A 246,369-nucleotide genomic window follows, 5' to 3' on the forward strand; every position below is an offset into this window, starting at 1 on the left:
TTTCCTGGAATTGAACTCCGAAGGGTGTCAACAAAACTGGCATGGCTTACAATGAAGGAAATCACTCAGCCCCTCTCGATGTTTCTGTGTTGGCGATATTTGGTATTTTCTAAACATCTGATGATTTAATAGTCTGTTATAGCTTCATAGGAGCGAGATCATCCATGCTCTCTGAAGTTATTACAGTTCACACAAAGCCTTTGCTCTGTGAGCTCCGTTTACTTCCTAGCATTAGTTATTATCTTCGTAAAGTCTGGAGCCTCATTTCACGTGTTTGGTTTTCCTCAGCTTAGCAATCTCAGCCATTGGTCCCCGCCAGCCGTGTGCAGCCTCCCTGTACCGAGAGCGAGGAGGACATGCCAATAACCCAGCTCCAGAGCACGAGGGTTCCTGTCCCAGGCCAGGGGCCTCACAGGATACATCCCACCTACTGCCACAGCCCAACCGCAGGGAAAGACCCCAGACCACTAGATCTCTACAGGGCCAGGAATAAGAGGCTATTTTCCAAGAGAAGTAGTGTAGCCTTACACACAGAGGCCAAGTAGACTTGGCGAATGACCTTCAACGTCAAGGTTCGTGAATATTCCTCATCTGTAAAATGGGCACATTCCCAGCAGGCAAAGCCATGGTAAAGGTTAAAGAATATCTAGTGAATATGTAGAACCCCCAGCAGAGGGCCCAGGACACACATACTATCAACAGCAGCTCTAATTTTTATTTTGTGTCACTTAGAATGCTCCTTTAGTGTGATTCAGTATGTACTCCAAGAAGCTGTATTCGAGCAGATGGAATTTTAACACTCCGTCCTCCAACTTCAGACTGCTCTTTCTCTTCAGGCTTCCCTACTGCAACCCATGGCCAGTATTTCTGGGCCTGCTCCATAAGAAGATCCTCTCTTCCAGCTTTCCTGGAGGACATTTCCTTTCAACACCATCTCCTCCAGGGAGCCTTCCCTGACTCCCACAGTCCTCTGCACTTACCTCCAACATAACCCATAACTCAGGGAATTACAGTTGCCCATCAGTATTCATGGGGGATTGGTTCCAGGACCTCCCTGAAGGTACCAAACTTCACACATGCTCAAGTCCTTCATATGAAATGGTGTAGTGTTTGCATGTAACTTACACACATCCTCCCATATACTTTAGATCATCTCTAGATTACTTACAATACCCAGTAAGGTGTAAATGCCAAGAAATCATTGTAAATACAATGTAAATGCACTGTAACACAGTAGCTGGCACATGACAAATCCCAATTTTGCTTTTAGGAACTTTCTGGAATTTTTTTCCCCAAGTATTTGTGATCCATTCTTGGATCCACGTGGAACCCATGGGTATGGAGAGCCAACTGAACTGTCTATAACGTCTTTCCTGCTGTGCTCCAAGACATGTGTTTGTTTCAGCCTGGATCCCAGCGCCTAGACAGAAGTGCTCTGAGAAGGGATAAGTGGATAAATGATTTGTAGAAAGTAAAACATCCTTCCTGTGCTGCTTCTTCCTTGGCATCTTTGCAGGGATGCAAAACCAACAAAAGGCTAAAGAGTGGAGATGCCAACAGACCTGTAAACGTTGCCGATGCTCAGAGGAAAATCTGCCCACAGGAGGGTGAATCTGTCCCTTCGTGCTTAGTCTTCCTTTCTTCCCATCCTCTACCCTCCCTAATCCATCTGCCCCACCCCCAACTTTACAACAAGAAGTGACAACAGGAAGTCTCTGTTAAGCAGTTTTTAATTTCTCTGTTATTTGGTTTTCTACTTTGGTATACGGTAAATATAACCATATTTCACACAGAAGCTGACACACCTCATTATGACAAGCCCCATAAAACAGAGCCCATATAAATCACCTGCCATGGTTTGGCTTCACCCGGCTGTCATTGCTAAAATCTCTATTTCTAAGAGCACAACAGAGAATGGTGGTTCAATCTACAGATGAACAAGGACAGCGTGAGCAGCAGCCAAGTCTGCCGGGCTGGAGAGAAACCAAAGACATGGGCTCCTCGGTAGCTGGCTGGCTGTCTGCAGAGACGTGAATGACACAGACAGACAAGCCACATGAAACCCTGGAGACCAGGGCAGCTGGAGAAACACTCCACAGCTACAGCCCATCTATCAGACACCTCTGGCTTCTCAGCCCTAAGAGATTCTGAAATAAACACAAAGCCCAAGATGGCTTAATACTGAAGCTGGTGGTACCTGCATTTTGGCCTCAATCACCATATGGGTAGGTTTTATCTTGGGGCTCCTGACAGTCTCTCTCCTGGGCAGCACAGCCAGCCAACCCCTAACATCCCCCATGTCCCCAGGAAACCCCACAGCAAGACTCAGACAGGCTCTAAAATGTTTTGCCTTCAAAGGCCTGGAGATTGAAGGCAGTATCCAGAAACTTCTTCAGAGACACCAGGTGAGTGTTCCTGTTCCCCGTGGCTGGTGCAGCCGCTGGGTCTCGGCCAACATACCTGGAGGAGGAGAGATAAGCTCAGGGGAAGGGCTGGGCTGGCTTCGCGGCTACCCTAGGACCGCATGGGGTCTATGCTTATCGTCACCCAGCTGCAGGAATGAAGAGCCTGAGGCTCCAAGGGGCTAAGTCAGTGGCCTAAGATCAAAGGTAGGAGATGTGAGACATGCAGGAGGTTCTCTAGTTGAGTTCTGGCCTCAGAACAAACACAAAGGTTTGCTCTCCATACGGCCATATTGAAGAGGATCCCTAATGGGGAAGATGCTCTGTCACTGACAGTCACAGAGCCAGCAGGGACTAGGGGGCCCAACTCCTCGGGTTTCAATACAGCCCGGAGAAGGGCAGTGGCCAGTGCCAGGTCACACAGCAAATGGGGCAGGGCAGGCCAGGATGGGGCCCTGGCAGACACGAGCACTGGGTGGCGGGCAGCCCCTGCACCCTGCCTTGTACCATACGGGCCGCGCCCGGCCCAGGACGGTCATGAAGCGGGGGCTGATGTAGTCGTAGTAGCCCATGTTCTTGTGCTCCTCCTGACACCACACCAGCTCCACACCCGGGTACTTCTCTGCCTCTCGCTTGATCAGGTCGAAAGGAAACGGAGAGATCTGGGGCAGGGCAGGAAGAATGAAGGTCACAGCCAGGGGAAGGGGGGTCTGCCCACAGACAGGCCCCCCAGAGAGCAGCCACCACCCTCCTCACTGGCTCCAGCCCTGGCACGCTGCCCAGAGCCAGGGGACTGGCAATTGGGCCTTGCCCACCACGCTGAGCAGCCGAGGGGCCCAGGCGCACCTGCTCCAGGCGTGTGATGGCCACGAGCTCGTCCAGGCCCTGGCTGCTCCGCTCCTTCACCAGGTCATAGAACACCTTGCCCGTGCAGAAGATGAGCCGCCGCACCTGCCCAGGAGCCCGCGCCGCAGCCCCATCCTCAGGAATCACCCGCTGGAAACTGGTTCCTGGGGACCAAGAGGACATGGATGGGCGTCGGCCCCCAGAGGGGCCAGAGCAGCCTGGGAATCCAGCCCACACTCCTGGCTCCTCCAGGCTGTCCTTGGCCACCGAGTCAAGCCCCAGATTTAGATCTGCAACATGAACCTCCTGAGCCAAACAACAGAACAGGAGACAGTGGACACCCTGAGACGTCCTGGGGACAGGAGTGGAGACAGCAGCTGCAGCCACGGGCAAAGCCCTGGGAGCACCAAGTTTAAAGTGATGGGGGCTGATGGGGAGAGCCCCTGGGGAGGACAGAGAAGGTGACATCACATTCCCATCTACAGAAGTGTTGTCTGTCCCAGACCTGCTCTCCAGCCAGTCATGCCCACCTCCCACGCACACTCAATTCCCCCAGTCATCAAACTGGAAAGTAAACCCTGGCATGGTTCTTCCTCCCTCAGCCCCAGAGCCCAGCTCCCAGCAGAGTCCCACAGGTTTTTCCTTCCTGATCTCATGCCAGGTGGCAGGGAAGCTATTGTGAGGTCACTGCATCCCAGGTGAGGACCCTGAGGCAGAGGGTTCACCAGCACTGAGTGTTCAGCCCACACGGTCCAGTCCAACGCCAGGGCTCTGCACTGCTGGCTCAGCCACTGGCCGCATCTGAGGAGACGCCTTCACACGCGCAAGTGAGAACAAGCGCCTGCCCACGCCACTGAGGTCCCCCGACCAGCTCCCGCCCCTCCCCTACAGCCCAGGACCGTTTTCCCAGACAGCTCTGCTGTGACCAGCTTCAAGGCCCTAAACTTGCCCCCTTCATCCTCTATTGGGTCACATCTCAGTTCCAACACCAGGGCTGAGAGCTCTTGGAGGGGGTGCCAGGTGCCCAGGGCCAGTGATGCCTGTTGGGCTCATGAGTGATGCCTGTTGGGCTCATGAATGATGGATGAATGACTGACACTCAGCATCCCATGAACCAGGCAGAGCTGCAGCAGACGTCCAGCCTCTGAGCTCTTCCAGCGCAGCCAGGCCGGCCCTCCTGAGCAGCCACAGGGAGCTAGTGCACGCTCCTGAGCCTGGTTCTCAGCCCAAGTGACCTAGGCAGGCCCAGACATCTGGCCGCTGCACCAACCTCCCAATCCAGCTGCTGGCAGGGACCGTGTCAGAAGCTACAGGGCCAACAGAGCCACAGAAACAGAGGCTGCCCCATGGGCCCCCTTCAGCCACCTCCCCAACCTGCCCAGGCACATACCAGATACCATCTGGTCAAAGCTGGACTTGGCCTCTGGGTGCCTCAGCAGAGATTTGGGTGTGAAGATGATCAGCTGGAAGGGAAACACGGTGGCTGGCTGCCGGCCTGCCCCCACTCAGCCAGGGCACCCTGCCCTTGACCCCTGCGTTATCCCAGCGATGACCAGGGTGGGTGGCTCACCGGCTTGCGGAAGGGCAGCAGGATCTGCCGGCGCAGCACGTGGAAGTAACTGGCCGGCGTGGAGCAGTTAACCACGATCCAGTTGCAGTCGTAGAGCTGTCTCACCTCAAAGTCCTGGGTGAATGCCTGGAGGGACAGGGTGCAGCTGGGAGGGGACCTGCCTGTGGTACCCATATCCTGGCCTTGCCAGGAGTAGCAGCGTGTGGCCCTGTCCTGGGGAGGGGCGGGGAGCGGGCAGTACTCACAGGGTAGGCATCTGAGTCGTCATTGCTCATCTGCAGGAACCTCTCAGGCCTGGCTGAAGAGTGCTCTGGGCCCTGGAACAAATGCCAGATGGCCAGGCTGGCCAGAGTTCCGGGGGATTAGGGGTCTGTCACAAGAGACGGGGACCTGGGGCTCAGGGCAGGGTCTAGAGCGCTTCTGGAGGAGATGCCTAACTCCAGAATCTGAACCATAGGAAAAGCAAGGAATGTGGGAAGAGCAGGAAGGAGGGTCCAGCCAGAGCCAAACCGTATGAGCACACAGGGCAGAAGGAAGAGTGAAAAGGCCAAGACGCTCTTTCTCTAGAACGTTCTGCCTTGCAGCAGTGACCATTTGCTGAGTGCTCCCTGTGTGCCGGACATGGTTCTACAGGCCTCACACACATCATTCTCTGCCCTGAAAGCAGCTCTGTGACGTAGATGAAGGTGAAGGGCGAAGACTTTACGAAGCAACCTCAAGGTTACTCAGTCAGAAGGGGCACTGCACACCCAGGTCTGCCTCCTCCTCCTCCCCTCAGCCACGCGGCTGCTCCGCTCCATAAGACAGCAGGACACCCCACTGTCCTCCAAGCTGGCTCCCCGTGGGACAGGGGTGGCTGCCCCTCGCTTAGGGGCAAAGCCCCGCGGACCCACAGCCACAGGTACCAGCCAGGCCAGCTCGGCTCCTCATCCAGCCTGGCTAAGGTGAGAAGCCAGCTTCCTCTACAACTGGGGGACCTTGGGCAGTCACAGGACTTCTCTCCTCGCATGTGAAACGGGAACAGAACCAATCTGGTGAGGATGCCACACGACAATACATGGCATGGGAAGTGCCCAGCACCATGAGACCTAGCTCTGAGCAGTGCTGATCAACCCCTGAATGTGTGACCAGTCCAAGCTGAGCAGGACATCCATTCCAGCCAGACAGTGACCAAGCCCCGGCCATTCTCTACCTGGTCAGGCCACACAGCCACCAGGGTGGGACCTCACGATGCGCCTCCCTCCCCTCCCCTGATGACCTGCATATCCTCCTTCTCCCCCACATGTGGCTCCCCAACAACAGAGGTTCAAATCTCAGCGGCTGGCCGTGTGACCTCAGGCAGGCTATTCTACCTCTCTGTGTCTCAGCTTCCTTATCTGGCAAGTGGGAACAGGACCTGCCTCTTTAGGCTGTTGTAAGGATTGGAGGAGTTGCTACACAGAGGTTTTAAAGAGAGCTGGCACACAGCAGGCACACGGACACGTCCGTTCCGTCTCTGACCGAGAGCGGTAGTGTCAGCCTCAGCGGTGCTGACACAGACCCACGCGGGCCCCACCCTGCGTCCTGTGGTTCCCAGGGGCTGGAAGGCACACGACCCCCTCAATCTGCAAGTGGCCAAGGGTCCAGCCACCCTCTTCCAGGCCAGCCACGCCCTCCTGCGGCGGCCCTCACCATGCCCTCCATGCCATGGGGCAGCAGCAGCACGATGCCATTGTGTCGCACCCACTTGGCCTGACCCGTGCTGATGAACTGGTCGATGATGCACTGGGCCGTGTTGTGGAAGTCACCAAACTGAGCCTCCCAGAGGACCAAGGCATTGGGGCTGGCCATGGCGTAGCCCAGCTCGAAACCTAAACAGAAGACACAGCGGTAGAGCCTGCCGCACGCTCTCACCAAGGGCTGGGGCTCCGGCCAGCCCAGCCCATCCTCACCCACCGTGCCTGCCCTGCCCATCCTTCCCTGGAGGCTGGAAGATCCGGGGACTCCATGGGGCAGCTGACCACAGGCCCAGAGATGCCAACCTCAGCCCTGACCTCGCATACAGCTGGCTTCAGCCTTAGCTAGACCAGCAGCCAAGTCCAAAGATCCCCGCAGAGGCCGAAGGGGCCGCCTGCCGAGGAGGCCCTGCAAAATGAGCAGGGGCGCAGGGCCAGCCCCAGAGGCTGCTCCCCAGGAGTGGCCAGTATCGGGGGTTCCTGCTTCCGGGAGGAGGCAGGTTCAGAGGAAGCAGGGCAGCTAAAGGCTGAGCCAAGGGAGAGTTGAAGGTATAGTCTGGGGAGCCAGAGCCTAGGAAGAGCCTAGCCTGAGGACAGGGCCCCTGGGTGCGGTGGCGCAGAAGACGAGGCAGGTGAGGAATGTGGAGGTGGCCAGGCCAGGAGGCTCAGGGCCAGCCAGCAGCAGTGGCCCCTAGTGGATTCAATGGGGTTTTTGTCTGGGCCCACTGATGCCACCCAGGGACAGGCTCTGGTATCCAGAGTCCCCATCCAGGCAAGACTGACCCTCAACTGGTCCTCTGAGGGCCAGATGGGACAGGACCACATCTCTGATGTGGCCTCAGGTGGAGGCCGCCCAACCACTGCCCCTCAGGGCTGTCCCATGAGCCAGGTCCACCCGGGGGCCTCCAAGCTCCTTCAGCCTCTCCCAGCTCCAGACCGTGGTCAAAACAAGAAAGACAAGATGCCCTGAGGGGCCAGACCCTCTCTGAGCTGCAGGCAGTTCTGACCCACCCAGGACTCCGTACTCCGAGAGGGAGCTGTTGCACACGGTGTAGGGGGCCTGGTCAGGCCACAGGTGGTTCATTGGGACACACGTCCTCCGGTCGATGTCCTGATCGTGGAGAACGTGGTGCCGGTGGCTGGAGAGACAGACCAAGAAACGGTGGGAGGCGGCGGACTGGCCAAGACACCTGCAGCGCCCCACCGGCTGGCGGCCGCCGCGGAGAGCCAGGGCCATCCGGCCCCTCCTCTGGGCAGCCTCCCCTCCCAGCAGCACCCGCCTCACACACGCCCCGAGGGTCTTGGAGCACAGACAGAAGAGTCTCAGCTTCCTACATAAGGAGGGTCCCATGAGACCAGCCATGCCAACCTCCCAGGCCCTGGGTAGAAAGAACCTGAGGCCCTAGGAAGCCATACTCCAGGGGCATTGTCCCCCTGCCCACCCTGCTAGCTCCCAGGATCACAGGAGACAGGAACTGCAGCACATAAGGAGGGGCCCCTGGCTGAACGCCAAGCCTCACGAGGACTGACGTGCAACACAGGGTGCCGCGGAGCGGTCCCCTGAGCCCTGGCTGAACAGGGCCAGCGGTGATGAGGGACGAGGGAGGCACGGACAGTCTACTGAATTCTGGAAGCCACATCTCCAGGACTCACTAACATGGCAGAGACTGAGTTGAGATCCCAAACATCCGGGGTCTCAAACAGAGGGAATGTGATGGGGACAGCCAACAAGTGTAAAGTCCTCATCTGAACTCTAAACTGCAAACAAGAAAGACGGCAGTGGGGAGTGGGCTTGACAGTAGTTCAAAGGGAAACAAAGATCTTGAGGACCATTGATGACCAGAAGACTTGACATCAACCAAGAGCTTACGCAGAGCAGTCAGCTCTGCATGCTGGCCCCATGGGGCAGAGAGGAGGCCAGGAGCTTTCAGATGGCCTGGCTATCTGATAAGTATTTCTTTGAGCTGTTCTCCATTTGCTGAACCATAGGTGTTCCAGATCTATTCAAAGGGCTCAAACAGCCAATCAACTGTTTTAATCCCTTCTGACTCTGAGATTTTCCTTCCTTAGTTTTGAATGGTGGACCATGAGGGCAGAGCCTAGAAATACCATGTGCGTCTCCTCAGTGAGGCACGGATGCAGCTCATTGTAGCACCTGGTCCGACAAGGAAAATCCTTTGAGGAAGTTCAGCAAAACACACAATGAGCAAATCAATCTGTGGACACTGGAGTTAACAATCACTCGAATTGCCAAGTTATTAACCTGTCATTCCTGAAACATATCCAGCCTTCAAGCCTGGGAGGCTGATGAGGAAACAGTGATTAGGACACCAGTGAATTTAACGGAGTATGTATAGATCAATGTGTGCCAATTTCCAGTGGCCCTGGACCTGTCCTTGATTTGCCACAAGTTACTGGAGCCGTGTGGAGGCAGCTGTCCTGCCAGTGGGTGTCGGGAAAACAAAAGTGGGTCTTTCCTGCACGGTGGCCGGTGGTTTCTGTTTTTCCTCCAGACCATAACACTCAGCCAGGGATTGAAAAAAAAAAAAAAAAATCAGTTCTAAGAAGCTTTCCTCTTAGCCCTCATTGAAATGATCATCCAAAGTCCCTGGGCCAACTGAGAGACCCCCAGCACAGCCGAACTCTCAGCTCTCCCCAGCGGCAAGGCTAATGCCCACGGGGCTTGGGCTCCTCCGCCCCCTAGCCTCACCTGAACGTGCCCCTCTCCACGTCCTGCCCACTGAGCCGCACGTGGATGCCCTCCTTGAGCAGGGAGCCGAAGGCCATGTACTCTGCCAGCGCCCAGTCCACCGTCCTCTTCCTGGTCATGTCTGCACGGCCCCGCAGGATTCGAGAGAGGCCTGGGGGAGGGAAGGGCCAGCCTGAGGGGCGCAGGAGCTTGGCCACCTCGCCTGGGACAGCTATGGTCCCCAGGCCCCACACCAGGTGTGTGCATATTCACTGTGTACCCCCCCACACAAGCCAGGGGCCTGGCAGGGCGCAGGGGACCCTCCTCCAGCCCCACCACCCCAGCCAATGCACTAGGCTGGCCTGCACGTATGTCCCCTCTGCCTCTGTCCCCGCGGGAAGGAGGAGGTGCCACTAGGTGAGCGTCAGCCACGCGCGCGTGCCACACACGCTGAGCAGGGCACATTTCTCCAATGAAACGCAGGTACTGACTTTCACTGCCTTTCAGATGAGAAGACAGGCTCAGGAGAGGAAAGTCACTCACTCTCCCTCATACAGAAGGTGCTTGGATCTGAGCCCAGGCTCCTGGCCCAGGCTGGCCTGCCGTTGGCCCCACACCCACACAGACCTGCCGTGACTGCACACAGAGCCGGTGCCCCAGGACACCTGGGCTTGCCCCAGAAGTGGTGGAATCCTCTTGGAACACCCACAGCCTGCTCAGAGGGTGCACGGGGGCCCCACTACCACCACAGGGGCTCTTCAGGCTGCCTGAGTGGAGGCCACAACAGCTACAGCCAAGAAGCACAGCCAGTGGCCAGCTACTAGACCAGGGTCACCCTCTATCATCTGTCCACTTGCCCCCCGGAATTCTAGACCCAACTGCCCCCTCCACGGGAAGCCTTTTTTTCCCCTACTCTCCTCCTGTCTAACCCAGGGGTACCCCTAACAAAGGCACTGGGGAAGCCCAAGGTGTCCGTGGAGGCCTGTGAGCGGCACTCACTGGGGAGCGTGGCACCCACATCTGTTCACCTGAAGGGTTATTATCACAGATCCCTCATGGGCATGAGGGAAGCACAGAGAGCTCAGCTGGTCTGCCCACAGCCAAGCAGGGATGAGGCTGGGCCTCCCTGACTCCTGACACCACTTCCTTGGGGCCTGATGTCTGAGACAGTGGCCCATGCCAGACAGAAACCTCACCCACGTGGATCTTAAAGTCCTCCAGGGGCACAGAGCTGGCCACTTCACCAATGTGGGTCAGCGTGTCCTCAGGAACACCTGTGGCTGGGCACGTCATGCTCTTGGGCTCCCCATCCATGTTGAAGAAGCCTGAGAGGGCAGAGACTCTGTGACTTTGGGGAGGCGGTGGGGCCTCAGTTCCCCTGACCAGCCCATCTCCCTAGGCCTGCCTCTCCCACAGCCCCAGGGGGCTCTCAGCCACACGCCGCTCACTCACCAGGCCAGGGAGAGTCAAGCCAGTGCTTTATGTGCAGGATTTTTTTATCCTTGGACTTGCCATACGCCTCCTCACAGATCCGATCATATTTGGCGATTTCTTCCTGAAATAAGAGTCAAGGCCTGGATTGAGGCAATGATGCCCTGGGCAGTCACAGGCTGAGTGATTGGTCCTTCTGACCGTATTCTAGAGGAATGGTCTTCCCCTAACCCAGAGGGACCTTGATTGATTTGATTTAGTCAATAAGTCATGTCCGACTCTTGCGACCCCATGGACAGTAGTCTGCCAGATTCCTCTGTTCATGGGATTCTCCAGGCAAGAATACTGGAGTGGGTTGCCATTCCCTTCTCCAGGGGATCTTCCCAACCCAGGAATCGAACCCGGGTCTCCTGCATTGCAGGCAGATCCTTTACCAACTGAGCTACCAGGAAGCCCAAGAGGGACCTTATGGCCAGAGTTTAAAGTCCCAGAGTTCAGGGGATCCGGGAAAGAGTCCATGGGATCGCAGTCAGCAAGGACTTGTGGGAGCCCAGGAAAGACTCACGGTCTTTGCTCTCGGAGCGCCTGAAAGAGGGAGGGCCAGCATATCCACAGAGAACACTGGGGACAACCCAGCTCAGGGCCGCCTCCCACAGGAAGCCTTCCTGGACTCCTGCCTCGGGTGGGCTTCCCTGCATCGCCACACTGACTGAATCCCACCAAGTGTCTTTGGTCCTCTGTCCCCCTGGATAACTGGGGCTATCGCCAGCCCCCAGCCCTGGGCTGGTAACATCAGCAGCCCCTCAGAGTCTCGGCTCCAGCACGGTGCTGACGGGGCCCACCTCAAACTCCTGCAGGGTGACCGTGCCCTCAGCGATGAGCTTGTCCGCGTACTTCTTCAGCACGGGCACCTGTCTGTGGATCTGCTTGTACATGAGAGGCTGCGTGAACATGGGCTCGTCCATCTCGTTGTGGCCACGCCGGCGGTAACAGACCTGCGGGGCAGAGGGTGGGTCCCCACGCCCAGGCAGCGTGGCTGACACAGTCACTGCCACTGGGGCACACCTGGCCGGCCACACCCTTCAAACCTCAGCAGCTCTCATGGTCACCCGCCACCAAATGCCCACCCCCAGGCCTCTGCAGAGACTGCGCCCAGTGGCACCCAACCTGCTGCCCAGCCCTGACCGCTGAAGATGCTGCAGCCCTGGCGAGCTTGGCACAGCAGGGACAGCTGAGCCCACGCAGCCGGGGCCCCCCTCACCCACCAGGTCTACCACGACGTCTTTATTGAAGGTGTTCCTCCACTCGGCTGCCACGCTGCACACATATATCACAGCCTCTGGGTCGTCTGCGTTCACATGGAAGATGGGTGCATTGACCACGCGGGCCACGTCGGTGGGGTACGGGGAGGAGCGGGCCATCCGGGGGTCCGTGGTGAAGCCAATCTGCAGAAGCAGGAGGCACTGAGAGCTGGACAGCTACAGCTGCCTAGAAGGCCGGGGGTCTGGCAGCTGGGGAAGGGGTGCCTTTGCCTTGAGGTCCATCAGGCATGGCCAGGAGGTGATGGGGACATGACCAGGTAACAGTGGGTGACCTTGAAATCACGGGGACAGCAGCACCACCAGGCGAATCACACCCGCTCTTTCTCCTGCAATCGTTTGTATACAGTGGGAGCAGGGAGCCCAAGTTGGGATAAAACCCAGTCTCACCAATTACTAACTATACAACCTTGGGCCAGGCACTTAAACTCCCAAAGCCTCGGTCTCCTCATTGATTAAAAGGGCTCATTAAATTCCTACCTCACAGGGTTATACTGTGAAGATTAAATGACTTAAATGACTATGCAAATAAAGTCGTTAACCCAGGGCTTTACAGGTCCAGAAGAAGAGCTGTCATTAACCACAGCTGCCTTAAAAGCAAAAGCTGTGAGAGCCGTGTTCTAAGACTGGGTCACATGGAGCTAAAGGCAGCATCTAATTTTATATGTGCAGCCTCTGGGGTAGGTGATGGTTGTACCCATCTTCCTCTATCCCTACAGCTTTATCATATATATGTGTGTGTGTGCACACATACATGGGGATGGGGGAGAGAAGGACAGAGAGATAGATACACACAGAGACACACACACAGATGTACACTCCTCCCATTCCACAGACCAGGAAACCAAGGCTGAGAGGTCAGGCACCTCGCTGAAGGCACGCTCTGCTAAGTGGCAGAGCAGTGGGCTTAGAAGCAGGACTATCCCTGTCTTCTCCTCAGAGTGCTGCCTGGACCAGGAACAGGTACCGTTGCCAAGGCCGGCACGCAGCCCTGGCCCTCACCTGGTTGTTGACGACAACATGCACGGTACCGTTGGTGGTGTAAGAGGGCAGATCGCTCAGGTGGAAGGTCTCATAGACCACGCCCTGGCCAGCAAAGGCGGCGTCCCCGTGGACCAGGATGGACATGACCTGCAGGACAGGGTATCAGTCAGGAGGGCCCCCATGCTCCAGCCTGTGCCGCCCAGCCCTAACCCTGAACCTTGGAGTCTACCCCTCGGAGCTCACCCCTCAGGAGCCCGGCCCACAGAACCCAGGTCCTCGGGGCCCAGGAGCTCACCTTCTTGCCCTGGGCGTCCCCGCGGTAGAACTGCTCCGCCTTCGTCTTCCCCTGCACCACGGGGTCCACAGCTTCCAGGTGGGAGGGGTTGGCCACGAGCGACAGAGTGATATTCCTGTTCGTGACGCGATTGATCCGCTCGTGGTACATGCCGAGGTGATATTTGACATCTCCGGAACCCTGAAGGTTGAGGTGGCCTGTGATGAAGGTCCCCACCATCCCAGACATGCAAGTCCACAGTGGGGCTGGGACATCCCCTGGAGTCTGCTCCCTGGGAAAGTCGTGCTGTCCCTGACTCACCCCTGCATTCCTCCCCCAACCCTGGCACACGCCCTGCTTGTCCTCTAGCTGCTCTAAGAACGGCCGGCAGGTTCCCTGGGTCGTGATCCCTCATCAGAGCCCCTGCTCATTATCAGCAACCACACTCTCCGCGTGAATGATGGCAGAGTTGGGGACGGGTAAGGCAGCCTTAGGACGGGGCCAGCGACAGTGAAGGCCAAGAAACGAAGGGCAGCTCTTAACTGGAGTTATGACCATGAGCTGGGCCTCTGGGAAAACACTGGAGCAGGACCCCTACTAAAGTCCTTTCACCAAAGCAAGCAAGAATGTTCACGCAACAGATAAAAGCACAGTAGCAGGGAAACGTGACACACTTTATGGTCTTAGAGCGAGGAGGCTTTCCAAACAACATACAAACCTCAGAAGCCACAGAGGATAAGACGGCCAAAATCTAATATGTTTGTCAAGGGGGAAGAAGATCCACGCACAGTATTAGGGGGCAAGAAAATCAAGCTGGGAAAATATTTATCACACAAATGCAAGCAAAGGGCAAACTCCTTCAATACGTAAAGCACTTTTCACCAAGACCCCAGGGAAAAATAAGCACAAGGCAGGAAAAGGAATTTACAGGAAAAGGCATACATGGTTTAAAAACATGTGAGAAGACACTCACATTCATAGCAGAGAAATCTGTTCAAATGCAGTCACTTCTGGACCTATCACATTGGCAAAGATGGAAAGGCTGGATGGAGTAAGGGAAGCGGGGCGTGGCCTGGGACTCGCAGCAGGCAGACTCGCCGCTGTCTGCAAGCTGTTTGGAGGGCAATTCAGTCCTGCCTCCTCAGCTTCAGCCACGACATTTCTCAGACACTATCTAGAAATGCACACACATGTGTGCAAAAACACTCATCCCACCACCTAATGCTCGTCAACAAGAGACAGTGGAAACCAGAGGGGCATTAGAAGCCCGGGGAGCTTGGCGTGTTGTGGCGGCTCATTACGGGAAAACGGCAAGGCGCCCAGCGGCGTCTCGAGCTGCTCCCCTGGCCTCTTACAAACAAAGCTGTGCTGGACGCCTACATGCGTTTGCATTGCGTGGCGCATTTCTGGAATGTTCCACCTTAACATGAAAACTGACCACAGCACAGCCTCCGGGGAGCAGGAAAGCAGCCTCAGAAGGGAAACTTACTCTCACTATGAAATCTTTTCTTCAAATGATGCTCACATTGTTTTTTCAATTAAGAAAAAAGTAAACTTGTTTAAAGAGCTCTTTGGCCAGGTTTTACAGTTCACTCACGTCATCTGTAATTGCTCACAACCTATTCTGGGACCAGGAATTTTTATCCCCATTTTACAGGAAAGCAAAGTGAGACTCAGAGAACAAAGGTGCCTGAGCAAAGTGAACACGGTGGTGGGAAGAGTGCGAGTTGGGAGCCAGCAGACGTGGATTCTGGTCCCGCTCTGGTCTAACGTGCTGGATGGATGGTGGGAAGAGCGCGAGTTGGGAGCCAGCAGACGTGGATTCTAGTCCCGCTCTGGTCTAACGTGCTGGATGGCTCTAGAGCAGTCATTTAACGTGGCTCATTTTAACAAAGCATCCTCCAGTGCTGGGTGCTGAGGCTTCGGGGTAAGGTCCCTGCCCTCACCTTGCTACCAGCCTGGATGGGAAAAGAGACACACACACACACACACACACACACACACCACCCCCCCGCCCCTGGAAAAGGCCAGAGCAGACACAGTTCTTCAGGCAAAGGGAGCACACAGGAGGCACAGACAGCTGTCCTGCCTGGAGGACCAGGAGAGCCATCAGACGGGGTGACGGGCAGGACGTGAAAGAGACAGCGAGAGGAAGAGAAGACGGCAACGTGGCTGAGGGCCCAGCACGCACAAAATCATGGGATACGCGGCCTACATGACATGAAAACATACCAGGAAGTGGGTGAGGGTGGAAAGCTGTACCCTCTGCTCATCAGTGGGCACAGGAAACTGTCCTGACCTCCCAACACTGTGCTGGGCAAACAAGCGAGTGAGGAGTCCTTAGGGGCAGGCAGACAGGACTCTGGGCACAGAGACACAGCCACAGGGGCTGAACTGAGTAACTTCAGGCACTCCCCTGCACCTCTCTGGGCCTGTTTCCCTGGCTGGAGAGAGCAGGTTGGCCCAGATCATCCAGGGATTCTCCTAGTTATCCGAGATCAGAGCACTTGGCTCCAAAGCACCTGAGGAGCCTCACACTGACACCCCGGCCCTTCTCCCACTCTTCTACATGGCTGCCCATCTCCCAAATACCCAGCTCTCCAGGGGCTCTGGTGCCCACACTTGGCACCCACCTCATCCGCCGCCTCCAGCTTGGGATCAAACTGGCAGAAGATCTGCTCCAGGTCCTTGCGAATAACGTTGGCCAGCACATTCAGCCTGCCCCTGGGGCCAGAGGGGACAGGGCTCTCACCTGGCACAGAGGCCACCTCCCTCCATACACCCCAGCACAACCATGCTCCCTGCCCACCTAGGACCCAGCAGGAACAGCGTGGGCCCTGGGACCCCAGCCCTCTGACCCTGTCTCAATCTGCAAGGCATGTGAGCAGCTCTGGCTGGCCAGCTGTCCCTGGCCAGCAGACACCCACACACCTCAGACTCAGGAGGCCTTCACGAGCAGGGAGCCACCCAGCCTCATGGCCGAGTGTCCACTCACCCCCTCCCTGACCCCAAAGCTGAGCCCAACCCAGAATCTTGACCCCAACCTGCTAACGCAACGCAACCACTCCCACACGGCTCCCCAGCCCAGCCTAGCAGCATCTTGGAGCAGGATACAGAAGAGGTGACATTTCTGCCCTTAGGAGTCACCAGAGGACCTGTCCAGACGAGCTTAGGTCTGGTGGGTGGGAGGGGGCGTCCAGGGGGGCTGTGGGGAAGCAGCTAGGTCCAGGGATTCTCCAGTCCAGCCTGAACTTCCCACCATGGGGCAATATAATCAAGGGTGGACACCAGCCTGAGGCAGGCACAAGGCGTGACTCAGAACTCGCTTCCCACAGCCCAGCAGCAGACGCCAGCCCTAGGTCTGCACATACTCTGGTGTGACCTCCAGCCCCACAGGGCCCTGTGACAGAAGGGCAGCCCTCTTCCGGTGGGCTTCTCTCTTGTTCTGTGGAGGGAGGGCTGTGTGGACACAGGAACCAGATGAACACCCCTCAGCCCCTTTGGGGAAAGCCCTCAAGTCTAAGAGGCCCTTTCTCAACCATGGAGGCTTGGCCAAGGGCAGTCCTCCGATCCGAGAAGCCTCCTCAGGCCAGGAGCCCATGCAGCGCCATCACAAAGCCTCAGAGCTGCCCGACGGCCCAGCACCATTCTCTCCCCACCCCCCACGGTTCTACTGAAGCCATGCCGTCCTGAAACCACGGGGTCCTCTCTGCTCCCTCCAGGGCACAGGGCCTGTGAGACAAAGCCTGGACTCCTGGCAGGCCAGCCCATGGATGGGGACCCTCCTCACACTTCATCGTGATGCCCCAGTGCTGAAGCAGTAGGGTACTGGCCCCCTGTGAGCGGCTGGAAATGGGCATGGGAAATACCGAGGCTTTGCCCTTCAGACAGACAGCATGTCCTGTCCCTGCCCATTCAGCAGGACCCCTGGCCACCTTGGCTGCATTCCTCATTATCCCACAGGCTCCAGCTCAGAGGTAACTGCCCAGTGGCCAGGCCAACCTTCCAAGTCTTTATCACGGTCCCAGGGAAATGAGTGGTCAGCTAGCAGCCAGGGAAAGAGGCGTCAGCTGACCTCAGAGACCTCCCACCAGGTGAGGCCAACCCAGGCCCACGTGTCCAGGCTCTGCCGTCACTTTCCTGGGCTGTGCCACTCCACAGGAACCTCAAGTAGCATGACATAGCCCCTTCTGTCATCTCAGTACTGCTGGGGATGGTGGCAGTGTGGTGAGAGAGAAACTGAGCCCAAGAGAACCCGGTTCCAGAGGCTTTGGCCACATGCTCAGCTCTTCCTGTGATGAGCAAGCCAGGGCCCAGGGACTCAGAACTTTCCAGACCCCTTTGCCTCTACCCCCAGGTCCCAACACCACCCCTACTCTGACTTTCAAAGCCTCACATCTATCTCAGAAGCACAAGGCTGAGGCAGGGAGGACCCACCTGTGGGGCATCCCCAGGATGACGTTCTCGATCCCCATCTCACTGGATTTGTCGATGATAGTCTTCAGGGCCGGGATCATGACCTCACAGCCCTCCAGGCCAAACCGCTTCTCTGAAGACCACTTCCTGGCCAGGAAGTCTTCAAACCTGCTTGGGGAGGGGAAGATAAGGGTGGTGAGGCAGGGGCTTGTGGGGGCTATTCCTGAGGGCTTGGAGTAGGGGGCCAGGACAGAGGAAGCTACGAAGTCACATCTCTCTGCACAGTCCAGGGCCTGGCACAGACACCATGATGCCCCACCAGCAAGGAGCATAGGTCTGGGGGAGGCTGAGGCTCCTCCCAGCTTAACCAGAAGCCTCTGGCTGCACCCATTCCCAGTAACCACCTTCTCTTCCCCTTCCAGTCAAACTACTGCCACTAGCCATTCCACTCTTCTCGGCTCGCTGCCCTCCAGCACACAGGTGCCCTGGAGCCCTCTCATCATGTTCCAAAGACCTCCTCATGGCTCAATTCAAATTCCAGCCCACACGTCACTTCTCAGGGAGCCACTTTATTCCCAGCAGCTGGGTCAGGGGCTCCTCCAGGGCCCCACGGTCCTAGGCAGACCCAGCTTCACAGAAGTCCAGCTCTGCCCTACCTGCAGGAAGTCCCTGCTACACTCACTCCACGCAGGGACATCCTTATGTCACTTCCATCCTCGTTCAGTGTCATGATCTCCTGGAGCCCCACCCAGTCCTGCCTTCACTTGCCAGGTACCTCCTTATCAGCTAGGGCTTGGGATGTCTCAGACAGCGCTGGAGCAGGCCCCCCAGCCACTGGGGCTTCCAGGGAGGTGCTGGGGGCCCGACCTCATGGAGCGCACTAGCCGGGCTAGCAGGGTCCGCTTCTCCTCGCTGGAGAACTGCATCACGCCCGGGCTCTCGAACTTCTGCCGGATCCACTGGCACTGCTCAACATCGTTGATGAACATGAACTCCAGACCAATGTGCTGGCAGTATGTGCTCTGTGGGGACAGGGGAGCACTCCATGAGGAGCCAGGAAGACGACGGACAGCCTCGGGGTCTGGAACAGGAAAGGCAGTGCCCTCCCTCCCTCTAAGGCACGCTGGAGAGCTTCATCAGGTGTGCCCGACACGCCTGCCCGTGCTCACCTCCAGGCGCCTTATGATCTCCCGCAGAGAAAGGGTGTTTTCGGAGCCTCCAATAAAAGTGGTTGTGGGCAGCTGGAACTCCTTATCCAGATCAGCCTCCTGCAGGTCGTAGAAGGCTGGGAGGCCGGTGGGGCAGAGTCAGGGCGGCAGACAGGAGAAAGGGAGGTGAGGCGCAGGTGAGACTAGCTGCATCCCTAGACCTCCTAACAGTGCCCCAGCACCCTCCCACCATGTCCAGCCTAAAGGTCAAGGGCCCTCTGTCCACAGCGCACAGGGCGTGAGAGTCAGAACCGAGCTTGCCGTCACAAGGATGGGCCTGGACAGGTGTCTCAAACTTGCTGAGTGGGTGCACCAGCTGGGGAGGATGGAGAGCCCTCCCTTGCAGGGACCCGACGCATAGATGGGCGAGGGTCAGAAGAAAGCCTCTCAGGCTGATGGCTGAGACCCGAGACCCAGGGGCACCGCAGACTCAGTGCCCTCCCTAGGCACAGGCATCAGCTGGCTCGCGTTGCCAGGGCAACAGGAGAGGGTGTTGATTCTCACCGAGTTTATCGACGGTGGTGATTAAGTCTGAGGGCACGAAGGAGTCCAGGTCCGCATCCAGGATGCCCAGGGGGTCCAGCTGGGCCACATGGTGGCCCCGGATCTGGAGAGGAGGAAAGGCCCAGGCAGAGTGGGGCATAGCCGGGCAGACCCCACCAAGACCGAGACTCTGGGCCCCTCACTTCCGGCTTCAGAATTTCAAGTTTCCACACTCCCAGCACCCAGGCCTTAGCAGGCCTGTGAAACCCCAGCACAGCAACTGAGGTGGCAGGAGCTCAACTCGGTTTAAAAGTACATGGTGCAGTTTTCAGAAACAGGAAAGAACGCATACACAAAAATAATTACCATGGTACTATTAGTAATTGCAAAATTCTAAAACTTCCCAAATGTCCATCAGCAGGACGCTGACAAATGGATATGGGAAATTCATGCGGGCACAGAGTTGCTCAAAGGAATGAGGAAAATTCCTAACTGCTACAATGAGATTGTCTCCACAAAATATTCTTAAGCAAAAAAGCAAATTACATAAAAATGTTTGTGATAAACTACCTATCATCTAAGAAAGGAAAGACAAAAGTAAATATATGCACTTGCATATATTTGTATCTATTTGAATATCTACAAATAAATGTGTGCATTAGAACAATACGTAGTAAAATAATAAAACCAAAAAATAAGAAAAATTATTACCTACAGGGAAAGGACAAAATAGGGCAGAGTGTCAGGGCTAGAAGCTAGACTTTTAAGACTATATCTTGCTTTTGGAATCTTATAAATATTTTATATCACTATAAAACAAAATTAAGAATTCTGTAAAGCAATTATCCTTCAATTAAACAATAAATAAATTTTTTAAAAACAAAATTAAGTTTTAAAAATTGAAAGTAAGATAAATGAATTAATGCATCCATTTTGTGGCATAACTATATAGAGAGGAACTATTTCAATTGACTAACAGAATGCTCCCCAAAGGCAAACAGGACTGCAGAAATAAAAAGATCATAAATTCATTTATATTACCAACCAGCAGTGGTAGTACTAGAATTGTATTCTTACCTTGTCATGTATGGATTATGAGAAAAATCAAATAAGTCATTGTATTGCATCTTTGAGAACCTCTACTTTTGATATTTTTAAAAGGAGATGGTGATATAAGATTGATGAGGTCAAAGACAAACCTTAAGTCCTATATTTGACGTGTATAGAAGCATCAGTACAAACCTATAAAGTATGGTATCTTTAAAAAAAACTACGTATTTCCTGTCTCTAACCATCAAAAGAACCCAAAAGTCATGACCAGACCAATAACAGCAAATACTCCCTCACCCCCTGGAGAACTGGCTTATTAGAAATATACAAGATGAGCTCAAATCATCTTATCCTACCAAACACCACTGAGGCTGGGAATAAGGACACATTTTGAGCAACAACAAGGAGAATATCTGTAGCAGACTGAAACTCATCAAATGTGTTTAAATCCATGCATTCATATCATACTAAGAAAAAGAAGAAAAACCTTTATTTGCCATATTTGGAAGATGCTAGGGAACCAAATCATAATTTTGAAAATCCATCAATAAAAGGGAAAAAAATCAAGCACTGATCCTACCTTCCCTGTATAATTTGTACTTGAGGCCAAATGGAGCTAACAAAGGAAAATTCCTCCCCACGGAAATATTCCAGGTACCAAACAAAGACAGAATTAGACTATCACCACTTTTACGGCTCCTAATGACTTAATGCATCCAGGAAATTATCGTCCTTAGCTACTAACTGATGAAGTGCCATCACCACCAGGAAGCTGATTTGCAACAAAGAAATCAAATCTATGTTGGGTCAAGCACCTAGATATAACCACCACTTTACAGAAATTACATGGGGCAAAGGATCAGACAAAGTGATACCATGCGGATGCAATCAGCAACATCCAGACTCGAGAAAACTCTACAGGACAAACAAGGAGCACAAAAGAAACGCAGAAGGACCTGCGGAGCGGAGAACAAGAGCTTAAGAGCCATGTCAACATCACAACCGGTGGCTTTATCTGAATCTCAATTCAAATAAGCAAAAAAAAGACATCCTAAGACAAACAGGCACAAATGAATACCAATTGGGTATCTGATGACATTAAAGATTATTACTATTTTTAGCAGTGATAATGCCATTATGTATATTTGTAAAGTTTTAAAGGAGACTTTATCTCTGGAAATACATGCTGAAACGTTCAATGAATGAAATGAAATGACATCTGGGATTTGCTTCAAAATAATCAGTGGCCTGGGGGTGGAGCCGGAGGTGGGTAAGATGAAACAAGAGCGGCCCTGTAATGATGGGCTTGAGGGTTTGAGACACGATTCTTCTACATTCTATATGTTTGCAAATAAGCAGCAGCTTGGGTTTTTTTTTCAGTGCTGTATGCAGGTGAGTCAAACCAGAGCTCAGCCCCAAGCTGGCCTGTGAGGTGCTGCAGCCCACCCCATAAGTAAGTACTCACCATCAGGCAGATTTTTATCAAGCCAGTACAAGGTAACCTTCCTGAATCCAGAGACCAACCTGCTGGAAGGACCCTGGTGCTGTGATCTCAGACAACGAAAGACCACAGACCTGCTGCAGAACTGAGACTATGCTTGGAAGATAAGGCCCTCAGGCCGCACTGTGAATGATACCTTATATTTCATACAAAGTTTTATATTCCTTGTTCTTCTTTTTCAAAGTCAACAGTTAGATAGCTTCCTGCCTCTTACCCAGCCAAGACAAACATCATTACAACCAATGCTGTTTGCTCCCAAGTGGCCCACGATCCACGGGTTCTGAGGCCAATAGGGGAGCCTGATCCTGTGGACTGTCCCTATTCTGCCCCAGCACAGCTGGCACGCCCTGGGTGGGCAGCTGCCAACCCACACAGAATGCCTCATTCAGGGGCAAAGTGCCCTTTCCATTTGCTAAGGCCTCCCTCTCCCCCCGAGTTCCTGCAGCGGCTTGTGCGACACCCTCCCACCAAGTCTCTGCCAGGATGCCCTTACCCTTCCTTCTGCATGTCTTCAAGACAAGTTTCTCTTATGAAATACCTTCGGCTGCCAATTCCCAGAGAGATCCTAAATGATTACATTTTTATGGAGTGAACACCCAGAACAGCCCTCCAATTAGTACTGTTGAGTCAAGACCAAGAATAGGGAATATCATCAGGACTCTCTGACATAGCGGGGGCCGAGCCTGGGAACCCAGCCACAGGGAGCCTAAGTCTCCAGGACAGAGCAACTGATGGGTGGGAGAGCTGCTTAATGAACTATTCATTTATTCATTCGTTAGTTCCACACACACTAGTTAAGCACCTGCTGGACATCAGCCTTGTCCTCTTGGAATGCCCAGTCAAGAGGAGAAAACGGACATTAACAAGGATCAGTGTATTCATCTTTCATTCAACACTCACTGAAACTGATCACTCACTAAGTACCCCCCAGGTACTGGGGCACAGTGCTGTGGGAGATAGATAACACTCCATGAGAAAGACCACAAACAAACAAACCAGTCCGCACAAAAAATGAAGGGAGATGGCAAGTGATGTGAATGGTAATGTGGCAAAGAGCAGGAGGGGGAGTCAGAGCCACCCACAGAGGGCTCGGAGAAGGGCTCCGAGGTGGCGCGGAGCTGAGCCAGTCTTCTTGTTATCAGCGCCTGCCCCACCCAGGAGCCTGCACCCTCCCAGTCACTCACCTGGTAGGCCCGGATCAGGGACTGCACAGCCAGGTGGTCTTCCACCAGTTTACTAGTCTTGGTCCGGCTGGATGCTGCCAGTCTCTTTTCAGAGACGACAGAAAGGGGCTGGGGCTGAGCCAGGCTGTAAGAGGCTTCCTCACTGGCTTTCCGGAAGAAGCTGTCCCAGGACTGGACGGGGGCAGAAACAAGAAAACAGCCCAGTTAGGGACTGAGAGTAGTTGGGACCCCAGGGGACATGGTCTTCCTTCATCACCATAGCTCTCAGGACCTTCCTAAGACCCTGTCCAGAGATCCCTCTCAACCAGCCCAGGCCCCCATCCAGAGCTCAGATCTCTCCAGGACCCAGCTTGGTAGAGGGCTGGCAGGGGAGTTATAAGTTGTGATCAAGGGGCTTCAGGCATGAAAGAGACTTCTATCCCTGGGGGAAACATGCCCTCACACACTGGGGTTAGAGGCAGCCTTTGTAGAGGACAATCTGGCAGGCAGGTCCTCAACACTTTCAATGTATGTATCTTCTGAACCAGAAATTCCACTGCCAGCAATTGATTCTACAGATGTACTTGGACCGGTGTGTGCCTACAGGTACAAGGACGTTCCCCGCAGGAGAGTTTATAAAAATGGCAGCATAAAAACAATCTAAGTGGTGATCAATATGAAACCATTTAAATAAATGGTATATTTAGATTCTGGAAAATTATGTAGTATTTTTAAAAAAAGATGCATCTATTATTATGGCTGTGGAATACTGACAAGATATGTTGTAAAGGAACAAAACAGAAGAGGATGCATGGTTTGCTACTCTTTATGCAGAAACGAAAAGCAGATGGACAAATGCACCAGCACCTCTGTGTCGCAGCAGAACACACGTGGAAGAGCTTTCCTTGGCATCCTCTCACACGGTACTGGTGGGAGAATAAGATGGCACACACCCTGTGGGAAGCAACTGGGCAGCATCCATCAAAATTATGTGTCCAGACGCCCTCTGACCCAACAACTCCACTTTGTGGAATTTATCCCATGGTGAGCTGCACACTCCTGAGGTGACGAACGCACAAGATGACGCAGTACAGCGCCAGGCGTGGCAGCCAAGGCTGGAGGTGAGCCAGATGCCCATCCTTGGGGATGCGTGTGGCCCATCCATCCAAACAGTGGAATACTACGCAGCTGGGGAAAAAACGAGGCTCTTAAGGTGCTGACACTGAAAATCTTAGAGATGCATGCTGAATGGAAAAAGCCTGCGGCGAAACGGTGGACACTGCATGTCATTTATTTGTGTAAAGGTGAGGGAAATCCAGAATTATGTTTGCAATAAGTTTATCTAAAGAAAATCTGAATAGATACAGAAGAAATTAAGAATAGACTGGGGAACAGACAGGTAGGAGTTGAGCAGATGGAATGGGAGGAAGGCTTTTCACTGTAGAACTTAATACTTTTTGTCTTGAGTCATGTGAATGTATGACTTTCCTTTGAGGACTGTGAATGGACAGAGAGCAGCTTCACTTTCTACTTTTGCCCTGGCAGTTGATTTTACTTTTTCATTTTCATTATTATTATTTTTTTACCGTCAGTGTGTACTTATTCCACCGGCTCAATATATACATATAAACACTCACACTCCTAACAACACGACAGGGGCTACCTGGACACAGTGCAGCATGACAGAGGGGAAGGGCAGCTCTCAGAAACAGGGTGTCTGAGCAGGGCATCATCTGGGCGTCTCAAGCCAGACCCCCGACCACTGGCTGGTTCCGCAACAGCAGAGCAATGAGCTTTCCTCTCCTAATATGAGGACCAACTCTTTCACAAACGAAGACATGGTGGACCTCAGAGGCAAAGAAACTTACCCAGGGTCACTCAGCAGGCAAGTTGCTTCTCCCCACTGCCCCCTCCACAGCCCTCAGGACCTTCTCCCCCACATAGAGGGGTACCAACCTTGTGAACACTCTGGGGGTTTTCCAACCAGGCGAAGTACATCTCCTCCATATAACTGGAACCACCTCCAGCTCTGCTGCTTGCGAAGGGAGCTGGTGGCCCAGATGACCTGCTGCACCAGCTGAACCTCTGGACTCCATGTGGGGCCAGGAGCCTTGAGGCCTGTGTCCCAAGCCGGGATGGCAGCAGCCTCAGCTGACTCATCCTGGACACAGGCAATAAGAGAGAAACAAGCCACAGGACCAGGATGGAAGGAGGCTCTGGCAGCCACTTGTCCATTCACACGGCATTTAGTGGGCTTACCGGGCAGGTGACCCTGGGCTAGGTAGTACAAGACAAGTCCCTGGTGAGAGAGACAATTGGCCAGGCCCCCTAGCCACCCTGGAACTCAGGCAGGGAAGTCCTTCAAGGACTCGGTGCACCATGCCTGGTCAGGAAAACGCCAGAAGAAAGGGGTCTGGCGAGCTGTACTATCTCAAGGCCCATGGCACTGCTGGATCTCTGGTCATTGTGACCAAAAGTGACGAGTGACTTCCCTTGACCCCACTAAGCCACCCGCTCTTCCCCAGGAAAAATGCATGAACAATAGGCTTTCAGGAGTCTATGTCTATATGGCGGGGTGGGGTGGGGGGCCTTCCTTCCCCCCAGCCCAGAAGACAGAGATTCTAAGAGAAGAGCCTCCTCTTAGAACCTCTGTTCCTTCATAATGCCCTCCAAAACAACTGTAAGCAGAGCTCCCTTCTCTTTCCCAGCACTGCCCGAACACAGAACAGCTCCCTCTGAATACTTGCCGATGCCCTTCTGACCAGAGAATCCCAGCCTGTGAGTGGGGGGTAGCACCAGAGCCACACCACCAGGGGCCATGCAGGCATCTCAGTCTCAGAAAGTGTACCTCCCTGCCTAGCTTGGCCGGAAGTCAATGCCCCTGGGGCCAGGTGTGCCCAGCCCACAGGGCACTCCCCTTCCCACCAGTTCAACCAAGTCTCCAGAAACAGCTGGCTGGACCTTCTATTTTACAAGGAGTCATGTTCCAAGGCAGGGCAGGGCACAGCCCTCCTAGCCCATCTCCTCCGCTTTTCCCTCCAAACTTACAGGAGGCAAGGGAAGGGGAGGGCGGTCTCCTTGAGTGAGGGACAGTGGGCTCCTCAGGGCAAGTCCAAACAAAGGAAAACTTAAAAGCAAAAATGCACTGCACTGCAGGGAGGAAGGAGATGGGTTCAGCCGGAACCTGAGTCCCAGGCGCCGGAAGCTCCCTTTCCACACGCTCAGCGGCCTGTCCCGCCCCACCAGCCCAGTGGCACTAGGCTTTATCGAGGGTTGCCAGGGGCTGGCTCTTCCTGGAGTGGCACCCTCCAGGTGTTGGGTGGGGCCTCAAGGTCTGAGATCTGCGGTCAGAGGGTCAGGGTGCCAACCCCTTCTCAATCTCTAATAGCCCCTGAGACCTGGGCAAATACAGGGGTGCTGCCCCTGCCCAGACGGCCATAGGGCCTAGGTGCTACCGGCCCGGAACATCAGAAAACGCTAAACAACCCAATGCGGAAACTCTAACATCTGCACCCTAAGGCAAGAAAGCCTGACGGCAAGATACCCATGTGGGAATGAGAATAAGAGCAGAGTGAGCGAGCACTGACCTGGGGGCAGGCACTGGGCTCCTCCATCCCTTTCAACAGTCTCAAGAGGTGGGCACTCTATCGTCCCATTTTACAAATACAGAAACAGAGGTTCAGCAAGGCTAAGCTGGCGAGCGGTGGGGCCCTGTGGTTCCGGAGCCCGTGCCCCCCTCACTGCCCAGTCATGTGTAAACACAGAGCTGCTCCTGCCAGCAACCACTCCCACTGGGAGATGGGATGGCCTGGGGCGGGGGGTGAGGGGGGCAGGGGCAGGGATGAGCCTGCCTGTGTCCTGCCCAGCCCAGCGCAGGAACACTGTGTTTTACAAATACTGAGTAATCAGGAAAGCCACGGCACATTGCTGCGGCCTTCACCCAGCCTGACAGGAGGGCAGCCAGCCAACCACCCCTGCCCCAACCCCAGCAGGGCTAGGGGATACAGGAGCCCTGGAGGTTCTGGGCACAGAGTCCACCTCAGTATCTGCAGTCAAAGTCCCAGCCTGCCCTGCCCCCTCAGGTGAAAGGGAAGAGCCCAGCTCAGCCTCCAGTGGACTAACAGGCAGGTTGCTCTGGACCGGTCTTGGTGGTCTCCTCCCTAAGGACAAAGTCAGTACCATCCCCTTCCCCACTCCCAGAACAACTGCAGAATCCCTGGTTACCAAGCCTCTTTCACATAAGCCCCTATCTGGGCTGCCTCGCTGAGGACTGCTCTGCAATATGCCCATTGTAGAGATCAGTTAACAGATCCTTCCCCAGACCTGGGGAAGCTGAGCAGCAGCAGAGCCTAGACTCACCCTCCTGTCGGCCTACTATGGCGCCCTGTTCTGGGAGCTGGGTGGCCTTTTCTCAGGAACAAGTCCCAACCTTAGTTTACTGAACCCAAGAGAAGGTCAAGGAGGCAGACCCTGTGGTAGGAAGCAGGGCAGAAAGGGGGTGTGCTTATTTCCTTGGCAGAGCTGGAGGGCCTGAATGAAAGCCCAGGGGAGGGAAAAGGACAAAGGTAAAAGGGGCCTGTCCTAACATGCTACAGGATATGTGGGGAGGGGATGCAGGGATGGGCATCATGGTACCCTGCTGGGACCTCGTCTCATCCCCCACATTTCCCTGAGAGATGGAGAAGCAGTTCTCAGGCTGGCTGCCTCTCTCAGGGCCTGACCTGAGGCCAGTCTTGCCTCTCTCAGGGCCTCAGTTTCCCCATTTGTGAGCAGAAACCGCGCTTAAAGCCGTATATAAGGGCCCTGCCCACCTCCCGCCTCCCCCCACGAGGTCCTGAGACTTCGAAGCTGCCTGCCTGTCCCACCAAGCGCATGACGCTATACCATCCCTATCCCCAGCGATGTTCTCCGCAGCCCAGGTTCCTTCAGGAAGGGAAGGGCAGTAGGCCCCTCCCCAGGCCACGAAAGGCGTGGACAGTCTGCAGTCTTGGGCTAGAGACCAAATGCTGATGTCTAAAACCCCACCGGTAGAGTTTCGCTCCTTTACGCAAAACGTTTCACAAGAACTGCACTCGCAGGGTTGGATGAACGCGAAGGGCTGGGGGGTGTCCTTGGGGAGGCCGCAGCCAGCCAAAGACGGAGCCAAGGTCACGCTCACTCCTCCCGCCTCACGGGGCCCCGGCTCCGGGCTGCGGCGCCCCAGGACCCGAGAGAGAGGACCGGAGGGGAGGCCCGAGAGACAGCAAGAGGAGAGGAGGCGCAGGGACCTGGAGGGGAGGGGCCGCCGCGCTCACCCGGCCGGTGGGGGTCGGCGCGGCAGCGCGATCCAGAGGCTGCGGGTCAGGGGGCTGCGAGCAGATGATGCGTAGCGCAAGGTACCAATTACCTGGGTCACGAGACGCGGCGACGTGGGCTGAGCGCCTGGGAGACTCCACGCATCTTGACGTATTTGAGGACGCCCCGCCCAGCCCTGCCCCGCTGGCGCTGTCCGCGGTGCTGAAGGCCCAGACAGGAAAGCTGCCGGGGCCAGGAAGAGAGGATCCCATTGGTCTGGGAAACTTGGCACTCTGCTGAGCCCCTGAACCCCAATGTCTTCACTAAGGAGAGTGAACCAGAAGATAAACGACGGTTTGCGTATGGAAGGATAGTTTCCGTTTTGTCGTTTGTAAAACGATACTTTTAAAAGTCCCAGTCTTAGGGTTATTTTGAAGAAAAGATGAGATAAGGCATATTAAGTGCTTATCACAAAGCCTTATACAAATTTTACCCATCCACTATCCAAATTACGGAGACCTACTCTGCTTTCACCTCCTTGCTGCCTCAGTGAACACTTTCCTATCCATTCCCTTAAGAACCTGTGTGGAAATTTTTCTGGAATATTTAACAGGGTGCTGAATTGCTGGGTCATGAGTATGTGTATAACTGTGCTATGCTCAGTCGTGTCCGATTCTTTGCGACCCCATGGACTGTAGCCCACCAAGCTCCTCTCTCCATGGAATTTACCAGGCAACAATACTGGAGTGGGTTGCCATTTCCTTCTCCAGGGTATCAAACCCACATCTCCTCTGTCTCCTGCATTGGCAGGTGGGTTCTTTATAACTAGTACCACCTGGGAAGTCCAGGTTATGTGTATACTTAACTTGATTTGGCAGTGTTACATCACTTCTCAATTCTACATTCCCATAAACAGTGCAAGAGAATTTTTAAATCTGCATATCCCAGCCAAAACTTGGCAGTGTCTGGCCATAATTTTTGCCAGAAAAACAGACACAGTGTCACATAATTGTTTTAATCCACTTTTCTCTGATTATCAGTGACTTGTATCCCATTATCAATGACTTGTTTGTTAGTTTGGGGAGCTCCTGCTGTACTTCTCTTGGGCTTTGATCTTGTTTATACATAAGAGTTCCTGGTAGAAGAACATATTCATCTATGATTCAAACCACCATCAACTTCCTCCTGGATTATTGCAACAGCCCCCAAACTGGTCTCCTTGCTTCCACACTTGCACCTCTGAATTTTAATCTCAACACAGTAGAGTTTCCCTGTGGGATGATTGAGGGATGCAGATATGAGGTAATTAATCGATTGCCCATACCAATACTGGTAGGATGTCAGAATGGAGTCATATGATTAACTCTATCCTGCACCTAAAGTTCCTTTTCCAAAAAAGTTGTTCAGTTGGAGATATTTTAAGGTCCATATGGCCAAGGACCACACTGTTTAATATTATATCTCCAGCAGTTAGCATAGTGCCCAATTCATAGCACATTTTCAGTAAATACTTGTTGAATGAGTAAAGGGATATTTAGTTTGGATTCTAAAGGATAAGTAAGAGTTTCTCTGATGCAGAAGGGCTGGGTTCATTCGGAGTTCTTTGATTAAAAGCACCAGAAAATTATCTGGCTAGCTTAGGAAAAAGGAACTGATGGGAAACTTGTCTAAAGAACAACTAGAATCACAGGAAAACTGGAGAATTAGTCTCAGGAAGCAGGACTGAGTCAGAAATGGACTAACTCTTCAAGGATCTTATGATGTTTAAAATTCAAATTCCAAGAAGAGAGATATTAAATGATCTGGCTTTGCCTTAAGTGAGGAAGAGGGGACCTGGAGTCAGCCATATGAAATTGGCCTGGATTGAGAAGCCATGCAGATGGTTCATGGGTTGCAGGTAGCACAAGAAATAGCAGTGGATACAGGGAAAGAAAAAAAATCAACACGTGTGCACAGAAGACTTCCAGCAGGAAAGTTCAGTATGCAAAGGCAGAGTGATGAGGCATTAGGGGAATGGTAACTGCCTGGATGTGTGCAGAGAACTCATGGCCTAGGCCAGGTGACACTGGGCTTTGTCTGCCATGTTAAGGGGCTTGGACTCTATTCAGTAGGGTACTGGATACCAGTAAGATTTTAAGCTGTGAGGGACATGGTCAGATTTGTTTTTTAGAAAGATTTCCGTGGCATTTGGAGGGCGAATGGAGTAGTAAAAGGTGAGAGCAAAAATCCAGGGAAGGCGCAATAATGCACTGGCTGGCAGCAGAGTTAGAGAAAGAGGGATGGATTTGAGAGGCATTCAGGAGTCAGTTCTAATGGGTTTAATGGTTGACTGGGTGTGAGTGTTGGGGGCAAAGATAACCAATGGATTTTATGGCTTTAGTGACTAGGTGGACAGTGGAATCTGTCAATGAACTGCAAAACAGGAGATACAGATTCAGGAGAAAGAGCAGAATACAAGTTGGAGCCTCCAATGAGCCACTGAAGAAAGAAGAAAGATTTAAAATGGGTAACTAACAAGCACACACATGGACCTCTGCTTAAGGTTATGTGGCAGGCTGGATGGGAGGGGAGTTGGAGGGAGAATGGATACATGCATGTGTACCCTGTATATGTGTGGCCGAGTCCCTTGCTGTTCACCTGAAACCATCACAACATTGTTAATTGGCCATACCCCAATATAAAATACAAAGTTTCAAAAAAAGATGAAACAGCAGGCAAGAACCAAACCCTAGCAAATCAGTAGGCTCTAGAGCCTCCCATTTGCCCACAGTTATCCTCAGAGTCACAAGAGGAAATACAGAGCCATGGAGGGGAGTTGAGTCACTGAAAGAGCTGAGGGTCAGCGAAAGATGGAAGCAGCTGCTGCAGGAGCCTTTCAGCTTAATGGATGCTCTGCTAATTGTACTGATTAAAGAAAACATTTGGGGCAATTAAGGCTCCCAGGAGGATGGTTGCCATTCTCAGAAGACTGAGAAGGTCCCAGGCCTGGCTGTGGGCTCTGCAAAGATCTTCAGAAACAGAAACCTCCCCATCCCCCTTCTGATAGAACTTGTGTGCAAGTTTGCATTTATTCTGGTATATATTCTGGTTGTATTTTTTTCTGGTTGTCTATTTATTGTTTATAGAATTTAAATGATACAGAAGGATTCAGAGCAAAATGTGAAAATCTCCTTTCCACCTGCCTCAGCTTCACCTTTGTCCCCCTCTGGAGATAATTACTGGCCTCAACTGGGTAAACATCATTACAAAACTGTCTATGCATTTATCCAAGTCTACTCGTACGGATACACACTTTTAAAAACATAAGATGCACCCACTAAATGACAGTTCTGCAATTTGCTTCCTTTTCCTACTGGTCTTGAGGATCTTTATTTTAATTTCAGTTCGTAGGATCACTTCCTATTTCTTAATGGGTATGCTGTATTCATTGTAGGGGTCCAGAGGGCGTGGCCGGCCTGTGCCTGCAGCTGATCTCCCAGCCCACTCATTAATCGCCACCACCGCGCCAGCAGGATGGTAGACATCCGGCGGGTGAACCACTGTCTTCCCAGATGAGCTCATGGACGCCGCTTGCATGCTGGCCTCGCGTGGGCCAGTTGATATTAATCGGTGGGACCGGGAGCTCGGGGAGTCCCTCGCAGGATGGGGTGGGGATGGTGGGGAGGGAGGTAAGAAAGCCTTTGGGCTGGAGTCCTGAACTACCAGTAAGAGTTTTACAGAAGGTGGAGTTTTAACAGATGACTTGGCGAGCAAGCGGAAGTAGCAAGAGGGAAAGAGCTAGGGCTGAGACCTTGCCTGACTGCTTAGGGGATACAGAGTCGCTTCCTGGATCGTGGGTTTTGGAGACTGTAGAGAAGGGAGGGGAGGCTGCAGTGGCACGTTAGGGCCAGACATCCCTTCCCCCACGTGTGTGGAGGGACATGATCCTAGGACGAAGCTGCACAAGAACCCAGCAGCGAGGACCTGAGACAGCCCCGCAAGATCGCTGGGGCACTGTTTGGGGCGGGCCTCGGGCTCCCCCTGGGGTTGACGCCCCGCAGTGCGCTCCAGCGACTACCCGACGTCTGGGCTGAAAAATACCCCTTCCTCATTGCCTCTTCCGGCCCTTACTCTGCACCCACCAAGCGCGCCCAGCCGGTAACGCCCCTCTAAGGAGGCTCTGAACCCGGACCTGGCATTGCAACAGACTCTCGGCTAATCAGTCTCACGTCTCTGCTAGAGCCGGCCCCACTCCACGCTCAGGATGCGTTGTAGGTCCTGGAGGTGTTTGGAGGAGGGGACAGGAAGGAGCCAGTCCCCTTTTTGAGATGGGTACCTGGGAGACAGGCCTGCGCCCACTCCTGGTGAGCTTTGTCAAGGAGTATCCCGGGAAATCCAGTCCAGGCCTCTGATGTGGGGAGACTCGGCCAACTCTGTGAGAAAGCCGTGACTCTCTCAAGAGGGGCCTGTCTCCTGTAAAATGGAGGCAATCAGCTTGAAATCCCACACAACAGGTGAGCACTTAGATATGGGGGGCTCTCACCCAAGCAGAGCCAAACAGCCCATCAAGCTTGCCCTCTTAGGGAATCAGGATGAGTACAGATATATGAGGGAGGGCTTCCTGGAAAAGAAGAAAAGACTGGTGGACTGAAGGAGCGAAGGCTTGGGGGCAAGCATGGGTCGGGCAGGTCTGCGGAGATAATTGGAGGGTGGTTCTCCTTGGCCGGGCGTCTAGTGCTCCAGAGCAGAGGTCAGAATGGAGATATCAGATAGGCCCAAGGAAAGCGCCTCTAATGTTCTAGCTGACATTTGCATCCTCAAAGCTTCGTTTAAGTAGGGGACATGGTCATATTTTGTTTTAATAAAAATATGTTGTTCTGGAAGGTGGTGGAGGAAACAAGGCTGAGGCAAGGAGGAAGCAGCCCAATCAAGGAAAGAATAGTAAAAACCTGTGTGAACTGCAGTTGTACCTGTGGGGTCTGGGGAAGAGCCACCTGTGACGGAGTATTACGCGAGAGTGATCAGTTGGGCCAGGGCACTGAGTCCTGAGGAAGAGGAGTCAGGTGTGCATCCCAGGATCCTGGAGGGTGCCCAAGACCCCTCATGTCTCTCTGTGAGATGGTTACTGGCACGAGAAGAAGCCCTCGTGCAGGGCTGGGCCACACTATTCTTTGAGGCCAAGAGAATATTTCCTCATTACCCTTGGAAAACTAACGAGCTTAATGGAGGCAGAGACCCAAGCAGTCCCTGCTTTCATGGCGGTTTCAGAATACATAGCTGGCTGTCAGCAGGTTCACAGAGTCCTCAACCCTGTATATGCAGGAAAGACAAAACAGAAACCAAAGGAAGGGAAGAAAAAGAAATAACACTGAAGTGTTAGGGAGTCAGAAGACAGGCATTCTTAACTGAGTTGATTTTTAGAGTCAAGATTTTTTTTTTCAATTGCAATGTCGATAAATACTCTTTACAGAAATGTTTGAAAGCACAGAAAATTATAAGAAAATATTCATATCCTATCCTTTTACTCCAACTTACCCACTCAGTTGAGTTTATCATGTAGAGTTTTTCTATCTTCCTTGTGTAGTTTTCAAACTTCTAATACAGTCGTGGCTAGATTGTCTTCACAACTTGCAGAGTCACTTCTTAAGAATATAGGCATTTCCCATGATGTAACAGACTCTCCCAGTTCACCTTAAATGTCACCGTGTTGAACAGGTCACCCCAATCTTGGCCTGGCAGGTTCAGTTTAATCCATGACCCCTAAACTCCAGTGTATCTACAAATTATGAATGCAGGGCCACTTGGTTTACTGGCCTTTTGCATTATAACAAGTTAAGAAACCTAGCTTCCACAACTCTCATTAATCTTTTTTTCCTGGAAAAAGATTTGGGCAACCCTAAGTGACGTGACTTAGAAACTGCAGCAGTATAATTAACTTCCAGTGGAAGCAAGGATGAAGTGTGGGCTGAGGTTAGTTAATAAAATTGGGGTAGTGTCCTTGTATGATATGAACCGTGTGGCTGTAGAGATGATGGCTCTAGGGAATAATCAGTGCCATTATTGATTTAATAAGAAACAACTGAGCTGTTGATACATGGCTGCTGTTGTTCAGTCTTTAAGCCGTGTCTCTGTGACCCGGTGAACTGCAGCATGCCAGGCTTTCCTGGAGTTTGCTCAAACTCATGTCCATTGAGTGATGCTATCTAACCAACTCATCCTCTGCGGTGCTCCTCTTGTTTTGCCTTCAATCTTTCCCAGCATCAGGGTCTTTTCAAATGAGCTGGCTCTTTGCATCAGGTGGCCAAAGTATTGGAGCTTCAGCATCAGTTCTTCCAATGAATAGACACATAGTTGGATACAGACTTTGTCTTATTATTTAAACCACTGAAAAAGAAAAAGTTTGCAGCATATTCTCACTGGTTGACCCAGGAGAGGGAAGGAGGATTTGTCATTATTCAGAAAGAGGGGCTCTGCTGACCTTTAAGGAAACCTTAGGAACAGGCCTTATGTTTTAAGCTCAGAGACCCGGGAGCGCAAGTGTTCAACATCTTCTAGGAACTGGGCTCCGTTGTTGTCGATGTCCGTGTTCTTCAGGGTGGGGTCTACAAACCAGAAGCATTGGCTTCACCTGGGAGCTTGTTAGCAGGCCCTATCCAGATCCGCTTAATCAAAATTCCTATTTAAAGAATCCCCAGGTGATACGCATATTCAATTTGAGAAGCACTGCTCTCTGTCACATCCAGATCCTCCAGCTTTTTTCCTTCAGAAAAATTAGACCCTGGGTAAGGCTGTCCGCAAAAGTGATGTTTAAAGGGGACCAACTTTGGGGCTTGACTTTTTTAAAAAATTGAAGTATAGTTGATGTACAATATTGTGCTAGTTTCACATGTACAGGAAAGTGATTCGGTTGTATATATGGTACATACCTATTTTTCAAGTTCTTTTATAAATTGTAAAATGCTGAATATACTTCCCTGTGCTATACAGGAGCTCCGTGTTGTTTATCTATTTCATATAGAGTGTGTCTCGGAGAAGGCAATGGCACCCCACTCCAGCACTCTTGCCCGGACAATCCCATGGACAGAGGAGCCTGGTGGGCTGCCGTCTATGGGATCGCACAGAGTCAGACACGACTGAAGCAGCTTAGCAGCAGCAGTGTGTATCTATTAATCCCATACTCCTAATTTCTCACTCCCCAGTCCTCTCCCCCCCACCGCCCCATTCCCCCTTAGTAACTGTGAGTGTATTTTCTTTATCTGTGGGTCTATTTCTGTTTTGTTTATAGGTTTATTTGTATAATTTTTCTTAGAGTCCACATATAATGATGTCATACGATATTTGTCTTTCTCTGTCTAGCTTATTTCACTTATTATGATGATCTCTGGGACCATCCATGTTGCTGCAGATGGCCTTATTTCATTCTGTTTGATGGCTAATATTCCACTGTGGTTATACACCACCTATTCTTTATCCCTTCATCTGTTGATGGACATTTAGGCTCCCGTGTCTTGGCTATTGTCAATAGTGCTGCAGTGAACGTTAGAGCACATGTACCTTTTCGAATTACGGTTTTCTCTGGATATATGACCAGGAGTGGGATTGCAGGATCATATGATAGCTCTATTTTTAGTTTCTTAAGGAACCTCCATACTGTTCTCCATAGTGACTGCACCAACTTACATTACCACCAACAGCATACGAGGGTTCCCTTTTTTCCATACTCTCTGCAGCATTTATTATTTTTAGACTTTTTTATGATGGCCTTTCTGATTGCTGTGAGGTGATACTTTATTGTGGTTTTGATTTGCATTACTCTAATAATTAGTGATGTTGAGCATCTTTTCATGTGTCTTTTGCCCATCTGTACATCTTCTCTGGAGAAATGTCTATTTCGATCTTCTGCCCATTTTTTGATTGGGTTGTTTGTTTTCTTGATATTGAGCTTTAAGAACTGTTTGTATATTTTGGAAATTAATCCTTTGTTGGTTGCATCATTTGCAGGTATTTTCTCCCATTCCATATGTTGTCTTTTTCCATTTTGTTCATGGTTTCCTTTGCTGTACACAGGTTTTTATGTTTAATTAAGTGCCATTTGCTTATTTTGGGGCTTATTTCTGTCGCTATAAGAGATGGATCCAGAAAAACATTGCTGCAGTTTATGTCAAAGAGTGTTCTGCCTATGTTATCCTCTGGGAATTTTATAGTATCCAATCTTACATTTAGGTTTTAATCCATTTCGAGTTCGTTTTTGTGTATGGCATTAGGGAATGTTCTAATCCCATTCTTTCACATGTAGTCGCCCAGTTTACCAGCACCGCTTTATTGAGGAGACTGTCTTTTCTCCATCGTATGTTTTTGCCTCCTTAGTTGTGATTAATTGACCACAGATGCATGGGTTTTGGAGAAGGCGATGGTGCCCACTCCAGTCCTCTTGCCTGGAAAACCCCATGGACGGAGGAGCCTGGTAGGCTGCAGGCCATGGGGTCGCTAAGAGTCAGACACGACTGAGCGACTTCACTTTCACTTTTCACTTTCATGCACTGGAGAAGGAAATGGCAACCCACTCCAGTGTTCGTGCCTGGAGAATCCCAGGGACGGGGGAGCCTGGTGGGCTGCCGTCTATGGGGTTGCACAGAGTCAGACACAACTGAGTGACTTAGCAGCAGCAGCAGCAGGGGTTTATTCTGGGCTTTTCTGTTTGATTGATTTATGTATCTGTTTTTGTGCCGGTTCAGGGTATTTTGACAACTGTAGCTTTGTAGTGTATTCTGAAGTCAGGAAGCCTTATTTCTCCAGCGCCATTTCTCTTTTCCAAGATCGCTTTGGCTATTCAGGGTCTTTTGTGTTTCCCTATAAATCTTAATATTTTACGTTCTACTTCTGTGAAAAATACTATTGATAATTTTATAGGGATTGCATTGAATCTGTGGATTGCCTTGGGTAGTATAGTTATTTTAACAGAATTAATTCTTCCAGTACAAGAACATAGTATTTCTTTCTATATTATGTCATTTTTAAATTTTTCCTTAATGTCTTATAGTTTTCAGAGTACAGGTTTTTGCCTCGTTAGGTAGCTTTATTCCTTCTGATGCACTGATAAATGATTATTTCCTTAATTTGGTTTTCTTTTGTTGTCAGTGTATAGAAATGCAACAGATTTCTGTGTGTTAATTTTATATCCTTCCTCTTTACTGAATTCATCAATGAGACCTAGTGGTTTTCTGGTGACATCTTTAGGATTTTCTGTTTAGTATCATATCATCTGCCAACAGTGACAGTTTTACTTCTTCCTTTCCAATTTGGATTCCTTCTATTTTTTTCTTCTCTGATTGCTATGGCTAAACTTCCAAACTATGTTGAATAAAAATGGCGAGAGTGGACATCCTTTTCTTGTTCCTAATCTTGAGGAAATGCTTCCAGCTTTTTGCCAGAGCATGATAGCAGTGAGTTTGTCATATATGGCCTTTATTATGTTCAGGTATGTTCCCTCTGTGTCTGCTGGAGAGTTTTTATCATTAATTGATGGTGAATTTTATCAAAAGCATTTTCTGCTTATATTGAGATGAACATGTGGCTGTGTCGAGTGCTGTGTCTAGAGTCGACTGTGGCTCAGCCTGTCTGCCGCCGCGTGGGGCTGAGCTCCCTCCCTGCTGGCTGCTGGCCTGAGGGTCCCAGCGCTGGAGCCACAGGCTGTTGAGTGGAGTCAGGTCCTGGTGTCAGATGTGGCCTCCCAGAGAGCGCGTCCCAGCGAGCCCCCTGATGTCTCCACTCCGGGTCCTTGCCCTCAGAGCGAGTCGGCCATCTGCTGTGCTCCCCCACTGAGGCCCTCCCAGGCCAGCAGGCGTGTCTGGCCCATGCTCCCATGAAGTCCCTGCTCTTTTCCTGGATCTGGTGCACAGACCCGAGTGTGCCCTCGAGTGCGGAGTCTCTGGTTTCCCAGTTCCGTGGAGTGCTTGCAATCAAGCCCTGCTGGCTCTCAAAGGCAAACGCTCTGGGGGCTCTTCTTCCTGGTGCCAGACCCCCCAGGCTGTGGAGCCTGACATGGGGCTCTGAATTCTGACTCCTGGAGGAGAACTTCTGCAATGTATTATTCTCCAGTTTATGGCCCCCTCCCTGGGTGTCAGGGATGTGATTATATTGGAGCACACACCTGCTGCCATCTCGTTGTGGGTTCTTCTTTATGTCTTTGGATGTTGACTGTCTTTTTTTGTTGTTAGATTCCAGTCTTTTTAATCGATGGTTCTTCAGCAGTTAGTTGAGACTTTAGTGTAATGAGAGGAGGTGAGCTCAAGGTCATTCCACTCCACCGTCTTGTCCAGGAAGCTGTGATTTGACATTTGATTATTAAGCAGATGAAAAACTTCACCGTGACTATATGTTCAGCAATCCCAATCTTTGGGAATATCTCCCTTTTTTTCTTTCCAAAAGGCAGTTATTTTTCTCCCAAGTGCTGCTGGGGAGTGTTCTCTACTATGACTTTTCTGGAATTTTGCATGAATATAAAAGGAGGGCTTAGCTGAGTGTGATTTACAGGCCAGCCATGTCTCCTTAGGAAAGTTTGCATCATATTTTTAGTATACATCTTTTTAAAAATTTTAATTATTGATAAGCATTTACAGCTGGCTCTGTTTCTTTTCTTTGGCTTTTCATCTTTTTAAGATGATAACATGAACCAGACCGTAACTCAGAGGGAGGGGCCAAGCTGTGATTGGAGGTAGACAGTTCCCTGGTTCAGGGCATGGTTAAAGAAACAAATCTCTGGGGAGGCTGAGGAGCTGTGCTCTTAGTTCCTTGGTGCTTAAAGGTAAACTCATCACCTCCAAACTTTTGGGAGCCCAGCCCTTCACCACAATTCATCAGTGCCTTATTGCTTCATCATGGGAGAAAAGCTGTGATAAAGGAGGAGACTGAGGACTTAATCTGAGTCCCAGAACTATCACTGAGTCAACCTGGTCTAGTCACAATGTCTAGGATATAAACTGTGGATGAAATAACCCAGTGTGAAGTATTTGTTTCACCTAGGGAGCAGGATAAAGGTGTGCACTGGTCTTATAAGATACTATTTTTAGTCATTAAGATCTGATCACTTCTGCTATGAATGGGTGGTAGATGTATGATGGCTTTTGCTTTGATGAATTATGGTTTTCTGTTTCTCAGAATGTTGTAGCTTAGCTGTGTCTGAACACTAATACCAATTTATAAGATACATGAGTCATCATGGAAGAGCTCCTCTCAGCATCCTTATCCAAAGCGTAAAGCCAAGCCTCAGCCAGACATTAGTGAGTGATTGTCAGAGGCCTGCATGCAAAATGTGAATGCCCTCTGAGTGCACGAACGTCCTCCTCTTCCTGACGAGGAGACACTCGCTTCACTGAGCGTCTGCTGTATGCCGGATAGTGTGCTACGGGCAGTGAGCCTGACACAATCTCTGACCTCAAGAGGCTCACAGTCTGTGCAGCGGAGACGCAGAAGCAAACAACAAGCTACTGATCGAGCATCTTACAAGGCACATCTAGTGGTAAGTGCTGGGCCCAGGGCTGAGAAGAGAGAAGTTAACGCTGGAGTTAGAGCTGCCATAAGGTGAGTCGAGTGGAAGAAGAGCAATGGAAATCCAGAGTACAGGGTGAAGTACCTGGATCCTAAAAAGGAAAAAAGAAAAATTATCTCACAGTGGCCTAAAGGGGCCTCAGAGTCCCCTGGACACCTGAAGTGTTTTGCAGGGGACTGGCCCTCACTACCAGGTCAGGAGCAAGGGCTTCCAGATGCAAGAGAGCAGTGAGTAGGAGTCCTGGTTTCTGGTCTTGGCTTGAATGCTATCTGCCTATTTTCTCAGAAACTCGGGTTTCCCTATCTGAAAATAGGTTTAGAACAGATGACCTCTGCAAGCTTCGTTCGGGGTGGGACGTCTGTGGCTGCTTGGTATTTGAAAGAGGCGGTGAACTGTGTCACTAAGATGTGCACTGCAAGTCATCCCCCTTGTATGTTGCTGGATCACTTTATGATACAATTTAGTTTTGTTTGTTACCCATTGAGCCTAAGGCAAGCCAAAGAGAAAAAGAAAAAGGGAACGGGTTCTTTTGACACTCTTTTTAACTCTTGTTGACTAAAAACATAGTCACAACCTGCAGGTTGAGAGTTAGATGTATTCATTGTGAGGACTTCAGGCCCGGGAGACAGCATCTCAAGTGACCCAGAGAGATTGCTCCACGGAGATGGGAAAAGGAGTCAAGATATACGGAAGTTTGTAACAAGGAGGGGTGGAGGCAGGCAGTCTGTTAATTAAGGAAAACCAGGTATCTGAGGAGTTTACTGCTCTTCTTTGTATGGGAAGATGCAAGCATCTGGGCTCTCCGAAGACATTCCTTTCATGTGCATCTCAGCTGCCTGGGGCCAAATCCTGCTTGAACAATCAAGATCACTTTCCTAATTCCTCAGTTCAGTTCAGTCGCTCAGTCCTGTCCGGCTCTTTGCGACCCCATGAATCGCAGCACGCCAGGCCTCCCTGTCCATCACCAACTCCCGGAGTTCACGCAGACTCACATCCATCGAGTCAGTGATGCCATCCAGTCATCTCATCCTCTGTCGTCCTCTTCTCCTCCTGCCCCCAATCCCTCCCAGCATCAGAGTCTTTTCCAATGAGTCAACTCTTCCCATGAGGTGGCCGAAGTATTGGAGTTTCAGCTTCAACATCAGTCCTTTCAATGAACACACAGGACTGATCTCCTTTAGAATGGACTGGTTGGATCTCCTCACAGTCCAAGGGACTCTCAAGAGTCTTCTCCAACACTACAGTTCAAAAGCATCAATTCTTCAGCGCTCAGCTTTCTTCACAGTCCAACTCTCACATCCATACATGACCACTGGAAAAACCACAGCCTTGACTAGACGGACCTTTGTTGGCAAAGTAATGTCTCTGCTTTTCAATATGCTATCTAGGTTGGTCATAACTTTCCTTCCAAGGAGTAACCGTCTTTTAATTTCATGGCTGCAGTCACCATCTGTAGTGATTTTGGAGCCCCAAAAAATAAAGTCTGACACTGTTTCCACTGTTTCCCCATCTATTTCCCATGAGGTGGTGGGACCAGATGTTTTCTGAATGTTGAACTTTAAGCCAACTTTTTCACTCTCCACTTTCACTTTCATCAAGAGGCTTTTGAGTTCCTCTTCACTTTCTGCCATGAGGGTGGTGTCATCTCCATATCTGAGGTTATTGATATTTCTCCCAGCAATCTTGATTCCAGCTTGTGCTTCTTCCAGCCCAGCGTTTCTCATGATGTACTCTGCATATAAGTTAAATTAGCAGAGTGACAATATACAGCCTTGACGTACTCCTTTTCCTATTTGGAACCAGTCTGTTGTTCCATGTCCAGTTCTAACTGTTGCTTCCTGACCTGCATACAAATTTCTCAAGAGGCAGATCAGGTGGTCTGGTATCCCCACCTCTTTCATAATGTTCCACAGTTTATTGTGATCCACACAGTCAAAGGCTTTGGCATAGTCAATAAAGCAGAAATAGATGTTTTTCTGGAACTCTCTTGCTTTTTCGATGATCCAGCGGATGTTGGCAATTTGATCTCTGGTTCCTCTGCCTTTTCTAAAACCAGCCTAAACATCTGGAAGTTCACAGTTCATGTATTGCTGAAGCCTGGTTTGGAGAATTTTGAGCATTACTTTACTAGCATGTGAGATGAGTGCAATTGTGCAGTAGTTTGAGCATTCTTTGGTATTGCCTTTCTTTGGGATTGGAATGAAAACTGACCTTTTCCAATCCTGTTGCCACTGCAGAGTTTCCCAAATTTGCTGGCATACTGAGTGCAGCACTTTCACAGCATTATCTTTCAGGATTTGAAATAGCTCCACTGGAATTCCATCACCTCCACTAGCTTTGTTCATAGTGATGCTTTCTAAGGCCCAGTTGACTTCACATTCCAGGATGTCTGGCTCTAGGTCAGTGATCACACCATCGTGCTTATCTTGGTCATGAAGATCTTTTTTGTACAGTTCTTCTGTGTATTCTTGCCATCTCTTCTTAATATCTTCTGCTTCTGTTAGGTCAATACCATTTCTGTCCTTTATCGAGCCCATCTTTGCATGAAATGTTCCCTTGGTAACTCTGATTTTCTTGATATCTCGAGTCTTTCCCATTCTGTTGTTTTCCTCTATTTCTTTGCATTGATCGCTGAGGAAGGCTTTCTTATCTCTCCTTGCTATTCTTTGGAACTCTGCATTCAGATGCTTATATCTTTCCTTTTCTCCTTTGCTTTTCACTTCTCTTCTTTTCACAGCTATTTGTAAGGCCTCCCCAGACAGCCATTTTGCTTTTTTGCATTTCTTTTCCATGGGGATGGTCTTGATCCCTGTCTCCTGTACAATGTCATGAACCTCCGTCCATAGTTCATCAGGCCCTCTGTCTATTAGATCTAGTCCCTTAAATCTATTTCTCACTTCCACTGTATAATCATAAGGCATTTGATTTAGGTCATACCTGAATGGTCTAGTGGTTTTCCCTACTTTCTTCAATTTAAGTCTGAATTTGGCAATAAGGAGTTCATGATCTGAGCCACAGTCAGCTCCTGGTCTTGTTTTTGCTGACTGTATAGAGCTTCTCCATCTTTGGCTGCAAAGAATATAATCAATCTGATTTCAGTGTTGACCATCTGGTGATGTCCATGTGTAGAGTCTTCTCTTGTGTGGTTGGAAGAGGGTGTTTGCTATGACCAGTGCGTTCTTTTGGCAAAACTCTGTTAGCCTTTGCCCTGCTTCATTCCGTATTCCAAGGCCAAATTTGCTTGTTACTCCAGGTGTCTCTTGACTTCCTACTTTTGCATTCCAGTCCCGTATAATGAAAAGGACATCTTTTTTGGGTGTTAGTTCTAAAAGATCTTGTAGGTCTTCATAGAACCGTTCAACTTCAGCTTCTTCAGCGTTACTTGCTGGGGCATAGACTTGGATTACTGTGATATTGAATGGTTTGCCTTGGAAACGAACAGAAATCATTCTGTCATTTTTGAGATTGCATCCAAGTACTGCATTTCAGAGTCTTTTGTTGACCATAATGGCTACTCCATTTCTTCTAAGGGATTCCTGCCCACAGTAGTAGATATAATGGTCATCTGAGTTAAATTCCTAATTCCTGCTGCTGCTGCTGCTAAGTTGCTTCAGTCGAGTCCGACTCTGTGCAACCCCATAGACGGTAGCCTAATTCCTAGTGTACCCCTAATTCCTCCTTTACCTGTAGGGTGGCGGTTGGTTGCCTCTCTGAGATTTCTTTGTTCCCCCCACCTGCTTATTGGGGAAGTGGCTGATGGCTATCAGATAGCCAGTATTGTATTGAGTTCAGAAATTTACCTTTGAAAGGCTGGAATCCCTGATGGCTGTGATATTCTTGTTTCCAGATATAGCAGGAAATATCTCATTTCACATCTTGAAGGCTTATCATGCCAGGACTACCCAATACTGTCCTGGGATGAGATCAATGAGGGCCCCTCATACTTCACAAGCCTTATACCTCCTCCATCATCCTTATCTAAAGCAAGGAAGCGCATTAGTTAACTGGAGTCTGACGAGGATGAAATCCAAGTCCCACTTCCATTTGATCTGAGTTATACTAACTAAGCAACGACACAAGACACAAAGCATAAGGAGTGAGGACCGAGTGTGTAAACAAGGCATTGTGGCAGTGTGATCCTGCAGGCTTTCAGCGAAAGAAGCTGCCAGCCTCATCAGCTTAATAAAGTCGGCCAGACCAGGTGGGGGTTGGCAGTGTGTGCATTGTTTCTCTGTTTTGTTTCTTGAGTTAAAAAGCAACCCACAGCCTGCGTCTGTCTTAAAAATAAAGAGAATACCAACAAAGAAAGATGTGCCAAAAAGAAAGTAGCATAAAAATCTATGAAGTGTTTGTATAAATGGAGGCGGGGAAGCTGATGTCAGTGAGGGTGACTGGGAGGAATCCTCATTCTGCAAATGCTCAGTTTCACAGTCAGCGCTGCGCTCACTCACTGCTGGGCACTCAGTCGCTGTCCTGCTGAAGCAGGAGGAGCCAGAGATCCACAAACAAGAACCAAACCCTTGGCTTCCCTGGTGGCTCAGGGGTAAAGAATCCACCCGCCAATGCAGGAGGCGCAGGTTTGATCCCTGTTCTGGGAACACCCTACATGTCGCGGAACAACTAAGCCCACGCACCACAACTTTGACCCAGCGGCCTAGAGCTCGGGAGCCTCAAGCACTGACCCCCGCGCCCTGCAGCCCGCACGCCACACCTAGAGCAGCCCCCGCTCTCGGCAACCGGAGAAAAGCTTTCACAGCAACGCAGACCCGGCACAGCCAAAGATAAATTAATTAAAGAACCAAAGCCTGTGCTATGAGCTCTGTATTCTTACCACTTGGAGTGTTGCCATAGAGCAGCAGCATCAGTATTATCTGGGATTTTGTTAGAAATGCACCCTGGCTTCAGAATCAGCACCTGCATTTTATCAGAAACCCCGAAGTTTTAGAAGCACTGATCTATATGGTGAGGGGCTGTGGATAGCATGGGGTTGGGAGGAGAAAGACTGGCTGAGAAGGTCAGGGAAGGCTTCCTGGAGGAAGTCACATTTGTGCCGGATCTTCTAAGATGAGTAGAACTTACTCGTTTGAAAAGAGAAGGAAGGACGGAAATTCCTAGTAGAAGAAGGGGTAGAACGAAAAAGTAGCTGACTGAGGGGAAGCTGAGCTGGAAACATAGGCTGGAATCTGATTTTGACAGTGTCTATCTGCTGTATTAAGGAACGTAGGTTTCTTTGTTTCCTAAGGATGGAAATCAAGGAAGGAGGGAGAACATTCTCCCGCCGCCGTGCTGATGTTTAATCAGCGTCAGGGTGTTCCATGCAATTAGAGCGGCTGCCTTGTTCACTGTGGGAATGTTTAGGGCAGACTAGTACCCTTCAGGTGTACTCACAGAGGGTGGCAGTTTCCATGAATTTGACAGGAAGCAGAAAAGAAAATTTCTATCTAAAGGTCCTCCTTTTTCCCCCTGAAGGCAGTAAATGCAAGGGAATGATCAATTCCTGTAAATGGTATTAAACCAAAACATATTACGGAGGGACTGGAAATTTTTCTTAGAGGCAAAGTAGCAACTGTTTAATCTTCTAAACAACCCAGTGAAAAGCCAAAGCAGATAGAGAATACATGCCATACTTTGATTGAAACTCAGTGCTAGCTCAGGATCAACAATCTGGTGTTCTGATTAACAACTGTTGATCAGACCAACCGGATGTTGAATCTTTGCCCAGAGTCCTGGCTCTGGGTGTTATTACCATCCTGGTGCAGGCCTAAGCCTTCCTTTGTCTTCTAACTGGCTGGATCCTTTCAATAATGAGCCAGAGAAACCCACAGGGATTTTAAAAGTGGCAGAAAGCATTTGTTCTACTCAGCTATTATAATGATAATCGATTTCTTAAGGGTGCAAAGTAAGACAGTGCATTTGACCCACCATGGATAATTCAGGCACCTCCCACTTTATGTCCTGGCATCTGAACTTGCCTTATTGGAGCAAAGTCCCTGAGCCACTGAGACCATTAACTGGAGGGTTAAGTGTGAGAAGTAAAAAGAACAGCATTAGCAGAGAGGACTAAGTCATGCTGCAAAGTACAGAAGTGACAAAAAAAAACAAATAAATAAATACAGGCTTCCAGTACCAGTACCCAGTAGATGCTGGCACCGGGATGAATGCTTTACAGCTGCTCCCTTCTAGTTCGTTTGATAGCCATACCAGATAGCGGTCCTCGGCCTCAGTTTCGGAGGAGGAACCTGGGACTCAGTGGTGGTTGGTTGATAGGACCCCACAGCCAGGTGTTCAGAGCTTGGATTCGAGTCCAGATCAGGCTTGTTGTTGATCACAGCCCATGACTCCCCGCTTCCTGGAGTGGGCTGTACTACCATTCAGAAGTCTGTAAGAGACTGTCACTACACTGGAATTGCAAGGAGGCATTTGGTGCCCTTGTGTTTCTGCCTCACCAGCTTCCAGAAGTGGCATGGATCCTTTAGAGAGCCACATTGTTGCAATTAAAATAGCCCAGAGAGGGTCAGGTGTTAGAAGTTCACAAATACATGTTGGCCAGTGGCTCGTGAATGGCCTTATTTGAATAATTCTGAAGGCTCTGAGAGCTCTTGTTGGAGACAGGGTACTGGCCACAAAATCCAGTGTTAGCTGATCTTGGAGGAATGGGTTGGCAAAGAGGTACTTTGGAGGCTGAGGCTTCACAGAACACTGAAGGGTGATCAGAGCCTAGAAGAATAGTTCTGCGCTAAGCTCTTCTACTGTGTCTAATCCATTGTTTAACTAATCGATTTCATTTTCTTTTTCTGTTTTGGTTTTAGTTGATTCTTTTTCTAATCTGCCTAGTCCTTCCCTCGTCTGTGCTGGGCCAAAGTACAGTAATACATACAGTGCAATTATTGGCACTCGCCCTCAAGACAGCCCTTTCGTTCCCATTTGCTTAGCATTTACTATTCCTAGATTGAATTTTAACTCACTTGGAGGAAGGCTGAAGGGATGTGGGAATTCTCAAGAACAAAAAAGTCCTTAAAAGTATGTTATATCTAGAGTATAGTTGTTTTCTTAAAATCGTTTACTGCTAGATGTAGAATTCTCTGGGCCCCTTTATATCCTCAAAGACGGCAAACTCTAAAACTCCAGAATATGGAGCAAATGTTTTTTGGATTTAGTTTTACTGTTTGAAAAAGGGAGAGTTTTAGTATGTTCGTAGATACATGAAGGTACAGAGAATTACATTTCAGTAGTCAGTGAAAAAGCCTCAAGACCTCCATCGTCAAGAGGCCCAGAAGCAGTAGGTGTTTAGCCCCAAACCTTGACTCTGGGCACTGAGTGCTGTCAGTAGCCCCCGCTGTTCTTAGTGAGATCTTAGAGGCAGCTCAGAGCTGTGCAGTCTGGCTCCACAATCAACTCATACTTTCATTCTCTCTCTCTCTGTCTCTTTCCCTTCCCTCTCTCCCTCTTTTAAAAGAGACTTTATTTTTTAGAGCAGTTTTGGGTTTATGAAAACTTGGGTATATATACACACACAGGCACTCCCTCTTCCCCAGAGTTTCCCCTCTTAACTCCTGGTATTAGTGTGGCACATTTGTAACTGGTAAGTCAATGGTGATACTATTATTAAAGTCCCCCGTTCACTTTAGTGTTCACTGTTTGTGTTTTCCGGTTCTATGGGTTTTTACAAGGGCATAATGTTATGTATCTAACATTGCATTATCATATAGTCCGATCACCCTGAAAATTCCCTGTTCCAGCTTCTCGCTGCTTATCTTCCCATCTCTCTTCCCTACTCCAAACTCCTGGCAGCCACCGCTGCTTTTACTATCTCTATAGTTTCACCTTTTCCAAAAGTCGTATAGTTAGAACCGAACAGTACGTGGCCTTTTCAGACTGCCTTCCTTGACTTGGCAGTGTGAATCTGACATTCTTCTATTTCTTTTTGTAGTTTGATATTTCATTTGTTTTTACCACTGAATAATATTCTACTGTATGGATGGACCACAGTCTATTCCAACTGAAGGACCTCTTGATTGCTTCCCGTTTTGACAGTCATAAATGAAGCTGCTATATACATTCATGTGCAAAATTTTCTGTGGACATAAGTTTTCGTCTCATTTGAGTAAATAGGAATGTGACTGCTAGATCATATGCTAAGACTGTTTACCTTTGTAAGAAACGGCCGAATGGTCTTCCAAAGTGGCTGTACTATTTTCCATTCCTGCTCGAAATGAGTGAGAGTTCTTTTATTTCCACATCCTTGCCAGCATCTGATATTGTTAGTGCCGTGGATTTTAACCATTGTAATACTTGCATAGTGACTCTGTTTTTTAAGTTGGATTGTTCTTGTTGAGTTTTAAGTGTTTTTCATAGATTTTGGAATGTATAGTCTTTTATCAAGTGTGCGTTTCACAGACATTTTCTGCCAGTCTTTTATCAAGTGTGCGTTTCACAGACATTTTCTGCCAGTCTTTTATCAAGTGTGCGTTTCACAGACATTTTCTGCCAGTCTTTTATCAAGTGTGCGTTTCACAGACATTTTCTGCCAGTCTTTTATCAAGTGTGCGTTTCACAGACATTTTCTGCCAGTCTTTTATCAAGTGTGCGTTTCACAGACATTTTCTGCCAGTCTTTTATCAAGTGTGCGTTTCACAGACATTTTCTGCCAGTCTTTTATCAAGTGTGCGTTTCACAGACATTTTCTGCCAGTCTGCTTGTCTTTTTGCTTCCTTTCTTGTATCTTTGGCAAAGGAGAAGTTATTCGTTTTAACCAATCTTTTTTTTTATGGATGATGCTTTCGGTGTTGTATCTAAAAACTCATAACCAGTCAAGTCGCCTAGACTTTGGCATGTGTTAGCATCAAGAAATTTTAGTTTTGTGTTTTACATGTAGCCTATGACCTACTTAATGTTTGTGTAAGTGTTAATTGCTTAGCTGTGAGCAACTTTTGCAGCCCCATGGACTGTAACCTTCCAGGCTCCTTGCCCATGGGATTCTCCAGGCAAGAATACTGGAGTAGGTTGCCATTCCCTTCTCCAGGGGATCTTCTCCCCCAAGGGGTCGAAGCCGGGTAAGGTCTAGATTAATTTTTTTGCATATGAATGTCCAGTTTGAACACTCACTGAAAAGGCTGTCCTTTCTCCACTGAATTGCCTTTGTTCTTTTGCCAAAGGTCAAGCGTCTGTATTTATGGGGTTCTGTCTCTGGGCTCTTTATTCTGTCCATTAGTCTGTCCGTCTGTGCTTAGGTCAGTCACACCGTCTTGATTACTGTACTTTCAGACTGGAAGTCAGCTCCTGCAAGCCTGCCGATGACGCTCTGCTTGTTTTGTGTTGTGTGGCGTATTCTGGGTCTTTGGCCTTCCCATACAAACTTTAGAATCCGTTTGTCTGTATCCAAAAATAACCTGCTGGGATTTTGACCAAGATGACATTGAGTCTATGGATCATGAGTCTATGCGTGTGTACTGTGCCGCCCTAACAGTCCTGAGTCTTCCTCTCCGTGAACGTGGGTTATGCCTCCATTCGTTTATCGCCTGTGGTTTGTTTAATCGGTTTTGTAGTCTTCCTCAGATCTTGTACATGTTTTATGACTCATACTATTAATACTTTATTTTTGGAGTGCCAATGTAAACGTTGCTATAGTTTAAATTTCACATTCCAACTGTTTGTTGCTGGTATATAGCAATGCAATTGACTTTTGTATATTAACTTTGTATTCTGAAACCTTAATAGCTTATTATAAAATATGTTTATAATATATTAATATATAATATATATAAAATAATTCCCAGATATTATAAAAATATCCAGGAATATTTTTGTTCATCTTTGGGATTTTCTGCATTAATAATCATGTAACTGGGAACAAAATCAGTTTTATTTCTTCCTTCTCAACCTATCTATATATTTTTACTGTCATATTGCATTAGCTAGAATGCGTACTTTCAGTATAACATAGAATAGACGTGGTACGAGATCTTGCCTTATTCCTGACCTTAACAAGAGAGCATCTAGTTTCTAAACACGAAGCACAATGCTAACTGGAGAGTTTTGTAGGTTTTCTCTGTGTGTCAGGTTAAAGAAGTTCCCTTGTATCATTACTTTACTGAGAGCGTTTATCACAAATATATTTTAGATTTTGTCAAGACCATATCTACTGATATGGTCATATGACTTCTTTAGCCTTGATAGGACTACATTAATTGAAACAGCCTCGCATCCCTGAGATGAATCCCACTCAGTCATGGTGTATGATTTTTCACTATTGACATATTGGTGAATTCTATTTGCTAATACTTGTTAAAGAATTTTTCTATCTTAAATCATGAGAAATACTGGTCTGTAGTTGTTTGTGTTTTTAACATCTTTGGCATCAACATAATAAAACAAATTAGGAAGTTTTCCCTCCTCTTCTGTTTCAGGAAGATATTGTATAGACATGTTAATTCTTCTTTAAACGGCTAGTAGAATTCTCCAGTGAAATGATATAGGTGTGAAGATTGCTTTGTGAGAGTTATAAAAGTACAGATTCAATTTCTATAATATTTATATGGCTACCAAATTATACATTTTCTACTTGGTGAGTTGTAGAAGTTTGTACTTTTTGAGGAATTGCTCCATTTAGTCAGAGTTGTCAAATACATGTATAGTTGTAGGTGGTATTACATTAGTATTTTTAAATGTCTGCAGGATCTGTAGTAATATTTCTTATTTCATTCTTGATATTAGCAATTTGAATATTTTCTTTCAGTCTTATGAGAAGTTTGTCAATATGATCAACCGTTTCAAAGAACAGCTTCTTGCTTCTTTTGTGCTTCTCAGTTTTTTTTTATCCTATTCATTTCACCTTTTTATTAATTTTTGCATTCTTCTTGAGTTTATTTGCTTTTTGTCCTTAGTTTCATGACGTAGTAGCTTAGATTGATTTTAGATCTTTTGTTTAATTGAAGTATAGTTGATTCCAGGTGTATAGCAGTGATTCAGGCATATATATATATATTTTTTTTCAGGTTATCTTCCTTTATTACTACACAATATTGAGTATAGTTCCCTCTGCTATACAGTAGGTCCTTGTTGGTTATCTATTTTATATAGTAGTGTGTATATATTTTTCATTTTCATTCTGTTAAACATTTATCTTAAAATTTTCCTTGAGACTTAACCCATTAATTATTTGGAAGTGTGCTGTTTAGTTTCTGTTTAGAAATTTTAGCTTTCTGTTTTTGATTTCTAATTGATTTGCTTGTGGCCAGAGGACACATTTTATATAATTGCAATTCTTTTAAATTTGTTGAGGTTTGTTTTCAGCCTTGTTCAGTCACTCAGCCATGACCAGCTCTTTGTGACCCCATAGACTGCAGCACACCAGGCTTCCCTCTCCTTCACTGTCTCCCAGAGTCAGTGGTGCCATCCAAGCATCTCATCCTCTGTTCCCTCTTCTCCTCCTGCCTTCAATCTTTCCCAGCACCAGGGTCTTTTCCAATAAGCCAGCTCTTTGCATCACGTGGCCAAATTATTAGAGCTTCAGCTTTAGCATCAGTCCTCCCAGTGAATATTCAGGATTGATTTCCTTTAGGATTGACTGGTTTGATCTCTTTGTGGTCCAAGGGACTCTAAAGAATGTTCTCCAGCACCACAGTTCAAAAACACCCATTCTTTGGCACTCAGTCTTCTTTATGGTCCAATTCTCACAGCCCTACTGGAAAAACCATAGCTTTCACTATATGGACCTTTGTCAGCAAAGTGATGTCTCTGCTTTTTAATATGCTGTCGAAGTTAGTTATAGCATTTCTTCCAAGGAGTAAGCATATTTTAATTTCATGGCTGCAGTTACCACCTTCAGTGATTCTGGAGCCCAAGAAAGTAAAGTCTGTCACTGTTTCCATTTTCCCCCCATCTGTTTGCCACGAAGTGATGGGACTGGATGCCATGATCTTTGTTTTTTGAAAGTTGAGTTCCAAACCAGTTTTTTCACTCTCCTCTTTCAACTTCATCAAGAAGCTCTTTAGTTTCTCTTTGCTTTCTGCCATTAGGGTGGTGTCATCTGCATATCTGAGGTTACTGATACTTCTCCTGGCAGTCTTGATTCCAGCTTGAGTTTCATCCAGTCTAGCATTTCACATGATGTACTTTGCATATAAGCTGAATAAGCAGGGTGACAATATACAGCCTTGATGTACTCCTTTCCCAATTTGGAACCAGTTCATCGTTCCACGTCCAGTTCTAATTGTTGCTTCTTGATCTGCATACAGGTCTCTCAGGAGGCAGGTAAGGTGGTCTGGTATTCCCATCTCTTAAAGAATTTTCCACAGTTTGTTGTGATCCACACAGTCAGGGGCTTTAGTGTAGTCAATGAAGCAGATGTTTTTCTGGAATACCTTTTTCTATGATCCAGTGAGTGTTGCTAATTTGATCTCTGGTTCCTCTGCCTTTTCTAAATCCAGCTTGTACACCTGGAAGTTCTCAGTTCAGGTACTGTTGAAGCCTGGCTTGAAGGATTTTGAGCATTATCTTGCTAGCATGTGAAATGAGTGCAATTGTATGGTACTTTGAACATTCTTTGGCACTGCCCTTCTTTGGGATTGAAATGAAAATTGACCTTTTCCAGTCCTGTGGCCATTGCTGAGTTCTCCAAATTTGCTGGCATATTGAGTGAGCGCTTTAAATAGCAGCATCTTTTAGGATTTGAAATAGCTCAGCTGGAATTCCATCACCTCCACTAGCTTTGTTCATAGTAATGCTTCCTAAGGCCCACTTGACTTTGAACTCCAGGATGTCTGGCTCTAGGTGAGTGATCACACCATCCTAGTCATCTGGGTCATGAAGATCTTTTTCGTATAGTTCTTCTGTGTATGGTTGCCACCTCTTCTTAATATCCTCTGCTTCTATTAGGTCCGTACCGTTTCTGTCCTTCATTGTGCCCACTTTGCTCGAAATGTTCCCTTGGTATCTTTAATCTTCCTGACGAGATCTCTAGTCTTTCCCATTCTGTTGTTTTCCTCTATTTCTTTGTATTGTTCACTTAAGAAGGCTTTTTCATCTCTCCTTACTATTCTTTGGAACTCTGCTGCAGACAGGTAAATCTACAGCCTAGGTATGGGCTATCTTTGCATATATTCCCCAGGTACTTGAAAAATTCGTGCATTTTGTCATTATCGAGTGTTTTATAAGTGTTTGGACCATGAGGGAATTCCCTTTGCTGATTTCCTATCAAGTTGTTTAATAAATTGTGGAGAGAGGGATTACGAAGTGATTAATTAAAATTTTATATTTGTCTATTTCATTTCTGTCAGTTTTTGCTTTACATATTTTGCATCCCTTCCTATTGCTCTGGATCTCATTAAATCCTGTGTTAAAAAAAAAACAAAAACACCACTTCAAAAAATTGGAGTGGGTAATAGGAACATGGAGCAAGTGAGATTAGCTATGAGTTGATAAATGTTGAAGATGAGCAATAATAAATATGTAGAGGTTGGCATCCCACCCCAGTACTTCTGCCTGGAGAGTCCCATGGATGGAGGAGTCTGGTAGGCTGCAGTCCATGGGGTTGCTGAGGGTCGGACACGACTGAGCGACTTCACTTTCACTTTTCACTTTCATGCATTGGAGAAGGAAATGGCAACCTGCTCCAGTGTTCTTGCCTGGAGAATCCCAGGGATGGGGGAGCCTGGTGGGCTGCTGTCTATAGGGTCGCACAGAGTCGGACACGACTGAAGTGACTTAGCAGCAGCAGAGGTTTATTACTCTCCTTTATTTTTATATGTCTGAAATTCTTCTTAAAAAGAAAAGCATTTCCTGACTACCCAGCCTGAGTTATATTACAGTCTCTTGTCTACAATATAAACTTGACAAAAACAATCTCGTCTATGCTGGTCACAGTTACAGCCCGAACGCTTGAAACTCACTGGTATATGGTTGGCACCCTAATTATCGTGCTTCCTCACATATAAGATGCCACAGATATAAAGTACTTTCTGTGTGCTAATTCTTCAGTCGTGTCCACCGCTTTGTGACCCCATGGACTGCAGTCCACCAGGCTCCTTTGTCCATGGGATTCTCCAGGCAAGAATACTGGAGTGGGTTGCCATTCCCTTCTCTAGATCTTCCTGACCCAGGGATTGAACCCAGGTCTCCTGCACTGTAGGCAGATTCTTTACCATCTGAGCCACCAGGGAAGCCTGTCAAAATACTTTAATGTTACAAAAATACTTTTATGTATCATTAAAAAATGCTGCAAGGTAAATTATAATATACTGTTTTAAAAGTACTTGGATTTCAGATGCTACAATGTGAAAAATGTTTATTTTAGAATTAATAAAATACAGTATCTGTGGAGTAAATGAATACTCTGAGGTCAAGATTCTGATGAAGAGGCTTCATACATGTTCAAGAGCAGATCAGGATATAATTTTGAGAATATTATAAATTCTACAATGAGTATATTTCTTCCTAAATACTGAAATTTTAAGCCCAACCTTATATGTGACAAATCTTAATAGAAAAAGCAACATTCTGACATGGTCTCCCATCTTTTTACCACCAAGGACCCTTTTATTATTTTATCCCCAAGATTCCCATACTTTGAAATATTTTGATACCATGTAAAAATCCTTTTTTTACTTGATATCAAGTAAAAGCTAATTTTCATTTTTCATCTATTAAATATGCATATTCAAACTGAGGCAATGTATTAATAATTCCAGCTAAAAAAGAAGAAAGCTGACCTTCTACTGACCTTGTATGGACTCATCACAGGGAAAAGTAACATTTCTATTAGGAAATCTACTTTTTAGCCTCCAGTGTCTCTTTCTCAGAATCCAAGAACCAGAGACGGCAGGCACTTGAGACGACAAGGAGCTGAGTGACAGAGCCCACATTAGGTCGGCAAAGGCCAGTTAGGCAGCCTGTCTTAATGTTCTAAGTTAGCCATTTGTTTATACACCTCTCCAACAGAGAAAGCTGTGCAAGAGCGCTCAACACTGGTGATCTGACATTACCCACGGGCCTGTTCAGGTTTCTGTAACTGTTAAGATGAAACTTCAGTTGGTTTTTCCAGGTTTGACCTGAAACGAAGTAGTGAAAAGAAAACGCTATCTGTGGGGTTTTGTCCCACTCACCCTCTCTGTGCCTCAGTTTAGATCTGAGTGCACAGGCAAGTAGTCATCTTTGCATCCCTGGACAGAGCTCAGTGGCTGCCCCGAGTAAGCACTCCTAAGTCAGTGTCCACGAACATGGGAATGAATGAATTCAAGACATCTTCCCTGATTTGAGCTCTTTTGAGGGAAGATGGGAACTAGGAAAAGGGAATGAAAGGAAACATGACCTCAGGAACCTGGCAAGGAAGATAAACTAGTGCAGCCAGCATTCTTTACCTTTGGAAGACTCCTTAGGCCAGTATTTCTACATGCCTAATACTGAATGTGGACTAACAAATCTACATGTGAAAATTTTAAACAAATGCCTCAGACACAGAGTATATTTTAAAAATGAGAGCATGTATGTTAAAGAGGTGTTGACAAGGGGGCCAGAATTTCTTTATTCTCTTCCTAGAAAAATCATGTAAACATTAGTACAGATCTCTCCTTATCCTGGGGCTTCCCGAATAGCTCAGTTGGTAAGGAATCCACCTGCAATGCAGGAGACCCTGGTTCAATTCCTGGGTTGGGAAGATCTCCTGGAGAAGGGATCAGCTACCCACTCTAGTGTTCTTGGGCTTCCCTTGTGTGGCTCAGCTGGTTAAGAATTTGCCTGCAGTGCGGGAGACCCGGGTTCGATCCCTGGGTTCAGAAGATCCCCTGGAGAAGAGAAAGGCTACCCACTCCAGTATTCTGGCCTGGAGGATTCCATGGACTATGAGTCGGACACGACTGAGCAACTTTCACTATCACTCCTTATCCTCAAGTTCAAAATCATCATGACCTGTTAGCCTTATCTTTAATATAGTCAGGAAAAGTAAAAACAGTTGTCACATCAACAGTTTTGGTGTCTTGTTTGAGAAAGCTTCCGCTCTAAAGGCTCTGTAGATCTGTGTGAATCTGGGAAGAAGGGACTACGGGAACCCCAGTGAGCACAGAGACGAGTAGTGGGTCAGTGGGTTTGGGCAGTTTGTTCTAATGGGTATCACATTAGGACACACTTCCTGCCCCCAAAGAACAGGATTAAATATCCTGAACTCAAGTTCCAGGAATGGCTGGTCTTTCCCTTCCCTCCAAAGGACTGGGTCAGATCCACAGGGTTGAGAGGAGGACATACAAGCCTTCTAAATCTCTGCTTGTCTTTGAAGCAGACATCCCAGGACTCACTTCTTCCTTTGATCAAAACACACATGAACCATGAACACACAGATTGGAGAAGACGGAAGAAAACAGGTGAGAATCTATGGAGCTACCTCTCTTCCTGTTGAAGTGTTTAAGAGTCTAATCCAGTGAAGTCTTGTACCGTCGTACTCTTGGAGTGGGGCAACTTAACGTTTGGAATCCAAAGCACTGTATACTGCTTTGGAATATATTCGACACAGCAATCCTGGAGCTTGGTTAGATCTTTACAATCTCCCTTTTAAATACTGATTCTCCCTGCCTTTAAATTCACTTCAACCATCAAGAAAAGAGTTAATTCTCTGAGACTATTTAATATACCCCACTGATAACTAGGCATTCATGATGAAGAGTATGCTACATTGAGAACCTGGTAGAGATCACGAGTGTCAAAGCTTTTGCTCTATCATATGACAAGGTAAGTCTCCTTTCAGAATGAACTCCTGGAGCTGAGATGGTAATTCCCTAATCTGGGCATCTATTAGCCCGTGGGAAAATGGGCTGAAATATACAGAGCAATGAGCACAGTCCCTAATATACAACAGGTGCCCCATAAATGTTTCCTGGTCAACTATAATAGTTGGCATTTATTAAGAACTAACCATATGCCAGACCTGTGTTCATTTTATGTATAGTATTTCTCAATAGTTGAGCTATTCCAAATCCTGAAAGATGATGCTGTGAAAGTGCTGCACTCAATATGCCAGCACATTTGGAAAACTCAGCAGTGGCCACAGGACTGGAAAAGGTCAGTTTTCATTCCAACCCCAAAGAAAGGCAATGCCAAAGCATGCTCAAACTACCGCACAATTACACTCATCTCACACTAAAGTAATGCTCAAAATTCTCCAAGCCAGGCTTCAGCAGTATGTGAACCATGAACTTCCTGATGTTCAAGCTGGTTTTAGAAAAGGCAGAGGAACCAGAGATCAAACTGCCAACATCCGCTGGATCATAGAAAAAGCAAGAGAGTTCCAGAAAAACATCTATTTCTGCTTTATTGACTATGCCAAAGCCTTTGACTGTGTGGATCACAATAAACTGTGGAAAATTCTTCAAGAGATGGGAATACCAGACCACCTGATCTGCCTCTTGAGAAATTTGTATGCAGGTCAGGAAGCAACAGTTAGAACTGGACATGGAACAACAGACTGGTTCCAAATAGGAAAAGGAGTTCGTCAAGGCTGTATATTGTCACCCTGTTTATTTAACTTCTATGCAGAGTACATCATGAGAAACGCTGGACTGGAAGAAACACAAGCTGGAATCAAGATTGCTGGGAGAAATATCAATAACCTCAGATATGCAGATGACACCACCCTTATGGCAGAAAGTGAAGAAGAACTCAAAAGCCTCTTGATGAAAGTAAAGTGGAGAGTGAAAAAGTTGGCTTAAAGCTCAACATTCAGAAAACGAAGATCATGGCATCCGGTCCCACCACTTCATGGGAAATAGATGGGGAAACAGTGGAAACAGTGTCAGACTTTATTTTTCTGGGCTCCAAAATCACTACAGATGGTGACTGCAGCCATGAAATTAAAAGATGCTTACTCCCCGGAAGGACAGTTATGACCAACCTAGATAGCATATTGAAAAGCAGAGACATTACTTTGCCAACAAAGGTCCGTCTAGTCAAGGCTATGGTTTTTCCTGTGGTCATGTATGGATGTAAGAGTTGGAATGTGAAGAAGGCTGAGTGCCGAAGAATTGATGCTTTTGAACTGTGGTGTTGGAGAAGACTCTTGAGAGTCCCTTGGACTTCAAGGAGATCCAACCAGTCCATTCTGAAGGAGATCAGCCCTGGGATTTCTTTGGAAGGAATGATGCTAAAGCTGAAACTCCAGTACTTTGGCCACCTCATGCGAAGAGTTGACTCATTGGAAAAGACTCTGATGCTGGGAGGGATTGGGGGCAGGAGGAGAAGGGGACGACAGAGGATGAGATGGCTGGATGGCATCACTGACTCGATGGACGTGAGTCTGCGTGAACTCCGGGAGTTGGTGATGGACAGGGAAGCCTGGCGTGCTGTGATTCATGGGGTCGCAAAGAGTCGGACACGACTGAGTGACTGATCTGATCTGATCTCTCAATAGGTACTTATAGCCCATTTTCTAAATGAGTTAAGTAGAGCCTTCACTTTATTTAGAGAAGGTTACAATGTTAGCCAGGGATACAGTCAGCATTTGAACCCAGCTTGCTTGATTTTAAACCTCACGCCTTTTCCATGACTCCACGTTGTGTCCTTAAACCACTATTATACATTCGAGTGAGCCAGACAGAAAGTGAAAAGTGAGTGAGTTATAGTAAAAACCTAAGAATTCTACACTAAAGACATCCTTTCATGCCTCAGTAGATTAAAGACGAGAAGGGCAAACAACATGAAATAAAACAATAATCCCTAATGAAAGAGAACAAAAAGGTGCTGCTAAATGTCTTAAAATAGGTATGTTAATTAGATGTCTGATCTTTTCCTTTTTATAGAAGGCCTTTGGGAACAAGGGCTTCTCTGGTGGCTCAGATGATAAAGAATCTGCCTGCAATGGGGGAGACCTGGGTTCAATCCCTGGGTTGGGAAGATCCCCAGGAGAATGGAATGGCAACCCACTCCAGTATTCTTGCCTGGAGAATCACACGGACATAGGAGCCTGGTGGGCTACAGTCCATGGGGTAGCGGAGTCGGAAATGACTGAGCGACTAATGCTTTAGGAACAAAGTAATCAGTTCTTTCCACCTCCCTCTCCACCTCAAAAAAATGGACATTAGTTCTATCTGTACATTCCATTTGATCACACAGTCAAAATTCAAGAATGTACTGAGACAAAGAAGTAGGCAGGTTTTATTCTTGAAAACCCCTCAAGAGGAGAAAGGCAGTCAGATGGCCTGGTCACCAACCTGTTCAGCATTAAGAGCTGAGTCGTAGAATGTGTGTGCTGTGATATTAGGCTCGGAGTGGGGGGGTTGTCTTACCTGGATTTAATGATATCTCTACCACATGAACCTCCTAAACTGTTCATGTAACATTTTAAAGAACGGTTCACTTAGTCTTGGGGCTGGATAAGAGGAAAAGAATATGAAGATAGATAAAAAGAAATGAAATATACCATGAATGCTTAACCAAAGCACAGAATGTGAAGGATTTTAGTACCAGTAGAAAAAAAGCCAGATATCTTGGACTCAGAGATGATGAAAAATCTTAAAGAACTTCATTAATGACAAGTGATGGTCTTCAGGCACTTCAGTGCCAAATTCCATTAGCATCTGTATATAAATAAAAAGAGCTGCAGATGCTGGCCAAGGCCCCTTTTTACCCTGCCAATATTAATACCAGGTGTAGGACCATCTACTTAAAACTCCTTATTAATAGGATTTGACCACCAATAGCTTTTCCTGAATTGGACAAGGAAATGGCAACCCACTCCAGTGTTCTTGCCTGGAGAATCCCAGGGATGGGGGAACCTGGTGGGCTGCCGTCTATGGGGTTACCCAGAGTCGGACACAACTGAAGTGACTTAGCAGCTTAGCAGCAGCTTTTCCTGACAGTTGACTGTAAGCTAGAACTTCAATAGTATGGTTTAGAATTTCTTTAGAAATAATAAGTGCTTTTGCGATTAAACTCTGCTCTCAATTAGCACAGAACTGGCATTGGCTTTTTAACTTCTGAGAGACATTATTATTTATGCTTGTTGCCTGTTTTAAATGGACACAATTTTAAATAAAAGATTTTAAACAGAGCCCCTAATAAAGCCTAAATCTAATCATTTCCACAATTACAGTTTTATTTATATTTTATGTGCTTGCATGTAGACACACTTAAAGAAAAGAACACATATGTATATATATATTAGATGATGTAAGAGTTTGACAAATGACTTGTTAATGAAAATTTATTAACTACATAACCTTTGAGTACCAGAGAAACTTCAATATGTACAAATCACCACGAAGTTCCCAGTTCCTAAACTTTGGTTATATGAATATGTCTCAAGCACCAAGGAACAAACAATAATCCTAATTCAAAAAAAGAAAAAGAAAAAAAATCCCAGGAAACGAGGTCCTTCGCGTGTCTTGAACCTGTTTGTTTTTAAACACCATTTGGGAAACTCTTATTCTCGTATTTCCTTTCATTTGGGTCAATTTCCAAAAACAGTCAATAAAAATTGATCAGGGGAAAAGGGACAGGCAAATTACCATTACAAATAAAGGTGATATCTCAAAATAACTTTTTGAAAAGTATTCTTAAATATAAAACTCTTAACCTAGGAGATCTGTATTATTTAACAAACCCAACTCTTATTTCAAAAATCAAAAAACCTCCACCACCACAATGATAACAGGGTAGGGGTGAGAGGCTCACAGGGAGATCTGCAGCAGACTCAGTTACAGCTCCTAGGGTTCCACCACATTCCGTGGCATCTGCTAGCTGCAGAGGTGATTTGTATATTTAGGCATCAAAAAGACACCTGCCAGGCTGAGCACAAACTCTGATGAAATTTCACAAGAAGTCTGATGGGCAAAAGAAAGAAAAATAAAAGAATCAGGGCTGAAACAGAAAAAAAAAGAAACAAAGTATGTCTCAGTCTATGTAAGTCGGGATGGAGGAGGCGCAGATGTACTGACAGCTGCATGGGCGGAAGGGACTGCATCCTTGCCTACAAACGTGGATTATATACACATGGATATCATGTCAGTTCACACGTCACACCTTCTTGTTACACAAGTGGGGAGCGTCTAGTCACTTGGCTCCTCAGGCCCCCGTCCTTTGTCCCGGCTGGTTGGTGGTCTGTGTACAGGACTCAACTGCATGGTATATGAATGGATAAAGCTTGATGTCTGGTCCGGGGGTGGAGCAGTTTCTGCATTCTTCATTGTAATATCGTAGCAGCAGCTTATATACTTCTCCTGAAGAGCAGAAAGCCAGACCAGTTTGCACATTAGGATACGTAGATAGATAAATCGACTACAGAACACCCCAGTTCTATCCTAAATAACATTTGCTCAAATTTGGCTTTTGAAAATAGAGCATGAGGTCCATAAGCCTGGAAGGCTTTCCTGATATAAAGCTAAACATTTTAAATACCTTAAAGAAACTACTTATTAGTTCATAATTACAGCAGGCTATACATGGTACATCGTCCATGCATCCTTTTCAGAGTTCGTGGCGACTTTAATTTTACATTTAGCTCCATGACAGGAAGGCCTCCCAGGTCCAGCTGAAACACAGTAGAAGGAGCGTCTGCTGGGCTGTCTGATAAACATGCCTCAGAGTACGGCCTCTCAGGTTTTAACGTACCTTTCAATACCATCCCCTCATTCAGTTTTTGACACACACAAAAGTAAAAATGGACACCAACTCCAACATCTTGGCCTTAATTTAATAAGCTGACATACTCATTGAATATTGAGGATGAAATTTTGCCAGAAAAATAAGGTCTGCAAGCATTGTCCCTCTGAGACCTTGTCCCCCACCCCCACCGAAGTCACATTTCCATTCTTACTTATCCACTAGGATCCATCCAGAGTTAGCAAGTGCTCCTCCTGGATGGTGTACAATCCATCTATACACCAACCATCCCTACTTACCAACAGTCAGTTTCCTCTCAGTGAGGAATGTATGCATGCTGTAAATGTCTCTCATCAGTTCTGAGTCCCCAAAGGTGAAATAAACCACGTCTCGCTCAGCTACAGCAGCTGCCAGGATCTGTATTAAGGCTGAAGCACAGAGGAAAACACAGCTATATTATGACACTTCCCATCAGGATACCTTTAGTTCTTTCAGCCAGCTAAATTATAGCTGGCATGCCATAGCTATATCCTGGATTAAAGATTTATAAGCCTAATATACACGTTATTAGAAATGGCAAATAGAGGATGAATATAAATCATCTGGTTGTGTGACTTTCCAGACATGCTACTGAGAATCTCATTAAGCCACAGAATTCCCACATAAGCACCTTTGTGGGAAAACAACAGAGGAAGGTGCATCTGAAGCAGCACCCTTAAGGCGGTCAAGTGGTTTTCCCCCACTTACATTAATCTGGAACTAAAATTTGTGTTTGCTTGCTTGATTTATCTTACTACATAGTCACTGGTTTTTTGTACCAAAGGTCTGTGATTTTCCCCGACCAACGTACTTGGAAGGTTCTGCTTTTGTGAACTCTACAGCAAGCAGGCGTTCTCCAAATGGGTTCCAGAAGACACCCCCGTCCCTTCCACACTCCAACCTCCACCCAATCACTAGAGCATGGAGTGAACGTTACTGATAACACTGGACATAAACTCCAGTGTGCTAGCATAGGAAAATCATGGAGAAGCCCTGTCCCCAGGAATCAGAGGTACAAATCACTGAGCCTAGAGTACATTTCCAAAAACTAAATTCCTTTATAATCTTAATTTCAAAAGACAAAATTTATTTTAAATATCAAAAATGAACACAGGTACAATAAATGCCCTGCTGCTAGTAACATCTTTTCCTTCATAAAAGGGGAGGTGGGAATTGAATTAAAACACTATGGAGGATAAATATAATCAAAATATAATTTTGATTTTTGAGAGCATCTTCAAAACATAAAAGCTAAGAATGGGAATGGGGAGGAGCTTATAACTGAAAGCAAATGGAAATAAACGAGCCTAATTTTATTTCAAAGGAAAAGCACTACCGGGAAAGGAAAAGGGAAGAACGAACGTAAGAACTGGCCCAAGTAACTTACGAACACAGTATGTGACTGAGATGCCCTCAAGTCTTGGACAAGGAGGAAAGAACTGCAAACAAATCCCAGACTTTCTTTGTTAGATGTGCTTACCATAGCAGTATAGGTGAAACAATTCTGAGACTATTAATACAATTTATTTCAGGATTGAAAAAATGAGTTGATTTGTTGATGCTGCTGGGAGTTATAGTTCTCAGAATGGAAGAGGGGACATACAAACATGGAATGGGAAAGACAAAAAAGTAACTCTGTGGTTATCAATTGAAATGAAAGGCACGGTATGTACTCATGACTTTTAACTATGAACATCCGTGTGTGTTTCTATGTGTATTTCTTAGTTTTGTCTGCTGAAAGGGCCGAAAAGAAGACATCCCAGCAGCAGTTAGCATCCCTAGTGCCCAGACAGTGGTCTAATGCCATTCCCCCTGAAAGGAGCTGGATTCCTCAAGGAACACTAGATTCCATGGTTGGGACAGGGTCGGTACAAGATAAACCCAGAATGTTTTATACCAGGAAGTGAAGAAGTACTGCAAACCAGATGCGGAGAAATTGAGGAGTGCTTGTCCTAAGGATATAGAAGCCAGTTTGAAGGAGCATCTATTAGCCAAATCTGGGCGAGGGAAGCACCAAAATATTATGTATAGTAGTAAGTTACAAATCATTGAAAAAATACTGAGTCCACAATGATAATACATAATAAATAAATGGAGAGGAAGGGCTCCTGCTCACGTGAGAAAGCTACAGCCTAACTGGTAAGTCTAGAGGGAGTGTTAGATATTAGAACAAGATAGCCCTTTTCTGCATTCATCATGGCAAAGACTGGATCAGGCAAAGATCAATAAAGGATGCTAAACCTAAGGGAAATTTTGTCTCAAAGCGTCTTCCCACAGACCACTTATTAACTACAAGGAAGGAAAAAATATCAGTATATCACTACAGTAGAAAAATCAGATAACACCATGACTAGGTGACCAAAGTTAATGCCGCCAGTGGAGTCGGATGACCACCAAGTGCCTCTAGACAGTCACCTGTGCGCTACTCTGATCCAGAATGCACACCTCACCCTAATTATGAGGGAAGAGCAGACAAAGGCAACGAATGCTGTGTTCTTCAAACATGTGTCATTTTCATCATAGGGGGTTAGAATGCAAAAGTAGGAAGTCAAGAAACACCTGGAGTAACAGAGAAGTTTAGCTTTTGAGTACAAAATGAAGCAGGGCAAAGGCTAACAGAGTTCTGCCAAGAGAACGCACTGTTCATCTCAAACACCCTCTTCCAACAACACAAGAGATGACTCTACACATGGACATCACCAGATGGTCAATACTGAAATCAGATTGATTATATTCTTTGCAGCTGAAGATGGAGAAGCTCTATACAGTCAGCAAAAACAAGACTGGGAGATGACTGTGGCTCAGATGATGAACTCCTTATTGCCAAATTCAGACTTAAATTGAAGAAAGTAGGGAAAACCACTAGACCAGTCAGGTAGGACCTAAATCAAATCCCTTACGCTTGTACAGTGGAAGTGAGAAACAGATTCAAAGTATTAGATCTGACAGGCGGCCTGAGGAACTGTGGGCGGAGATCTGTAACACTGTACAGGAGGTGGGGACCAAAACTCTCCCCAAGAAGAAGAAATGCAAAAGGCAAACTGGTTGCCTGAGAAGGCCTGACAAATAGCTGAGAAGAGAAGCAAAAGGCAAAGGAGAAAAGGAAAGATATATGCATCTGAATGCAGAGCTCCAAAGAATAGCAAGGAGAGATAAGAAAACCCTCCTAAGTGATCAATGCAAAGAAATAGAGGAAAACAATAAAATGGGAAAACCTAGAGATCTCTTCAAGAAAATTAGAGATACCAAGGGAACATTTCAAGCAAAGATGGGCACAATGAAAGACAGTGGCAAGAATACACAGAAGAACTATACAAAAAAGATCCTCATGACCCAGATGACCAGGACGGTGTGATCACTCACCTAGAGCCAAACATCCTGGAGTTCAAAGTCAAGTGGGCCTTAGGAAGCATCACTGCAATCAAAGCTAGTGGAGGTGATGGAATTCCAGCTGAGCTGGAATTTCAAATCCTAAAAGATGATGCCATGAAAGTGCTTCACTCAATGTGCCAGCAAATTTGGAGAACTCAGCAATGGCCACAGAACTGGAAAAGGTCAGTTTTCATTGCAATCCCAAAGAAAGGCAATGCCAAAGAATGCTCAAAGTACTGCGCAATTGACTCATCTCACACGCTAGCAAGGTAATACGCAAAATTCTCCAAGCCAGGCTTCAACAGTATGGGAACCGAGAACCCAGATGTTCAAGCTGGATTTAGAAAAGGCAGAGGAACCAGAGATCAAGTTGCCAACATCTGTTGGATCATAGAAAAAGCTAGAGTATTCCAGAAAAACATTTGCTTCTTATTCATTGACTATGCTAAAGCCTTTGTGTGGATCACAACAAATTGTGGAAAATTCTTAAAGAGATGGGAATATCAGACCACTTTACCTGCCTCCTGAGAAATCTGTATGCAGGCCAAGAAGCAACAGTTAGAACCAGACATGGAACAACAGACTGGTTCCAAATAGGAAAAGGAGTATGTCAAGGTTGTATATTGTCACCCTGCTTATTTAACTTCTATGCAGAGTACATCATGTGAAATGCTGGACTGGATGAAGCACAAACTGGAATCAAGATTGCCGGGAGAAATATCAATAACCTCATATATGCAGATGACACCACCCTTATGGCAGAAAGCGAAGAAGAACTAAAGAAAGAGCCTCTTGATGAAAGTGAAAGAGCAGAGTGAAAAAGTTGGCTTAAAACTCAACAATCAGAAAACTAAGATCATGGCATCTGGTCCCATCACTTCATGGCAAATAGATGGGGAAACAGTGAAAGACTATTTTCTTGAGCTCCAAAATCACTGCAGCCATGAAATTAAAAGACACTTGCTCCTTGGAAGAAAAGCTATGACGAAGCTAGATAGCATATTAAAAAGCAGAGATGTTACTTTACTGACAAAGGTCCGTCTAGTCATAGCTTTGGTTTCTCCAGTAGTCATGTATGGATGTGAGAGTTGGACCATAAAGAAAGCTGAAGGCCAAAGAATTGATACTTTTGAACTGTGGTGTTGGAGAAGACTCTTGGGAGTCCCCTGGACAGCAAGGAGATCAAACTAAAATAAAAAACTTTGAACTAGTATATTTGATATGGCTGAGTATCCCCAGATTTGAGAAAGAATCTAAGATGTTATAATACATACAAGACTCTGAATACAAAAGTATTTCCTAATTTCCAAACTAATATTTATTGAGTGTGCATAACATGTGAGGCACCACGACTAGGCCTCATTAATCTTGGAGTAACTGATCCCAAAATACAGATACATTTTAATTAAAATTGCTCAACCAACTTACGCAAACATTAAAGCTTCAGTACACTCAATTTTAAAAGGTTCCTAATTAACCTAAACTACATATAAAAATGAAAACCAATATATTGTAATCTTCTTCTACCAAGAGGTATTTCTTATCTTTTGGTTTGAATGAAATTTATCTGTATTTTCTATTAGGAGAGAAAGACCCAAAGAAAAGTCCTTCTAGTCTTGTTCTCCCCTTACATACAGAAATACTAGATCACTGGTCATTTGTCATTTATGAAAATAAAATATTAATAAGAACATTTAAAATGTATCTCCCTATAGTGTTTATTTATTTATTTTTTTCTCCCTATAGAGTTTATTTTCTAAATGCTTCACAGGCCATTCTGTCCCTGTGGATAGGCTCACAGAGTTAAGTTTCACAGACCTACCAAAAAGAGGCTGAATCCTAATAAGAGAACCAATTTACATTACATTCTTATTTCCCATCTGTTTCTGTTTGGGTCAGATGATAACAAAAGCATGTGGCAGACAAGCTCGGACTGGAGACTGAAGACCTGAGCTCAGGCCTCACCTTTCTGCTAGCTACCTAAGCTCTAGGACTTTGGCCAAGTCACTTAACTCTCTTGCCTGCATTTTCCCCATCTATGCAAAGAGGAAGTCAAATCAGATCGTCCCTAAAGACTCTTTCAGGGTATGGAATTCCATAGCCTCTATTACAGCTTTTCTTCTCGCATTGGATATTAGACTATAAATACACAGAGTAAATTTTCAGAAATATAACAATCTTGACCTTAAACCCATCAGTAATCACTAACAAAAGATCATTTTAAACAAAACTGTCTTCAGACCTGACTATATCGCCAAGGTCTTTGTGCATCTAGACAATTATGTCTCACGATTTAAGTGAACTCGCCTGCATCACAAGTTAGATGAGAATAAATCACAGACCTAATAGGATGTGTGGACTGATTCCAAGAACGATGCAAAAGCATCAAATCCCAAATTCAAGCACAACTAGGTGCCAAAATAATCACTTAAACTAACCTGCAGGGAGTTTGGTTTTAATTTTCTTTTTGGCATCAATCTTAAGCAATAAAATTTTCAAATAAGTATGAATAATCAAAAAAGGCTTCCCTGGTAGTTCAGATGGTAAAGAATCCACCTGCAATGCAGAAGGCCCAGGTTTGATCCCTGGGTCAGGAAGATACCCTGGAGAAGGGAATGGCAACTCACTCCAGTATTCTTGCCTGGAGGATTCCATGGACAGAGGAGTCTGTCGGGTTGCATTCCATGGGGTCGCAAAGCGTCGGACACGACTCAGCGACTCACACACACTACACTAATATCAAAAACCGGTCACAGTGTCATCTCAAAACAAATGAACCGAACAAAAAATGAGTAAAAGCATGGATACCTGTACACAGGTATTGTCTGAGGCCATCAACAGGTAACATCAGTAACAGCTGCTAACACAGCTCTGTACTGTAGCATGTGGAATGTTCTAGCAGCTTTTCAAGGATAAGCTCAAGATTCACAAAGATTAACTCAATCCTTACAAAAACTGAGTAAATATTAGCATTATCTCCATTTTGAAAATCAGGAAATAAGGGCATGAAAAGATTGAGCAACTTGTCTAAGGTCACACAGCCAGAGAGTGGTGGAGCTGCGATCTGAACGGGGTGCCTGACCCAGGGCTCTCCCTCACCCACTCTGTTGGAAAGCTGCCATGCCACGCCATCCTGCTACGCTCCAAGCCAACCTACCACATGTCTGTTAGAGGAATTTCCTCAAATTGTTTATTTACATTATTTAAATACATACTAGCAGGAAGCTAGTATAGATTTGAAAGTGTTACTCATGTCCTTCTCATGAAACCCAAGTTGTTTTGTGAGGTCATGTCTTGATTACTGTGAAAGCTCAAACATGTTTACCAGCCCTGGAGCATTTTGCTCACTCTTCTAGGCCAACTCTTATTTTCTAATTGGTCTTGCACTCTGGCTACTGTTTTTATTTTAAATATACGCTATGCTATGCTAAGTCACTTCAGTCGTGTCCGACTCTGTGTGACCCCATAGACGGCAGCCCACCAGGCTCTGCTGTCCCTGGGATTCTCCAGGCAAGAACACTGGAGTGGGTTGCCATTGCCTCCTCCAATGCATGAAAGTGAAAAGTGAAAGTGAAGTCGCTCAGTCGTGTCCGACTCTTAGCGACCCCATGGACTGCAGCCCTACCAGGCTCCTCCGTCCATGGGATTTTCCAGGCAAGAGTACTGGAGTGGGGTGCCATTGCCTCCTCCGATTTTAAATATATATATAAAATAAAGTATTATTGTTTATTTTTGGCTGCACTGGGTCTTTGTTCCTGCATGTGGGCTTTCTCTGGTTGTGGCAAGCGGGGGCTACAGCTGCAGCCCACAGGTTTCTCACTGAGGTGGCTTTTCTTGTTGCAGAGCATGGGCTCTAGAGTGCTTGGACTTCAGCAGCTGGGGCTCGCAGGCTCTAGAGCACAGGCTCAGTAGTTATGGCGCAGAGGCTTAGCTGCCCGGTGGCACATGGGATCTTCCTGGACCAGGGATCACACTTGTGTGCCCTACACTGCAAGGTGGACTCATAACTGCTGGCCCACTAGGGAGGCCCTGGCTACTGTTTCTAACCTTGGTACCTGTGACCCTGGTGGCTCAGATGGTTAAGCGTCTGTCTACAATGTGGGAGACCCGGGTTTGATCCCTGGGTCGGAAGATCCCCTGGAGAAGGAAATGGCAACCCACTCCAGTACTATTGCCTGGAAAATCCCATGGACAGAGGAGCCTGGTAGGCTACAGTCCATGGGGTCGCAAAGAGTCGGACACGACTGAGCGACTTCACCATGTGACCCTCCCAACCACTCCCAATCCTCCAGTGGATATTATGAAAGCCTCAATCTTTGGTGCCTTAATAGTACTCACATCAAGAATTCAGCCACCATTTCTAGAGTGGCAATTTCCAAATCTAAATCTAGATACAGAGTTTGTGGCCAATACAGATGAGATTGTAAAAGCACAGACACTGAACTCTTGGGTGTCAATCCTGGTTTGAATCCTAGTCCTGCCACTTGCTACCCTTGTGACCTGAGGCTATTGACCTCGTTGCCTCAGTTACGTCACAAAGACAAAAATACCTCATACCTAGTAGGCTGTGATGAACTAATACATCTAAGGAAAGCACTTAGTACAACACAGAATGCTTTCAGCATGTTGTCTAATCACAACCACAACCACAGTACTGGTTTTTGAGGAAAATAGGCCAAATATGCATGCTGGTTCTGATTGTTAGCTGTGTTTCTTTGGGCAGTTTTATTAGCCTCTGCATAAAACCTTGGTTTCCTCATCTTAGAAATGAGGCCACAGATTGAAGGGTGACTATGCAACACTAAAGCAGAGAACGCAGTATTTCTTAAACCTGGCTGGTTATCGGCAACTCCCAGAGAGTTAAAAAAAAGTTCCCAGAGCCATTTCCCAGATCCATTAACTCAGTGGTATCTCTGAAGTCCAATAATAGCCATTCCACTCTCTGCAGACAACTTGAATGCAACTTGTAAGATGTATGTACCCTGCGTTCAGTGCAGCATTGTTCACAAATATGGAGGCAACCTAAGTGCTCATCAGTAGATGAGTGGATAAAGATGTGGTGTGTATATATATACAAGGACCTACTACTTGGCCATAAAAGAACAATGAAATCTTGCCCTACGCAACAACATGGATGGACCCAGACCAGTCCTCTTGCCTGGAAAATCCCACGGATGGAGGAGCCTGGTGGGCTGCAGGCCATGGGGTCGCTGGGAGTCAGCCACGACTGAGCGACTTCACTTTCACTGTTCACTTTCATGCATTGGAGAAGGAAATGGCAACCCACTCCAGGGTTCTTGCCTGGAGAACCCCAGGGACGGGGGAGCCTGGTGGGCTGCCGTCTATGGGGACACACAGAGTCGGACACGACTGAAGCAACTTAGCAGAAGCAGCACAGTGTATTATCCTAAGTGAAATAAACCAAAGACAAATACTGTATGATTTCACTTATGGGCTGAATCTAAAAACAAAACATATGAACAAACCTAATCAAACAGAAACAGTAACAAATACAGAGAACAGACAGGCGGCTGCCAGAAGGGAGGCGGGAGGGGGTCATGGGTATGAACGTACAGTGTAGGGAAAACCGTTGGCCGTTATGTAAGGTCTTCGCATGGTGACAGAAGACAACCAGACTTATCATGGAGATCGTTTTGAAATGTATAGAAACACAGAATCACTGTTGTGTACCAAGAACTAGCAGAGCTGTAGGCCAATCATACTTTAAAGACAAATAAAGGCACAGGGAAATATGATCAGATTTCTGGCTACCAAAGGTAGGAGGTGGGGGGAGAGCGAATTAAATGAAGGTAGCCAAAAGGTACAGACTTCAGTTACAAGATAAATAAGTACTAGGAATGTGATGTACAACATGATAAAGATAATTAACACTGCTGTACATCATAAATGAAAGTTGCAAGGGAGAATAAATCCTGAGAATTCTCATCACAAGGAAAAAAAATTGTTCTACTTCTTTAATGTTGCCTCTGTATAAGATGATGGATATTCACTAAACCTACTTGATACTAATTTCATGATGTAAGTCAAATCATTATGTTGGACATCTTCAACTTTATAGTTCTGTATGTCAATTATTTTTTAATAAAACTGGAAAAAAACATGCTCACAACAGAAATTGTTGATAATTGTGAAAATAAATTACACAATGAAAATCTTGGAATACTACCCTCAACAGTCACCAGAGCAAGCAAAACTGCAGTCTGAAAGGCTTTTTTTACACCATAAACAAAAGAAACAAAATGAACACATTTATAAAGCTTCTCAAATTGTCCATCACAAATGACCAAGGCTTGTGGCAGACCTGGCTTCTGGATTGATGATGTGAATCTACTCATTTATTTTACTTAAGAGAAAAACAGAAAAAAGTGTCTGTCATAAGATCAATAAGTCCAGAGTGAAAAACAGGTTTCCTCAAACAAATTCAGGATGATAAAGAATTTCATAAAATAAAAACCAGAAATTCTTTCTCCTATAGACATTCAAAACACTGAAACTAATAATGTGGTTTTTATTTTTGAATATGAAGAAAATGTCTGTGAAAGTCTTTAGAATAAGGAATAGAAGAAATTTTTTTAAGCATGTCACAAAAATGTAAACACATAAAAATTAACCCTATAGGACAACAGGCTGATCACAACTCAACAGGCTGAAATAAATGAAAAAACAGAGAAAAATACCTGTAACATATGTTATTCAGTTGCTAAGTTGGATGACAGATAATTAATATTTCTTAATATACAAAGAGTTATTACAAGCCAATGAAAACCAAATCTGCTGACTAAAAGCTAAATGGGCAGATGACATGAACAAGCAATTCGCAAAACAAAAATGACCAATAAAACATATGAAAACTACTGAACCTCAGAGAAATTAAGAAGATTGGAAAAACCCTACAGTGGTGAGATCACCTTTGCAAAGAAGACACTGTAAATTGATACTGCCTTTCAGAAGAACAGTTTGTGGTAAATATTAAAATATGTTGTATCCCTGTCCTTTGAGTCATTAATTTCACTTCTAGGAATTAACCCTAAGAAAATAATTATGTATAACATATATAATTATATATTATAGTATTGCTTATATAAAATAAAAAAACTATGAATGGAGAATTGGTGAAATAAACAATGGCATATGAGGTACATACAACAGAATACTACGTAGCTATTAAAAACTGCGGACAGTTTTTGGTGTTGCAAGCCATCATGAGACTATAGGGCTTTCTAAAAGAGGAGGTCAGAGCATAGCATACACAGTGTGATTCCACTAACGTGAAATGATTACACGAACTGTTACAGAGAAATTCCCAAGGAGAAGGATTTGAGAAGGATTTCATCTGTATCTGTCTAGCTAAACTATCCATAGTTTAGCTATCAAGGCCAGTTGGCTGTTTTATATTTGCTTTGTTTTCTTGTTACTTTGTCAACTGTAGTATAAACAAAAAATCTGTCAGATTTTTGTCCTGGGTTCCTGGCAGGAGCTTTAAAACCTTTGCCATTTCCTGAGTCAAAGCTATGGTTTTTCCAGTGGTCACGTATGGATGTGAGAGTTGGACTATAAAGAAAGCTGAGCGCCAAAGAATTGATGCTTTTGAACTATGGTGTTGGAGAAGACTCTTGAGAGTCCCTTGAACTGCAAGGAGATCCAACCAGTCCATCCTAAAGGAAATGAGTCCTGGGTTTTCATTGGAAGGACTGATTTTGAAGCTGAAACTCCAATACTTTGGCCACCTGATGCGAAGAACTGACTCATTTGAAAAGACACGATACTGGGAAAGATTGAGGGCAGAAGAACAGGACGACGACAGAGGATGCAATGGTTGGATGTCATCACGACTCAATGGACATGGGTTTGAGTGAACTCTGGGAGTTGGTGATGGACAGGGAGGCCTGGCGTGCTGCAGTCCATGGGTCACAAAGAGTCGGACAGAACTGAGTGACTGAACTGAACTGACCTGAGTGACAGGGTATTTGTTACGCTGGTGACAGTGACTGCCAGTGGGCCTCTAACTGCTTGAGGATTGTGCTTTCAGTCACTGAACTCTAGGGAGAGGGAGAGCTGGAGCATGGCCAGTGATGGCCAATGGCACCCATGTAATGAAGCCCACATACAAACTCTGGACACCAAAGGTTGGTGGAGCTGCCTAACAAACACATTCATGTGCTGGGAAAGTTATATGTTTTGACACCACAGGGGCGGGGCACGGAAGCTCTGTATTCCCTCCCCATCTCACCCTATGTATATCCTTTGTAACACAATTGTCACAGCACCTTCCTGGGTTCTGTGAGTTCCTTAGGGGCTTGAGGGAACCTCCCCACTGGTAGCTGGCTGATCAGAGGTGCAGGTGGCCCTCGCAGGACAGCCCAGCCTCAGACTTGCAGCTGGAGCCTGAAGTAGGGGTGGTCTAGCAGAGGAGGCATGCCCGTGCCTTGTGGGGTCTGCACTGACTCCAAGGAGTGTCGGGGCTGTACTGCAGCACCCTCAGCTTGTGTCAGACCAGCTGGGTTGACACAGAATAGTAGCCATCCTAAGTAATAATATAATACTGTTTTCTATAACTGATACTCTTGAGAGGAAAAAAAATGTCATAATATGAAAAATAACCAACAGCTCCGTTGATAGGTACAAACCTGAAGTGCAAGAAATGTTCATCCTTCTGGAGCACCAAATGCCTCCTCACGCAGCTCTCCCGGGCTGCATGCCCGCACGTTACGCACCTCTATTAAAGCGCTCCTTTCTGTATGTTGCATTTGTCCATGCCTCCCTCTCATATGCTAGACCGTGAATTCCAAAGCAGGGACCACATCTTATTCACCTTTGTATTCTCAGAACCTACCACTGTGCCTAGAGAGTGGCAGACCTGCCGTAAGTCTGGTGAATGAACGAGTCACTCAGTGGAACAGCTCTGTCCATAAAACTCACTACCGTAAAGGGATGTGCTTGTGTGGGTGGTTTGGGTTGAAACTTCACAGTCATTTTGGCCTCTTTATTCAACTAAATGCTGTGTCTGATAGATCAAAGACATAAGTGACCTCTGCAGGGAAAATACAGATTTAAAAATAAAAATACAGATTCCTGCATACATAATAAAAAAACGATTGTATCAAATATTCTTTTTCTTTTCTTTTAGATTTTTGTGGTCCCTTATTATGATAGACCAATAGAAATCTGGTTAGAAGGACTAACTCTAATCCTTAATCAAAAAACTATTATCCTTCTTATAACAACTGACTCACTCACCTTTTAGTCTAGCATCACCCCCAAAGGCACCACAGCCCCAGTTTCCTGTAGCCACTGCAGACAGGTTCTCTGAAGAAACTCCAGGACGAAGAAATCCACAGTAAGCCTGAAGGATGAAAGAAACATCAAAGCAATGTGAGTGACTAGACACTAGCAGTATTTCTGACTGATGGTCTAGGATCAGTATCCATTATCAAGCTTATGTTATCTCTCTCTCTCTCTCTCTCTCTCTCCTTTTTTCCCTAGGGGCCAAAGGAGAGGGGAAAAAGAAAAAATCCTGGGATAACAGAAGGAAGAGAGTAAGAAACGATCGGCTCTAATTACTGATTTGCTCTGATGCTGGGCAAATCAAAGCCCTAAAGCCAATACCCCCTTAAGGGGGTCTCAGTTTTCCCCCTTCCCCAGTTCAAACAAATATAAATGAAAGTATCAGAGATATTTCAAGAATTAATGGGATTCCAGTTACGAACTATGAGGGGCTAATGGACAGAAAGGCATTTAAGACAGTGTTTTATTTGAAAACTTTTGATTACTATTTTTCATTACAGTGAAGAGTTATTACTATTATGCTTCCTCAGCACTCTCTGAATTATTGGGGCTAGATTAATAACTGTGGTTAGCTTTTAAATGTGCTTCTTGCCACTGAAACACTTAAGCGACTATATATAAAATGAGTCCCTATATATAAAAGGGACTCCTATGCCTGGCTATAAGATAACCTTTAAAATCCCTTCCAGCTCCAAGACTCTAGTTTCACAGCTGTATTTTAAGCTAGATTATTTTATTTTAAAATTTGCCAGTTACCTGCAAAAAGTACAGTATATCCTGAGGATGCTGGCTGCATATTAATTAAATGAACAGCTCATTTTATATATGAGAAGATTGCAGTTTAAGGTCCTAGAGTTTCTGATTTCCATTTCTTTGCTGTCAGGCTAGTTGGTCTTTCTGCCTCCTAAGGGTTCTTAGTTTTCTGAAACTATCAGACTATGTTAAGAGGTTTAATATAATAGCAAAGCAAATATCCCCTGGGCTTTCTCAAGTACCAAGCAAAGCCTGAAATATATCTTATGTATAATAGTAAATAAAATAAAAAGAACCATGTGTGACAGATGTTCCCAGAGAAAAACCAAGGATAAAGAAAGATGCTTCTACGAAACCCACACGTAATACTGTAAATCGCACTCTGAAGTTGCTACAAAGGTATAAAAATTTATTTGACACACTGTCTGGATGGATTAACAAGGCTATTTCTTCCACCTCCTCAAAGGCTGTAAATCCTGGCAGATATTAATTATAAGTTGGTACCAGACCATTATTCAATGCTGTGGTACAGAGCTTACACTAGAGCTCACAAATTACCTGTATAATCAGATGCATAGAGCTTTTGAAAATCTCTTTCAGGTCAAAACTATCAAAGAGCTCAATTTTTCTGAGCAGGTTCTTCTTGAAAGAGACAGATTCTCTGCCTTCATGCCGACAAAGGGAGTAGACTTTCCGTCAGAAGAGACACAACTTTGCGATTGCTTTCCTGTCCAAGTCTGCAAACATGCCCCGGTGAGGAGGGAAACTTGTTAGCCTCCTAGTTAATGTTTTCTGCTTTATGCCATCAGAACGACTTGAGTCTCTTCCAATACTGCTATCTCTACATATCTGGGCTAAACTTTCTTTAATAAGCAAAAATAGCTCAGTAAAACTAAAGCCAAAAAACAGAGAATTTGAAATATTTAGATTATCAGAAGCAAAACCTAACCAATTTTACTAAAAAAAAAAACTTGAAAAATGGCCACAACAGAAACAAACTATAAAACTGAAGTTATCCTGCATTTGTTTTGATCAAATAAAATAAAACTTTAAAAAGGTAATCAGATAGAAATTAAATGATGTAAAATAGGTAAAAGAGTAACTAATGATTAAATACAAAGTTCCTTTTTATAGAGGTCTAATTGATTTATTATATTAGTTTCAGGTATACAGCAAAGCGATTCAGTATTTTCAGATTATACTCTATTAAAAGTTATTACAAGATAATGGCTATAATTCCCTGTGCTTTCCTATTTTATGTAGTGTGTATCTCTCAACCCATAGCCCTAACGTGCCCCCCCCTCCCCACCCCCTTACAGAACCACTAGTTTATATCTGTGAGTCTGTTTTGCATATACATCATCTGTATTGCTTTTTAGATTCCACACGTAAATGATGCTGTGCTGTGCTTAGTCGCTCAGTCATATCCGACTCTTTGTAACCCCATGAACTGTAGCCAACCAGGCTCCTCTGTCCATGGGGATTCTCCAGGCAAGAATACTGGAGTGGGTTGCCATGCCCTCCTCCAGGGGTCTTTCCAACCCAGGGATCAAACCCAGGTCTCCTGCATTGCCGGCGGATTCTTTACCATCTGAGCCACCAGGGAAGCCCACATATAAGTGATATCATATAGTATTTGTCTTTCTCTTATTTCATCAAGCATAAATACTCTCTAGGCCCATCCACATTGCTGTAAAAGGTAGAATTTCATTCTTTTTAATGGTTGAGTAATATTTCATTGTATACATTATCCATTTATCTGATGATGGGCATGGCACTTGGGTTGCTTCCATATCTTGGCTGTTGTTACAAAATTCTTTTATTGTGTTTAAACCGACCACTTCCAAGGTCAGAAATCAGAGGGGAGCAGCAAACTCCTCTGAGTCCCCTTTAGAGGGACAACCCTTGCTTCTCTCCATTCCCCAGTAAGGAGAGAGATCCCTCACATGTCAGAGACCAGGATGGGGCCACTAATCAGGATAATAACTGAGCTTCTTTGGTAAGAAACAAAGATCAGGTAATGACAGAGATGGCAAAAGAATTGTCAAGTTCTTTCTTCATAGGGGAATGTGCTAGGAGTTCTCAAGAGCTCCACACTGGCAGCAAATATTTCTCCACATGAGCCAGAGCACTTGAGAAGATTAATCAGAGCAGTAAAAGAAACCTTGCTTATTAAACTCTCATCGCAGCCTGACATTCACCATAACAGAGCTATTTATTTTTTACTAATAAACTACTTAAAAGTGGGAAAAAGAAGAAGCATTCAAACCTCAGTAAGTAGAAGACACCAATAAATATTCCTTGCTCAGAACGGGGCTTCACCGATAGCTCAGTTGGTAAAGAATCTGCCTGAAATGCAGGGGACCCCGATTCAATTCCCGCGTCGGGAAGATCTGCTGGAGAAGGGGTACGCTACCCACTCCAGTGTTCTTGGGCTTCCCTGGTGGTTCAGTTCATAAAGAATCCGCCCACAATGTGGAAGACCTGGGTTCAGTCTCTGGTTTGGGAAGATCCCTGGAGAAGGGAGATGCTACCCACTCCAATATTTTGGCCTAGAGAGTTCCATGGACTATATAGTCCACGGGGTTGCAAAGAGTTGGACATGACTGAGTGAAATGAGTTTTGATGGGAAGGTAAAAAGAGAGGGAATTTTGGAATCCTGAAGGTTGCCGAGGGGAGCCTTGGGAAGCAAGTGGCAGGAGGAAAATACTGGTATCTACAATTAAAAACTAGAGCCCAGCTGGGAAGTGGTAAAAAGAGATATGGGAAGGAAGCTAAGAAATTGAAAAAGGAAACAAAGAAAACAATTTTCAAAACCTACAGGCCCAGAACTGGGCCCAGGAAATAGATGGTATTCAGGTGAATATTCTGTGCAAACATCCCTGCCACACACATGCACGAGCAGACACAAACTGAAGAACTCGGGCTGCAAAGCCAATTTTAGCCTAAGAGAATGTCACTAAATTATGCCCTTCATTATAGTGTAATACATTATACTGTTTTCTAGATTAATAATTTAATTACTGTCCTAAGGAGTTGTATATTAAGTCAATATAACATATTTGTCTAACAAACTAATACATAGTTCATACTGATAATGATTTTATGTTTTAGAATACAGTGATTTCTTAAAAACAAATATAAAAAGTGCCTAAAGGGAAGTCCCTGGTGGCCCAGTGCCTAAGACTCCACGCTCCCAATGCAGAAGGCGTGGGGGTGACCCCTGGTCAGGGACCTGGCCCCACGCGTCACAAGCAAGGCCCAGGTGCTCGGTCGCTCAGTGGCGTCCACGTCTGCAACCCCATGGCCGCAGCGCGGGGTTTTAAGTGCCTTCAGAGTCTTTTAAAGGACAGAAACGGTATGAACCTGAGAGGCAGAGATATAAGAAGAGGTGGCAACAATACATAGAAGAACTGCACAAAAAAGACCTTCACGACCCAGATAATCACGATGGTGTGATCACTCACCTAGAGCCAGACATCCTGGAGTCTGAAGTCAAGTGGGCCTTAGGGAGCATCACTACAAACAAAGCTAGTGGAGGTGATGGAATTCCAGTGGAGCTATTCCAAATCCTGAAAGATGATGCTGTGAAAGTGCTGCACTCAATATGCCAGCAAATTTGGAAAACTCAGCAATGGCCACAGGACTGGAAAAGGTCAGTTTTCATTCCAATCCCAAAGAAAGGCAATGACAAAGATTGTTCAAACTACCACACAATTGCACTCATCTCACACACTAGCAAAGTAATGCTCAAAATTCTCCAAGCCAGGCTACAACAGTATGTGAACCGTGAACTTCCAGATGTTCAAGATGGATTTAGAAAAGGCAGAGGAACCAGAGATCAAATTGCCAATATGTGCTGGATCATCAAAAAAGCGAGAGTTCCAGAAAAACATCTATTTCTGATTTATTGACTATGCCAAAGCCTTTGACTGTGTGGATCACAATAAGCTCTGGAAAATTCTTCAAGAGATGGGAATACCAGACCACCCGACCTGCCTCCTGAGAAATCTGTATGCAGGTCAAGAAGCAACAGTTAGAACTGGACATGGAACAACAGACTGGTTCCAAATCAGGAAAGGAGTATGTCAAGGCTGTATATTGTCACCCTGCTTATTTAACTTATATGCAGAGTACATCATGAGAAATGCTGGGCTGGATGAAGCACAAGCTGGAATCAAGATTGCCAAGAGAAATATCAATAACCTCAGATATGCAGATGACACCACCCTTAGGGCAGAAAGCGAAGAAGAACTAAAGAGCCTCTTATGAAAGTGGAAGAGGAGAGTGAAAAAGTTGCTTAAAACTTAACAATCAGAAAACGAAGATCATGGCATCTGGTCCCATCACTTCACGGCAATAGATGGGGAAACAATGGAAACAATGACAGACTTTACTTTTGGGGGCTCCAAAATCACTGCAGATGGTGACTGCAGCCATGAAATTAAAAGATGCTTGCTCCTTGGAAGGAAAGTTAGGACCAACCTAGACAGCATACTAAAAAGCAGGGACATTACTTTGCCAACAAAGGTTCGTCTAGTCAAAGCTATGGTTTTTCCAGTAGTCATGTATGGATGTGATATCTGGACTATAAAGAAAGCTGAGCACCGAAGAATTGATGCTTCTGAACTGTGGTGTTGGAGAAGACTCTTGAGAGTCCCTTGGACTGCAAGGAGATCCAACCAGTCCATCCTAAAGGAAATCAGTCCTGAGTATTCACTGGAAGGACTGATGCTGAAGCTGAAACTCTAATACTTTGACCACTTGATGTAAAGATCTGACTCACTGGAAAGACCCTGATGCTGGGAAAGATTGAAAGCGGGAGGAAAAGGGGATGACAGAGGATGAGATGGTTGGATGGCATCACCAACTCAATGGACATGAGTTTGAGTAAACTCTGGGAGTTGGTGAAGGACAGGGAGGCCTGGCATGCTGCAGTCCAAGGGGTCGAAGAGCCAGACACGACTCAGCAACTGAACTGAACTAAAGAACCTTTTAGAAGAGAATAAAGTAATATTAAGTCTTAAAATTATCCTTAGATTCAGTAACAATTTTATAAATTTCTTCTTTGTACATTTCTTTTATTTGATTAAATAACAACTGTACAAAGATGTTTAAAGTGAAAGCGTTAGTTGCTCATTCATGTCTGATTCTTTGCGACCCCATGGACTGTAGCTTGCCAGGCTCCTCTGTCCGTGGGATTCTCCAGGCAACGATACTGGAGTGGGTAGCCATTCTCTTCTCCAAGGGATTTTCCCAACCCAGGGACTGAATGCAGGTCTCCTGCACTGCAGGCAGATTCTTTACCATCTGAGCCAGCAGGGCAGCTCCTCAAAGATGTTTACTACACTGCATATAATAGAGAACCCTGGGACCACCTATTAGTTTAGTTAAGAAACTAACAGCTAAGTCTTAGTATATCAGCTAAGTCCTCATATTCAACCCAACTAATTTTATGGCCATTAAACATATTATTATGAAGATCATTAGAAAGTTTGAAAAATAAAATTATGGATAAATTAAATAAATACAATATTTATATCACTTTTGAACACATTTATATGAAACTTAACATTTGTGTGGAAAGTCCTACAAAAATGAAAACAATTATTTGAAAGGTAAAATTATAGATGATTTTTTTGTCTTTAAAATAACTGTAACCTTAGTAAATAGATATTGCCTTTTCAAGTTGCAATATAAAATGAAAACATCATTTAGACCTTAGATTTCCCATGTGTGAAGTCAGAGATTAGATTTTATATTTCTATGGTTATTCTGATTCTATACATTGAGAAACTGAAGGGAAAACTCACTAAAAATGATACATTTTGAACCAATATTCCTGAAAAGTAAAGTAACACAGACTTCAAGAAAAAATTATAAATGATCAGATGTTGAACTTCTTTGAACTAGCAACAGCAAGGACTGCTCGGTTTTGTTAACCAAGCACTGTAACAATCCTCTCCTGAATTTGGTGATAACAAAAACAACAAAATCAATACATTAGTTTTTAAAAGGTAAATGGTGATTTCCTGCCCAGATGGTCTCCTCACTTTGTTAAATTTCTGATCCAGATGACTCCATAGAATATATTCGTTACTTAATCTTATTGGATTGAATCTAACACGGCTAAACACAACTTTCCACAGATGATTTCTTTCTTCCTTTGCTGAGCTATTTGCCACTTTTACAACCTGGAGTCATAAATCTTTCCAATCCAAAGACAGTTCTCCTAGAGAATGTTACCTAGCTGACCTTTCACAATTTTAAAGCACGCTTCACAGTATTAGTCAGATGCAAGGAGTCTGACTCGTCGCTTTAAAAACCGACTCTTCTCGTCAGTCATGATGTGGGTCCAACAGGCTGGCAGGAGCCTGGGTAGAGTCAGTTGTTTCCAGAGATGATAAAGCGCTTTGTGGGACTGCCCTTCAATTGTTATCTGTTGTGTGTGTATGTCCTCAGTCGCTCAGTTTAGTCTGATTCTCTGCAACCCCATGGCCTATAGTCCACTAGGCTCCTCTGTCCATGGAATTTTCCAGGCAAGAATATAGGAGCAGATTGCCATTTCCTCCTTCAGGGGAATCTTCCCAACCCAGGGACTCAACCCACGTCTCCTACCCTGGCAGGCAGACTCATCACCACTGCACCACCCGGGAAGCTGAGTACTGCCTAAAAGTAGCAAGCCCTCAGAGTTCAGAGACCCACACTGACTTCAGCAAGCCCCCAGAGTTCAGGGACCCACACTGACTTCAGCAAGCCCCCAGAGTTCAGGGACCCACACTGACTTCAGCAAGCCCCAGAGTTCAGGGACCCACACTGACTTCAGCAAGCCCCCAGAGTTCAGGGACCCACACTGACTTCTGACGGGAAAACTGGTCTATTGCTTCATTTGGAGAAATGGAGTTTTTCTGATTCTGTCTAGTTTCTTTCTGGCATACAAAAAAAAAAAAGCACTGTACAAGTTATCTCTGAAGTGATTTAATATAGAGTTCTGCTTTAAACCTAAGTTTACAAAACACAGTGAGATGTAAAACATTTAATTTACTATGCTCTCCAAGTCGTGGTGTCATCGGTTAGCCATAGGGAATTAAAAATGAGAATATTTATTTATGTCCAGGGTTATATTTGTAAAAGTGAATGATCCAGCTCCTGCAGGAAAGTATTTGTGGGAATATAAATATTATCCATAAAAAAAAGAACCTTGAAATGTGTGTTAATGTACAATAATGGTTAAATACATTTCCTTTTCATACACGTCTCTCTAAACTTTCCATATATTTCTTGCCATAACAAAGTACCACACAGACTATGCGAGTAAAACAACAGACATTACTTTTCTCAGTTTAGGAGACTAGAAGTTCAAGGTCAGGGTGTTAACATGCTTGGTTTCTTTTGAGACCCCTCTCCTCGGCGTGCAGACGGTCACCTGCATGTAGACCCATACATGGGATTCATTCTGTGCGCATGCACTCCTAATTTTTTTTTTTGTATGACCTAATCTCTTCTTATAAGGATACTAGATTGCATTAGGGCTCCCTGGTATCCTAGGACCCCCACACCCACTGATTATAAATGTCTTCTACTATCAATGACCATGTGACACAGTCACAAACACTTTTGATGAAAAGCTGAATATAAATCTCATTCTACTTGATATGCTATGTAATAAAAACACCATGTGCTTGGAAACAACTGCTTTAAGGCAAGGGTTTAGACAGTGAAAGCAGGCTCACGTTTAAAAGGTACCTAAAAGATATTCCTTAGTATCATGAGTCATATAAAAGAGAAATTATAACTGTTGACATATCAAAGAACAGTCTTTTTGGACAGCTTTTCTGAGGAATTAAAGTAAAATGGAATCTGTATGTAAGTTCAATTTTGGAAAATAATGCATTTACTCTTCAAACTTTTTATGGGATTCCTTTGAGAACTTCAAATGTTAAAATAACCTAATTGTATATTTTAAAAATATGTTCAACAGCAAATTAGATTCTCAAGTACACTAGGATATAAGATAGCAAATGTAATTATATTGGAAATGTCCCCTAAGTCTTAAGCATAGTAAACGTCTTTCTAGATTATTTGGTTATTTTACTGACAACAATATGAAATTACCAGGTACTTGAGCTGGGATTAGCAGAGCACCACACAGAGGCCATTCCTGTGGTCAGACCCAGGGAAAAGACGCGAAGATGATATTCTGAGGCCCACACGCCAGTCCAACAGCACTCCCAACTCCCTCCCATGGTACGCCCAGTCGGCTCTCATTACCAAAGTCTGTGTAGGGACTGGCACGTGGGAGCCATGCAAAACCACAAACCTTATCTTAATAATGAGCTTCATGACCAAATCCTATTCATGCAAGTTAAACAATGGTTTTCAGAATTGGCTCAGTCTTGGCTGTGAGAGTAATTTGAGGAACTAAAGAAAAAAGCAACAGTTTTGGTAAGGCCCTATCTACCTAGAGAATAGAATTAGAATGCTATTGTATGTTAGTTTATTTATTATGGTTAACTAGTAAAAACTTGAACTAACAATAGGTCTAGCTCATTTTTATATTTCTGTAACATAATAAAAAAATAAAATGATTACAGGAGATAAAACTAAGCACAGAAAGCCATATATTCCGTCATAAATATGTCAAATTACCAAATAAATAATTTGCATGACTCTTACCAATATAAGAACAACAATGACTTGACTTTCATGGTCTATCTGCTCTAATCCTGACAGCATACCTTGCAGAGAAGTGTCACTGGGTAGGTCTGAAAAAACTTTCAAGGTTCATTCATTTCTATATCGTTTTAAAATGATAATGTTCCAAAGCAGCTAAATGTACTTGATGAGATAAATGCATGTGTGGGGCTTAATATCATGCAACAGTCTATCTGGCATCAGTAATCAAACAATTACAAAATGGAAAGTACATCCTGTCCAAGCTGACAGACCCATTAAATCGGGAGCGCTGTGGGCAGACGCCCTGACACTGCAGGAATTACCACAAAGCATTAATTTCAGCATTAATAAAATGGCAGCAGACAGACACCGCTGCCAGATGAACAAAGAAATAAGGTCACTGGCCTTGTTAAGCTCCCGTCTGATCTTCTCGGGCACAAACTGGTCGAGGTAGCGTCTGAAGTGGAGGGCGTCGATGGCGACGATCTCAGTGCTGCGCCTCTGCCAGTCGTCCCTGGGGCAGGACACGGGGGTGGGGAGGAGTGGGCAAAGGCACTCAGCAGACAAGCCCGCCAGGGCAGGGTCGGAGACCTCCAAGGGCTAATACGTTACAAACCAACCAACCAATGGCTTTATGTCTCAGCAAATCAGGAAGTCCAAGGCACACGTATTGTGGGGTACCAAGCATTAAGCAGTAAAATGAAAAGACAGACCATACTGTAAATGATACATCATTCACAGTGAGTCTTCGAGGTTAAAAGATTTGGTGGTCAAACCAAAGGGATTTAGTTCTTTGTTTTCCCCCCATCACTAAGGACCTGGCCTTTGTATCTGGACAAGAGCTCTTTCCTCTGTTCTGGAAGAACTGCTCTAAATCACTGAGTTTGTAACCTCGCCATGTATTGTCCAAGCACTAGGCCCAAGGAGTGGAGTGCTGTGGGAAAAAGTGTAACAATTCAGTACAAAATTCCACCTGCTACCTTCAACTGCTGAGTGCACAAAATTAGTTTTAAAAAGGCAAAGAAAACAATAACAATTTGCCTGTGGAGACAAGAAAGGTTGGATGAGATGGTGATTTTGGAAACATGAAATTCTAAATATGCATCTCTTTATGAACATGCATATAATGATATTCCCATCAATGCTTCACACTGAACAACAGCAACAGAAGCCTTCATGCTAGTCTGTAAATAATTATAAAGAATTAAAAATCCACCTTAGTGACTGTTGCAGCCATATATTTTACCCAAAACAAAGAAAGACTAGCAACTGGACTTGGGACATTACAAAGAGTAAGGCTGTATGGCTACAAGGCCGGTGGCTGATTCTTTCTGCTACAATGGCTCTTCCCACTGAAATACACACACATTTGCCACACACACGTTTTCAATAAAAATTTGCCCCTGGGGAAGCAAAAATGTCAAAGTCTAAGAACGTATTGCAATAAGAAACCAGAGACAGCAGCAGCAAAGTTCTCCATGGGTTCTGCTCGCAACCGTTCTGTGGCATCAGGCAAACTGTCCCAGCGTAGGTTTCCCCCACTTACCTAATCTCACAGAAGTTAAGGACAACTAAAAAGGCTGTTCAAAGGCTGTAAGTTGCCATTAGAATCCACTCGAAATAAGTGTGTTGTTGGAAGTTAACCTTCAGTGGACGCTTACAATTAGCTGCAGAGACACCTGTAGAGAGTTGTGCCTTTCCTGGTCTTGGTTTAGATATTTGGCTTTTCTTTCTCTGTTCTTCTCTGAGTATACAGAGATGGTGAATCTGTTTTAACTACTAGTGAACCTGTACTATTGAATCTAAGAAGAAAGTTTTATTTCTCAAGTAAGAGTAGATGGAAGACAGAATGTACCAGGGTCAAGCCCACATTCCTTAGCTTTTGGCCATGTGATATAAAGTAAAACGAACTCACCTTTCGCTCCTGTCTTCATGGCTCCGGGCCCAGCGGTATGTTTCGGCATAGCCTGTGTATTCACTGTACTGCTCAGTACCTGAAACAAATAATCTGCCACTATTATTTTTCAGAAAAAATATTTCTTAAAAACTACACCTTCTAAAGGGTCTCTGTTAAGAAACACACAAACAAACAGATAAAAAACTCCACAAGTCTTAATGACTTATTATTTCACATGAAGAAAAAAATGATGCTTCCAGAAGCAACCACAATATTTAACATACAGTGAATGAATGGTCCAATCAACAAAGAAAATAAAATAGTCTGTCATATTCATTTTTCCTTTTATGAGTATATAAAGATAGTGTTTTACAAAAGACCACTGTCTTCAGTGTCTGCAATCTGATGGTAATATTTAATTTGCATTGTTGAGAAAATAAATTTTATATAAAAACATTCCCTAAGAAAAGTACCAATAAGATTAAATTTAGGATTTGCCTATCAATAGGCAAAATACTTCAAAGGGCTTTGTAAAACCAGGATATTATGCATGAGAAGACAGGAAGGGAGAAAAGCATAATTAACATCTGATAATAACAGGTACCAAGCTTGGCATTTAACCCAGGCTTCTAATTTATGGGACCTGAACGTATCAGCAAGGATGGTGTCTACAGTGTTCTACTAGTTAACTAAGTAAGCTCACTCCAACTTCTATGGTCAACTCAATAACTGATAAGAATCAACAAACAGTAAAATTAAAAGCTGAAAACCTTGAGCAAGACAATACTTTTTACATATAAAAAAGAAGAGAAACAAGACAACATTGAGAACTAAGACTAATGGTACTCTTAGTACACTTGACTCCTGAACAACGTGAGTGTGAGCTGCATGGGTGCCCTTACACTGTAGATTTTTTCAATGGTAAATGTTACAGTACTACACAATCTGCAGTTGACTGAATCCATAGATGTGGTCCCCTTAAGTGAAGGAAACATGTATTCGAAGGGCTAACTTGTAAGTTACCTACACATGTAAGTTGTATGTGGATTTTACGGTGTTACTTTTCTCTTCAAAAGATATACTTCAGTGGCAAAGTGAAAGTCACTCAGTTGTATCTAACTCTTTGCGACCCCATGGACTACACAGTCCATGGAATTCTCCAGGATTCTCCAGAACCTACTGGAGTAGGTTCTCATGCCCTCCTCCAGGGGATCTTCCCAACCCAGGGATTGAACCCAGGTCTCCTGCATTGCAGGCAGATTCTTTACCAGCTGAGCCTTAAGGGAAGCCCAAGAATACAGGAGTGGGTAGCCTATCCCTTCTTGAGCAGATCTTCCTGACTCAGGAATCAAACTGGGGTCTCCTGCACTGCAGGTGAATTCTTTACCAACTGAGCTATCAGGGAAGCCATACTTCCATGCAGTTCCTACCAAAATGAATAAACTGAATCTAGTTATGAAAAAACACTGGGCAACCCCCATAAAGAGAGATTCTACCAAGTAACTGGCTTATATATTTTAAAAATATCAAGGTGAACAAACACAAGGTTGAGAAAGTGTCCCAGTTTAAAGAATATGTGACAAGCGTATTCAAAGAAGAGATACATGCACCCTTACGTTCACAGCAGCACTGATTACAACAGCCAAGACGCGGACACAACCGCAGTGCTCACTGACAGATGAACTGAGAAAAGAAGACGCCCCGCCCCCAGCACACACACACTGAAACATGACTGAGCCATCAAAAGAGTGAAGTGATGTCACTTGCAGTAACACGAATGGGCCTAGAGATTATCACACCAAGCACAGCAAGACAGAAGAGAAAGACACCACACGATACCACTTATACGTGGAATATAAAACGCGGCACAAATGAACACTTTCACAAAACATAAACAGACGCAGACACAGAGGACAGGCTGTGGTTGCCAAGGGGGAGTGGGAGTAGGGGTGAGAAGGACTGAAGTTTGGGAACAGGAAAGGAAAACCATTTATAAAGTGTGGAGGAACAACAAGGTCCTTCTGTAGAGCAGAGGGAACTATATTCAATATCCCGTGACAAACCATAATGGAAAAGGATATGAAGAGACTTTATACATACACACCACTTAGTCACTGTGCTTACAAAGGAAATTAACACCATGTTAAAACTATTCAATAAATTTTTTTTAAAAAGTCAAATCTTCCCAAATTGATCTGTAGATTCAAAACAGTCTTAATTAAAATTCTAGGACTGCCCTGGTGGTGCAGTGGGTATGAATCCGCCTGCCAATACAGGGGACACAGGTTTGATCCCTGGTCTAAGAAGATTTCCACAGGCTGTGGAGCAGCTAAGCCGGTGAGTCGCAACTACTGAAGCCTGTGTGCCTAGAAGCCCTGCTCCACCATGAGAGAAGCTGCCACAGTGAGAAGCCCAGGCACCGCCACCGACGCGAGGCCCCCACACTCCACAGCTGGAGAAAGCATGCGCAAAGCCACGAGCACCCAGCGCAGCCGCAACACGGAAGAAAATAAATAAAAGTACTTTTAAAATTCTAAATAAATTCACGCGCAAAGCAACGAGCACCCAGCGCAGCCACAACACAGAAGTAAATAAATAAAATTATTTTTAAAAATTCTAAGAACCTTTTTTGTAGATAAATTCAACAAACAACTCCGAAGAAGAACAAAGCTGGAGGGCTCACACTGATTTCACAAATTATTATAAAACTACAGTAATCAAATCAGAAAGAATTTTTTAAAAAACCCTCCAAAACAAAACAAAACCCAAAACCCCGAATTAATAAACTGGACTTCAAAATTAGAAACTTTTGTTTTTCAAAAGTCATTGAAGATAATGAAAAGATTTATTTCTTGTACCTGATAAAAGACTTATCTAAAATATATAAAGCACTTCCAAAACTCAAGGTAAACAACTATACCAGGGGTTGGCTCACGTTGATGTATGGCAAAAACCACCACAATATTGTAAAGTGATCAGCCTCCAACTAAAATAAAGAAATTAATTTAAAAGAAAAAAATACCCCAATTAAAACACAGGCAAAAAGATGACTTCATGTGTGTAGCCATATGTCAAAACTTACCTAATTGTACACTTTAAATATATATAATTTGTTATATGCCAATTATACTTCAATAAAACCATTAAAAATGTAATCTGTCTTCTTCACTAGACTGACAGCTTCTCAAGGGCAGGAATTATAAATTATTAATGTTTGTGCCTACATTAGCATCTTCCCCTGGAGGAGGGCATAGCAACCCACTCTCCAGTATACTGGAGAATACTCTCCAGTATTCTTGCCTGGAGAATCCCATGGACAGAGGAGCCTGGTGGGCTCAGTCCCCGGGGTCTCAAAGAGTTGGACAGGACTGAAGTGACTTATCACGCACACACAATGTAAGAATACAGAAGCAGTTGAGTAAGTACTTGCTGCATAAACATAATTAATGAGCAAAACAGGAAGTACATTGAGGTTAAAATGAATCCAGAAATACTTAATCTGGACTAAGTATTATGTAATTGACATATATTTAAAAATTCATTTACCAAGAGCATGACATGGTAAGAGCTATGAGGAATCACCCAAAGTGAATCCTTAAGTAGCCTAATCTCACTGGACGTCATTTCGACATCAAAAAATCAAGCCTGCCAATAATTTTTATATTGTTTATCTCATAGAATTGCTTGGAAAACCAAATAAAACAAATTAAAAACCCTTCAATACCTTCAGCTGGTATTTGGTGTCATCAGACTTAACTTTGTAAGAGAGTAGAGAAACCAAGGGACTCCCTGGTGGCTCAGCTGGTGCAGAACCTGCCTGCCAACGCGGAAGACATAAGAGACATGGGTTTGATCCCTGGATTGGGAAGATCCCCCAGAGACGGAAACGGCAACCTGCTCCAGTATTCTTGCCTGGAAAATTCTACGGACAGAGGAGCCTGGCAGTCACAGAGCGCTGGACACGACTGAGCACGCAGACACACGTGCTAGAGACGCCGAGACATCTGACTCCATTCACGCAAGGCTGGGAGAAGCCCGGTCTACTGGCCTGACTGGAAATCGAGAGACGAGAACAACCTCCTGTCTTTGGCCCTGCAGTGCACAAATCTGTTCATTATTCTTAGCAATAATAATAATAATAATAATAATAATGCCTACTCTGACCTCTTAATTACAGAAAACAAACACCTGTCTTTTTAAAAGTGGTTGAAAAATATAAAGTACCAATGATCAATTTCTATTGCATTTTAGAATGGTTTCTGTCTTCTTTCCTAAGAGAAACAAAAGTTAACTTTATTTCCTTCAGGTTTGGGAAATCAAAAATGTACATACAGATGCTTTTGCTCTCAACAAATTAAATCCTGAGTTTTCTAAGTAAACACCTTTCACAACTATGTTGTTTGTTCTGAAAGACAACTGCCCTTAGCTTGTTTAAAATTTAAATTTATTGATAAACTTTTCTGAAAATGCAAAGGTAAACAGTGATAACAGCAAAGAAGAGACAAAAGTCTGAATGACCTTTGTGATAGCTCTCCCTAGGGATAGCCTTAAGACTTCATGCTCAAAGATAAATCTTCACCTAAGTTAAAAACTTAAGGAACCCATTTAAATCTTTTCAAGAGCTTATTACAACTTTATGAGTTTTAGATTTAGTAGTAAGAAAAATTCTTATTTTCTTTTACTAGTAATGAAAATTTATGATGAGAACAGCAAAAAATAATTGGAGATTAAAGAAATTCTACTTACTAATGGGTTATGCCCCTAGCAAGGTTTATTCAAAAACCATCTACCCCAATTTTATTAGTATCATTAAAACAGTGGTGATTATGCAGCAGAAAGAACACTCTTGCCTTTCATTCCCATGACTAACAAAAATTAAGAAAAGCCAAACTCCAAATGAATTTGGATCTTTCCCAATGAGCTGGTGTCATTAGTAATGATGTAGGGCTGACCAACCTAGATAGCATATTCAAAAGCAGAGACATTACTTTGCCAGCAAAGGTCCGTCTAGTCAAGGGTATGGTTTTTCCAGTAATCATGTATGGATGTGAGAGTTGGACTGTGAAGAAAGCTGAGTGCCAAAGAATTGATGCTTTTGAACTGTGGTGTTGGAGAAGACTCTTGAGAGTCCCTTGGACTGCAAGGAGATCCAACCAGTCCATTCTAAAGGGGATTGGTCCTGGGTGTTCTTTGGAAGGAATGATGGTAAAGCTGAAACTCCAGTACTTTGGCCACCTCATGCGAAGAGTTGACTCATTGGAAAAGACTCTGATGCTGGGAGGGATTGGGGGCAGGAGGAGAAGGGGACGACAGAGGGTGAGATGGCTGGATGGCATCACCGACTCAATGGACGTGAGTTTGACTGAACTCCGGGAGTTGGTGTTGAACAAGGAGGCCTGGCGTGCTGCGATTCATGGGGTCGCAGAGTCAGACACGACTGAGCGACTGAACTGAACTGAACTGAGGGCCGTTTTGTGGCAATGGGCACCTCTAGTGTTGCTCAATGAGAAGTACCAGTACTATGAACAATGGGTCCACCTTTGTCCTTCTATCAGTTCTGCTGATACTCACAAAGATACAGGGACCTGTGATGTTTACGACAATGTGATTCACTAGAGGGCAGGTTTTATATTAAGCATACCAACATTCTGGTCAGTGTAAGATGTCTAGGCATCTTCTTTATGTTCTCACAGAAATATCAAAACAATATCACAGCACCACAGTAAAACCTTTTAGTACCAAAGCTATTTACTGGATGTTCTGGGGGAACATTAGGGGAAAAGCAAAGCAGGGGGAAGATCAGAGTTTTAAATTCCTTCCCTCTATCCATACTTATTGAAAGGTTTTAACTCATGACTGCTCCAGGGAGAATTACAGCAAGTAGAGGAATAACACTGTCTGGATAAAAGTATTTGCCTGTTTGCATGACCTGTTTCATATTCATTTAAAAGTCTGATACCAACCAGATGCCCCACAATGATGATAAATTTAATTTATTTCCAATTTCTCAAACTCTTCTACAGATTCAGGCAGCACAGTCACAGCCATTAGCTCACTGAGCCTGGATGAATCATTGAAGGAATGGAATTGATCAGGCAGATAGATTGCAGTACATGGTTAAGAGTCTCCAAAGAAGGGAGATGGCAGAAATCCAACATCAAATAGATGATGAAATGGCCATTTCCATTAAGGGAACATCACATCACAGATATTAATTAGAAGGCACTAAAATAGAGTTAAGTGGATATGGGGAAAATGCTGAGTTGAAGTCACCCTGGGTGTCCTTAGCCTGAGGTAATTACAGATGTGAAGGTGAGTCATGGATCTGCGATTTTCCATCAATTTTACAATGGCTGCAGGTAAATTAGACCAGATATAACTCCAGAGTGATGAAGCTTTTTTAGACTGGAGAGAAACTATCCTCAAAAAAGAAAAAAAATCTAATGTTTTACTAGTCCCAGGGAAATTACATCTTTTATTTAGAGGAACATTAATGGGAAATGACAAGAGACTACTTCTCTAGTATGACAGAAGTGAAGGAAATGAAACAATCAGCTCTGAGCTTAAATGCCCTGCACTCTAACAGATCTTTCACAAATTCATCTTTAAATATGGATGGAATATTTTGTTCTGAGTCTTCAGTTCAAACCTAGCTTAACAGCTAAAAATTAAAAATCTTTTAAGAGTATTATTTGATACACTCAAATACTGGAGACAATCACATTCCAGACCTTCAGCACCCTCTAAAACAGTCTGAGACCAATATTCAAAGTATTCATAAGCCCAACAATGAATTTACGACAGCTTAATTTTTTTTGTTCTGTACTTCCTTACACTTTGTCCCCTAATAACTTCTAACTGCATCCTTCTTCTCTGCATACATAATACACAACAAATGCAGACAGACAACCAGTGTGTGAGTTGAGACAGTGCTGAGAATAAAAGGGTTTTATCTTTCTCTTTTAGTGCATTTTGGATCAACCTCAGAATACTGGATGAAATGCTTCAGGTTATTAACTTCAGGTTATAGCTGTGTTTCTGTCAAAGAAGAAATTTCTTTGCTGAAGTTTCATTCTAAACTTTCTACAAACTCAATCAACAATTTTTATTTTTTGCCTTACCTCACCAAAACAGCAGAATCACAAGGATATTATAAAAAATAATATAGCATTACCTAAAAGGTGTGGAATAACTTGTTGAAAGCCCTTTCACCTACAAGCACTTCTAAAAGATCAGGACACATCAGCGAAAATGACAACATAAAAACCTCACAGAATTCCTTATCCATAAAAATAATAAGAACACTGGTGAACTTGTGAGAATCATCTTTTTCTGAACTGTAGGAATTAACCAAAGGCTTGCAGCAGTCTGAGAAGTTTATTAAAGACAAATTGACTGAATATTGGTAAACACAGTAAGTTGTGTTTATCTTGATAACAAGCCTCACTCTGATCTTGAAGCTCCATGCAAGCAGGAAGAAGTGTCAACTGCCTGGTAGAGTGGTGAAGGTGAGCCCCAACAAAACCATAGAGCCCTCTGGCAAAGAATGAGTGACTTATAGGTTCTAGGCATTTAAAGAAGTCTCCGTCTAATCATTAGCTAACCGCTAATCTAACCATCCAGAGACTTTAGTGACCACACATGAAATACAGATTTCACAGTATTAGGAAAGTCACTAAACAAACAGCAACAAAAACAAACCATGAGGAAAAGAGAAAATCTGATTCCAAGAGTGGCCACATTTAAAACGTGCAGTTTTCAAAAAAATTGAGACATGCAAATAAACAAGAAAGTTGGGTCCATATTCAGGGAACAAAAGTATTCATGAGTAACTGTCCCTGAGAAGCTCAGATGCTGGACTTACTAAACAGAAACTTTAAGTCCAATGTTTTAAATATGTTAAAAAAAAAAAAAAAAAACAACCTAGAGAAAATTATGTCTAAATAACTAAATGAAAATATGAGAACAATGCGTCACAAATAGAGACTCTCAATAGAGATAAGAATCAAATAGAAATTCTATAGTTGAAGAGTATAATACCTGGAATAAACATTTCACTGAAAGGATTAAAAAACAGATTAGAGATGGCAGAAGGAGGAGTCAGTGAACTCAAAGATAGTCAATTAAAACTATCCAGTTTCAGAAACAAAAAGAATGAAGAAAAATGAACAGAGTTCAGAGACCAATGGGCTATCACCAAAGGTGGCAACTAAAGTCCAACTCTGGCCACCTGATGTGAAGAGATGACTGACTGGAAAAGACCCTGACGCTGGGAAAGACTGAAGGCAGAAGGAGCAGGGACGACAGAGGATGAGATGGCTGGGTGGCATCACCAACTCGATGGACCTGAGTTTGAGCAAGCTCCGAGAGTTGGTGATGGACAGGAAAGCCTGGCGTGCTGCAGTCCACGGGGTCGCAGAGTCGGACACGACTGAGCGACTGAACTGAACTGAACCAACACGTGCATAATAGGAGTCCTAGAAAGAGAGAGGAGAGAAAGGGACACAAAAAATACTTAAAGATATAATGGCCAAAAATGTACCAAATTTATATAAACATTGAAGACATTCAATGAATCCAAATAGGATAAAGTCAAAGAGATACACACATCATGGAACAGCTGCAAGACAAAGAGGAAATCCTGAAAGGAGAACATAAGGGACAAAATTTAGGTACATCACTGTAGGCTGCCTACAAATGTATCTGAGGTAAACAGTGTGGCCCCAGAGTCTTAGTCCCGTCACATACCTCTTAGTAGAGGGACTAGCTGAGTTATACATTTGATAGAACTAACAGGAGACGGTTTTCATCCCACTGTAATCTTTGAGAATGACAATCAACCAAATTCTTCTACACTTAGTCTGTTAGTCTGCTGCACTAATCTCAAAGTGGGAATAGACTGAAAGAGGAAATGAATCTTCTTCTGCAGAAAGAAAAAAGGCATCAGCAACTGATGGCTGGTTATGGCTTTTACATGGGAGTGTTCTGTTAGGTGGGCTTCCTAGGCGGTACAGTGGTAAAGAATCTTGCTGCCAATGCAAGAGACACAAGAAACGCGGGTTCAATCCCCGGGTCAGGAAGATCCCCTGGAGAAGGAAATGGCAACCCACTCCAGTATTCTTGCCTGGAAAATTCCATGGACAGAGGAGCCTGGTGGGCCACAGTCCACAGGGTTGCAAACAGTTGGACGCGACAAAGTACACGCTTTTAGGGACCTGAATAAAAAAGCCTTAACTTCCCTACAGTGGCTGATCAAGAGTTTCTTAAGAGTTATGAGTTAACCATCATTTTTTTTTGATAGCTTATACACAAGCAAATACTCTGACACAGCAATATTACAATCTAGAGAAACTTAAGGAAAATGCTGTAAATCCTGGTAATAGGCCTGTAAGTATAAATTTGACTGTGTTTCCATCTTTTCTCCTCCCATGTTAACATAAGTCAAATAGGCACTATGATAATCATACTTTTTCTCTTCAGATTAGAAATCAGAATAAACATAAGGTCACTGATTTATTCCCTTCTATAAAGCTCACTGTTGTACTGACCCTCTTCAAACTGCACCTGTTTTCCTACTTAGTGTGTTCATACTGAAGCACAATGAGTCACTCTGGAGGTGTAATAAAAGGACAGTAATAGGATTCCTGCTCAAAGACAAATCACTATCTTTTTTTTGAGGGTACTATATCATAAAAATTTCAAACTAGAGAGTAACTGAACCATTTTTACCCTTGTTCTTCAGATAAAGAAACCAAGAAAGAAAATGCGGGGATAAAATATCTCACTCAAGATTATGAAAATGAAACAATTAAAAAAAAACAAGTATAAATTAATGAAATAAAATATTAAGACTAATTCCTTTGTTGTTCACCAGAAACTATCACAACATTGTTAATTGGCTATACCCCAATACAAAATAAAAAGTTTTTTTTAAGAAAAATATTGGGACTAATGCCCACGGAAAAGAAAAGCTGTAACTGAGTGGCCTCTGGTCTTCATGATCGTCATAGACGGAGAACCATCCCATTGTCCAGATGTCTCAGAACTAACCTGTGATGATAAGACATTCATTGTGATCCAGCACCTCAGTGAAGAGCCGTGAAACAATCAACTCAGGGTTGATTAAAAAGCGGATTTCTTCTTGCACAAGTCCTGCACTGGTTACACCACCTCCAACGAAACGGTTTGCAAAATCTACCTATTTGGGAAAATGTGACATGTTAAATGCTGCTTTAAAATACCTACATTTATGATTAAGAAGTACTCCCTCTAAGCTCTGCCCTTCCTTTCCTTCCCCATATAAATCAATCCCCAAATTATCAATCTTCCCAGGGATACTGGATTATGGTTGACTGCACTCTTTCCACTTCACTGCAGTTAGCATCTCTGAATATTTCTTTGGATTCCAAAACCTTAGAATGAACTTAGAATACAGAGCTTTTAGGCAAAAGCCTCAATGTAATCATATGGGCTCTTGTTTAGAAACCTTATTTGTGCTCCAAGGGCTACAAATCAAGGGAGGTTTTATCTGGAAAGGTTTTAAGGTCATTTCTCTACCATTCACTACTCAATTTCTGTTTATGTACTTCATATGACATAATTACACAAACATGTCTCATCTTATTGTGCTTTGCTTTATAGTACTTCACAGATATTGCAATTTTTTTTTTTTTTAAAACAAACTGAATGTTTGTATCAACCCTGCGCCAAGGAAGGCTCTTGGTGCCATTTATCCAATAGCATTTGCTCACTTTGTGTCATATTTTGGTAATCCCTGCAATATTTCAAACCCTCAACCAGCAAAAAGATTATGACTTGCTGAAGACTCAGATGATGGTTGGACTTTTTTTAGCAAGAAGTACTTTTTAATTAAGGCATGTACATTTCCTTAGACATCAGTGCTACTGGACACTTAGAAGACCACAGTATAGTGTAAACATAACTTTTATAAACATTGGAAACAAAAAAATTCATGAGACTTGCTTTATTGTGATAGTCTGGAACTGAACCCATGATGTCTTCAAGGTGCATAGCCTGTACTTGTTTTATATAAAATGGCAATCAAACCCTTGTCCTTAAAGATTTGAAAAGTTTAGGAAGTAACCTTTTGTGAGTAATTTCTTTTTTTTTTTCTTTTTAAAAACTTAATTTACTTTTAAATTGAAGATAGCTGCTTTACAGACTTATGCTGGATTCTGCCAAACCTTAGCACGAATCAGCCATAGGTATACATATGGCCCCTCCCTCTTGAACTGCCCTCTCACCTCCCTCCCCACCCCACCCCTCTAGGCTACAGAGCCCTGGTTTGAATTCCCTGAGCCACACAGCAAATTCCCATTGGCTATCTATTTTACATATGGTAATATAAGCTTCCATGTTACTTTCTCCATATATCCCACCCTCTCCTTCCTGCCCACCCTCCACCCGCGTCCATAAGTCTGTTCTCTATGTCTGCATTTCCACTCGGAGAAGGCGATGGCACCCCGCTCCAGTACTCTTGCCTGGAAAATCCCATGGACAGAGGACGTTTCCACTGGTGCCCCGCAAATAATTTCATCAGGACCATCTTTCTAAATTCCATATATATGTGTTAGTGTATGACAGTTGTTTTTCTTTTTCTGACTTAGTTCACCCTGTATAATAGGCTCTAGGATGAACCTATTATACTCTATTATACACAGTATAATAACTTTTTAAGGGACAAAGATTTCTTCCTTCTAAATTTAATCACAAGCCCCAAACTGCATAAATATTACAAACTTTTTGCTTTAATACACCTAAGGGAGGAAAAATGAAGATAAAAAAATTTAGTTTAACCAGAAATTAATACTTGAAATTTAGTTTAAAATTACATGTAAGTTTTCTATGAAGCACTATGATGGGATCCCCAGGTTCCTACTAATAAAGGTGGGTGGGCTAGACAATCCTCAAGAGAAGGTGAACTCCAGGAGATAGAGAAGGACAGGGAAGCCCGGCTTGCTGCAGTCCACGGGGTTGCGAAGAGTTGGATATGACTTGGCAACTGAACAACAATGAGAGAAAGCAAACTCAGCCTGCCAGGATTATTTGTCTTAAATTTACTATTGTCCCCAACAGTATGCCAGGCTCTATGGGGCAACATGTAAGAAACGGCTTCTAACTCTGTCTTATTCTGTTTGAGGAGTTCTGTGTGCAGGTCAGGAAGCAACAGTTAGAACTGGACATGGAACAACAGGCTGGTTCCAAATCAGGAAAGGAGTACGTCAAGGCTGTATATTGTCACCCTTATTTAACTTATATGCAGAGTACATCATGAGATACGCTGGGCTGGAGGAAGCACAAGCTGGAATCAAGACTGCTGGGAGAAATATCAATAACTTCAGATATGCAGATGACACCACCCTTATGGCAGAAAGCGAAGAAGAACTAAAGAGCCTCTCGATGAAAGTCAAAGAGGAAAGTGAAAAAGTTGGCTTAAAACTCAACAATCAGAAAACGAAGATCATGGCATCTGGTCCCATCACTTCATGGGAAATAGATGGGGAAACAGTGTCAGACTTTATTTTTGGGGGCTCCAAAATCACTGCAGATGGTGACTGCAGCCATGAAATTAAAAGACGCTTGCTCCTTGGAAGAAAAGCTTTGACCAACCTAGACAGCATATTAAAAAGCAGAGACATTACCAACAAAGGTCCATCTAGTCAAAGCTATGGTTTTTCCAGTGGTCATGTATGGATGTGAGAGTTGGACTATAAAGAAAGCTGAGCACCGAAGAATTGGTGCTTCTGAACTGTGGTGTTGGAGAAGACTCTTGAGAGTCCCTTGGACTGCAAGAAGATCTAACCAGTCAATCTTAAAGGAAATCAGTCCTGAATATTCACTGGAAGGACTGATGCTAAAGCTGAAACTCCAGTACTTTGGCCAACTGATGCAAAGAACTGACTCATTGGAAAAGACCCTGATGCTGGGAAAGATCGAAGATGGGAGGAGAAGGGACGACAGAGGATGAGATTGTTGGATGGCATCACCAACTCAATGGACATGAGTTTGAGTAAACTCCGGGAGTTGGTGGACAGGGAAGCCTGGTGTGCTGCAGTCCATGGGGTCACAAAGAGTCGGACATGACTGAGTGACTGAACTGAACTGAGATTACACATACACACCAAACTTGTGTACATACACAGTCATATACAATGAAAAATCCAGAATTTAGTAAGTAATGTAACAGAGACTTCTATACTGTATAGGAAGAACTCCCTCCTGGGTCTCTTCTTTACTGTCACCCTACTACCACACTCACGACACTTCTGACACCAGATGCATGGATTTCCCACAATTCTGCAACAACCAGCTGGATGTCCAACAATCCAATTCAGTTCTGACACTCTCTACCAGGAGTCAGTGAATGATCCCACAGGCTAAGGATTCAGTCCTACAAGACTTCCCCAGTTTAGATGCCAATTTCAAGCCACAGACTGACACCAGTACTTCTAATTCACCAGCTATTAATTAGAGTTCCCATTACCCCCTTCCAAGGTTTGATGACTTGCTAGAATAGCTCACAGAATTCAGGGTAACACTTTCACTTACTGATTTATTGTAAAGGATACAGATGAACAGGGCTTCCATGGTAGCTAAGATGGAAAAGAATCTGCCTGCAACATGGGAGAACAGAGTTTGATCCCTGGGTGGATCCCTCCTCCCCTGGAGGAGGGCATGGCAACCCACTCCAGTATTCTTGCCTGGAGAATCCCCATGGACAGAGGAATCTGGCGGGCTACAGGCCATGGGGTTGCAAAGAGTCAGACATGACTGAGCCACTAAGCACACACACAGATGAACAGCCGGATGTAGACACCAGGGCAAGGCACACGGGAAGGGGCACACACACAGATGAACAGCTGGATGTAGATACCAGGGCAAGGCACACGGGAGGGGCACACACACAGATGAACAGCCGGATGTAGATACCAGGGCAAGGCACACGGAAGGGGCACAGAGATTCCACACCCTTTCCACAGATGAACAGCCGGATGTAGATGCCAGGGCAAGGCACACGGGAAGGGGCACACACACAGATGAACAGCCGGATGTAGATACCAGGGCAAGGCACACGGGAGGGGCACACACACAGATGAACAGCCGGATGTAGATGCCAGGGCAAGGCACGCGGGAGGGCACAGAGATCCCACACCCTTTCCAGGCACGTCTTCTCCCAGCACTTCCGCATTCACCAATGCCAACGCTCTCCAAATCCTGTACTTCGAAAATTTTCATGGAAGCCTTCAACACATTCGCATGACCAATCATTAACTGAGTCTCTAGTTCCTCTCGATTTCCCAGAGGATGGGAGGTGGGGCAGAAAGTCCCAAACTTATAATCATGGCTTAGTCTTTCTGGTGCCCAGACTGCATACTGAAGGTACCCAGGAGCCCACCAAGAGGTGTGTTATTAGAACAAAAGACATACTGGGCAATTTCAAGGGATTCAGACACTCTTAGTTAGGAACTGGGGTCAGAGACCAAATATTAGAACGAAAGGGATTCCCAGTGCTCTCACCTCTCAGGAGATCACAGGGTTTTAGGAGGTCGGTGCCAAAAACAGGGTGCAAAGATGAATACAAAGATTTCCTATGATTTCACATATACTTTCAGACTATCGTGTAAGATTTCTTAAAACTTGTATTCTTTAAAGCAATTATATGAAACGGTACTGTGAGGCCTATCTTACAAAAGTGAAACAAGAATATGAATTTTAAAATATTTATTATTTATTTATTTTGCTGCACTGGGTCTTAGCTACAGCATGTGGAATTCAGCTCCCTGACCTGGGATCAAACCCAGGTCTCCTGCATTGGGAGTGTGGAAGCCACAGGACCACCAGGCAATTCCCAAGAATATGAATCTTCTGACGTGTAGAAATACATGTGAAAAGAGAGAAATCAGAAGATAAAGTAGTCTTCTTTCATTACACAAGAACTTAGAAAATACTGAAAAATATGACTGGACAAATTTTTGAAATAAGTCACCACAGTGAATCATATAGATTTGGGTTTATATTCTGGCATAATGAATCGAAATTAAAACTTTAGCTGATATAGAAAAATAATTTTCATTAAACTAGTCTACTGATTAGAAATAGTTACCTACTACACATAAAGTCTTTATACATTGGGTCACTCATTGCTTAAACTGTTCAATTCAAATATTAATGAAACATGCTGAGAACTATGGAATACAAAGATGAATAAGACGTGGTTCCTGATTTCATAGCAGCATAGTCTAGATGGAAGTCAGGCACATAGTTAGAATGATAAGATGATTATCAAAGAACCTATTAGGATGTATTTTTACTTCCGAAATAATACAATTAACTCAAAGTGGAGCATGGGGAGAACAGGGGAGCGTTACAAAGGATGCAGCACTCCATTGAGAATGTCCTGGCGTTTAGGCTGAAGGAATCACTGCACAAGGACATGGGGAAACCACGTGCAAAGAGCTGTGTGAATAGAGTGGTAAGCAGAGTCCTTCGCTTTCTGCAAAGTGCAGTATGTGGAGAGTTCAAGTTGGTAATGAGCTGGTCTGGGGGCCAAGAAATTTACACCGAATTCTGAAGATTCTGAGAAAGATTCTAAGAAAAAGAACAACTGTATCTGTGTTTTAGGAAGATAATTTAGACCAGAGTTTAAGGAATGAACTGGAAAAGTAAGAGCAGAAAGACTGGTTAGGTAAATACTGAATAGTTTAGACAAGCACTCCTAGGCCCTCGAACAGGTCAGTGGGAGGGAAATGAGACCCAGCAAAAAAATAAAATGAACAGCTCTTGAAAACTGAGAGATTGGCTAAATATCATGGTACTCAGAATAGAAATGAGAAACAAAGAAGGTCTGAGATCAGCTAAACTTAAATGTTACTGGAACAAGATGCATAACTAAATTTAAAAGATAAACTCTATTCAATCTATACCGTACTTGAAAATGATAAACGAAATATAGTTAATGCGCATGCTATTGTTCATTCTTTGAATAAAAGGCCAACATTTATTACTTAAAAGGGATGCACAGAAACAAATACACTAAACTCAGTATGCCTCTGAAAGCAGGAATCTTTTAGAAAATCAAAGTTTCTACTACTTAAAAAAGTTCTTAATTAACGGCTCTCTATTATAGGTGAGAAACCTGTTCCAGTACATGAAAACAAGCACATGAGTGTTTCTTTATTTTTAGCCTTTTTCCAACTCACTTTACTTTAAAGCTACTTGTTCAGCTTACTTAGTTTCTGAATTATAACTTGATGAAAAGAGAGAAATGATAACACTCCTTAGAGAGGTTTTGTTGTTGTTGCCATTCAGCATAATGTAATTTATACGCTACACCAGGAGCTTTAGAGCACGGCAATACAATATTCCCTGATCTCCTGGGGATACATGGCATTGGTAGGGAGAAAAATAAATAGAAACCTTTATGGTATTCTTTTAATCACCAAGGTTTCACATTTCATCTATAATACATTCCAAGGAAGTGGGGAGAATCTCAGCCTTGAATGTTGCTGAATAACTCCTTGCTGAATTGTACTGGAAGGAAAGGTCAGCATTCCTGTGGTGCTAACAAGCAGTAGCTTTGTTTATTCCATGTGTATTAAGCCTCCCTCAGTTAATCCAAGATGTTAATGTAGGTAAGAACCTCGTCAAGATGGAAATGTGGGGGAAAAAGCGAGTCATTCAAAACAAATTTTAGCCCTATTTCAGAATTATTGCTTTATTATATAGAAGCAAAGGGACTTATTAAATACAAATTCTAGAAAAACTTAAGTACTGGACAAAAATTAATTCAGTTATCCTAAGTATTTTAGTCTATAATCTTCATCACTGGATGAAGGTGATTTAAAACAAAATATAGTCTGCCTCTTTGAAAATATTAAATACAAATATGTCTAAATAAAAGGTCATTCTAAAAAGAATGTAGGCACCTACCTAAAGCATATGCATGAAATAACTAGCCAAATGGAAATCAGTCAGGTCATTTTATAATAAATATTTTAAAAAATAGTCCACATTCAAACAAACTGTCCATTATTTAATAACTGCGTTATTTAACTTCTAACCCTATATAAACGTAAGGCTCTGAAGAAAAATCAGCTCTTCTCAGTATAAATGAAATGGTGTACAAGTTTCTTTCAAAGAAAATCAGGATTACAATGCTCTCATAAATAAGATAAAACACAAACATTTCATCTCTGATTAGTGATTTTTTTTTTTTTAAAGATCACTATAAAGCAAAAGGAAAGCACATGTTTGGGTTAGGTGTTACAACAATTTAAAGCTAGATACACAAAACGTTTTATTTGTTAACTCCTTTTTCCAAAAATATATTTTTAAGTAATGGCAGTGACATAGAATAATAAAAACTGAGAGATGGACAAAATTACCTGCTCTGAAACAGGACCTCAAGAGTCAGCAAGTGAGACAGCAAGCGTGTTTGGCTCACATACCTGAAACTATCACATATGGGAGAGGACTTTCTTATCCATCAGCTTTAGATGTCTGCCTCCTAGACCCAAACAAGGCTGGTGGCAGAAAAACATCTCAAGCTGGTCATTATTTAGGGCAGAGCAAGAGCCTTTAAAGAAAAAAGAACAAAACTGTCTGGTGACAGCTTGTCAAGACTATACCCTGGGAACTTCCTCCACTGTCAATTTACAATCTGTGTCTGAACCAAGAGGCCTGATGTTGTCCAGATCTTGGGATTTTCTGTCAAAGGCTTTTTAAAGAGGCACATGTAAGATACAGAGAAGGAACATCCGCGGATAACAGCATTACCACGGCTGTCAAGGTGATCTGGTCGGTGGTTTTCTCCATTCTGCTATTATGCTTGTTTGCATTAAATCAACTTAGAAGAAAATAAACAGCTTTTCAAATTCCCTTCGCGGGCAGAAGCCTGACAAGAGTCTCCTCCCGCCCCCACCACGGCGATTCGCCTACCTGTAGCATGCCCTGGCCGTTTCCTTCTATGGTACCTTCGTAAGTGACATGCAGTCGAGTCAGGAGTTTTTCACATCTATGATTGAAAAAGATATTTCCTCATTTATTTATTTATTTTTTTAATCTTTTTTTTTAAATTTTATTTTTAAACTTTACAATATGGTATTAGTTTTGCCAAATAGCGAACTGAATCCGCCACAGGTATACCCGCGTTCCCCATCCTGAACCCTCCTCCCTCCTCCCTCCCCTACCCTCCCTCTGGGTCATCCCAGTGCACCCGCCCCAAGCATCCAGTGCCCCAAGCATCCAGTACCGTGCATCGAACCTGGACTGGCGACTCGTTTCATACATGATATTATACATGTTTCAATGCCATTCTCCCAAATCTCTCTACCCTCTCCCCCTCATTTATTTTTTTAATGGTAAGTATTTCACTACAGGAAAGTCTGACAATACAGGTTAACTAGAAAAGAAAACTGAAACTATTCCAAATCTCAAAAGTCAGAAATAGATGCTTTCTCTTCACATTCCTGGGATAGTCTCCCCCAATTTTTCTTATTCAGTATATAAATATACATATCTAAATTAAAATGGGATCATATACTGTTTTGGAAACTGGTTTGCCCCTACAAAATACCAGTTTCTCCCCTTTTATTTTTTAAAAAATATTTTTATACAATTTTTAAAGGTTACTTTCTATTTACAGTTATTAAAAAATATTGACTATATTTCCCACGTTGTAACATCCTTGGGCCTATCTAACATCCAACAGTTTGTATGTTCAACTCCCCACCCTACCCCTGCCATCACTGGTCACCACGAGTTTATTCTCTGTATCTGTGAGTCAGCTTCTTCTTTGTTATATCCAGGAGTTTATTGTATTTTTTAGATTCCACATATAACTGATATGATACAGTATTTGTCTTTGTCTGACTTATTTCACTTCTCAACATAATGCCCTCCAAATCCATCCATGCTGCTTCCAAGGGCCAGATTTTGTTCTTTGTTATGACTGAGTAGTATTCCATTGTGTGTGCGTGCATGTGTGTATCACAGCTTCTTTACCCATCATTTCCTGATGGACACTGGGTTGTTTCTGTATCCTGGCAACTGTGAACATGCTATGAACATGAGGGTGCATGTGTCTTTTCAAATAAGCTTTTGGCTTCTTTTGGATATATACCCAGGAGTGGAATTACTGGGTGATACAGTAGTTCTATTTTTAGTTTTTTGAGAAACCACCATACTATTTTCCACAGTGGCTGTACCAGTTTAAGTTTCTCCTTTTTTAAAAGTTGAAAAATTTCTCAAAATGTTTTTAAAACTCAGGATCTAAGAAATGTTATTATTATGCTAGAGTTGGCAACCTAAGGAAAAATACAGAAAAAAGTGACCCCAAAAATTATATACGACGCTCAGAGGGGCTCTATTTTCACTAGTTTGGAAATTGTGTGTGTGTGTGGGGGGGGGGGGGGGGAGGTGTCTTAATGACATGCTACAGAACTCCTACAGAAATCCTGATCTATGGTATTTTTTGAAACTGATAAGGTAAGCATAGTACCTGTAAGTCACAATTATTTTCTTTCCTTTTCATAAACCATGGTCACTAAGGTGAATATAGGGTTCAGATAAACTACCCCCAAATTTGGCACCCTGGCATATTGAATATTTTAAGCTGAAGAAGTTTGAGAAAATGGCAGAAGCAGAAAGGTCACTCTGACTTCCTACCCCTCGCATCCTTCTTGTGCGAAACAAGCCATAAAACTCTCACGTGAGGGACACTACCTGTGCCTGGAAGAGAGGAGCATTCTTATCTCTGAAGACAAAGAAATGCCAAGAAGAATTCTAACAAGCAGACCGCGCTGTTCCCTGCAGTGTGCTATAGTCACCCCATGCTTTTTCACACACCGTATTCCTGCATGACTGTCTACTCTTCACCAAACCTAGCATAAAAACACATAGATCTGTTCACACACCGTATTCCTGCATGGCTGTCTACTCTTCACCAAACCTAGCATAAAAAGACATAGATCTGTTTACACACCATATTCCTGCATGACTGTCTACTCTTCACCAAACCTAGCATAAAAAGACATAGATCTGTTTCTTTGGGTCTTCATTTCCTCATAAAGGTTCCTGTGTCACATAAAACTAATATTAAAAATTCCTTTTTACTAATAGCAGTTGATGATGACATTTTTCTTAGATTTTTTTTCTCCTGATTATTTACTGAATAAAAATAAATAAACCATAATAGAATTCAACAGAATGTAACAGATATAAACCCCTTTCATAGCATGGCATAAACTTTTTGGAGGGGACTTGCATATTTTTAGAACAATTACATTAAAAAAAAAATAAAACAATTCAGCTGGGAAGCTCTATTTATTTATTGGGATTTGCTTTCATCCTGGTATCAGTGAGTCCAAATATCTTTCTAGTAAGGCTCCAATCTGGGTTATTCGTTGTAGTTCTAAAAGCTTCATCTGTACTCATTTAATCTTCACAACATCCCTATTACTATCTCCCTTCTACAGATGAGGCAACAAAAGTACAATAAGCATTTAAGTAACCTAATACTAGTAAATGAAGCAACAAAGATCTGAATCCAGAAAGCCTAAGGTCAACTATATGTTTAGAAAAATTACTTCCCAAATCTCTTGGAGAAAGTTAGTACCATAAGTTTGATTCTTTTTAGTTTCCTTTTGGAAGGGGGGAGAAATCCTCCTTTCCTAGCTATTTTATTCCAAGGGAGATCATCTCTGAGGATACTATGGAAAAGGTAAAGAAGCATGATCCAGAAATCTCATCTGTTGTCAACTATTCTCTGTGATTCTCAATAAAATTACGAAATTGCTAGAAACTAGTTTTTTTTAATAAGCATCCTTCAACTTCCTAATAGGTTTCCCCTTCTGTCCCCAGCAAATTCTTCACACCACTGCCCCAGGAATATTATTCTGGTTCTCTGTGATTAATTAAGCCTACTAAGATATTTCGGAGAAGGCAATGGCACCCCACTCCAGTACTCTTGCCTGGAGAATCCCATGGACGGAGGAGCCTGGTGGGCTGCAGGCCATGGGGTTGCGAAGAGTCGGACACGACTGAGCGACTTCACTTTCACTTTTCACTTTCATGCATTGGAGAAGGAAATGGCAACCTACTCCAGTGTTCTTGCCTGGAGAATCCCAGGGATGAGGGAGCCTGGTGGGCTGTCGTCTATGGGGTTGCACAGAGTCAGACACGACTGAAGCGACTTAGCAGCAGCACTAAGATATTTATTGATAATCACAGGGTTAACTATAATGCCAGAAGTTTGGAACTCAGAAAAGCCTCTAGCTTCCTGGCACCCATTTAGCCCTGTACTCTTGGGAAAACCAAACAGTCCTTATCTCTTCCTCATCCTCTCTCTTCAAGTGAATGCATGTTTCTGGTTCTGTGGAATCTCGGAGATGGATTTTAATTACATTCTCCAACTCACTTATGAAGCAACTAAAACAAGAGATCAATGAAATGAAAAAAAAAAAAAAAGTTTGAAAAGTATCAAGTTAAATTCTGCCTATCTAGGTTAAGGGGACTGTCTGGATCTTCCTTAAGGGGCAGAATTATCTTATGGACACAGCAACCTCACCAATCCCTTCACTCCCAGATCGTGTACAAACAGGTGCCCTTTGACATTAGTGCCAAACAAACCAAGAGGCAGAGGAGAGATTCTGAGCTAAATTAAAAACAACTCCTCTGAAAGATCTATAAAACCTACACCAAAGCGACATGAATAAAACATGTATTCCTATTAGAGACTAATAAAAGAGCTAAGAAAAGCAACCTTCTGTACTCTACTCTGGGCAGATAACACAGCAGATTGTTACTTTTAGTTCTAGGCACCATATTTTAAGGGCCAATTGCTTAGGGTATGTTAAGAGCAGAGTTTAAAGGGTTTACAATCCATATTACATGTGAAATGAGTAGTTTAATATGTACGTATGTGCATTGTTAGAGGTGGGGGGTGGATCAAGAAAACATTAAGATACATGAAGGAGGGTCAAATGTGAAAGAAAATCAGATTTACTGTAGCTCCAGAAAGAAGAACCAGGAATGGGATTTGGCATGGTAGGGGATTTCTGGAAGACAGACTTTTTCAATGACTTAAAGTATCGGATAATAACACAAGCAGCCCACAGTGGGACGGGTGCAGTCCAGCAGTGGATTTCCCATCCCCAGGCTGCCTAGTCTCTGTCTGCTATAGGTATTACAGAGTGGACTGTTTTCAGTAGGCAGCGGGATCAGATGACTTCCTGGGTCCCTTTTATCTCTAATATGCTATGATTCCAAAATGCTGTACATGGCTCTTCCTTTCTGACTCAATTTTGTTCTTGTTTTTGTCTTTCTTTTGGTTGCTTAATCTTTTCCATTTCCCTCTGCTATAATAATATCATCTCAGCCATGCAGTCAGCCTCCTAAATTAAGTCTGTTTTTCTTTCACCTCACAAATAAACATCTTTGATGGATGAAAACACAGGCAAGTCATCTAAGCATGTATACCTTTTCAACTTAATTCCTTGAACAATAACTAATTGCCTTTCATCATTAATTCCAAACAAAACAATTACAAACTATGATAAAAATCATTAGAAAGTGAAAATGAAGAGGCACTGGTTAACATGAATGCACATCCGAACTATGCCTTTAGTATGTCAGATCATGTCCTCACATGCACTGAGAAAGTAGGCCCATTCTGCTTTAAGTGCTCTGGGGATTTGTTCCAGGTTACAACTATTTCGGGGCACTAAGGAACTTACAAATCTGAATCAACTCACGTTGGTTACTATTATCCTTAGCACATATAAGGAAAAAAACCCTAGGCAATTAGAAACTTCTACAAAATTGCCAATTCTCTGATGGTAAATTCTTTGGATGGTAAAGGATCTGCCTGCAATGCAGGAGACTCGGGTTCTTTCCCTGGGTCAGGAAGATCCCCTGGAGAAGGGAATAGCTACCCTCTTCACTATTCCTACCTGGAGAATCCCATGGACAGAGGAGAGCCTGGTGGGCTACAGTCCATAGGGTAGTAAAGAGTCGGACACAACTGAGCGACAAACACAAACACACGGGTGGACAGCCAAACTCCAAGATTCTTTGTCACTCAGACAAATTCTAAATAAGTACAATTTACACTTTATTTTAATTTTAAAAATGCACTAATCTTGTCCTCCAGAAAGAAAAGCCATAAAATACCAACACTAGCTATAAAACCGAGGGTAAGGAGGAATATTAAATACTGGTGTTTAATATTATGTCTTTCACAGAAAACTCCTAATTCTAAATAGGACTTTGTTTCAGAAGACAAAACTAAGGCAAAAGAGTAGAAATGAAAGGGCTGCAGACTGATTCAAAAGGCATGACCTTTCTAACGATGAGAGCTGTCAATTTTAAGAAGAAACTCCCTGGTCCTAGGGCAATCAAGAGGCTGGAAGACTATCTTTTCAGGGGCTATAAAACTGAATCCTCTCATGGTGAAAGAGTCCTAATGCTAAGATTACAGAGATTTACATTATTATTACCTTTCCCACTCTGGAAAATCTTCAAGACTCTGTCTTGTAAATGTCACCAACCCAGTGGGTTCTACAAAAGCAATAAAGAGAAACACATCCAAAATAAGTTTTGAGTTTGAAAAGACTGTGTATTTAGTAAAAGAATGGGTCTAACAAAGGCTATAAAACTAGTCAGGAAATACTAAGCCTAGTGTTGGAATACAAGAGAAGGTTGATTTAAAATAATATCCTTACAGTAGGAATTCTTTCTACAAAATAGTAAGCCCTCCCTAAGGCACAAACTACACACATAACAGCACAAGGGTAGGATGTGAGTGCTGGAGCTTTTCGGTTAAGTTTTCCAAACTGCACATACTTTAAAAAAACCGGTGGGGGGCACACCATACTGGATACAGTTTATAAACAAAGACAAACTGAATTTTAATCTGTAGTGTCCTTTAAAAAAAAGTCTTAACCCTAAACCTATGGACTGGTGAATGTCAATACATTTATGCGTTTTATAATAAATATGTCTAAGATTAAAAAAGAAAATTGTTGGCACGTACTTTGAGGTGACACAGCTAAATTCAGGGCTTAGACGGTATGCAGTTGCTCTATTTATAAGGCGTCTTAGCCAGAAGGAAGAATTACTGTATTCTAAGAGGTTACAGAAGAGTGATGACATGGTTTTCAAGGAGCAATAGACATGAGAGGATCAAATGCAGTAAATTTTAGAGGATAAGATCCTTCTTTGGTAGGTTTACTTTTTTTTTTTAACTAGTGGCAAAAGCAACAAATAAATCAGCTGGCCAGAAGTAATTTGTTTGATTCAAATCAAAGAACAAACTAAGAAGGCCAGGCCATTTCTGTTTAAAAAAAGAATGCTCTTAAGCAGAGAGAGAGATGTCAGGAACTGTCAGTGACAATGCCGGTGGGGCCCCAGGCAAAGGCCGGCCGTCCTCTCACTCCTCTGGGCGACTCCACATTTCTGTGCTCTCAGCCACAACCAGCAACACCTCAAAAACCACATGGGGCAGTTATAGTAGAAAACGGAACTTTGTTAACACGAGCTACAAAATATTCTCTAGATGTCTAAGTTCCTCTAAGACAAATGGCTAGCATGGTTAAAATCTACAAGTCACATAATTCAAACACTAGAGCAGGGACTCTAGTAATAGGAGACTAAAGTCTGTATCATCATTCAGTAATTTAGCAGAAAAATAAGAACATTAAATGGCCCTCATGTATACTAGGAGAGACCAAGAGAATTTTAAAAAATGAACATTTCTGACAAAGCAAGAGAAAAGGCACAAGAATATGACTCTTTAGATATATATTAATAACCCCCCCCAAAAACCCTTGAGAACATGCCTATTACCTTTCCTTCATAAAAAGGCATCTTTTATACCAGAATACATTATTTTGGTTAATCAAATATTTCTCTTAATAAACTCACAGTATATACTACATACGAGTCATCACTTTGTATAAATACTCCATTTATAAGCTAGTTTTATCTAAAATTATATTGAAAATAATTCAGAAAGCTGTTTAAAATCATTCAGTCTCAAGAGCCTCACTATAATTATATAGACTGACAACCCTAAAACATTGGTCTTGATGGAACTGCATTTTATCAATTCTAAAAAGCATATTTTCATATATTAAGTTTCTGAAACTACGAATATACCTCACATAGTCAAAGGTATCTAGCCACTGCTACTGGTCTGTATCAAAGCTGAATTTTTCCAAAGAAGATGAACATCTGCTTCTGCCATCTTCTGGGAACACCACCAACTTGAGACTGGTCTGAATTAAACCTTCTGTTGTAGGCTTCTACAGATCACCCTGGTAATAAGACCTCAGGTCCCAGACTTGAAGCTCAAGGTTCGTATTCTCGGGGAAGAGTTTTCGGGTGCCCTCTCCACCTAGGCTGACACCTGCAGTTTCTTGGCTGTCAGCTTTCTGCATGGCAAAGTGAATCTCTCACTTATCCTTAGGCTAAAGGTACAGATCTCTGGTGTCCCAGCTTTGGGAGAGATCTCCTGCAACTTCCTCAGCCTGAGTGTTTTTCATTCTTAGTGGTATACAATATACTGAAACTTCTTGTCATAGATCATGTCCTAGAGTTGATGAAATATGGCACTTTAAATAGGTTTCTATAGGTTCTATTCAGTAGAACTCCAGAACTTTTCTACCTAGTATTTCCTTCTTAAGTCTGTAGCTTCACATCCTAAAAACCTGTAGCATATCATACCATATTTTTACAAAGAACCAAATTACCATGTACAGTGAAAAAGTCAGAAAATAAAATGTCTAATTATCATTTATTTTTTCAGCCTAATTCCCAATATTTATAATGATTTATAAATTTCTAGCTGAAAAAACAAAATTTTAGCTTTTTCCCTCAAATACTTAAAATCCTAAAATTTGGAAAGGCAAGTTGGTTTTTAGAGCAGACATGCATGATTTGACTTCAGGGACAGAAAAATAAACTTCAAATTATTAAGATATAGTAATGGTATTCATTCTGTTTAGATTTACAATAGCAAAAAATATACTTACTTTTCTAACAAGTTAGTATAAATTTTAACTCAGTTTTATGTCTCATAAGCCCTAGTGAAGCTTCACTTTCTTTCCTGACTATTTCATTCAGTACAGGGCACAAAAGTAAAAGTGATAAGCTAAGAAATAAACAGCCCGCTATCAAGAGGAGCCTGTGAATTTGTCCCCAAAATATCAAAATCCTCATCACTGATTTCTTTTCCTCAACTCTGAACCATGCCCAACAGCAATACATTCAAAAGGAAAAAAATCCTAGGTACACTATGATGTGAGATAACTTACTAAGGGAAGGGTATGAGAAAAATGACCTTAAAATAATTCAGTAATATTATTATTATTACATTATTCAGTGACATTAATAATTCATAATACTTTAAGACAATCACACAACTGGGAAGACCAGAACTAAAAAGAACTCATTTCACTGGAACAGAGTTAACCTGCTCTACTTAACAATAGCAAACTTCTAATTATTTGCAGGAAAGGGTACCCACGATAAGAGCTGACATTTATTAAGCATGTAACTTCTCATTAATACTTAACTACCCTATGAAGTAAATTATCATTATTCTTTTATTTTACAGATGAGGAAACAGCCGTTTAGAGATGTTAAAAAAGACTTGTCTGTGGTCACCCCAGCTCCTAGGGTAAGAGTGGCAACACCAATCCGCTATGAGCTGGTCACTACCAGTGTTGCCTAGACATTCACCACTGCGATCTCAAGTGCTATGATTAGCCTCCGGGAAAACAAGATGCTCAAGGTCCTACAGAGGAAGACAAGACGTGAACTCGAAGTACAAACACTGTTTTACAAGAACCTCATAAGGGCACAAAGAAGGCACAACCGAGAGGGCTGCAGGAGGCAATGAACCGGGAGCCTCTGCAGACAAACCAATTATACCAGTCAGTGCTTCTTTAAATAAAGAATACCCAAATGTATCTAAATAAACCAATTATACCAGTCCGTGCTTCTTTAAATAAAGAATACCCAAATGTATCTCCCAGTCAATATACTTTCTTTTGAAAGTACTAATTCATGAACATCCATTACCTTATGTTATGCTGGTCTAATTTCCGAGTATGTAAAACCCACACGTTTACAGTACACATTTACGTATACACACAACATATGCATAAAATTTAGGTTATAATATTGCATTACTAGTTTTAATGTGGTTTGGGCAGTAAAGTGTACTTTGAACACGATGTTTTTGACCTGCCTGAACTGTCCCCATCAGTGATAAAAATTACAAGAATGAAAGGGATGTACTTTTCTCTGTGACTCTTCTAAAGTAGCAGAAGAGCGTTTTAAGCTTCTCTGGTTTCCTTGATGAACGTCCTTCAAACAACCTGAAAGAGACCAGAAATAAAAGAGGGTAAAGATGATTTTAAATGCCTTAATGATTCACAAAAAACTAAATCTATATTTCTACCAAAACGAAGTAATTATTCCAGAAGACGATTCTGGAACGACAGAAAACTGGGAAATTGTCTGGACTCAAACAGCATCTGGAGAGGCCTGAAAGCGATGAGAAGCAGGCTTCCTCAAAGTCGTTCAAATCAGATGGCACTCTGTAACAACCACGTTCCTCCAGTCTGTCTTCCTGCGGGGAGAAAGCACCATCTGTCCCCTAAAGACAATCAGGCCAAGGAGTTAATGCTCATTTCCCCCACGGCAAATATTATTGGCCATAATATTACTAGGTCATTACATGATTGAACAAAATGGTATCAGGAAAAAAAATCCAAAAGACTGCTTGGCGGTGGGGGGCAGCTATGACAACAGCAAGCAGGTATGACAGGATACTGGCAGACTGATCGATCCGTGGTGATTAAACAGATATGCCCTTTGTATGGTAACCGAAACACTGGCCACCCCATGTCATCCGGCTTCCAGCAACCTGGACTTGCACAACTTAATTTAGTTTTCTTTGAAATGATGTGGCACTGTTATTGGTAACACATAATGCAATTTATCCTGAGGAAAGAAAAGCAAGGCTTTGGAAGTATATGACCTGAGTAAGTAGTTCACCAAAAGATTTCCAACACAGATGCATGCTTTCAGGCACAATAGCTAGCTTCACAAAGGTATTTAAAAATCATAAAGAAATTCTCTGGCTATAAATGATGAAGTATTAGTCATCTGCCTCTAGTCACATACTCTTGCTTTAAAACCAGAAACCCTTCAAGTAAAAGTTCACTTTAATAAGTGCCGAAATGGGTAAAATTTTCCATGGTTAGAAAAACAAGCTTATGTAACTATGCAGAGAGGGAAAAGTTAATTCTATGAGAAAATCCTATTGAGCAAATGAAATGAATTAGGAAAAGGGAAGGAAATGCAGATGTCAAATAATCCTGTTTTCAATGATCTGAAATTCTTTATTCAGGGTCAATTTCTGAGAAAACAATTTATATAAACCCTTATTTCCTGAAAAGAATGCTAAATATCAGAGAGCATTTTAACCAAATCTGAAATCTAAGTAACGTTAAATAATAGTTTGAGTGTCTATGTGATAATTTTTATTCTTCTAAAAGAAGGTATTTTCCAAAATATTTATTAAAAATACTCTTAAATCTAGCTGCCTGCTGGAAGAATCCATGAGAACACAGGTTTCAGTTTGGTTTCTTCTGCAATATGTCAGCCAGAATAGAGTTTGTTTAAATCAAAATGATAGTCAAAATGAAGGAGCCACTTGGCAGTTTAATTAAACATCCTGTATCAAATAAATATGATTTACTAAATAAATGAATACCTTGGGATCCATTGCAAAATCCCTTTGCAAGGTTTATCACTTAGTAGAGGGAAGCAGGATAAATATCACTATAAAGGCAGCTTTCACCTTTTTTTTTTAAGAGATGAATTGATGTAGTATTCAATTCAATTAAGAGGAAAAAGCTCCTCTTCCACAGAACTGTTGCATAGTGAGTGAAAATGACTACTGCCCTTAAGAAATAATTCCCCCAAACATAAAAGGCATCCCGAGCTTCAGTATGTGGTCAGTTGTTTATAAAATTACATAAAAGTTGACATATTTCATAACCATGATGACAAATTATTAACTTTAAGAGACTCTTGGGACTACAGATTTATTACCCGAGCAATATGGACGTTCCTGGAAGGATTGTATGGCTGTTATTATCACCCACTACAAATGAGCACTACTGCTTATTTCTCAGGTCCAAATCTTACAGGCACAAATCAAACAGAATCTCAACACATTCTTTTCCTTCACTGCTCTAATTTCAAATCACTGTGTAACCAAATATGCTTTCCCAGCTTTCTGATGGGGGAGTGTGTGGAGATTGAGGTCTGGGACAGAACGAGGAGGCAGAACGGCAAAGATGAGGCGGGTTTAAAGCTCTTGCATCAATTCTCGGATTGTGATTTGTAGATTTGTGCATAGCCACCTAAATAAATGAGGCAGCAAGTAAAAATAACGTAAAAACACAGGCACTCTACAGAACTGAAAGCTACCAAAGCAACGTACTATCTGAAGGACAGCGCTTGCAGGGGGAGGAAGAGACAAAAGTACCAAGCAAAGAGCCTGAGGAAGGAAGAGACAGAAAGATGGGGCTGGCAAGACGGAGCGAATAGAAAGAGCAGAGACTGGGCTGGAGACGGAGGGAGGGCGTGAGAGACAGAAACTCACAGAAAAACACACTCAGAGCGACAAACACAGAAAGCAACAGAGATTCAGAGACGGAGATCCTCTCGTAATCATCAAGCACCACCCAGATGTTTTTAATTCCTCGATACCATTTTTTTTTTTACTTTAGATTTTCAAGCCCAAGGCGTTTTTGGTTTTTTGGCTCTGCCACACGGCATGTAGGATCTTAGTTTCAGACCATGGCTTGAACCCGCATCCCCTGCAGCAGAAGCAGAGTTTTAACCGCTGGACTGCCAGAGAAGTCCCTGGATATATACATATTTAAAGTCACACTCTGAGCCAACAGGCGTACATGTGAGAATGCACGCAAACTAGGCCATACCACCCCTCCTCATGCAGGGAAGACATTTCAGCATTTAACCGAGTAATAACTACAGACTATCAAAGGAAACAAATGGAGAAGGCCACTTAGACCTTTCGTTCTAACAAAACTTCTTATTTTCAGTAAGTCAATCAAGGGTCAGCTACGTATTAACTGTTTTTCTTTCCATACATATAAAGAAAAACATAGTTTAATGAAATCTTTCCCTGAATGGAATACTGATAACATTACTGGAATTGGATTCTAGATACACACACACACACTCCCATGTGATTTCAAGTTAAGGATTAATCCTATTAGTATACAATAAATCAAACCCAAAGCACTACAACCTCCACTTTAAAGTGGAAGCAAATGATAATCCGGAACCCAGCCAGAAAGTCATTCTTGGCTTTGCTGTGAAGCAGTGTGCCATATGGCCCCGGCAGCATTTTCAATCCAGGGAAGAGACAGATGTAAAAGCCTCCTGGGCTGACCACTGCTGCAACCTACAATTAATCTCTGACCATCAGTTTCTAAGCAATTTCAGAAGCATCAATGCTAATCACATTGGAAGCCTTTATAAGAATGTTTAGGCCCTGAAAGGCAAGCAGGGGAAAAGGTCAGGGGTGTTTAACATAACTAAACAGGGCTGGAAAAACACAACAATAAATAAAAAAGGGAAGACTTATTCAATTTATTGACGTCAGCCTTCTATCACATACTCTTACCATTTTTCTTATTCAATTAACTAGCCAGCCTTTTAAGACAAAATACACACATACACAGCTCCCAACTGGCAGAAACTATAATCATAAATAGCAACTATGGCAAAAAAGAAATCATGCCAACAACAAAATGCTCCATAATCTGCTCACCAAATGGCTCATCAAATTAGGTGCTTGATTATCCATAAGCCACAAGAAAAAGGGGGAACTATTGGTTGTTTTCATTTCTGGAGCACACTCAGAGCATCTGCTCTTGGGAGGAGGTGAGACATAATGAAACAGCACTAAGTCTGAACAGAAGACAGTGTTCAAGTCCCACTTCTGCTACTTAAACTCTTATTTGATAAAAATGCGACTGGGATGCTGTAAGCTTATTTCCTTCGTGGTCATTCTAGATTGGAAAGAATTCTTACAGATCAAGGATTATGTCTGAGGATAGTTCTGACTAGCTATGAGGTGAATTTCTGACTAGCTGTGAGGTAAAAACGGCCAACTATGCCCTGAGTTTTGAACTCCAATTATACCAGTTAACTTGGTGACGTGAACTACCCTCTCTAAGCCTCCAACTCCTCATCTGAAAAATAAGAAAACAATATTGAATTTATAGCGACTGACATGAAGATTAAAAAATAATAGTACAGTCACTGGTACATGGCAGGCACTTAATAAATACTAGTTATTTGACATTTTTATGCAAAAACTTCAGATAATGCTAAGCAGAGGATAGAATAAGTCATTACATAATGCCCAGCTTAAAAAAAAATCAACACTTATTTACATAAAACACACTGTTCTAATCCATATTCTCTTCATTAAGAAAAATGGCTCAGCCTCTTTTCCCATCAAGCCTAACATGCTGACACTCAGAGCCAACAAGCTCAGTCTTCAGGATAAATCACCATGCACAATGAAAAGAGACAACAGGATGGTGCCAAGACCAGCATTCTCCTGTCAAAAGTCTGATGACAAACAAAGATGCTTTAAAAATAAAGCATATATTAAAATTAATATAAATTCTGGTTATGGCAGCAGGAAATGAGAAGTCACAGAAGTCAAGGCTTCCCAAGACCTCCTGACTTCTACCTGTCAGTCATCCCAAACCTACAGTCCATGTTACTGCTGAGGACGGAAGGCTGTCAGCGTTGCAGCCATCAGAGGGCCCTGCATTCTTGCGTCTCCTCTACATGCTGAATGGTCAACCGAGAGTGAGGGGAGGCAACGATCCTGTGTTTACAGGGCTACAATCAGGAAGGAAGAAGTTACCCACACTAGCTATTTTGGAAAGGCTCAAAATCTCTGTGGGATTCTACTCTCGAAATCAAATTACAAAAACTGTCTACTCTTTTATTAACCATTTCTGAGAATTGACTTGTTCCTCGTATTTAACTGATTTTTCTTCTGATTAAAAAATTAATATATGATCATTATAAAAGCAACCTGAAAACATACAGATGTGTACAAACGTGTTTATCTCACCACCCAATGGTAATCATATTTTGACTCATTTTCTTGTCAGTCCATTTTCTATGCACATACATTTATTATGTATAGGTATAAACACAAAGTATGTTAAGAGATAGATATTTTAACGTAATTGACATCGCAGTTTATATACAGTTTTTTATTTCTTTTAAAAACCTACAATTACTGATTCTAACCACACATAACATCTGTTCCCTTTCTTATGCTTTTTCTTGTTTTACCTAATGTGGAATGTATATTTATAGTTACCAACAGAGAACCTTAAGCTTTTCTGAGAAAAGGGCTACAAACATTTAACCAAGATATAGTACTGAAGTTATCTGTGACAAGTTTAAATACTGAATTCTTAATGAGTAAAATTTAATGTCTGGAATTTGCTTTAAAATATTCTAGGGAAAAACAAAGTTGGTTAAACAGGGGAAAAAAAGAGAAAAACCAGATACTGTTAAGTACTGAAGTTGGGTTATCTTTAAAAATACCCATAATACAGTTTAAAAATAACTTATCGAGAAAAGAGGCTTTCTGAACTGATTCACAATTCTTATCAAAAAATTTAAATCTGTTTAAATCAAAGAATCTTCTGAGAAGATTTATAACTGAAAGTTTATAACTAAGACATCAAAGGTTTATCTTAGGACTCATCAACATATATTACTAGCTGACTATTCATTCTACAGAAACAAACTCTAAGTGGTCACTGAAACGCTAATTCTAAACCATTATTAGAGCTACTTCTTACCAAAACTCAGAATAACAACTCCAAAATCACTGGGATTGTCTTTGGAATTCCAGATAGAAATTTCATAATGCATAGCATCTCTGACAGATCCTAGAGCTGACCAAACATTTATTCCAAATAAACAGGCTACTTACTCCTTGGAGAATCCTTATTACTATAATACTCTTCATGGAAATAGATAATTATATTCTGACAAAATTAAATTTCCACTTCTTTACTTACATACAAAATTTGACCATTTCCTTTTCTATATTAAAAAAGAAAATCTGTGAGAGATAAATAGCTCATAACTAACAGTGAGTCTACTTGTAAAGAAAAATTCTTTAATAATTTTTCAAACAGGCACAAAAGCTATATTTAATAAACAGGTTCTTTATACAACCACAATTGCAGATACCAAGGTTCTTTGTTTTCTCCTAATCCTATCCCAAATACTAAAGAAATCAAAGGTAAAAAACGTTCAATTATACGTGGCTTAAAGATAAAACATCTCATAATTGCTAAGAATACAATGCAGTTTGAAAAGTAAAAGGCCACAGGCTGAGATCAGGCCGACGAAGCTACAGTCACAGCACACTGCCCCTAACCAGTCACTCGATCTCTCAGTGTCTCACCTATAAAGTCTACCGTCAGTTATTCAACAGGGGTTCACTGAAGGACTACAGTGCATAAGATTTTGTGAAAACAACAAAGAACAGAGCAGATAAGCTCTCTGTCCCACTGAAAGGATTAAGGAAGCAATGATAACAGGGTCAGGTGGGTGGTGCAGCAGGAAACGCAGGCAACTCTGAAGGCACACGCCTGCCCGCACAAACCCAGGAAGCGCCCCAGGGCCTCCCCGCAGACACCCGCCAACCCGACCCACCACCACCACGCTGGCTTCTTTTCCGAAAGCCTCCCTAGCTTCACCTCCACCACTACCCTAGTCCGGCTACCGTCTTCTCCTTCCTGCGGCATTGCAGTAGTCTCCTCCACTGTCTGGCCCCTCTCCACTCAGTTCCCCTTTGTAGTCAAAACAAACTTTGCAAAATTTAAATCGAATCAGGTGCACCGGCCCCCCTCTCCCCTATATCGAGCCCTTTAACGGCTTCCCGTTGCCTCAGGACGGCCTCCCCAGCACAGCCTCCTGGCCTCAGCTTACTTCTGCGGCCTCTCCTCTCCCTGCAGGCTGCGGCCACACTGGCGTTCTCAGCCCCTGGGCAGGCTGCGTCCAGCCCCCGTCCAGCCTCCACAGCTCCTGTTCATGCTGTGTCCCTCTGCCCAGAACGCAATCAACTTTCCCTTCTCCCTTGGTAAAAATACTCCTGCTCACTCTTTCATACTTAGTTCAAAAGTTATTTCCTCAAGGAAGGTTTTCCTTATTCGATTACATTCTTCTCTAGTACAGTGTCATAATGCTGTGCTCCTATTCTTTATAGCAGGGGTCCCCAGTCTTCTTGGCACCAGGGACCAGTTTTGTGGAAGACAGCTTTTCCACGGACCTGGTCAGGGGGATGGTTTCGGGATGACTCTCATCAGGAGCACGCAACCTAAACCCCTCACACAGGCAGTTCACAGCAGGTTTCACTCCCATGAAAACCTAACACCACCGCAGACCTAACAGGAGGTAGAATGCAGGCAGTGACGCGCGTGATGGGGATCGGCTGCAATAGACGAAGCTGCCCTTGCTCACCTGCCTGCCGCTCACCTCCTCTGCAGCCCGCTTTCTAACGGGCCATGCACCGGAACCGGTCCGAGGCCCAGTGGGGTGGGGACGCCCGCTATACTACATAAGTACATACAGGCTACTATAGGAAGCCAGAGTAGAAGCACATCTATCCTGGCAGGACAAGAACTATCAGAAACAGGCACGTGTCAGGTAAGGTTTCAAAGAGGAGTGAAAGCCGTGTGAAGGACGGGAGGCCCAGCGATCAGCCACTGGCCGTCCCTCTCCTCGCGCCCTAGGGGCACTCAGCACACCGGAGCGCACCGCAAGCGCTCACTGTATACATGAGCTCAGCTAAAGGACGAAACACCATCCTCTCAAGATTAGCCAAACAGCAATTTGGGAAGTCAGGCTAAAAACGTGCCCTTCACAACTGGCATTTACACAACCAAAGAAGATAGGATATAAAATGAATACAATCTTATTGATATTTTAAAGAAACTCTCTTATTCAAATCTTTCATTATTTATTGTCTCACTCTTCCTTAGTACTGCTGTGAAAAAACTGTATGCAAAAACAGAGATTTTCATTGATATTTTAATGTCTGAAAGCATTACAAATATTGTCTAAGAATTATTACAGTATAATAAGTATTCCTGTATGCAAATGTTTTACTTTCATTTGCCAAAGAAATAAAGTAAAATAGAATAAACATACCAAAGTGTGTTACTTTTAATAAAAATTTATATTAAGTACTAATAAGATAAATTTTAGAATTTTTTTCATCATAAGAGAGAGAAGCATTTGGGATAACTTTCTATGTCATTGCAAAGAATTGTGACCCCATTTCTCCACTGCCTTGTGGAGCTGTCAGAAATGCTGTCTATATAAAGTAAGTGGCATTGGAAACAATGACACCCTATGGGAGTTCCCTGGTGGGTTCAGTGGTTAGTACTTGGTGCTTTCACTGGTTTGATCCCTGGTTGGGGAACTCAGATCCCACAAGCTGTGCACCTTGACCAGAAAAAAGAAAAAAAAGGAAGAAGAAGAAGAAGAAACAGTGACGTTCTAGTAACACTGAGCACACCTATAAACTAGATCTGCGTCTCTAAGTACCATTCTCCAATACAAGGAGAACCGGGGTTCCTTGAGAAAATGATCGACTTTACAGTTGGGTAATAGAAAATATAAGATGAGCCTGGTACCTTATGAGGCCAGAAAGTAAAAAAAAACACTTTAATAAAAAAAAAAGGTTGGGGGCTTTTTAAAAGAACACAGATGCCAACCTGAAGGAGCCCTAATACCCAATGGAATATTAACTCACAGAATAAAATATATGTAAATCCATTCTGATAGTAAAACTGGGTAAGAAGGGATAGCTCATCTTTACAATAGAATTTCAATGAATGCAGAAGGAAAGAGAGAAGTAAAAGAGCCACACCAGGCAAACACTGCAGTAATAACTGTTCGAGACGAGAGCCACCAATGGACGCTACAGATAGTGGGGGAAAGGCAAACACTGCAGTAATAACTGTTCGAGACGAGATCCACCAATGGACGCTACAGATAGTGGGGGAAACACAATGAAACGTTTGCATAGTCAACAAATCCTACCCCCACCCCAAGATACTTATTAATCCCAAAGAAAGAGTCTGTAACTGTGCAGTGAGTGCCAGAGCCCAGCAGACACCACCTTAGTGAGGTCACTGATCGCCAGCAGTGAGACAGACCAACATCAAGAGCCCACTGGCACGATGCACAGAAAAGGAACAACATCATCTCCTGAATTTCTGTCAAAAATGCAACGACCTCACTCCACTTGCGAAAACAACGTCAGTCAAACCCAGGTTGAAGAACACAGTACACAATAACTGACAAGCTGTCTTTCAAAGTGTCAACATCAGGAAAGAAAAGGAAAAACTGAAGAACAGGGTAGAGGAGACGTGGAAAACTACAGCACTTACCTGCCGGGAATCCCAGACTCCCCAGGAGCTGCCTAAAGCACGGGGCAGTATGGAGCCCTGTGTATACCGTATTTTTTTCCTATACTTACACACCGAATGATAAAGTTTAATTTACAAATTAGGCACAGTTAGACATTAATGATAATAACTAATAAAAAGTAGAACAATTATAACAATATAGTAAGGTACGTGAATGTGGTCTCTTGCTTTCAAAATATCCTCTTGTGCATATTTAATGCCTTTTCCATCTTAACTAAGCACTTTCAGGCAGAGTGGCCATAACTTGTGACTCTAACAGCAAAACTAGCATGAATTTCTTTCACCTTCACAAGTCCATGCAAAGAAGCACTTTACAACTCTTCTTTGTCACATTCAAATTGCCATCATCACTACTCATGTGCTTGGGAGCCATTATTAATTAGAAAAAGGGTTACTTTAACACAGGCAAAGCAATACCTCAAGAGTTGATCTGATAACCAAGACAGTCTACTAAGTGACTAAGAGGTGGGATATCCTGGACAAGGGCATGATCCAAGTCCCAGACGGGAGGGAGTGGGACGGTACAAGATTCCAGCATGCTACTCGGAATGATGTGCAATTTAAAACTTAATGAATTTTTTATTTCTGGAATTTTCCATTTAATATTTCCAGACTGCAGTTGACTACAGGTAACTAAAACTATAGAAAGCAAGCCACAGATAAGAGGGGACTACTGTAAATGCCACGAGGGATAGTGGGAAGATTCTGGAACAGAAAAACAGCTGGAATTAAAATAAGGTCAGTTAACAGTATTATACCAATATTAATTTCCTGGCTTTGATAATTTTCCTATGGTTACATAATAACATTACAATAAAGGGAAGTTAGGTGAGTTATATACAGGAATTCTCAGTACTATTTCTGCAACATTTTTACATGTCTAAATTAATTTGAAATAAAGTTTTTAATGAGACAACATCAAAAAGGTAAACTAAAAGAAGTTGCATTACCATGCCAACGAACTTTGAACACAAACACAGAACAGCAAACAACTCTGTCAACTTTGAGCAAAGTCGTGTAACTTTGCTCCCTGACTGCATCTCCTCTGCTCCCTGTCCTTTCTGCCCCACCCCTCAGGGGCAGGAGATGAGGGGATTACACACAGTCGTCTGGGAAAGAGGAGCATATACTGTAACGATTTTCTGAAGGCCCGCTCCTGACACTGAGGGAAACTTCCCATTCTACTCACAGACCCCATGAAGATAATTCTCACGTGAAAAACAGAGATTGGAGGGGTGGGGGAGGGGAGGGTGTAGGAAGAAAAACAATTACATTCATTTGCCAAGAAGAGTTTACAATGTTTTTGTGTAAATCATGGAGAAAGTGATAATTTGGGGAAATGGCTACAATCTGAAATTTTATCAATATCTTCACAATATACTACTTTAATAAAAATTTAAACATTATTTTGTCTTTCTTTTAAAAACATTACATTAATAAATTAATCACATCTGTAAAAAGTGAAAGTCAACTTTAACTCACACTTTACAGAGTCTTCCCTGGTAGCTCAGACAGTAAAGAATCTGCCTGCAATGCAGGAGACCTGGATTCAATCCCTGGGTTGGGAAGATCCCCTGGAGAAGGGAATGGCTACCCACTCCAGTATTTTGGCCTGGAGAATCCCATGGACAGAGCAGCCTGGCAGGCTACAGTCCATGGGGTCACAAACAGTTGGACACAATTGAGCGACTTTTACTTCACTTCACTTTCACTTTACAGAAAGGTGCAGCCTTAAATTATTTCAGCATACAAGAAATATAATGTACAACAAACACCCGGTGAATAAATAATCACATCAAACAGGCATGAAGAATCCAGGGCCCTTAGAGGGGAAGGACAACCTGACAGGGTAGAAAGAACAAGGGCCTTGGAGTAAGACAGACCTGAGATCAAACGTTATCTCTGTCACTTTCTGGCTCCTGGACCCTAAGCACGTTTTGTAACGATGGATTTTAATCATTTTGCTTGCAAAGTGCCAAAAGTATCACTTAATTCATCGTACTATAAAGATTAAATTATATAATTGTACATAAAATGTGTGGCAAATCACTCAATGCCAACCTTTTGTACTTTACTGTTAAAAAGGTGCTCTCTGAAAACATACCGATTGAAGTTAATATCTGGATAACTGGAATACTCTGATTTCATCTTGGCATTGCGTCGTGGAAACGTGCAGAAGAAAGCATTAGCTAAAAGACTGGCAATCTGTTCCTGTGACATTGTGATGGAATGATTCATCTTCTGTTTCAGGAGTGGTATTGGCTGATAGAGGAAACAAGAAATACAGACAAGAAGAGCAATAATTAGTTTAGCAATTTCAAAAGCAGAGGCACCAAATTGCATTTGCTAAATTAAGGTAGAAATAATTTCAGGACACTCCTGAATCCCTAAATCAGCAATACTGTTGAAGTCAAGGGCAGTTCATTAAGGATGATTAGGAAAATGTATTTGTTTGACAAAGTGCAGATTTCTAATCAATAATAACGACAGTGAAGAGAACACAAACATTACTTGTATTAGTGACAAACAAGATTCCTTTAGCAAGTAAGAAGTAAAAACACATTACCTTGTAATGAAAAATTACAGGATGGAAGAGAAAAATGCAATGCTGAGGTTGGCTATTATTGCATATGCTAAATTTTGTTCTCATTTAAACATTATTGGACAGACTAATTTTTCTATTTCAGTCCAAAATAAAATGATCTATGGAAAATAAATCAATAAATAAGTACTTTCCTTCTAATTCTGAATCACACTTCACATTGACAATTTAAAAGACCCAAACCTAATTTTATTAAAGCAATTAATGGAAAATGCGTATACAGACTTATTTACATATAACTTGCAACAACATAGGCATTTCCTACATAACCAAGTTAAGGAAGATGCAGGACATTTTTCCCTCAAGTTTTTTGTCTGATATGTCTTCAAGTTGTACCAAATCCAAGTTAACTTACCTTTTATTTTTAGCATATTCTACATGAGTATTGTGTTCAGTGGGTTTTATTTTAAATGTTTAAACTGTATGGTTTTAAAGACATGTTGGGAAAGCCAATTTACATATCAGCTGTTAAATTTCAAAATGCTCCAATATGATATTTAGAGGTGCTTTTCCTTCTCCCTTCAATAAGATCCAGAAAGAATCGTGGATATCTGCATTAATCTCAAAACAACAGGCAGAGAGAATTGTCCTGATCATATTACAGGAATCAACATTAATATGTACATTATTTTGAATGCTAATATGATAACTCATTAACAACATACACAATTTAACTTGCCAAAGATATATTTGGATAACAAACTGAAATGTTAACTTTTACAGCAGAGGTTTACTTTGTAGTCGAGGACAGAGGACAAGACTAAAACGTTCTCCCCGTTAGCACACTAACGGAAGGACAAACAGTTCTAAGCCAGGAAAGAAGATGACAGCCATGAATCGGATTTTGGTTCCACCACCTGAGTTGTTATAGATTACAACTTGGGTGCTCTTGAATACATATCCCATCAAATACATCTTCTCTCTAAAGCATGAGGAAGGAGCAGAGGAGAAAGTGATTCCTATCAACAGGCTGTGCTGTGCTGAGTCACTCAGTTGTGTCAGACTCTTTGTGACCCCATGGACTATAGCCCACAAGGCTCCTCTGTCCATGGGGATTCTCCAGGCAAGAGTACTGGAGCGGGTTGCCATGCCCTCCTCCAGGGGATCTTCCCAACCCAGGGATCAAACCCAGGTCTCCCGCTCTGCAGGCGGATTCTTTACCATCTGAGCCAGCAGGGAAGCCCAAGAATACTGGAGTGGGTAGCCTATCCCTTCCTCAGGGGATCCTCCCAACCCAGGGATTGAACCAGGGTCTCCTGCATTGCAGGTGGATTCTTTACCAGCTGAGCTACCAGGGAAGCCCCCCAAACAGATTATATTCTGTCAATTATGAACTGCAGTGAATTAAAGAAGCATTTAGTTAGGCACTATGGAGAAGGAAATGACAACCCACTCCAGTATTCTTGCTTGGATAATCCCATGGACAGAGGAGCCTGGCAGGCTACAATCCATAGGTCACAAGAGTCGGACATGACTTAGCGCTATCTTTCTTTATGTTAGACCTTGGGAGACAAAGATGATCTCCCTTCAGGAAGAATATAATGTAGGGAAGGAGATATATAAAGACATAAATTACACAATAATGTGCTAAGGATGATTTGAATGATACAGGAATGATTAACTTTGGCTGGGAGAGGTAGGAAAGTCTTCACAAGGGGCAGACTCCAAGAGGTAGTGAGAAATTTTATGACCTAGGGGAAAAACCAAGGAGAAAAAGAGAAATGAACGAACATGAAATATAAGCAAGCAAATAACTTCCAATATAAACAAGAAGAGTTGTAAAATGAACTAATGAGGTGAAATTATTGCTATGTAAAATTGGAAATGTCACAGTATAATGCTAACACATAACGGCACACTGAAAAACACTCAACATTTGGAATCAGGTATTTGGACATGGCTTTTGGTTACCCCAAAGATTATGTTTGTGTTTTCTGGGGTGTTCCAATGACAGATTGCAATGTGTGGGACCATCCTACACCTTCAGGAACTGCTCCACCCAAATTGTCCCTAGGGCTCCTGTGGATCACCAGTGTTAGCAGAAACCTGGCTAGCATCTGTGCAGCCAAGGGGCTGGCCCTAGAAATGAAAGACAGAGGCAAACTCAAGCTACTGTTGCGAGAAATACAGGAGGACAATTATGAATAATAAACCAACAATCTCTTATAACTATCTGAAAACGCAGTCTACAAATTCTCTGATCATCCCCTTCCTTGAGAGGCAGAGTGTGAGCTAGATGTAGTGACAAAATTCTAATAAAGAGGAAAAAATAAAGTGACAGTGTGTGCCTTCAGATACAAGGTCAAAAAAGGCACTGACCCTTCCTCTCTCTCTCTTTTTGGTGGCTTTTTCTGGGAAAGTTAGCAACCATGTCATGAGGACACCCAATCAACCTCGAGTCCCATGGCAAGAAAGTAAGGCCTTCTGCCAGCAGCCATGCGAGTGAGCCAACTGAGAAGTGGCTCCTCCAGCCTCAAACCTTAGGATGACTGCAGTGCTGGCCATTACCTTGACTGCAACCAGGGGAGAGCCCAAGTTAGAACCAGTTAAGCTGCTCCCAAATTCCCAACAGAATCTGAGATAATAAAATTTTCTTGCTTTAAACCACTAAATTTTGAGGTAGTTTGTTATGTAGCAATAAATAAAACAAAACAACTCAGATTCTTTCATTTTAAAAGTTAAGAATGTATCATGGTTAACAGGAACAGTTTCAGTCTACAAGGTGAAAAATTCGGGAGACGGACGATGGTGACAGTTGCATAACAATGTGAATGTACTTAGTGCCACTGAACTGTACAGTTAAATATGGTTACAACAGCATGTGTTATGTTATGTGACTTCTATCACAATAAAAAAACATTTAAAAAACACATACATAAAAAAGGAAAAAAAAGAATACGGTGAATTAATTTGCTTTACAATGGGGGAGAGAAGAGGAAGGAGTAGGTATTAAACCATTCTGCAGATAAAATGTTCTAAATCGACTAGTGTGTTCTGAAATACTGCCTATCCTTTTTTGAAAGTTAAAGACTGTTTTAAAGACAGAAACAGAAGTGTGAGTAAGCAAACATCAACACTGTGAACGGAAGCTCAGAAATTGAATGCTGCATTTTTAATGTCCTCTCGCAGCGTTCTCTATAACCTCTAACCTTTTCCTTAGTAGAGCAAAATCATCAGACTCTGGCAAAAACTGTTTCCATCTCTCTTTTCTCTCTTTGACCTTGATAATTCGAGTTTAAACAAGATTCAATTGTGAGTCTCAAGAAAGCTACTGAGGAAGAAGTCATTTCCACCAACCTGGGTACAAATATTTGGCAGACAGAGTGCAATTTTCACCATATCAGGCAAGATGGACTGATACAAGTGTTGAGCTTCTGCTTCTTCTAGTACCTGAAAACCAATAAAATACGTTACCAGTGAATAATAACCAATGAACAAATACCTGTTTTTAAAATTAAACTACATATCTGCTTTTCAGAGGATCCCATAAAAAGGCATATTATCATCATGGAATACACACAAAAGTATAACAACAGGTACAGTAAGGAACTTATAAATTGATTTCCAAATGTATGTAATTCACCTTAATGTCCTCTGAAAAGGAATGAAGTATCCCACATATGAAATCTCTCTCATATCACATTCACAACTAAATAAAATATTTGCAAATGAAAAGCAGTACATTCTGCCCTTGGTTACATCAACTAAAAACTATTAGCCCACCAAGAACTCTTCAGAAGCCCTCAAGCCTCTATAGCCTATAATTTAAATAACTCACCATAAAAGCCGCACATTGTTTCAGAGCAACTTTTATGTGTCAAATCTGATCTACTGATAGTAAACAAAAAGTTCCAGGTGACTTAGAATTTTCCTCTCACAGGGACCTTAGGAATAAAACCACAATTTCCATATCATAATTTGAAGTACAAGAAAAATATATTTATGGCCCATTTTTGTCTTATAATTTCCCATCTCTTCAATGCTTTAGAAATTACTTTAGCCTATTTAATCCAATTTCTCTCAAAACATCAGAGTAATTCTTTCAAAATAGTGAAAATGAAAACCCTCTTAATTTAGATATTCTATATATACAGTCAGGATTAAACCATGTGTCTATCTGAAATCACATCTGAACTAGATAGATGAGGTCTCAGTTATAATCCAGTCTGATCCTGTCATTATTAAAGAGAAAAGAAAACTGAGGCCAAGGAGGTCACCCTCATTATCCTAGACTGGATATGTGAATTAGCAACTAAATCAGAACTAGAACCCAAGTGTTCTGGCCTATGCGCCATGGCTGTCCCCCACTTCTCTATGTTACCATGTTTGCGACTGATGAGGATATAGACTCTTTAAAAATATCTAAAGATTCCCCTAGCTATGAGGAGCTAAACTGAAATAAATATGCATTTGTCTACCTAACAGCTACACACTGTATGTGTGTAAACAGAAAAAGTAGCAAAGATAATTTACATTCACCTTGGTTTTACAAGGAAGTTTTACTATTGAGAATTTTCTTTATACCAAAGCTTTAAAACTCAAACCTCTGTGCAACTCCTTCTTTAAATTAGGATAATGGGAAACTGATACTCAAAATGAACAGAAAGATATTTACAATTCAGAGAGTATAGGATTCAATTAATCACAGGTATATTAAAAAAACTAAGCAAGTTAAGAACACAAGACAATTATCAATTCTGGCTAAAACACAAAGTTGTACAAGAGTAGAAAAGGAATCATATCTCAGATACGAATAGTTTTTACCATCATACTAAAAACCAGAATACTGATCTAATTGAAATGAATATTTTACGTATAGTGGAGAAGTGGGAAACAGAAATAAGGCTGTGTTGGAGGTGACATGGTTAAGTAACAACAGATAAATCCAACAGATCTCTAACAGGAAGTAAACACACTAAAAAGCATAAAATAAAGGCTAAAGAGGGTTCAAAGCCTCTTCATGATAAGCCTCTTTAATGCCAATAAACGGCTTCCCAGATGGCTCAGTGGCTAAAGAATCCACTTGCAATGCAGGAGACAAGGGTTCCATTCCTGGATCAGGAAGATGCCCTGGAGAAGGGCATGGCAACCCATTCCAGTATTCTTGCCTGGGAAATCCCATGGACAGAGGAGCCTGGCAGGCCACAGTCCACAGGGTGGCAAAGAGTTGGACACGACTGAAATGACTGAGCACAAACAATGCCAATAAAAAGGAAAATTAAATTTTTAAAAGTCATACAATAGGAAGCATTCTCCTGTTTTAGAATTTAAACATAAGCATTAAAGATACTTGCTTTCCTGTACCTGAAGATGCATAAAATATATTAATGCATTTAAGATATTCAAATTCTTATTTATAATTTATCTCTGAAAACATTTTGAAATAATCAGAGACTCACAGAAAGTTGTACAAATGACACAGAGAGGTCCAGTTTACTCTTCACCCAGTCTCCCTTAATGGCTACATTTTGGATTAACTATAACACAATATAAAGCCAGGAAACTGATACTGGTACAGTGTGTGTATAGTGTTCTCTGCTATTTTATCACACGTACATTTGCGTAACCACTATCAACATCAAGTGAGGAAGTGTCCCACTACAGCAGACGTCTCCCTCGGGCTACTAGTTTACAGCCACACCCTCCGTCCAACCATCCCTACACCCCGGGAAGCAGCACCCTGCTTTCCATCTCTGTAACTGTTGTTATACAAAGCGGATCACATGTATGTGTTCTTTAAGACTGACTTTTCCATTCACCCAGTTTAACATTCTTGAGATCTGTTCAAGCTCACGCATGCACCAGGAGTTAATTCCTGCTGCCGAGCAGTGTTAGAGTATGACTACACCACCACTTGTTTAGCCACGTTACCTACTGAGGGGCATTTTGGTGGTTTTCAGGTTCTGGCTATTACAAACAAAAGTGCCTTTTACTCTCAACCTGCCTACATACACTGTTATGTCTGGAATAATTTCTTGTAAGCAGCATATAGTGTGTCGTTTTCTTAATCCACTTTGTAAATCTCTGTCTTTTAATTGGTGAACTTCGATCATTTACATTTAATCACTGCCATGTTAGCACTTATTAATTTTTAATTTTCTTTTTATTTTACCTGCTTTCTTTTCCTTTATTCCTATGGGTTACCCAAGTATATTTTAGAATTCCATTTTTATTTATCTAAAATGTATTTGAGCACATCTCTTTGAACAGATTTTTTTTAACTTGCTGCTCTAAGTATTTCATTATATACGATTTATCACTTCTCACCTTGGTGTCAACACTTCACACGCTGCAGTACAGAAGTATTACCTTTAAGGCCCTTTACCTGGCCCCATTATAACTTTAATATTTCTTTACATACACTGAGAACCACATTTGATAGTGTTAAAAATTTTGAAAACAGCAAAACAGAAAATGTCAAACACTATTTAGAAAACTCAAGAAGAAAAGGCTACTATATTTACCATACTTTTACTCTTTCTACTACTATTCTATCTTCTTTCTTGATATAACAAGATTCCATCTTGTATCATTTCCTTTCTCTTTCAAGAAATTCCTCTTCACATCTTTTAGGACAGATCTATTAATGACAAATTATCTTCCTCTCCTTCGTCTTAGAACGTCACTGTTTGTCCTTTAGTCCTGAAGCATATTTTCAACGGATATACACTTCTCTGCTGACAGTTCGTTTCTCTTACTCCTTCAAAAATATTGTGTCATTTCTCTCTGGCCTCCATGTTATCTGATGAGAAATTCACTGTCATTCAGTTTTTGCCCTACAGGCAATGTGCCATTTCTTACTGAATGCTTTCAAAATTCTTTTCTTTGCCTTTAGTTGGAATAAGTTTGACTATGATATATCTTGGCATGGATTTCTTTGGGTTTCATGTAAGAGGTTTGCTCAGCTTCTTGATGCCTTTTATTAAATTGGGGAAATTTTCAGCTATTACTTCTAGTTTTCAGTTGCTATTTTTCATTATTGTTATTTTCTCAGCCCTGTCGCTTTTTTCTTCTCCCTTTCAGTACTAAAAGGCATGACTGTTAGATCTTTTTAAACAGTTCCAAAGATCCTTAAACTGCTTTTTCAGTCTATTTTTTTTTTTATGTTGTTTAGACTGAGTAATTCTTTTGCTCTTTTTCAAGCTCTCCTATTCCTTCCTCAGTCATCTCCATTCTCCACTGAGGCCATTCCACTGCATTTGTTTTAAAAAAAAAATCAGGTATTATTATTTTTCGGTTCTAAAACTCCCATTTGGTTCTTCTATATAGCTTCTATTTCTTTGCTAGGGCTGCTATTTTTTTGTTTCAAGCAGGTTTGTAATTGCTTACTGAAGGCTGCATTAAAGTCCTTGTTAGATGATTCCAGGATCTGTGTTGTCTCAGGGTTGGTGCCTGTTGAGTGTCTTCACATTTTAGTTGAGGTTTTCCTGCTTCTTGGTGGAGTGATTTTTATTGAAACCTGGATATTTGGGGTATTGTTTTGAGACTTTGGATCTTTTCAAATCTGTTTTAGCAGGTCTTCTGTGACACAGGAAGGAGGAGCCAGCTCACTAGCATCAGTCAGGAGTGAAAACTCTACTGCCCTTGGTAATTTCCAGGACAGGGAGGGAAGATGCATCTTGTTACCTCTCGGGGGGATCGCTGCAGAGGGTGAGAGTTCTGGCTCCCCACCAGACCTCTGTCGATACCACTCTGGTGCCAACAGCCCCACAGACTCTAGCTGGTCAGTCTAACTCCACCTTTCAGCTATATTTAGTAGGAGGGATAAAGAGAAGTGTCTATCCAAACATTCTTAACCTAAAGACATTTAACCTTAAGTGACTAAAGAGGCTGACAGCTTCTTCTCCTTTGGGTACCTGTCCTTGTCTTTTAAAACTGACACACAAGTAGCTGCAGCCACGCTTTGCTGACCATCACAAGCTTTAAAATATCACTTATTTATGTGATGAAGCATCATTGCACAGGACTTCCTCACAACTGTCAACACTTCAGACCTATGTCTAATGTGGCTTTGAAAATACAAATGAGATCATAAAAAATGTCACGTGAGAACATAACCAACCCAACTAGCATTTGAGATGGAATGCATAATTTAAAAAACTAGTGTGATCTTATGCCCTCCCATATATTATTAGCATCTTCACACAGATCTTAACTTTTACAAATTGATATTTATTAATCCACATAATTTATTAATCTATACAATGCAAACCAAGATATAAGTAACAAAAAGCTTTAAAAATTTAAATCATTGCCTAACTTCAAGGGAAGTAAGAGGCTTAAATGTAAATATTTATTTATATCATATATTGTATTACTTATAACAATGATGAAGATGATTATAAAGAAATCAAGCATTTCCATGATGATCAATGGAAAGCGTCATTAAATCCCCTGCCCTCTACTGGACAGCCGCACAGATAAGCACACGTGGCAACTGTTTCTGTGTGTGCGTGCCCGTGTGTGCATGCTGCCATTTTATCCTCATCCCAAAAGCTGATTATGTACATGCGTCATTCAGAGTTGATACAAAGATTTTCAAAATTATAACGCTATTCACCCATTTCCTCCTTTTATAGATCTGTTCATCCACCCAGCTGGACAGTAAACATGTAAGTGTCTATTATATGCCAGACACTGTGCCATCACTGACAAGAGAAGTGGAAACGACGATGGGCGTGATCACTGGCCTCATGAATCTCGAAGCAGGAAGTCCTGTGCTCTTTCTGTGATCCCTCAATGCATCAGCCCTCACCTTGAAGGATAGTAATTACTGCAATTTCATCATAGTGACCGTGAAGAAGCTATCTTTCTTCCTTAGCAGATGGAAACATGGACAAACTACTCAAATAGAGTAACTGAATTTGTCAAATGTCAAAACATGATGAATGATTTAAACCTAGCAGCATACATATAGACAATAAATTTTTACTTATTTCTTCTTCCTCAGAATGCTTGATCAACTAAAATGAAATCTGTGAACTGTGCTCTAATACTAAAGACATATTCATATGCGATTAAGTACAGAACCTGGTACACAGAAAGTACTACATAAATAATACTATAGAATTTTGAATGAGTAAGTGAAAATTGTAGCCAGTAAAATCAGAAACATAGTGTTATTTTAAAGAAGGGGAAATTTTCCATAGATCTGCTTCTTCAGTTCATAGGAAACAGCTTTTTAATCAGTCACAAATCAACAAATATAATAAACACTTCAAGTCACACCATTTTATCTATTGATGTGTACCCAAGTAGATCCTAGTAAAAATGTTAAGTTACTAACATGCTTTAATAAACAATTTCAAAGAAGTTTATATAAGAAGTCCAGAACATGAAATTTTATTAATAATTTTTAATATAAAAAGTTTTTCATCCCAAAATCTAAATAGAGAACAGGAAAAAACTCATAGCCCTACGATCCTAAAGTTAATATAACCATTTAAGTTTTTGTTATGCTTAGGTACTTATCTACCTTCTCACACAGAAAAAATCACTTAAAAGCACATTATTCTAACAATTGTATAATTTTTTCATTAGACAAAAGAACTTTCCACTTTGCTGTAGAGTCTTCATAAACATCACCAGAAACAACACGTTAGTTTGAAAAATCATGTACTTTCACTGTAGAAAATGAATATAAACAAAAAGAAAACAAATACAACCCACAAGCCCAATATCAAGAAATATACTGCTAACATTTTGGCATATATCTTTCTAGTTTGTATTCTGTTTTCATCTATATTGTGAACATTTTCTTGTATAAATAACTATAATCCTACATCACTATTTTCAATAGCTGAATATTATTATATAATTCAGACATACCACAACTTATTTCCCTAAGTCTCTTATGACAGATTTACAGGTCGTTGCCAATTTTCCACTCTTATAATTACTATTGTAATGAATATCCTTGTACACACATCTTTCTGCCAACTATTTGAATATCTCTATAAGAGAAAATGCTATATTGAAAAGCGCAGGCTTTTTTTTTTAAGTTTTTTGATACATGCTACCAATTTATATTCTGGTGCTGTATAAGAAAGTACTCAACTCCATATCTTACTGTGAATTCTCACATTCTTGTTTTATTTGCAATCTGATAGACTAAATTGACATCACCATTATTTTATGTTTCTTTGATTATTAATGCTGTTGTACTTTTTATCCCCATGGATACAAACCCCTGTGACGAGCCTTAACCCTTCTTTCCCATTAATTTTTTAAGTAATATGTGAATGCATTCTAGCTTACAAATGTCAAACAATGCAGATGAAGTCAAATCCCCAATTCCTATTCCTGCTGACTGTCCGAAGACATAAACAGACGCTTGTCTTCTTCCCAAACTTTGAAGCATTTCTACATATGTGCACACAGAAATTAAGATGTTACATGAACTTTTAAACTAAATGGTATACTATAAATTTTTGCAACTTGTTTCTTACCTTAAAATAAAGTCACCTTTCCATGTAATAGAATGATAAATGCTACGCAGTATTTTCCACAGTATAGATATACAATTTTCTTAGCCATTCCCAATTGGTGATAATTGCTTTTCCAGCATTATGAAAAATATAAAACATACAGCAAAGCTAAAATAACTGCACACTGTGCTTCTGTGCTCAGTCGTGTCCGACTCTTTGCAACCCCATGGACTACAGCCCGCCAGGCTCCTCTGTCCATGGGGATTCTCCAGGCAAAAATATGGAGTGCGTTGCCATGCCCTCCTCCAGAGGATCTTCCCAACCCAGGGATCGAACCCAGGTCTCCTGCATTGCAGGCGATTCTTTACCATCTGAGCCACCAGGGAAGCTATCCCTTCTCCCGGGGATCTTCCTGACCCAGGAATCGAACAGGGGTCCCCTGCATGGCAGGCAGATTCTTCACCAGCTGAGCCACCAGGGAAGCAGGCACATACCTACAGGATAGCACTTATTCTGATTTATTAAAATTATTCATTTACACGTTTTGCTCCTCTCCTTCTCTAATCTGTGACACTGCAAATGGAAGGATTGCATTTTATACACTGTGTATTCTAGTACCATGCATAAAATTTAGTACTCATTATTTGTTGAATAGAGCTGAGGAAAATTTTAAAATTACATTTTATCCTGTAAATATCAATGCAAAATAGAAAGCATAAAGATATCTGGCGAGACTGAAGCTCAAAGAAGGTCAAGCCAATTTTTCCACGTTCAAACTTAGGGGCATACACTGGGACCGGAGGACAGAGCACTTCTTCCCAGGCTCACAGGTGAGGGTATTCTAGAGAACAGAACACTCAGCCAAGAAACCGGAACAGAAGACTACAGTTACAGGCCGGGTCTGCATTTACTTTTTGTATGAACATAGAAAAATCCCCAAATCCTTTATTTCCTCATCCCTAATAAGGATAATTCGAACTCTGTTTAACTTACAGAGTTATGAAGGCTCAGATATAACAGTGTTTAACAAATCCTAAAGACTCATATATAAATGCAAAGTATTATTATCTAATGGGCCAGTAATTTACAACCTTTCTGGAGCCTCCTCTTTCTTTCAACACCCCCACATCAATTAACTGCCAAGTCCTGCTGATTGATCCAGCAGGGCCTCATATATTCATCGCCTCCTTTTAATCACTACTAAACTACCCTGACTCAGCCCCTCATCCAGTCTCACCAAGATTACTACAGTAATCTAACTGCCATCCTGCTGCTAGCCCACCTTCAGTTTCAGCCCAAGTACACCCCAGTGTGTCCCTGTTCCACTGGAAAGCTTTCAATGGCTTTTCCTTGCCTTTTCAGTACAGTATATCCCTGAATTAATAATCAAGCTCTCTGGCCCTAGATCCTCATCTAGTCTTAGACACACACACTCTCCCTCTCTCACAACAAAACCTTCTGTGCATTTTACATACTAGCCATTTCTGCAATTTACTCTTCTCTAGCACCTACGTGTGCTTCCACAAATATAATCTGTGCTCTGCCTAGAATACCCTTTCTACTCTAGACCTTACCTAACTTTTTTAATGTCTTGCTCAAACAGCGCCCTGCTTCAGCATCTATCCAAACTGACGCACCAGCTACAAGGTAACTCTCCCTCTTATAATTTAATTCTATGTTTTTTCACAAGACCCTTAAGACTTCCTGCTTTATATTATACTTATGGACATGTGTTCCAGTGCTTGTATCAAAGTTCCTTTCACACAAGACTGACACTAATTCACTATGCTAGAACACATTCACATGTAAGTTCTTGATAAAAATTTTTGTTAAATTAACTGACACTTTCTATCACAGCTAGGTAATTTTGCAAAGCTTTTCCTCTTCGTTCTCTCTACTGCCCATAAGAATCTCCCTCGCTTAGGACAAGGTCTTCTTTTTTCCTTAAGTAAATTAAACTGCATATGAACTGGGTTTTCTATAATATGCCTCAAAAAACTTACTGGAACTAATCAAGAGCTTCCCAAGTCTGAGAGGTTCATATTTCAATAATTAAAAAGAAAGAACATGGGGGAAGGCGCCAAGATGGCGGAGGAGTAGGACGGGGAAAACACTTTCTCCCCCACAAATTCATCAAAAGAGCATTTAAACGTCAAGTAAATTCCACAAAACAACTTCTGAATGCCGGCAGAGGACATCAGGCACCCAGAAAAGCAACCCAACTCCTCGAAAGGAGGTAGGAAAAAATATTAAAGATAATAAAAGAGACAAAAGAGGGAGGGACGGAGTTCCGTCCCGGGAAGGGAGTCTTAAAAAGAGAGAAGTTTCCAAACACCAGGAAACCTTCTCACTGCCGAATCCGTGCCGAGCTTTGGAAGCACAGAGGGCAACATAACAGGGAGAAAAAAATAAATAAACAATTAAAACTAGCAGATTGCGAGCCCTACGGTAACTCCCCCAGCGGAGAAGCAGCGCAGACGCCTGCATCCGCCATTAGCAAGCGGGGGCTGGGCAGGGAGGCGCGGCGCGGGCTGCATCGCTGAGAGTAAGAATCTGGCCTGAATACCCTGAGCACTATCTGAGCCAAATAATTTGGGCTAGCAAACCAGACTGTGGGATATCTACCATGCGAAAAGCCAGCCCTAACCTAAGACACCGCCAGCCCGCGCACGGAACAAAGGACTAAACAGAGATAGCCGGCTGCAGACCTTCCCCCTCCGGTGACAGGCAGCCAGAGCCGGAAGGGGGCAATCGCAGCCCCAGAGAGACATTATCTATAAAACTGGCTTCTTTGCTAACTAAAACTTATTGGGGGTCTGGACGGTCAACATCTGCCTGAGAAGGTGCGCCGGTTTTACACCCAGATAACCAAGTGGCGGGGAGGCGATAAGTCGCAGCATTGGCGCTCTCCAAACACCTCATCACCTGAGCTGCTCAGACCTGGGAAGAGCACAAAACGCAGGCCCAACTGAGTCTGCGCCTCTGAGGACTACCTGAGTGCCTGAACCTGAGCGGCTTGGACCTGGGAGGTGCATACAACCCAGGCCCAGCCTCGGATTGTTCCCGGTGGAACAACCTAGAGCCCGAGCAGTGTGGGCAGGGAGGCTACACCGCCGTGAGCGGGGGCAGACCCAGTGTGGCTGAGGCACTGCGAGCGCACGCCAGTGTCATTTGTTTGCAGCATCCCTCCCTCCCTCCCCACAGCGCGACTGAACAAAGAGAAGAAATACAGCTCCACCCACCAGAACACGGACACAAGCTTCCCTAACCAGGAAACCTTGACAAGCCACCTCTACATACCCACACACAGCGAGGAAACGCCACAATAAACAGAACTCCACAAACTGCCAGAATACAGAAAGGACTCCCAAACTCAGCAATTTAAACAAGATGAAGAGACAGAGGAATACCCAGCAGATAAAGGAACAGGATAAATGCCCACCAAACCAAACAAAAGAGGAAGAGATAGGGAATCTACCTGATAAAGAATTCCAAATAATGATAGTGAAATTGATCCAAAATCTTGAAATTAAAATGGAATCACAGATAAATAGCCTGGAGACAAGGATTGAGAAGATGCAAGAAAGGTTTAACAAGGACCTAGAAGAAATAAAAAAGAGTCAATATATAATGAATAATGCAATAAATGAAATTAAAAACACTCTGGAGGCAACAAATAGTAGAATAACAGAGGCAGAAGATAGGATTAGTGAATTAGAAGATAGAATGGTAGAAATAAATGAATCAGAGAGGATAAAAGAAAAACGAATTAAAAGAAATGAGGACAATCTCAGAGACCTCCAGGACAATATTAAACGCTACAACATTCGAATCATAGGGGTTCCAGAAGAAAAAGACAAAAAGAAAGACCATGAGAAAATACTGGAGGAGATAATAGTTGAAAACTTCCCTAAAATGGGGAAGGAAATAATCACCCAAGTCCAAGAAACCCAGAGAGTCCCAAACAGGATAAACCCAAGGAGAAACACCCCAAGACACATATTAATCAAATTAACAAAGATCAAACACAAAGAACAATTATTAAAAGCAGCAAGGGAAAAACAACAAATAACACACAAGGGAATTCCCATAAGGATAACAGCTGATCTTTCAATAGAAACTCTTCAAGCCAGGAGGGAATGGCAAGACATACTTAAAATGATGAAAGAAAATAACCTACAGCCCAGATTATTGTACCCAGCAAGGATCTCATTCAAGTATGAAGGAGAAATCAAAAGCTTTTCAGACAAGCAAAAGCTGAGAGAATTCTGCACCACCAAACCAGCTCTCCAACAAATACTAAAGGATATTCTCTAGACAGGAAACACAAAAACGGTGTATAAATTCGAACCCAAAACAATAAAGTAAATGGCAACGGGATCATACTTATCAGTAATTACCTTAAACGTAAATGGGTTGAATGCCCCAACCAAAAGACAGACTGGCTGAATGGATACAAAAACAAGACCCCTACATATGTTGTCTACAAGAGACCCACCTCAAAACAGGGGACACATACAGACTGAAAGTGAAGGGCTGGAAAAAGATTTTCCATGCAAATAGGGACCAAAAGAAAGCAGGAGTCACAATACTCGTATCAGATAAATTAGACTTTAAAACAAAGGCTGTGAAAAGAGACAAAGAAGGTCACTACATAATGATCAAAGGATCAATCCAAGAAGAAGATATAACAATTATAAATATATATCCACCCAACATGGGAGCACCGCAGTATGTAAGACAAATCCTAACAAGTATGAAAGGAGAAATTAACAATAACACAATAATAGTGGGAGACTTTAATACCCCACTCACACCTATGGATAGATCAACTAAACAGAAAATTAACAAGGAAAAAAAAAAAAAAAACAAACAAACATGTATCTATAAAGTGCACTAAAGCAAAGCACAGTAAAATGAGGTATGGCAATAAAAGGCGTTAAATTTATCAAAAAAAAAAAAAAGAAACTGTAATTGGCTGTTCTTGCTGGTACTTGATAGGGGTCAGAAGCAAAGTCTGAAGTTGATTTGGTTTTGATGGAAATTGCAGTGCTGAAAGCCACCCAGAGCTCTAATCTATCCAAGCAGGATGTGGGATATGAGAGATGTGCAGTCTTGAGAATAGCATCCTCTCCATAACCATGGAGTCATGGTTTAGACATGGCCAGGGAATAAGAATAAGCAATAGAGAACTTCCTGGGGAATAATGTCAGGGACCAGGAGAGACGATTATTCACCCATCATAAAATAATGAGCCAAATTAACCTAAGTGAAAGTGAAAGTCACTCAGTCGTGCCTGACTCTTTGTGACCCCATGGACTATACAGTCCGTGGAATTCTCCAGGCCAGAATCCTAGAGTGGGTAGCTTTTCCCTTCTCCAGGGGATCTTCCCAACCCAGGTACTGAACCCAGGTCTCCCATATTGTAGGCAGATTCTTTACCAGCTGAGCCACCAGGGAAGCCCAAGAATATGGGAGAGGATAGCCTATCTCTTCTCCAGAAGATTTTCCCAACCCGGGAATTGAACTGTGGTTTCCTGTATTGCAGGAGGATTCTTTACCAACTGAGCTATCAGGGAACAGATTAATCCTTTGTACTGGTACACTAGTCTATAAAGGGCCCACCTGTCTACACTTCCATGCTGGATTTAAACCTTGCTTTCAAGCTTCTGTCTCATGAAGATAAACAATTGTAGCAGCCACTGGGGATAACCTTTATCATATCCAGCCAGTTTCCACACTTCCAAGAAAAAAAAAAAAAAAAGAAAGAACATAAGTCAGAATTCTTAAGATCATGCAGATCCACCTATTCCTTAGGCATGGCTTTAGAATACAAAAATTAAACGTTAGAGAAAAAAATAATTATAGCACTAAAATATGTAAGGATAAAAAATCGACTGGAGAAGGTGAATATTTCCAACATTTATTTGTGTGCGATTCAGGCTGACATTTTGAAGAGAAGACTGTGACAGCTTACAAGAAAACAAACTCACTCATTCCCCTTAATTTCTGAAAGCTCATGCAAGTCTGACAGGCCAACCACAGGGTGATCTCTCATGTGTATCACCCATGACAATTATGGCTTCAATAAAAATGTTCTCCAAATTTTAATAAAGCCCAATTGGTTTTCAGGAAATAGCCAGTCCAATATTTTTATATTTAAGAAGGCATACTTCACAAATTAGTGAGCTAATTTATGGATTTATAAATAAGACTTCCAGAATTTTTATCTTATGGCAACAAAAGAGGTACGAAATGAACGTGGTGGCAGAGGGCCAGGTGACCCGAAAGGCTGAGTGCTAGCAAGGGCCAGCAGCGGCCACTCCGGGGAGAGGACTGTGAGAAGCATCCTGTCTCTTGATCGCCCTTTGCTTTGGCTTCCTCTTCAAACAGCTATTAAGAGCTTCCTAAGTAATTTTCAAAATGCTATGGACTCAAATCTGAGAAGCACCGATAAAAATCACAGCTCATTACCAGTATGTGAAAAGGTTGGCTTTAAAGATAATACAGAAGAGTCTTTAAAGTATTTATCATGTAACTTACACTGGAAATAACCTGCATCTGTCCTTAACCTGCAGTTGTTTAGTATGGGACAAATCAGGCTGCTGTACACTTTTTTCCTCCCCATTAATGGCTGGCAGCAGGAGAAAAAGAGTGCTCAGCATGAGAGCCCCCTCTCATTCTTTCTCTTTCCCCACAGGAAGGAGGGGTTTATTATTACTTGCAGCAAGTAAGGAGACTATCAGGGTCTTTCCCAAAGCAGTGTCTCTATAGTCTCTTTTTATTCCTAATCTCCAATCCCATCACCAAACGCTCATCAGGCAGTAAATGGGAAAGTGAGGGTGAAGTGAGAATGAGCTCTTCTGCAGGTCTTCGCCTCAACTCTGCTTCTACTCTCCCAATCTCTGTTCTGTTTCTCAGGATAGAACTGTGCACTAGTTTCTCATTTCAGGAAACTAGCCATCAGTAGCTTAAAATTCACAGGCTTTTATAGATGGGTATGGAAAATTCCAAAACCCAGATAATCAACAACTAATTTGGGAACACAATAACTTCAGGAAGAATACTGTCATCCAGTTCTTGAAACAAAATATACCTCTGATCAAAACCAGTCACACCATTTCCTACACAAATTTCATTAGATTAAACATTAAGAATAAAATTGTGTAGGTTTATGACACATAAAGGAACTTCTCTAAACAGTTATCTCTTTTTTCATGCTAATAATAAAATGCACAAAGTGTTCTTGTCATAGGATAAAACATAATAACACATCCTCATTATCCTCTGCCTCCTAGAAGAATTTACTTCTCGAGACTGTTACGGTAAATGATTGGTCCTTAGGGAGGGATCTAAACTAACACAAGATGCTCCGGTAGGTCTTTCCCATCTCTCACTCCTGCTCCTGTACGACTACATGGCCATAACCATCCATCATTTTAGCAAACACCACCAAACCACAAGGCTATTACACACACACCAACAGATACTTTCAATACCATACAGTCACACTATTATCCATCTTTTATAGACAGGCAATCACACTCAGCATGACAAGATTTCAGAGAAATAACTGATGGTTAATATAATTTTTCTAGTCCTGAAAGCAAAATGAACTTAATTTGTCTAAGAAGTATAAGTGAACAATAGTTTAGTTCTTTTACTACATTCAACAGTTTTAAATGTAATAAAAATATTTTTGAAATATTAAGAAATACTTTAAAGTTACTTATTTTTACTTCTAATTTTCAAGATAGTTCAATGATAGGTTCTCACACTCACAGTAGGAAATAAATTTGCCATACCAATCAAGTAATGTGCATACATACACATAAGTAATGTGCTTAATCCTTAATTTAGCTCTTAAGTTATCCAGTATGAATTAATAGCCAATATTATAGTCCAAGGGAATCCCCCATAGTTTAGTGGTAAAGAATCCATCTGCAATGCAGGAGCTGCAGGAGGAAACGGCAACCTACTCCAGTATCCTTGCCTGAAAAACCGCATGGTCAAAGGAGCCTGGTGGGTTACAGTCCAAAGGGTCACAGAGAGTCGGACACGACTCAACAACTAAGCACACACAGGTTCTACTTCAAACTTCACTCTTTCTAATAAGGCTGAGACACATTTCCCGAAAGGCTTGAGGGCGCCCCCTGGTGGCAGACTTTGGGGAGGAAAAAAAAGGCACAAACGCCATTACAAAGAAAACATCCTTTTAAGAAACTGACCAAGTGCTACTCAACAACTCAATTATTTCAGTAACATCCAATCTAGAAAAAATTCAAAATGTGATCAAAGAATGTTGGGTAATCTCTGGAGCTTCCTATAAGGAGGTCTTACCAGTGGTGGCATACAGCTAGCAGGACTAGTAAGAAGTCAGAGGCAGAAGAAACCTTCAGGATAGTCTAGTCCAGGCAGAACAGAGCACTGTCCAAGGCGGCAGCCGCCAGCCACACGCGTTGACTGAGCATGTGAAGTGCGCCTGGCGTGACTGAGCAGCCGCACTTCAAATTCTCTTTCACTGTAATTAGTTTTCACTTCAACAGTCACGTACTATAGTCTTAACAGCTATTGGCTGTTGTTTACACAGCACAGGTCTAGTCCTACTTGCTACTCCACTCCAATGAAACAGTCACCAGAGCAATGCAAGGAAGAGTCAAAGTTCCCAAACACGTGTACAGCTGGTGGTGAAAATTCACACGACGAAACCTGCACCTCTTTGTTTGCGGGATTTTAAATGCTCCTAATTTTAATCCATTACATTGGGTTACTTTTGGTAACTGCAATTCATTTGAAAATACAGATGAATTTGAAAATGGTAAAATATTCTTTTTGAAATAACTTTTGGCTTTATAGCCTATAAAAACTGAAGAAATTTGACAACTGATATAGCATTTAGTTACAACAAATGAAATAGATTACGAGCTCAGGCTCAACTCAAGCTAGACTCTAGCTTAAGTCTTAATCTAGACTCAATCTAATGAATGTTATCGAGGACACTCATTCTTTTCTTATAGACAGAGAATCCTGAACTGTGGATTAGCTGCGCTCAGGAATCCAACAAAGAGCAGAGCCCAGGCGATCCAGCCTCTACTTTACAGTTAGCTAAAGTGAACTTACACTGTTAGCAGTATGTTGACATTTAGTTCAAGCATATATCGAGTGTCCACTTTACCCAAGACATCATATTGTGCACTGTGAGGAATAAACACAAAGGTAGACAATGCAATTCAAGGTCTGTGTCCTCTAGAAACTTACTACATTTTAGGGTGAAAATCCCATATAAACAGAAATAAGGGCTATATGTACATGCCTCACCTTTTCTCTCTACCAACTGCCAATCTCAAACGGTCAACTATCACTTTACACAAGTAGTTTCTAAATCTGTTCAATAAAAGACCATGGCTTAGGATCCACATCTGTGTGTTTTCCTTAAATACACTGAAGTTAAGTTTAAGAAACATTAACCGAGCATCAGCCGTAAGTTAGAAAACACTAAGATGCCCTGGAAAATGTCAGCTTCATGAAGGATGCACACATTTCATAGACAGATCGTGTATTACGGGGCAAGGGCATGGGGGCAGGCACAGGTACTACTGAGCACAGAACAGGGTTTTAGGAGAGGCTGGGAGCACAGAAGAGAGTTTCCAGAGGAGGTGAAGACTGAGCTCTGTCTGGAAGCATGGATTAAGAGCAAGACAACTGTATGCCAGAGAACTATAAGCAAGTAGGAGTCATTAGAATGCCAGGTTTGGGGCAGGAAAGTAGCAAGAAATGACGCTGGAGAAATGGGGAGAGGCAAGGCCACGGAACATCATAAATATCATCCAACAGAACTGAGAACAGATGAGGTGCCACACAGGCTTTGAAGATACACGCTTCAGGGAGCTCACCGTGTGTGAGCAGCGTAAAGGACGGACGTAAAGGGAACACCACTGGACAGAGAGGGGTCAGCCGGATGGCTGCTGCAGTACACCATCTGAGTCATGATGACAGCATGGGTCAGACAGCGTAACAGAAAGAGAGCTGCGTCTCAAGGGGTATTTAGTAGATAAATTATGTCTTAATAGAAGGAGTGGACAGAGAGAAGGAACTTAAGATAAAAAAGCTTTGAGTGTGCTAAGCATTAAGTGGTATTTAAAGCTCTTGGCACTGTGTTAAGTGACTGGGGCATAACAAAGAACAAATCCCAGCCTCCTTCAAGGAAGGGTAGGGGAGACCGACAAGTAAAAAGTCAGTAACAGAAGTGACAGCTACCCTGAACACTAAGAGACAAGCAAGTGTTAACCAAGCATAAAAGGATGAGGCCAGAACAGAATGGTGACAAGTGTTTCTAAAGCCTAATTCTGTTCTGGACCTGCTAAGTTTAAGGAATGGAATAAGACTGGCTTTTCCTTTCAATATCAAGTAAAACAATGAATGAAGAATTCTGAAAACCCAAAATGAAAAAATGAAAGATTCTACCTTTTAGATAGACTCAGATCTCTCAGTGAGGTGTGAAGTAGGAGCAGGTAGATAGTAGCATATGGGTCAAGATCAGAAAACAAAAATATTCAGAACCACAGAATAAAGAGGAAATACATAAAAGATGGTACAAAGAACCAAAGCCCAAGTTAAGATGCCATAATGTAAAGTCTCAGTAAGGCCCATTAATAAGATTTATGATTTATTTCCTGCATTTCTCCTTCCCTCCTTTACTTCTTCAAAGTAAAACCCTCTATTTGTCAAGAGCAAAGGAAACAGGCAAGCAGATGCCACCGGAGTTGGGAACTAGCAGAAACCAAAGGTGAAGGAGGAGCTAGATTTTAAAAGGACGCCGCAGCTGACCCTTGAACAACGCAGGAGTTAGGACTGCCAACCCTCTGCACAGTCGAAAACCTGCATATAATTTATACTTGGCGCTGCGTATCCAACTGAGCTATCAGAAAAAGAGAAGGGGATACCAGACCACCTGACCTGCCTCCTAAGAAATCTGTTTACAGGTCAAGAAGCAACAGTTAGAACTGGACATGGAACAACAGACTGGTTCCAAATCAGGAAAGGAGTACGTCAAGGCTGTATATTGTCACTCTGCTTGTTTAACTTATATGCAGAGTACATCATGAGAAACGCTGGGCTGGAAGAAGCACCAGCTGGAATCAAGATTGCCGGGAGAAATATCAATAACCTCAGATATGCAATGACACCACCCTTATGGCAGAAAATGAAGAAAAACTAGACAGGCTCTTGATGAAAGTGCAAGAGAAGAGTGAAAAAGTTGGCTTAAAATTCAACATTCAGAAAACTTAAGATCATGGCATCTGGTCCCATCACTTCATGGCAAATAGATGGGGAAACAATGGAAACAGTGACAGACTTTATTTTTTTATTTTTTGGGGCTCCAAAATCACTGCAGATGGTGACTGAGCCATGAAATTAAAAGACACTTGCTCCTTGTAAGAAAGGTTTTGACCAACCTAGACAGCATTGCCAACAAAGGTCCGTCTAGTCTAGGCTATGGTTTTTCCAGTGGTCATGTATGGATGTGGGAGTTGGACTATAAGGAAAGCTGAGTGCCGAAGAATTGATGCTTTTGAGCTGTGGTGTTGGAGAAGACTCTTGAGAGTCCCTTGGACTGCAAGGAGATCCAACCAGTCCATCCTAAAGGAAATCAGTCCTGGGTGTTCACTGGAAGGACTGATGCTGAAGCTGAAACTCCAATACTTTGGCCACCTCATGCGAAGAGTTGACAATTCAACAATGGATAAGAATCAGCAATGGGGGTGAGGGGAAAAACAACTCTTTCTCTTCATTCCAGCAAGTTCCACGTAAGAAGGAAAAACTACCAATAAGAAAAGCTCCTTCAGCCAAGGTAAAGAGTTGAGTTAAAGAACAGGCACGACGCAAGGAGAGAGGTTTGAGAATGCTGCTGGAGTAGAGCAGTAGCTCTCAAACCTTCACATCAGATGAGCTGCGGGCTGTCAAAGCAGAGACGAGTGGGCCTCACCTTCAGAATTTCTAATTCAGAAAGTTCAGGGTAAGGAAGGAGAATTTCTGTCTCAATCAAGTTCCCAAGTGGTGCTGTTGCTGCTGATTCAGGGCTCACACCTTGAGGGCCACGGCAGAGCAGGGTTCTTGGTCTTGGCACTGCTGGCCTCTGGCTGACACAATTCTCTGTTTGGGGGCATCATGTTTACTGCAGGATGTTTAGTGGCATCTATGCCCTCTACCCACCAGAAGCCAGGAGAACCTCCCCTCAGTTGTGAGAACCAAAAATGTCTCCAGACCTGGCCAGAGGTCCCCCAGGAAGCAGATCACTCACAGGTGGGCACCACCGCACCTGCAGCGGCGGCACAGACTGGAGCACACACAGGTCTGCAGTGAGCGGCGCCCAGGTGGGAATCCTGGCTTCAGCGCTCGAACAAAGGACTTACACTCTCTAGTCCTTGGTCTTCAGTCGTTCATTTGTAAAATACAGTGTCTATATAATGGGGCATTTGTGAAAATCAAATGAAATAAAACATATTGCTTATACTGCACTTGGTACACAGTAAAGCTCTTAAAAACAAGCAGCACCACTGTCTTGACTGCAGATAACCTAGTAGGATATTGAGTAAAACAGAGGAGATTATCTACAAGGCGAACCTTGCGCAAGGGTTAATTCTAGGAGGAGACAAGGCTAAGCCTGGAATGGATAAGAGTTTGCATGTGAAGTGAAGCTGAAATGGTCTGCAGTTTAAGCAGCAGGCCAGGAAAAAGGAAAGGGTTAAAAAGGGAGACAAAAGTCAACTATGAGGAAAAGGGGCTGTGTATATGGCTGCTTGGAGAAGGCAATGGCACCCCACTCCAGTACTCTCGCCTGGAAAATCCCATGGACGGAGGAGCCTGGTGGGCTGCAGTCCATGGGGTCGCTAAGAGTTGGACACGACCAAGCAACTTCACTTTCACTTTTCACTTTCATGCATTGGAGAAGGAAATGGCAACCCACTCCAGCGTTCTTGCCTGGAGGATCCCAGGGACGGGGGAGCCTGGTGGGCTGCCATCTATGAGGTCGCAGAGAGTCGGACATGACTGAAGCAACTTAGCAGCAGCAGCAGCAGCATATGGCTGCTTAACCCAGTAAGCTGTTTTAACATTCCACTTCCAATGGAAGAAGATGCCCTGGTTCTATAGTTAGAATGTTTTGTCCACCCAAAATGCGTATGTTGAAATCTGTTCCTCCAATGTGGTAGTAATTGGGAGCTGAGGCCTTGGGTGATTAGATCATGATGGTGAAGCCATCTTAAATGAGTTTTAGTGCCCTAGTAAAAAGAGACCCCAGGGAGCTCTCTTATTCCTTCTACACCCTGTGTGTGTGTGAAGTTGCTCAGTCATGTCCAACTCTTTGGGATCCCATGGACTGTAGCCTACCAGGCTCCTCTGTCCATGGGATTTTCCAGGGGAGAGTACTGGAGTGGGTTGCCATTGCCTTCATGTGATTAGTGTTAAATATGAGATCTTATATGTGTTATCAAGAGCTTAACCAAAATGAATACAGAATTTCTTTTTAATGAGCAGAAGCATAAGATGAGTAAACAATCTGAGAAGCCATCTAACAGGAAGATGGCTATGATTATAGATCAAAGTATTATGCCAAATTGCATAAAAAACAAAACCTACCTCAGAGCTAGTAGATAGAGAGACATAAATCATGGAGGAGATTAGAACATGAAATTATCCTCACTCCTCCAACAGAGTAGATTTCTGGATCATGAAATCAATGACACAGCAACATTTAAAAGCAACGGCTTCCATAGTTATTTGAACAAAGCAGGTAAGGTTGGAGTTACAGGAGTTAATGTGCTAGATTAATTCCATTAGAATACAGGAGGAATTCTGCCTGAATAAATTTTCACTTTTAGATGCCTGTAATTTCCATCCTCCTTGTCTCCACACACATAAATACAACAATGTTTCAAAAACACTGTGATCACTGTTTCAATGATCCAGGGCACAGAAGGCTCAACCAAGACTGATTATCCATAATAACTCAGCAAGGTGCCTAGTTCCAACTGCAGCAATTAGTTTCATGAGATGTGTACTATTTAAAATAAATCACGAATGAGACCCTCAACATATACTCCAACCCAAAAACATACAATAAGCACACAAAGGGGAAAGTCCACATATTTCATAATCATCTAAAATTTAATGTTTTGTTGACCTGTTTAGTTCTCTTTTGGCTCCTACAGTCCTCATGAATCAAATCAAGTCAAGTTGTAAAGCGATGCAGACTTTATTGATTTTAGAGACTGTGAGTCACTAAGGGAAGAAGTCCAAGAAGGTTAAGTTTCCACTGAACTCCAAAGCAGAGGTTCGAAAGCTAGACGAATAAAGACATTAGCTGTAGTCTTGTGAAATATTCAAGGCTGCTTTCATTTGATTAGGAATTTGCTAGGGGCTCTTTATGACAAATATAACAAGGACACTTTAAATCTTTTAAGCTTTGAAGAAAGGCCCAAAAATAAATTAGCGAAGAAGAATTCCATTTGGAACTGAAAGCTAAGGAGTAATATGTTTATTATATACATTCAAAAACTTACTTCTACATTACTTTAAAAAAAAAAAAAGGCTATTGTGAAAGGCCACAATTTTCACTGGCTCTTGGTTAAAGAAACTTGTTCTGATTTGAAATAGTGGTTAACAACCTGGTGCCTTACCTCAGCTTTTCCAAAACTAGCCTAAAAATTAATTAATAATGTTCCATGAAATGTTTATAGATGTTTATAGAGATTGTGGTGGGGGGACTGGGTAGGAGTGAGGGAATGGAGAGAGAAAAAACAAAACAAAAAAATCCTCTAATATTCTTGCTCTAAAAGTTTTAATATACAAGTAAGTACTAAGTACATTCGATAAACCTGTTACTAGGTAAGCTGTACATAACAGTATGGCGTGCACCAGAAGGCCAAAAAGTCTGAAGACACCACTTACATATGAATGCACACAATGCCCAAGCGATGCATAAAATACAACAGCTGTGCTTTATCCTGTTAAATGACAGGTGACTCACACTATGAGTTCTGTCTAATGTTTTCAATATATTATATTTTAACTTTTTTATCCCATAAAAAAGATGAGTCAAAACAATTCCTTCTAGCCACTACTTTATAAATGTGAGATGACTTTTTTGGTAATCCATTTTAACACAAGCTTGTATTTGTTTTCTCTGAGTCTCTATTGTTGTTCTGTCAATAATAATTTTTAAGATCTAGGTCAAAGATGTCATTTTAGTTAAACAGCACACGTCTCAATTTTTGGGACGAAGAATTCTGATGTACTTGTTTTTTAAATGTAAAACTACACATAACTCTGAAGGAAAAGGTGACTTAGGCACACGTACGTGTATCCTTCAAAACTCAACATTACATCCATTTACCTTTTTTTTTTTTTTCCATTTACCTTTTCACATTAAGTAACACATAAGCAAGAATGCTTAAGTTCATTACTGATAGACTTAAACACCCTCATTTACAGGAACGAGGTTTTACACAATCTGTCTGACAAGTCAGAGGACACCAGCAGACAGGACAACACAAACTCAGCATCCGAATACCTACAGCAAAGGCAAGACTCACACAGTCACTAAGCTGACAGAGAATTTCCTGTGTAGATATTACTTACGGTACAGACTTCATGCTGTATTTAGTAAGGAAAAAAACGGTAGCTTCCAAAGAGGAATACATTACCAACCTAATCACAACAAAACCTTTCAACTTTAATTTTTTCCATTATATGACTTTTAAATATCCTCTCATTCCGAAACTCTTACCCTCTCACTCTCCACTTTCAGCAGCCACATATGTAAAAAGACAAAAACAGCAGCACCCCACCCCAACCTGACTTGGTTATTTATGGCAACCTTTATGAACTAACACTTCAGCAACATGTGAACCGTGAACTTTCAGATGTTCAAGCTGGTTTTAGCAAAGGCAGAGGAACCAGAGATCAAATTGCCAACATCCGCTGGATCATCGAAAAAGCAAGAGAGTTCCAGAAAAACATCTATTTCTGCTTTATTGACTATTCCAAAGCCTTTGACTGTGTGGATCACAGTAAACTGTGGAAAATTCTGAAAGAGATGGGAATACCAAACCACCTGACCTGCCTCTTGAGAAATCTATATGCAGGTCAGGAAGCAACCGTTAGAACTGGACATGGAACAACAAACTGGTTCCAAATAGGAAAAGGAGTACATCAAGGCTGTATATTGTCACCCTGCTTATTTAACTTCTATGCAGAGTACATCATGAGAAATGCTGGGCTGAAAGAAGCACAAGCTGGAATCAAGATTGCTGGGAGAAATATCAATAAACTCAGATATGCAGATGACACCACCCTTATGGCAGAAAGTGAAGAGGAACTAAAAAGCCTCTTGATGAAAGTGAAAGAGGAGAGTGAAAAAGTTGGCTTAAAGCTCAACATTCAGAAAACGAAGATCATGGCATCCGGTCCCATCACTTCATGCCAAATAGATGGGGAAACAGTGGGAACAGTGCCAGACTTTATTTTTCTGGGCTCCAAAGTCACTGCAGATGGTGACTGTAGCCATGAAATTAAAAGATGCTTCCTCCTTGGAAGGAAAGTTATGACCAACCTAGATAGCATATTCAAAAGCAGAGACATTACTTTGCCAACAAAGGTTCGTCTACTCAAGGCTATGGTTTTTCCTGCCATGTATGGATGTGAGAGTTGGACTGTGAAGAAGGCTGAGAGCTGAAGAATTGATGCTTTTGAACTGTGGTGTTGGAGAAGACTCTTGAGAGTCCCTTGGACTGCAAGGAGATCCAACCAATCCATTTGGAAGGCATCAGCCCTGGGATTTCTTTGGAAGGAATGATGCTGAAGCTGAAACTCCAGTACTTTGGCCACCTCGTGCAAAGAGTTGACTCATTGGAAAAGACTCTGATGTTGGGAGGGACTGGGGGCAAGAGGAGCAGGGGACGACAGAGGATGAGATGGCTGGATGGCATCACTGACTTGATGGACGTGAGTCTCAGTGAACTCTGGGTGTTGGTGATGGACAGGGAGGCCTGGCGTGCTGCGATTTATGGGGTCACAAAGAGTCGGACACGACTGAGCGACTGATCTGATCTGATCTGATCTGATGCAGATGACACCACCCTTATGCCAGAAAGTGAAGAGGAACTAAAGAGCCTCTTGATGAAAGTGAAAGAAGAGAGTGAAGAAGCTGGCTTAAAGCTCAACATTCAGAAAACTAAGATCATGGCATCCGGTCCCATCACTTCATGGGAAATAGATGGGGAAACAATGGGAACAGTGGCTGACTTTATTTTCCTGGGCTTCAAAATCACTGCAGATGGTGACTGCAGCCATGAAATTAAAAGACGTTTACTCCTTGGAAGGAAAGTTATGACCAACCTAAACAGCATATTAAAAAGCAGAGACATTACTTTGTCAACAAAGGTCCGTATAGTCAAGGCTATGGTTTTTCCAGTGGTCATGTATGGATGTGGGAGTTGGACTATAAAGAAAGCTGAGTGCCAAAGAATTGATGCTTTTGAACTGTGGTGTTGGAGAAGACTCTTCAGAGTCCCTTGGACTGCAAGGAGATCCAACCAGTCCATCCTAAAGGAGATCGGTCCTGGGTGTTCATTAGAAGGACTGACGTTGAAGCTGAAACTCCAATACTTTGGCCACCTGATGTGAAGAGCTGACTCATTTGAAAAGACCCTGATTTGGGGAAAGATTGAGGGCAGGAGGAGAAGGGGACGACACAGGATGAGATGGTTGGGTGGCATCACCAATTCGATGGACACGGGTTTGGGTGGACTCTGGGAGTTGGTGATGGACAGGGGGGCCTGGCGTGCTGCAGTTCATGGGTCGCAAAGAGCTGGACACGACTGAGCGACTGAACTGAACTGAATACAAGTGAGAAAATCAGAGGCCTATTCATTCCTATCTTTTCTACTGCAGACATAAAACTAAAACCGGAAAAGAAGATGAAATAGTCGCTAAAACCTTAGGGTTCCTTCAACAACTATTCCATTTACTGAAAAAATTTACTACACAAACCAATTTTAGAATTAAAGTTCTTTATTTTGAATTGACATTTACATTTACTGTGAAATATATGTTCAAAAAGTACACAGAATATATCAAATATGGACGGCCTGATGAATGATGATAAGGCAAACATACATTTTTAAGTACTGTCCAAGTCCAGAAATTGAAACCAGGACCACAGGAACAGAAGCAAAGACCCCACCTGCACGCCCTCCTCAGTCACTACTACCTTAGCATGCTGTGTGAGCTTCACAAGCCAATTCACTGAGAACAAAAAGAAACGGGCCACAGCTTATGTGAGGTGGAAGTATTTAAAGCACCTCGAAAATGCATTAATGGGCTCTCTGGTAGCTCAGACGGTAAAGAAGCTGCCTGCAGTGCGGGAGACCTGGGTTCAATCCCTGGGCTGGGAAGATCCCCTGGGGCAGGCCATGGCACCCCACTCCAGTATTCTCGCCTGGAGAATCCCATGGACAGAGGAGCCTGGCGGCTGTGTCCATGGGGTCACAAAAGAATCGGACATGACTGAGCGACTAAGCACAGCACAAAATGCATTAACAGAGAAACTTTCCTAATATATAGGACATTTTGCTATACTTTGCTGTGAAAAATGCCAGCAATAAGTGTATCGATCCATTTAGAACACAAATTATAGAAGTGTTTGAATTTAATTTTGTGGAACACCACACAGGAGGGCCATAAAACACAGATTATTTTTTCCCAGCATTTCCAACAGCTGGCAGGGAGGAAGACCAATATTAGCAATCAAGATGCAAAAAAATACTAAATAACGGCCATTGCAAGTCGGTAGCATCTAGATACTTAATTATAAATTACAAAATAACAGATTGATTTCTGTAATCCTCCCTGGTCTCTGACAAAATAAAAAAAAGCTTAGTCAATACTTCTCACTTTCATCCTAAATAAGGGCGCTCACACAGCAGGATTACCATGATTCTGGGTCTCTTATTTCTTACACTAAATACCAGCATTTACGTAATAACTATAGCATGGAATCACACTAATGACTGTTTATATTAACACCTCCTGTTCTAAGGTATATGAGCTTAAAAAACCTATTCCTTATAGAACTAGCCAAAGCAAGGTTTAACAAGATAAATGTTAACAGCCCCCAAATAAACTTAAGTGTAAAATATTAAAACTGATATGATCTTAAATTTAAACTTCATTTTTTTTCTTAGCAAAATAAGCCTTTCAGAGTGGAATGTGATATTTAAGTAAAGAATTCCTAAATACTGTTAATGAAAAGCAAATATAATTCATTTATAATTTAAAACCTAGCCAAACACCTGTTTCCCTTCCACTCAAGACCTCCTTTTACTCCAATTCCACGCACATATATGTCTAACTGTCTAATACTTACTTCTCACTAAGCCCTGCAATCCCGAGCAATGTTACCCCTGTGAGCTGTGGCATGGTGAAGTTCTATATTACTACATCTGGAGATTTGAAGGACAGAAAAACACGCAACCGTTTAAACATCCAAGGTCTACTGTTAAGCACACTGACAATGACAGAATAACAGCCATAGAGAAGAGCCTTAATATCTAGACATGATTTACACAAAGAGAATTCCTTAAATCTCTAATATTGGAATGGCTAAGCAAATGATACATCATTTGATGGAATATTATGTAACCATTAAGACTAAAAATGACGAACTTGTGCAACATAGCTTTATGTTATTAATATTTTAAATATGCTTTTATATCTACATATAACTACAAAAATAGAAAAACTTAAATAAAGCAGAAATGAATATTTGGTACAACTGTGAGGACTCCCCCAACCCTCCCACAGGTTTACAAAGTAAATAAAACCTAGAAGGTCAAAAATGTAATAACTCCTCTCTCTCGACAACTATAAAACTATCATCAGCACCTAGCAATCGCCTCATTTTATGATCTACACTAAACACACCAAAACTTGCCACATACCACTCTTACAGGGCTGCTTCTGGGCAAGGTCACCAGATAAAAGAGAAACAACGTCCTGTCTGAGCAGACTGATTCAGAAGAGAGGAAAAATTACTTCCTTACCTCATAGCGAGGTGACAGAGGTATATTAATCCATGGCATGCTTTATTGCCATCACAAGGCATCAAATATAAGCATTACTTCCTGTCAAAACTAACAACTGTATCCAGTTTAAGGCGTAACTACATACACAAGTGAGTATAACTAGTACACTCTAAATAAGGTCTTGTGTCAGTGTCCTGGTTTTGATGCTGAATTATACTTACTTAAGCAATCAACACTGGGGAAGACAGAATAAAGAGTAAGTGAGACCTTCCCTGTATATTTATTTACAATTTCCTGTGAATCTATCATATGAAAACAAAATGTTAAAAAAATATATATATATACACACGACACACATATATACTGCCATTCATTCAAAGTGGATAAAATCCATTCTTCTAACAATACTATCACAGTGGTATTCTTCACCGTGCTGAGAGAAGACTAAATTGCTACAGACTCCTTTGGCGAATATGATTCTATAGCATAAATCCCAGGCCATAAAAGTTGTGGCTTTTGACCTAGCCATTTAATTTCTGGGAATCACCTAAAGAAACAACATCAGATTTGGGAAAACATATATATACATTTATATACATACACATATAAAGATATTACTACAGTAAAACCAAGTAAAATTGATGCAACTTTAGGTGTTTGATATGGGAATCATTAAATTCTCAAAATCTAGGCATGAAATATTATGCAATCATTTGATAATACTGAAAATGGTACAATAATACAATAGGAAATGCATATAATGAGAGACTAAAGCACAATTAAAAATTAGCCACACAAAAGTAACAGGAAATATTTCTGATAAAAATAAAAGATGATAATGGTGTTAGTATGACAGAACTATGTGCATTTTTCTCAAACTTCTCCATTAGAGATATTATATTAGTTTCATAAGTTTAAGAAATAAGCATACTTTTACCTTATCCCAGAAATCAATCAAAGCTGTAAAGTCCCATTTCTTAGAATATGCCACATTGTACTTCAGAATAGCATCCTATGGAAAAAGCATAAATAGAAAGTCATGATACAGTAAAGTGAATTATCTAGGAATAGCCTGTCTCCTTTATGAATTATTTCCAGTATATTTCTTAATGTTCGAAAAGTTTCTTCCACCATTAGCTACTCCGTATCAGCAGTTATGAATGAACAGAATGCATACTAATTTTTAGTATTCACTTAAGAAAACTGAGATTAGAAAGGTCAAGTAATAGAGGGGAAATATAATTACTCTAAAACATGTACTCGAAACAGAAGCAATATAATCCAAATGGACAAAAATTGGATCTTGGGGGTTAAAACAAAGGAAATAGTAATAGCAGTGACTTTGGTCTTTACTAGGGTCACACTGCATACACAGACATGCAGTGTGCTAGCACTGAGATTCCATTAGGGGAATAATAAATAATTATTATTTTGAGATTTTCTTCTCTCTACTTAACGGTAGAGATTAATAAAAAATAATAATAAATCAGGGGAAATCCAAAAAGGCTCCCTGGGGAAGAGAGCAATAAAGAAAAGAGACTGAGGTCAAGCTAGTGTGCCATCTACTGGTGTGATCCTCACTGTCTGGATGCTACACGCTACGCCGTGTCAGTCCTGTCGGACTCTGTGGCCCTGTGGATTGGAGCCTGCAAGGCTCCTCTGTCCACAGGATTCTCCAGGCAAGAATACTGGAGTGGGTTGCCATTTCCTTCTTTTCCTTAACCCTAACTGCCTGAATAGGCAGTACTTTACCTGTGGGGTAGGCATAAGACAATCCATTAGTTACACAGAAAGAACTATTATATCGCCTGCTTCTAAATTTCTATTTGATTATATTTTATGATACATATTAAAATAATAGAGAATTTATAAAAAACCATTTATAATCGCAATATACACCTCAAGAATTTTTACTGAAGTTATATGAAGTATGAAAAACATCGTGCTAGATTATTACTATAAACCTAAACTTCCTCATCACTGAAGAAAGGTTTTAAAAGTCAACATTCTGCCAAAGAGCTTCCTGAAAAATACTTCATGTCACATCAATTATCACCAAGCATCTCGGCTAAAAGAAATGAGCCAATAAAAAAGTATATAATCTACTTCAAATAAGAAGATATCCAAGTTCCTTGAAAAAGGAAAAGTCGTCAACCATGAAATACCGTGACAAGATAAACAGTTTAATTTACTCTCACAGCTATAATACATTTTCCATTAAGAAGGAAAAGATTCTAAGAATTTTTTCCCCAAAATTACTGGTATTTGATTTCAGGACCTCAAACAAAACTTTAAATAGCAATGTCTGGAACAGCACACAGACAGACAACGCATATCGTGGAACAAGCTCCTGATACACTCAACACCACAGATGAACTGCAAAGACCTGCACCTAAGTGCGAGAAGCCAGACACACGAGCACGCCTCACACAATTCCATTCAAAGAAAATGCAGCCGATATTTCGCTGTTGTTCTTTTTTTTTTTTTTAAAGGCAGATCAACAGCTGCCCGCAGCCAGTGCAGAAAGAGGAAACGGATCACAGAGGGTAAGAAAAATCTCTGCAGGGTGACAGCAACACTCTGTATCTTGGCTGCGGTGAGAGCTTCAAGTGTATAAGCAAATGGCAAACTTAATCAAGTTACATCCTCTAAAAGGATGTACTATCTTATATGTAAATTATTCCTCAAAGTTGGTAAGGAAAAACATTCTAAATAGCATTTATACTCTAATTCTTTAATGGAGTTGTATAATTAGCATTAACTCCTAACTCATATTGACTTTACTTCAGTCTTCAAGTCTCAAAAGTCGTCCACCAGGAGGCCTCCTAATCCCCAGGAAAACCGTGTGCAGGCTAAGTCGCTTCAGTCGTGTCCAACTTCATGCAACCCTATGACTGCAGTCCACCTGGCCCCTCTGTCCACAGGGATTCTCCAGGCATGAATAATGCAGTGGCTTGCCATGCTCTCTTCCAGGGGATCCTCCTGACCCAAGAATGGAGCCCATGTCTCTTATGCCTCCTGCATTGCCAGGCAGGTTGTTTACCACTAGCCCCACCTGGGAAGCCTGGGTGCTACTCCATACAGTACTCTTAGATGAGTGGTTTTTTTTTTTTCAGTTCGTAATTCACAATAAATACAACTTAAAGCACAAAGAAGTCCATTCTTTGCAAATTATCAGACATATTATTCATAGAAATATTACAGTGTAAACCAACTTTTGAGGACACTGTTGCTTTTATAAACTTATAACATCTCTGCTGCTGCTAAGTCGCTTCAGTCATGTCCAGTCATGTCCAATGTGACCCCAGAGACGGCAGCCCACCAGACTTCCCCGCCCCTGGGATTCTCCAGGCAAGAACACTGGAGTGGGTTGCCATCTAACATCTCTAATCCCTCTTAATTTGACATCAAATGGCATTAAAAAAAATAGCGAAAATATTATTATATTCTATAAGAAGGATTTAATGTTTTCCCTCCCTCTCATCGTGCTTCTTCAGCAAAGGAAACAATTACCGTTAAGTAGAGAGAAGAAAATCTCGATAGATTACTCTGTTACGCTGAATCTACCGTAAAATAAACAAGAAAGGGAAATTCAGATTAATTACCCCTTTTTAAAATAATCATGGCACACTAAGGAATTGCTAAAAGAGGTGAGCAGCAATGTAATTTAGGACACTATGATTATTATGTATTTGTGTTTAAAGGAAAAATATGTAAATTCTTAAATAATCCTGTTGGTAAGGCTATTAAAGGCCCTAAATTAGTGTTTTTCATATAGAGTCTGGACAGTATTCCTGATTGGTCTGCTTGTACTTGAGACTTTATAAATGTGGTTTTGGAATGAATCAGCTCAGTTCAGTCACTCAGTCATGTCTGATTCTGTGAACCCATGGACTGCAGAATGCCAGGTTCCCTGCCCATCACCAACTCCCGGAGCTTGCCCAAATTCATGTCCATCGAATCAGTGATGCCATCCAACCATCTATACTCTGTTGACCCCTTCTCCTCCTGCCTTCAATCTTTCCCAGCATCAGGTGGCCAAAGTATTGGAGATTCAGCTTCAGCATCAGTCCTTCTAATGACTATTCAGGACTGATTTCCTTTAGGATTGACTGATTTGATCCCCTTGCAGTCCAAGGGACTCTTGAGTCTTCTCCAACACCACAGGTCAAAAGCATCAATTCTTCAGTGCTCAGCTTTCTTTATAGTCCAACTCTCACATCCATACGTAACTACTAGAAAAACCATAGCCTTGACTAGACAAATCTTTGTTGGCAAAGTAATGTCTCTGCTTTTTAATATGCTCTCTAAGTTTGTCATTGCTTTTCTTCCAAGGAGCAAGTGTCTTTTAATTACATGGCTGCAGTGAATTTAATTCATTCACTTTGGAATGAATACAAAGGCCAGAAAAACAACACACTGTAGAAATGAAAGCTGGTATTTTAAATAAAGAAGTACCTAAGATGCACTGCAGTACAGGAATGTCAAATTCTTAAAAACCTGGACCTAACGTATTTATTTGCAAGCTGATATTCTGCATAGAGACCCCCATCTTTCCCTCTACCAACATTCACCAACTCTGATAAGTTAAAAAGTAGTAAACACAAAGAATTTTTCCTTTATACAGTATAATTTTTAAGTTTATCAGTATACTATTCTGGGGCTCAGATATGTGTTTACAAATCTGTGCGAAAAGCAAATACTGATTACAAATTGTCTTCACAGTGATAATGAACACAACTCAAATGATGGGTCAAAATGTTTAAAATGGAAAAAATCAAATTGATATAACTGGATGTAAGTATAAAGAGATTTATTTAGTTTTATGTTTGTACATATGTAATTAATATATGTTTATGTTTGTGCATGTGTAATTAACATATTAACAATAAGTAAGCTCTGGCAGACCCTGAGAATTTCTCCCATTTAAAAAAAGTAATTCTAAGTCTGAGAAACACTATCCCTAAGAAATGAAATTTTCAAAATATATTATGGTACAATGTATCACAGTTTTTCATTTGAAGGGAAAACAAGAGCTAAGAAAAAAAAAAGGGAGCGATGGAAAAGGCACAGAAAGTTAAGAATAACTTGTAAGTATAAATGAAAAATCAGTATAAAATCTAAGAAACAGTACATAACAAATTAATTTCTCAAAGAGAACAAAGCCAGTTTTACAGAAGTATAAAAAATCTGTTTATAGTTGTAAAAACTTTTAAAAGCTTATATAAGGCTATAGTGCCAAAAATAAACATATACTCAAAACAATCTAATGGTCGCCCTTACGGACTTAAACGAAATATTTTTTAAATCAAAAAAATAAATTATTGCCAAAATGTAAGATTAATAAATTATGAAACTGCTAGAAGCTGTTATTAAAAGCAATAAAAAGTACAATGTTTAATCATTAGCAAACTCAGCTTCCCTTCGGGCAAACAATGCTGAAGTCATAATTCTTCCCTGATTTACTTTCAAAGACATTTCAGAAGCAGGGTAATTCTAAAACAAAAAGAAAAGCAAAGCCCAGGATCAAAAGAAATTGGATGGGGAATCAAGAAACAGGTCTTATTTCTGGTTCTCCAAATTATTCCGTGTGGCTCCAGGCAAGTCATTTACAACTCTCAATTCTTCTACTCATTGCCTAGAGATGGAGGAGAAACCAAGAATGTCTCTAAAAAGAGTTCCTCAGGAAGCAAGCACTTTGCATATAAATAATGCTGTTACCTAAGTCTGTTAAAGATCAAACAACATCTCTGAAGGAAAAGACAGGGCTCATCTCTAAGAACTACATGTAAGAGACAAAAATTACAAAAGAACACACCTTCAGGTTTTGGGGTCGAACCAGGGCTCATCTCTAAGAACTACAGGTAAGAGACGAAAATTACAGAAGAACGCACCTTCAGGTTCTGGGGCCGAGTGAGCCTGTTGAGAAGTGCAGTCTGAATGAGTTCCCACCGGCTGCCTGCAGCTCGCTCACCATTCTTTAAGGAAAAGAAAAACACGAAGAGACTATTCCAAGTTCTCTGTAACGTGGCGGAATCAGAAGCCAAACAGCAAGCATCAAAATGTCTTTCAGAGACTAAAAGAACATGAGTTCTGCTCAGTTTTGTTCTCACCTCATCTTCCACAGGGTACAAGTTTTGTTCTGAACAAGGCATCTTAACATGCTTGTTGTCCCACAAATCTTTAAAATGTGTTGGGAAAGGTTTAGGAACTTCTCCTATTCGCAAAAGATCTACCTGAAATGCAAGAAAACTGTAAGTGCATAAAAACTAGGCATATCTTCTGTAAAATAATCCAAAGAAATCAGCTGAAGTAAATGCTATAAAAATACAGACCAGCTCCTAGGCAAGAAATCTCGTTAAGTCTTTTTCAGCTTTTCCTACTCCTTACCTTTAGTTAGTTTCCAAATCATCATGTCCTGGGCACTCTACCTTCATCCCATCCAGTTCCCCGGGCCTTGTTAATCCTTGACTGAATTTCTGGTAACAGCTTTCTATCCCTCTCCCTAACTCCCAACTGCTCCCAGATACATTCATCCCACATAAAACCCTTCTCCCCACTTGGGAATTATATTATCTTTCTAAAGTATCCCCAACCTTCTAATCCTATAATGGCTCCCTTCTGCCTATATAGATTCTAAATGATTCCAATTTTTAACATCCTCTTTTACCCAAAACACCATCTATTTAAACATCAACCTTCAATACTCAGCTCAATTTTCATTTCCTATAAGAAGTCTTTAAAAACTTTCTAATAGGCAGTAAGCTTCTTCTCTCATTTTATTGGCTCATCATCATACTAGAGCACACTTTTTCCCCTCCTGCACTGGACTCTAAACTTAAGAATAATAACTATATTAACTTTGTATTTTGAGTATTCACACTGAGCCAAACATGTATGTTTTTAACATGTGTTAAGTGTTTATATATGTACAGTTGATCTTTGAACAACATGGGTTTGAACTGCGCAGGTCCACTTACACAATTATCTTTTTCAATAAATACATACCACAGCACCGCACAATCAGCAGTTGACTGAATTGCTGAATGTGGAGCCTCAGATACGGAGGGCCACCTGTAAGTTATACTCGGATTTTTGATACCCAGAAGGCTGGCACCCTAACCCTCAGACCATTCAAGGGTCAACTATACACACACACACACGCTGTTGCTGCTGTTCAGTCGTTAAGTCGTACCCGACTCTTGGTGACCCTGGGGCCTGCAGCACACCAGGCTTCTCTGTCCTCCAACTATCTCCTGGAGTTTGTGCAAATTCACGTCCAGAGTTGGTGATGCTATCTAATCATCTCATCCCCTGCTGCCCCCTTCTCCTTTTGCCTGAATGTGTATATATGCACGTGGATAAATATATACATATATATATATATATTCAAGGTTCATCCATACTATAACATGAATCAGAACTTCACTGAAGATCATCAAATAATTACACAAATAAATATAAAATTTCAACTGTAAGATGCTATGAATGAGAGGTTCATAATGCCACAAGAATCTTTCTAGACAATTTTAACTTACATGGTGAGCTTAGGGAATCCTTCTTTGAGGAAGTAGCAATTGAGCTCAACTCCAAAGGTGAAAAAGAAGTAGGAAAAGGTGAAAGACAAAAAAAAGGGAACTGCCTATGGAAGGAAAGACTGTTAAATAGGCAGCTTCATTAAAAGCCTGCAACCCAAGAGAAATAAACTTGTAGGCCTTTTATACAGGTAACCATTAAAACCACAAGTGTGTGTAAGACTACTCCAAGAGAGGAAAAAATAAGAGGACCTATGAAAAAGTCCTGGGCAACTCTAACGTTTAAGCGCCACATGTAGAAAAAAAGCGAAAAGGAATAAAGCAAGGGTTTCAGGAGGCAGGAAGAAAATCAGGAATATATGGTGTCAAAGAAGCCAAAGGATGAGAATACTCCAAGGAGGAGACAATAAGGGACGTTCAAGAGTCAAAAGTGGCTGAGACATCAACCCTCCAATCCATCAGTCCATACGGGGACCCCAAAGGTGACTCGGTAAAGATCGTCCATGTGACCTAAGGTGACATCAACCCTCCAATCCATCAATCCATACGGGGACCCCAAAGGTGACTCTGTAAAGATCGTCCATGTGATCTAAGGTGACATCAACCCTCCAATCCATCAGTCCATACGGGGACCCCAAGGTGACTCTGTAAAGATCGTCCATGTGATCTAAGGTGACATCAACCCCCCAATCCATCAGTCCATACGGGGACCCCAAGGTGACTCTGTAAAGATCGTCCATGTGATCTAAGGTGACATCAACCCTCCAATCCATCAGTCCATACGGGGACCCCAAGGTGACTCTGTAAAGATCGTCCATGTGATCTAAGGTGACATCAACCCTCCAATCCATCAGTCCATACGGGGACCCCAAGGTGACTCTGTAAAGATCGTCCATGTGATCTAAGGTGACATCAACCCTCCAATCCATCAGTCCATACGGGGACCCCAAGGTGACTCTGTAAAGGTTGTCCATGTGATCTAAGGTGACATCAACCCTCCAATCCATCAGTCCATACGGGGACCCCAAAGGTGACTCTGTAAAGATCGTCCATGTGATCTAAGGTGACATCAATCCCCCAATCCATCAGTCCATACGGGGACCCCAAAGGTGACTCTGTAAAGATCGTCCATGTGATCTAAGGTGACATCAACCCTCCAATCCATCAGTCCATACGGGGACCCCAAAGGTGACTCGGTAAAGATCGTCCATGTGATCTAAGGTGACATCAACCCTCCAATCCATCAGTCCATACGGGGACCCCAAAGGTGACTCGGTAAAGATCGTCCATGTGATCTAAGGTGACATCAACCCTCCAATCCATCAGTCCATACGGGGACCCCAAAGGTGACTCGGTAAAGATCGTCCATGTGATCTAAGGTGACATCAACCCTCCAATCCATCAGTCCATACGGGGACCCCAAAGGTGACTCTGTAAAGATCGTCCATGTGACCTAAGGTGACATCAATCCTCCAATCCATCAATCCATACAGGGACCCCAAAGGTGACTCGGTAAAGATCGTCCATGTGATCTAAGGTGACATCAACCCTCCAATCCATCAGTCCATACGGGGACCCCAAAGGTGACTCGGTAAAGATCGTCCATGTGATCTAAGGTGACATCAACCCCCCAATCCATCAATCCATACGGGGACCCCAAAGGTGACTCTGTAAAGATCGTCCATGTGATCTAAGGTGACATCAACCCCCCAATCCATCAGTCCATACGGGGACCCCAAAGGTGACTCGGTAAAGATCGTCCATGTGATCTAAGGTGACGAAAACAGGTACCAGTAGAGCTCCACACACAGGGGAACATAATATGTAAGAATATACGGATCTTTGGGTGTCTGTAGTTTAAATATGTGTATGCATGTGTATAGCACATGCCTATACATGTGTTTGCCTATATGTGTGTACATGTTTGCGTGTGAGTGTGTGTTGTATGCATGAGTGCATTTACAGATAAGCATTATCGTGTCCATGCAATTTCAGATTATCTTCCATTTCTAACACTAAGTGTCAGCTTTGTATTATGACTTCAATGCTGTAACTATTAATATCTGGCATCTTAGAAATGTAACTAAGGACTTCTATTTAACAACTATTAATTATACATGTAGCATACTACCACCATATTCAGGAAAAAGAATCTAGAAGAAAACACACCAAATTCTTAAACTTTTTTCATTGACCCTGTATTACTTTTGTAATAAAACTTTTATAAATTCATTGGATATTTGACAAACAGTAATTACAGAGATTAATTAATGACGGTATAAGATGCTTCAGGTTTTCTTTGTGGGCAGTGGGAGGGAGAAAGCAGGAAAAGTCAAAATATCACTTATTCCTTCTGATCAATCTTTTTTCCAAATCTTACCCATTAACATCTTGTCCGTCACTCAAGCCTTTTCTTAATTTCACACACATGATCAATGCCTCCTTTTCCCCTATCACCCATACTAGAGAATTCACAGAGTCCTATCAATATAATCTCAAAACAATTTGCATTTATTCTTTTATATGCCCACAATTACTACCCTGTCTCAGTTATTTCCAAACTTTTTCAAAGAGCAGAACTCTTTTCTCCCTACGAATTCTAATACAAAATCATTATATTTAAATAAAAGCTATTTTAATAAATATAATTTTTAGAGTGACTTTATTCTATCAATAGCAAAGAGACCAACTGAAGAACTATGTAATTGAGAGAGATGACAGCTAAAGCTTTCATCAATCTATTTATTCTCTCATCCAATAGTAAGAAAATCCTATCCGCACACCTAAACAGCTGGCAGATGGTAACTTTTTTACACTGTTATTTTGATGTTTAAGGAAATGCTTCAAACAGCAGTAGCAAGAGAACACTGATTCTATGACCTGCACAAAAATGAGTTCTCTTGGTAAAACCTGCTGGTTAAAATATGGTATTAAGCAAAAAAACAAAAAAAAAAAACAAAAAAACGGTACTCAGCATTTTTAAAAGTAAACACACATTAATTCTTTCACAAGACGTTTTTCATAGTTAAATATACAGTTTAGAAAAGAAATTTGAGTCAATATCAAAAGAAGCCCTGAGCCACTCTCATGAAGCACAATTTGATCATCACTGTTTGCTTCCTCTTCATCTCTTAACCGAGCTCTTTTTCCTGTTTCCAATGTATCCTCTCTTCAGTAATCCTTACATATAGCCGTCTGATCAACCTTGCCATGTATGTAGTACAACTATTGTCTGCACAGACATTTCCATGATTTCCAATTCTTATAGATTCAATTTCTTATAGACTCAGATTCTGATACCTAAAGCCCTCTACAAATGGACCCAAACTACTTTTCAAGTCTTCTCTTCCACCATTTTCCATCCAAATACTCAGTTCCAGCAAATCAACTGTTTTCCATTTGTAAAAGTTTTAAACTCCACAGCCTTTTCCTATAAAGGTTATATATCTATCTGGAATTCCCTTGCCTTACTAACTCCATTTCAGAAATTTCCTCTCATCTTTAAGAACTCAGCTCAAACTCCACCACCCTGCTCAATGTCACTTTTACCTAACCACACTAATGAATTCTGTACTTCAGAATATTTAATCACATGAAGGCGATGGCACCCCACTGCAGTCCTCTTGCCTGGAGAATCCCATGGGCGGAGGAGCCTGGTGGGCTGCAGTCCATGGGGTCGCTACGAGTGGGACACAACCGAGCGACTTCCCTTTCACTTTTCACTTTCACGCACTGGAGAAGGCAGTGGCACCCCACTCCAGTGTTCTTGCCTGGAGAATCCCAGGGACAGGGGAACCTGGCGGGCTGCCCTCTATGGGGTCGCACAGAGTTGGACACGACTGAAGCGACTTAGCAGCAGCAGCAGCAGGCTAAGTTGTATAAGAACAGAGATTTTTTTTTTAAGTAGCCCCTGGGAAATCTAGTATAGAATCTAATAAATGAGATGAATATTTAATCCTGCACGGGCTCTTTTTTTTGTTGTTTTTGTTGGCCATGCCACATGGCTTGTGGGATGTTAATTTCCTGACCAGGCATCAAACCCAGGCCCACGGCAGTGAAAGCGCTGAGTCCTCACCACTGGCGAGCCAGAGAATTCCTAAAATATGAATATTTAAAACTACTCTAAGAGTGACAGACATATTTTAAGATTGGATTACGGTAATGGTTGCCTAACTCAGTAAACTAACTAAATATAACTAAACACTTAAAATGCTCAATAAAGTTTTTGTTGTTTTTTTTTTTAAAGAACCCACGAAAAGTATGAAAGAGGTTACCAGGGTGAGTGAGGAATGAGACGTTACTATTTAGTAGGCAGAGCTTATGTGCAGGAAGATGAACAATTCCCGGAGATGAACGTGGTAATGGCTGTAAACACTGCCGCTGAAATGTACACGTAAAAATGATTACGTTGGCCAACTTCACATCACGTACAGTTAACCACAGGTATTTTTAAGATGAGGTTGGTTTTAGAAATGCTGAGTTTGAGATACCTAAGGGACAGTGATGGGGATGTCTAGAAGAATCTAGAGCTCAGAAAGAGGACAAAACTGGAGAATAATTTGAGAATACTAAACAACACACAATTTTGAGTTGTAGTATCTAACATGCAGTGGGTACTCAATAAATACTGTCAATTGAATTTTTTAATTCAATAAACTTTCTTAACGCTACAGAATATTCAATACCCTCAGCAGTTAACAGTGATTCATCTTACGGATTTGTTAAGTACCGTGTTAAGTAACCTATCATTATATTTCTCTTTTCTATAAACTTCTCAGTACTTTATATACGCAGAAAAGAGCAAGACTTTTTATGCATTGGTCTGTTTTTCACAAGTATCACAATAAACTGAAACTTAGCACCGTCTCTCTTTATAGGTAAGAGGTAATATCTACCCGAATAGTCACTGTGTGATTGGCAGATGGTCTCAAGGGAGGCAGCCGGATCCCACACCTTGGCATTCTCCTCATCTCCTCAATAGGAGTTCCAAGCCATTTCTTATCTGGAGAAAGGTGAGGTGGAATGTATTTAGGGATCTTCCTTTCTGTTCTTTGATGTTTCATTTCACATTGTTCTTTTCTAAGATCAAAACATATATATTCAATCACAAACCACTCACTGTTTAAATTCACTTAGATACACAAGTAAAAACACTTACCCAGAAGTTATTGTTTAAAATGTGCCAAACTTGCTCTTTCTCCTTGGTATTTAGAAAAAACAAAACAACAAAAAACCTTATAAGGCTTACAGTAAAACCCCAGAGCTTATTTTCACTAGTCTGTGGAAGGAATTTCCAAACACATGTAAATCACCTTCTGAAAAAGCGGCCTTGTAAAACAGGTACACTGCCAAACGGGTCATGGTTCAGAGTATCAGCTACTCCTTAGGACTCTAGACAAGAATTTTCAATGAAGTGAACTTACTATGGCATGCTTGCCATAAGAGATCACAAAAATTATGGAGTGGGCTTTAAGATAATTTTTATACTTACATTTTTTTGTAATCATACAAGCTGGGATTTAAATCCCAGCTTTACTCCCCACAAGTTACATAATTTCAGTGAATTGTCTAACCAATTTCAGTTTTCTCATTTGTGAAGTGAGTGCAATACCACCTGCCTGCTGTCAGAGCGTTAGAGAAAATGCATATACAGTAGCCTAAGATAACAGTAGTTACTATCGTATTTATGGTCGAGTAATTCCCATAAATCTCAGAAGGAAGTTCATGAAACTAAAATCTGATTATTTACTTCTTTTCTGTTTCTGTGATTTTTAGAATTTAACATTTGAGTCTAAGTTTAAATTATGCATTATTAATTAATAAGAAAGACAATTATTTCTTGCCTTCAGTGCAAACCATAACTTTGTGAAACTCCCCCTCACAAAATTATATAACACATTACCCTATTGAAGACACTCTTGATGGTAAAAATTACCTTTTGTCCTCTGCTTTGGGCACTCTCATGAAATGATCTGTGATTTTAGAATCCTTTCTCCCATGTTGCTTAGAATTTCTGCACTCTACATTCAGGCTAGAAGTACTTCCAGGTCGTTTGGCATTCACATCATTCATTCCAGCTCGACTCTCTCCTCCTTCAAATTGGAAATGTAATCGAATCTCACCTCCCTTAGCAGAGGACCGCTTCCTCAACTCAGTGTCAGCTTCTCTTGGTTGGAACCTTGAAGGTTTATTTGCTGTTTGAGCAGAACTGCTATCTTCCTGTTCATCAAAACCTGGACTTGTCTCTTCATCTGCTTCTGAATCCTGACAACTATTTTTGGAATTATCTACATCCATTGGTGACTCAGGTTCACTTTCTTTCTCAAATGGAGGAGAATATCCTAGACTACTTTCTTGTCTATTCAATCTGTTGGCATTTTTCAGTCCAGTACCAACATCCTCAGAGCCAGTGTCCGACAAGGGGCTCTCGGACACCACGTCTGTCTCCTCCTGCTGACACCCTGCACAGGCTTCTGCAGGATGGCAAGCCTTGCCACACTTCTGGTGGCTTCTGGCTTCTCTGCCCTGTTCATCTTCCATCGTCTGCTTTGCATTCGCAAGCTTTACATGTGTCAAAAACTGCTGATTATCTCTACTCTCCTCACTATTTGTGTCACTGTGATCATCCTTTGGGGACGACTGATCGACATTAGCATTACTGAACTGCTCTGGTACCAGAGTTACCGCTGGAGGTTCACTTTCCAAAAGCCGTTCTGAGTGTGGCCCTTCATTCTGCCACTTACACATAGCCGCAGTCTGATGCTGCTTCAAATACTGTGTACCTTTTTCAACTGGTGACTTATCAAAACCTAGCTGAGAAACATTTTCTAATTTTTCCATGTTATGTTGATAAAAGTTATCTTTTTGTACAGAACTCATCATGGATTCTTCTCTTGTATTGTTGTTTTCTTTACTATGCAAACTGTAAAACAGAAAGAATGATACAACAGAACTTATGACACAATAGAAAGAATTTACAACACAAAAAAGTCACTTACCCAAACACATTCCTACAATATCATAGCAATAATGAAACCTGTGATTACCTGAGCATACAGCATGCCCTTTCATGACTCCACACCTGTGCACAGTTGCCTATAAAGCCCTTTTCCCAACTGTGTGCCTGGCAAACACCAGACAGAATGCAGTGTTATACTTCGTTCACCTCCTGCGCAGCCTTTCTTGCAAAGGTAAAGCTGACTGTCTGTTCTACACGCTAACTACCACTGTGCCTCGTTTATATCTTTACTGTGGCGTTGATCACACACGTAAGAAGCATGTGCTTTTGGTGTCTGTCAGCACCACTACACTGTAAGCCTCTTAAAGACAGAGACTACTGCGTTTTCATCTCTGCATCTCAAGCATACTAAACCATGCCTGGTGCACAGCATCAACGGAAATGCCAACAAAGTTGTGAAAGCAGAAAGGAGAGAAACAGCATGAAACACGACACAGCATCCATACATCACGTTACTCATCCCTCTAGATAAGCACGTTTCTGTACCTTTCTGATTCAACTGTCTTGATTCCTTTAGTGTCCATCCAACTGGTTATAGTCTTCTGTTTGAAAACTGTAAAGAAAAGAAAAATCTGTGTGCATGCATACCTTCGAAGAGAAAACACCTATAGCAGCAGATACACATGGAAGGCATTAAGCTAGATTCTGTGGATTAAAAAAAGATTAATCATTCCTTCCTCGTGCAAGCAACGGGAGAAAATACAGGAACATAAATATAAATACATTTGGCAGAGAAGAGAAAGTGACCAGACCTTAAAGAACTGGTATGGTCTAGCGGATGAGACTACAGATGCTGAAATCAGCTTGTGTGCTTAGTCGCTCATTGTCTGACTCTCTGGGACCCTTTGGACTAAACAGCCTGCCAGGCTCCTCTGTCCATGGGATTTTTCAGGCAAGAGAACGGGAGTGGGTTGCCACTTCCTTCTCCAGGGGATCTTCTGGACCTAGGGATCGAACCCACACCTCTGTGTCTCCTGCACTGCAGGCGGACTCTTCAGCTAGGTCCAAACCCTGGCTCTCCTCTGACTTCCTGTGTGTTTCGTGAAGGGCCGCTTCTCTGTGTCTCAGACTCCTCATCAGTAGACATGCAAATTAATAGTGTCTCTCTTGGGTTATTGTGAGGCTTAAATTAAGCAACAGCCATTGCAAACTGCTTACCATATGCTCAGTACATGTTACTTATTAGTTAGTAGTGGTATTAAAAGAGATCCTAAGGGAGGTCCCTGGTGGTCTAGTGTTTAGGATTCGGCACTTTCACTGACCTGGCCCAGGCCAAAATAATAATAATAATAGATTTTAAAAGTAAAATGAAGTCAAAAAGACCCTGATAAGAAATTAAGATATTTCTGAGGAAAGGACTACTTTAGGGAATTGAAGAAAGTGGGATCATCTGATAAACAGTTCTTGAAGAATAAACATGCAGTCACATTAAGGGAAAAAATCAGAAGCAACAGAACCAATGGTAGAGAAATATTAAAAGAAAATATGGCTGAAAGGTCAGCAAGGAACCCCAGAGATTCCTAAAAAACGCATAAAGAGAGGTACAAAATCATGTCAAAAGTCACATTCAGAGCTGTAATGCCAGAATTCAAATATAGGAGGCTCCCAGTCAGGCAGGATACACAGCCTAGACTGCTGGTGTGAAGGGGCAAGAAGCAAGAGTCTATCGTAAGAAGCGATGAGGAAGGTACTGGTCTAGGTCAGCGGTTCCCAAACCTACTGAATCATCAGAAGGCTGACAACAAACGGATCCAAGGGCCATATCTAGACCTTCTGAATGAAAATCTGTATGTGATGATGGAGGTATGAGGGGAGGTGGATTCTGTATTTTTTTTTCCCTAAAAAGTGGTTCTGATGATCAGCAAAGTTGAAGAACTGTTGGTCAAGATCCAAAACTAGTCTTGTCTTTGTAAGACTAGAGAATAAAAGCTGAGAAGTGAGAGTTATGACAGATTTCAAAATGACAGAGATTAAAAGTGACACTAAACTTTAAGCTTGAGACTTGAAGGATGGTCAGAACATTAAATGGAAATGCAGACGATAAGAGAACTGGATGTAGGGGGGAAATATGGTTGGGTCAATATGAACACACTAAATTTGAAATGCCAAAGAGATAACTAGACAGATGACCAGCAGATAGTAGCAAAAGAATTAATGGTTCAGCAAGGTACATATACCATAAATAAATGCAAGCCAAATTTATATAAACATTAGACATTTAAGCATGCTTTTAAAATTTAATGTATTGCATATGGATTACATGTATATAACATTTTAGTATGACAGTGCAAGTGTGAGTTGCTCAGTTGTATCTGACTCTTTGTGACCCCATGGTCTATAGCCACCAAGCTCTTCTGTCCAAGGAATTCTCCAGGCAAGAGTACTAGAGTGGGTTGCCATTCCCTTCTCCAGGGGATCTTCCTGACCTAGCAATCGAACCCAGGTCTCCTGCACTGCAGGCAGATTTTTTTCCATCTGAGCCACCAGAGAAGCTCTTTCATATAAGAAAACATAAAATCTTGAACATTCTCAACTACTGTCTAAATTGCAATGTAAGAATGTAGGCAACTTAGGTCACAAGCCCTTCTTATCTACCCAAGTCCCTTCAAACACCGTAACATGAGACGCCATCCCAGATACAGGAAAATCAATCATTTATTTATCACTGTATTTGAGTGCCATATAATTCACATTTTATACTAAATACTAACATTCTAACTAGTCAAAATCTTTTATCAGCACTTTGAAAATCGTTTCTGTCACAAAAACTGTACATATATATTTGATATTTCTTATTAAACACCACGACTTTAGTGATTTTATGAAGTTAATACTTCTACAGCAAATTAGACTTCAGAGAAAAAATTAATTCCAGTCACAAAAGAGAGAATGAACCAGTTGATTCTGAAACTTTTTCTACAGTTCCATCTTCTCTATTTAATTTAATTATATCAAACACAGCAAATATAGAAAACCCTCAAAGTACAAACCAGCAATGGGCAAAAACATCCACTTTTTGAGTCAGAATTTAAAATACCTTTCTCCATAACTGTAAAGATTTGATGGTATGATATGACTAGGTTCCTATAGCACACACAGAGCACGGCACTCTGATGACAAGGCAACTGAGCCTAAAGAGTGCAGGCAACATTTCGTAAAAAACTATGAAGAGTGTGACAGTGCAGCTGGAGGGGAGGGCGTCTCCTGCTGTTCTGACGCTGAGAATGTGTTCTCTCTCTGGCTCCAGGCTTCCTGCTATAATTCCTGAAGCCTGAGAACAGGGTGAAGGAGGAGAAGCAAGAGGCTGCTGCTGCTGCTGCTGCTAAGTCACTTCAGTCGTGTCCGACTCTGTGTGACCCCATAGATGGCAGCCCACCAGGCTCCTCTGTCCCTGGGATTCTCCAGGCAAGAACACTGGAGCGGGCTGCCATTTCCTTCTCCAATCCACGTATGCATGCTAAGTCGCTTCAGTCGTGTCTGACTCTATGCAGCCCCATAGACAGCAGCCCACCAGGCTCCTCTGTCCACGGAACTCTTTAAGCAAGAGTACTGGAGTGGGTTGCCATTTCCTTCTCCAACTACTGCCTGCAACCAAGTATAAATCATTATTTCCCATCTAGACTAACTCCTTAACTAGTCTTGGGCCTGCACTTCTGCTCCCTTTCAATCCATTTTTCATTTTCCACACACTAGCAACAAAGATCTTTAAAATATGTATATTTTAGTAAATATATATTTAAAAAATATATATCCAATCAAGTCACTCCCCTATTGAAGCCTTTTAATAGTTTCTTCGGAGAAGGCGTTGGCACCCCACTCCAGTACTCTTGCCTGGAAAACCCCATGGACGGAGGAGTCTGGAAGGCTGCAGTCCATGGGGTCGCATAGTTTCTTACTGCCCTTAGAAATAAAGCTCAAAACCCTCAGCATGCCCAGTATGACCTGATCTTTGCCTCTCTCTCTGCAACCCCATCTCTCACTACTCTCCCCTGTCCACAATATTCATCAGCTGCACTCTGGGATCACTTCATTAACTTCTCTTCATCTAGCTAACCCCTCATTACTCTTCAGTCTACTCTTCTTTATAAGAATAAAATTCTTATCTTCTGGCTGGGAGATGATCTTTGAGCCCAGAAACTGGATTAGGTACACCTGACTCTACCATTAGTTCCGTTCCCTTATGAACTGGAACATCCATTACGCTTTATTATGTTGACTTCCGTAATCGTCCATTTCTCCTGGTAGACTTTAGGGTCTGAACACAGAGACCAAGTAACTTTTATTCAACATTGTATGCCAGAGCCAAGTTTAATGCCAGCTAAGACTAACGGCTCTGCATCCAGGGACTAAGAATCTAAACTGAGATAAGCTACAATATTTTTTTGTAGCTTTCTTTTCATCTAGAGGCTGAAGCTTCACATCCACAATTAAACTTCCTTAACAGCAGCAGCCACGACTAAGGCAATTACTCAAACCCGAAAAAAGAAAACAGGTGGAGTATCTTACCACTTCCCGCCCGGTAAGTGACTGTTCATCAAGGTTTCTCACACCACCAATCGCCGTGGGAAAAATGCGACCCTATTCTCCCAGTAGTGGCCTTGGGGGCTCAGCAAGGGGACCTCAGAATTCAGAGTGGTGTACACAAGACTAGAAAAGGGGGAGGAAGGTGCTGGCGTCCCCGGCTCTTGAGATGGACCAAAAAGAGGTTTGGGCCGAGGAGTACAAAGAGCTTTATTTCCCCACGTACCAAGAGAGGTGGCGCTGCCTCGGTGCTGTCCCGCCCGGCCCAGGGCGCAGCCTGACGAGGACGGCGGGACCCTGAACTGCACCGGAGCGTCCTTGGAATCGAGGACGCGCCTCTGCCTGCCGGGGAAGCTCCGGGCGTCCGAGGCGGCCGGCGGAGAAGTTGCAGCGGCGTCCCAGCGGGGTCGCTTGGTGCAGGGCTCACAGCCGGGGCCCGCACTCATGCTGGGACCCGCAGCACTGAGTCTCCGGGCCAGCCCGGGCGTAGAGCCTCATTCACTAACCCTGGGAGGGACGGACTGCGCCCCCTCCTCGGTGCCTCCCGGCACCATGCCCCCTCTGCCGCTGACTGCTTCTGCAGCTCCTGCTCTGACAGCCTCCCGAACCAGGCCCTATCCAGACGCCTGCCTTCCCTCTTCCACCGGCACCCTACCAGCCTCAGGATGAGCCGTTCTGATTCTGGCTTCGTTCACTTTCCCACCACCGGAAAGCTGCCGTCAGGTGCTTCCGGCTTCCGGGACGTACGCTGTCGCAAACCGGAAGTGTGAGGTTTAGCGAGCACCGGCGCCCGGAAGGTCAGTGTGTGAAGGAGCCGGTGCTACGCGGGTCTCCCCGCTGTTACCGAGGAGCGACGGCCGAGCAGACTATCTCGGCCTGAGGCGGCGGGGAGAAGCAGACGGGCAGTTTGCTGCGACACCATGGAGGGCGGCGGGGGTAGTGGCAACAAAACCACTGGGGGGTTGGCCGGCTTTTTCGGAGCCGGCGGAGCAGGCTACTCGCACGCGGATTTGGCTGGAGTCCCGCGTAAGTATCAGGCCTGGTCTGCGAGCATTTCTCACTGGTTCTTGCCACCACCCCACATGTGCGGTGTGTCCTGTTCTCTCTCTCTCTCTCTCTTATTATTATTACTATTGCTGCGGCCGCAAGCTTCAGTACCAGTAGTGGGGCTAGTGTGTCTGCACGGCCGCATTTTCCAATGCTGAACGAGTGTTTGGAGCCGTGGATCCGGAGAAGCTCTCTGTGGCTGACTTGGATCCAGGAGATACTGCATGTTTTTTCCTTTTATATTCAGGCTTCTTGCCTTACCTTTCCTCCCACATATCGAGGCCATAGGTAACTTTTTAACACAAAGTCACATATTCTAAACCACGAAGTAGTAGCCTTCAGAGCAAAACACTCTCTAATAATGCATACAGGGCAGAAAGAAATATGCGTCGAGACAAGTGGAGAAACTTGGAGGAGAACTGAACTTTTTTATAGATATGAAAAAGAAGCCAAGAAGGAATCTGGGGAAGGGAAACATTGAAGTTACAGGGTGCCGAGGCACGAACACCCTGCCTGCGCCCTCTCCTAAATACCTCGAATGTGTATTCCAGATCTTTGGAAGTTTCTAACTGTGGGTATTCACCTGGATGAGTAAAACGTGGACTTAAAGATAGTGGGAAGTTGGTGAAGGCTAAGAGCTTTATAAAACTTTTATCTTGAGACTCTTTCTACTTTTTCTTTAGGTCTTTTATGCTCAAAAACAAAAACGGCTTTTAAAGTTCCTAGTGTCACCTGTGTTAAAACTGAATCTAGAACATAGTCTGCATGTAATAAGGTATAGGACATGGCTAGTTCACGCGCTTCAGAGCGCAAAGGGCCCTGCCTTGATGTGAAAGGCATTCTTACGTTAGGACTTGAAGGCGAATTAAGAGACCAAGGACTAAACACTATTCATTGAGTACTTGAGATGGAGTTTTCTGGGTGCAGGACTGCAGCAGTTATATTTTTTTAAATGACTGATGTTTTCACAGAGCTTCCATTCCATTGAAGTGAGCCAAGTAAGTAGTGGGCCAAGTAAGAAAGTGTTTCAGTTAGTGGTAAGTGTGTAAAGACAAATAGGATTTTAAGATTGGTGATGGGAGCTGCTGCTAAGTTGCTTCAGTCGTGTCCAATTCTGTGTGACCCCATAGATGGCAGCCCACCAAGCTCCCCTGTCACTGGGATTCTCCAGGCAAAAACACTGGAGTGGGTTGCCATTTCCTTCCCCAAATGGGAGCTGAAGCCCTTTAAAAATGGCCTAGGAAAAACTACTCAGGGTTGTTGACATTTGAGCTGTGACTTGAATACCATTCAGATGTCTGAGGGGAGGTAAGTGTTTAAGGAACAGCTGTTAGGCCATTGTGTCTACAATCTACAGGGGAGGTGGTGAGGCTGGAGATACTGAGATTAGAGGGGAAGGAATGGCAGCTAATGAAGTGTTTTATAACGAGTTTGGACTTAGTTACAAGTGTAAATGGAAGCCATTTAGATTGATTTCCTTTTCTGAAAAAAAATCACTTTAATTACCCTTTAGAAAATGAATTGGAAAGACTGGAGCAAGTAAGGAGTCCAATTAGGTAGTGATTGAACTAGGATGGTAGCGATAAAGATTGTGAGTAACAATTCAAGATAGATACTGGATATAGAACTAATAGGACTTTGAATTGATGAAAAGACCAGAGTCCTGGGTAATGGATAGATTTGAGAACAATCATCTGAGATACAGAGGATCCAAAGATTAAATTTAAAATGTGAGGAAGTTGATTTTTCCTTGATAGCTTTTTCTGTCTTCAAAGGTAGTGGAATTCAAGTCTGGCCCTCGGAGAGCCCCCATTTTCCTTTGCCCTGACCCCCATCCTTCTGGTGATGACAGAATTCTCTATTATGTAAATCAACTTTGTCAGCAACTGTTAACACTTAGATCTGAAGGAATTGCCTTAAAATATTTATACACAACACATAACCCCAGTGATTTTTTTTTTCCCTTCATGAATTGATTTGTCTCTTGTCATTCTTTGCAATGTGTATAGTCCCTGGTGGCTCAGACAGTGAAGAATCTGCGTGCAATGCAGGAGACCCAGGTTTGATCCCTGGGTCAGGAAGATCCCCTGGAGAAGGGAATGGCACCTCCCTCCAGTATTCTTGCCTGGAGAATTCATGGACAGAGGAGCCTGGCGGGCTACAGTCCATTGTATAACAAATAGACGGACACGACTGAGCAACTAACACACACACACACACAATTATCAGGTATTTTTGTAGTAAAGTCGAAGGAAGTCCCAGGGACGGTGGAGCCTGATGGGCTGCCATCTATGGGGTTGCAGAGTCGCACACGACTGAAGCGACTAAGCAGCAGCAGAAGGAAATCAGCTCTCTAGATGAACTGGGCTGTGCTTCCTGCTACTTCAGTTATTTGGTCCCTGTTACTGCCTGTCCTGATGTGAGAGCCTGAAACACCAGTGCAGGATTGAGGGCGCCAGGAGGAGTCAGCCCCTAAACTGCCAGACGGAAGGAGAAGACAAGGAAAGTGGGAGAAAAATTTGCGTGCATTGTAGATCAGAATTGCAGAACACATTGAAGAGTCAAGAGCAAAATTAATGCTAAATGAAATAACTAAATTTTTATTGCAATATATTGCTTTGTTTTCTCTCTAGTAACTGGTATGAACCCTCTGTCTCCTTATTTAAATGTGGATCCACGGTATCTCGTACAGGTAAGAATTTTCTTAGTCTGGTGCTCTACGTTAGCATTTAAAAAAACAACCGCAGATACCTTGACTTAATCTGTGATCTGTGCTTCTAGAGGCGTCAAGTCTCTAGCTCTCATTCACCCTTTTTACCCCCACAAACTCCGGATTTGCCTTGCATCTCTTCCTGACATTAGCTGATTAAAGGATTGGGGGTTTGCTTGGTTTTTTGTTTTGGTTTTTCTTTTTTTTTTTAAGGTTGTGATAAAATTAACAGAATTTACCGTCTCTCACTGTACTGTTGAGTGGTTGCATTCCTGATACTGTATAGCTATTACCACCTACCAGTTCCATGCTTTTCATGTTGTAAAGCTGAAACTCTGTACCCATTAAACAGTAACTCCTTTTTCCATCCTCCTCCCAGTTCCTGACAACCACCCTTCTGCTTTCTGTCTTATGATTTTTGAATACTCTGAGTACCTCAAATAAGTGGAATCATACAGTATTTATTTTTGTGTGACTGATTTAGTTCATTTAGCATAATGCCCTCAAGGCTCATATGTATTGTAGCATGTGTCAGAATCTCCTTCCTTTTCAAGGCTGCATAATACCCACTTTGCTTATCCATTCACGTGTCCTATGGACACTTGCATTGCTTCCATGTTTTAGTTGTGGGGAATCGTGCCACTGTGAATTTCGGTGTATAAATACCTTTTCTAGATCCTCATTTCAGTTCTTTTGATTATGTATCCAGAAGTAGAACTGTCCTGTCACATGGCAATCATATTTTAAGTCTTTTGAGAAACGGCTACACTGTTCTCCACTGCAGCTGTATCGTTTACATTCCTACCAACAGTGCACAAGGGCTCCAGTTTCTCCACATCTCACCAACAGTTTTAGGATCTGGAATTTTTTGAGAATCATTACTAAATGACTGTGGAGTGGTGACTTCCTGTAGTTTGATTTTTGCGTCTCCCTGATGATTAGGGATGTTGAGCAACTTTTCATGCACTTACTGGCCGATTGTGTGTCTTTGGAAGAATCCCTGTTCAACTTCTTTGACCAACTTGGAATCAGTTCATTTGATTTAGGTTGTATTTAGGCGTTCTCTGTATATTCTGAGTATTAACCCCTTATAGATATATAACTTGCAAATATTTTCTCCCATTCTGTGGGTTGCCTTTTTCCTCTTGATGTTGTCTTTTGGTGCGTAAAAATTACGAAGGCCAATATTTGTGTTTTATCACTTGTTGCCTTTGGTGTCATATCCAAGAAATCATGGCTAAATGTGTTATTACAAAGCTTTTTCCCCAGTGTTTTCTTCTAAGAGTTTTACAGTTTTGGGTCTTCCATTTAAGTCTTTGATCCATTTTGAGTTAATTTTTGTATGTGGTGTTAGGTAAAGATCCAACTTCACTCTTTTTCATATGGCTCTCCAGTTTTTATAGTACCGTTTGCTCAAAAGACTGTCTTTTCCCCATGTAATGGCCTTAACATTCTAGCCAAAAATCATTTGACCATATGTGCAAAGGTTGATTTCTGGACTCTCTATTCTGTTCTTTGATCTGCATGTCCGTATGTATGCTAGTACCGCACCAGCATACATTCAAGCTTATTGATGATTGCAGCTTTGGTAAGTTTTGAAATCAGCAGGTGTGAGTCCTTCAGGATTGTTATTCATTTTTCAAGATTGTTTTGATTCTTTGGAGTTTGTTCAAATTCCATATGACCTTTGAAATGGGTTCCTCTGTTTCTGCAAAAATGTCAGTTCCTGTTTTGATAGGAATTATTGAATTTGTAGATTGTTTTGGGTAATATTGACATCTTAGCAATATTAAGGCTGATTCATAAATATGGGATATGTTTTCATTTCTTTCTGTCTTTTTAAATTACTTCCAGCAAGTTTTACAGCTTTCCTTGTACAAGACTTTTACCTCCTTGGTTAAATTAATTCCTAAGTGTTTTTATTGTTTTTGATTCTGTTGTAAGTGGAAGTGTTTTCATGATCTCCTTCTCGGGTGGTTTATTGTTTGTAGACACGCATCTGCTCTTTTGTTGACTTTGTATCCTGTTACTTTGCTGAATTTATTTATTAGTTATAACAGGGTTTTGTGCAGTCTTTAGAATTTTCTAACATATAAGATCATCTATGAAAAAAACTTTTACTTCTTTCTTTCTAATTTGGGTGCCTTTTCATTCTTCTTTCCTAATTGCTCTGGCTAGAAATCCTAATACTGTGTTGAATAGAAGTGACCAAAAAAAAAAAAGAGCATCTTTGCCTTGTTCCCGTGCATTAGAGGAAGACCTTTCAGTCTGTCACCGTTGGGTGTGGTATTTGCTGTGAGTTTTTCATGTATGCCTTTTATTATGTTGGGGTAGTTTCCTTTTATTCCTAGTTTGTTGAGGTTTTGTCCTGAAAGTATGTTGGATTTTGTGGAGTATTATTTCTGCATCAGTTGAGATGGTCGTGGGCTTTCCCCCTTCATTCTGTTAATGTGGTTTATTACACTGATGAGTTTTCATTTGTTAGGACATCCTGCATCCCAGGAATAAGTGCCACGTGGTCATGATGTGTAGCCCTTTGAATATGCTGCTGGCTTTGGTTTCCTAGAATTTAGTTTTAAGATTTTGCATCAGTGTTCATAGGCGATTTTGGTCTGTAGTTTTTTGTAGTGTCTTTGTCTGGCTTTGGTATGATCATACTTGCCTCACACACAGAGTCATGAAATGTTCCAAGTATTTCCTGCACTTCAGGTTTTTGGAAAAGTTTGAGGATTGGTGTTAGGGTTTTGGAGTTTTTTGTTTTTTTCCATCTGCACTCCACGGCTTCCCCGTCCAGAGATTGAACCCAGCCCGTGGCAGTGAAAGTCTGGAATCCTAACCACTAGGCCACCAGGGAACCCCTGGATTGGGGGTTAGTTCTTTAAATGTTTGATAAAACATAACCAGTGAAGCCATCAGGTCCAGGGTTTTTCTTTGTTGTGAGATTTTTTTTTTAAATTAGTGATTCAGTCTTCTTACTCGTCTCGTTTTTTTCTGTTTCTTGGTGAGTTTTGTATTTCTAGGAATTTGTACATTTCATCAAGGACATTCAGTTTGTTGGCATACAGTTGTTAATGACAGTTTCTTATAATCCTTTTAAATTCTTTAGAATCAGTAGTGATATCCTCACATTCATTTCTGATTTCAGTAATTTATTTCATTTATCTCTGCTCTAATCTTTTATTATGGGGTCTTCCCTGATGGCTCAGCAGTAGAGAATCTGCCTGGCAGTGCAAGAGATGCGAGTCCAATCCCTGGGTTAGGAAGATCCCCTGGAGAAGGAAATGGCAATCCACTCCAGTATTCTTGCCTGGGAAATCCAAGGACAGAGGAGCCTGGTGGGCCAAAGTCCATAGGATCACAAAGGTTCGGGATCACAAAGGTTTGGACGTGACTGAGTGACTGACACTTTGCTTAATGTATTTTGATGGTCTGTTACTAGATAAGTAAATGTTTATAATTGTATTTTCTTGCTGTGTTGAAACTTTATTGATGTAATATCATTCTTTGTTTCTTACAAACTTTTTATTTTCTAATTGTAATACAGCCACCCTGCTCTTTTGGTTGTTATTTGCAAGGAATATCTTTTTCCATCCTTTCACTTTCAATCTTTTTGTGTCTTTGGAAGTAAAGTGAATCTGTTGTAGGCGCCATATGTATAAATGGATCACATTTCTGAGTGCATTGCGTTAATCTCTGTCTTTTGTCTAGAGAGTTGAATACACTTTAAAGTGGTTACTGCTAAGGAGAGATTTTTGGTGTTTTGCTCTTCATTTTCTGTAACCTAACTTTTTTGTCTCTCCTTTCTTACATTAATAACTTCTTTTGTGTTTGATTTTTTTGTAGGGAATTGTTTAAATTCCTGTCTCATAACCTTTTTTTTTAGTATACTCTATAGCAGTTTTCTAAAGTTATAGCACTAATTAGAACTTATACCAGTTTAACTTCACTAACATACAAAAACACTGCTCCTTTACCGACTGTCCCTGCCCCTCAATCGTTGATGTCACAGAATCGTGTCTTTATACATCATGTGCTTAAAAACATGGTCTAATAACTCTGAAATCATTTACAATTTTAAGTTATGCAGAAATACAAAGGTGGAGTCCAGAGCACGCCTACAGTAGTGCTTTCTAACTGTCCGTCTCTTTGCTGTATCACACTCTGCCCTTCCTCGGGCCATGAGCTCCTGCCTGCGTCCTCTCGGCGTACTTGGCTGGACTCCCTTCATCGTGTCTTGCAGGGCAGGTCCAGTGGTCACAAACTCGCTCAGCTTTTATTTTTCTGGGAATTTTTAATATCTCCTTTATTTTTGAAGGACAGGTTTATATATCAGCCCACTTGCTAGTGGCCTCCAAAGTTTCTCTTGAGAAACTGACTGATCATCTTATTGAGGATCCTTATATATAAGTTGCTTCTCTCCTGCTACATTCAAGAATCTCTCTCTGTAGCTTTCAAAACTTTTGATTTTAATACATCCCAGTACGGGTCTCTTTGGATGTATCTTACTTGGTGTTTATTGAGTTTCTTGAATGTTCACTTGCATCTCTTTTATCAAATTTGGAAGTTTTTGGCCATTGTTTCTTCAAACATTCTCCTTCTGTGACTCTCACAGTCTGTATTTTCGTCTGCTTTGTGATATCACACAGATCCTTTAGGCTCTCTTCACTTCTATCCAGTTATATTTCCTCCTGATCCTAAGACTCAATAATTTCTATTGTTTTATAGTTGGGGATTGTCTATTCTACCTGCTCAAATCTTTGAATCCATTTAGTGAATTTACCAGCTGCTGTTCTTTTCAGTTTCAGAACTTACTTTGGGTTTCTTTCTAGGTTTTCTTTCTGTTTCCCTTTTGTTCATACATTGTCTTGACTTTCTCCACATCTGCCTTAGGTCTTGGAGCATCTTTATGACGATCATTTTAGAGTCACTTAGATCTGGCTTTCCTTTTAAAGCCTGCTCAGTCTACTCTCAGGTGTTTTTTAGGGACATTTCTGTTGATTTTTTTTTTTTTTTTCCATTGAATGGCCCGTACTTTCCTATTGCTTTGTATGCCTTGTGATTTTTTGTTGTTGTTGAAAACCAGACATTTCTAATAATGTGGTTAAGTCTGGAGATCAGACTCTCCTGCCTTCCCTGAGGGTTGCCTTTATTTGGTTATTGTTTGGGTTTTAATCATACAGGCTGCCTTTGTGTTGAGGGCCAGCCTGGAGTATAAGCTTAAGCTCTTCTCAGTCCTTTTCAGAGCCTACACTTTTTTCCTGGACGTGTGTTGTCTCTTTCTGGTTTTTCCTTTGGATAAAATTGCTTTTGAATGTTCTAGTCTTTAACGTCTAGTTCATGAAGGAGGAAACAGTAAGAGGAGCAGCTCCCAGCTTTTCCTCAAAACCCTGGGAGTAAGAGGGGTCGGGAGGGTACATCAGCAGTGACTGCTTGCTTCGTGTATGTACTTGGCGACCAGGACCAGAGACCAGAGCACCGATTAAGATTTACATGTAAAGCAGCAAGTAATTAGCTTTTGAACCCCATAAAAATATTGTGTGAGAAGTTACAAAATTATAAGAGATCATTAACGTGGGAATCTTTTTAATCTTAAACCAAATCAGTACATCTGAAAAAAAATTCTTTACTACCTGAGTTTATTTTATTAGATCAGGTTATTGTTATTCAAAAGCCTGTGGAAATAAGAGTGGTCCGATGAATACAAACATTTGAAATTAGGGATTATACATTTTAAGGTTTATATTAGCCTCAGTTTTTTGTTGTTTGTTTTTGTGGGGTTTTGATTTTTTGTTTGGGTTTTTTTTTTTTTTTTTTCTTTTGGAGAAGTTGCTGATTCAATACAAATAAAGTTGCAAAAAAAGAAAAACTCAGTTTACAACATTAAAAGGGCTTCCCAGGTGGCACTAAGGGTAAAGAACCCACCTGCCAATTCAGGACACACCAGAGGGTTAGGAAGATCCCCTGGAGGAGGGCATGGCAACCGACTCCAGTATTCTTGCCTGGAGAATGCCACAGACAGAGGAGCCTGGCTGGCTACAGTCCATGGGTCGCAGAGAGTCAGACATGACTGAGCTACTTAACGCGCACACACACGGCATCAAAGAGTGATTGTTAGGTATCTCAGGAGTGCGCACACACACGGCATCAAAGAGTGATTGTTAGGTATCTCAGGAGTGCAGGGTTGACGCATTACCTGAAGCGTGAGTCAGTCACGCCGTGCACTTGCACCTGCTGATGTTGATTATGACCATTTTTTTTTCCCCCATTTGTATTAGGATCCATTTCTGGATCATAAATAATTATCATATTGTTTACCTCATCATGTTAAATATAGCATTCCTAAAAACCTTAAACAAGAAGCACAATTTAAAACTAAGTCATTACTTGAAAAGTCAGGAAGCACTCAGAATTTACAAATATATGTTTAATATATTTAGACATAGAATCTATTCAGGTTTGCTTATCCTTTCTCAGCAGACCATTTCTGTGTGATGAGAGGATATGCGCTTATTTATTTGTACAATTTCTGGTAAGAATTTATGCACAAGCCATCAGAGCTAGTGCAGAGGCAGTTTTCCTCACCGTGAACGCATTTAGCAAAGGCCAGTGTTTGCCAAAGCGATGTTTATTTGTTAGCATTTTTTGTTAAGGGTGTGTGCTATGGTTCAGAAGCTTATTTTAGCTATTTTTATATGAAAAGCTTGGCAGAAATGTAAATGTATTTGTTCTTCATAAAAGTATTGATTGCAAAATCAATCCTGTTGTGCTCTTACAGTGATGCTTCTCAACCTAGGATTCTTGCGTGATCTTCAGGGCAGGGAGCTCATACTAAGTTTTGTGTATGCATGTACCTGAAGTAGGGTAGCTTTCCTTCTAGTAGCTTTCCGAGATTATAAAGGAATATATGCCCTCCAGACAGTTAAGAAGTGTTAAAGTGGTGTTTTTCCCTTGTGTAAGTGATCCAGTCTATTGTACTTCTCTAGTTTCTGCTCATTTTTTATGATCATTTGGTCTTACATATAGTAAAATGGTGGTTGATAAATAGTATTCATAGCTGCAGAATGAGTTATTTTCTCCTTCCAGACTGGTTTTTTGTTACCTCTCATAGCTTTCAGTTTGCCTTTCTATAGAGATGGCACTCTTAAATTGTCAAATTTATCATGAAGGCAAATTACGTATAATCTATCAAACTTACATTGAGAAGCTAAATTCTGAGCAAGAATTTCTCCTAAGAACTAATGAGCATAACTGTACATGTTATGTATTTCATTTCACTTTGGTTTATATGTTGCTTTTGTTGCAGAAAGTTTTATCTTTGTTTGACGAAGTATAGTGGAGTTTTACTTAATTTACGTTTTACGTTCTGTGAAAAACTCCTTTGAAAAATTAAACACTTTGCAAGTATAATACGTGTGTTGAGGGGAGCTGAACTTGATTTTCATTATTATCCCTGTAGGATACAGATGAGTTTATTTTACCAACTGGAGCTAATAAAACCCGGGGCAGATTTGAACTGGCCTTCTTTACCATTGGAGGATGTTGTATGACAGGTTGGTATTTATATGTGGTTTTTAAGTGAAGTGTCCTAAATCCAGGTAGTCAAAAGTGCTTAAAATCCAAGGCAATTAAAATAATAGCTTCAGGGTGGTTTTTTAAAAAAAATCATTATTTACATTTTTTCTTATTAAATAAAAATGAAAAAGAACCAAGTATAATTGCTCTTTAATATAAAGCTGATTATTTGAATGAATTATTACTGTGATTTGCCAGGGGCTGCATTTGGGGCAATGAATGGTCTACGGCTAGGATTGAAGGAAACCCAGAACATGGCCTGGTCCAAACCAAGAAACGTACAGTAAGTCTCATGTAACGACACACTGATGCTTGAGTATTAATCTCTACTTTGTTGGCTTGATGAGCACAACCTTGAGATTACAATATTTAGAGTACTGTATAATTTTTGGTCAATTTTTTTGCTGGTGTTTTCCCTTTATTCATTATAAAAGGAATTTAGGAATCAAGTTGCTGTGTCTAAGCTTTTAGGAGTGATTTTTGAATCCGTGTCCATCAGCTGGGGCTATTCCAACCTAACTTCTCAGCTACACCTGTTCTATTTCGCAGGCCTATATTACATGCTTTTCAAATTGTTGAATTACTAGTACATTATTTGGATTGTTCAGGGCTGTGCAAAACCATAGGACGTGGTAAGTGAAGAAATAAGAAGCACATAACAGTAATTACTAAATCTACTGTCATTTGATTGAATTTCTCATTGACTTCATCCTCCATTTCTGAAATGCAAAGGTGCAGAAAATTTCCATGAAATTCCTAGAACTTACAGATGGTTCTGAAAGGAGTAAGATAGTCTTATCTTAGGAAACTGAAGTTTGTAGAGAAGGGAAAGTGGAAATAAAAAAGTCAGAAAGTGTACATAATGTGTATCTTCACCCTGCTTAAGAAATAGACATGACCAGTTCCTTTTGCTGTTCCTTAAATAATATGTTATTTAGCTTTTTTAAAAAAGCGTATTTTATGCTTCATATGAGCGGAAGGACACAGTATGTGTTTTTCTGTGTCTTTCTTTAAGCTCCATGTTCCTTAGCCAGCAGATGGCAGCAGGTGTGTTAGAATTAGGTCTTGGGAACCTGAAGGCCTGTCAAACTTTTCACCTTCCTGTTACTGTGTGGATCACTGCCCTTGCTTTACAAGCTCAGATCCTTGAATATTTTTGTATTTATATTCGTAATATTCAGTCTTTAGTCCAGTTTTGTTTTGTTTTTACTTTTTGTATTATGGATAGTTTTGAATATATACAAAAGTAGGCAAAATAGTACAGTGAACAGCTATAAACCATAACCCAAGTTCAACAGCCATTAACCAGCAGGACCAATTGTGTCCCATCTCTTTCTTCCCTCCCATATTATTTTGAAACAAATCCCCAGCATCATATTATTAAATAACAATTGGAAGGTCTCTTAGAAAAGATAACCTTTGTTTCTTAAAACCATCATAGTTATTAAATTTTTGAGAGAGTTGAATTAGTTTGCTTTTTTAAAGTCAGATTTTTAACATCTTATCCATCATTTTCTTTTATATACTCATTCTGATTTTTTTAGACAGAGATCGCATTTAAAACATGGAAAGATAATCAGGTTTCAGGCCAGAAAAGATCTATATAGTTTCAAAGCCCAGATTCATTACTTATTGGGATCTTGGGTAAGTTTCCCTCTGTCTGCCTTTAACCTGTTGAGAGATGATTACAATGAGAAGTAAGTAAGGACCCAGTAAATGAAAGTATGTTGCCCAATCATGTTCCAAAGAACTTGGCCACTTTGCAGTGCCAGCAGCAATACAGAATGAAAATTCATGGTTTAGAAGCTTGTCACAAAGGAAAATTAAGTGCTAACTTAACATATTAGTAAACATGTAGCAGTTAACTAACAATATTTGTAATCATTACTAGTTTTTTAAATAACCCTTTAGAAGTAATACAAAGTTTTGTTATTATTGAGCATTAATGTAAATGGGTTCTTTACTGCTTGTTACTGTAATTCCGTGGTTCCCAGCAGTAGTCAGCTGCCGGGACAGCCATTCCTGTGACAGCGTTACACTGCTGGGAGAGGAACGCTCTGCCCTCTCCTCCAGTTGCCTTCGCCGCTGTTCTGGTGGCGTCCGGTGCTGGTGAGGGCAGGGCTGTGCTCCCCTGAGAGTGTGCTAAGCGCGCACCCTGGCTGCTTAGTGCTGGTGTGGGAGCAGACACAGAGCGCTTTCTTCAGGTTTCTAATGAGGTGGCTTTTTCCTTCTCTGAGTATCTGTCTTTTATTTTGCTTTGTATTCCATAGTATTCCACACTTTGATTCTTCTTAATATTCTAAGAATGTACTACCCGCCACACAAACCCTAAGAAACTAATTATAAGCTAGCTCGTCTGTTATAATGTCTTTTTCTTTTTAACATAGATCGGTTTCTGTAAACTTTTTTGTAAAATACATTCCGGGATATCATTCAGACCTTTTATATATTTAATAATTTTATGTATTTAGTAATTAGAATTTTCTTTACACATTGCCCTAAAACATTGGGAGTTTTTAGCCTAACCTTCATTTATGTAAAGTAAAAGCAATCCTTATTGAATTCTAAGGAGGTGTTAAGTTTTAAAATTAAAAAAGTAAAATTAAGAAAACTTTGGATATTGTGTTTATATATTTAAAATTGATGCTATATGGTTTTTCTAAATACTAAAGAAATAACTGGTTCTAAACACAGATTCTTTCTCTTTCTGCCCTGGTAGGATCTTGAACATGGTGACTAGGCAAGGGGCACTTTGGGCTAATACCCTAGGTTCTCTGGGTAAGTAGATAGCTCACTTTATAATAAATCATCATCATTACAAAGAAAGAATGTACATGTATCATGAACAATTTGATGAACTAAAATTCTGGTGCTGGGATGTTCATAATTATGTTTAAATCCACTCTGGTGAGTAGTGTAAATACTACTTAGGAAAAGATCATAAACTATTGATATATAGCAAAATACTGCCATGTACTAATACCATTCTGAATATACTCTTTGCTAAATATTTTAAACACTACATACTCTCCTATCCCATCAAGACACCAAATAAAATCATATTTTAACTCAGTGAAATCCAGATAGTTTAGCGCCAAGGCAAATATTTTTGTGTGTTAGGAAAAGTTCAAGGTTCTATCGTAGATATGAGGAGGAATCCAGCCCTCCTGATATGTTTTCCTAATAGCCCATTCATCATCCTGTTTACCTAATGAGATTTCTCAGACTAATTGCCTGAGTTGCAACAGGGCCTTTGTAGATATTGGAAATACTTGCAGTTCTAAGGAAGCTATAATTTAGTAGCACTTAGGAACAAATGCTTTCATACTGTAGTGTTTATGAATGATTGACTCTTGAAATTATTCGTGACTCATATAAGAAGCTCACATATGGCACTTATGCCCTCAACCAAAGTTTTCTGTATCTGAAAGTCTTTTAACTGGTGGCAGATTAAGTAAGAGAATGTAGGTAGCTTATCAAACGATAAGAAAAGCCTCTTGTGTGACAGAGGTCCTGGCCTTGTCACAGGCTTTGGAAGCAGTTTGCATTTGGGATCCTAGTAAATGGCTACTTCCATGTGCTGCTTGTGCCCCCAAAGCCCCCGCCCTCGCAGCCGCCCTCCTTTGTACCGGTGCTTGGGAGACTGCTTGCATACCTTGAGTGAGCCCCTGGACGTGCTCAGTTTAGTTAACGTTGCAGAAATCGATTCTGAGCAAGCTGGAATGGTCAGTTACCCTGGATGCTTTCCTTATAATGTGATCAGTTATGATGTTTTGCTCAAGTTTAGTTTCAGTTAAATAAATTGAAACTGGAAAAAGAGCTTTTGTAGAAGTATAAAAACTTACAGCAGAGGAGTTGTGAGGCCAACAAGTTTGCTGTAATACTGAGAAAGGGCAGGAGAAGAGGTAATGCATTCATGGCTATTTGGTCTTTAGAGGCGTAACAGAATGGCGATTTAGGGGAAACGCTTGTTAAACTAAATAGTGCTATTGTTAGAGTTTTCACATGTGCAGAAACTAAATCTCAATTGTCTTGAAGTCGTATTTTTCTTAGAAATGCATGTGTTTTGCTTTTGTTTCTAAATTCTAAGTACAGCTGTTAACAAATAAATGGAAGTGAAAAAGATATTCTTCCTGGGTCTCCGCAGTGTTACTTGGCATAAATAGCTAATAAATTTCTTTTCTTCCCAAACATTTTCTTTGCCTATCATGTGCCTGCTCTACATGTTAGTGAACGAGCTCTTCCTGCATTTTGAGTGCATAGTATTCTGTTATGTGGACAGTCTCTCTGAATCAGTCTCCTTTTGAAAGTCATTTGATTTGTTGCTAGGCGTTCGTTATTACAAACAGCGCTCCAGTGATCACTGTTTACATGTCTCATGATGTCTGGAGAATGCGTTTATCTGAATACGATTGCCATACTGACTTTCAGTTCACTTTTTATTCCTGATCAGCTCCATTTCCCTTGTAGCTTTGCTTTATAGTGCATTTGGTGTCATCATTGAGAAAACAAGAGGCGCAGAAGATGACCTTAACACAGTAGCAGCTGGAACCATGACAGGCATGTTGTATAAATGTACAGGTAGGTACCACTAAATGGTGAAATCGTCTCTCAATATAGTTGCAGTATGCTTTTTGGCCATACTGTAGTTTTTAAAAGAATTTTTTTTTGGTAGTATAGTGTTCTTTGATATCTCACGGTTTGTGATTTTATTTTTTAATTTTCATAAAATACACATAAAATTGACCATCCAAACTATTTAAATGTACAGTTCAATTATGTTAAGTCTGTTAGCATTATTATGCAACTCCAGAACTTCTCTTCGTCTTATAAAACTGAAACTCTGCCCACTAAACAGCAACTCTGTCTTTCCCCCTTCTGCAGCCCCTGGCAACCACCAGTCTACTTCTGTCTGTGAATTTGATTCCTTGAGGTCCCTCATAGAAGTGGAGTGTTTTTCTTTTAGTGACTGGCTTATTTCATTTAGCATAACGTTCTCAACAGTACAGCATGTATCAGAATGTCCTTCCTTTTTAAGGCTGAATAACTCCATCCTACATGTACACCACATTGTCATTCATCTGTCAGTGGACACTTGGGCTGCTTCTGCCTTTGGCTACGGTGCATGATGCTGTTATGAACAGGGGATGAGTAAATCCTAAGAGTTGAATCAAAATTACTTGGATGAAGATCAAATATCAGATTGTCCCTTAAGATGGAAAAGAGATGAACATGTGCTGAGTTATGGTTCTATTCTCAGTAGTAACCACTTAATATATAACTTGTTAAACTGTGAAGTGATAATCACACACCCCAGTTCACAGATGAGCACATTGTTGAGATGTTCTTTTTCGGAAGATCATAAAGCTAGTGACAGCCCCGGGTCTCTCTCACATTCCCGCTTTCGCCTGCATTTACACCATAACTGTACGCCATACCTGCCTGTTTGTGTTCTGTACTCAAGCCTCTGGAAAGTCCTTTTGTTTGATTGCTTTATTATGCTTCAGACACTAAGTAATTTTTGTTCTTATGTAATTCCTCCATCACAAACATCAAGTAGCATTTTTTGCCTCATTTTTACATTTTTTGCCTCATTTTTACTAGAAATGAGAGAGAAGTCTCTCTTACAGGATTATAAAATCTAAAATTTTATGGTATATCTGAGAGCAAGAGGCTTTTTTAATATTGAAAATGGATAACATTTGGAATTACATCCCTAAGAACTCATAAGACTTGCAACACGTGCGTGTTCTTACACACATCAACAGAGCTCCTGGGTACAGTAAGACAGTAAACATCTTTTATATACATGAAAACATGGGCATAGAAAAACCTTGTTAAAAACCTGAAAATACTTTCACACTGAAAATCTTTGGGGTCAGACAAAGGAGTTTAAAACCTTAATTGGCACCACAGGGGTGGCACTCAGCCAGCAAGTGTTTAATCAGCCCAAACTGTGTTTATGAAAGATCAAAGTAAAATTTAAGGAACAGGAGATTTCGCACAAAAATCTGGAAATTTTAGCTTCTTTTGCAAAAATGGAAGACACAGGCCTCATGTTGTATATGGTCGCAAACGGCAGGAGCTGAGTTGGGGAGCTGCTACCCCAGTGGGTGGACACTGAAGCTCCAGCTCAGTGCTCACCAGTCCCTGTTTTCTTACTCAGCGTCAGCCATTACAGCATTTCCTGTGTTGGGGGCAGCCTTAAGTATAAGAATGGACTGAATTACCACCTCGTTTAAGACACATTACACATATTTTAAAGATACAAAGGGGAAGGCTGAATACTTGGGATTATCACAGGAAAAAAAATGAGAACCTAGTTTTCTGTGTCCAGGACTTCCTTGCAGGAATAGCATCTTTAACCCAGCCTGGGACATCTCCAACATAAATTATGGAAAAGAATGCTCATGGCTCAGAAGAGAAAAAGCAAAAATATTAATTCTTTGTCAGGTGACAAGTAGGTTTCATTTTTTCAGATTTCAGTTTCCATTGCAATGTGGAACACAGGAGAGGTAAGTAATCTGCTGACCCAGAATCCCAACATTGGTTCCTAGTTCCTGGCTGCCTAGTTTAACTCAGCACATCAAAATTGCTGACAGAGGCAAAGCAGTGTCTTGTATTGATTTCTGGTTTAGACTCCACTTAAGACAAAGCACAGAATTTTGTGTGGCAGGAATTTATTTAAAAACTCCCAGATTCAAGGATTTGGAAAACAGTTTAGGTACTTCTTTAGTCTAGAGTCAGCCTAAACCATTAAGGAAAGAAGATGGATGATGGTAGCCCAGTGTCAGTATACTTAATGCTACTGAAGTGTACACTTAATAATGGTAAATTTTATGGTATGTGTATTTTATCACATTTTTAAAGAGAATTTTTTAAAAACAAGTTAAATAGTGCAGAAATTTGTTGAATTTGTAAGCTGTCTCAGTGTGTAGGTAAGGCCGTTCCTCTAAAACAAGGGCAACAGACTCCTGCTGGCCAGATGCCTGTCTCTTCACAGTTTGCAGACTAAGAATGTATTTTACATTTTAAAATAGTTAACATTTTACATGGTTATATAAGTATCTACAATATGTAGGATCGAAACAGCAAGATAAACATTCTTTAGAAACATGCAGGTAAAAAGTGGAGTTATTTTCTAGCCATTTCAAGAAAAATGTGCCGACCCCTGTGCTAAAGTAATTGTCAGTTCAGTGTGTTAGCTCTGCCAGTAATCAGCTCTATACCAAATAAACTAGGCACTTAAATATCCTGGGCCTCATTTCCCAGGTTTAGAAGAGATGACATTTGCCCTTTTTGGAAGAATTGTATACGGATCCAAAAGATAGAAGATAAAATTGTGACACATAAGCCTCATGTTTGTTTTGCTTAATAGAGATTACCCATTGGCCTCGTTTGGTTCACTGTGCTCAGAGCAAGTGTATTTGCTAATCAGCTTCCTGTACTTAGTTGGCCAAAGGTTGTTTTGTTACAGAAAGCCTAAAGCCAAGGCTTTTAAACTCTTTAACAGATCAACCAGCTGGAAAACCCTGACATTATTGGAAAGAGTTAAAACTAAAACGTAATAAAAGGCTACCCTTGAGTCAGGCTTCCCTGGTGGCTCAGCTGGTAAAGAATTCTCCTGCAGCGCAGGAGACCTAGGTTCAATCCCTGGGTTGGGAAGATCCCCTGGAGAAGGGAAAGGCTACCCACTCCAGTATTCTGGCCTGGAGAATTCCATGGGACTTTATAGTCCACAGGGTCGCAAAGAGTTGGACATGACTGAGCAACTTTCACTTTCCCTGAGTCAGGATTACTGTGATTATTAGTAAATCATACACTGCCTGTTTGGTATCTTCTTGCTAGAAACAGTTGCTCAGTTGTGCTAGAAACAATTTTTTCTTAGCCTTCAGAGAAGGCTAGTACAAAAGGCTAGTGCAAAACGATGATATTTTGTACTAAAGTTGTTTCATTTTGGTATGAAAGTAGAAGGCATTCTAGGGGATAAATTGTTGAGACACTTAATATGCCACTGATGTCCCAAAGTTCTTAAATCTTTATTGTTTACAGTTTACACTGGAGAGTCTTCTGTTTTTGTAACCTGCTTAAAGAACATTCATTACACTCAAAAAGTTTAGCTCTAATAACTGAACCATAGTGATGCTGTTCCAGATGGCATTTATTTTTCCTGGGTTTCATAGCTTATTTTTTCCATTTCTAGAAATTTGGTCTAAAGTTCATTGTCAGCCCATTTTTCAGCCACATTGAATACAGTTGCAAATTCAACTATCATGCCTAATCTTAAGTGTGGCAAAATACAGAGAGATAAGATAGACTTGAAGGAGATATCTCCCATTTTCTGTGATTAATTTTTACGTTTTTCATCCCCCTTCCTACATATTTGATGGCTGTTTATAGGTGATGCCTGCAGTTTCTGTTTGAGAGAGATAATTAGGGTACTTCAGAGTTGAAGCCTAAGCCAGTCAGCTATCTAAAGTCTTCAGGCTAGAGAGTCTCCTAGAGGGAGGAACCCTTTAGTCTATCACCTGAAGCCATCTGGCAGGACGTGCATTGCAGAAATGGTTGGTCTGAAGTGTTCTAACTCAGCAGCATCACTGAATTTCATGGAATGCATTGGAGTGTAGCTAAAGGGCTTCTAATAAGGTATATCTTAACCATTGGACCTCTGCTTTCCTAACACATGACTTGCAGCAAATACTCCATAGATAAATACAGACTACCTGAAGTTTGTTATCCCTACTTATTTGTGAAACTGTTAAGAGAACATCAAGTATTTCTTAAAAGCTTCTTTTACTAGATTTGGTGACTTTTTAGGTAACTGGTTGAAACATTGTTTTTGCATTTCAAATGAAATACCTATTCCATAATCTTTTTCCACGTGAAAAAATTCTTTTGTTAAGCAAAAATAGTTCAGTCTAATCCTAATCCTGGAATGTTTTTCAACTAGACGATGCCTGGAGCTTCCCAGGTGGCTCAGTGGTAAACAATCTGCCTGCCAAGCAGGAGGCACAGGTTTATCTGTGGGTCAGGAAGAGCCCCTGGAGAAGGAAACGGCAACCCACTCCAGTATTCTTGCCTGGAGAATCCCATGGACAGAGGAGCCTGGCGGGCTGCAGTCCTTGTGGTCGCAGCAGAGTCAGACACGACTGAGTGACTGAACGATAACATGCTCGTGCTAAGTTACGTCTTTGCTCGTTAGTGGGAGATTTTCTGAAGCATCAGAATAGGGACAGGTAATGGGAGAGTTGGTGCTTCATCAGCACCCAACTCAGAACTTGATCACAGCCATCTTATCTCCCACCACTGTCCTGAGTCTTCAAAGTTAGTATTTAGAGGACCTGTGCAGAGTCTGAAGCCTGTTAATACTGTTTCCAAAGAGGGCATCGCCTTGTTTACATACCGCCCTGAATCAGGTGACCGTGCCGGTGAAGTTCTAAAAAGTAGGACTAGCAGGGAATTACTGATCTGCTTGGGGTTTCAATAAGAAGCATAAGGTCTTGTCCAAAAATGTCCTGGGATCAAGTCAGATTGAGAAAAGTCAAAAAACCTTGCTGATAACTGTGAAATTAAAAGTGAAAAAAGGTTGTTACTATGGATACATAGTTTACATATAAGCAGGTGATTTAGGGGGAATCTGTTTCTACTGAATTTCAGTCTTGGTTTATTATTTTCAGACCTTATTCTCCTGCTTGGGACGAAATCTTCATAAATACGAAGAGTGCGTCTCAGCTTTACGAACCTCTGTCGCCCTCTGATGGGACAGTGTGCAGCACAAGTCTGTAACGGTATTTTCTCTTTCCTCTCCCAGGTGGTCTTCGAGGGGCAGCACGAGGTGGTCTAGCAGGACTGACACTTACAGGCCTCTATGCTCTATATAATAACTGGGAGCACATGAAAGGCTCTGTGCTCCAACAGTCACTCTGAAGATTCTGCTAGTTTACAAACGGAGGACACTTTAGTAGTCACCCTGATCAATTTATAAGTCAGTCTGAAGGCATTTACTCTTTTATCTACAACTCATTTGAAAAACTAGAGATTCCAGCTTGCTGTGATGAAGATCATGGATGGTTGACCAGGACTGGCACTCCTTCCAGCCATTACTGAGTTGAAGACAAAACACCCTTTGGCGGCTGAGTAATGTGGTTCTCTTAAGAAGATCTCGCACCTGTTTTTGCTCCTACCCACTTCTGGAAAACCACCTAATCCCAGAATTCAGGTCTGCTTGTCAATAGTGTATCGGCCACATTTGTTCATTTAATGGTCCAAGACTGTAATATTGCTCTGTATTCCCAATAAAGGGTGAAAATAGAACTGAAGTCCTTACTCCAACATTAACATAATGGGTGTTTCTCCAAAGTCGCTCTTGACTTATCTCTGCTCCCACAGGGCAAAGGATGTTTCATGTTTGTGATGAAGTGAAGGGCTACTGGCAGCATTAGCAACTAGGTTAAAATTTTTCTCCAACAGAGTTGACACTAAACCACCTCCAGGTGTTTCAGGCTATTACACCACTAGTGTCCTGTGCCAGAGCAGCATTGACTCAGCCTCGCGGGGACGCCGGGAGAGACGGCACAGACTCAAGCTGAGAGTTTCTGAGGAAGCCCTGGGAAAGCTAAGGGAAGGAAGGATTAACTCAGCCTCACGGGGACGCCGGGAGAGACGGCACAGACACAAGCTGAGAGTTTCTGAGGAAGCCCTGGGAAAGCTAAAGGAAGGAAGGACAAGTTACTTGATTTCTGAGTTTGTTTTCTCATTATGAAATGAAATTAATCAAATAATGCACTCTAGGTTACATATATACATAATAAATAACTGGTGGTTATTATGATTACAGAGAAAGTAAAGTAGGGCCTTTTTGAACGCATCTGGTTAGGAATTTGGCAGAAAAGCAGTGGACAACAGCGGATAGTAATAACATACCTATTTGCTAATTCAGGAGTAATAAAACAGCATTTTATTTTAAGTGAATATAAGAACTTTTTATGTTCAAGTGTTTCTCAGCTGTACTTGTAACCCAAGGATACCACATTCATATAATTTTGTGACAAGGTATTTTACAAATACACAGGACAACTATATGGCTGTTATGCTTTTAATGAATGGAGGGAGATACAAAATGCATCAATGAAAAAGAATGGTTTACATACTCATTAGCATAGTGATTAATGTTAATTTAGGGATACACAACGTGTTAAACCTCAACTACAAAGTTTCCTGCAACCTAGGATAATAGAAAAGCTGCTTAAGTTTTTACTCACCACCTTTTAAAGTTCTAAATGCTATCTGGAAGAACTAAAAATAGGCTCCTTTCAGCTGTGGTTAAGAACTCTAGTGAAGCTGTATGGCAACGACACTGGGACTGAAGTTTCCCCAAACGGGCTGTCTAGATTACCACATCACAAACTGTAAAGGTATTTCCAGTAACAGGCAAGTTGAGTGGCTTAATAGTTTGGAAAGCAGCTAAGATGTCTCATTTTAGAGAATTTTAAAATGTGGTATAAATACCACCTCTCTCCTACAGAGAAACTTTAAAGCACGGACATAACTTTAAGGATACTAAGGAAACATCGATAGTTTTCATAAAGCTTCAATAAACACCCCAAGGCACAAGTGTTCAAAACTTCCTATTCACTAAAATGTCACTGCATTACACTTATTAGAGGTATAGGTATGCTGTCTTGCAGTGAGCGGACGTTTAATTTATGCCTAGTTAAAAGCACCAGGTGTCAAGGTCAGCTTCCATTTACACAGGATGCACCAGTAACACTTAGGATAGTGAACAGTTCAAGTACTACATTTCCAACATACTTTGCTTTTTGATTAGTCGGCACTGGGGCTCCGCTGCCTGCAGTTCTTCAGAATATTTTGGAAGAGGCTAGAACTACTCAATATAGTCTTCAAGCAATATGGAGCCCTTCTGAAAGAGATGTTCTTTCATAATATTTAGAGAAGGAAATAAAGACAGATCTTGCAAAATCTGAATGTCTTTCAAAAGAAGAAAAATAATGTAGAATCTGGCACCTAAGCTAAAATGTTTTGTGATAAATGTCAAAAATTGCCAAGACTTTCAATATGTGTTTTGGTAAGAAAAAACCACTATCTTGGCAAGGGTATAATGTAAAATACAATAGTATATTAATTAAATAGAAGAATTCACCATTAATCGAAGAAAACCCACAATAAGGGAAGCATCCAAAGACTGCCAGTCAAAAGGTAATTTTACTAGCTTTAGAATACATCAACACACTTTGATTATAGAACTATTTCACTTTTAAAACTACAGTGTTTTAATGTACTTCTAATAACCACCCAATCTAAGGAGCCATGGAGGCTTATGAGAAAGACCTACCCACTAAGATGCATTTCTAGCACAGGGGTGAATTAATACTTCTGTAAGCAAGAACCTGAATCACCTCAGCATCAACAAATCACCTTTTTCTTTTACACAGTAATTCATAGTTTGATGACTAATTTCTCTTCACTAGTTCGAAATTGGGGAGGAAAGGAACTACATCAGACCCAGAGACAATGATTTTGCAAGCCACAGTCACTCAGCTCATGGATTTGTGATAATCTGCAGAAAATTTGCTTGACTAGTACTTGATTCCTTCACATCTGTAAAGAAAAGTCCACATAAAAAGTCACTTCACTGTACAATTAAAAGCAAATGTCTTCCCACTTTAAAGGTCTCATTTCTCAATAAGCTATTAGAGACCATACGGGCTCCAAAAATTCTGACAGCTGCATCATCTGCAAAGGTTACTTTCAAGTATGTCCTAGTTATTTCATGGAGCAAATTCATGTGAAACATGAAGTTTCTATGATCTCTCTTTTCCCACCTCACCTAATACACAAACCATTAACAGAAATACAGTTCGGTGAGCAAACTGAATTCATACATAAGACAAATCATAAGCAGCTAAAATTGTAATATTTGCACTAGTGACGTATACCAACCTGTAGAGGAGTTCGATACAACCACTTTTCTTTATCAACTTTAAGCTGCATACAGGCAAAGAGATCACAAACTGCTGGGAGGCCATAACGGTCTGGGGGAAAGCTGTGTTCCTCCTGTAGGGGCGAATTAAGCAATACTCCCTGCAACAAGACAAAGGGTGGGTCGCTACATGGCAGCTGGGAGGCCTGATACCAACAGTTCATCTTCCAAACAGTCTAGTGTCTGTAAAGAGTGATGCGCACGTTGGGCACTCTGGTAACAGAGCAAATGCGACAACTATTTTCTCTACCCCTAATCATTCCCATAAATCGCAATAAAATAGGCCAGATGGGGATTTGGGGTATAGAATATGCACACAAACTTCAGTATGAATAATCATAAATGTTCCATTCCGTTGCTAACATGGCACCAAAATTAATACTTAGGCTGTACTTAACAGTTAAGATAGTTAAGGATCTGATCTATTTATTTGCAAGGTTTGGGATTAAGAAATCTATTGAATATACTTCAAATGGTGCTTTTTTAATGTCTTGGCTCACCTTGGCCTTCTTTCGAAGTAGCCACTTGTCCTCTCCTGAGGATAACTGGCTAAGATTTCCTGTCGTCTTTGCTGGCAAGACCCAGTCAGCTGTGTTAAAGGGACACCAGGCAGTGGCCAAGGGGCTTGTGAGCTTTTGTTTGCTGGCCCTGTCCTCTGTAAGAGGCGCTTCCTTGTTGGGACATCCTTCTTTGTGTGAGGGGGTCATGAGCCACTCTGACAAGGGACTGCTCCTTATGACTTGGAAGGAATCAGCAACTCCAGCAGCCGTCGCCTGTGGTGCCCGAGCTTGCTCTGCTGCCTCTCTTCCGGACGGAGAGAGCCACGTGTTCAGGGAATCCTTGTGTTTCCCAGGTTCAGGTTTTGGATCCACAGGCATACCATTTTTATCCTTTCCTTCTTTCTTCAGAAGCCATTTACACAGAGCTTCCTTCTCACAATTTTCATCACATACACACTCTGCAAAACTTGTACAGGGCTCATTGGCTTTGCAGACCTCCTCTACTTTATATGGGTCTTGATGGTTCTGGACAAGCCAATCCTCAGTAGTCAGGCTGGGAGTGGACAAGGGTTTCTTGGCCTCCAAGTGGTCGTTCAGGCATTTCAGATTGCCCAGGTTCTCAATCTCCACACCTTTGGGCTGGTTACCCTGACAATAGGTACAAGAATCAGACTTGACAAGCCAATCATTCACATTGTAGGACTCGTGGAACACCTGGAATAAGAGCTTAAACTTCTCACTGGTGGTTTCACAGCCGCCATTCTCAGGCTTCTCAAGCTTATGGGATTCCTGGGGAGTTACCAGCCAGTCAGAAAGATCCATCTCATCTTGATCAAGAGGCTCTAGATCTCCAACCTTTTCAGTTTCCATGGAGTAAGAACTGGTAGTAGAATAGCTGTTAGACTTTTGGAAACTTGGTTTTTCAGAAACTTCTTGTTGCTGACTCTTGTGGAGCCAGTTTTCCAAACCCTTTAGGTTGCCCCAGACTTTATTCAAGAAACTGCAGGCTCTAGCAGAGGTCTACACAAGAAATACACATTATTACTTGCTAGAATATTATGACTTCCTTGAAATTCAATGATAAGAGTTCTACTTATATTTACCACACTACAAAATGTTCGTAAGTTTAAGTATACATGGCCAAAAGACATGGGATTTCTCTGAGATATTAAAATACATAATTATATTAAAACAAATTTTTTGCAGTTAAAAAAAGGCAAACTAGGAGAAAGCATTTATACCATATCTTGTAGAAAAGAGACAAGTAGTTTCTACATGTGCATTTATGAATTAAGACAAAAATGAGTCATAGATATGATTAGAGAAGTCATCAAAGTTGGCTAATAAACATGAAAAATACTCAATCTCCTTAGTAACCTAAGAAACTCAAAAAGTAAAATTGTTCTTTTGTGTTAAATTCAGAGAAAGAAACTTGTAAATGATTACCACTGTTAGAGATGTTTAGGGAAGAAGGTATATAAACTGGTATGGACTTTCTGGAAACCCAAATTGACAATATGTATTGAAAGCCTTAAAGGGTCTCCAGATCTATAATCTAGGAACGCAATTTCTAAGAATTTGTTCCTAAAGAACTAATCAAGAATGCATATAAATATTTATCTCCTGGACATGCAAAGGAAATTTATTTATATTCAGAAAAACTGTGAAGTTTATAGCCAATCAATGAAATAGTATATATTATGAGGGATTTTATGGAAGAAATTAAATGACACAAGTACATTCGTGCCAGTATATGTGCGCACAGACAAAGTGTTACAGTGGTAGTTTCTGCGTGTGGGACTGTGAGCTTGTGTCTCTCTATGTGGTTTCCTAAGCTTTTCATCTAGTGAAAAGGTGTCACTACTGTAATAGAATGTTATTCTTAAAATACATGTTTCCCAGACTAGAGCTACAAACCAAAGACATGCTACCAGTTAATAACTAACCCATCTATTACGTCATCTATCTCAGAAACAGTAGAGGCAGCAACACACCTGACTGTTCTCCAAGGTCTGCTTGTGGTTGAGCCAGTCCTGGAGATTGGTGCTGGGTAGGTAAGGAGCCTGGTGACCAACGGCAGGTTTACTTCCAAGGAGCCACTCACTGAGAGGGGCAGCTGTGGTGCTGGACGCTGACTTCTGCTAATCACATAATACTTTGCTGCTTAACAAGGCAATGTCAAATGCAGCAGAAAGTGCCAGAAAAACAGGAGACCCAAGCTCTTTAATCTTGGCTCGGTGCTGACCCTGCACAAGTCAAATGATTTCCCTAAGCCTCCATTTCCACAATTACACAACAAAGAGTACAGCTGGAAACCAGCTTCTCAGCTCAAAACTTTTAGGTCCTGTATTCACACTTCCCGCACTGCCTTCAGAAGGAAATGATAAAGAGAAGTAGGGTCCTGTATTCACACTTCCCGCACTGCCTTCAGAAGGAAATGATAAAGAGAAGTAGGGTCCTGTATTCACACTTCCCGCACTGCCTTCAGAAGGAAATGATAAAGAGAAGTAGGGTCCTGTATTCACACTTCCCGCACTGCCTTCAGAAGGAAATGATAAAGAGAAGGATCCCTAAGAGAACCAACCCCATCATGGAGCTAATGATAATTTCTTACGAACTAACTGATAACAATTACTTTCTAATTGAACACGTCTAAAACCTCTAAATTTCTGACATTGTCTCAAGGGAAGCATTTAATTGTATAAACTCATTTATTACCATTGTGCCTTTTTACATATAAATGATAGCCAAAAAAAAAAAAAAGTGATATAATCAAAACCCCAAAGAAATACAAGCCAAATAAAAACTCAGTTACCAGAAACAAAATGACATTTTACCTGCTCTGGCAATGGGATATAGCCTCTCTTCTCTAAGAAGGACCCAATATTTGATGAACTAGCATGAGCCATCAAGTGCTCAGGAATTTGCTATAAGATAAAAAGCAAATTAGTTGTGTTTACTAATGTTATGCTTTCATACCAAAAAAGTGAACTTGTAATCTCTAAATTTCAAAAGTACTAAGCAAAGTGTTACAGTTCACTAGAATAAATATTCTTCACACTAAATTCAGTGACCTATGAAGTAGTTATAAAATCTGAGAATTCTCTATCTACTACATAACTATCTTCACAGAAGAAACCTTCACCAGAACTGGTAGTATTACAACTATTAACAAGACCCAAATGAGACGATACTTGACTCTATATAGACCACTCAAGCCATAAGTTTCTTAAGAAATAAGTCAAAGGTATTTAAAGAGGTACAAAGATGAATTCAGAGACAATCAATCAGTCAATTAACACATTCCAAGCACTACCAGCCTAATGCTCTATAAATTCAATCAGAACATTAAGTTTCTAAAGCTTACCAAAGTCTCAAGAAAGTCCCTTTTCATAGTGAAAATGTGCTATTTTTAAGACCATGTGTCAGGCCACAGACCTGAGAAGCTCACTATGAACCCTCTGAGATGAACATTACTCACAATGGTCTTGAGAGACCCAAATGTGGTGATTGCCTGCCGCAGGGCAGTTATGTCGGCTTCAAAGAGTAACGCAGTTGAATCTTCAGGTTTGAGGGTCAGACTGCCCAATCTGGAGAAAAAAGTAAACAAAACCTGGCTATTTTAAAGAAATACCTATTTCAAATTCATCCAAAATAAAAACCAAATTGTGAGTTATTTGAAGTTTGGTTGAGTAACTCAACCAAAGATAGATGACTTAACCAGGTACCACCAAGTATGATATTAAATATTTAAAGCAAGATGATATTATCAAACGAACATTAAGTTTAACACTAAGTTAAATCCAAGTCATGCAAAGAGTTACAAAGTGACTTTTTAATACACCAAAGTCAAAGAGCTAAAATCAAAACACACAAAAAGAGTCTTTACCTCTCCAGGCAAGCTGAGACTTGATTGGCTAGGTCTTTGTTTTGGGTGCACTCCAGCTGATGAATAAGACAATTGAACTGGCCCAGTAACTAGAAGAAAAACGAAATCACAGAGCCACGATGATACGAAAGCACCAAGTGCATCCAAGTTAACAAACAGCAAATAACACTTGAGATTAGATCTTGATTTGGTCTATATTAATGCTTCATTACCGAAAAGACAGTCTCTGGAAACCAGAAAGCATATTATGGCCTTGCAGTCGTCTTACCCAGTAGAGCTGTTGGACCTGCTGCTGAAGCGTCTCCTCTTTAAGCTGATAGATGAGATCTACCTGTTCATACAGCCACACCTCACGGCTTCGAAGGCATTCCAGGTGGCGACTTATGCAGCTGTGAATCTGGGCTTTGACCTAGGAAACATAAATATGTTAGCTTCACCAAAGAACAGTGTTTCCCACAGAATGGTACAGTTCTTAAATTTCTGGGGGTCACAAATCCTTCTGATTATCCACTGATGACATGTATGGAGTATCTCCCCAGAAAAATGCATGCACTTGAAATTTTGCCTATAATTTCAGGGTTGAGTGTCCCAAAGCCCACCCATGGAACAATCAAAGCCCCATGGATCCAGTTTAAGATTTTCAGTCATAAAAGCATCTTTAAGCTCTAAAACCCTCAAAACCCCTCCTTCTAAGAGGATAAGGTTTATTTTGGGTGTCCTAAAGAAGTCAAAAGAAAATCCAAGGATATGTCATGTAATACTGATTCCCCTATGTTTTCCACATAATTTGAAAACCTATAGTTTTACAAATTCATCAGTGAATAAGACAAGAATGTAACTAACTAGCCCTTATCCCTTTTCTCACCCTACGAATAAGCAACACATTTACAGCAGGCCAATTTAATGAAGAGATGAACCACTACGTGTCAGCAGCCAGAGGACTATGAAGGTAGACAGTTTACGTAAAATTATTAGCTAAATGTTTCTGGAAGTATAAACAGTGATGCAAAAGGGGATAAATATAAAAATCCTACAGAAGAAAATCTTAATGGCTATAAATTATCCACGAGAATCCATATAAGGAACTACATTTCAAAACACCATTTTCTGTATAGTAAAATAGTATTTCAGTCATGTAATACCTGGTCTACCAACTCACCAACAGAATGCTATTAGGCCAACAGAAAGAACAGATTTTGTCTTGGCTTGCTCTTAACAACACCTCACTTACAGAACCATGCCACGCCAATACCAAATTAAGAGACAGCAGGGGATGTGGGAATGCCATCCTTTGTGCATCAGGAGCACAACTGACCAGTTCAGTGAGCTGAGCTCATCCATTTGCTACTTTAAGTTGATGGCAGTGCTCGGCACAGCCACCACACAGAGAAGCAAGCAAAAATGCAAGCTAAACTGAATTCTGTGAGGTGGCATAAGAATTTCTAGATTCTTCTAACATCTGCTCCATTTTCCCTTTGGAATCAAAGGCACCAACATTTCAGGCAGATGATGCAAGGCATGGGATAAAAACTTTCTGGTTTGGAGAAGCCAGTCCCTTGGCTATGCTCTAACTAGACCTGTGCTAAGAGTTCAGACAAGGGAAAAGAAAAGCATACATCACACCTCTCGCAAGTTGTCTTTAATTTGCTGCTCAGCCCGGAGAACTCCACCAATAGCAAGCTCCAAGTCCCTCCGTGCATCGCAACACCTCAAAAGGGGTTCTCTGCTAGTGGAGCAGCCACTCTGGTCCTGTGAGGTACTCATTCTGCACCTTGTTCCTTTAAAAGAAAAAAAATCCAAATTGCACTATAATTACAACCAAACACCTTGCAATCATTCCCCCAAATGATTATCCAACCAACTCCCAGTTACTATTCATGACTACTTAACATTACTTCCAGCATAGGACCTGGCACTCAGTATACCCTTAATAAATATAACTTGTCTATCCGCCGCAACACCACCTCCCCCCCACCACTACTGTCATCCTGCCCTATCTATCCTGGATAAATCTAAAATCAGAGATGGTTTCTAAATATTGAGAAAAAGAAGTGATCACAGTAGCCCAGTATGGATTCACTAAGCCCGGGGAATCCATGGGCTTAGATGGATTCCAAGTAATTTTTTTACTTAGAATCCAAAGTTATTTCCTTCCTGGGTAGTTTTATTAAACTGGCCCGTCAAGGCAATGCTGTAAACATGATGTATCTGGACAACAGTAAGACCTGTGACAAGGCTGTATACTACCTTTGTGGACAAAGTAAGCATGGGCGAAACAGGACAACTCAACTGAATCATAAAATTATGTTTTACAAAGTACTCAAGGATTATGGATTAAAACCAGTCTGTTAAGTTTTTAGAGGTATGCCCCTGTTTTCCCCAATTACTCAACAGTTTTCTCTAATTGCCTGGATGAAAACACAGAAGACATTAAAGCTGGAGATAACATGGGGCTGTGACAAAAACAGATTTCAAGACAATCCCTACAGAGCTGTTAAATCTTGTAAAACAAAATGCAGCTTTTGTTTTTACTTGAATGGGGGAGGACAAAATGGAAAACAATGTTTTTCAAAAAATGGAGATTTTTAAAAAAATTTTTTTGAAGGACAATTGCTTTACAGAATTTTTTCTGTCAAACCTCAACATTAATCAGCCACAGGTATACATATATCCCCTCCCTTCTGAAACTCCCTCTCATTTCCTTCCCCATCCCACTCCTCTAGGTTGATACAGAGACCCTGTTTGAATTTCCTGAGCCGTACAGCAAATTTCCGTTGGCTATATATTTTACATATAGTAATGTAAGTTTCCATGTTACTCTTTCCATACATCTCCCCTCTCCTCCCCTCTCCCCATGTCCGTAAGTCTATTCTCTACGTCTGTTTCTCCCCTGTTGCCCTGTAAATAAATTCTTCAGGACCATTTTTCTAGATTTCCATATATATGCATTCAGATCAGATCAGATCAGATCAGTCGCTCAGTTGTGTCCCACTCTTTGCGACCCCATGAATCGTAGCACGCCAGGCCTCCCTGTCCATCACCAACTCCTGGAGTTCACTCAGACTCATGTCCATCGAGTCAGTGATGCCATCCAGCCATCTCATCCTCTGTCGTCCCCTTCTCCTCTTGCCCCCAATCCCTCCCAGCATCAGAGTCTTTTCCAACGAGTCAACTCTTCGCATGAGGTGGCCAGAGTACTGGAGTTTCAGCTTTAGCATCATTCCTTCCAAAGAAATCCCAGGGCTGATCTCCTTCAGAATGGACTGGTTGGATCTCCTTGCAGTCCAAGGGACTCTCAACACCACAGTTCAAAAGCATCAATTCTTCAGCGCTCAGCCTTCTTCACAGTCCAACTCTCACATCCATACATGACCACAGGAAAAACCATAGCCTTGACTAGATGAACCTTTTTTGGCAAAGTAATGTCTCTGCTTTTCAATATGCTATCTAGGTTGGTCATAACTTTCCTTCCAAGGAGTAAGCGTCTTTTAATTTCATATATGCATTAGGATACAGTATTTATAAAAGAATGGATATTTTAATTGAAAGCAAGCTTTATATGAGTTAGCAGTACACTGGATCTCAAGGAAAAAATTACTTACTGTATGACTACATTTAACCGAAAGCATAACGTTCGCCACAGGACTAATCTGTTCCACGTTTATTAGACTAATTTTGAAATTTCTCTCTGAATAACAAACTTCAGAAACAAGCATTTAGGGGAAAAAAAAAAAAGAAAGGGGCCTCAAAACCATGAAAAATTTCTCCAGGAAGAGAGGCTGTTTAGATAAGAGAAGTCTCTGGGACAACATGATTACTATCTGGAATATTTGGAGACTGTCAAATAGAATTAGACTTGTTCAGAATGACCCAAAAGGAGTAGAGAAGGATTAATAGCAGATATTTGAGGCAACATATAAAGAAATTTCCTAACAATCCTGAAGGAAATGGCCTTTGCAGAGAAGCAGGCCAGCTTTCAGGGGAACAGCAGTCTACCCAGTGCAGAGTCCTGCAAATGGCTGACGATTCATGTGAGACGCAAGGACCTTGGCCTACGCTGCATCTTCAGGCTGAAGTTTAGGGCCAGGTGGCTAGCTAGCTGGAACCTAAGAAGAGCCAAATGCAGTGAGATTCCCCATCCTCAGAAACAAGGCAACGGGAGGAAGAAATTCAGTAGGCTGACTTCTGACCACCTCAGCAAAAGAGATTCACGTTCAGGAACTAGATTTACTAAAAATAACAAAGATTCAGGAAATTTTCTAACTTCCCCCTGCTATTTTGTTGCCACAGTCTGGTTCCCTATAATCATCTCTGAAAACAGAAGGGCTTCATTAACTGGATTCAACAGGAATCCCCTTGGAGATTTTTTTACCCCTTAAAACACCAGCTGTAGCTACTTTGCTACCTTCATTCTCACTGTAAGCTGCCCTGTTTTAAACACACCCATTAGTGTACGCTCAGAGCACACAGTAGGAACCTGCAAAATGCGGGTAAAATGCTGGCTCATATTCGGAGAGCAGAATGTCACCTCATTACCACAAGTTGCTTCACTTTGCACATAAGTTACATGCAAAGCATGTTCAGCTTTCAAATATATTAAACAACTTTCACCTGTGCCTAATTTCCCACTCTTAGTTCCTCACCATTTGTGTGGAATGCCACAATGCCTAGCAGTGTAAATTTTAAGCAATAACATCAAATTAAAATGTTGCTTCACAATGTTAAAAAACCCCACAGCTCTACATCATGTGGGAAACAAATTCAAATGCATACACTGTAGAAAAGTAGGTCTTCTCAAAGCAATCACAATACTACACTCTGCCTAATAAGAATAGAATATAGTAAAAACACACAAATTGGATTTTCCCCTTATAAGCTATGGATACAAATTAGGATGAGATTTCAAAGTTACAAAACTGATTCTCCGCCACATATTAACCCACCTTGTTTCCAAAATAAAACGAGAGTTATCCTTTAAGACAGTCACCTGGTTAGAGTAAGAGTCTTTACAAGCCTGTTTCATTCCCTTACACCCAGTCCAGGGATGTCTGTCCGTCTGCTGCCCTTGGCTCTGACCCTCCTTCCTTCCTGTGGCGCAGTCATGGGGTGGTCAGCTGCCATAGCCTAGATCCCAAGAAGGAAGCTGTGCAAGTTTGTCCTCTTGTACTGCAGTGAGGCGGAAACCCTCAGAGCTGAAATCAGGAACTCTACCACACAGGTGAATTCAAACCACAGAAGGTGAAGCCAGTCCTGAACTGTCTCATTCAAAGACACTTGTATGAGTTCTCTAAGTCCATACGGTCAATTTCAACAACTTATTTGTTTCAGGTTGGAGAGCCAGTGTAGCAAGTGTGATGTTGAAGAGATTACTCTGAGGCCTGAGAAACCGGAATTCCAGTTACATCTGCAACCTTGAGACCCATGAGCTAGTTACTTAACTTCTCTGGGCCACAATTTCCTCTAGAAAAACGGAGACAACAGTAGCTATTAATACAAAGTGCTGCAATAAAGATAAACAGAGAATACCTGCCTATAGGCACTTAACCCAAGCCCTGCACACTGCACTTTTTAACGTTTGGTTGCTTCTGTAATTAGGTTTAGCTGAGTTATAGGGACCTTCGGAATCCCTGCTGCTGCTGCTAAGTCACTTCAGTCGTGTCCGACTCTGTGTGACCCCATAGACGGCAGCCCACCAGGCTCCCCTGTCCCTGGGATTCTCCGGGCAAGAACACTGGAGTGGGTTGCCATTTCCTTCTCCAATACATGAAAATTGAAAAGTGAAAGTGAAGTCGTTCAGTCGTGTCCGACTCTTAGCGACCCCAGGGACTGTCGCCCATCAGGCTCCTCCGTCCATGGGATTTTCCAGGCAAGAGTACTGGAGTGGGGTGCCATTGCCTTCTCCAACAGAATCTCCACCTTTGGACTATACAAAGAAGCACCGAAACTAGAAAAGGCTCTGAAGTGACAAAGCTCAGACTCAGAATCAATTAGCCATCAATTAATGTTATGACCTTGAACTGTTTGCCCTTTTTGAACCTAATGTTCTAATTAACAAGTGAAGATAACAATATCTACCTCAGAGACTTAGTGGTCAGGGTGTGGTACTTGTTTAATAAATATAGCTCTCATCTACTCTTTCACTATATAACAGAGCAAAACGTAAGTTGTTTTTATGGCAAAAACTCAGTGGTCTAAACCCTCTAATATATTAATATACTAAGTCTACACACACGTTTCTGCCCTACTACCTTCAAAAGAGGATTGACTTTTTAAAAAAAAGTATTGCCTTAAATGTGTGGGGTGTTTTTGTTTGAGACAAGTTAAAAGTTTAAATGCTTTCTAAAACGTCCCTGCCTCTAGGATTTCTGTTCAAGGTTTTGGGGAAGGAGAGACATCAAGGGAGAAATACATACGTTCCTCACATAAATAAAGCTCCAGGAAAAACAGACTTTCCTCAAAGTAGGCTCCGCCCACTCGGGCAGCCCACTAGGTCCTCCCACTGCCAGAGAACCGCCCCCACCCCACCCCTTCTCCCTGAAGACTCCCTCAAGGGCTTCCCGTGTGGCTCAGCTGGTAAAGAATCTGCGCAATGCGGGAGACCTGGGTTCCATCCCTGGGTTGGGAAGATCCCCTGGAGAAGGGAAAGGCCACCCACTCCAGTATTCGGCCTGGAGAATTCCACGGACTGTATAGTCTGTGGGGTCGCAAAGGGTCAGATACGACTGAGCAACTTTCATTTTCTTTCCTCAAAGAAGAGTTCCACAAACTATATATGCCATATTTGCACAATACTCTGCACAAATCTAGTTATGAAATCCAAAGGTCAGGGAACAATAATTGAGCAACTAAACCGCAAATGAGCTAAGTCCTAGTCATATGGTTTAACCATAAAATTTCCAAAGAGCTATAACCCTCTTGTGACCAACACTAACCACAATTTAAAGTTAGAAAAACCTTAGGCGTCTCTGTGATGGACTAGTCTCATTACATTGATGATGCCACAAAGACCCAGAGAGTTTAAATGACCCATCTAAAGGGCCACCACAGCCGTAACATGAAGATTTGGGTTTAGAACTAGGGTTCCTAGGGTCAAGTCCTGAAGTCTCTCCTGACCAGTTTGTTCTTCCTTTAGGGCATCACCCATATATTCTTCTTATTTGCCAACAGGAGGTTAAAATCAACATTCCAACGGGTTACTACTGGAACACCTGCCATTAAGAATCTCAGTCCATTCATAATCCTCAAAAAAACCAATTTTTCTTAATCTTCTTCCTTAGATAATGCTAACAAAAATAAACAGCATGTCATGACAGGCTCAGAATAACCAAAACACTTCCAAGCATGAAAGACAGGAGCAAGAGCCCTGGGATCTTACCTCACATCTTATCACAATCACTCTGCATCCTCTGTCTACACGAACGCTTGTATCATTTCTAACTGCGCCTTCCAGGTCTCACTGTTTGACTCCTTCCCAAATCGCTCTCCTCTCCAAAAAAAATGTCCATTTTTCATTTATATTCCTAGCATCTAAATCATTGCTAAAAGACCCATAACGTACTTATTATCTTCTGTGAATTGCTAAATTAGAATACTAATGGTCCATTTGGTTACCTCTGATGAGACAGCATATATCAGAATATTTGTACAAATTTTCAAGAAAAACATTACACTAACAGTCCACATACAATTTTACCCTGACACATTTCTTAATGGGTTCTCTCTTCCGTCAGTTTTTAAAACTAAAGTTTTTTTTTTTAAATCACAAATCATTAACTCAAAGGTTATATATACGTATCTCATCCTAGCCCACAGTTTCTGAAATTCAGGATGATTCTGTTAATTTTTTAAAGCATGTAAGCAAAGGTTAACGCCTAAAGAAACGCACAAAATAAGGGAATACTAAATTCACAGCATATTTTAAGATCGTTTAACACTTCAGACCTTACTGCACTCAGATCTACCTTTATACATGTAACTATAAGCAACCAACCCCAGCACATCAACTTTCAGAAGCAATAACTGAAAACGAACCACAATATTAGTCATCACCATCTAATGCCAAGTACGGCACTTCTAGTTCAAAAGCAACAGTGACACATGCGACTTTCCAGGCTCCCCAACACTTTCTAGGAGCACAGTTGTCCGAAGCAGCCTGCGTCTGGTCCTCCCGGGAAGCCGCAGCCGCGCGTTCACTCTGTTTCAGAGCAGGTACCGGTACCGCTCAGTACGCATGCGCACAGCAGGGCCCATTCCCAGCCCACCCAGGGGAGCCCATCCGGGGGGCTCCCGCCGCGGCCCTGGGCTGCTGGACATACCTCCTCTCAATCTAGGCCCCGGCGCGCGAGCTGCCCAGCAAGCAGGACGCTGCTTTATCCGGGACCGGGGTGAGAAAGGTCCCTGGGCCCGCGGAGAGCGCCCCGCCCCGCGACCGACGTGCGCGCTCCCGCCCGCCCGCAGGGCGCTGCCAGACGCGCTGGCGGCGCGGGACCCGAGGCTCCGCCCACTCGGGAGGCCCCCGAGGTCCCCCCGCTGCCCGAGGACGCCCCACCCCCACCCCGTCTGCCTCAAGACTCTTGGTTCCGAGTCGCTTGGGCGCCACCGCCACTGGCCACTCCGGGCGAAGCCGGCCCGCAGAGCCTCGAGGACACCAGGGGCTCCTCTCCAGCCTTTCCGCGGCCCACCTGCTCCTGCGTTTAGCCTCTGTGTCCCCCCTGATCCACACCCCAAATCGTCAAGACGTCTTTAAGGATTTTGCTGCTAATCACTACAAAGAAATAACAAAAGTGGGTCAGTAAGGTTTCCGAAGTTGTTACTAGAATTCCTGGCAGAGGTTCGTGACTCCCTCTGAGATCACCACCGGCAGCCTAGCTGAGGTTCAGGTCTCGGCTGTTGTTTCAGGCTCTGACATTTCCTCACATCTGTGACATACCGCTCTACCTGTACCCCGGTGTCCCTCTGACTCTCAAACACACTCCCACATGGCCTCAGTCCAGTTATGCATGTAATGCTCATGGATGCTTTTCATTCAACAAACTGGCTGAGCACCAACCAGATGCCAAGCTCTATTCTAGGTGCTGGGAATCCAGTAGTGAAATAAAAGCCCTACCTGGAGAGACAGTGACATGGAGTAGTTAAGAGAATGAACTCTGGAGCTACACCATTTGGGTACAAAACCTGGCCCTGTCATTAGATGTTGTGTAACCTTAGGCAAGTCACTTAACCAATCTATGCCTCAGTTTCCCCATCTGTAAAATGAGGACAATAATAATGGGTCAACTCAATGAGAATTATATGAATTGGTATATAAAAAATGCTTAGGACAGTACCTGGCACACAATGAGTACTTGCCTGATGACTATCATGCTCATGGTACTCTACTTTGATGCCCTTTTCTCTGAAAATAATCCTTATAGCCTGCATAATCAGGCCAAAGACAAAATTCTATACAGCCTTGTCACACCTTTTAAATCAACTTTTTTTTACTGTAAAATACTAATTCTCATCAGGCTGTATAACTTATATCCAGGGTATATCATGCAAAATGCCAGGCTGGATGAAGCACAAGCTGGAATCAAGACTGCGGGGAGAAATATCAATAACCTCAGATATTCAGATGACACCACCCTTATGGCAGAAAGTGTAGAGGAACTGAAGAGCCTTTTGATGAAAGTGAAAGAGGAGTGAAGAAGTTGCCTTAAAACTCAATATTCAAAAAACTAACATCATGGCATCCGGTCCCATCATTTCATGGCAAATAGATGGGGAAACAATGGAAACAGTGACAGACTTTATTTTCTTGGGCTCCAAAATCACTGCAGATGGTGACTGCAGCCATGAAATTAAAAGACGCTTGCTCCTTGGAAGAACAGCTATGACCAACCTAGACAGCATATTAAAAAGCAGAGACATTACTTTGCCAACAAAGGTCCGTCTATAGTCAAAGCTATGGTTTTTCCAACAGTCATGTATGGATGTGAGAGTTGGACTATAAAGAAAGCTGAGCGCTGAATAACTGATGCTTTTGAACTGTGGGGTTGGAGAAGAGATCCAACCAGTCCATCCTAAAGGAAATCAGTGCTGAATATTCATTGGAAGGACTGATGCTGAAGCTGAAACTCCAATACTTTGGTCACCTGATGTGAAGAACTAACTCACTGGAAAAGACCCTGATGCTGCGAAAGATTGAAGGCTGGAGGAGAAGGGGACGACAGAGGATGAGATGGTTGAATGGCATCACCAACTCGACGGACATGAGTCTGAGCAAGCTCCGGGAGTTGGTGATGGACAGGGGAGCCTGGCATGCTGCAGTCCATGGGGTCGCAAAGAGTCAGACAGGAGTGAGCAACTGAACTGACTGACTCATCTATGCATATGAAGCTACTTTCTTAACAGTTAAGAGTAAAGTGAAACCACTTGACAAAAAGCAAAGGCCAGTGGACACTGAAGACTAGGAACCTCAATTAAGCATCCCTCAGATTTCAGATGAACAGAACCTATGGATGTGCCTGCTTCATCTGTGATGCACAGTTTCTGGGGTCCCATGTCATTCACTACCAAAATTAGTGAGAAAACAATTTCTCTCTTAATTCAAAATATCTTCATTGCATAGCATATTTTGTGAAGATACAAATAAAGCCAGACATGCCTCTGAATGATGAAAGTTAAAATTTGATAGCCCTGTGTACTTTAAGTCAATGGCTAGAAAGAAGCAATTCTCTGTAAAAATACGACTAATGTCAAGAACTTTCATCTCTCTTATATGCCCCTAAAATAGTTACAATGTGAATACAATAGGAAATTTGTTGACCACCACCTACATAACCAGTGGTCTCTATGCCCTCTCTACCAGATCCTGACCAATGCCTGCTCTCCTTCACTTGAACTGAGCTGCACAGTTACTGAGAGTCAGTATTATTCTGTTTATGACAGCTTTACTTGTTACTATAATGAAGTGACTAAAGAGTATACAAATATAAAAACTGGAGGGAGAAAAAAATCATAAAAATCTAAACAAATTCCACATTCAGACACTGCAGGTAGCTTTTTTACTCCCTTAAACTTTGTTATTTGCCCTTTCATATTTATGAAATGTTTAGGTTCTAAAGGGGAAAAAGTCATAGACATTTTACCTCTCTTCTGTTTCAAGACTTCTTCACTGTCTCCCAACAAGAGAACCATCTATTTCCTAGTAGATTAGTAGATCGTCTCATTTAAAGAGCATAAACTACAACTGTCCAATGGCTCCCCTCCTGCCTACAGGATAAAGTCCAAATTTCTCTAATAAAGTTCTGAGTCTTCTGACTTCAGCCTGACTCTCCTGCTGTCTCCCCAGAGCAGCCCCCACACGGTGATCTTCTGGACAGCGGTTTCTCATGCGTAGACCTGGCTGGTTCATCTTGTCCAGTCTGGCTCTCCCAGCTCTCTCTGCCAGCAATGCCAGACCCCTCCCTTCTCCCTACCTGTCTGCTTTTCTGACTATACTTAAGTCAGAAAAGCATAGTCACCACTATTAAGCCTTTTCTGACCAAGCATCCCATTTCTCAATAGTTTTAACCTATAGAGGCTTCCCTGGTGGCTCAGACGGTAAAGAACCGCCTGCAATGCAGCAGACCCAGGTTCAATCTCTGGGTTGGGAAGATCCCTTGGAGAAGGGAATGGCAACCCAGTCCAGTATTCCTGCCTGGAGAATTCCATGGACAGAGGAGTCCATGGGGTCGCAAAGAGTCAGACACGAGTGAAGCACTGACATACACATAGAGTCAGCCCGGTGTAACGTGTAACTTTCCAGTATGACACCTATAACACATGTTGTCCTTACTGTCGCATGTCTGCCTCCTTGGTCTGAGAGGTCCTGAGAGCAGGGGCCATGTACTGTTGGCCTGGTATCAGTACCATAGCGTTACCAACCCCCTTCATATTCCACGTGCTCTACTGAACTGACCTACAGAGAATGGTGTCCCTGGAGCCGTGCAGTGCTTTAACCCTCAACTCGACAGAGGCTTAATACATATTTGATAAATGGATGGATGACTACATGAGAAATGAATGCTCAATTTCAGACCAGCCACAGGAAGTATGGTACAGTTCTGCTTTAAACGTAAGTAGTCAACTTGATGTCCCATTCAGAAAGGTTTTTCAGAAGTGGAAATGTTTCTACCATAACTGTTACTTTCTGTTTTCTTTCAAACAAGACAAAACTGGCAAGGATATTGCTACTGAAACTATGATTTTATGCTAGGCTCTGATATAAAGTGCCTTTCCTAATGCCAGAACCATCAAAGCCCAACTATACAGATTCACAAGCACGAGCTGATGTGTGAGTTAAAGGGGAAGCAGTAACTGTGTTTACAGCCATCTCTGGGTTTTTTTTTTCTCTCTGATTTTACAGTACCACAGAAATTCCAGCCTACGTCACAGAAGTTTGGTAAGCTTTCAGAACTAGGGCTGTCCCCTATCTTCAACTTGAAACTTCTTGCCATAATATAGGAAAAGATGTTATTTATCTATCATCACAGTAATAATATAATTTATCCCTAATTTTATATGGTAAGTATCTTGTGGTTTTCCTGACAGAGACAAGCAAATGATAAAATATTTTCCCTCCTCTGAAGCCTAGAGGTCTAGAAATAATGCCAAATTAAAACTCAAAAGATACCCAAGATCATTTTATCAAATCTATAATTGTTCAAGTATTAAAAGACTTAACTTCCTGTCTATGACCAACTGACAAGCAAAAACTTTGTAACCTACTTTGCCAGTTATCCATTCCTTCACTGAACCAAGCTGTCATGTTTCTAGAGGACTCAAGACAACGCTAGCTAAAAGGAATATTTAGCCCCAAACATACCCTCAGCCTCAAAACAGAGAATCTTGATTTCATTGCATCATCAAGCCAAGTAAAATCAGGGATGACAAGAGAATCAGGGATGGCTCAGAGAGTCAGATGAAGCATTCACGCCACAAGTCTGTTGTTGTTGTTGTTTTAAAGGGACCCTCAAGATAACCTTTTGTTGACTTGCCAGTGAATCTATCTAATTCAAAGAGTAAGGACGACATGCCAGGATTTCAGGTAATGGTAGACTAGGTGGGAAGTTCACAAATTATGACTGTAATGTAGGATTTAGCAAGCAGAGAAGACAAGCTGAGAAGGACCATATGGCTGCTCCTCTACCTGATAAGCGCAGAAACACTACTAAAACAGTTCAGCAGAAGTGGCCAGCCTGGCGCCTCACCAGCTCGGGCCGTCTGCACTGCTCGCGTCTTCTACGTGCAACAATGTGCTTAGACACACCTATATTGAAAACAAAGCCAAACTAAAACCTGATAGCAAAATCTTAAGAGGGCCAAAGTGCAGCAAAAAGAGTAATGAGACTGCCACAGCAATCTACAGTTCCTTCAGGAAACTGAACTTAATCCCGTACTTACATACTGGTTGGTCCCTTTTAACAATCGCTTAAGACTGGCAAGCTAACTGGTACATACACAGAGACACTGAATTCACTGATTTCAGTAACACTCAGAACATGCGCTCTGATCTGGCAGCACATGCCACTGTGTATCCTTCACAGAAACACGTCTTGATTCTCTGAGACTGGGGATACTTTTTTGGAAAGAGTCAGAGATTAATACATGTAATCATTAATATGTGTATGGTATACATGTAATACATTATTATAAAGTAACACATTAATACATGTAATTAATATATGATACAGAATTTAGAATAGTTTCTGATTACTTCTGATAAGAGAATGGCTATGCTAATAAAGGAAGACATTTTTGGTAGTTCATCAGTTAAATAAGTTACCCTCCTCAGTCTCCAGCATTCCTGCAGAAACCTCATTACTGCTGCCCACTACTCCCCTGCTCGTAGCCCACTCAGCCCTGCCACAATGGCCTCTTTGCTGCTCCTCCAGCATACCAGGAATGCCTCAGGGCACTTGCATTTTCCTCCAGATATCTGTGCCTGCTCCTCTTCCTGGTGTCATCTTCCTTATTATCCTATATAAAATAAGTCTTCCTTCCACACGCTTCCCCTTCATATATTTTAACATTATCGCCATAGTATTTATCACAATCTGACATGGAGAAACCATGTATTTTCTGATCCCACTTCAGAAAACACACTAGAAGGTACATTCCCCACAGACAGAGGCTGTCTTTCTGTTCACTGTTACACAGAGGTGCTCAGTAAACAGTTGCTGGAGGAATGGATTCAGGAAGTATTTAATATATCTATGAAGCAAGACTTTTTTTTTTAACACATCGTCTCATTTAGTCCTCAGAAAACTTTAAGGTACCTACATATTACAAATACAATTTTTAAAACAGGGAAACTAAGGCTTGACAAGTTTAGATGTATTACCTACAGTCACAGGCTTCCAAGTAAAAGAACCAAGATTTAATCCAAGATCTGAGCCTGTGTTCTCTAACCACACAATGGATGCTGAACGGATCATTTAAGTTATTTTTCTTACTCATTCTACAAATATTTACTGTCTACACTGACACATACTGTGATATTCCCTAGGGACACAATGGCAAACTTGGCATCTAGAGGAAAATTTGTGACACTGAGTCACCAAAAACTAAGAAAATAAGAAAACTTTGAAATCAGAGATTGAGATTTAGAAGTTCAGCAGTCACAGCAATGACTGCTCTGAATGCCTTCAAGTATGCTAACACTTACTCTGAGAGGGAAATTATCATAAAATTCTAGCCAAGAAGCTAGTGGGAGAGGAATCTGTATCAGAATCACCTGTGCAGTTTTATGAAACCCCTACAGAGGCTCCTGAGGTTCTGGCACAGCTAAACTGACTTTAAATAAAATGGCGGTGGGGTAGGGAGTCCGATCTAATTCTTAAGATATCTCCTCACTCTTTGAGAATCACATCTTCCTTTCCCTACATGGCTCACCATGCTTCTCTACTTTTAAAATACCTATTTGCCCAAAATAAAGTAATTGGAGAAGTTAATTTTAATACAAACACATTATCATAAAACTTGAGGATTTTCCCTAGGGACCCAAGAACACTAGAAAAGGAGGAAGAAATAAAATGTAAGATATGTTACCCTGCTAGACTTTACATATATCATCTCACTTAACAAATCTGCAAACTAGCAAACCTTCAAAGAGCAAACCAAGGGACTTGCCTCAAGGTACATGCACCACACGCCCAACTCCACTGCAGCATTTGAGTGAGTCTTCCTCAAAGACTCGAGGTTCTCTGAAGTTCAGGGCTGTCACGCTAGTACCCCAGCGCCGAAATGCGGCGCCGATGAGTGCCTGCCCCACCCCCATCCAGAAGTAACTCAACAGTCCCTACAACCATAAACATCACCAAGTGGGTAGTGGAAACAGTTACGGTGCAGCGCACCTCACCCTGATTAGAGAACACAGAACAGTATGGTGAAAAAAGCTCTGCCTCTGGGGTCGAGTATTACTCTGTGCCTTCTGCCATTCTTGATCTCACCACCCCATGTTACACCACGTGGCACGTAAGCCTCTTCACACGATTGTTGTTCCTGCCCCAATTATTTAGTTCCATGAAAATAAGGACTATGCCCGTATTTTTTTTCAGGGTCATATCCTCAACACCCTGAACATACAGGTGCTGAATTAAACAACTGTTGGTGGAGTGAAGCAACGGACTAGCAAGCCTCGCTTTTCTCATATGTAAAAAGGAGATAAGGGAGCTACCTCTCAGGATTTTGGAGAGAATTACAAGCACTGTACCGTAAATCACGGTGGGTTGGCGGATAAAGGGCGGAAAAAAACCACAATCTGTCTGTTTCCACCCAACAGGCTAGGAATGTATATACTCTGGGACCGTTCGGGAAAACAGGCCCCTCCTCGCGCCAAGAGACTTCGGCGAGAGCGAGCAAAAACTCGGAGCTGTCACTCCCGGGGCCGGGGGCAAGGCGGAAGGGCAGGCTGGCGTTGGTGGTTCCGGGCCAAGTGCGTCCAAGGACCGAGAAAGGAGGACAGGCTGGGCAGGAAGGAAGAGGTGACCCCTCAGGCCGAGAGTCGAGGGCCAGAGAAGGGAGGGCAAGCCCACGCCGGCGGGCAGGTGGAAGGTCGCCCTCTGAGCAGGCAAGTCGAGGGAGAGGCTGGCCTCCAAAAGCAGGCCCAGACAAGCCCGCGTCGGGCCGAGAAACGGCCACGACGCCCCAGGCCCTCCCGCGGCGTGAGAGCGGAAGGAGGCACGCCCGCCCCGCTGGCCACTCCGATTCTTACCACCTCCGTGTGTCGCCCTGGACGTTCAGAAGAGACCTTCCCCGAGCCGCCGCCGGCCAGACACACGCCAGGGGCCCAAAGGTAGAGTTCTCGCGAGAACACAACCTTCCTCCCACGCCTCATACCACACGTTTGACAGTCTCGCGAGATCTCAAGTCGGGGTCAGCCCAAGGTTCTCGCCTGCCCCCCAGAGGGATCAGAGTGCAGGTGCACAAGTTTTCCTGCGCCCCAGGTCAGAGTCTTTGCCAGTTTAATAGATCCGGTTAAATGAAAGAAACGTTTGTCGAAGGCAAGCTCTGAAAGGACGACTATCCTAAGTGATTTTCTCATACCGGATGTCCTCACAAGGTACATATTATTTAGCTTTAACGCACAGATGCAAAAATAAATGTCAGAAGACACAAAAGGACGAATGGAATATGGTTCCATTTACATGAGATACCTACAGAAAAATAGAATAATGGTTTGCCAGACTTGGGGAACGGGAATTAGTGTTCGTGGATACAGAGTTTCTGTTTGGGACAATGGGAAATTCTGGATATGCGGTGTGATGATGATTGCACGGCCATGTGAATGTGCTTAATACCACACAACTGTACCCAAAAATGGCTAAAATGATACATTTTAAGTTACGTGTATTTTGCCACAATTTTTAAAAATTCAAAAAATAAATGTCAGAGCCCTATTCCAAACTACACTATCCGACTGCAAAGCATTTGTTTGTACCATATCACACACCACACAATTTTCTACACTCCGCATTCCACCACTCTGTTTGCACCACCACCACACACCTCCCCTCACAATTTGACATTATCCACATTGGAATTTTGTTTATTACCAGATGTTAAAATAAGGATCTTTGTCTTCCTTTTGAAGAAGTCCCCAGTACTATTAATAGCTGCTAACCTGCTCCTCAGATTTCCCAGGAAGATGGAAGACCATCTGAGTAGGATTTGCAAGGGAAATGATTTTGATAGAGCCTTATGCAACTCACCCAAGAATGACAAGGGGCGAGGCTACCTCAGCAGAAGGCAACAGGAAACAAAGGCAGAAGCTAAAAGGGCTGTCATGGGAGGGGATCGGAAGGGGATGCTGTTGCTGTCACTAAATTGTGTCCAACTCTTTGTGACCCCACGGACTGTAGGCGGCCAGGCCTCTTTGTCCATTGGATTTCCCAGGCAAGAATACTGGACTGGGTTGCCATTTTTTTCCCAGGGGATCTTCCCAGCCCAGGGCTTGAACCCAGGTCTCCTGCGTTGCAGACAGATTCTTTATCATCTGAGTTACCAGAGAAACCAGACTGGAAAGGGAGCTACGGAGAAAGAGGAGCAGGAGGGAATGTCTAAGAAGCCCATGAAAACCCCATGAAGAAGTAAATCGTCTTGAACACTGTCAGGCAGATGAAGCCAAAATGGCATCATACTCTTAATGTTCCAGTCCCTCATTCTTTTTCGATTCAGAGGAAGATTCTGGATTAAGGCTTTTTTTTTTTTTTTTTTGCAACTAAAAGCTACCAAGGGACTTTTTTAAAAATTATCTTCTGGTGACAAGATCCAGGACCTACCAAGAGTGTGTTTGTACAGATGGGGTGAGGGGCCAGAGGTGAAATAAAGCTCTTTACCAACTGTCCATGGATTGTCAACAGAGGACTGTTTGCTTGCTTGTGATTTGTCACATACACACACGCCCAACTCTAAGCCCCAAGAGAGCAGGGGCCTGGCTCACTACTGTATCCCCAGGCCCAGAGTACTGCCGGGCACCCAGTAAGGACCTGTTGACTGAACAAATGTTCTGTTCACAGAAACAGCAAGAGACGATCAACACTATCACCGTTTTAAGTTCCTCGGTTTTGACAACTGATACTGGAGCCCTGTACCCAGGCCATTCCCCGATGGCAAGTCAGGACTCCTGGCTTTTTCACACCCACTGGGCTGCGTGTGGCCTTGGAGGCACTTCTCCCAGGTTAACCTCAGGCAAACACGGACGCGTATGAAGGACTCAGCAGATGCTCTCTGAAGAACAGGAAGGAACAATGAGCATGGAAACCTCAGAGAAAAGAGGATTTCATCCACCAGACAGCGGGGCACTGGGACAGCAGGGCACAGATTACCAAAAGCAAGAAAAGCAGCAGCGCTCCTCTGAGTGAGGGACACACAATGATCTGTTGCAGTGGAGGGAAAATATTATAACTTTTATCAGCATTTATTTTTGTTTCCTCCTTTATCTGTTTGCATGCTTCATAATGTGTGTTATATCAATGCATACATAATTTATCAATTAAAAGTACACACATACTCAAGTGCTTGCTTAAAACATTTTTTACTAATAGGTAGGGTTATACAATCAGACTGTTAGAGGCCATAGGAGAATGAAGCCTGACCTGGGAGAAGCTGGGCCCCCAGGTGGGGAGCTCTGGGCCCATGAAAGCACGTTATAAGACCCACGCCGTGACCGTGCAGTTCTTCAGTGGGTCCTTCTTCTCCAGCACTGTGTAGGTGCAGGTCTCCTTGTTGAAGACCGCCTGGCACTTGTCTCTGTCATAACCCATAGGTATAGCTGCACTGGCATTGACAGAAGAACAACACGTGTTAGAAGGAACAGGATGCCCAGCCTCCCTGGGGGCTAACTGAGCTGGAAGCGTCTGGAGTGCCCCTCACCTACATAAGGGAATCTTAACATGTCACTCTCAGAAATCTGCACCCCAATACACAGGGCCTGAACTATGAGCACAGACCACCCCTGACGTCATGGCTAAATTCCATCCTGCACATACTGGACAGCAGCGAGTTCCAACAGGCCCAGAGGTCTGGACTCCCCTGAGGCCAGGCAGCCTGCTCCAGCCTGACTCTTCTTGTCCTTGCTGCTCAGGAAGCAGTCAGCAGTGCTGCTGCCTGAATGTGGGGAGGGTTAGGGTTAGTCGTCCCAGCACTGGCAAGGGGGCCTGTTATGTCAGAAGCTATCTCAGCCAACGCGAACAATGGATCACTTCAGTCAGGGACCGTGGAGCCCACGGAGAAGCTGATGAAAACTGGAAAAGACCTCCCTGGGGAGAATCCACCCACACATTCAAGGGTGCAAACAATTTTAGGGCTCATTGCCCTCTTGAAATCCACCTGTAAACTCCAGATTTAAATTGCCCATCTTCAAAGTGCATACAAAATAGCCATCTACATGGCCTTTGTGACAACGCTTCCTTCCACAAAGTGACCTTTGACTTATTTTAACAAAAGAGGACATTTCAATCCTATGCCCAAAGGGTAATATGGAAACCAAAGGGAACACTGGAAGAAGCTTTTCCCAAGGGTGGATGACCCAGGAAGTGGGGAGTCCAGAGCAGCCTGGGCCTGGGCCACCAACCTCAAGCTCAATTGCTTCTGGGCAGCTTCAAATCCAGACAATGTCCCTTAAAGAGTGTAGTGAGTGAAGAAATTCCCCTAGAGAAAATCTTATCAAAACATGTATCACCAAAAAAAAAAAAAAAATTCACAAGAGAAACTTCGTAGGCGGTGATATGATTGTAGGAGAAAGGGGCTGAAGACTCTGAGCAGAAGAGAAAATGTGCCAGTCTCCTCCATGTGAAGCTCTGTGCTGAGTGAGACAGGCAAGGGGTCAGGAAGCAGGGAAGGGGCTCTGTGGGCTCTGACCTGAAACCAGTTTCTATCCCAGGATCGAGGGACATAACTGGTCTAGAGAAGACATTAAATGTGTTTTAAGTTAATGAGTTTAAATGAATCTCTGTGTGTGTTAGTCGCTCAGTAGTGTTCAGCTCTTTGTGACCCGTGGACTGTTGCCCGAGGCTCCTCTGTCCATGGGATTCTCCAGGCAAGAATCCTGGAGTGGTTTGCCGTTCCTTTCTCCCGGGGGTCTTCCCGATCCAGGGATCCAACCCATTTCTCTTATGTTTCCTGCGTGGCAGGAGGGTTCTTTACTGACTGAGCCATGAGAGTAGCCTGAATTTATATGAAGAATCTCATTTAATTAATTAATTTTGGGGGCCTTACTTCTTGTCTTGCAGGATCTTTGTTCGCCAACCAGAAATTGAACCCAGGCCCATAGCAGCAAAAATGCCAAGTCCTAAACATTGAACCACCAGGGAACTCCCTCATTTAATTCTCATATTCACTTGATTATCCCTATTTTATGGTGAGGAAACTGAGTCTCAGAGAGGTTAAGAAACTTATACAGAGTCACACAGCTGCTATACAAGGGAATGGAGATTCAGACTCAGTTACTCCGGCCCCAGCATCAAGGCTCTCTTCACTTCACTGTTTTCCACACTAGGTCCATGAGACCCCTAGAAAAGGATCACATTGACATGGCTGTGATGAGGCATCCCAGAGTGGGGTGGGGAGGGTCAAATCTAGTGGACGAGGATGCTTTGGCCACTGTGGAGGGGTACTGTGATGTCAGAGAGGAAAGGCTCACTGGGCTTAATCTTGCTGATGCTATCACACTCCAGAGTCACATTGACACTTGATAAAAAGACAAAAATCAGGTTTCAGGAGCACAGAATCAAGGTTCAGTTGTAATATGTGACTCACTCAAGGCAGTACCTGCAAACCTGCTTCGGGTAGCCAGACATACAGTCTCTGGATCCGATACTCCTTTTGCTCCACTTAGCACTTGGCATGGGGCATGCTCAACAAATGGATTCAGAACTTCCCAGGTACTTAAACTTCAGTAGCACTCGGGTGTTTGGAGTTAAGTCGAGTGTTTGTGCTTCTACTCCTTGGTGATAGGTATCACAAGACTCTCTGAGGCACCTATTAAAATCCAAATTGCATGGCCTCCAGTAGATCCTGACTTAGTAGGTTTCAGACGTGGGCCCCAGGAATCTGTATTTCATTAAGCCTCTCAGATGAGTCTGTGATCGGGCAAGTCTGGGGAGCACTTCTTCACACTAACGCTTCTGTCATCAAAGCCATCTTGTCCTTGCGAAACACTGTAGGGCCAAGACTGATGTCAAGACAACAGATGGGTGGGGATGGGGAGGAGGGGAGGTGGGACGGCTGATTTGGATGCAACTGCTGAGGAAAGAGGAGAATTAGGACCAGTTTGCAGGTACTCTCTGCTTTATTGGCCTGAGTACTAGGACTTTGGCATCCAGAAGAAAACATCTGCACAAGCTTTCGAGTGACTTGAGTTAAACTTGAGCAGTGAAGCAACTTCGGGTTTAGAGTACAAGGATCACTACAGAGCATCCTTTGCTCCTCACATCCACATCCTCTGCCTGTGTTCAGAGCCATTCCTGTTCCTGCAAATTGGCACAGGCCAGGCAAGGCTGCAGGAAAGCCAGATCCCTTCTAGAACAGCTTCAGACTATTGGGTACCCTTTCCTGTTTTTAGCAACCCATATGGATATAGATATTTAATAATAAAAGTTATTATCAAAATTCAAAAATGACCTAAAAGAAATAAGTCTGAGGTAGAAGGAACCCATTAACAGATACATGGATAAACAAAATGTGATTATATATGTGTGTATATACATATATAATATTATCTATAGATGTCTATGTATCCATACAGATTTTCTATAGATATCTATATATCTATATATAATACAGACATAATTCAATACATTTAAATTTATAGATAATATGTATTATTATATATTTAAATTTAATATATTGATCTGTCTAATATATATGTGATATAATATATTGAATGCAATTTTTTCCTTTTTAAAGCTGAAACATGTTTACTGTATATATGCAGTTCTGAGACATGCTACAACATGAATGATTCTTGAGGACATTACACTGCCATAAGCCAGTGTGGGTGTTCAGGATGAGCCACCCCACTATGTGCCACTTTTTCGTGAAGCTTATTTTGAGCTGAAAGCAATCGTCACATTGCAGCCTCAAAAGAAACTACTGTCGCCTCCCCCAACTCCCTAGGAAGCATTTAAATTGAGGGTTCTTCCCACAGAAGAGTTATTACCAGAGACAATTGTATTTAAGTGACCCCGGTTATATGTCAGGGTAAACATCTGAGGGACTGAACTGATGGGAACATCTAGTTATGAAACGGATACTCTTACTCTTTTCATCCTGTGAATGACGCTCTGTCCGTGCAAAGCCCCAGCTCCTATCTCTTTCCTTAGCACAGGACGGCATATGTACCTCATTCTACCTGCCCTTGTGCTTCTGTCTCTACACCTCTCATGTTTGTGGGATTCCCATACATATGAAAATAAATTTGATTTTTTCCTGTTAATCAGTCTCATGTAAATTTAGTTCTTAGCCAGAAGAACCTAGGTGGCAGGAGTTTTCTTCCTTCCCAATACCAGTCGTAAAAGAACAAATACTGGACGCCTCCACCTGCTGCTGCTGCTGAGTCGCTTCAGTCGTGTCCGACTCTGTGCGACCCCATGGACTGCAGCCCACCAGGCTCCCCCGTCCCTGGGATTCTCCAGGCAAGAACACTGGAGTGGGTTGCCATTTCCTTCTCCAATGCATGAAAGTGAAAAGTGAAACTGAAGTCGCTCAGTCGTGCCCGACTCTTTGCGACCCCATGGACTGCAGCCCACCAGGCTCCTCCGTCCATGGGATTCTCCAGACAAGAGCACTGGAGTGGGGACACCTCCACCTAGGGTTGTCAAATTCATAGATACAGCGTAGAACGGTGGTTGCCAGGAACTAGGGAGAGTAGGAGGTGGGGAGTTGTTGTTCAATAGGTCTGGGATTTTAGTTTGGGAAGAAGAAAGATTTCTGGAGATGGATGGTGGAGATGGTTGCACAAAATCGCAAATATACTTAATGCCACTAAAAGTTACTTTGTAAAATGGTTAAAATGGTAAATTTTATGTTATGTATATTTTACCACGATTTAAAAAAAGAAAAGAAAGAAATAGGATTGAAAACTAAACTTCCTTCAAGATGGGATTCGGGGATTTGGGGCTTTTTGTTTGTTTTTTAAATTTTTTGGCGTGGCTGCTCAGCATGTGGGATCTTAGTCCCCCAACCAGGAATCAAGTCTGAGCCCCTTGCATTGGAAGCAACAAGTCTCAACCACTGGACCACCAGGGAAGCCCCAGGATGGGGTTTTGAAAGAGGGAGCAGCTGTTCCTCAGACAGCACCCCAACAGTGGCCGCCTGCCCCTCTCAGCCCAACTGGCTTGAGACTTACGTGTTGCAACATTCAATTCCATCATTGGAACAATGACAGCTTTCACAGTTCTCAGTCTTCCAGTCTGATTTCAGCTCGTGTGTGACTCCACTGAGATCCTTGCATCCTAAAATAATGCATGTGGCATCATCAGCAGAGTCCTAAGGTCACACAACCAGGAGAAGGACACTGGGGCTAGATGGTACCGTCTCTACTTCACCCTACTCATAGAGAGACTCTTGGTGATTTTACAAGCATCTCAGAAAAGTACTCATATATTCATTCATGGCTAAATTCAGCACTTTCTAACTCATACTACTTATCATATTTTCCTTACAACAAGATTAAGTCTATCCAGAGTTCATTTCAGAACAGACATTTCAAGACAATGTGAGCTCCTCCCTCTTTAATTAGATGGCTACTATGAGCCAAAATTCCCTGATAGCTCAGCGGGGAAGAACACACCTGCCAAACCTGAGGTAGAGAAAAAAGAAGAAAAGAGCCCACCTGCCAATGCAGGAGACCTGGCTTCAATCTCTGGGTCAGGAAGATCCCCTGGAGAAGGAAATGGCAGCCCACTCCAATACGCTCGCCTGGGAAATCCCATGGACAGAGGACCCTGGCGGGCTGCAGTCCATGGGGTCACAAAAGAGCTGGACTTGACTCAGCAACCAAGCAACAACAAATTATGAGCCTACGAGTACTTAGGGCGACTTTTTCCTGCTATATTATCTCTGGATAAATGCCTCTCTTCTCCTCTTTTATTTGGTTTTCAACCCCAAAAGCACATATGAAACATCTTGGACACTTTACAAAAAAAAAAACAAAAAAACAAAAAACCTGTGCCTGGGTACCAACGCAGAACAAAGAAATCAGAATCTCTGGGCATGAGGCCCAGGCTGCCGTATTTTTGGACATCTCCTTTAGTTGGTTCAAATGTTCAATCATGAATGAGAACCACTGCTGTAGATACTCGGTGGTCCGTGGATCTCCGGTATGCTTGAGGGACCAGCAACATTAGGACCACCTGAGGTCATGAGACGTGAAGACTCTCACTCGACTCCAGGCCCACAGAATCAGAATCTGTACTTTAGTAAGAGTCCCAGAGAGTTTGCACACACATTTAGCGTTTGAGAAGTGCTGGAATAATCAAGGACTCTCAACCCTAACTGCATGTAAGAGTCAATCAAGAAGCTTCTAAATTGTAGATCCTATCCTTGAGATTCTGATTTACCTGGTTTTGAATGGGCCTGAACATTCGGAGAAAGCAGTGGCACCCCACTCCAGTACTCTTGCCTGGAAAATCCCGTGGACGGAGGAGCCTGGTAGGCTGAGTAAGCTTCAAAAATTCTCCAGGCAATTCTCATACAGCTAGGATTGAGAACCACTTTCTCATATAAATGGAATGTTGAAATACCTCATTTTACTCCATTTATACATCTGCCCTAACCCTCTATCTCATGCAGATTTAAGGTTATTCATCTGCCAATAGTTTATATTTACTGAGATGCAATCAAATAACAAAACATTGAAAAGTCAAGACTTACCATTAGATGCGGAGCTCTCATTAGGTATGAAATAGCACTGGGCATTGCATAAAGTCACAAAGGTGGCTAAAACCACAAAGCTGAACAGAAGAGCATTCTGTAAAGTAAAGAAGGGCCAGGGAAGAAAAATGAATGAATTCAGTTGGTAATTATTGACTGAGTGTCCTGTAGGGAGGGCCCTACTGGGCTCTGACAGGTGGTTTGAAGGTAGAGCTTCTATCTTCAGATAATCTAACAAAGAAACAAGATCTATAAAGTTACTAAAATTAACTGGGGAAGAAGCAAAATGTGAGTGAAAAGTCATAGAGCAATAATGTTAGTGTGCTATATTACTACAGAGGAGTTCAGGAAACCCTTGTGGATAGGAGATTTTTAGCTGCTTTGCAGGGCATGTATAATTTAAACGACAGAAATAAGGGATTGAAGAGAGTTTCAAGAAGATAATAGAACAATGACAAAGATAATAAAACACGACAAAGATATGAAGACAAATAAACCACAATTGGAGACTTGCCGGAGCTAATTGGGATAGTTAGAGTTCTTAGACCACAAGGTTAAGAACTTCATTTTCCAGATGATAAAGGCATTGCTGATGGCTGATGAACATATCAGCTCATCTAGGCTGATATTTGATCTGTAGAACAAAGGAAGGCATCAGGTTGCTCTTGTCATCATTTTGAGGTGAGCAAACTAAACAAACTTTAAGGTGGGAATTTCCAGAAACCTTTTAAAAAGGAAGATGGGATGAGGGTACTTATTCTGTAAGTGTCTAAAATTAATTATGAGCTGATGCTACTTGAAGTAGTGTGTTGCTGATATAGAGACAAATAAATGGAACAAAATAAAAAAACCCAGAAAAAATATACTTATTTATGAGTAAATATAAATATGTATTATTAAAATAAATTTAGTCTTTGAAATCTGTAGAGAATGATTATTCAATAAGTGGTATTAGAACAAATGGTGAACTATTTGAGGAAGAAAAAAGTTCATTTTCTACTTTAGTTCTCACAATAAAATACTTTCTAAAAGGATTCAAAGGTTACATGTTTACAATAAGACCATAAACTAATCACAGAAATACAGGCAAATATTCTAAGCAGAAAAGGAAAAGAAAATAAATAGGTTTAAATATGTAAAAGTTGTAACTCATAAAATTAAAAAAACAGTTACCAAATTTGGAGAACATCAATATATGAAGAGTTTCTATATATCCATGGAAAAAAGGGAAACATAGCTGAAAAATGATAGAGAAGACAAGGTGACGTTTCACACAGACAGGCACAGATGCTGATAGAAATGATGAATAAACACATGAGAAATTCCACTGACATATAACACAAGAAATGCGACCGTAGAGACAGTAGAGTCATAATGGGATGACAAAAATAATGAGTCAATTTCTAACACCAGAGGGAAATAGAGACATAGATGGGAAGTAAAATGCACGAGGGCGGTTTGTATTAGAACAATTTTTAAGGGGTGTATACTCATTCAAAGTCTTCAGACTATTTACAGCCTTTGCCTTCATCACTTCTAGTCTTTTCACTTCTAAGCCTTGGTCCTAAAGAGAGCAGCACAGAGGCTATCAGCTGCTCCTCCGGGATGTTCACTGCTGTGGGAAAACAGAAATCACTGATGCTCAAGAACAGGACTGGTTTACAAGATGGGGATTCAGAAAAGACACCAGTCAACTGAGGAAGTAAGAGAAAATGAAGTGACGTGAGTAAATGATCACTGTATATCGTTAAGTGAAATACAGTTTACAAAGCAGTTTGCTTGGTGTGATTCCTACAGTGTAAAAAGATACCGAGAGAGACTGACGGTTTGTGGCACATTTTAGCAAGTCATTTTTGAGCTGAGGGATTATGACTACTTCTTCTTTGGACTCTTATTTGCTAAATTGTCCACAATGAAATGCCTTGATTTTATAACCAAAGAAATAAATGAATTCCCACAACAAACCCTCTGTACGTTTAGCTCACACCAGGACTTGAGGCTGCACCTGCTCTCCCTGTTTTCTTCTTTTGAATAATCTTCAGCTTAAGATCACTGTGGAAACCTGAATGTTTTCTCAAAAAAAAAAAAAAAGCCAGACTCGTTAGCAAAATTTCTGCTCTCTTCACCCAAAAAGGGGGCTACTGGAAGGGGGGAAATGACCACAGAAATCTTGACGGTCTTGTTTCACCAACTCTCAGAACAGAGGTGTCGATGGACAGGAGCCAGGGCTGTGGACCAGGGTGAGTGAGGAGAGCAGGATTCCCATGACTCCTGCGGCTTTGAGCAGAGGCCTGTGATTCAGGGACTGGAAGATGGAATCCGAACGTGGTGACACGGGGAGAACCAATTGTTCAGGTAACCAACTGACACCGTCTCAAAAATAGCTTGCCACTGGCATGCATTTTCTCTCTCTCTCTCTCTCTCTCTTCCTCTCCCTCTCTCTCCCTTCGTGAAAAGAGAGGTTCCCCTACTTGGGTGGCCATCACCTGGGTTACTAATAAGGAACCCCCAGTCTCAAGCTCACTGAAGGGTAGGGTCTGGGCTTTTGAATATTTACCAAACGCCCCAGGTGAGAAGCACAAGAGAAATGATCAAAACCAATGCTGCTTCAGTGTGCATATGAATCCCTGGGAGATCTTACTAAATAAAAAGCAGATTCTGATTCAGTGGAATTTAAAGAGTCCTCATTCTAGCAAGCTCCCTGACAATGCCAATACAGCTGGTCCAAGGACCACTTCTAAGCAGAGAAACAGTAAACTCCCTTCCTGCTCCCATACTCTAGTCTCCATAGCCGCTCCCTCCTTTCTCCGCTTCCTCTCTTGTCCTCAGTGAACACGGCCCCTGGCACCTGCAGGCACAGGAGACGGGGCAGCGATAAAGTTGGCATCTGTTATAGTTTCTAGATGGTGGGGCTTGGTGCCCAGCCTTGAGATGAAGCAGGCTGGTGGTGCTCCTAGAAATTGTGTCCTTTGAGCTAAGTCGCTGCGCCTTGAAGAGCCTTGTCCTGTACGAGCAAGAGTCAGGTGACTTCAGAGGGAGTCTTAGGCTGGGCAGGGGCCCTGCCAGGGCTGTAGTGTAGGGTTAAGTTCACTCTGAAGCTGGAGGAGGGGGGGGTCTGAGTGGAATTGGGAGGATCCCACCATTTTTATACTATTTCCAGCTCTGTCTCAAGACCGTTTCTGAAGGACGGACGATCCTCTCCAGCCTCACTTTCTACTCCTGCCGGGGCGGGGGGCACTTCCTTCTACTTCCCTTGCACCCTAAGAGCAGCCCACTCCTTTCCCTTTTACTCATTCTACAAAAGGATACTTCGAAAAAGAAGAATTAGTTTAATTCAAGTTTAAATTAAAGACAGAGAAGGGTCTGGATGAGTCTTTACAGATTTTGATGTGCATTTCCTTCTTAATACAACATGAAACAATGAAAAGGGCCTAGGGTGTTGTCCCCAAATTTCGCAGAGCATAAAAATCACCTGGGCAGCTTAAAAACCCTGGAACTCCGGCAGGCCTCGCTGCAGACCAATTAAACCAGAATATCTGGGATGAGAGTCAGGTATCAGTAGTTTTCACTGACCCCCAGGTGATTCCACTGCACAGGCAGGTTTAGGGACCACTGGCCTAGAGAGAGGGCTCAGCTGCCTCACAGGCTCCTGATGAGATCCCTGAGGCAGCTTCTGGCCTTCCCCAGGTTCGGTTTCCTGTAAAATGACACAGTGCTGTAGCTCTGAAGTTATATTTAATTTCACAAATCACTCAGTCAAAGCCAAGGAATTAAAGAATTAGAGACATATATGAAACCCAATTTAATCCCAAAATTGCTGGAAGAAATAACAGAGAACAGAAATAATGCTAAATTCACAAAGATGTTCCCAAGCTCCCAGATGCTCATCCTCCTACACACTGCATTTCAAGTATAGAAGATTCATGACCAGGTCACATTTACCCTGAATAGCACCCAGTAGAAACATCCATCACAGTTTATGAAAATAAAGGCTATACATATCTTTCTTTTCTGTATGAAACCCAGTTACCCACCATTGTGATGAGCAGGAGTCCTTGCAGGCATGTGCGTCCCGGGAAAGTCACACTGGACTTATATCGGAGACGGAGACCGCATGTTTGGCATCATTAGAAAAGATGACACGCCAAGGTCACATTCAGTGTTTACAGAGGCTTGACTATCAACAGGAAAGTATGGTTTCAGATGATTTATGAGCTGTTCATAGATCAGGTCTCCACCCCAATCATGTGTTTGCACTTGCTGTTCCCACCCCAATATGCACTTGCCTCTGCTGTGAAAGAGCAGAGGAAGAGAACTCTCCTTTCCTGAGCCTTCCCTTGTGCTGAGTGGGTGGCTGGGCACAGGGCATGTGTCTTTTTTGATTTCACACACAAAGAAATGAAGATTTACAAAGTCAGGTGTAGAAGATGGGCTTCAAGAAGGAACATAAGAACAGTTTAGTGGTCAGCCCAGCAGGCTTCCTGAGGGTGTATTGTGAGACAACAGAAATGTCCCAAGCCATTCTCCACAGCTTGAGAATACAGCACCCTTGCAGCCAGGGTTCCCTGGACAACCCAGACTTTCTAAAACCCCTCTTCAATCTGAAGCCGTCACTCCTGACTACATCAGGCAAGCTTTCCTTCTCTGTGTTCAACCATGATCTTCTGAAAAGCCCTGCATGCCCAGGATGGCCTTTGGGGAGCGGCATCAAACAGAACCTTCTGGTATATTTGAGGAACTTAGCATTTTACTAGTTTGCTCAGGCTGCCATAACAAAATACTTTAGACTGGGTGGCTTAAACAACAGACATTTATTTTCCCACAATTCTGGAGGCTAGAAGTCCAAGATCAAGGCTGTTAGCAGGGTTGATTTCTACTGAAGTCTCTCTCCTGGGCTTGTAGATGGCCGTCTCCTCACTGTGGTCTTCCTTCTGTGTCCTAACCTCCTTTTCTTACAAGGATACCAGTCATATTGGATTATGGTACAGTCTAATAACGACCTTACTTTACCTCTTTAAAGGCCCCATCTTGAATATAGTCATTTCCTGAGGTACTAGGGCTTAGGATTTCAACATATGAATTTGGGGGTAACACGATTCAACCCAAAGCACCACTGTATCCCCAAATGTCCCCCTGCAGCCGGCCTCAGTGCCTAAAATTTCACCCTGGCTTTTCCTCTGCCCACAGAGGTTCACCTCTTACTTGATTGGCTCTTAGAGCTCTTCAGAGCTGGCCATGGTGATCTTTTCCAGTGCCTGCCTCTACCTCCCCTAAAATAAGTCTTGACTTGGGGGAGCTCTCCTTTTCCCTTGAGGGGCGACCTCCCTTCTCACCAGGGACCCCACAGGCCCCTGCACATTTCTGCTTTCTCCTCATGTGTTTAAACTGCCCGCTGCTGCCTCAGACTTCCTGAAAGCCAGGGGCACATTTGTCATGGTTCGTGGCCCTTTGGTTTCTTTTTAAACAAGTTTGAAGAATCTCACACAATGTGAGTCCCATCACACCTAAGTAGCCTCTAGGACTTGGCATCCTAGAATCCTTATCACAGGTGTGTGACTTCAGTTCCACAATCAGACACTCTGAGCAGGACCCCCTTTAAAGGACACAGGGTAACTGCCACTTCACAGAGTCCCCCGGGAAAGACGGCAGTGGCGGATGCCGCTCCTAGGGCGAGGTGTCCCGAGGGCAGCGTCCATGGCACGAGCGGCAGCGACTGTGAACAAAGGCAGAGGCGTCTTGCTGGAGCAGCGAGATTTAGGAGTCCACGTGGCCTCGTGGCAACCAAGCCTGTGCCTCTGGCCTCCCACAAAGCCTGTGAGCTGCCTGACGTCTTTGATAGATTTCTTTCCTACACACAGACTGCAGCACGTGTGCTGCTTGCCGCTAAGAGCTCTGTGACTGATTAGTGGCCATAACTTACTCCTGTCCATGTTCCTCCCAGTGACTGACCCGATGCCTGGCACAGAGCAGGCACGCAGGATAGAATCGCACTAGGTGACTCCGGGTGTTCCATCGAAGGAAAAAGCCCCTGACGCTGTTAACCAGTGCCGTAGCTGGAAAGCGCTCACCGGCTACTCGCTAGGTGCTACGAGGAAGGCGGTGCCTGTCTGTGTCCAGAGGAGCTGAGCTGGGGCTTCCGATGTGGAAGGGGCTTTGTGGGGGCTGTCCACAGGGAGCCGGGAGGAGGGAGCACGAAAACCAGCAGTCCTCAGACGGCACTGCAGCCGGCTCTGTCCAAACCTGCCTGACAAATTTTCACTGTTTGATTGTATTTCAATTTCATAGACTAAAGGGACTTTATTTACTTATTTAATTTAGATTTTTTTACACATACATGCAATACAGTGGTAGAAACAAAGAGAACATGGAGATAAGCAAAATAAATTCTGTGAAATTAAAAAAAAAAAATTCTGTGGTTGTCCTGTCTGAAGAGAACTATTGTCAGCATTTTGGAAGATTTCCTTTAAGAACTCTCTAGGTATATCTATCTATCTATCTATATACCATGGATTGTAACCCGCCAGTCTCCTCTGTCCAAGGAATTCTCCAGGCAAGAATACTGGAATGGGTAGCCATTCCCTTCTCCAAGGGATCTTTCTGACCTAAGGATCGAGCCTGGGTCTCCTGCATTGCAGACAGATTCTTTACTGTTTGAGCCACCGGGGAAGCCCCAGGTATATTTTCCTTAAGGAAAGGCAAAAATCATAAGCACTTTTCCCCAAGATAGAACATGTACATAATACTATACATAGGCTATCGAATGTCATTACAGAATCTGCTTTTCTCATGTAGCAATACTCTGACCATCTTTCATAGTAACTATTTTAATGCCTACATTTTACTCCATAGAATGGCTGGGCTCTCATCTATGTAATCAGCCTCCTCTTGTTGAACACTGAGGCTGTTTCTGACTTTTTTTTTAAGAATTAGGAACACCAACTTAGGAATTTTGTTTTTTAGATAAACATTTCCCCACACTTAGACCACTTTCCTTAGGATATATTCATAGAGGTAGAAATTCTGGGTTGGAAGTAGTATTATTTCATTATTTGCTAACATGAAAGGTGGGAAATGTTACTTGGTTTTAATTTACTTTTTTCTGATAATTGGCAAGATTGGATATTTTTGGTATGTTTATTTGCCAACTGCATTTCTCCTTTTGTGGGTAGCCCATTGCCTTGTTCTTTTACCTACTTTTCTATTTTGATGGTATTTATATTTTTCTTTTGGATAAGTAAACAGGCTTTTAATATGTTAAAGATATTAATATTCAGCTGTCACAAATGTTAAAATTTGTTCCTCACTTTTTTTCAGTTAGGACACTGGCTCTGGAGACTGAACTGAGGAATGAGTACTTTTCCTCATCTCTATTTTTACCTTTAATGTGGTATTTTGACATACAGAGATTTTAAGCTTTTTCTTAGATCCATCAGGTATTTACTATGCAGTCCCTGCTTTTATTTACGCATGATTAACAACCGGAAAGGTCATGAGGTTCCCTTTTGGTGGTGCACCGCATTTCAGAACATTTTGCTTTCAAATAGGTAATTGCACATATCTGATTAAAAAAAAAAAAAAAAGCTCTTTCTTTTAAGAAAAAGCCTCTCTTCCACTTGTCTCCCAGACTCTCAGTTTCTCTAGTTAGAACTGCTGGCTAGTACTGATTCCTTAAATATCCTAGATATTAAATTCCTTCCTGGAGACGGTTTACACAGACATATTTGTGTGCACTCACCTTTTGAAACACCATTCATAGCATGTTGCACACGTTCTGCATTTTGCTTTTTCCTCTTTTCCTCTTAGTGCTCTGTTCTCTTTAATACTTGCCTAATAGAGATTTGGGGAGAAGGCAATGGCACCCCACTCCAGTACTCTTGCCTGGAAAATCCCATGGATGGAGGAGCCTGGTAGGCTGCAGTCCATGGGGTCGCTAAGAGTCAGACAGGACTGAGCGACTTCACTTTCACTTTCCACTTTCATGCCTTGGAGAAGGAAATGGCAACCCACTCCAGTGTTCTTGCCTGGAGAATCCAATGGACAGAGAAGCCTGGTAGGCTGCTATGGGGTCGCACAGAGTTGGACACGACTGAAACGACTTAGCAGCAGCAGCAGCAGCAATAGAGATTCGAGTTTGATCCCTGAGTCAGGAAGATCCTCTGGAGAAGAAAATGGCAACCCACTACAATATTCTTGCCTGGGAAATCCCATGGACAGAGGATGCTGGTGGGCTACAAATGAGCCCACGGGGTCACAAAGGAGTTGGACACAAATCTGCAACTAAATAATAATAATATCCTAAACCATCTGGCTGTAGGGTAACAAGTCTCTTATTGATGAAATCGCTATTTACGTTGCTTCCAGGTTTTACTCTTACTAACCATGCTGCTACAAACATGCCTTTGAACCCCATTCCCCTTAAAAAATAAAAAGCTTTCTATCTTTAAATAATTTAAGATTCACAAGAATTTGAGAAAACAGTACAGAGAGTTCCTGTGTATCATCAGCCAGCTTTTGCCAATGATAACATCTTAAATAACCATGGAACATTTTCAAACCAACCAGAGATCGACCTTGGTACACTGGTAACATAGTAAAACTAAACTATAACTTTATTCTGATTTTATCAGTTTTCATATGCACTTTATGGCAATTTCGTGTGTCCAACTGCCACTTAACAGCACTTCCCACCTGCCTTTCTGGGCCTTTTCTACTCGTGTTATTTTCAAAGCAGGGCGGGGACAAGTGCAGGTGCCCCAACACATGTGACATCTTACAACAGCTTTGTCCTTGCCCGAGTAACACTGGACATTGCCTAACCTTTTCACGATCGATAATCTCTACCAGATGGTTTTTATAAAGGTCCTTGATTCATTTTCTATTTATCTCTGGGTGTGCATGTGTGAGAGAGAGAAAGAGAGAGCCTGGTATAGCAGGGAAAGCTAGGATTCATACCACTTTAAAGATATTTCACAAATTTGTACCCTACTTTTTTCCATAAAGATGGACATGATAAATTATAAACAAATATAACATATTGGTGCAAGGAAAAAATGATTTCAACTAGTCCAGTGACTCCACAGCTGCCCGGGTGTGTGATCCTGGGCAACACGCTTGAAGGGGCGGCCCAAGTTTCCTAGGGCTGAAAAGTCAACATGGCTAAGGAAGGCGTAGGATCATGCGCTCCGCAGGCAGACGGACCCGAGCTGGACTCCTGATTCCCATGTTTACTGTGTGTTCTCCAGCAAGTCGCTTAACCTCTGTGTTTAACTATTCACCTAAAGGGGGACTATAATAGCACCTAGTCTGGCGAGCTGTTCTGAAAATTAAAGGGGGGAAAAGTACTAAAAGTAAAGCCAGATCTCGTTCAGCGGTTTCTCATCCTGCTCAGAGTCGGGCTGGAGTCCTTCAGGGCCCGTCAGCTCCTCCCTGACCCCTGGCCCCCTGGCCCCTCCGACCTCGTCTTCCCTGCAGGGCAGTCACAGGATCCATGCCTACTGGCCTCGCCCTCCTTGCAGACCCGAAGACGCCTCTAGATCTTTACCCAAATGTCACCTTCTCTGGAGGTCCTCTCCTGAGCAGCTACAGACCATCTGCCCACAGGCCCGCCCTCATCCCTGCCTCCTGCCCCTCCCCACTTCGTTTCTCTGCCGGGCACTGACCATCTCGTCCCCTCCCCACTTCATTTCTCTGCGGGGCACTGACCATCTTGTCCCCTACCCACCTCATTTCTCTGCCGGGCACTGACCATCTCGTCCCCTTCCCACCTCATTTCTCTGCCGGGCACTGACCATCTCAACCCTGATTCTCATTGTTGCTCCTCCCCCAGCTAGAGCATCAGCTCCTTCAGGGCTGGCGCTCTTACTCTGTTGTCTGTCTTTATTCCCAACCCTCAGGAAAGTGCCTGGCACAGAGTAGGGGCTCAACAACATGTGCTGAAGGATTCAAAAACAAAAAAGTGCTTGCCCAGTTCCTAACACCCAGATCCTGCTCTGTACATGGAGCCACAGCTGCGCTGCTGCTGCTGCATGAACTGAGAATAATGGTAACACCCAGCAGGCCTGCCGTGAGATTTAAACTGAACCATGTACGTTGGAAGGGTTGTAGACACTGTGAAGTGCTATGCAAACAGGGGAGGAGTGTTCTTATTACACGGAGAAGGCAATGGCACCCCACTCCAGTACTCTTGCCTGGAAAATCCCATGGACGGAGGAGCCTGGTGGGCTGCAGTCCATGGGGTCGCTGAGGGTCGGACACGACTGAGCGACTTCACTTTCACTTTTCACTTTCTTGCATTGGAGAAGGAAATGGCAACCCACTCCAGTGTTCTTGCCTGGAGAATCCCAGGGACTCGGGAGCCTGGTGGGCTGCCATCTATGGGGTCGCACAGAGTCGGACATGACTGAAGTGACTCAGCAGCAGCAGCAGTTCTTATTACAAGGTTGTTTATTGGTAAGCTTTCTACTCATTAGAACCTTCATTGATTGTTTGGGCTGATCCTTGGGTCTCAACAGATCACAGCCTGTCACTGAATAATCATGACAGGCAGGTTCATTTGTCCCCACCAGGGTGCAAAGCTTACTGCTCCATGTTCTGCCGGCACAACCTGCCAGGATAAATGCTTGGCGAGGGGGCACACATGCTCTCCACCTTGTTCCAGAAATGTGTGCCAGTCTCTTGCTCCACCCAAGTCACTACTGAAATCTGGGGGGCATTTGCCATGCCATCCCAGGCTCCAACTATCTGGAGATAAAATTTTCCATCACTCTCCTTTGAAATTGACTTTCTAGGCAATGAGTGTTGTGCCAGTATTTAATCTTGCTGTAATTAAAAAGGGCAATGTGAAGACACTCTCCGGGGGAAGCTGGCTTGTGTGGCAGCCAGGTCTTTAAGGGGAACAGTGTCCTGGTGGGGTTGCTGTGTTCTAGGCTGTAATGCTCTGCAGAGAAAGCTGGGTCTACGGATGAAAGCCTCGCATGTTCTGGTCTGTGAACCCACAGGGTTGCACCAAACTCCCCAGAAGCCCATATATGAATGTCGACCTAACGAGGCCCCGTTATCATACTGGGTAGCACAGAATGGAAAAGGAGCTGCGTGTGTCAGGAGGCTGCCCTGTGGCAGCGCTCCAGTGGTCCAGTGAGGGGATTCCTGGCAAGATCTCTGAGTCCTCCCACTCTGCAGACGCGGACAGAAGACCCTCTCACTATCCAAAAGCCCATGAAAAAGAGCAGCTGATTGGAACTCAGACACGCCGTCTGCAAACTCCACTGTCTCCTGTGTCTCACTGCATCTGTGGGCCAGTCTCTTCTTTTAGAAAATGCCGCCTGAGCAGCTGGGTGAGTGCAGAATTAGAGGGAGATTTAGACTAGAGGCTAAAACAGAAGTAAGTTCTAATCTCCTCAAGTTCTGCCCCTCCTCAAACCTGGGACAAATTTCTTAACATTTCTGATCCTTATTTTTCTCATTTATTAAGTAGAGATGATGATCTCCATCCCAAAGAATGGGCCTGAAAAAATAATGAGAAATGTGTCTAAAGTGTTCCACCCAGTGCCAAGTAAAGGGTGATGTCATCTTTTTTTAACTATAGACGTATATTTATTATTATTATTGTTATTATTTTAATTAATTTTATTTTATTTTTAAACTTAACAATATTGTATTAGTTTTGCCAAATATCGAAATGAATCCGCCACAGGTATACCTGTGTTCCCCATCCTGAACCCTCCTCCCTCTCCCTCCCCATACCCTCCCTCTGGGTCGTCCCAGTGCCCCAGCCCCAAGCATCCAGTATCGTGCATCGAACCTGGACTGGCGACTCGTTTCATACCTGATATTATACATGTTTCAATGCCATTCTCCCGAATCTCCCGACCCTCTCCCTCTCCCGCAGAGTCCATAAGACTGATCTATACATCAGTGTGTCTTTTGCTGTATAGACGTATATTTAATGTATAATATTATGTTGGTCTCAGGTGTACAATATAGTATTTCAACATTTAAATACATTACAAAACGATCACCGCAATAGTCTAGTAGCCATCTGTCTTCATACAGTTCTTGGCAGTTTTATTGACCATATTCTTTGTGTTGTGTGTTATCCCCTCTGATTTATTTATTTCATAACTGAACGTTATACTTACTGGCTCTCACCTGCCTCACTCGAGCCCCCACGCCCTGCCCTCTGGTGACCCCTGGTCTTTCCTCTGTGTCTGTGAGTCTGTTGACTTTTCCTTTGTTCATTTGTTTTGCTTTTCCATATGTTTCACTTATAAGTGAAATAATACAGTATTGGTCTTTCTCTGACTTATTTCACTTCACATAATACCCTCTAGATCCATCCATTTTGTTGCAAATGGCAAGATTTCATTCTTTTTTATGGGTGAGTAGTAACCCATTGTATACCACATCTTCTTTATCCATTCTTCTCTCGATAGACACTTAGGTTGGTTCCATGTCTTGACTATTGTAAATAATGCTGCAACGAACACAGGGATGCACGTATCTTTCTGAGTTAGTGCTTCATTTTCTTCAGGTAAACACTCAGGAATGGAATTGCCGGACTGCACTATGCTGCCTGCATTACAGCTCCATTTTAACTTTTTGAAGAACCTCTGTGCTGTTTTCCATGGTGCTGCCCCAGCTCACGCTCCCACCCACAGTGCACGAAGCCTTCCTCTTCCGCTCCTCCTCACCAGTGCCACTGATTTGTTTCTTTATGATGACGACCACTCTGACAGGTGTGAGGTGGTGTCTCATTACTGTTTTGATTTGCTTTTCCCTAAAGATTAGCCTCTTTCCATATGACTGTTGGCCATCTGTATGAATTCTCTGGAAGCTTTTGCACAGCGAAGGAAACCATCAACAAAACCAAACGGCAGCCTACTGAATGGGAGAAGATATTTGCAAACTATATATCCTGCAAGGGTTGATTTTCAAAACGTGTACATATCTCAAGCAACTCAGTTCCCAAATCCCAAATAATCATACCAAATGGGCAGAGGACCTGAGTAGGCATTTTTCCAAAGAAGACATACAGGTGGCCAACAGGCACATCTTATGCTTTTTGATAATGACTGTTGCCACCAAGTAACAGCAGTTTGTTGCCTTCTCCTCCCCTGGGAATCTGGTGGCCAAGGCCTCCTCTTCTCTGGGAAGTGCCGGTGATGCCCTGCTGAGTTCTGTCTCTATAATATCCCATCTGCTTTCACACTGGGGACGGTTCCATAAGCCACAAGCATGAAAACACACCTTACTGGGAATGCGCCCTCCCCAACTTGTGGTCTATAGCTCGTGGTTCTAGAGAAGAGAGAAAATAGAAGCAGCTTCCTTCTACAGGTGGGTGATCTCTGTACAAGTAGGCTTTTATTTGCTAATTTCCTCTCAGAGGTAGCCTCAATGTCACATTTTATGAGACTTGTGAAATCCCATTATATTTGCTAGGTAAACACTTTTTCTGATGATCTCAAAACCTTACTTCCCTACAGTTTGGTTCTTTTCTGTAACTTCACAGATAGGCCTTTAAGAAAAGGTGGGTGAAATACTGGCACATGTAAGAAGAGTTCTGATGCATTTATGTGATAAATATTGGCCGAGTGACTGTTTACAGTTTTCTGATCTTACAGAAACCTTCTAAGTCTCAATCCAGTATCATCTTATTTTCAGAGATACAACTTTCCTTCACTTAACCCCAGGGGAGTCGTGTTTGCTAAACTGATAGATGGCCTGTCTTTTAATAAAATTAACATAGATTCCTGCTTCCAATGGGAGAAAGATGTTGCCAAAAAACACTGCTGGCTCTTTATGTTTATGTATTGTTTTTGCCAAGTTGATTTTACAAGTGAGCCTTTAAAATGTTTTACTGTAACAAACTGTATTATATTGGTTAAACAGAAACTGTTGTAATCAGCAGCATCTCAGAACTAGAGGGACCCTCCAAGCACTGTGTGCTCTGACTTTATGGACAAGGACTGAGATTGGGAGAACCCAGTGAATAGCTGGTAAATTGCAGAGTTTCACGCACTGTCGAGGGAAATGACTGTAGTCTCAGGGAGTGGAGCAAAGGCGATAAAGAACGAAAGTGGGTCACGTCAGGTCCATCCGAAGTGTAGAAATAATAGGACCAACCTGCTTCTCTCCCACGGTGATCTCCCATCCGAGGAAACTGATAGACGGCAAAGAATAAATATACAACACTTTAAGACAAACTAAGCTTTTCTTGCTACAATCACAGCAAAGAGTGTTCAGGAGTTCCTGGTGAACAGCTATTGGTCTAATTTTTAGTTTTGGGGTGAGCCATCTTTGAAATGGAAAATACTGTATTGCCAGCAGGAATTCAGTCCTGCTGACACTTGGGATTAAGCAGATGATGATGGGAGAGAATATGCCACTCTCTAAGATGGCCTTGGGAAACCAGACTTTGAAATGCAGTCTCCATAATAGACATTGTTCTTGTAGGTAGTTTTTCACAGAGCCTCTGGAGCCAGACAAGAGTGATCAAGGCACATTTCCCACTCAGTCTCAGCCACATTCTTGTGTCTTCTAAGTTGCTGTTTCCGGGAATATGGGCTACTGTGGTTAGAGGTGTGACTTCCTCTGACTTGCCGTTTGTCACACAAGCGAGGGTGGATTCCAGGGAGACGTCAGCCAGAGTGAGGTCCTCAGCACCTCACCTTCCGCTGCACCCACCGGAGCCAAACCTGGGGAGCAGCTTTACAAGTCCCAAGCCTCAGCTCTGCCCCATGAGCTGCTCAGCGTCCATAGAATCACACAGCCCACAGTGGAGGCTGCTACAAGGTGGGCACCCAGGATCAGGGCGGCCCCCATTCGCTAGTTTTCAAGGTGATCACTTATCTCCCATCTGTCACTCTGCATTCCTTCCGGAGCCTGTCCAGATTGTTTTCACTTCTCTTAAACCTCCCACCCAGCTGTGAAGCTTCCTTCACATCCAGAAGATAATCGCACAGGTAACAGAAATGAGAACTGCCCGCCTGCCCCTACACCGAGACCTGCACCTTCTAGTCCTTTCCTTTCCCTCCAGGCCCCTTTTCTTATCACTTTTCTGTATTACTGTCGTTGGTATCCCACCCCACCCCCACCCCACACACACACCCCTTCCCAGGGACTTCCTCCAGCCTCCCTGGTGACAGGTGGTCGTGAAGGTGCAGATGGAAAGCACCCAGCACCCGGGAGTTGCCGAGCTGCCAGCCAGGGAAAGTGTGATCCTCACCAAAGAACCATCCTCCCTAAGGGCCCACCCAGCCCCCTGTCAGTTTTCCCCTTTAGAGCCTGATACCCCACAGCTGGGAACCGGGAGGCCTAGCATGCTGCAGTCCATGGGATCGCAGAGTCGGACACCACAGGGCGGCTGAACACCCCCACCGCCACCACCCTTGGGAGGACCAGTTTCTGCGTTAGCCAGGATGCCGTCCATTAGAAAAACGAACTCAAATGAACGTAGGCCATATTTTGGGTTCGCCCGTTCAGACCAGGGGTAAACTAGCTTCTGGGTTTAGGGGATCAGACCTTGTCAGGCCTTGTGACATGAACTGTCACTCTCCAGGGACTTCACTGGCTGTCCAGGGGTTAAGACTCCCTGCCTCCACTGCAGGGGGCACGGGTTTAATCCCTGGGCAGGGAACTAAGATCCCACATGCTGCATGGCCTGGTCAAAGCAAACAAAGGAAAGAAAAAGTTTTACTCTCCAGAAATCAAAAAGATGGAGGCCGATGATAGTCCATATATTAATTTATGCCAAATGAGTATTTCCATCTATTTTAATACAATAAGATGAATTCACTGCCATTTGCCAAAAGATGCAGCAGAGGAGCCTTAAAAACCAATAGAACAGCAGGAATGTCACAGGTGTGTGTTTCCTGAACCATCCAAGGGCAATGTAAATGCCATGAGCTATGTCCGCCTTGAATAGGTGTTGAATGTGCTCGAAGCTGACAAGCCACGGACCAGGAAGATTTCTGGTGAATTAGTTGTTGGTTTTTTTCCTGTAAGGCAATTGGAACCCTTATCTGGAGGAGTGAAAAATAACAGACACAAATGAAACACTGAGAGAAAGAAATGGAGCCAAAGCAAACGTACCTGGGATTAACTCCCAGAACCTGAGAAACAAAAACAAGTTCTGTTCCGGGGAAACCAGAGACCCAGGCATCCCCAAGGAGCTCAGGAGTCTCTTCTGTCAAGTGGATTAAGGGCTATTTGGTCAAGGATCATGTGTTTACAGCTTAGAGTGACTGTGCAAAAAAGAACCCGGGAACCACCGCCTCCCTGACCTTGACCAGGGCTGTCCAAAGACTGCACCCTTTGTGAAGCTGATGCTTGCCTTCTTTTGCAGATAAGGCGGTGACAGTGAGGCTCTGTGGACAGATAGCTTGTTCCTTCTTTCTGGAATAGTATTCAAAACACTGAGCCACCAATAGGACTCAAGCACTGACCCGCCAGTACAGCTGGCAGTGTGTCTGGGGCACCCTACTGTAGCAGGTGTTACAGCTTCGATTTCTGTGCCTGGTGGGGTGGAGGGGTCAGGTTCTTAGCTGAATGGAGGCACTCCGGGGTTTCGAGGCCATAATCACTGATTTGCCAGGACACCTGAACTGGTGCCGGCCAGCATCACCAGCCTTGACGTTCTCCTACAGAGCACCTGCAAAGTAAAGCACCCCCCAGAACCAGAGAAGACAGTCAGCAACCTTCCCAGTCTTGCTATGAGCAGAACCTCCCAGAACCACGTAAGAATTGAGGGCTAAGAGGTAGGAATAGAACAGGAGCCAACGCAGCAGGCCCCTCATAACTGCTGATATGTGTCACCTCATTGAGTGCTCACTCCCATTTTACTAATAGGACAATTGAGGTTTAGAGGGATGGAGAAATCTATCTGGGGTTTTCAGGTGGTGAGAAGGAGGCAAGATCTGAACTCAGGTCTGCTGACTCAAAGCCTGTGGTCTTTTTTTTATAAACCTTTTATTTTTACATTGAAATATAGTTAATTTACAATGTGTTAATTTCTGGTGTAGAGCAAAGCGATTCATATATAGACATGTATGTGTATATATTTATTTTTCAGATTCTTTTCCATTGTATATTATTACAAGAGCAAGTCCTTGTGCTATACAGTAGGGCCCTTGTCGTGTACTATTTTATACATAGCAGCATGTACATTTTAGTCCCAAACGCCTAACTTATTCCTCTCTTCATTCCCCTTTGGTAACCATAAGCTTGTTTTCTATGTCTGTGAGTTTCTTTCTGTTTTGTAAATAAGTTCATTTGTATAATTTTTAAAGATTCATATATTGATATAACTGTCCTCCTTTTATGGTCTTCTTCCCACACCTGCCTGAAGGGCCCTGAAGCCGCTGGATTCAAGCAAAAAGAAATAAGCATCATGGAGCCAGAGCACCAGGATGGCAGCTGCTACCTGGATGGGGTTTTCAGGCCAGGGAAATTCACTGCCCTCTTCCTTTCCCTTCCCGCTCCCTTGACAATGGGTCTGAGCCTCCCATGGCTTTTGGCATCAGGAAATTCCAATAGATGCTAATCAGCCTAACAATTTTGGCCAAGGTTAACAACCCACATGCTTTTATTTTTCAAATCCACCCTTCCTTATAGGCATTCCTAGGGGAATGCGTGCCTCTGAGACTTTGTTAACTAACCATGGTTAACTGACTGAAAAGCTAATTCACTATGTGACCTTGAGCAAATGGATCACTCTCCCAGGTCTCAGGTTCCTCTTTGGCGACTGAAGGAGAGTCCTCAAGAGGACTCTGGAGGTGACAAGCTCAGATGCTTCAGTGGCAAGTTAGGAAACATGACTGAAGTGGGTGTGGTGTTTAGATGTTAAACACAGGTTAGGAAGAGCCTTCACTTCTCTGAGTCAATTTGCATTCTGTTTCTCGTGAAATGTGTTATCACTTCCAGTTTGTCTTGCTTTATCTCAGTTTTGATGCAGACATGTGTGTAAAAGGTAGCAGGGAACTGGGCCAGTGTGATAAGGGGCTGCTGACACCCAGCTTGAGAAGACCATAGGAGTGGCAGCCTTCATGCTGCCCAGGGAGTGTCAGAAACCCGTGACCAAAGGGCCCGCACAACTATGCATCAGCCAGCTGTTTTAAGGCCTCAGGTTTAGCTTTGATTTCTGATATTTTCTGAAACTACTATTAGTTAGTTTTTTAATAGTTTTATTTATTCATCTACGGCTGTGCCGGGTCTTTGTCCTGCATGGACTTTTCTCTAGCTGCGGGGCGCAGGGTCTGCTCTCTAGCTGTGGCGCGTGGGCTTCTCCCTGTGGCGGCCTCTCTGCTGTGCAGCAAGTGCTGGAGCGCGCAGCCGCAGCAGTTGCGGCTCTTGGGCTCCAGAGCACAGGCTCAGTGGTTGTGGCACGCAGTCTGTTGCTCCAAGGCACGTGGGATCTTCCGGATCAGGATCGAACCAGTATCTCCTGCCTTGGCAGGCAGATTCTTTAGCACTGAGCCACC

The 246,369-nt window shown here is 42.7% G+C and overlaps 5 protein-coding genes and 1 non-coding gene across 16 annotated transcripts; 2 read left to right on the forward strand and 4 right to left on the reverse strand.

Moving 5' to 3' along the window:
• Positions 1-1,712: 1,712 nt before the first annotated feature.
• Positions 1,713-28,515, reverse strand: OGDHL (oxoglutarate dehydrogenase L). 4 transcript variants are annotated; one of them, XM_070782337.1, is made up of 23 exons: positions 28,438-28,515; positions 25,008-25,212; positions 23,073-23,243; positions 19,359-19,461; positions 18,816-18,931; positions 18,514-18,668; positions 17,668-17,814; positions 15,864-15,954; positions 13,252-13,431; positions 12,975-13,103; positions 11,919-12,098; positions 11,496-11,648; positions 10,675-10,777; positions 10,419-10,547; positions 9,244-9,394; positions 7,545-7,672; positions 6,490-6,668; positions 5,064-5,135; positions 4,819-4,944; positions 4,639-4,711; positions 3,249-3,412; positions 2,910-3,064; positions 1,713-2,460 (listed from the first exon to the last, which is right to left on the reverse strand). In XM_070782337.1, exons 2-23 carry the CDS (start codon positions 25,209-25,211, stop codon positions 2,337-2,339), a joined length of 3,033 nt encoding a protein of 1,010 aa, XP_070638438.1. In that variant the 5' UTR covers position 25,212; positions 28,438-28,515; the 3' UTR covers positions 1,713-2,336. The 4 variants fall into 4 exon arrangements, with proteins under 4 accessions (XP_070638438.1, XP_070638440.1, XP_019809232.2 ...); XM_070782339.1 differs by lacking the exon at positions 28,438-28,515 and adding an exon at positions 28,346-28,431 and having other exon boundaries at positions 11,496-11,576; XM_019953673.2 differs by lacking the exon at positions 28,438-28,515 and adding an exon at positions 28,346-28,431.
• A 31,501-nt stretch (positions 28,516-60,016) lies between these two features.
• Positions 60,017-175,012, reverse strand: PARG (poly(ADP-ribose) glycohydrolase). Of its 3 annotated transcripts, none has more exons than XM_019953766.2 (18): positions 174,934-175,012; positions 170,244-170,310; positions 168,675-169,661; positions 167,635-167,818; positions 161,318-161,440; positions 161,099-161,182; positions 156,142-156,216; positions 127,991-128,083; positions 124,196-124,353; positions 112,796-112,875; positions 108,991-109,051; positions 103,433-103,508; positions 95,525-95,672; positions 85,493-85,571; positions 83,983-84,091; positions 74,101-74,206; positions 61,731-61,859; positions 60,017-61,049 (listed from the first exon to the last, which is right to left on the reverse strand). In XM_019953766.2, the coding sequence occupies exons 2-18, from the start codon at positions 170,279-170,281 to the stop codon at positions 60,895-60,897; spliced, it is 2,685 nt and encodes an 894-aa protein (XP_019809325.2). In that variant the 5' UTR covers positions 170,282-170,310; positions 174,934-175,012; the 3' UTR covers positions 60,017-60,894. The 3 variants fall into 3 exon arrangements, with proteins under 3 accessions (XP_019809325.2, XP_019809323.2, XP_019809324.2); XM_019953764.2 differs by having other exon boundaries at positions 174,505-175,001; XM_019953765.2 differs by lacking the exon at positions 174,934-175,012 and adding an exon at positions 174,264-174,498.
• Positions 175,013-175,043: 31 nt separating this feature from the next.
• Positions 175,044-195,921, forward strand: LOC109553709 (mitochondrial import inner membrane translocase subunit Tim23). The gene is made up of 7 exons (XM_019953770.2): positions 175,044-175,304; positions 177,959-178,017; positions 185,492-185,585; positions 185,806-185,890; positions 188,327-188,385; positions 190,078-190,188; positions 195,419-195,921. Exons 1-7 carry the CDS (start codon positions 175,199-175,201, stop codon positions 195,532-195,534), a joined length of 630 nt encoding a protein of 209 aa, XP_019809329.1. The 5' UTR covers positions 175,044-175,198; the 3' UTR covers positions 195,535-195,921.
• LOC139180467 (small nucleolar RNA SNORA74) lies at positions 187,597-187,796 on the forward strand. Its single transcript, XR_011564736.1, has one exon. It is a non-coding gene; the product is annotated as a small nucleolar RNA SNORA74 (small nucleolar RNA).
• A 620-nt stretch (positions 195,922-196,541) lies between the features above and the next one.
• NCOA4 (nuclear receptor coactivator 4) lies at positions 196,542-219,381 on the reverse strand. 6 transcript variants are annotated; one of them, XM_019953769.2, is made up of 10 exons: positions 219,234-219,381; positions 204,620-204,774; positions 203,265-203,405; positions 202,997-203,085; positions 202,589-202,697; positions 201,945-202,034; positions 201,102-201,245; positions 199,108-200,127; positions 198,568-198,708; positions 196,542-198,225 (listed from the first exon to the last, which is right to left on the reverse strand). In XM_019953769.2, the coding sequence occupies exons 2-10, from the start codon at positions 204,758-204,760 to the stop codon at positions 198,220-198,222; spliced, it is 1,881 nt and encodes a 626-aa protein (XP_019809328.1). In that variant the 5' UTR covers positions 204,761-204,774; positions 219,234-219,381; the 3' UTR covers positions 196,542-198,219. The 6 variants fall into 6 exon arrangements, with proteins under 6 accessions (XP_019809328.1, XP_019809326.1, XP_019809327.1 ...); XM_019953767.2 differs by having other exon boundaries at positions 201,102-201,248; XM_019953768.2 differs by lacking the exon at positions 219,234-219,381 and adding an exon at positions 211,312-211,447 and having other exon boundaries at positions 201,102-201,248.
• Positions 219,382-221,536: 2,155 nt separating this feature from the next.
• On the reverse strand, positions 221,537-232,106 carry MSMB (microseminoprotein beta). Its single transcript, XM_070782201.1, has 4 exons — positions 231,928-232,106; positions 227,894-227,990; positions 226,368-226,473; positions 221,537-221,797 (listed from the first exon to the last, which is right to left on the reverse strand). Exons 1-4 carry the CDS (start codon positions 231,928-231,930, stop codon positions 221,668-221,670), a joined length of 336 nt encoding a protein of 111 aa, XP_070638302.1. The 5' UTR covers positions 231,931-232,106; the 3' UTR covers positions 221,537-221,667.
• Between the last annotated feature and the right edge of the window lie 14,263 nt (positions 232,107-246,369).

Source organism: Bos indicus, chromosome 28 (genome assembly GCF_029378745.1).
Source record: "Bos indicus isolate NIAB-ARS_2022 breed Sahiwal x Tharparkar chromosome 28, NIAB-ARS_B.indTharparkar_mat_pri_1.0, whole genome shotgun sequence".
NCBI lineage: Eukaryota > Metazoa > Chordata > Mammalia > Artiodactyla > Bovidae > Bos > Bos indicus.

Bases quoted from the DNA above. Each gene is read 5' to 3' on its own strand.
- PARG (XM_019953764.2), bottom strand. From the start codon at position 174,724: ATGAGTGCGGGCCCCGGCTGTGAGCCCTGCACCAAGCGACCCCGCTGG. The intron at 124,354-127,990 runs GTTGGTGGAAAT...TTCCTCTATCAG, and splicing joins TGCCAAATATTTGTACCCAG to CCAATACCACTCCTGAAACA. The intron at 112,876-124,195 runs GTATGTTTTCAG...GGTCTCTTTCAG, and splicing joins CCAGATATTAACTTCAATCG to GTTGTTTGAAGGACGTTCAT.
- NCOA4 (XM_019953767.2), bottom strand. From the start codon at position 204,760: ATGAGTACCTCACAGGACCAGAGTGGCTGCTCCACTAGCAGAGAACCC. The intron at 202,035-202,588 runs GTGAGTAATGTT...TTTATCTTATAG, and splicing joins TTGGGTCTCTCAAGACCATT to CAAATTCCTGAGCACTTGAT. The intron at 200,128-201,101 runs GTGTGTTGCTGC...TTTCTTGTGTAG, and splicing joins AGACCTTGGAGAACAGTCAG to ACCTCTGCTAGAGCCTGCAG.
- MSMB (XM_070782201.1), bottom strand. The intron at 226,474-227,893 runs GTAAGTCTTGAC...GCATTATTTTAG, and splicing joins TGAGAGCTCCGCATCTAATG to GATGCAAGGATCTCAGTGGA. The intron at 221,798-226,367 runs GTAAGTCTCAAG...TGTCAATGCCAG, and splicing joins GGAATTGAATGTTGCAACAC to TGCAGCTATACCTATGGGTT.
- OGDHL (XM_070782337.1), bottom strand. From the start codon at position 25,211: ATGAGTCAGCTGAGGCTGCTGCCATCCCGGCTTGGGACACAGGCCTCA. The intron at 4,945-5,063 runs GTGAGTACTGCC...CTGTCCCTCCAG, and splicing joins ACGACTCAGATGCCTACCCT to GCATTCACCCAGGACTTTGA. The intron at 3,413-4,638 runs GTATGTGCCTGG...CTTGGTCCCCAG, and splicing joins CTTTGACCAGATGGTATCTG to GAACCAGTTTCCAGCGGGTG.
- LOC109553709 (XM_019953770.2), top strand. From the start codon at position 175,199: ATGGAGGGCGGCGGGGGTAGTGGCAACAAAACCACTGGGGGGTTGGCC. The intron at 178,018-185,491 runs GTAAGAATTTTC...TTATCCCTGTAG, and splicing joins ATCCACGGTATCTCGTACAG to GATACAGATGAGTTTATTTT. The intron at 188,386-190,077 runs GTAAGTAGATAG...TTTCCCTTGTAG, and splicing joins TAATACCCTAGGTTCTCTGG to CTTTGCTTTATAGTGCATTT.